The sequence below is a fragment of the Micropterus salmoides genome, unplaced genomic scaffold (genome assembly GCF_014851395.1).
Source record: "Micropterus salmoides isolate LMB-PRFRI ecotype aquatic unplaced genomic scaffold, ASM1485139v1 Ms_hic_scaffold_9, whole genome shotgun sequence".
NCBI classification, from domain to species: Eukaryota; Metazoa; Chordata; class Actinopteri; order Centrarchiformes; family Centrarchidae; genus Micropterus; species Micropterus salmoides.
This window is the reverse complement of record NW_024044681.1, coordinates 9,317,524-9,605,881: the sequence shown is the minus strand read 5'-3', so window position 1 is coordinate 9,605,881 and position 288,358 is coordinate 9,317,524. Positions and strand designations below refer to the sequence as shown.

The window sequence follows — 288,358 nt, the reverse complement described above, 5'->3', positions numbered from 1 at the left end:
AACTTGACAGTTCACATTATTGTTTAAATGTGGCCCATATCATACTCCAGTGTGAACTATCCGCGGCCTGAAAGTGACCCGCATGTAACCGCAGCTGCTCTGGAGTGACGTCAAAGTCGCATCAAATGCGACCTGAGTGTCCACACTCGAGTCGCATTTAAAAAGATCCAATCCGCATCGGATTTGGACCACATATGGAAGGGGCCCAATTCCAAACTGGAAAAGATCAGATTCCATGTGACCTGGCCTGTTCACACTGTCACAAAAAGATCAGATCTGAGTCACATATGAGCAAAAAAATTTACTTGTTTACTTGTACAGCACGTTTCAACAACCCATGGCATTCTTTCTTATTATATGTTGTGGCTTACAAGTTGTAGTTTTCAGTTATTATTTTTATTTTGTCCATTTTAGAAATATATTATATTGATAAAAAACTCAAACCATGGGAAACTTCAGGGACACTGTAGCTCTCACCCCACTAAAGCCATCCTGGACGAATGTTGGGAACACAATAAGAGCAGCTGTTTCAGTTTTGGATGGGTGGGAAATGCTAAAGCAGAAAGCCTTGGCCTGTGCAGTATAAAATATAGTCCAGCAGTCCCATAGCCAGATGTTCCTACATGGTTATTTGTAAATCCATCCATTGACCTGAACATACAGTAGAGCAAATACGTAAGCACACTTATATAGAATGGCAGAAAGTTACATCCAGCAGCACTATATAGCCTAGGTAACGGCGTGGTGTTTACTGATGGCTCTAAAGATCCAGAGACCGGATGGACAGGAGCTGCCATATGCATCTGTCAATACAGTTGAGCTTATAGCCATTTTGTAGAAGAAAATAATGAAGGCAAGGTGGTCATTGCATCAGATAGCTGGGCAGCGCTCACCAGTATTAAATCTGTTAAGTCCTGTAGGCTCGATCTGGTATTTAGTATTAATAGTTCTCTGTGTAGAATGTCTCATAAGGGACTGTCTGCTTTGTTTGGGTTCCTGTCCATGTTAGGGGTAGAGGGAAATGAAGACGCTGATATTCTGGCAAAACAAGCACTCAAATCAAAGTCAACTGACTTCTGTTCAGTAAATCTGAAGGTAAAACAGTCATTAAAGAGAAAATGCAAAAAATATGGCAACAATACTGGGAACTAAATGAAACTGGAATACATCTTTACAGTTTGCAGAATCATGTAGGTCTGGGAAGAAAACTGGGAGGGTACTGGAAGACAGAGACAGTCATTACCCGTCTAAGGATAGGACACACAGGGCTTAGCCATTCACTTTATAAAATAGGTAAACACCCAACTGGACACTGTGTAAAATATAATAGTTTAGAGACAAACACTTGCTGGTTGAGTGTAGGGGCCATGTGGAGGAACATAGCTTTAAGCTAGGTTCACTGTGGAGAACTTCCTTGGGGATAAAATATGGGGAATATCTAAGCGCCTCATTAAATATCTGAAAAATACGGGATTAATGGAGAGGGTATAGGCATTTCAGTTTGTATTTATTTATTTTTTTATTTGGTTTTGTTTTTTTATTGGTCTTTAGTCACATGACCGGAACAAAACAAACGCGCACTTCCTGTTGCTGCACGTTGCCTCTCAGCTCAGTACCACCAACAAACCTCCGCTGCGCCGTAAAAACTACAAAAAACAAGACACAGATAAATCGCAAACATGCCGAAAGCCAAGAAGTCAGGAAAGAGAAAGAGGTTCGACTACAACCAAGACCGGAAGAAGATGAAGAAAAAGTTCCTGAAGAAATGCAACCCGAGGATAGAAAAGTAAGACTGAGCGGTGTGTTAGCATGCTAGCTAATGTCAGCTAACACGGCGCAGGTTGACGCCACGTGAGGAGGTTTTACCTGAACGGTTGTTTTACACGGTGGTGAATTTATAATGTATTCAGAGATACCATTGTCTGCAAGTGAAAGCCCTGATTCAAAATGTCAAGTAAAAGTAAGAAGTATTGTCAGCAAACTGTGACGTTGCTTAAATATCAAAATGAAAACCGAATAGAAAATAATAATAATAATAATGGGTAATGTTTCCCTATAAAATCTAGTAGATGAGAAACTAGCATTCAAAGGAAATACTTAAGTAAAGTAGGGCTGAACAATTAATCTGCCTAAATGTGTGTCTAAATAAAATTTTAATGAAATATTGTCCTGTCCTAATTTACACATCATATTCTACACACTTCGTTTACGTGTGTTTCGATTACAATTAACCCTATAATTAAAATAACTAGGCTATGTAAAAGTTATCATTACCTCCAATAATCGCAATTAAATATTTTTTTTCAAAATTGTTCAGCCCTAAGTACAAGTATATCACAATTGTACCCAAGATCAGTACTTAAGTAAATGTACTTTAACGTTTATAAAGTTCCTCAATAGCTGGGTGAGGCTATATAAGACAACTAGTGCTGCCAACGTTAACTAATCTGTAATAAAAAGTAAAATATAATAGTGAAATATGCCTGGGCACAATGATTTCTCAAATCCTGAGTTGTCCTTTTAATTTCACAAGTTTTATCTGAGAAACTCAAAAGATATTTAGCGTCACAAGAGACAAATCTTCACTCATTTGAGAAAGTGAAGATCAGAGTGTTTTGTCTCTCTGTCAAAATAGTTGCTGATTCATTTTCTCTAACTATTTTATTTACTGACTTATTGATTCAGCCCTGAAGGCAACGCCTGCTCAATATAACCGTACACAACAAGAACTGATTTTTAATCCAAAACAGCATAAACACAGCTGGGTTGTTTATCTGGCATTGTATTACACTAACACTAAGTTGTCAGGTGTTTCTGATATTGTGTCCACCCTCTGAATGTTCCTGAGGTTAGTCTGGACTTTGGGAAGGTTTTTTTTAAAACCTTGTGTTGCATCATTGGGATCATATTTTAGAAGTTTAATCCTCCTGAGTTTGAGATAATTTGTGCAGTTCTGCTTTACATTCTGTTCGTATTATTCAGGATTTTGTCGAGCATCTTAAGAGAGAGCAGGCGAGGTTTGGTTTTCCTACAAAGTAAGAACCTGACTTTCTGTGAAGCCAAATATCACAAGATTAAAGACTTAAAAATTATGTTGAACATTCACCTCCAGCAAACGACACAGAAGATTTGAGTACTTGTAACATCAGTTGCATTTTTATTTTATTTTTTGTTACTCGGGAACAAAACCACCTAATTGTTTTGTGAGTTTAAACTTATTACATAAAAACTCCATGTGTAAAACACAAACAAGTCCTGAAAGTTGCTTAAACTCCTCAGTCTGCTCTCACAATAACGATTTAGGGGTTAAATTATAATTAAATCACTTAGGGTTTGAGTGTAGAATATACGCTGATAAAGACGTTTTGAAGCAGTTTGCAGCAATTTGTAATCGTTGGGTTTGTTTTTTGTTTAATTACCACATCAGACCACTCAAGGTTGACATAATTCTTTGCAACACTAAATGTTCAGAATCAAAATACCGTAAAACTCCACAATTCAATTGTTTAGTTAATTTTGTGGAAACAATGAGCACTAAAGTCTTATTCTGTCAGATTTACACATTTATCACAAATATAGGCAGGGTGAGATCAGTGATTTAGGAAAATTAAAGAAAGGGCTATTAGAGGGTTTACAGTTTGTCTAAAATTATAAAGTTTTTTTCTTTGTATGCAAACAAACTTAGTTTTTTACTAGAATATATAAGAGGAAGATGGTAGATTGTTCTTATTGGGTGGAATGCTTTATTTCCCCTGATTTGAGATGAACTGCAGAAAAATGTTGCTATGTTTGCTGCTGGATTTAGTTTAAAATAAAACAGCACCTCTTTTGCTCATGTATTTGATAGGACAGCACAAATGGGCATTTTCTGTTTCACTGAAACTTCAGATTCGTTCTGTCCTGCTCCTGCAGCACTGCTGTGTGTTATGTTGATTCATTGCTTGTCTAATCTGTCGTCCTCCTCCTCAGCCCACAGATTCGAAATGCTTGGGACGACAAGAAATCCATGGCCAGGAACCTACAGGCGATGGGTCTGGCGTTTGATCCAAATCGCACTGTGCCAATAAAGAAAAAGAGTGTGAGTAGCTGCTGTGGTTGTGTTACACATGATTCTAAGCAGCACTACACAGTCAGACCTACTGTAGTCGAAAAAGACATTGTGTTTTAAATCTGATTCTATAGATTCACAATAGGGCTCGAGATCATCACCTGAAATCAGTGTCACTATTAACTTATTCAAACCAGCAGGTCCGGATTTCAAAAGATCGGCGTTCATGTCTCTTAACTTTTGTTTGATCCAGAAGCGGGCAAACCGAGTTGATGATTAAATATGTGAGACCAGAAATCTCTTTAAAACAAACATCAGCTAAAGAGTCATTCTGTTATTCAGGCACGCAAACTCCTCACCTTTCGGTGAAATTCGCCGTTTTGAAACCAAAGTGGGTCACCTACGTGATTTGTGCAGATCCGATGAGAAAATATTGGATTAAAATGGAGACCTTTTGCTACGTTTGCACCTCCCGTCCAGAGTAAAACGGCAAAAACGAAGACCTACAAAAAGTTTGGAAACGCTGCCGATCCCGTTTTGCGTTTCGAAAACTCCAGACGGTGTTTTAGTGAAGACGGGCAAAAACTGAGGACAGACGCTCACGCTCGGCTCTCTGATTGCGTCATGGTCGTGCAAAGCAGAAACACGATGCTACTGACAGAGTTTTTGAGATGGTATTTTTATTCAAATATTCTGCACCGTGCAAATAACAGTTAGGCCTATCTGCCTACACTTGTACTGCACATGTCGGCGTTAACTTTGCTTTGTCTGTTTTCCGCCGCCACAGTCCCGTGTTACATTCAGTAACAGTCCCAGCTCGTTAATGGTGCGTGCAAAAAAATGACCCACAAACGTGCAGCACCAGTCAGTAACTTTAACAACTTCTTATCACAGTTTCTATTTGGCCAAATATTCTGTTTTGTCCCTGTGACAACAGAGGAGGGAAGACTAAATCATGCCGGCATGTGTGTTGCCTCAGCGAGGATGATATTACATGAGAAAAGTTGATCTACAGGAGAAACGGATGTGAAAGCAACACAGAATGAGAGCTGCACTGCATTAGATTCTGTAGTACTTTATTTTGAATTGTCACCTGCCGCCTGAGGCAGAACAGAAACTTCCCCAGAGTGCAGGAATTAAGTGTTTAATGCTCAAAATTTCGAATTCCCGAATCTGAGCTTGCGTGTATTGCGGTATCTTTCTCTTGTTGCAGTAGACGAATGCACGTTATCTATACAACATGTAAGCTTAAAAACAGATACCTCTTACACGGTCTCTGTACGTTTCTCTGCTTGCTGACCAGTTTGCATGCCTGATTATTAAAACGGTTATTTGAAACAAACATGGATAAAACTTGTTTCTGACTCTTTGAATGTCTGGAGGCCGTTAATTATTTGATGCTTTTCATTGACGCTCTCTGCTGCTGTAACCGCCTCACGCAGAGGTTAATTAAAGTTAATCTCATCCTCTGTGCTGCAGCTTGTTTTCCACCAGCTTGAGACGGTGGCTCATTAATTTATGACCCATAAATTATCAATTTTTGCCTCCTCTGGGCTCTGGAGCATGGACACCTAAACTGTTTTCTCGAAATGACATTGCTGACGAAAAACCCCACATTTCATAATTGTCCTGCCACATTAGAGAAGAAGACGGATGATCTCTGGGAAATGAACATGTTTATCAGCCTCTGTCCTGATCAATTAACCCAGAATCCAAGCACGCTGCCTCATGACCTCCATTGCCATAAATCACACCGTGTTTCTGTTCACACTTGCAGCTCCTCGGTGAAGACAGAGAGACCAAAGCTTCCGTCAACATGGTGACTAAGCCCTACGTTCTCAACCGTAAGTCTTTTCTTTTGAAGGCCTCATCATGTAAAGTGTAGATTCTTTAATTCTAGAGGTCTGCAGCCAGACCCGAACAGGTGAGTGGGGCTGTCAGAAAAAGTGGCACAGCAGCATTTCTTTCTTACTTGCCTGCACAATAGATGGTGCTGGAGCCACACTGATAAAACTGAAAATTAATAATACAGCTCTGCATTAAAACTGTTTAAATGTGCGACCCTGTACGCAGGATAAACGGTTGACGATGGATGGATGCATTAAAACTGTACATGACTGTATTGGTGTGTGCTGCTTCAGGGACCAGTGACATGAAAAAATGCCATCCAGGAAGCAGATTTTAGTAACAGATCCCAGAGTTTTAAAGGTTTATCAGACTTAAAACAAATCTATTACAAAATGTCAGGAAATGCATATAAATGCCTAATAATCATTATACTGACATTTAAACTGTTCATGCAATAGAGAGAGATCCATTTAGTTGGCTTTAAGTCTGTCTTACAAGTTTTGCATGTTTTTATGTTAATTTGTGGAATTGAAAAGGATTAACATCATACACATTTGTTTGTGCACATTTCTGTTATAATTCACCATTTTCTGGGTAAATTGGGCGCAAAAATGTGACATTTCTAAATAATGAACACAAGTTCTGCTCAAAAAGTCTTGTTTTATTAATATTCAAAGAAATAGGACGTATGTGATGGAATTAGGGACACACAAGGTGTAAGAAAAGCTAAGTATTGTCGAATATTTACATTATATTAACACTTTTCAGTACCTATGTATATGTCCCTAACAGGGTGGAGCCAAATCTGAACAATTCAGCTGTAATTATTATAATTTAAGTGCATGAGCTCTACCAATACACATTCCTAAAGGTTAAACATTTAAACATTTCAATAAAAATTTGAAAATTATTATTTTCTCCCAAAAGATTAGCAGATCGAAAAGTCCCCCGTAGCCAGGAATGACCCATATACTGTATATAATATGCAACATAGTCAAGTAAAAGGCAGAATATGCCCCATTCAGACGCCCTAATCTACCTGAAAATGTCCAGTTGCCAACGCAGTGGTGTCTCAATAATGACACGACGTGAATAAAATGAAGTGGCTGTGTTTTTTCGCATAGGGCTGATGTCTGTCTGACTCTAAATACAACATTAAAGGGCAAGGCTGCTGCTGTTCCACATTTTTGTTGTTAACAAATTCCACAAGATGATCAAAATGTGTCGTCCATTGCTGGGGACTGTTTTCAGTGGTGGAATAATCCATATTTGTTGCTCCAGCGCAGGAGTCCTCAGGCTTTTTGGATGTGGGGCCCAGCAAGCTGGCACAGAGGATGGGGGGGGGCTGTGACCAGACGTAGACTGCTTTAAAAGATCCTCTCCAGACATGTTTTAAAGCGTATAAAAAGGATTTGAATAACATTTTCTGCCTGGTTCTGCCTCATTCAACAATCTAGAGTCTATGAATATGTAAATGTGTTCTACACAAGATGTGTGCTACTTCACTGAAGAGTCCATCCTCTTTGTTTGTGTCCTGGAGGTTTCACATCAGACTGAGATTTAGGTTGAGCGCAGATAAATGTGAAAATACCTCATTCTGCAATGTAGGGCTGAACAATTCTTTATTGATATCCCAACCTGGCCTGCTGCAGTTTTCAAATCGCTGGATGTAACATTAACAGTCAAGTGTCAGAATACCGTTTTAAATTAAATATGGTCGCGCTGCAGAGATGTCATGGCCTACACATCATATTATACAGACTTAAGAAAGCGTCTCTCACCATTATCATTTAAATATGACAAACAAATTCATAGTTTTCACGTGACGTCACACTCCAAGGAAAACGCTCCCTTCGAGGGCAAAAAAGACATTATTTTCCGCTGCCTGCCAACCAATATATAAGTGATACAACGTTACTTTGAATTAATTACTTTTTGCGTTTCCAAAATGCGGGTAGGTTGTTGTGCTTTCGGGTGCGCCAATAGAGGAGGAAACAATCCTGGGCTGTGTTAGGTGAGGGATTCCATCCATCCATCCGTCGTCAACCGCTTATCCTGTGTACAGGGTCGCGGAGGGCTGGAGCCAATCCCAGCTGACGTTGGGCGAAAGGCGGGGTACATCCTGGACAGGCCGCCAGTAGGTGTGGGATTCCCCACACGGTAAACGTAAACATACCGCAGTCGAGCAGGGGTTTTTTAAAGGTACAAGTGCGGCAGCGGACGCTGTAACTTTATATGGATCAGACATGCCCAACACTTGCAGTTTGTGTTCATATCTTTCTTTTTCTTAAGTTGAAAGGTGATCCAAATAAAATTTGAGTGCTTTTGCGGCGCCTCTTCGGGGGAGTTGTGATGTCGGTCTGTTTTACCTTCCAGGTCACCGCGCATGTGACTGAAAACTATGAATAGAGTTTTTAAATTTTTTTAAAATAATAATTCATTTAATTGTGCTTAGTAGTAGTACTTAGAAGTAAGCTGATGGATGACCGATTCTTGTCACATGACATTGCCCTTATTGCGTGGACTAGTTACAAGTCGTGGCACATTGAGGCGCACATGCGGGGTTGGTGGGGGACAGCGGTCATCGTATGTTCACTCGCACAGACTTCACTCGGTTAAACACTTGGTAGCCTATGACGTTACAATTCGCGGTGGATATTTTGCAAGCAGGGACCAGGCATAGCAGCATTGAACACGCAGGGTGCAAATGTTGGTTTCGGTTGTTTGACCGGCTGCGTCCATGCAAAAAAATACGGAAAAAAGACGAGTTCTGTGTCTTTCAGGCGACTTTATTTTTAAAACGTGCTGCTGCTGGTGAAAGTGGGGGGAGAGCACTGAGATGTAGGGCTCTTGTGTGCGAGTGTGTCTGAGTGTGGGGGCCCAACCCAAGGGCCAAAATAAACTACACTGTGATGAAGTAACACGTCACTCGGTGCAACAGTGAGGCTCGCTGATGTGTAAGAAAAGTATAGAATATCACCAACGTCTGCATCTGTTTTGTGGATCAGTTTAAACTCCCAGCAGACAGGAGTTTAAAGATTTTGCTACTCTGATAGCTGCTTTGATTTTGGATTCCTCCTCTTCATTTTGCAATTACTAACATCGCAAATATCCCTAATAGCTGTGATTCCACTGAAATGGTACGTTGTCCTTTGCTTTCACTCAATGTCACAACGCTAGTCACCTTTTTAATGAAGGCTCTTTCACACCAGTTCAAAGGATCTTTTCATTTTATTCCCGTTGGACGTAAATGTGATTGCAGCCTAGACTGAAAGCAGAGCTTCACTTTCACATCATGTTTTTGTTATAATGCGCAGTCATAGATGCTCAGAGGAGTTGGCCTTCAGCTGCAGCTGCTCTGGATTTCATCACTGAATGACTTATTCCTCCAGTAATACCAGTGGTAGCTTTGCAGTCTCTCCCTTTGTTTGTATGCCCTTGCCGTCTCAAAAGAGAAAAATCAAATCAATCATTCAAGCTGAAAGATGGGTAGAAAGATTAATTATGTTTCTATCCTCTAAGATGTGTTCTTAAACCCTGAATTTTTTGTGGGAGCAGAGCTGGAAGAGGAGGCCAACCGCCCAGAGAAAGACTGCAAGACGTTATCCTCCGACCTGATTGAGTATGCTCAGTACATGATCCGAGAACACAGCGACGACTACAAGGTAAGAGCAGGAACCGAAGCCTGAACGTGTCCTGTACGATGATCCCGCAGTAGCTGTGGGAGATTCAGTAGACCTTACATTTTAGATTCATTTCTTACCTATTCCTGACACTCACCTATATAGACTTTGAAATTAAATTATTCACATCACCTCCACCAGTAAATTAATGACCACCTCTGCCACCATCGGATGAGATTAATACTCTTTTATAGGAAATAGCAGACTTGTTATTTCGCCCAGCAGAGGCTGACCAGTACGTTCGAGGCCAGCCTCTGTTGTACTGATGTCTGAACTTGTGCTGTATGTCTGGCAACTGTTTGGAAAAGTTTTCTGTGATGTTCAAGGGCGCTCTGACATCGGTAATGTGAGGGCTGGCTGCCAACGTTGAAGACTTTTGTTTTGTTGTTTTTTTGTATCATCCTGGGTGTGCTTGATTGCTGTGAAGGAAACTTGTCTGTTGGATGCTATTTTATCTTGCGTGCAAACAGTGTCCTTCCTCTGTTTGGTTTTCTTGGAAAGTTTTTTAAACGAGGCTGCACAGCTGAAGGACAAATAAGGCTTCATCCCTATGATATTCTGTAATAGCTGCTGACGTGTGTTTGTTTTTTTCCCATAACTTTAGATTGAAAGGACACGGCGGTGCACATTACAAACAGATCTTAGTGTGTTGTTGGCTTTGATTTCTCAGAACGGCGAGTGACAGAAGTTTAAATCACTTGAGCTTTTATCAGCCTCAATCAAATGGATTTTCAACAGTTCCGTTTAAATGGGACATGACTGGGAGCACAGCCAAGTCAGAATCAGTCAGTAAACGGGGGATATTTTGTGAGTGTGTACGTTTCTGTAATAAAATATCATTCAATAGAAAATATTCCATCCATTTTAAATTCTGAAAAAGCTTAGTTCGTCAGCAATTAATTCTATAACCACCATCTAAAAATGTATTTTTCACACTCTTAATTGGAGTCAAAATGCAAGCCTCACTCATGTGCTCACAGTAACATTACTTCAAACCACACGTGTCTGTAGCGTTACCATGGAGATGTCAGCCTCATCCTTTGGCAGTTGTCATAAAATCTTGCACAGACGCTCATTATCTAAAAGAGGGTGAATCCTAATACTCTGGTGATCCTCTGGCTTTACATCTGGCGCAGGATACCTCAAAAAACTAATGGCACTGTAGCACAAACACGCTGAACAATGTTATATAGGCATGTTACTATGAAAACTGCACACATGTAAGAATATTGACGGCCTGTTTTGGATGTGTTTTTAACACGTCAGCATAGTTTAGAAAGCTAATGTGCCTAAATGTTGGCATGCTAAAACACCAAATATCAACATCCAGTGTCGGTGGCACACGTCATCGTTGTAGCTGGAGGCATCTTTTTATTATTTTTTTTACAGTCTGTGAGACAGAATCTGTGACAGAAGTATATTTGCAAGGGCTGACCCCGAAGAGTCGATGCTTTGATGGGCGGAGTCTGATTTGACTGCCAATCTCATAAATTTCAACATATAATGCTGTAAATAAAAATGTGAAAAGAAAGAAGCTTTTAATCTTGTGCCAAATATCTAAATTGTAACACCTACCCCTTAAGGTAGGGGGCGTCAGTGCGCTTCAGCAGCTGTATATGTGTGTGGCAGGTGAGGAAGAGACACTATCAGCTGTGCTGGCGTTGTAGGCTACCGTGACGTTCGGATCATTTATTAGGGCCCGAGCACGACCGTGTGAGGTCCCTATTGAATTTGCTCGGATTATTTATTTATTTATTTATTTATTTATTAGGGCCCGAGCACGACCGTGTGAGGTCCCTATTGAAATTGCTCGGATTATTATTATATTTTTTTTTTTTTTTTTTTTTCTGCAAAGTAGGCCCAAATGACATGGCCTAAACATACTCGAAAACTCACCAAAATTTGCAAACATGTCAGAACCGGTGAAAAATTTCGTATTCTACAAGTTTCGCACATGGGCGTGGCAAAATGACTCGCTAGCGCCACCTAGAAAATTGGAAATGATTAGCCCCTCGTTCACGTTCAACCTACATGTACGAAATTTTCTGGGGACATGTATCGTATCAAGACGCACAAAAAAGCCTCAAGAACCCATAGCCTAAAGTCAACAGGAAGTCGGCCATTTTGAATTTTATGGCCATTTTTGGATGATTTACATACTTCGTACTTTAACGAACTCCTCCTAGGGATTTAGTCGGATCGACGTCAAATTTCTGCTGTGCCTTCTAAAGGCATTGACGATGAAAAGTTGTGCTATTTGCGCGTTTTCGTCAATGGGCGTGTCCGTGGCGTCGATGATTCGCAATGAAACAGGAAGTTGTTGTAACTTCAGTGTACATGCTCACATCCGGACCAAACTGTACATGTAGGATGAGAGTCCCGCCCTGAACACATGTACATGCCGACATTCACCCACAGTCATAGCGCCACCTGCTGGCAACAGAAAGTGACCTTTAACGAAGCAGCCCCCGCCGCATGTTTCACCTACGTGCACGAATTTTCTGTGGTACGTGTATCTTGTCCAGACGCACAAAAAAGTCTCTTGGAGCCATAGCCTAAACCCAACAGGAAGTCGGCCATTTTGAATTTTACGTCAAATTTTGGATGATTTACACACTTCGTACTTTAACGAACTCCTCCTAGGGATTTAGTCCGACCGACCTCAAATTTGTGCTGTGCCTTCTAAAGGCATTGAAGATGAAAAGTTGTGCTATTTGCAAGTTTTCGTCAATGGGCGTGTCCGTGGCGTGGCGTCAAAGATCAGCTCTTCGCCATGACACGGAAGTTGTCGTAACTTCAGTGTACATGCTCACATCTGGACCAAACTGTACATGTAGGATGAGAGTCCCGCCCTGAACACATGTACATGCTGACATTCACCCACAGTCATAGCGCCACCTGCTGGCAAAAGGAAGTGAATTTTAACGAAGCAGCCCCCGCCGCACGTTTTACCTACGTGCACGAATTTTCTGTGGTACGTGTATCTTGTCCAGACGCACAAAAAAGTCTCTTGGAGCCATAGCCTAAACCCAACAGGAAGTCGGCCATTTTGAATTTTACGTCAAATTTTGGATGATTTACACACTTCGTACTTTAACGAACTCCTCCTAGGGATTTAGTCCGACCGACCTCAAATTTGTGCTGTGCCTTCTAAAGGCATTGAAGATGAAAAGTTGTGCTATTTGCAAGTTTTCGTCAATGGGCGTGTCCGTGGCGTGGCGTCAAAGATCAACTCTTCGCCATGACACGGAAGTTGTCGTAACTTCAGTGTACATGCTCACATCTGGACCAAACTGTACATGTAGGATGAGAGTCCCGCCCTGAACACATGTACATGCTGACATTCACAGACAGTCATAGCGCCACCTGCTGGCAACAGGAAGTGACTTTTAACGAAGCAGCCCCCGCCGCACGTTTACCTACGTGCACGAATTTTCTGTGGTACGTGTATCTTGTCCAGACGCACAAAAAAGCCTCTTGGAGCGATGCCCTAAAATCAACAGGAAGTAGGCCATTTTGAATTTTACGTCAAATTTTGGATGATTTACACACTTCGTACTTTAACGAACTCCTCCTAGGGATTTAGTCCGACCGACCTCAAATTTGTGCTGTGCCTTCTAAAGGCATTGAAGATGAAAAGTTGTGCTATTTGCAAGTTTTCGTCAATGGGCGTGTCCGTGGCGTGGCGTCAAAGATCAGCTCTTCGCCATGACACGGAAGTTGTCGTAACTTCAGTGTACATGCTCACATCTGGACCAAACTGTACATGTAGGATGAGAGTCCCGCCCTGAACACATGTACATGCTGACATTCACCCACAGTCATAGCGCCACCTGCTGGCAAAAGGAAGTGAATTTAACGAAGCAGCCCCCGCCGCACGTTTTACCTACGTGCACGAATTTTCTGTGGTACGTGTATCTTGTCCAGACGCACAAAAAAGTCTCTTGGAGCCATAGCCTAAACCCAACAGGAAGTCGGCCATTTTGAATTTTACGTCAAATTTTGGATGATTTACACACTTCGTACTTTAACGAACTCCTCCTAGGGATTTAGTCCGACCGACCTCAAATTTGTGCTGTGCCTTCTAAAGGCATTGAAGATGAAAAGTTGTGCTATTTGCAAGTTTTCGTCAATGGGCGTGTCCGTGGCGTGGCGTCAAAGATCAACTCTTCGCCATGACACGGAAGTTGTCGTAACTTCAGTGTACATGCTCACATCTGGACCAAACTGTACATGTAGGATGAGAGTCCCGCCCTGAACACATGTACATGCTGACATTCACAGACAGTCATAGCGCCACCTGCTGGCAACAGGAAGTGACTTTTAACGAAGCAGCCCCCGCCGCACGTTTTACCTACGTGCACGAATTTTCTGTGGTACGTGTATCTTGTCCAGACGCACAAAAAAGTCTCTTGGAGCCATAGCCTAAACCCAACAGGAAGTCGGCCATTTTGAATTTTACGTCAAATTTTGGATGATTTACACACTTCGTACTTTAACGAACTCCTCCTAGGGATTTAGTCCGACCGACCTCAAATTTGTGCTGTGCCTTCTAAAGGCATTGAAGATGAAAAGTTGTGCTATTTGCAAGTTTTCGTCAATGGGCGTGTCCGTGGCGTGGCGTCAAAGATCAACTCTTCGCCATGACACGGAAGTTGTCGTAACTTCAGTGTACATGCTCACATCTGGACCAAACTGTACATGTAGGATGAGAGTCCCGCCCTGAACACATGTACATGCTGACATTCACAGACAGTCATAGCGCCACCTGCTGGCAACAGGAAGTGACTTTTAACGAAGCAGCCCCCGCCGCACGTTTTACCTACGTGCACGAATTTTCTGTGGTACGTGTATCTTGTCCAGACGCACAAAAAAGCCTCTTGGAGCGATGCCCTAAAATCAACAGGAAGTAGGCCATTTTGAATTTTACGTCAAATTTTGGATGATTTACACACTTCGTACTTTAACAAACTCCTCCTAGGGATTTAGTCCGACCGACTTCAAATTTGTGCTGTGCCTTCTAAAGGCATTGAAGATGAAAAGTTGTGCTATTTGCGAGTTTTCGTCAATGGGTGTGTCCGTGGCGTCAGAGATCAAGTCTTCGCCATGACACAGGAAGTTGTTGTAACTTCAGTGTACATGCTCACATCTGAACCAAACTTTACGTGCTTGATAACTCTCCCACCCCGTTATGGAGGACCGATCCTGACACAGTCAGAAATAAATACAGAAATAAATAAATGCTCAATAAATAAATAAGCATCCAATTAAATACACAAAAAAATAAAGTAAATAAATAAATGTAGGTAGTAATTAAATTATACAAGGAGACATAAATGTATATATTTAATTAGTGCCTTTACTATTCACCTTTGTTATAATTACCTTATTTGTTTATTCAACTTTATTTATTACAATTTTTTTAATGTATTTATTTATGTGTGTTTTAATATTTTTGTCTGTTTTATTCTTCCTTTGTATTTATTTACCTTATTTATTTTCACCCATGGTATTTATTTCTGCCTGTCTTTTTTAAATTTTTGTATGCATTTCTGCCTCATTATGCAAATGAGGAGGGGCTGTGTCTCAAGGGGTCATCTTCTCTGCTATTGGTGGACCAGTCAGACAGGAGAGCTCCTACTCTGCCTGCAGACATCAACGATCTTGCCCCTCACACAGTCAGATGGCTTCCTTCAGTGCGCTGAGGTGTTTAACAACTCTGAAGACAATACTACCAGCAATGTCTTCCTTCTCTTTTCACGTAGACGCTCCGACAGACGGTGCTTTCAGTTTGCTGCATGCATGGACACAGAACTGCGGTACAGCACACAGTAACGATGAAATGTGTGCTGTTCTCACATTCTTCCTCTGTATGTACACATAAACAACAAGGCAGGGAAATATAAAAGGAATTTATTTTATTGTTTGGGTACATTATTGTTCAGTGTACATGCTCACATCTGAAACAAACTTTACGTGCTTGATAACTCTCCCACCCCGCAGACATCTACACGCCAACACCGATTTATATTCATAGCGGCAAGTGCTATGTAGCTCCACATAGGGGACACAGGAAGTGACATATAACACCTTCATGCGGCGTCATAACCGCGTAGCAAATTCACAGCCACACCGGCAGAGCTCCAGAATATGCAACTCGGCCGGCTCACACGCGGACGCGCTTATAAGTGCGAGGGCCCGCCCAACGCTGCTTGCAGCTTTAATTTATTTATTTTTTTTTCTTTTTTCTGCAAAGTAGGCTCAACTGACATGGCCTAAACATTCTCGAAAACTCACCAAAATTTGCAAACATGTCAGAACCGGTGAAAAATTTCGTATTCTACAAGTTTCGCACATGGGCGTTGAAAAATGACTCGCTAGCGCCACCTAGAAAATTGGAAAAAATTAGCCCCTCGTTCACGTTCAACCTACATGTACGAAATTTTCTGGGGACATGTATCATATCAAGACGCACAAAAAGCCTCAAGAACCCATAGCCTAAAGTCAACAGGAAGTCGGCCATTTTGAATTTTACGGCCATTTTTGGATGATTTACACACTTCGTACTTTAACGAACTCCTCCTAGGGATTTAGTCGGATCGACGTCAAATTTCTGCTGTGCCTTCTAAAGGCATTGACGATGAAAAGTTGTGCTATTTGCGCGTTTTCGTCAATGGGCGTGTCCGTGGCGTCGATGATTCGCAATGAAACAGGAAGTTGTTGTAACTTCAGTGTACATGTTCACATCTGCACCAAACTGTACATCTAGGATGAGAGTCCCGCCCTGAACACACGTACATGCCGACATTCACCCACAGTCATAGTGCCACCTGCTGGCAACAGAAAGTGACCTTTAACGAAGCAGCCCCCGCCGCATGTTTCACCTACGTGCACGAATTTTCTGTGGTACGTGTATCTTGTCCAGACGCACAAAAAAGTCTCTTGGAGCCATAACCTAAACCCAACAGGAAGTCGGCCATTTTGAATTTTACGTCAAATTTTGGATGATTTACACACTTCGTACTTTAACGAACTCCTCCTAGGGATTTAGTCCGACCGACTTCAAATTTGTGCTGTGCCTTCTAAAGGCATTGAAGATGAAAAGTTGTGCTATTTGCGAGTTTTCGTCAATGGGTGTGTCCGTGGCGTGGCGTCAGAGATCAAGTCTTCGCCATGACACAGGAAGTTGTTGTAACTTCAGTGTACATGCTCACATCTTAACCAAACTTTACGTGCTTGATAACTCTCCCACCCCGCTATGGAGGACCGATCCTGACACAGCCAGAAATAAATACAGAAATAAATAAATGCTCAATAAATAAATAAGCATCCAATTAAATACACAAAAAAATTAAGTAAATAAATAAATGTAGGTAGTAATTAAATTATACAAGGAGACATAAATGTTTATATTTTAATTAGTGCCTTTACTTATTCACCTTTGTTATAATTACATTATTTGTTTATTCAACTTTATTTATTACTAATTTTTTAATGTATTTATTTATGTGTTTGTTTTAATATTTTTGTCTGTTTTATTCTTCCTTTGTATTTATTTACCTTATTTATTTTCAGCCATGGTATTTATTTCTGCCTGTCTTTTTAAATTTTTGTATGCATTTCTGCCTCATTATGCAAATGAGGAGGGGCTGTGTCTCAAGGGTCATCTTCTCTGCTATTGGTGGACCAGTCAGACAGGAGAGCTCCTACTCTGCCTGCAGACATCAACGATCTTGCCGCTCACACAGTCAGATGACTTCCTTCAGTGCGCTGAGGTGTTTAACAACTCTGAAGACAATACTACCAGCAATGTCTTCCTTCTCTTTTCACGTAGACGCTCCGACAGACAGTGCTTTCAGTTTGCTGCATGCATGGACACAGAACTGCGGTATAGGGAGAAGCACACGGTCAGCTGGCTGCAGCTAAATCTGGAGTGCAGTCGTATTCAATTCTGTATGGTAAATTCAGTTTTAACGGAGCAGAGCGAGCTGACAGGCAGAGTTAGAGCCTTTTTCAGTCCGTTTCTCTCTTTACAAAGACGCATGTTGCAGTCAGAGTCTTCTCTGAGATGCGAGCACGACATACAACACAATTTATCAAATTACACAACGGATATACAGTATGAAAATAAGATTGATTGGATTATACTCACAGGAAGTATAAAACCTGTTACATGCGTAACACAGTAATGTCAGGGAAATTACTTTACTTAGATTTAAGTACTGCAGTTGTACATTTGAAATACCTTCCTACCTTTCTGATAGGAAGCCTTCTTGAGGTGGTATAAAACATTTCTTCTTATATTCTGATTTGAGTTGTGGACAACTATGACCACATGAATTAAAAAAATTAAACATTTCACTGCCCAAGTCAGCTATAACACATGTCTTGTTCATTAGACTACATGCTGTACAGTATTTGTGGACAGATTTTGTCCCAGGATTTATTATGCATTTCTTCTTCTTCTTCGTTGCATGGTTTAGAATATAAAGGTGAGAAATGGGTCTATTCTGAGTTCATCCTGCACTGCAGCAGCTAAAAAAGTCCATTTAATCCCAAAAACGCTTTTCTTTTAGGCAGGCTAGAGCAGACACACAGTAACGATGAAATGTGTGCTGTTCTCACATTCTTCCTCTGTATGTACACATAAACAACAAGGCAGGGAAATATAAAAGGAATTTATTTTATTGTTTGGGTACATTATTGTTCAGTGTACATGCTCACATCTGAACCAAACTTTACGTGCTTGATAACTCTCTGACCCCCAGACATCTACACGTCAATACCGATTTATATTCATAGCGGCAAGTGCTATGTAGCTCCACATAGGGGACACAGGAAGTGACATATAGCACCTTCATGCGGCGACATAACCGCGTAGCAAATTCACAGCCGCACCGGCAGAGCTCCAGAATATGCAACTCGGCCGGCTCACACGCGGACGCGCTTACAAGTGCGAGGGCCCGCCCAACGCTGCTTGCAGCTTTAATTATAATAATCTTCGGATTATTGATGAATTACACAGAGTATATTATATGTTTTTTTTTTAAGATCCATGACAAACCGCAACGTGCATGCAGTAGTCGGCCTGCACGACATGCACACAAAGCTCTGCGCAGGAGAGCAAAGAGAAAATGGTCAACAAGCCTCAGTTTAGCTGTAAATGTACAGTCTAAGTTACAGTGAGTTAATGAACAGAGACTGTCGCTTCGCAGCTTCTCAAGATTAAAGCGAGAAACCGCGCGTAATCCGTCTCTGTCTGGACCAAAGCAGTCGTAACGCACTGTCCTGTTCTTTATTCTCTCTGCAGGCGATGGCCAGAGATGAGAAGAACTATTACCAGGACACACCCAAACAGATCAAGAGGAAAATCAACGAGTACAAGCGCTGCCACCCGGAGCACTACGACGCCTTCATCAGCTCGCTGGCAGCTCCACAGCCGATGGTGCAGTAGAGGGATTGTGGACCCTGTTCTGGACTTAATATCGTTCTCTCTATCAGGAGGAGATGGACCTCATTCTGGAGAGCAGTGCAGACGGGACATTCACAGAAAGTGTCCAGGATGTCTGGGAGCAATGAGTGACGAGTTCCTGTGTCTTGTTACGGATTTTCTTCTCTGATTTTTGTTCTGATTTTATTTTTTCCTATTTGGAAGATTGTCCTGACCTCAGTGTGTGTTCTGTGTGATGACTGTCAAACATGATTTACTGAGAAGCATTTTGTAATGTATCATTTAAACACCTTGACGCTCATTTAGCAGATTGTGTCTTTCTTTCTCCAGGATGGGGAAAAACCATCCTTACACACACACACACACACCACGTCATCTAAAATTTCACAATCAGAAATTTTTGCCTTAAAATGAGGCATGGTGTTTTAGGTCTTAAATAATTTTAAACAGGTCTTAATTTTCCTTCGTCCACGCGACGCTGCCTCTAATGCTCATTGAAATGCTCCTGCAGTCCTAACGAATGTTTTTCCCCCGTGGTGGTGTAGTTCTTTCTTTCGCTAGTCCAAATATAATTTGCTGTATTACGACTACAAAGACCAACATGCAGCTTTTGTGTTGTTGGTGCGGGTCTCTTTCGGATTGTACCACAGATATAAAACAGATTTATTCTTAAGCTATGGGGAAGTACAAGTTAAGCGATTCTAGGCTGGAAAAAACTGAATTCAGGGCTTTGTTAAACCCAGTATTTGAAGCCTACTGCTTCTTATGCAGGAAGGTAATTAAACATCTAACTGCTGTGAAGGAACTCCAGCCATCAGCCACTTCTGCCAACTACCCACCCCCGGCCCCAGCACTACCTCCACACTACCTGGGCGAGACCCGTTCTTCTGGACTCTGACATTGCTAAATCATTCAGGTGCGGGAAAAATAAAACAACCTACATTAAGCGCTTTGGAATAACAGATTTTTATCAAGACAGGCCTAATTTACAAAGTGACGGGACCGTTCATGCTGATGTTTGATGAGACTTTGAATCACACGGCCCAAACGAAACAGCAGATTACTGTAGTGCGCACACACACTCGCACATCCATAAACTCACATCAAGCCCATGTTTGTATGTTTTTATTTAATTTTTTCCAACAATGCATCTAACCTGTGTTCAGAAGTTATTTGAATACATTTATTTACTTTTCAAGTCATTTTGTAACGGCATTTTCTTTTGTACATTTTCTTGTTTTGATGTCATGATATAGGTCTTACATTTCATAATGGTCTTAAATTTGACTTAGTAAAACCTGCAGAAACCCTGAAACACACACTGGAGAGTCTCTCTGTTGTTTTCCATTTTGTCTGGATCATCATGTGGTCAGAGCTTCACTTCCTTCCTTCCACTGACGTCTGAGATAAATCTCACTGGAGATGGCTGCAGTTTTGATTTTGTTTCCAGCTGTGTTTCCTTTATTGAGTTATAACAGCCCAAAGGGAGTTCCCATCTCCCACAGAAAACTCTGCTCTGAACTGCCTGAAAACAGCTCGTTTGTAGTCCAGCCGCTTCCCTTTCATCCCTGTGACGAAAAACAGTGAGCTGCAGCACACAGCTCTCCTCTCCCTTCCAAACACTAGCTACCCTCCAGGCAGTCAGCGGACATAAAGTTTTTCCTGTGATGTAGAGACAGAGCTCAGTTAAAACTTTATGGATGAAAGATACTTTTGGCAACATGTACAGCTGAACAGAAGCTGTTTACCAGCTTCTCGCTGACCCACCCTACTCTGCTTTTGATTGGCTAGTAGTCCTAAACTAGGAACTGCGCATGTGTAACTCCCAACAAAGATCATTTAGAGACGAGATGTATCACTCCAGCTAAATAAAATAACACTGTTTCGTTCATACTGTGAATAAGAAACCTCATAAAATATTTTTTACCACTGCTGTAACATGTTACAGAATGGAAATATAGTGTGTTGTGGAAATTATATCCCTGGGGAGGGATGGAGCAAATAATTGAGCTACAACAAATGTTGTCATTGAATAATTTATGAATAAAAAGAATAAACAGAAGTACCAAAACACATATACAGCTGGTCCAGAGACCTGCTGCCTAAGGCAGCTTCAGGCGTCTGGCCCCGAGCAAAGGGATGCATAATCATTTATGTAGTCTAGGTTTCTATGTTTTGGGGAACAGAGATCCTCTCTCAGCCTTGAATGAACAACAAGAGAGGAAAACACTAAACAATCTCACAGCTCTGACCTGAACACTAGTAAATATGGGCGGACTAAGATAAGGAGTACAGAAGAAGGAACGGTTAAAGGATAAAAACACAATACATATATCTATAAGCCATAACAATAATAGGAATAATAATATTAAAAGATCATACATTAAAGATTAAATGTAAAAGGACACAATTTTTGCCATCATATTGTGCTTACACTTTTTATTTTGAACTCTTTGCTTAAACCCATGAAAAGTACACATGTCAGCATGTAGAGCCAGCCGTATGCCTTTTCATATACAGTCTATGGTTGAAACACAATTTAACCTGTTTTCCTTGTATCTAAATTAAAGCAGATACAGTTTAAGCTAAATTACAGCAACAATGTGAGGTTGAAGATTTGTAGTAGCGTTTGGTGGTTTTGTTATGCATAGCCAAGTTGGTCGGTTCATATGTTTATGTAAAAATGTGCTTATAAAATTGAATTACAGTTATCAAATACAAACACATGCGGCTTCGGTGTCTTTTGGAGGATCCAAGAGAGCTTTAATGGAGGTTGATTCAATCAGTGGAAACAGAAGTGAAGATAAACAGGATGACGTCGGGGAGAGAGACAGAGAGAGAGAGAGAGAGAGAGAGAAAATTGACCATGAACAGACTCATGACAAACATTAAAGAAAGCTTTGAGCGTTGTTTAAAAACTAGTTGGGACTTTGAAAGCTTTTGAAAAATACAAGAAATGTTGTTTTAGCGAGATTCTCTGAAGAGAGGCTGCAGAGATGGACGGTCTCTGCCTGCAGGACAGGATGAAGGTTTACAGGATCAGTCTGGTCCTGTTTAATATGTTTCACAAATCCCATGAAAGGACCAAAGCTGACAGTGTGTTAGTCCGTCTCTCAGTATTTTCTAAGTTCCGTAATCTGTGTGCGGCTCGCAGCCTGAAGCCTAATGTTTTGTAATAAAGATGGGAATCTTCAAAAACACCTCACAAATATTCTTTTTTAAAGGCTCAATAATTTCCTAAAACTGCTGGTCTCTGTATTTCTTAGCAAAATGTGACTCGGGTAGAAATACTTGTTGGGGAGTATTTTTCAGCTGCAAATTAATACACATTTGATACTCCAGTTTTTTTGGCTCATTAAAACAAAGCAATGTCTAAAAGAGAAAAGCAAAGATTATAGAAAATTATGTAAAAACATCATATTTTTTTTCCAATCCTGCTCCATGATCTTTCAACTGGTCAGATTTATTTCGGCGACCCCTACTCATGGATGTGGTGTGACAGACAAAATTGTAGACAGAGACAAAGAAGAGAAAGTTTTTCGACTCTGTAGTAAAAGTATTATTAATTCTCATTAATTTAGGTTATTCTCATAATATTACAACTTTTTTTCTCGGTCTTTCAGAGAACATGAATGTGCTGAAAACCTGCCGAAACAAAGAAGCTATTAAAGTTCAGCAGTTTATAACTGAATTAAAATGAATTAATTTATCACTGAGGTAAAAAGGTGCCACATGCACATTTACTGCATTATATTCTGTTAAAGTTTTATACTGTGAATTGGCATCTGCCGCCTGAATTTTGTGTTTCCATTTATACAGGCTAAATAAAGAAATTTCCACCATAAATTACTGCAGAGACGGCAGAAGTTGGTGCAGAAATGTTCATGAGAATGCTGGAAATGAAGTCTTTAATGCTTAAAAGTTCCCGAGGGGAACATTCCCACATACCAGGTTCGGTTTGGTCTTCCTAATTAATGATATCTGAAGGCTGGTTAGTATGCTGATCACGCTTATTCATTATTGACTGTGATTACCTGCTCTGGGTTACAGTTTGTCGAAATAGATGTGAGCTACACAAGAAATCTAAAGAGGCATGTAGTTATAAATGCGTCTAATTGCTGTGCAGTGGCTCATTGATCCCTGTTATCAGCTTCTATCACTACTGTGAGCATTTTGGTGGAACTCACTATGGTGGCATCTCACTTGCAAACTTGTGCAGTAGCACAGTTTTACACCTGCCTGAAAATCACCAACACTTTACTGGAGCCTTTTCTCCAGTAAATGTTAATGGATTCCATTTTATCTCCTTGAAATCATCTTGTGCCGTCAAACTACAACTCCTTAGGCAATTACATGTTGTCAAAGCTTCTGCTGACTTAAGAAAAGGACGCTTTATCTTTATAACGTGAAGATGTTTTAGCGCCGGTTCAGGAATACAACATCCACAGTTTCGCTCTACTTAGGCTGAACAGATTTTATTTTTTGCCGGAATATCCCGCCGATGTTAACAGCATCATCATCTGGAAAACCGCTTGCATTGATGGCTCGGGGGAGGTGAACAACAGAGGCTAGTTTGACAGGATAGATAGAAACACACATCACTTCTAGTGGAGCATCCAATTTAAGTCAGCAATAAAGCTGGTGGAAGCAGCGTAACTAATATAAAAGCACATAGTTCTCTAAAAATACATTCATAGCTGTTGTCTATAGATGACGTGTGAACACTGCGGAAATCCAGCTTTATGGATGTCATATAAACTGTACTTTACCTTGTGGAGTTTGTTCCCATGGCTGCAGAGTATCAATATAGAAAAACAATGCAGATAATAGGAGATATAACTGAAGAGAAATACAGAAGGAAGACGTAGACCTATAGAGACAAACCTTTTATAGACTTTCCCAGCTGTGGTACACCCCATGCAGCACCACTAGCACAGTAAAATTATTAAAATAATGTTCAGTTCTTAAATACAGAACATTTTCTTTTGAATCCAGCTTAAATGACATTTGGTACTGAAACAGGGACGTTTATGAAATCAAAAGTAGGAAGACACCTGAGCTGCAGCATTGGATCACAGTTGATAATCAGTACACGTGAGGTCCTTATTCAGTCTATAGGTCAGAAAAGTGATTGTCACTGTCCTCTGAGGAAACAACACACGTGCGTACACTTTCATATCAGACAAATGTGGCTTTAGATGGCTTGATCAAAGTTATCTAACAGCGCCATTAATAACAGCCGAGCACAGGAACTAAAAGTTACTCTACGGTTTGGTAGGTCTTTTTGATTATTCCCCCAAATAAGAATTTCAATAAGTCTGCAGCCAAGCTAGCGGCTCTGTGAAGCTGTACTTAGGCACAGCAGAGCTTTGAGCTAAATGGTAACGTCAGCAACACAAGTGTAATTTTACCATTTTAACCATCTTAAATTGGCATTTTAATATTTGCTAAATTGCACTAAACACCAAGTACAGCTGCGGCTGAAGTCCATTTACTCAAGTACTGTACTTACGTTCAAATTTGAGGTACTTATACTTTACTTGAGTATTTTCTTTTCATCACACTTTTTACTTCTACCCCGCTACATCTCAGAGGGAAATATTGTACCTTTTACTTCACTTTCACACATTTATCTGACAGCTTCAGCTACTTTACAAATTAAGATTTTTCCACACAAACATATGAAGATATGATTTGTTATAAATGAACCTACCCAACAGTTTCTACAAGTAGAGCAGAAATTTAATTGCCAACTATTTTGATCATTTTTTTTAGAAACATTTCACTAATAAAAAGATTTGCCGCTGTCCTTTTTAATTATTTTATGTATTTTTAATCATTTTGAGGTTTAGACTGACAAAACAGGCATTATGAAGGCGTCACTTTGGGCTCTGGGCAATTTGCCGCTATTATCAGAATTTTTACAATCGATTAATGAAGAAAATTATCAGCAGATTTATCTATAATGAAAAAAGGTGAAACCTCACAAAATCTTGCTTTTGCTGTGCACTAACAATCTAATGATATAATACATAATAATATACCAGTCACAGAATGACTTTTAATACTTCAAGTACATTTTCCTGTTTATACTTACCTACTTTTACTTAAGTAACATTACAAGTCAAAGAACTTTATTTTTCCGTTAGGATCTTCTTTCGTGCTGAGTATCAGTTCATGTACTGTTCCAGAAACACAGCACAATATATAACATTTACTCTGGAGAGCAGTGGGAGTCTTTGGGGTCAGAGGACCAGAGCCCACAAGAAACTGGTCGAGGACATCTCCATGCAGGCAGAGATTGCACCCAGGTGAGGAGTGGTGCGTTCAGGCTGGCAGCAGTTCCGGGACGCTGTCGACCCCCTCGCATGTGTCCTGGGACAATCAGCGAAACACAGATGAGGAGGGTGGCCCACTTGAAAACCCTATGAAGTCACGAAGGTTGGAACTACAAGACTCTGCCCTACGTAGATGGATGATCGGTTTCTTATGCCAACCGCCCCACAGAAGGTGCAAGAGGCAACTCCTGCTTGGTGAGGCGGCTGCGAGACATCGTGTTAAGACATTACTCACTGAGATCTAACAAATGTATCGATGGCATTTCTTTCCTGATATAAGACTAATGTATAGACCTAGTTATCGTGTAAACGGCAACGGAAATCAGCTTTCAGGTTTCTCTAGTTTCCTACCATGATGACGGAAACCAGGGTTCTCATTTATGTGACATTTAAGAAATCAGCTTACTGGAGAATAACAGCTGGAACCTGGTTATGTAAGTGCATATAAACACACTGCATGTCTGTTCCGAGGTTCACGGCAACGCATCCAAAAGTTGAGACGTTACAACCTGGTGCTGCAATCAGGGACTCACCAAGTCAGCGGGGCTCATTGTTGGGGAACCAATACTGTTTGTACCAAATTTCATGCCAATCCATCCAATCGATACTGAGATATTTGTCTTCCTCATGGTGGCACCTAAGTCAACATGCTTTTAGCAACAGCTTGGTAGACAAACACACACACAGTCATTGAACCTTGAGCACATTATCTTTATTGTCTTTTGTCTTTCTGTCAGCACAAACTAAATAAAATAGTTTGACCTACTGTGTTGACCCTCTGCACCTGTCAATAATTTACTTCCTCAATCTACCGAACAGTTCCTGCCGAGGCACGAGAAAACATTCCCAGGACCATTCAGGAGGGAGGGGAGGAACTCAGCACAAGCATTTGAAAAGCAAGAGCAGATTGGAGATATGGGATGTTTGATTGCTCAGCGTTCCACACCGCTGATTTTAATAAATCAATTCAATACATTAGATGTTGCTTGATGTCTGATGTTTTTGCCGGTAAACTTTAGATGTTTAGACATTCATGGTTCACAGAGGATGAATCCTCATGACCTCAATCCCCTGACTTTTCAGCGTGGAGTACCAACAGGTCAAACTAGCCCATTTCTTAAGTAGAAAATTATGACCAAATACCTGTAAGCCTCACCTGTACTTTGTAATTAATGCATACATAAAAGATCATGCTAAATGTTAGCAATATTGACAAGCTACATAATGGCACGTTAGCATGCTGACATGATGACCAGAAGTTCAATCTCAGTGTTCACTTGAGTAAAATATTGTAGTTTTTACTGCACAACATGTATTTGAGAGGTTTACTCACTAACTCCTTAACAGATTAAGATTTTACATAAAAAACAATACATTGTTTAAGAATAAACCAGCGGTTCCCAGCGCTTTTGGCTTTTGGCCCCGTACAAAAAAGCTGTCTGGTTGTGGCTCCTTGTCATGTTAAAAGGTGAAAGGATCTAAGTACTCCTTCCAAGACTGAATGATAACAAGAATGTCAGACATGCTAACGTTAGTTTAGCATTACATTTAAAACATAGTGTAGTAACATTAGTAAAATCTAGTACAGGTTAAACTGACAAAGTCCATCTGCTGTTAAAAGGTGACCCTAGTCTGACAAGCCGAGTCCTTATTGAGGTTTTCCATGGCTGAAATTCTCCTCATATCTTAAATTCAATTCAATTTTATTTATATTATGCCAACTCATAACAGTTATCTCATTGCACTTTTCATATAGAGCCGGTCTAGACCGTACTCTTTGGGCTATTAATGACAGAGACCCAACAATTCCCACCATGAGCAGGCACTTGGCAACACAGACGAGGAAAACTTCCAATCGAGAGGCAGAAACATGACTCCATCTGCCTCGACCGGTCAGTCTGCTTCAGTCTGAACACACACTGTACATAAAGTCTGCAGGTACCCCTGAGTGTTTCAGTAATGCCCCTTAAGACGTCATAATGTAAGATTTATATTCATTGTGAACTACTTGTATCGCCAGCATATTAACTTCAGGTCAACAATCAAAACTCAAGTTTAATGAGTTTCACTTCACGACATTAATATTTATTTATTTTTATTTTGAGTCTGATGCCTGATGATTTCATCAACAAGCTGTGAGGTTTCATGCTGACTGAGTCATGCTGCCTCGTGGTCGTCGTAAACCTGCGGAACTGACGGCGTACTGCGAAAACACTGTAACTCTGAGCCAGGGTGACGTCTCTGCAATAACAGCTTCCTGTTTGACCAGTCGTGGAACTTTGCCCCAACAAAAACAAGGTCAGGCAGCTATAGAGGACTATAGGTTTTATCTGTGTTTGTGTTTGCTCTGACATGCTCAGTCAGCGGCGACAGATAGAAAGACTTAACTTGTTACACAAGCCTGTGTTTGTCTTATAGATCCATCCACTTTGTTTTTAGTGCGACTTGTTTGAGTACATTTTGTGTACATTGGTTGATTATATAACTATGCTTATTGGTGCGTCTTCTCTCTACACGTGTCCACTTCTGGTCCAATGGTGTGACATGCAAAATATACCTTAATATCACATTAATGAGATTACAAGATTAAATAAAGGCAAACGATTTACTTTTTTCTTGTCTGTTCAAATACTGTAAGTGGCCGCACCTTTTTAGATATAAAACCTCATTGAAGGAACGTTGCGAGGAAAGGAGTGTTAAACAAGAGACTTTACCTCACCTCAGTTAGATTGTTTTCCATTGTTTTAAGAGAAAAACATTAAGAGTACTCCACAGATTACACATCTCACCCCTAAAACACCGTCACTCATAATGGATAGGAAAAAGAAGGATCAAAAAACGATGCAGCAGAAGAAGATACATCATCTTTTTTATTCCTTTCTTACTCCTTGTCAAAACCCAGCGCCTACATTACCCACAATGCAACATGACCACAGGAAGGTCAGTTAGAGATTGGGGTGTGTTATGCTAGTAGCGGTTAATGTAGCCTCGAGCTGGTAGCCTGCAGCAGAGATGAGCGTCTGGTAACCTCACTTCTTTCTATCTCCGACCCTCCAAATCTTCTCACTTTCAAACTTGTAGTCTTCAGACTCCGACGCTGGTTCAAGGGATTCACATGAGAACATTTATCAGACTTCACACGGCTGCCTCTTGAGACACAAAAGGCTTTACACAACTTTTCTTCACATAAGCAGTAGCACACCGCCGGGATCTATAAACAGACTTTGGACGTCCCCTTTAAGACTAAATAACCCAAATGGACACTTGCTGTTTTGGAAACTAAAGCTGGCACATTTCAAAACAACAAAACAAAGCCATGCATGAAACAGTTACAGTACACGTAAAACAAGAGTGACGAGCAGTCATTGGTTATAAAAACAGACGTACATAATCCACTAAACTCTTGGTTACTGTGAAAAACAACATTTCTGCAGAAACACAGCACATCAAGAGGAATAAAACTTCACATTCATTAAAAAATTGTGCGTCATGATGAGCATAACACTGCTTCACACTATACAGCATCAAACATCTGAATCTAGCAAATTCCAGTTTATCTGTACAAGTAGCATTAAAGTCAAACACTTCACATCTGCATTTATACATTCAAGGATGTGTGTTTAACTGGATACTAGTTATTGTTTAAGTTTCTTCTACATAGTGATCTAACTGTGGAATAAACAGTATTGGGAATGTGCTTTAAAGGGGATGAAATCCGAACTGGTCTGAAAGCATTCGGACGAACAGAGTTATAGTAATTAGAGTAACTGAAGTCAGATCCTATCTTCATAAAATCCTCTGTCTGATACTGGGAGAAGACAAAGTAGGGAGTGACACGGTGTGTGGGAGTTGGATGTAATTTGTGTAGTGTTGTCGGGACTAAACGCATGATTACTGTTGTGATGAAACTCATAGAAAAGTGTAGACACTTTCTTTCATAAGCTGAAAAGGCTAGTGAGAAGAAAAATATCACACTGCTTTTTAAAATGTCATTTTGGACCCTTCTTTAAGTTCCCTCACAAAATCCCCCCTAGATCTCAGAAAAGCCTCACTTCGGGACTTCAGCGAATCTCTTCCAAACAGTCAGTCGATGAAGTTTAGTCCCTGTGAGGGACTCCAACCTGGCAACCGTAACTTTAACCCGTTCTGCTATGCTGATTTCTCAGACCACACATTTTCAGCAAACAGCAAACCAGACGACATCTGTATGCATCTACAAACGTGACACACTTCAGTTCATATACAGAATAATCTACACGTCTGTCACAGGTTGCCAGTCTGAATCATTGGCAGGAGGTGAACTTTGTGGTTCTGAGTCACAGACTCCATGAAAAAAAACCTTACTCCTTCTGTTCTCGTCCCCGCTATGCACCTCCTCTTCTGAGTGAGTAAGATGAGACCAGCCGGAAGAAAAGTGGAAAATGAGATGAGCCTTCAAAAGCAGCTTTTTCTAAAACCAACTGACGTAGTTTGAAAAGGGCGAGGGGGAAGACGAGGAGGTACTGCAAGTTTTATCTCTATCTTGGCATCTTCTTCAGTAATTTCTCTGCATCAGTTCCTGCAGTCTTCGTCATCTCATCCTCCTCTGCCTCAAATAAGCCAGAGCTTAAACAAGGAGGTGGAAGAGGAGGAGGAGGAAGATTGCTTCCTTTTGTTTTCGTCCCTCCATCTCCTACTCTTCTGCTCTGTGAAGGCGGGGGGGGGGGGGATCAAATGAGCTGGAGAAGGAGGTCCTGGAAGGTGTCCAGGCCCTGGCAGGATTTCCTCAGTGCTCCATCAGAGCCCAGCTGGGCAGCCAAGAGGAACAGCTTCCTGTCCTCGGTCATGGAGCCCAGAGACAAGGCCTCATGCAGCTCCGACACGCTCACAGCATTGGGCTTATCCTGTGAACAATGTAAAACCGGTTCAACTCAGTACGACAAGAAAAAGTGAATCCTTCTTTCAAGGACAATATCCAATAAACATACATAAACCGTGCCAGCATTGACCTGAGTTTTTACTGTTCTTGTATTTATGCCACTTAATGACAAAATATACAGCTGCCAATTTTTGCTTGTGAGTTGCTTGTTTACACCTTTGTTGCACGTTAGCTTATTTGACATATAAAACAACTGACCATGCTATAATAAACAGAAGCTGTGTATCTATCCATGTTGAAGGTTTTGCCAAAATATGGCCAAGTACAATGCTTCTGCACTACTCTCACATAACAGCTAACCGAGCTAGCAAAAAGTCAAAATATGGCGAAAATAGTACATAAGTGAGACTAATTGTGAAGAAAAAACTGTGCTATTACCAATAGGGCTTGCCCGGGTGCCATATTTTGAGCTTTGAGGCTTTGGTAGTTAGCAAATAGTCCAAGCTTTTTATTTGTGTTTAACTTTGTTACGGCTAGGATAGTAGACCCAAGTGCAAGTCTGAGAGAGGGAGGAGACTGGAGTTGGATAAAAGAGGAATATTTATTGCAGGGTTGAAGGGATCGGATATTGAGCCGGGGATGAGCGAGGTAGAGTGGAAGACTAGATTTGTGTGGAACCGGGGTGGTGACTGCTGTAGTGTCCAGAGTGTGAGAGGCTGAGCGGAATCTGGGAATAGCTGAATGGGCGTCCAGGGAGAGCAGACGGGATAAGCGCAGTAGTGGACCTAAAACAACATGTTATCATGCAAAATTTGCTTTTAACTTTAATTATAGCCTACTAAATGTTCTTCATCTACAATCGGCCTAACATAATTATTTAATTGTGTTCATTATATTGTTTGTTTGTCAGTTTAGTGAAATGCCGGCTATTTGACTGTGTGGATCTGTACTTAAATTAAGCAACTGTAAAACGATTAAATGCCATAACAACTGCCACACTGCTGTTTTCATCACTCCGTCTAAAGTGCTCCCACAGAGCATTTTGTTTTCCCTTGGATGTGAACTGGGGCTTTACGTTCATTGCTGTGAGAAGAGGTCAGGCGTCCGCGTGCAAAAAAAACGTACCCAACAAACCAATAGTCGAATATTCGGGTCCAGCCCTAATTAGCAAACATAAGCTGTGCATTTGCCATGTTTTGTTAAAAATATCAAATACCAAAATACTTGTTAGGCTAAATACACAATACAAACACACAGCTTTTGTTTGTCGCTTGTGCGGTTAGCTACATACTTTATATATTTTGGTAAAAATACATTAACTACAGCACATAAACTGGGATACCATTGGAGTCAGTTGCACTGTTGTGAATTAAAACTGACAACAGTCCTCCACAAACTTTCAAGCCTGCAAGTGTTACACACTCCCTCCTTGTAGACTGTAACAGCTTTAATGTTGATTTTACCTTTTCACTTTATTCCAATGAAAAAATCTATTCAATTGCAGTTCAGATTTGTCAAGGAAAGGTTGTTGTTGTTTGATACCTGACATAAGCACAAATGTAATCAACCTCAAAAAGCTGAATTGACTTTGCAAGAAAGAATCACATTACCATTAACTTACATAATAACTCACAATTAGTCCCTACAAATAACTGCATGTCATATTTTCTAATGGTCTGTTATGATCAAAACTTGTGTCTGTGAAGCCCTCCTACCCTCCTACACAAACCATTCAACCAAGGCTAGAGTCTACAGATGTCCGCCTCTTTTCTTTGCACCGCCAAATAATCTTCCACACACAGGAACCTGATGGAAACATTCTTTGTACAGTTTAAACAGAGAGATTGCCGAGGCAGTGAACAAAGCAAAGGAGGGCGAGAGCCAGTACCGCAGTAAAAGAAGACATTATTTCTTTTACTTCACCTGCTTCATGTGGCAAAAGTTTAGGCCGTAGTCTTACTTAAAAATGGTTTAGCAATCATTATTATTTTTTAGCTGGATGAAGATGTTTTCCTAACGTACAGGCGGTCAATGACATCTATTGATTTAATTTCGTTATACAGTTTGGCAGTAGGGACTGCTTTGAACCAAACCTTTGGTCTGGGAAACAAACATCATGAAAAGTAGAGCACTGTCCTTTTGTTTTTTATTTTTAAATAATAAAGTAGCAGTGATTTTATTATACCATTCTTAAACCACTCCTGCAGAAAAATACACTTCTCCACTGTCCAGCTGTATGATCAGTATGTTCATAATACTCATATTTCTGGCAAAATATCTTCCATTTGTAGCTAGTGCGATTATCTGTTTACACCTTTGTCACATGCATCTATGTTAGCAGAACACAAACAGCCAGGCATGCTATAACAATTAACTAACTCATAGTTTTTTTTACTATATGAGATGTATATTTTTTGAGTTAGAACTTTTAAAAACATATAAAAACACATGAATATTAAAAGTGAATTAATCACAATGAATAAGTATGTTTTGCATTGCACTTGGCTAAGTTATTTAAGATTGTTTTGGTAATTGTGTACCGCTCCTTTAAGAGAGGCTCTCGCTGCTTTTTACTGTGAGTTGTTGAACCAGATAGAGAGAAATAGACTAGCTCTGGAGTCACGCGGTTTTCATATTGTGTCCTTTTAGTTGTAACTGATATTATCCAGCAAAGATAATTTGTGAACATATGTGGAATAAAATCTGTGTATTTTACCAACTTACATCTGACGTCAAGTTTTAATGTGAGGCAGATCCTCACTTCATGTTGAAATAGTCATTTAAACAATGTAAAAAACGATGGTTTTATGTAACATTCATTGTTTAACCCAACTTTAACCTGGATGCCTACATGTCTTTTGGCCTGCAAACCACCAAAGCTATGCTTACTGAGAAGTATTTCATTTGTGTTGAACATTTTGATGTAGAACAAAGCTTTCCAGTGCAACCTGTAGATACTTTCATATCAATCAGCAGTAGGTTTAAAAAACCTCTCTTTAACTTTCACAGTAGATATTCTGTTTGATGTTCCAGGTTTCCTTATTCATTTTAAAGATGAAAGTAGGAAAAATAAAGTGTTCATTATTATTTTACATATGCAGTGGTTTAAAATCCCTCTTGTCTTGGATGTTTTGACCATGATATCTTGCACCAGATAACTGGACTGCACCTGCTCTGTAGAGAGCATTCTGCCGTTCAGCTTAACTGACAATGACTAACAATGCGTGCACTGGCTGAGTTTTGTCTCGGGCTCCTTTCTTGTTAATACTGCGAGTGGCTCAGAGCACTGAGGGGATGAAAGCTGCAGCGCTCTGACAGCAGATGTGACAAATATTCTTGCTTCCCTCAAAGGGTCATGTATAATTCCACAAGTGCCACGCAGGGTGAAGAAATATGAGCTGAGGAGGAAATGCAGAAATGTTTATTTCAGGAGTCTCATGGATCATTACTGCTGGATAAATGAAGATGGAACAACGTGTACCTGCTCACCTCATGTTTTTTATTATTATTTATTTAACCTCTGTTTAACCAGGAGAGTCCCATTGAGATTAAGAACCTCTTTTGCAAGGGTGACCTGGCCAAGACAGGTAGCAGCATATAAAAAAAATACAAACACATACATACAGACAAATAACACAGAAGACTAGTAGGCTAACATTTCATAAAGTCATTTAAAATCATTTTTACAGTTAAGGCATCTGCCTTTCATTTAGGATTTAAATGCATGATATTATTTTTAGGGTTGTGAATCTTTTGGTATCTCAAAATCAATTCTTGATTCAGTACATACATCGGGGTGTTAATTTCTGGATCTACTCCACTTCGCTAAGAAAGGCATGTGTGGCAAATTATGGCATGGAAGCAGTTCTGGGTGATGGCGTGTGATTGTTGCAACTGTTTTATGGAAGCCTGAAAGGACTAGGGGTGTAACGGTACACAAAAATCTCGGTTCGGTATGTACTTCGGTTTTGAAGTCATGGTTCGGTTTATTTTCGGTACAGTAAGGGAAAAACATTAAATTGCTGCTGGTTTATTATGAACTTTTGTAATTACACATGATAAATAAATTATATAAAAGTAGAAAATACTGCTGCAAACTACAAACAAGTTCTCCACTAAATATTCTCAAAACAATACCACAGATAGCTAATAAAATATAATAAAAAATATATAACAATATAGATTACAGTGCAGAATTCTTATTATTCTTTTATTCCCCCTTTGAGCATAATCAATCCAAGCTTGAAGGCCTGCTCAGACAAAATAAAACCTTGCCAGCAGAGAGGATAAAATTGAAACTATACTACTAGATGGAAAATAGCTAGCTAGATTGATTTTTGGAAGTTGTGAACTTATTATTATATAATAATAGTTTTGACTTGACTGTTTACCAGAATACCAGAGTGCGATGGATTTTAGGTGAGTGTTTAATTTAAAGAAAAACTGACTGTTACGGTTAACACCTGTTCATCACTGTGATGATTATATACATGACGTTTGCATCGAATGTTGATTTTTGTACAGTACGAAAATGAATGGAAACCAACGGCTGCCTGGAATGGCAGGAAACGTTCATCTAAACATCTAAAACACAACAACAGCTAGGTTTCCAAAATGGTTAATTAAGGGCTGTATTTTGGGCTTGATTATCTGGTTTACCTGCTTGTTTCCCAGAACGACCACAGGCAGCTGAGGCTCCACCCTCAGCAGGCGGTGCAGTTCAGCCTTAGCCAATGGGAGGCGGCTCCTGTCAGAGGAGTCCACCACATAAACCAGAACGTGAGTCCTTCTGAGGTACTCCGACCAGTACCGCCGCAGGTCCTCCCCGCCACCGACTGCAGCACAGAGAAAACAAACATTCATATATCAGAAAATATATTACTTTGAATTCTAACACCTCTCCATTTCTTTACGTTTCGGTTTTTGGGCTCTGAAAAACTTTTACTTTAATTCACAATGATGTTTTATGTCCCCAAACAACCTCTGTAGTCTCATTTAGCCACTTGCTAGCAACGGCCTTTTTTAAGACACGTAAAAGCTTTAAAATTCAAGAGTGGGGTATTAACTAACCTAATGTGAATATCTATTAATTTTGTGTTAAACACATACTGTACCTTATTTCAGACATCCAACCAAAAGTCCATTCAAAAAACCCAGAGAATAGGCATACAAACTAATTTCTGGGTTTTTGGACTCATTCCTGCAGCACTGTACTGAGGTTTAACTCAACCATTTGGAACATTTCTAGGAGGAGAAATACGTCTCAGTACTAGTGACAAATTTGCATTTCATGATACAGATATACAAATGTGATAATTGATAAAAAATGTAAGGTGATCACAAACGCATACCACCCAAGTACTCCCATTGGGAGTTCTTTAATCTAATAACATCTACATCTAAAAATCTTCTTGTGCAAATTAAATTTGGTTACGGGTTTACACATTTGTGTGTGGAGTTTTAGAGCCCTATTTTAACAATCTAAATTTTCTCAATTTTGCTAGTTTAACGGCAGAACAAAATGGTCAGTGCGCCAGGCGTAACATGCAGTAAACCAATCATAGTGTCATCTCCCATTACCTTTAAAAGCCAGGTGCGCTTGTACCTCATCGGATTGTTATTATAATGATGGATGAATGCTGCATTATAAAAACCATCAATTGACTGATTGCATTGCAGACTCGCAGCAGAGGAGGGGGATATGGCCAGAAGTGTGGACGTGATCAAAAACTGTCTCTGATCATGAAGCCTAATGTTCCTCTTCAGCTCTGTGGTTTATCAGTGAAGTGTCTGAACTCCACTACAGACTGGAGTTATATCCTGTAGTTATGAACGCGACATGAAAGGACAGAGGAAACACTCTAGAGGAAACAAAATTCAACTTTTAACTTCTGAAATAATTTAGAAGCTCTGATGGAGCTCAGGACTGATCAGGAGGACGGCTGCTTTACTCCACACAGTTTCACTGCATGCTTACCGCTTCACCTCCACTCTCCTTCTGCTCTCTCTCCCTCAGCCCTGTCACTTTGTCACTCGCTGTCTCACGCCTCCTCCTCTGCCTGGCAGCGGACACGGCTCTCCTTTATTCCTTCAAGTGCCTGCGCTATGTAGGGTACTGCAGCTAATGTTGAAGCTACTGCAGCCTCGGTAGCAAATATATCGGTTGTTTTTGCGAATTTGGCGGCAGCTGTCTGAAGATGTTTTTTTGGGGGGGGGGCTAGTAAGAGATGTGATTGGGCCTGCCCAATGTCAGTATAGAAAATTACCCAGTGGGCTGCTGTCCGTGCTCTATGGGCCGATCATTGGCCCATTTTTTACAGTTAGTTAAGTACATCATTTATGTTACATCGGCCCCAAAGGTTTGTTTGCCCGGTATCAGATCATTTAAGTCCTGGTTGTAACAGTAATTCACCGAAAACTATATCCGTAAACAGTACGACATACAGCCAATCACCATCTGCCACGTCATCATACAAACGTACAGCCAATCACGTTATGTGACGTTACCAGCAAGCGCAGGCCCCCGAGCAGATCTGACCACCCGAGCGTATCTGGTACCTACACCGGCACTGCGCTGCGCTTTGTGCCAGTTGCAAGATAGGGTCCTTAGCGTGTTCCAACCCTCAAATGTATGATGTGTTTAGATGCTGATGAAAATGTCCAGTGTTTTTGGCTTTACTGGATAGAACAGCTGAAGAGAGAGACAGCGGGGATGACGGGATGATGCTGCAAATTTTGGTTGGAATTTAACCCAGGAACGGGTATTTATTTGGATTCTATCTTTGTGGAGGTTTACTTGGGACAGCTGTAGCTAAGGAGTTAGAGCGGGTTGTCTGCTGATCACAGTGTAGGTTGCTGCCATTGGTGTATGTGTGCATGAATGAGCGGCAAAAACCCCTGTGCTTATGCATCCCCAAAACTTTCCAACGTATCCCACAGCCGTTTCAAGCAAATGGGATATACTCAGGTGTCATCACGTGACTGAGTAGCAAACTTCGTCACAGTTATGCTTTTTTGTGTCATGTGTCACATGGTTCATATTTAGATCTCGTTCCATTTGCTGAGGATGACCTGGGATATGGTTCCCAAGGTCAAGAATTTTTTTAATTTTTATTTTACCAGGAAGTCTCATTGAGATCAAAAATCTCTTTTACAAGAGAGCCCTGGCCAACGTAGCAGCCATACATAAACACAGCATATTAAAATGCTACATACACAAAATGACAAAAACAAAACATGTATTCAAACACAGTGGCCTCTCAAGAAAAACAACCACATGTCTCCTTCACCACATTCTTTATGATGCTCTTAAATTTATCAATTGATATACACGTTTTTAGATTAAGATCTTTTTGCAAATTATTCCTTGCCCAGGGTGCATAGTATGACAATGCAGTTTTCCCCAGATCTGTCAAAATCCTGGGCACATTAAAAAGCAACCACTTGGAGGAGCGTAGCTACCTAGCGTTGCTTTACATATAAAAATATACCAGTGCTGTTGTCTGCAGGTGGTCAGTGATGTCCAACCCACCAGATCATAAAGAATGCAATAATGACTCCGTAAGATGGAGGAGGCTGCGTGCATATATAATATGTCACCATAATCAATCAACCCAGTGTGTGGTGAAAAGTAGCTTTTTCTTGGCATTGAAAGTAAAGCTAGATTTATTTCTAAAATAAAAGCCAATCTTCACTTTAATGTACATTAAATAAAAGTTTGTTGTTTATCCATATACCCAAGTACTGGGCATGAATCTCTGTGCATGTTTGCATTGTAGTTTTCACCAAAATTGTAGGTACTGTAGGTTAATTACCTGTCATTTGGTAAAGGGAAGCAGTAATGTCACCGTGAATATCTTCACATTTCAGTGTGGCAGATGTTTTCCGTCTGTATTCTTTGTGTTACAGTAAAATAAGGATTTTCAAAATAAATGGACAGATCAATAGGCAGAATTAAATCAACTATTGGCATTCCTTTTTAAACAAATTAGCCACAGATAAATGTATAAGTGAAATCACTAATCTAGTTTTCACTCAGGGATCAAAGTCGGCCATTATTTATATCCACAGTGTCCCTGCTGTGGAAATTGGTCTGATCAATTGTTTTCTGTCTGTTTGCCTCCAGACATGCCTTGCATGACAGCAAGGCTCTGAGCAAAATACAACTGTGCAAATCCTTTTTCATTTTTATGGGGTTGGGATTTCTGTTTTATACATGTTTTTTTCTGTTTTTCTTCCCTTCTTAGAACCCTTTTTCTTTTCTATTGTTTATTTATTTTTCATGTTGTATTCAAAAGCTCTATTCATGGTTTTTGGAAGAATTTCATACATATTGAGGTTTGTTTGATATACTTTCTGTTTAACTCCCTTTTTTCTTTTATCTTTATATGTTTTTCTTCTCTTGTAATCACAGGCATTATTCTTAGTTTTCGAAGAAACTGTTTTAGTATTCAGGGAGTGTTTGATCCACCTACTTCTAATTAAGGACATACTGTATCTCAGTTGAGTCTTTTGGGGAAATAACTGTGTGTCTGTGCGCATGAATCCTGGATTTGTTTGTTGTGGTTTTAAACATGGAGGGGTCAGATCTCAGAGCCGGTGGGTGGTGGACCATGTATCTTGTTTACACAGATTATTATCTATCCTGCTCTGTGAACTATTAGTTGACTGACTCACTTGACTGACTAGTTGCTGTGTGATTCATTGTGATTTGAGAAACTGGCTTCATAAGTCTACAGCTCAGAAAAAAGCTTTCTGCAACTCTTCAGAACCAACATAGTTTGTACCCTACACGGTCACAGGACAGATTTGCTAGAAAATTCACTCACCAGCTTCAATAGTGAGAAAGTTTCATAGTAACTGAAGGCTTTAATTTCCCAGAATCCTGCTGTGCAGAGGAACTGACCTGCAGCTGTAATGACCAATGGCGATCAGCGGGCAAACGAATCAATGCTCACACACAGGCGGGCAGGTGTGACTTCAGTCACTACCTCTGAATTCAGCTCAGCAAGAACTCATTAGTGCTGGACTTAATGGAGGAATGTTGCTAGGAAACTGGGTGGTGATGTAACTTTAGCTGACGTGACATCGCAGCAATAAATACCTGTTTACCTGATGTGGTATAGAGGGTGGAGCTCAGCGCTGTCTTTTATAGTTAGAGGGAGCTCAGCGGGACGCTCGTCCTGCGGCCACCTTATCAGATACACACCCACGTGCAAACACTGACTCATATGGGTGTGAATAATGTGGATGAGTGTATATATTGATCTAAGTTGTAGTTGTAGTCCTGAGAGGAAAACTACCTCTGCAATATTTCCAATGGCTTGTGTGGCTGCATTCTCAGAGCACCTACACAAACCACAGCACCACACACGGGGTTGTTTTTATTACCACGTTTTGCAGCCAGCTAAATTGAGCTTTGACACCCAAATATGCTGAATCCCAACCCATCCAATGACATTCAAGTGTTGTCCCGTTTGTAACCTTGACGCTCAGTACGTTACTCTACAACTTGGTCACAGGGGGGGAACCAACATTTCAATCCAGTATCTTTATAAATTGTGCACAGACAAAGCATAAAAGAGAAGAGCGAGACCATGTTTGTCTTGACACCTGTGAAACTTATTTGTTTCATATAAGCAAACTGTAAACAGTGAATATTTGGTATACTTGACAGCATTAGAGTATACTTCCTAAAATAAAGATGAAAGCAAACTAGACTGTCTATTGAAGAGGAAAGCTGAGAATCTGAGCCCCAACCACACACACAGTTTGTATAATATATTAGGAACTTCTTCCTGATGCTGTTTTTCACTTCCCTTTAACACAAATCTCAGCTGCTCAAAGCCTGAAATTAGTTTTCTCACTGATCTGATCTGCATCTTTTCATTTAGAGTTTAAAGGCTTTTAGCTTGATTTCCCCAGTGGACTTCATAAAGAGAACTCGTCAGAGGGCCTCTGCACTGTACTGCTCCTGATGTGAGTGAGTGTGCGCTAAGCTGTCAACATGCCTCAGCATCAATGTCACCGAGACAAAGACTCCAATATTTACTTCACCGGGTCAAATGAATTGTTCTGACTGAGTGGGCGGCGACGTGTGTTCCTCTTACTTTCAGAGACGAGAAAAGGACTGTAGGGGCCCACCGATCTCTGTGTTCAGATCATGAATAAATCAACCGCTGAGCGTGGCACGATCCTCCGAATACATCCACAGAAACTCATCCTGAGGCCGCTGCAGCTGAGTGTCTCATACGCAGACTGGTCTCAATAAAGAACCAAGTAATTTATGCTATTTTTAGTGCGGTGCAGAGGCTTTCAGTGGATCGCTAATTAGCAGGATTTTTTTTGTTTGTCTGTAAATATAATCTAACTGCACCCATCCGCCTTTCCTCTTTGGATCTGCATGATTTGATCTATCCCCATGTTAATTTGACTGAAATTAAATAAGATCTGCAACAACAAGGTCACAAGGAGACAAAAATGTAGCTGCAATGTTTCACGATCCAAGTGCGATGAAATGTTGTATACTCGCATTTGAGTTGGCACAACGAAATGAAATTGATGTCCTTTTTTTGGAAAGTCAAAGCGTTTCCTTTAGATCCAAAGTGATAATTCCCAAGGATGCACCTCATTCTGAAATATATGTACATATATTAGTTGGAGACATTACTGTCATGTCCTCACTTTAAAGACGCCTCAAGTAAAAACTGGCTCAACTCACCCTGCTCTCCGTAAGCAGCAGACAGACACAGTTAAAGACTAGCTGATGAACATAGAGGAGCATTTAGCAGCTAAAGAGCCAGATATTTCCCTCAAGAGCTTGTGGAGACCAAAAACACAGATAAAAAGAGGGAAAATATCGGGCTTCATTCATCAGGTGACACAAACACGATAGGAATGATCATGTTCCTCCTTAACTGTTCAAATGGTGTTCGGCTATCTGGCAGTGGTGGCCCAAAGGTTAGAGAAGCGAGCCTGTGACCGGGAGGTCGCCGGGAGGATAAATCTTGGTGTGGATGTAAAACAAGCAGTGCTTGCCCTCCCTCATTTACCTCCACTGAGGTGCCATTGAGCAAGGCCCATAACCCCAACTGCTCCGGTGGAGCTGCTCAGTGACCAGCAGACCGGGCTGCGTTTGTACTGGGCAGCTTCCAGGTGTGAATGTGTAACTGTGTGATTGTGATCAGGGCCTTCCTGCAAATGAGAGGGTGCTCTCAGTGAAGCTCCCTGAATAAATAAAGGTTAAAAAAAGTGCTACAGTTGAAGTATACTGACGCCTTTACTCAGTTTACAATATAAGGTAATGTAAGATGAATGTGCACATGCACTTGCACGTTGCATTGCAGAAAAAGTTGGCTCAATTCCACTTTTTCTCACAGTGCTAAAGTCTGTCTTGACATCACCTGACGCTAACATGCTGATGTCGGTGTGCTAACTTGTGCTAAAATACTAGCATTATGTTGTATGCATGTGAAGATTCTAGCTAAAAACTAAAAAGCTTACATACATGTAAAAAAGCATTCTATATGTTAGCAACATAACTGTGCGTAGGTTACATTCACATTAGCATGCTAACTATGCTACATTCAAGTAAAATGTTAGTTTAATGAAACAAATGGCCTGCTGTACTGAACAGGAGCTCTTTCTGATTTCAACAACTTTCCACAGAGCCTGCAGTGTTTGATTTGGAGGAATAAAAGGAGTCTTACTCTCCAGGAAGTCGAGCTGGCAGGTCGGAGCGTTGAGGCTCATGAAGTTGAAGCCGCGGGTGGGCCGGCAGCGGCCTCTCTTAGTCGCTGACTCCCCGGGGGTCAAACCCTGCAACATGCTGCTCTTCCCGGCCCCGTCCAGACCGAGGACCAGGACCTGACGCTTCCCACGCTCCTCCTCCTCCTGCAGGCAGAGAACAAAGTCGATAACAGACAGAAATGCAGACTAGAGGCAAAAATTAAACTCACATAATTTATAATTAACGCTGAATGAGGTTATTTGCTCAGTTTTAAGATGAGTGAGGCTGCATGGCTGATTTGCCTTAGGTTTACAAATATTATTAATAGTTTAAATGTTTGGACACATTAGGCATATCATACCACAGCTGAATGTGAATATAGTGCGATTACAGGTTGTCTGATGACTTTGGGTGATGCAATACACCCTCTGGCCTCCATAATATGAGTCTTCAGATCCTCCAATATAGTTGAAATAGCCAGAAACAATCGCATTTTCAGGTCCACCACATGGCCAAAAGTATGGAAATCTGTCAACCTCATAATATCCGTGAGACATTTACACACAACAAACTGGTGTATTTACATAAATAAAGATTTAAGTGGCATGTGTAGAGTAATTAATGAGTGCAGAGAAATACAGAACACAATTAACACACCTTATATGATTCCAATATGGGATACGTGAATTGGTGCAAACTGAATTCTGATCATCAGCTAAATGAATCCACAACAAATAAAACAATAAGACCAAATGCTGGTACTGTTCACAGATTAGCAAACACCACTTATCTCTCAACTTGATGACACTTCTGCAGACTGGATCCTCATTATGTATCAAACTGAATGCACTTGACAGTTGGGAATCTGACCCTGAGTGTGCGAAAGACACTGCAGACTGTTCAGGAAAATTAATCAGCTTCTGCAAACCTCTAGAGGTATAACTCATAATATTATACTTTAAAAGACATCTAGGAGCAGCATCACGGTAACCCTGCTCTTTATTATCGCATATTAAGTTCAGATTTCAAAGAACATGCAGAAACAGAGAGTACTTGGTATCTCTCTTTCTGTATCTGTAGAAAGACAAGTGGCTGACACTCAGCGAAGGTTAGCAGCCGGATTCAAACCTCGACACTCTCTCAGTGTCTCTCAGGGTCTCTAAGAGACACCGGGAAGCCACAGTCCCTCTGAGATCCTGCACACGTCAGTCATCCCCTTTTTAAAAGTCACACAAGGTTAGGCTTTAGTCATGCCACGCGGCAGCGGTTCTGTGGAGGTTAATTAGCAATTCATATCAGACATTTTAGCGCTGAGATGCATCAGTTTTAGTTTCCTTGTTAAAAATATCACTTAACTCCACTTTGTTGATGGATGATTGAGCTTGAAAAAGTAGTTTAGATCATTTACTCTAATTTGACTTCACCACAATCACCCTGTAATAGTGGTGATGAAGTAAATTTTTGTCTGACATGTTTCTGGCTGTAATCACTGACTGGTGTTGGTGGGTAAATGTGGCATCAGATAAACATGGTTGCTTGACTGGATCTGCAGCTTGCCTCCATGTATTTTCTGGCTTATGTAACCCACTGGGAGACAAACCTCAAACCCTGACAGTATTGAGCGGCTCTGTAGCTGCTGAGGCTGCAGAGCTTGTACCGCTTTTCCTCTTTTTGCAGCACAGACTTTATGCTGAGCGATTAACTCTTGCAAATGTGCTTCCTTCTAGTCATTTGATTGGATCTCCAAGATCATACAGGAGACGTTTATCTAAAAAAAATTCACATTCCACTTTATTCTTTTTTCTAAATCTTTCACATTTCTTTGGTTAACAAATGGTTCTGACATTTTCCAAATCAAGGCAGCACACTGGCCATTTATCTCCCGCTCCCTTTGTCAGCTCAAATATTTATTTTATCTAATATCTTTTACATTTAAACTCAGTTCTGCCGGTTCATACTTTTCTCATAAATAGGCAGTGATACCGTATTGATTTCTATTGCTTCTCCAGGGAGGAAAAAAGCATAACTGCAGATCTGCACTGTTGGATCTGACGTCTTGCTCCAAGACCCTCCAGCAAAGCAGACGTTTGGCAACACATTAGCTTTATCACAAGGAAGCACTCAGCAAGCTGAGCTGTATTTTACAGAAGAGAGTCGAGTGATGGCAACTATAATCCTCTAATGCTGTCACATATCATCAGTCCCTCATGTTCAATGTTTCAGGACTGATTAAATGTTGTGATTTTTTTTTCTCTACCAACTTCAGTTAGTGAATTAGTACATTACCCTGAATGCCTTTCAATCACCCCCAGATAACAAGCTGTTGCATTCAGCAGTAGACTTTTAAGCAGCGAGAACGATAGTGGTAGCATAGTAACACCAAGAGTATGTTTTCAGTTATAACCAAGTGTTACCTGAGGAATCAAACAGGCTATAAATATGCTTATTTTCTTTCTTTCATAGAGTGAGATGAGACACAGCATGAGCACAAAGACTGGGGGCAGGGGGAAACAGCTAGCCTGTCCAAAGCTGTGTATGCATCCACCCAGCAATTGCCAGACACGGTCTTTAAACACCTTTGGGTTTTGGTCTCTGTATAGGCACGACGGTACCAAACTAAACAACCTCACTGTAGCCGTGTTTCCATCTAACTGTCATGCTAAATTTAAGCCGACTTTTAAATTGTCGCAAAAAAGAAAAAGACATTGTAAATGCAAAATATGTGCGTTTCCATCAGCTGGTTTGGAGCGAATAAACCAGGCTACGGCAAGAGTAGTTGCATCAGTAGTTGATGTTACACATGCTGTAATAAACAAGACGTATGGGTTCCAAACCAGAAACAAAACCAGTCGCATGGACCTGATGGCCGTTGATCTTAGAAAAATGGAGAGAGGTCCTCAGAAATGTGTTTTAAGCGGGCAAGTTGCAACCAGCCATGTCTCCGCACATTATGGGAATAACAGGTGTTGTGCCGAATTCTGCATACTTACTGAGAGTTTCATGCACCTCGCGGGTGGTTATGCTCATTTTGCTGAGAAAAGAGGTGGATGCAAATCTGGGCACGCAGCCTTCATCATCTGTTCTGCCGAATTATGCATCCACCTCTAAAGGTCCTTTTCAGATACTTTGCTGTGCACTTTCAGATACTTTTTGCTGAATGTCAAGAAATGTTACTTCTACTAAGTGTAAATAAATATTAACCATAATGTTCATAAAATATATACTTTGAATCATTTAACACCATTGATGAACCCCACAAACAATATTACAGCGCGGCCTAACACCTGCAAGACACAGACAGCGGAAACAGCTGTTCAGACATGAGTTACAAATTCGCTAAGTCAGAACTTTTTCGGCAAAACTGTTTCCATCTCCCATTTAGCGTCTGCTTTATAAAGAGGCAATCCAAACACACCGAATGGCTATCAAAATATCTCTACCGTAGCTGCTCCTGAGGTCTTGACGTGATGCCAAATTCCAAGTTTGTCTCTAGCCTGTGGCTGCTTGTACAGTTTATCCAGCACCTGAATCTTCTACTGCTTGTCACTGTGTAAATGAGCGTGTGCAACCCTCCCACCTGCTGAAACTCCCCGAGGTCAAAAACACGCTGTTAGTCAACTCCCCTGCTTTCCAAAGCACAAGACGTGATTACAATGCATGTTCGTACACTTGGGCCCCTGGGATGAAAACATTTAGGGTCTGCAGCGAGCCGCTGGCAGATAGCAACTGTATTATCCTCTAAAGACAGGCTGAGCCAGATAAAGCGGGCTAAGCTTATTACAGGCTGCAGCTGATTGAATCTAGGAAACAAGTTTAAAGACATGCAAATGGATTTATTAAGAGATTCAATCTGTAGATGTAGTGCTCCATTGACGACTCATATATTAAGAACCTCCGTCACCCGGCTGGTCCTCCAACCAAGCTAAAATACACATCTGTGCATTTTCAACATTTGGGAAGCCATTACTTTTTCATCTTCACCACTGACATCAAAACCATCTTCATCACCACCACAACTACAACCATTCATTCATGATCATCGTCTTCTTCATCAATATTGTCATTATTTTCATCTTTTTGACCAGTGTTACCATCAACTTCATCATCATCATCATCTTCATCATCATCATCACATCATCATCATCATTGACACGTCATCAGCAGCATCACCCTCCTCTTCATCAACATTCTCACCATTCACATCTTCTTGTTTTCAAATATTCTCACCATCAACATCATCTTCCTCATCTCATCATCATCACATCATCATCATCATCATCACATCATCATCATCATCATCATCATCACATCATCTTCCTCATCTCATCATCATCATCTTCTTCTTCTTCACCATTAATACGTCAGTTATACATCATCATTCTCAACATTCACATCTTACTGCTTTTAAATATTCTCACCATCATCTTCCTCATCACCACTACCACTCATTTATTCACCAAGCATCATCTTCATCATCAGTTATGCTCGTGATAATTGTGCAACGCTTTCTTCCTTCAGTCAGCCTGCCAGCTGTGATGTCGGTCTCCTCACCACCTTCCCGGTCCAAGTTAGATAGTTAAGAAATAAAATCTTATAAACGGATGCGGGTGTGAAAGAATCACAAGCGCTCTTGTCTCACCTCTTTGATCGTGCAGTATTCCGCCTGTGGTGACCATATTCGCCTCTTGTAGAAGAAGTTCAAGGCGATGAAGAGAGCGGAGCCCAGGGCAGCCACGGCGGCGGTCAAGGCGACAGAGATGTGCCGGAGGAGAACCATATGTAGAGAGCGCGCGGATCCGCGTCCGGAACCGGGGAACCTGGGGAACCTGGGGAACCTGGGGATAGGGGGGGGGGGGCGGGGAGGTCAGTGCTTCCTGGACACCGACAGTGCTGAGACCGACTGCCGCTTCCCTCTTCTTGCTCTGCTGCCGCTGCTGGGTGCACCACATGTGACCGTCCGAGCGCTCTCTGCTTGTTTTTGTTTCGAGTCGCGCAGGAGGAGGACAGAAAAAAAATGCTGCGTTCAAGAGCTGTATGCAAACCCCGCTTCTCCGGCTTCTAGCCAGTACATTCAGTTCTGATTGATTGATTGAACTTCTTTATTGATTGTTAATTAAAGAGGTGGTATTATGCTCATTTTCAGGTTCAAAATCCTATTTAGGGGTTGTACCACAACAGGTTTACATGGTTTAATTTCCAAAAAACACCTTTTTTTTTTTTTTCATACTGCACATTGCTGCAGCTCCTCTTTTCACCTCCTCCTCTAGCAAGAGATGCCCCAACTTCAAAAACCATCAAAAGGATAAAAACGCAAGCCAAACGGCTTATTTCCATTTTGGTCCTTTTTCAGGATTGTAGGGGGGCAGGAGCATCATGAAAAGGCAGTCTGGAGGATACTAGCGGCTTCTAAGCATACATCATTTAATATAAAAAATAAAGTTCAATGACAATACAATATACAATAATATTACTCCAAAAACATTTGTGTACACAGTTCATCTATTTCAGTCACAATATCCACTATAGCCTACATAAATTTTATTAAATTACAAATGCAATGCAAGTAGAACTAAAATCTAAAGCTCATTGGTAGCCAATTCAACATAATGGCATGCATCTCCTGAATCTGAAGGGAACCAGATCAGTAGTGCTCGCTCTTGCAACAGACATTTAAAGATATTTACATTTAAAACCCATTTCCAACCCATTGACTCGTTTTAAAGGTAAGTCATCACTGAAAAAGTACCATAATGTGGTCGATTGTACGCATCAGAATCACTTGTATTAGCCAGGTGTACACATTTAGTCTTACATTGCTCTCAATGTGTATACACGGAACAAGCATGAACAAACAGGACAACAAGCTCAATAACAATAAACAGACACAAACTACCATGTACAGATAAAAACAACAACATTTATAGACAGCAAGACAATATTGCAATTGAGCAGAGTGCAAATTTTTTGCATTTTTAAATAGGCCTACATAGGTAGATAAGAATCAGCTTTATTATATACAATAACACAATAATACAGTAATAAAATCAAACACAGGCTACAGTATAGAGAACATGTATGTACACACTATAAACAAACGGACAGACTGAGAGCAATGAGCAGAGTGCAAAGGATGCAGGAGTAAATTATTATTACCATTATTGTTATTATTATGTACATGTCTGAGGTGGATGTGATATACAGGTGCAAATACAAATACAAACATACATATACACATGTACACAGTGTGATGAGTGCAAAGAATGCTGGAATAAATAAGTATTATGTGCGGATCATTTATTTATGTATATACAGTATATACAATATGAACAGCATGCGTAGATGAGTGATGATATTATGTTTTAAAGACAGAAACTGATTTACAACAATGAAAAATAAATAGGCCTAGTTAAAAGTGAAGTAGATCACAGTCACAGGTAAATTGCGCAGTGGTTGTTCCTGACAGTGTCTGGAGTTAACTCATGAGTTAAGTCATGTTGGTTCAAAAAGTATAGCCTACACAAATATGCTGACCTATATGGCTACTAGTAATTTACAACAATAACATGTAACAGACCACTACTCTAAAAATGAAAAAATATCTTAGTTATCACTATGTTATGTGCGCTTTTTATGCTAATTTGATATTTCCGATAGGACTTGAAGGCATCAGAATCACCCCGCCCGCCACCAGTCCGCCGGTGAGTGCGGGGTGTCAAATCCACAATAGATGGAATTGAAAATGAGAGCTGAAGCACATGAGCTGGATCTGTTTGCCTGTCAGACAAAATAAGTATCAAGTTATGGATAAACATCGCTGAGCTGTCAGATCAGAGCGAGGATGGTTGGAGTTGTCACCGTCAGAAAAAGCCTCCCCGAGTCTCTCCCCCTTAATGAGACCAGACTGAAGTGAAGTTGCTCCATCTAGAGTCAAGTCTTCTAAATATTTATTTTCTTGTTTAATTGGCTTTACAGACATCATCTGTAGTTTCTGACTCATGTTGTCTTCATGGGCTACTGTGTTATATTTTATTCAAAACCTTTTCATTCTCACAGTGCGGCAGATTTTCTTGCAGAGGACAATCTACCATTATTTATCATGGATTATCTACCATGGAGGCATCCCATATACAATCTATGGGGCATCCAAGAGAGCAACACCAGGGGGATCGATTGCCTCTGCCTTAAATAAATCAACCCGTGAATTTTGACCTAAACTGACCCCTGAGTGCTCACAAGTCAACTTGGCAAACTCTCCCACAGACAGACGTCATCAAATAGAAAAGGAGCTCCCGGTTGCATTATTAACTCAGAGGGAATTTACATGAGTGAACGCTGGTGTTATAACCATGCAAATAATCTGACAAGAACCAGAGCGCAGAGACAAAATGCCAGTCAGTAGGCCTAACATCAACAGGTTTAATCAGCAGGTGTTCAGCGGAGCACTAAAGTTGCTTCATCTTACCAATCAGATAGGTGGTGTCTGCAAACAGCTTTGCGTTTAACATACAAACTGTTTCTTTCAGTGTCCTACAAGTAGCCTACATCATTTATTCCCTAATGTAGGTGTGTGGCAATATTTACAGTAGGCTGTGTCAGTCCAAATTTGTGCAATTAGTTGATTTTGTTTTCTTTAACCTTTCCATTAAGTGTCTGTTTGAATGGCAGAAAAATAAGTAAGCTACAAGATCAGACCAGGTGGAACAGTTGCCTCCTTTGCCCGTTAAACTACTGCGTCTGCTTCAAAACAAATGGTGGGAAAACAGGGTCGTCAGAAGTCACCCCTCCACATTTCATTTAAATCAGACCAGAGGTTCCTGAGATGCAACTTTATTGATTCATCGCTCAGTGTGGTATGAAGGGATCTATGCAGCAGTTCAGCATGTTTACCTCCAGGTGGCGCTGTGGATTTGAAAGTTTGTTAATTCACAAACCTGTTAAGGCCAGATCACATTATGTTTTTGATTATATATACCGGTATGTACATATCAAAAAGATGAATGTAACACAAATTATAGGAGTAAAAACAGCCACATCCACAAGAAAACCAAGAGCAAACGCAATAAATTAATAGAAAATCACTGATGACCACTTGCAGATTGTCCAGCCAGTTTATTGACATTTTAATTGAAAAAAAAAACATAAATTGTACCATAGGAGAGGAATAGGCTTTGCTTATGCATGTCACTGATCCCAGCTTGCACATAGAAAACAAACAAAACCAATGATGTAATGAAAGATAATGTAAATTTTGGGCCCAGTTCATCAACATAACACACACACACATTGAATTATTTTGTTAATACATCCCATAATCTAAGCAAAAATCCCATTTGGATAATGTGCTGTGGTTAAAACCTTCTGTTATTCTTCTGAATTCTTATTTTGCTGACTGAACTTGTCAACAAAAGTTTTATTATGTAACACACATATATGCTGAGAAAACAGGATGTGAAGCTTGGCAGGTCGCTTGCAACATCTGTACTGCTGTAAAATGCATCCACCTCTTAAAATTCCTTTTCAGACACACTTCTGTGCACACTGATCAAATGCGGTTATCGTCACAGACTTTCGGCTGGTTTGGCTCCACAGTGTGACTTTCATAGGTTCAGAGGACCTATGTTGAAATACCAGGTGATGCAGCTACAATCACTCCAAACAATGCATCTAGCCTAACCATTACCTTTTGCACTCAGTACAGGACACGTGAAGTCAAACTGTGATAAGAATCTAAAGTTGTTATCAGGACTGACAAAGTTAATTTTACAGCCAACATTCATTTTTCCACATTTAAAAACCTAATTTTAGGAGAACGGTTGATACGATCTGAAATACTTTTTAAAAAATTGACCAAGAGCACCAAATACTTCACGCTCTGAAAACTTCAGAGATTAATCAATGAAACATATTTCAGTGCATTTGACTTCTTGCAGATTGTCATCAATAGGAAAACTGCAGCCAGTTTATTGAAAATTAAATTAAAACCTTCATCAACATAACACCAGTGTTGAGGAGTAACTTGTTACATGTAATTTAGTTATGTAATTTATTTACAAAATAATCTATGGTGTGAAATCACTTCAAATTACAGATAAAATAAACTACATATAGCTGGTTAAAAGCAAGGAGATTATAGATGTTGTAAAAATAAACTTGTCTTGCCTTATGTTGTTAGCTTTCCTATAATTTATTGGTCTGACTTTTAAACAGTGAGGTTGCTAGAACTTCATTTGCAGAAAGTCTGAGGTAAAATATGCGCTTGCCAGCTAGTTAGCTAGAAATGTGATCATATATGAGCTTATAACCTCAGAGTTTTACCACAGACTTTCTGATAGTGAAGTTGTTAGTTGGCTAAATGGTCTATCCAGTGTCTAAATAACATCTAACTTACAAACGATCAACCATAAAGGGGCACAGCGACTGGGAGGGGGCGTCTTACCCCAAACATTTTAGCATTTTACTACTTTAACCAAAAACTATAAAAATCTTTCTCTCTAAACAATTGCATAACTTATCTTAAGGCTCCCCTTAGTGTAAATATACATATATATATAAATTGAAAACAATAAAAACCCCATGTTACACTACCTATACCTAAATGTTACTAGTAAGAATAAAACTGGTAACTGTAGCTGAAAATTAAATGAAATGAAAACAAATTTTGAAAAGTAATCAAAAAGTAATTAAGGTAATAAGTTACATAACTTTGAAAAAGTAATTGAAATAGTTACAGTACTATTACATTTTAAATAGGATAACTTATATGTCTTCCCCAACACTGCATAATACACACAGTGATTGATTTTGTTAATAGTATATGCCATAATCTAAGCAAATGTGGATAAAGTGCTGTGTTTAAAACCTTCTGTTATTCTTCAGAAGTGTGACCGGAAGTCTTATTTTGCCGACTGAACTTGTCAACAAAGGTTTTATTTTGAAATCACACTCGGAAGCCATGATAGTGGACGTTTGTGACTTGACAGCGGTCGACCGGCCGAAGTCATCGGGACTGTGAGGAAAGACTTTGCCGCCGCTGCTGCCAGCTTCCCTCCCGTCCGGTTAAAAAAATAAATAAAGAAACAAGCTACCACACTCGTTTCTCGCGGATTTACCGGATTTTAACGGTTGTGGATTCAGTCGTTACTTTCTTCCTCTCAGCGGTGTTCGCGTTACCCCGCGGCTGGCGGTTAGCATCGGTTAACGTTACTCCTGCTAAACATGGTGGCCTGTAGGCAAGGAGGAGAAACGAGCCCGGTTTGGGGGGATTTTAGAGGATTTTTAAAGCCACTTGGACGGTTCTTACTGTGAAACACTGGACGCATTACCGCCCTCGTTTTTTTGTTTTTATTCGGAGGTTTGTGGACGTGTGGCTGCCTTTTCTGTTTACGTTCAAACACTAGCCGCGGCGGACCAGCACCGTCCGTGTTTCGTGGACCGTGGATAATTGCAACGTTACTTGTGCCTAAAAAGTTGTCCCCAGGCCGCATCAAAAAGTTTCCCAGCCGATGTGAGAAAGTTGTAAAAGATGCGCTCACGTCTGGAAGAACGCGTCAAATAGCAACACGGTTTTTGTTTTTACGACCGGTGTGTTTATGTCACGGATGACTTGACCCTCTCATAGAAATGAAATTTGTGCACAAGTGCGTCCTGCTGGAACTATTTTACCCTCTGAGATAGCTCCCCATTTGGGGTTTGATTCATTGCTAATGTGTGGATTATTATGGATTATTATTATGGCCTCATCCAGGAATTTTGGGAATAACTGCTAATGTTGTTGTTGCTGATGGTGAAGATGATGATGAATGTTACAGAGAAAAGCGATGGTGCACCTTCGTTATGATTTTGAGTAGAGAGGAGTTAATTACATGGAGACTCGCCTGACATGCCAAGGAAGGAGTTGCCACTACCTGAGGGCTGGGAGGAAGCCAGAGACTTTGATGGCAAAGTCTATTACATTGATCACATTAACCAGTGCACCAGCTGGATCGACCCCAGAGACAGGTAGGTGTGTGTGTGTGTGTGTCAGACAGAGGTGTTGTAGTAACAGTGAAGAAGATGGATGACCTTTGACTTCCTGCAGACGATCATCATGAGTCAAAACTGTTTATTGTAAAGTGCATGTCAGGTTAACACATCACAAAAGGCTCATACAGTTTGGTCCCCGCCTCATCATCACAACACACACATTTATTGCTTTTGTTAATATCTATCATAATCTCAACAAAGAGCAAATTTGTGTGCTGTTTGCAACTTTATCGATCCCTTATTCTACCTCCCCCAACTCTAAATACATTTTTTCCCACAAGGACACTGGAAACACATTATTTTAACCACCCAAAGATGGACTGACGGTTTTCTTGTTCAGGTAACTGTTGTACCTGCGGCCTGTCCCTCATTGTAATCAGCAGCAGAATAGCAGAAACCACATGGAATCCAAAAGACTCAAAGGAGGGAGAAAATAATTTCTAAAAGGCAGTTATTGGACCTGGACTCTGCGTGAAACTTCAGTGAAAACAAAAAGTGCAGATACCAGCAGACAAATGTTTTAATTCTCCTTCTGGGTGGTATCGAGCATTATAGTCCAGACGCACATTACTCATTTTGTTCAACCAGAGGTACAAAACCCCAAATATTCAACGACTAGCAGTTAAACTTACCAGCAACTTACCCTACCAGCAAGTAGGGCTGCAACTAATAGTCGCCTAATCTGTCGACTATTTTCTCCATTAATTGATTAGTTGTTTGGTCTATAATGTGGTGGAAAATGATGATCGTGGTGGTGATGGCGTAATGGATAAGACTCTGCCTTTGGTGTGAGAGACCCGCGTTCAATCCCCCACTGTGACCCCTCCATCATTGAGTCCCTGAGCAAGACACTTAACCCCTCGTTGCTCCAGAGGCGTGCGACCTCTGACATGTATAGCAATTGTAAGTCGCTTTGGATAAAAGCGTCAGCAAAATGAATAAATGTCAGTGTTTCCCAAAGCCAAAGAGGACATCCAGAAATGTCTTGTTTTGTCTACCACCCAAAGATATTCATAGAAAAAAGTAAATATTCACATTTAAGAAGCTGGAATGAGAGAATTTAAACTTTTTTTGTTTTTAGTTTGTGTTTAAATTACTCAAACCGAGTAATCGATTATTAAAGTAGTTGGCGATTAATTGACAAAGTGTTGCAGTTCTTTTCAGCGAGTGCTTGGCTTTTTTGTGATTTGAATGATTAATAGATTATCATAATAGCTGCTAAAAGTAGGCAGCAATCACAGGTTTGTGTCTGCACAACATGCAACCCCCTCTATCCTCAGACCAAACACCGACTGCACACCAGAGGGGACGGATGAAGATGCTGAATCATAACCTTTTTACACCAGAGGCCTGTGTTCAGCCCGGTTGTCCCAACACAGCTCTGAAACTAAACCTGTGTCTAACTAAACCGTCACATCCCTGTGTCAAGCTGTTTACACAAGATGCACAAATGGGACACATGTCAAGAAGCCATACAGTACACGATGTCGCAATGAAAATATTTGCCCAGTCTAAGGTGGTATATAATAATAATAATAATATAGGTCTTATATTAATTGAAGGTCATAGTCTACATTACACCTTCAGCTATAGGCTTTGTCTCTTGAACTAGCAACAGTTATTTCTCTTCTGAGGAATAGTCTGTATTTCAGTCTCTCTTTTAAGGTATAGTCTTTGAAGCTACCTGTGTACAGACAATATGAGAATGATGGTGGAGAAAAGAACACAAGCTCCTCTGCATGATGTCAAGTGGAGTTGCAGCGATTATTTAATCAAACTAAAATTTATCTGAGACTTTTAAAATTATCAGTCCAACCTTTAGGTGATTTTCCAAGCAAATATGCCCAATATTTGAAGTATATATTGAACTTTCTCAAATGTGAGAATTTGAATACCGTGGGTGGTTCAGGACTGGAAAAACACCTTGAGTTCTAGGAAATTGTGATGGACATGTTTCACTACTTTCTTTTTTAACAGACTGATCTAATAATCAATTTAATCAGGAAAAAAGTGGGCAGATTAATCAGTGATGAAAATAATCATTAGTTGCAGCCCTAATGTCAAGTTCTGATACAGTAACCTCCTTTATACACGGACACTGGGATGGAGACATAATACCCATAATAAGGGCTGCACATAGGGCTGGCCGAAAATGTGATCACAATTTATTTTTAATGTCAAAAATGTCAAATCATTATTTATTTCAATTTTAACGGCTGATTTTTGCTCCGGGGTGAAAATCGCAGAAACCAGAGAGTACAAATAAAGTGAAATCTTTTTTTCAGTCCCTTTTCTTCAACAAAATAAATATCTTAATAGATCATATCTCAACATTTGTTATATTGTTAGAGGAAAATAATATCACAATAATTAACATTATTGTTTTATTGCCCAGCTCAAGCTGCAACTAATTTTCATAACCAATTAATCTGCAGTTTATTCTCTCGATTCATCGTTTGTCTATAAAATATCAGACAATACCAAATAATGCCTGTGATGATTTCTCACAGCGCGAGGCAACATTTTTGGTTTTTACCTAACTAAGGCTACCTCTACACTACTACGTTTTGTTTTAAAATGCAGACCTTCTGCTACGTTTGTTCCTCCCGTCCAGACTAAAATGGCAAATCTGAAGACCTGAAACGGAGAAGTTAGAAAACGCTCCCGACCCTGTTTTCCTTTTAAAACTTTTTTTAGTGCGGGCAGGTGAAAACGGAAGACTTTAAAAACAATGATGCAGACGCTCACATTTGGCTTTCAGATTGGGTCTTATTAGTCATGCAAAGCAAAAAACACAAAGCTACTGACAGTGTTTTAGGTTTGGTATTTTTATTAAAATATTTTGTACCATGCAAATAACACTTAGACTACACATGTAGCCTACTGTGAGTGTCGCCGTATTTAGTTTGAGACGACTTCCAGTCTGTTTTCCGCCGCCACAGTCCCTTTTTAAACTCCCGTGTTACTTACAGTAAGTTCCACACCTCGTTGTTGGTCCTTGCAAAAAAATATTATAAAAAATATCTGCATTACTTTCCCCTTTTAATAATAACTTTATTTGTATAGCACTAAAGTGTTACTAAAGTGCTGTACAGTAAACCACCTGCTTCCTACACCGGCACGCGCATGCCCAGTGTACGTGAATGGCGTTTTCAAATGTGGTAGGAGATCAATTCCGGTACATAGCTAAAACGCTGGTGTGTGACGGAAATCGGATCGTAAATGTAGTAGTCTGGATGTGGTCTGACTGTCTGAGATGTAGGGACCAGCAAATGTTTGGCATTTTTGCATAAAAGATTACTAAAATGACTATTAGATTATCCAGATAGTTCTAATCGATTAGTCGCTGCAACTTTACCTGTAACACCCACCGTTCTATCACCCTAAAAGCTCACAGCTCCTTTCCCTCGTCACTGATCCTCCTGACACTTTTATTCTGCCGAATAAAACTGCAGACACAGCTGAGGCTATCTGCAACCGTTTCTAAAGAGAAATACAGGTGGAGGATGAGACTAGAAACAGTGGAAGTGATGAAGAGCAGAATGATGATGAGAGCGAGAGCAGTGATTTCTCCTGCAGAAAGGTGTGTTTTCAGAACTGCAGTCTCTTCTTATTTGAAATAGAAATTCAACCTTGAAGCTGGGAGTCCTCCTTCCCGTGCTGTATGTTGACATCCGTTGGCGTCGTTGGCTGAATGCATCAAGACGATCTTAGGTATGATAAACAAGGTGTTTGTTGTCATAGTGTGCTCTGTTCACAAGCGATGTCTTGTTAACCTTGAAAGGGGAGACGGGGAATAAACAGAGGGCAGGGCTTCTACACTCCTGTTCAAACCATGAGGGTTATGCTCCCCAATGTTCAATGTGATGGAGCACTCACAGCATCACAAACAAGTGTACGTTCTTGAAATGAATGGATGCTTAAAAGGTCGACCCTCATAGTAAAATGCGTGGAAGCTACGTGGGAGGTCAGAAATCATTGTGAATTCATTTGAGTTTATTTTTCTCCGATTTGAGTTTGTGGTAATTTTTTTTATCCTTTCTCACTGCTTTGAGACAGTTTCGAGGTAGATATAACAATATTATCACCACAAGGGACATTTTAGCAGTTATTTTGGGTCTTTCGATCATATCACATAATTTTCACTTAAAAGAATTTATATGGACATTTTTGGTTTTGCTTGTCTTGGTCCTTGAGGGCAGACAAAATACCTGTCATCCTTTTAATACTTCATAAAATGTTCTGCGATAATTGGTTGGACACAGCATTGTGTAAAAGACAGTAGGCTATATTTGTCAGATGATGGATAACATTACTCACAAGTTAACTGGCAACAATCTCACTCCTCTCCTGCTTGATGCCTCTCCTGAACTTCATCTCTAGAGTCAGAGTCCAGGGTGGAGCCACTGTAAATAACCTTGGTACTGTCCCTGTCATCAAACTGGGCTCCATCGGTCTTGGAGGCTGTGTTTGGTCCTGGTCTGCTTCACCGGGAGGTTACTGAACCCGGTTCCGTTGCCCGCTCGCTCCGGTCTGGTGCTCATTACGCTCACCTGCATCATTTCACCACTGGGTCCTTCGCCCCGGTCTAAAAACCTCCTTTCTCCCAGCGGTCCAAAGCTTCTGTCCTAGTGTAAATAAAAACCAACACACCTCCAGGTACACCGAGCTTCACGTCCAGGTAGAGTCAACTAATTGGCCCGCTAACTGAGCTAACTAGCTAAAGGCAGGTAGAGTTGGCAGCAGTGCGCCGGTAAGTGACTTCCGTGTTACAAGAGAAAAGGTTTCTCTTTGTTTCGTCCTGCTGACAAGGCGAAACTCCTCCTTTTGTTTTGTTTTTTTTTCTTTTCTGCAACTACCTGACTCATGAAAAGTTTGTCGACCAAGACTCTTCTCATCGGTTTAGTCGACTATTAAGGCGCAGCCCTATAGAAATCCATCAGTGTAATAGGCTTAGGGGTCCAAGCATGTGGTGCTACATGACACAGTCCCACTTGTACAAAAACACAGTGTGGAGGGGGGGGGCAGATTTTCACGGGGACTTGTTTTTCATCTTTACCAGTTACTTAAGACCCCTTGGACTTTGACACCAAATCCCTTTAATGGCTTATGTCTGGAATTCTGGAGACTTAGGAGTTGTTTTTCTTTTCTGTGGTGAGAAAACACACACAAGCTTTTCTTATTGCATTAGGTTTATGTATGTAGCTGATTCACTGTGATGAAGTATGTTGATTTGTTAGGTATTTGTTGGGACTGGATTAACTGAAAATACCCATCCCCATTTGGGATTAATCACGTTAATCGCATTATGTGCAAAATTGAATAATAAATTCTAAAGTAGTGTATTATGCCCTTTTTAATTTAAATGTATTGCTATGTACACAAAAGTGCAATAACATGTGGTTTGAAAACACTTTAAACTAATAAGGTGCTTCTTGCCAGCAGTATTCCCTTAACACAGTAGCACTAAAATATTTCTTGGGTTATCTCAACTTAAACATTAATATAATCAAATCACACTACTTTGTGATTTTAAGAACGTTCCTAACACCGACATCTTCCCCAATACTAACCACCATGGAGTGTGTAGCTATCCACTTTGCTGTGGCATTTGATCGATTGTCTTGTGTTTTTTTTTTTTTTTTTTTATCTACTTCTCCCACACGCTGCATCCAGCGTAGTCTGCTGAAGCCTCCCTCCACTGCTTGTTTGGGAAGGTGATTTGCAGGCTGATCAACATCCCACCCCTCCTGTGTCCCGAGCCAGTGAGCAATGGCAACTTTCAAAATAATAATAATAAAAACTGCGTTAATGTGCGATAAAATTATTGTCAGTGTTAATTAATTAATTAATTATTGTCAGTTTAAAAGGTGGCAGGTAGAGATGCACCTATCCGATACTGATATATGATCAGGGATGTGATTTTTCCAGATTAATCAGGAATTCCGGATTTTCCGACCTGATAATCTGACCCACGTGAATCATGCAGATCTGTAATAAAAAAAGAAGGGGAGGGGGGGGGTTACAGGAGCTGGCCGAGCGAAATGGAAAGGATTTGAGGATATCTACAGGCTGATGTGTGTAAAGTTTTCTTCCTTTCCAAGTATCAACAAGGATGTTCGTTTGCATTCAGCTGCCAATTCCACACCTGCGCAGTGTGTACCGCAGTCGCTCTCGCGCATCAGTGGTACGTAACCTGTTAGGCAGTAATACTGTAATTTTACTTGTGCGAATTAAAAAAAACACGACTAGAGACTGATCTGCTGTTTGATCAGAGTTTCCTGAATAATATAACTGTTTCTTTAACAGTTAAGCCACCAGGTCTTAAACAGGTGACAACCTTTGCTGCTGTCTCTTATTCATTAAAAAGGAATCTATTAACTTCTACTGAACTAATTTGAAAGTTAGTAGTTCTGTCATTTAGCGTAGCTATAGACTCAATTATTTCAAGTTGCATGTTGCACATTTAGCGTTGAAGTTTGGTAAAAAATTTATACAAAATAATAATTATTAGAGAGAGGTTGCGATGGAGCAGTGGATTAGACACTTGTCTTTGATTCCCACTGCAACACATCCACCAAATAAGTTATTGTCTTGGATCCTGCTTTACCATCCATGTTATAATAGACACGCTGCCAGTTTTATCAGGGTGTGGAGGGGTCTCAGTATATTTTCCTGCTTTTTTGCCCTTTGACTGACTCAAATAACTGGATCACGTATCGCTGACAAGAAAAAAACTTTGGCTTCTAGAAATAGAAATATACCCCGCTAACCCTAACACTGACCGCCGCCTCCCAGGTAGAGAAACACTGCAAGGGGCTAGATCTATTCAATTAAATGACGCACGTACTATGCAAATGGTTCAGCAGTGCGCCGCTAGACCCCGAACATTTTGCTAGGAGAGTTAACATACCATTTACTTTTACAAAGTTTAGAAGTCAAGCCTGATTTGTCCTTACACATAAAAGAATGACTCCCAGTCTCTTCCTCACCGTGAGGCTGCTTATTCATTTTACACTGGTGTCTGATCGGTACTTGGTATTGGCCATAAGCCCAGGTGTTGGGCCAGGTGTTATCAGTATTGGGGCTAAAAAAGTCGGGTCGGTGGATCCCTAGGGAAACTCCTTTGATTGCTTTACACTCAGAGGCAGCAAGAAAGAAGAGAAACCTTCCCAAACACAGTCCTTTAAAAAAAAAAAAAAAAACACACACACACACGCATTCCTGAAACACATGACGTGAAGGACCGAGCAGCACGCTGACTCGCCAACCAGAGGCCTGATTCATCTGAAATCCCTTTCAGTGCTTGCCAAGGTGCACGGGGTCAAAGTGCAGCGTGAGGCCCAGCAAACTGTTAACTGGGATCTGAACAGAGTCTGGCTCGCACACAGCTGCAGTGTAGTTTTAAACAAAAAAAAAAATACATAACTAACCATGTTATAACTTATTTATCTGTGGCAGCTCACAACAGGATCATATACACTTACGAAATGTGTTGTCGGATAGTAGAGATTTTTGATGCTTCAGCACATTTTGTCGTCTTGAATGAAAATGCACAATATATATTGGTTTCAGCTTCTCCAATGTGAGGATTTGTAGCTTTTTCTGTTGAACTTTTAAAAAACTTTTTATCTGCGTTCTACTGTGTATAAAATTGCATGTGGCCAGTAAAGTTGATTATCATTATCAACTGTTCAGACAAGTCAAGCAACTGGAAGATGATACTTTTGGCTCTGTGTGGTCAAGGAAGTGGAAGCAAAGATTGTAAAGATTGCTGAAATATTTCCCGCTATCAAACTTAGTGGAAAAAACCTTCTGTTACGGTTGAACAGTTACTATCCGTGGAGGTGAGAACAATACACCAAACAACAAAATAGGACGTCGCCTAGTCTACTTAACATGTTTTCAAGTGGATGTTTCCTTGAATTACATTACTGCTGCATTTCAGGTGATTTATGAATATCAGCTCTCTGCTTTAGATTACAATTTCAACAAAGAGTGGTGTGCCTGTACAGTCCTATTTACATAATGCTGTTACCCACAGAAACATAGCATTGGTGCAGTAAGTGAGATAAGCTTTGATTCCCACATGAAAAGGGTTGTTAAGTAACCAGTTGCAAACAGAGCCATAATTCTCAGTATGAAGTTTGAAATGATTGAGGAGAAGAGTTCTGTGAGAAGAAAACAGAAGCTGAGGAGACAGAAACATAAAGGGAATTCAAGGAGCAGTCAGCTTTGAATTTACTGCTGCAGTCATATGAAAACCTTCCCGATGTTTTTTCTTATTTTGACACTGACAGCTTTGTGTCCGTGTTTCTTTTAAACCCCTCCTGCCGAGTGCCTTAAGAGTAAGAGTCGCAGATATCTGATGTTCTTTATTTGAATATCTACCTGCAGGACTACAGATTATAGTGCTGATTTCACTCGAAATATTTTATCATAGTCATGTTAAACATTCAACTCTCATTTTCTCTCCTCTCTTACAATGACTTGTTTTGCCACTTAATTGGTCTAAATAAACCTTTGCTGAAGTACAACAAAAAAGAAAATGACCCATTGACGAGCTGTGTTTAAAAGGTGGCCGTGCGCTCTTAAAGCTTACTCAGCATATTAATGTTTCTGCACACCTTCAAGAGGATTCAAATGACAAAAATAAAACGAATAAAGGCACAAAAGATGAAAAGGAAAATATGTTTTTAGAAACACATCAGCCAAGGCTGCCTATGTAGCCCTTATAAATTCTTAAGCAGAGTGCAATATCATCTGTCCACCCTTGCGGTGACACATTGAATGCTTCTCGTCAGCTGAAAGGAATGTTATCTTCTAGATAGAGAGTTTGGCAGATCTCTGTTGTAATGTGTCATTTTTTTGATAAATCTACATTTTAATTGGATGCTTTGTCAGTTAAGCATAACTGATTACACTGGTAAGGTGAAATAAGAGTATGGGAGTGTGTTTGTGTGTGATTATTTTACTGCTAGACCTTGAGCATCTATGAAATGCATTTGGGAGCCTCATAACTCAACCTGAGGAATTTATACGCTGCTCTGAATGAACATTTCTCTGCGTCACCGTCTGACTCACCGTTCAGATATGCAGCACCGCCTCCCTGTGTGTTTGCACTCTGCCGCACGCTTTGTCAGTTTGCATTAGAGCACCGGGGCCCGGCCTGGTTGTTTACCTTGGTATGTGAAACCTGGGGGTGTGTATACTTAACTTTTGGTGACACCTACTTTAAAAGCCAGACATGACTCCGGTATTAATAACCTGCAAATACATTTTTGACCACTGTGATGCCGAGACATCACAAGAATTCAGTGTTTTCCTCACAGATCTTTAGTCTCAGATAAGCTTCTTAAAAACATGCAGACCTGGGCGCCCTGGTAGCTAGAGGCCCCACGATACGATATTATCACGATATTTATGTTGCGATTCGATTTTATTGCGATTATAAATATATTGAGATATATTGCTTTTTCCAACTCCCAATTAGGTCCCTAAAGCCAAACTTTGTCAGCCTCTGTTTATCTAAAAAGATGCACTACTCTGTTTGTTCATATCACTTTTTCAGTCCTCTATATGGTCCTGTTAAGTTTTCTAGTGGACTAAAAAAGCAGTAGATTTTATTATTATAGTACCAAAAAGTTTAAACTCCCATCTGCAGTTTATATAATAAAATATTGGCCTCCGTGTATCGATACAGTATTGCCATGGCAAATATCACGATACTATGCTGTATAAATTTTTTTCCCCCCCCACTCCTACTGGTAGCTGACCTTGTAGAGGTAGAGGTGAAGTTAAGTCCTTGCTGAAGGGGCCCGTGTTTGAGTCATCCCCTCTATCATTCTCTCAACTTTCCTGTCTGCCTTCGACTGCCAACTATCAAATAAAGGCAACCCTTTGAGCTGGGAAATGGCAATACGTAACAGAATATGTCTGATCAGCACTGCTTAGTTGGACAGTTTGATCTGAGTTTCGTGAGCCTGGCTAATGCAGGCCATCATGTGACTCTACACTGAAAACCATACTTAATTGTTAGTGTTAGTAGTTAAATAAGGCATGGTTACCCACTCTGGACATCGGCAATCCACCTTACGTCCTTTTAAAATCAGTAATTGCCTCCTGAATGCGGCTAATTTGCGGTAGAAAAACTAAATAGTGAAAATAAATCTGTCTCTGGGAATGGAGTGCCAAGATCATCGTACTAACCTGCCACAAAAACTCATGGATGACTGGCAACACTGCAAGTGATCCATGTGACAACAAGCTATTTCATCTGAGCAACCTGTTGCTGGTATCTCTGAGATCAGATTGGTATCACAGTAGTCAGTTATGGCTTGGGAAGCAATCAAACTAACTCATCCCAGATATTTTGCTATTCAGCATTTTGATGCAATTCTTAGATCACTCGGTTACATTTACTAACCAGAACACCAAGTTTAGAAAAATAACCTTCTATCAGTCCTTTCAACTGAGGAAAATTAGTTGTTTTTTTGTAGGAATGTCATTTGCTAGGTACTGAAGTCCTAGGGATCCAAAACGTGGAAGATGGCGACAATTGCAGCTGTAGCGATAAGAAAGAAGATGTTTATGGAAACCGGGGTGAAGTTAGTTTCGCGGCTGTTACCTCGATTTCTTGGAGAGATAATTTAGGCAGACGTTTCACAGTTTGTTCAACTCAAAATCACCAAAGATGACGATGCAGTTTGCAGCGCAAACAACTGAATGTCGCACCTGTAACCGTAGGCAGAGTTAAGGACCGTCTTTTTTGTTTTTCAATATAGAAATCTCAAACCACTGCCAATCTAGATAGTGACCACCCTTAAACATTTCACACCTGTGAGTTTGTAAAGAAAAGTTCAGTAAATTAATTATTAATTAATCAGTTATGCACATTGCAAGGTTGTGATTTCAATAGCTTGCTCATTTATGAATATTGACTCACAATACCCTCTCACAACTTGCACAGCTGCTTTTTGTTATGTTCAAATGTTTTTATTAAAGGAGTTTTATGTTGAAGTACGTGAGATTTATTTATTTAGTTTTTTGTTTTTAACCGTGGTATTGAATTGGTATGTACCGTGGGAATTTTACTCCTCGGTGAAATTTGCCTCAACAGCCTGTGTAGACATCCTAGGGCCATCAGCAAAATTAGCCTCAAAGTCTTTTACCCTCTGTCCTTAGATCCTCCATTGTCCAATATTGGACGGCTATGAAATGTGCTAGTGTGTTGGATTACATTTGCTGGATTAGCACATCCCAGTGGCTTTATGTTGAATCCTTGTCTTCTGTGGTCTTGTAGTAGTCACATCGGACAACAAAAAGTCACTTTTGAGGTATTAAAATGCATCGATTTCTACTTTTCACAGGCCTTGGGAAATACATATAATAGAACATTTCTTCCTTGTTGTTGTGGCCTTATCAAGGTATTTGCTTATTATTACCTCGATAGTAGTCTTTGTCTCTTCTACCTGTTCCTAGTATGTGGGGGCTGCCATCGTTGGCAGTTTGAGCACTGGAGCAGTGAAGCATGTGAGCAGCACTACAAGTGGCTATTGAATGACTTGACAGTGAAATGGAGGCAGGGGAGCGAAATACCAGCTGGTCCTTCGCTCCGAGGGAAACTGTGACGGAGAGCGACGAGTTTAGGTCAGCGACTCCCCTCAGCTTGACGGTTACAGGATAGGATTTAGTCGGTGAGAGGGAATCAACTAATGGGATGTGGATCCACGGTCAGCCAACCAGCCATCTTTTTCTGGGATCAGCGGTTGGCAGAAGCTTCCCTGTCTTCCAGAGCTAAATTTAGAGCCGAGCTGAGGGGGTCTTCTCCGGGCCCCTTTCATTATTCATCAGCTGAAAAGGGACCCAGTTCAGTTTCTCCCTTCAGCAGTGAGCCACTGCTCGGTGTTTGTGTTTGTCTGCAGTCACGAAACACAAGAGGAGGAGGAGAAAAGCCAAAGAGAAGGAGTTGTCATGGTGAAATTAATGCAAAGTGGGGTTTCTTACATTTATATATGAAATTTGAGTTTCAAGACTCGCACGAAAACAATACTTCCCCCCCTTAAGTTACTCGTTACTACAACCTCTCTGTGCCTAAAAAGCAACCTACTACATCCTCCTTGTCCTCAAAAAAGTCAAGTTGTTTTTTTTGTATAAGCTGTGTCAGCTAGCTAAACTACAAAATGAAACAGTTGGCCGTTGGAGAAAGTTAACTCTAGCAAATGCTAAATCACTCAGTTACACTTATAAGCACGCTGCGTCAATACTTTAATCACCTTAATTGAGATCTCTGGACAGTCATGGCTGAGCAGTAACTTGTCCTATCAGTCTGTGAAGTAATTACATTAGCTAACGTAGCATTAGCTTAGCAACTAAAGTGAAGACTGTCAACGGGTTCAATATACAGTAGATGATATCTGATATTCAGCTTGGATAGTCAGATGTAGCTTGCCAGCAGTTTGTCGTTCTTACCATAAGTAGACAACAACAGAGCAGTAGAGCTGCAACAATTAATAAAATCTTTAAGTTGTCGACTATTAAATTAATTTGCAATTTTTTTATTGATAATGGATTAATTGGTTTGTCATTTTTTTAAATAAAATGTATTTGATTCCAGCTTCTGAGATGTGAATATGTTCTGGTTTCTGTCCTCCTCTATGACATTAAACTGAAGATCTTTGGGTTGTGGACATAACAATGGGAAACACTGACATTTTTCACCATTTTGTGACATTTTATGGACCAAACAAAACAACTAATCGATTAATCAAGAAAATAATCAAATGAAAATAATCATTTCAGTCCTAGTCAACACTAAACAGAATTCCACTTTTAATGTAAAGTATTGTAATTACCACAATGGTGCAGATATTTTCACTGAATGTGAGCTACAGCTTAGAAAAGTACTAATGGGCCCATTGTGGCTAAAACACTTTCCCCCCCATCTATATTTGATATTTCCTTTGATTGGTACAAATTAAAACCACTACATCTTGCAGCACAGCTTATAATAAGTCTTCTGAAGTCTAATCTTTATACTATGGGCCTAGAAGAACAAAGGATCTGATCTGGATTCAGTTTCATGCAGTACACTGCTAAAGACTTAATGAATATTAAACCTTCAGGGAATGCAACAAAGTTTTTAGATAAAAATGAGAAATGTAAGGAATATTTTGGTTGTATCACACATTCTGTTCATTACATGGTGATTTTCATGCATGATGCCGTAGAAATTGAACAACATCATTATTAACAATCCAGGTAGGATTAAAATCTGCGGCTTACTGGCACACTCACGCAGATATGTGAAAACAAACATGAAAAGGCAGTTAAATTCATCATCACAGCTGCAGTGAACTCCGTGCGATGTGGCTGTAACACGAGGGTTGCCCCAGAAATCTCCAGGCGATGCGTCAGTGCAGCTTGTGGAATGCCACAGGCCGGCTTCCTCCTATTGTAGCTGTCTAGAAGGACCCCCCCCCCCCACCCTTTCTGCTTCCCCCCCTTGGAGGTGAATAGGGAACTCAATGAAACACCAGACTATCCACCCCCACCCAGTCCACACACACACACACTCAACCCACCTCCTCTTGCTGAAAGTACTTTCAGGCGAACACCCTGAGTGTTTTAGTTTGGTTATTATTCAGACTACTAACCGTGTTTTTTCGTGGATCTGACGGCTTGGTTTTGTAATAGAAGGCTGCTTTCTGTGATAAATGTAGCATCGATGTGGGCGGCTGTGGCTCAAGTGGTAGACTGGTGTATGGGTTCAATTCCCAGCTTCCCCCAGTCCAGTCAAAGCGTTGTCTGTGTGTGTGTGTGTGTCTGTGTGTGTGTGTGTGTGTGTGTGTGTGTGTGTGTGAATGTGACAAGTGGTCAGTAGACCAGAAAAGTCAAAGTCCATTTACAACCACTTTAGGGTTACTACCAAGCAGGAAGCTTGCTGAGAAGTGAAGCCAACGCGGAAGTCCGTTAAACCTGCATTCTATTGAACGACCACCGGGGGGCGACTCCCCTGGTTGCAAAAAAGAAGTCTGGTTCCATTAGAAATAATGGTAAAATGAGGCTACTCTTCTCAGCTGATTTACCTCAGCAAACACTTTCCTAATGAGTTTATGGCTTTGTTTTAAGACTGTTGTTTGCTAAGACAAAATTGTCAGCCCTGTTAAAATGACAGTTAACGTGAGTTACAGATGCACCTAGCTAAGCAAGCTAGCTAGCTCCACACTGAGCCGTTTGCTCCACCATCTCTTCCAAATATGGTCACGTCCGTTGGTGCTGGTTGCAACAAATCAACATGGCGACGCCCTAATGGTCAAATGCGAGGCTTCAAAATAGCAGTCCACAAACCAATGGGCGACGTCACGATGATTACGTTCACTTCTTATATACAGTCTGTGGTTACTGCAGAATATATTATTGATTAATCTGCTAATTATTTTCTTAATTAAGCCATTAATTAGTAGGTCTTTCAAAACTATGAAAACAGGCTGTGACTTGTACCAAAGAGTTGACATATTAAACTAGCCGTTTGTCTGACCAGCAGTGAAAAACAATACAAAGAAAAAACTACAAATCTGAACATTTGAACATTTTATTTTTGCCATTTTTGCTTAAATAAATGTCTGAAACGATAACTGATTATCAAAATATAAAGATTAGTGAGCTATTTGTTACAGCTCTAAACAATTTCAGAAAAAAGGAAAGATATATATAACTTTAATAATCTCAATGTAAACACACATTCATAAGTTTTAGTGAACTGAAAGTCACATGGATTTGTTGTTAAGGTTTGGTATGTTTCTGTGGTTTGCATACTGAGGAAGATGTCTGCCCAACATGTCTGCACATTAATAAATCATTTAATTTGTGTGCTTTCCTGCTGATGACCGTTGGGGATTTGTATTTGAGGATTCAGCCGTACACAGTGGAGCTGAGTGTGTCGATTCATTATCATAATTTGGTGGTTTAGCGTCGATCACTTGGCCTTGCTGAGCTACAACCAATGATTACGGTCAATACGTTGTTTGTGTGTCAATCATTTTTGTGCTTATTAAATCAAAAGTTTATTAAGATGTGTGAAAACAGTGACACATACCAATCCTCCCAGAGCTGAACGTGATGCTGCTTATTTAGTCTGTTAAATTTGGTACTAATTTACAATGATGTGAAACGCAGAAAAGCATTTGAGAAGCTCAAACTAGCTAATGCTATTTATTCATAATGACTGAAAGCATTAATGGATAATCAAGATTGCCACTGAGAACAGCAACAGTCAGAGTTAAAGTTGTGACAGCAGTCTGCGATGAATTGCAAAAAGCTGGTTTAACATTTTCATTTAAGTGCATTAAATATTTAACCTATTATAACTATTTTATATCTTTACTCATTGTATATGAATTTGCAGTGAAAAGTAAGATTAATTTTGACATTTTCTATCATCTAACACACGCACCCCTAGACCAGTTTGGACACATTTTAATCATATTACATAATAATAATAATACAGAGTAATTATTACTGGTCTCATTTTGTCAGAGGAGTTGCAGTTATTTTGATTATTGATTAACTTCATGTTAATTATGCTGAATAATAACTGAGGCTCTGTTAAAAACTGACCATTGAACGCTGTGTACGTGTTACTGTACTTTGTGTTCTCGAGGTATTATTACATGTACCAAGAGACAAATGCATATATGTAGCTATTAAATATTGTGGTTATAATTGAGATGATTTTCTGTCTTCTAGACTGATGAGATCTGGGACGTTGAAGTGAATCCTGACTCTGTTTTCTGATTCTGTTTTCTTCAGGCAGACGAAGCCTCTGACGTTTGCAGACTGCATCGGGGATGAGCTGCCAGTTGGGTGGGAGGAGGCGTACGACCCCATCGTCGGCTCGTACTATGTCGACCACAACACCAGTGAGCTTCTAGTCTCTGTTATTCTTAACTGCTCTTTGTCCGACTCTCATCTCAGTCCCGTCTTTAGTCTCCATTTTCACCCCGTGTCATTCATGTTGCTTGTCCCGTGTTTTCTCTCAAGCATTTTCCTGTTACGGAAAATTATGAAGATGAGTTTAACGAGCTGTGTTACTACCCCAATTTTGGAACCAATGGTGAGGTTGTTCTAATGATAACATTGTTTAGCAAAATCTGAAAATGATTCATTGTTAAAGTTAACCAAAATAAATAAAAGTAATGTGGTAAGTCTGATTACTATTACCCCTCATCTCTGATTGGCCAAGTCATGTTTAAAGCTGTTATCTATATTCGACATCTGTTGATTTAAACTACTCAAACAACACTGCAGCACTGATGAACATGTTGGTCTTTAAAATCCCGCCAGATCTAAATCCTCCTCCTCCTCCACTCATTTTCTTCCTCTTCATTTTCTTTTCCTCCAGAGAGCACCCAGCTGGAGGACCCGCGAGCCCAGTGGCAGCGGGAGCAGGAGACCATGCTGCGGGATTACCTGGCCGTGGCCCACGATGCACTCAGTGCCCAGAAGGAGATCTACCAGGTGAAGGAGCAGAGGCTCCGCCTGGCGCAGCAGGAGTACCGGCAGCTTAATGACACGTGGAGGGACAAGTCGACGTCACAGACCAGCTGTGAGTACTGTGGAGGGACTGAAGGAGGAGACGTGGTGTAGTTCAATTCGTTTTAGGTTAGGGCTGATTAACGATTAATTGTTTCAAATTGAAATTGCGATTTGAAAGAACGCGATTAGCTAATCGTGAAGACGCCGATTAAAATGTAGGTTAGTTATATAGCGCATCTGACCCGTTTTAAACAGTTACAGATTCATTCCGTTCTGATCTGCTCGCCAATCACAAGCGAAATGCGCCTCCTGTTACGGTCCTACTCACCAATCAGAACGGGCACAGGGCGTGTACATTTTACAACAACAAACGAAACTGGAGGAAAATGTGGGATAATGGCGCCAGCGAAACCGACAAAGGCTGTGCCGCCGTTTTGGCCAGCGTCATCTCACTGACGTGTTTCAGCAGCGGAGCGTTTAGCCTACACGTTGTTGACTTGTCGTTAATTTGTCATTTTGTGTGCTTCAACTACGGATAAGAGCTCTCTGTGAGACCGTTCCATTACGCTCTGTGCAGTCTAACGTTACATATGCACATGTACACAATCTCAAATCGAACCGTAATCGCAACATCTGGCAGAAAAATCGCAATTACATTTTTCCCCCAAATCGATCAGCCCTGTTTTAGGTATATTTTTGGAAGTGGGAATTGGAAGCAGAATAGAAAAACAAATGCTACTTGGATTTGACAGCGATGTAAGGCGAGCAAAGGTGCTCCTGATGCACGACTTAGCAAAAAATGTCCACAACTATTCAATAAAAGAATAGTGAGAGAGAGAGAAGAAAATCAAACGGAGAAATTAAGGAGAAACAAAGACAAAAACATTTAAAATAAGTAAATTAATTAATATAAAGGGAACATGGAAATATATAAATACAATGAAAGGTAAGAAAAAAAAAAAAAAGATAAGTTAATTAAAGGGGAAAATGAAATATGTAAAATAATTAAAAATAAGAGTAGAAAATTATAAAAGAGGTTGTTGTTGCTTATTGAGTGCTACTGTCCACAAAGCAGTGTGTTTTGGTAAAAAACAAGTTGTTAAAACAAAACGGACCAGATAAGCACCAACAGACTCAACAACCTTTCGTTTAGGCTATTTATTAATTGCAGCAGTCGACAAATTTCTCCTTTTTCAGACTCATGTTTAGCACCAACACAGCTGGTAACAAAACAGTGGTGGCTTATGCTAATTCTGAGTTTATTGTCATATGATGTCATAATATCAGTCATCATGAGAAGGGGAAAGCAGCAGGGCGAGATGATTGGTAGTAGCAGCTTTACGTCGGTGTCGGTGGATTCAGTCGGGGAATCAAAGTAAACCTGTGCGTTCAAGTTTGGTGAATTCAGACACGCGATGTTGTGCTGTTTACAGAGTGGAAAGCACCTGGACAGTACTGTCCCTTTGATGGAAACAAGAGAAAGGAAAATGAGGAAGGAGGAAATGCTTTATAGGTTTCTTTTGACGTCATTTTATTCTTAGATACTTTCTCAGATTTTCCAAGGTCTTGACAGAAGAAAGAAGTTGACGTTTCTCTTCAAATTGCTTCAGCTTAATAGCTACTTACACATTTCCCCACAGTAACTTTGTTTGATGGTTTTGTTTTTCTCTTGCTCCTCTGTCTTCCCTCCTTCGTGTAACACAACCCCCCCCCCACATCTTGAACACCTGTCTTGTCTCTCCACATCTTGCCTTTCTTGCAGTGAATTCCAGATCGTCCTCGTCCAGCAAATACGACCCAGACATCCTCAAAGCAGAAATAGCCACAGCCAAAAGTCGGGTAAGAGCCTCTCCTTCCTACTGCAACCACGTGACCATGTTATCGTACTTGTACTGCGTCTGGCTAATACCTGATCCACTGAACACAAACGTTACTTATTAGGGCTGCAACTAACCATTATATTCTTCGCATGATCTGTAGTTTGTTTGTCCAGAACAAGGAGAAGGTTTTCTCAGAGCACTTGTTTTGTTTTCGACCAACAGTCCCAAAACCCCCAAAATAAAATAATTTACTACAACATAAAACAAAGAAAATCTTCACATTTCCCTAATAAATGATCATTATCAATGTTGGTGGTGTGTTTTTGTTTTGTTTTTTCAACTAATTATTTAAGCTTTGAAGACTCTTATTGTTAGTAGCTGTCATATTTATCCTGTCTACAGCTGAAATAATTTGTTGATTAAGCAAAATGTCATTATTTTTTTCACTATTTACTGACATTTTATTGACTAAATGGTTAATCTGAAAAATAATTAGCAGATTACAGTAAGTCATAATGTAAAGAATCGTTAGGTGCAGCCTTTATTCTGTCTACTACTGCTGCTCCTGTATCTTAGCAAGACTGTGATACAACACAAATGTTGAAATTGTATAACGCCTCGTGCACACTATTTTCAAATCTTAACCAATTTTAAAAACGTGGGATAACACAGACATAACGACATAATTAACTGATTTTTGTTAATATTTTAAGCATAAGAACTCGCGAAACCGGACAATTCAGTCCAGACGCAGGACCACACACTTGGCGTTGATACCAAACAATTTCAGAGTGGTGTTTCCAGGGACTTGGGATCTCACAGAATCTCGTGATCAAACGGGACGTCAGACATGAAACAAACATGGAGGCAGACTGTCGTCGTCAGCTTGTTGCACTTCTGTGTGCTATGTTTTGCACAGAAAAACAAAACAAAAAGCACGGTTTTATACATTTTACATCAACACGTTGGTAACGCTTCCCGGTCAGCTCGCTCTCATTGGCTGTTGCGGGTTTCTGATTGGAAATATCACAATTCAAAATCGGGGAGTTTAAGATTAAGTCGGCTATCGTAAGATTACATCTGTAAAGCCCTCACACTACAGGATCATTTGGACCGATGATCGGTTCTGACCAGCCTCGGCTCGGGATTCCACATTGGCCAGTGTCGTAATTGTATTTTTGTTTTTGTGCGATTCATTTAAACTTAGGTTTTAACAAAGTTCGCATGTATGTATCTACTAAAAAGTACTGTGTGGGTATCCAAAAATATCTAATTCGTTACCATGACACTGTACACACACTGTAGTTTATTTTGACTCATACCCATGTACACTGTCCTGCTGCCCCAAATACTCGCTAGAGCACCAAATGTGGATTCATCCGCCGCTGAAAATAGTCCCCTACAAAAACATCGTTTAATCCTGTTTTAATAACGTGCTGAAAAATGATGAGCTAAAAAATGAAACCATATATTTGCGACCTATTTTTAAAGGTATACATCTTCAGTAAGAACCAATGGGCTTGATGCTGAATGCCACAGACAGGGCAGCGGAGTCAGAAAGTACTGAGAGACGGACCAACACATTGTTGGTTTTGGGCTTTTTAAGGGCTTTTGCAATAACAAAAGTATAAAAATATCACCAGCTGTATTCTTATTTATATTTCAGGAACTAAGAGTTTTTCTCCTCTCTGTGTCTCAGGTGAACAAGCTGAAGCGGGACCTGGCCTGTATGAAGCAGGAGCTGCTGTACAAAGAACAAGGCTTCGAGACCCTCAGAGAGTAAGTGTTGCATCCCGACGTCTTCGCACACACTCGCACTTGTCCCATTGTTTTACCTCTCTTTATCCAAGGGATATTTGCGGTTCATGTATATTCATTTCTGGAAGCTTTCCAGTCTATGCTCCTCCGCCTTGAATCCTTGCCGAAGGGCACTTTGACAGGTATGTTTGTTGACAGCCGACTCTGGGATTTGATCCTCACGCTTTATGCTACCACCAGCTCTCCTAATTTAATTTGACGAGCAAAGCAAGACAGTTATAATCTGACTTGAATAGCAAGTGTATGTGTGACCTTCCCTCAGTCTTTACAGTTTCACTTTCTGCCTGCAAAACACCTTTGACTCACAAGTGTGTGCTGTTTCAAGGCAATCTCCAGCCACCTCCTAAAGGTTAATTGCAATATAATTATCTTGTAATTATCTTACATATTTCTTTATTAGGATTTAGCTTTTTAAACATTTTAGGTAAAACATTTTAAGACATCTTAATTTCTAACCGTAAACAATCGAAACCATTTTCTAAACAAAACAGTGAGAAATGTCCATCGCAGCTTCCAAGAGCCCTAAGGTGACATCTTTTAAATTTCTATATTTGTCCAGAAACAGACCTCTTATCCTTATCTACGACATGATCGCTCAGGCATCACAGGAATGTTGTATAGTACAGAAGGGAGTCAAGACTTCCTGTAATGTTACACTTGCTGGAATTTGGCTTGTTAAGCAACACTGAAATAGTAAATGTGGACATGTTGCTCCAGCCGATGCTAGTTAATTCCATCGCGCTTGCTTATCGCCTCAGTTATTGCCTTGGCATTATCACACATTCCATCCCATCATTAAACACTCTATAAAACGCACCAGTGGAACAACAGCTGAAGAATGTGGATTTAAAGGGAAACACTGCTTTTCTCTGACCTACTTCTCAGAATATGAAGTGAGCTCTTTTGTGTAGAAAGTGTAAGGTGTAGCAGCGAAGCCGTCAGTCAGGAATGTTGATTTGAATGGCGTCCATTCTTCCATTTGTTCTTTTATTTCATACTGCGGCTGTCTGTGATTTCTTGTTTTTGAAATTCACCACGTTGGAAAAGCCAACATGCCGATCCGCCGTTGTTCAATGTTGAATTGGAACAGGAATGTCCGGTCTGTTTGTCTTGCCTCACACAGCACAGCGAGAGTGTCAGGAGGATTAAAGAGTAGCTGAGGCAGAGTGGTTGGACGGCATTCCACCGTACCTTTCCTCTCCTGTTACAGTCATCAGACGGCATCCAACAACCAATCACTGTGTGAAGAAATACGAATAGGCTTAGATTGGAATGCAGCACTCAGTTTCTGATAAAATTTCACAAAATATTGGTGCATGAGAGGGTGTTTTTGTGATGTTTTCTCATATGTAGAACAGAAAAATGACAATTTATTACCCTATATGGCCAAAAGTATGTGGACATCCCTGTTCTTATACTTTAATGCGCTTCTGTTCGGGTCTGTTTTTCTTGGTTTGGGCTGTGTTCCACTGAAGGGTACAGAGACAACATGGGTAACAGTATAAAAACAGTTATACTCCAGACTTTCCTGTAATCTTTGTTTTTTTGCTCAGGATTTACAGATATATGTACATCTTCAGGATGTCCAAAAAGCCAGAGCCAGATCTAATCACCCTACATCAGTGTTGTGGTAAAGTGAGAGCAAATACTGCTAGTAGTACTTATAGCATTACTCAGCCTGTAGAAACAGTTGGACAGTATCCTCTGTGGCTCTGTAGGAGCTTTTTAAGATAAGATATAAGATCATATTGGAAAATTATAACAGAAAACCTGCATTACAATTTAAGAGTTTGACAGTCGTGGATATTTACCAGAAGACACAGTTGATCTTGAACATCATCGGAAGTGTAGCATCCTTTGTTTTTGGAGCTTGACCAAGACTAGAGACTAGAATTCAGGATATGTTTCTCTCTGCTTTGCCAATATTACCTGTTCTTTCTCACAAGCCCCTCAATTTTACGCAAGTGCAGTCCTAAATCAGTCAATTTACTGTCTGTTTAAATAAAAAAAAATCAGTCTCAATTATTAATACCAGCCTAAAAAATCTATTATTAGTAACCTGCCTCTTCAGCTTAAACATTTGCAGACTGTTTGAGGTCAGAGATCACCTGGCACCACACGTGGAGGGATTCTGTTGTGTGTTGACACTTCAGAAAAGCAGGTGTTTACCAAAACGGGAGCAGGAGCTTTGTTTGTCAAGATAAAGGACGGCTCCCCTGACCACGAGACCACGACCGTACCTGAAAGTCCAAGACAGACACTATTTTTACTCATTTAAAATGTACAGTGTAGAATTTCAGAGTCTCTTTTAAAGCGTGTGACTGTCTCTCTCTGTGTTATTGTCTGTTGCGATTTTAATCATAAAAAGGTTCATTACGCAGTTTTCACTCAACATAACTCCATGTTTGAGAAGGACTTAGGGAGGATTACTTGTTCTTTCTGCCGCTCTCCCTCCCTGACTTCCTCATTCTCTCGGTACCTTGTCTCCCTCCCTCCCTCCCTCCCTCTCTCTCTCTCTGTCCTCCCCCTCCTCCCCCTCTTCCCTCTCTGAGGAATGCGGAAGGACCTGTTATTCACTTGACTTGCTGATGACAGGGTTTACATAGGCGCTGCTGCCTCTGATGGCTGTTCTCTCTCCAGCAGCCGGGTCTGCCCACAGCCAAAAACAGGATCGCATGTGTTTTACCTACAAGTTACAAGTTGAGCAAACATTTGATCTTGTCCTCGGAGTGATGTATGTGAAAAGCATTTTACCTGCGAAGCAATCTACGTTTACATTAGCATTTACAGGTTACCTAACCAATGTCTAAGCAACAGGAGAATGGCTAAACCTCTTTCTTCCTCTTATTTTATTATTATAGCCATTTTCTGGTGTGCACAGGTGGAGGACAGACAGCCCTGTTTACTCTGCTTAGTCACCTCCTGTTATACATGAACACCTTGTACGCTTTAGTTGCTCTCATTAACATTTTCCACTTTTCTGTTGTCAGACACTTGAACAAGTATAAAATCGGAATTTCGTTGTCACTAATAGGGTGACCAGATGAGAATGGGCGTAGAAATCAAAACACAACGCTAAAATTAAATATTTTTGTCTGTCATAAGGAAAAACACAACAACTGTGTAATGTAACAGTGAGTAAATCATGATCTTTTACCATTTCATCAGTGCAGTGTCACATCTGTCTACGCAACGCGCATGTTGGGTTTCTGTAAATAATATCGGTCTAGACCTTCTCTTTTATTAGCGCTGTGAGATAATTGTTGATGTGAATTGGTGCTATATTAAAAAAAAAAAAAAAAAAAGTAATTGAATTAAAGATGTTTCCGCCGTGGCTGCCTGAAGCTACACTTTCCCTGTCCTCGCGACTGTAACTTCAACTAACCACAAGAAAACAAAAAGGGGAAAACCGCACGAGTGTTACAACGCTGTTGACACAATATACAGATAACCTGCAACCCCTGCTGGAGCAAGAGACCTACACAACGATTCAGTATTAAATCTTTAACTAGGCCTTATTTTAATTAGGTCTAATTTTCAGGACAAACCGGTCAGGAGTCAGGACAACTACTCGTAATTCTTGCCACTGAGAACCTTCTAAGGACCGAGTACAGTACCTGCAGTTGTCATTGATTTGGTTTCCTCAAAAAAAAGAAGGTATTGCATCTGATTTCAAGCTGCTGGGAGGCGTTACTCACCTTTACTAAATGTGGGATTGCTTTGAGAGTGAATTGTTGGGAGTATGAATTGTGCTGCAGGAGGTTGTTTAATCCTATCTTTTGTGGAATTTCGCTCAGCACCATCAGATATCAAAAGGAGATCACATAGAATAGCCTAAATGTGTGTGATTTGGTTAAAGACAGAGTCCAGAAGTCTTTCCCACTTTCTCAGTCAGAACCTAATAAATGCCTTAGGGCAGATGTTTTTTTTTATGCATTTGGTCTGAAGTTAAGTCAAACAGCAATAGTAGGCTATGAGAGGCCCACAGTTGAGTAGCATGTAGCTGCAGTACCGGAGGCTGGATTTTCAGTCTATGGACTGGAGTAACTCCTTGACTGAGTAACTATGTTACTCTTAAAGGTGTTGACAGTCCCCCACCCCCCCACCCGATGCTCCTTACCCTAACTGATGGTGAATGAGCTGATCTGTGCTGATTGCTGAAACCCTACTGCAACTTACAGTGTTCTTGATCATTATCCAAACTGACCTTCATCTCCTGTCTCTTTCCCTGCCTTTCCCTCGCTACCTCGCCCCTCCCTCTCTGGCTCTGCCCCCTCCCTCTGACTTCCAGGATTGACCAGAAGGTGTCCAACAGCCCGTATGGCTACAAGCTGCAGGAGGCACAGGCTATTCTCAGCGAGGTCCGCTCCATCCGGGACGCCATCAGCTCTGGGGAGAAGGAGAAACAGGAACTCTTGCAGGTTAAAAGACATTTGTTATGGAAGGAACAAACAGTAGAAGCCAAGTCGGGCTCAGCTTGGTAGCACAAGTTCAGCTCGATGTTTAATAATTTAAATACCAAGCACATTTTTTTTGACTCTTTAGTAACTGAATGTAGTAATTTATGAAGTTAGGTAAGTAAATAATAGCAGGACCAATAGAATAGGTGTTTCAAATAAGGGGTCAGATCTAAAATCAAATTCAATGCATTTGGGCCTTATTCGTTCCCTGCAGGATTTCACAAAATGCACAATCTTAGCTGTTAACACAAATTCTACAAATCCTCGTGAATTCAGCGCAACTTGTAATTTTGACCAATCAACGCAAATTTCACCTATCACAGCCATTTCCAGCAAAACGTTGTCATACGTCAGCCAGCTCGCTTCCTTGTTTACAAGTCGCAGCAGACATGTGTGATACTAACGTCTCACATTTGCCTACAAAAATAACAGCAAAGGACCGTGAGACAGTATCCGGATCTTTACCAAAGAGGGGTTAACTGTTTTGCAAAACGTGCGCTATTGTGTTCGAACACAAAGACAAACGCTTTGCCGCAGAGACTGGCAGAAACACATAGAGGACGTCAGATATGATAAATCACTGAGACACAGGCTGTTTTATTCCGGTCAGTTGCAAGCTCTGACAGAATCAAGGGAAGTTGGTAAAAAAATATGCGGTTAGAAGAAACGTTAGGGTAGTTTATCACAGAGTGATGGGCGTAGCCTACTCTCTTGTTTGCATGATACTGAACTCTGTCTGTGTGTGATTTAAGAACATAGGTTAGGAATGAAAAAGTCTACAAGTGTTTAATCAGAATCAGAAGGAGCTTTATTGCCAAGTCGTGTTTTACACATACAAGGAATTTGCTGTGGTGTTAAGGTGCTACACGCAGACAGACATACAGCTGACATAAATAGATGTAGAAATATATAAATATGTAATAAAAAAATGCAAGTTATACAAGAATAACAGAAGAATAGAGAAAAATAATACTGAAAATATAAAAACATAACAACAACAATTTACAATTAACAACAAATATGTGCAATGTGCCAGGTTCATGCATGATATGACATGAAATGATATTTACATGTGCAGAGACGATTGTATTATTTGGGGGGGGTCCCGGGCCTTGTAAATGAGACTAGCTGCAGACAGGTAGAAGCTGTTTTTGTGGCGAGAGGTTTTGGTCCCGATGGACCGCAGCCTCCTGCCAGAGGGGAGAGTCTGGAACAGTCTGTGTCCGGGATGGGAGGCGTCAGTTGCAATCTTTCCTGCTCGCCTCAGAGTCCTGGAGGCGTGCAGGTCCTGAAGTGATGGAAGATTGCAGCCAATCACCTTCTCTGCAGAGTGAATGATGCGCTGCAGCCTGCCCTTGTCCCTGGCAGTGAGGATGCACTCGATGATGGCGGTGTAGAAGTGCACCGTCATTGTCTTTGGCAGGCTGAACTTTTTCAGCTGCCGCAGGAAGTACATCCTCTGCTGGGCCTTCATGGTGAGGGAGGTGATGTTCAGCTCCCACTTGAGGTCCTGGGATATGATGGTGCCCAGGAAGTGTAAGGAGTCCACAGTGGTGACCGAGGAGTCACACAGGATGATGGGGGAGGGTGGGGCTGGGCTCTTTCTGAAGTCCACGACCATCTCCACTGTCTTCAGAGTGTCGAGCTTCAGACTGTTCTGGCTGCACCAGGTCACCAGATGGTCGATCTCCCACCTGTAGGCGGACTCATCCCCACCTGACAAAAAAGCCAGGCGAAATCCTGGAGGGACTGCTTTTTGAAAAAGTACCTTCTTTTGTTCTTATAATTTGTTTTTGTAATATCTTGTCTCATCTCTCTTATCTAAGACTGAATTTCTGCCAAAAAACCCGAACTCGAACATGAGAGGAGCAAACTTTAGTACAGATCTGTTGTGTGTTGTCTGTTGTGCATTGTTTAAAGGTTGCCGAAGGCAGGATGATGAGGAGACAGATAATCCACATACTGACAGCTGATACCAAGAGCCACGTGGATCATGTCAGAAATTATAGCAAGGCCACATCATGATGTGCATCTTTACACACAAAGAAAAAGATTTAATGTGGCTCTAGTTGGGACAATTTGAATTACAGTGACACATTTCATTTTCTAGTCAAAGCACAAGATGTAGTCTTCATTTTCATTCTTCGTAGGTAAGTCAATGTCACCTGCACAACAGCACCAACTGAGTTTTGCTTTGTCCAAGAGCACCTCAGAAGGGCACCAAGTCCTTGTAAACAGCTTCCAGGTCCCTCTGCTGCTCTATTTTGAGAGATCGGTTTGGGTTGTGGGGATAAATGAGTGGGGATGGAAGGTAAACACAACACATCAGTTGACCCTGAACAAAAGGTTTATTGTGTTCTTTTGAAAAACGGCTGTTCTGTTCCTGAGCTGCTTTCGTTCGTTCCTGAAGCAAGGAAAACACGACAGACTGTGAGGCGAGGAGATGAGGATGTCTCTCTGGAGAGTCTGTACGCTTGTTAAAACTCTTAAAAAATGCCAGATGTACTAAAGGAGATTTAGTGAGGCTGCATGGAGGCAGGTGGTGTTTTAGTGTCGCAGCTCAGTCGTTGTGATGACAGCCTGTCCAGTCCACTCAGGAGAAGATGTGCGCTGTGTTTGGGATCAGGATCAGTTTCAGATGAGTTCCTTGGAAAGTAAAAACAATTTTGCTGATGGCGTTTTGGTTTCATTTCCTTTGTAGCTCATGCTCATAAACTCTTGAGTACCTCTGAGTGGGTTAGTGAGGGTGAGGTCGGAGCTTAATTTCTAATCACTATTTGTCCTTTATTGTGTATGACAGCATCGCAGTGCAGCGTTAACTCATCTATACTTCCATCATGCAAAGTGCATTAAAGTTATCTGCAGAGTGGAGACGGACAGGATATGTGTTTGCTGCAACACGCTACGGTTGCAACAACCGTTAAAGAAGAACGATATACCAAACATGACCGTGATCATTCCTCTGGGTGCAATTTTAGATTTCAGTCCTATAAAACATTTTTATGTTTCTTAACAGTGCAGATGTTCTTTGATGCTCCAGACACACACAGGACTGGACGGCATATTGAACAGTAGAACATTTTTGACAGTGTCTATAAATGTTCTATTACAGTTTTTAGCATTTTAGTCTCCATTTCTAAATGAAAATGCCTCAGTGTTGACAATATTCCAACTTACATCCCCATATTTACATATAGATTTAAAATTTCAGGTCTTATCAGGCAAGTCTGGCTGCAGATTTGTTTGGAGCGAGAGGGAGGAGAGCGTATTCAATAATACATAATCTCCTCTGTGGACTCCTCTCTGCCTCCCTCGCTCCCCCTTTCTCCCCCTTACCATCTGCAGCTGACAGCTCAGTCTGTGAGATTGTCTGTTCACATATGTGTTTGTGTGTCTTTGCATCTATTTGTATCTGCATTGAGTGTGAATGTGTTGTTGTATATCTGCAAGTCATTTGCACTTCTTAATACTTGATTGCTTAAATTTAGAGAGATGGACAACTAGAGAAAAGAAAAAAGAGTTTCAGTGTATTCTTACAGATAGACCTCACTAACTAACTGCAACAATTAATTCTGTTCTGTTCATTAGAGGATTGATAGAACTCAATTTTCAAAAAAGCCAAAATACTGAACATTCCCCAGTTCCAGCTCCTCAATTGTGACGATCTTCAACTTTTCTTTCTCTTATGTGATAAAAATCCAAATATCTTTGGGCAAAAAAAGACATTTAAGACGTCACGTCAATGTAAAAACAATTATTTATGGTAAACAATTAATTAATTGTAAAAAGAATCAGCAGATTCACCGACATTTTGAGCCAGATGTTTTACCCGGGCGCTTAAAAACCTAATAAGCTTTCTTTTCCTTTCACAATCATTTCATCAGACATTTCCTGGACAGGATGTAATTTGGTACTAATCATAGGGATATGGAGACAGCATTCAATTAGTACACTACCAATTCATTAAATCCAATTTATCGCTATTATTTAGACCGTCTTTACCTCAGCAGGTCTGCTGAACATGCAAAAATCAGAAATGTGTCTACAGGCCAACATACAATTCAGTGGTGATTTTTGAGTAATGAAATCTTTTAAATGTAAAATGAAACACCTACCTCGGGCTGCCATTCTGTACCTTTAACCTGAAACATTGCTAACTCAGAGATCAGATATTACACATCATCAAATAACTGAAACACTACTATTATCATACAGGTGCAATGATATTTTCTTCCCCATCTGAAAAGCAACAATATGTGCATTCAACAGCAAGCTTCAAATATACGAGAGATTCATCACAACTGGCCACAACAGATTTGGTAGCTCGATAAAGCTAAAAGTCATCAGTATTCCCCACTTATGTTGTATCTTCATAATAATAAACAATCAGCAGGCTATAAACCTGTTGTCTTGAAGTCAATTCTCTCCATCTGTTGAATGACAGACTAAGGTTGACTCGTGTTGTCCCCCATGCTTTCTTTCATTGTCTCCCCTCTTCACTGATCAGAAAACTAAATTCTCTAAAGGAAAATCCCCTCCTGCTCCCTTTTAACTGGCTCACGTACTATTCGCTGTGAAACTTTGCCTGGGATAATGTAAACAGTATTTTATTGTTAGTGTGTCCTTTCTTGATCACGTCCTGTTTTTGTACTCTGAGAAGTTGCCTGCTGCAGTGTCCCAGTTTCCCCCTGCAGATCATTCATGTTTTGATCCGCGTAATCTCCAGCAGCCCTGTTTGCCTCTTCTGTTCATCCAGAAACTGGCAGTGTTGAAGGACGCTTTCCAGCTGGACTCGGGCTCCCAGCAGGAGCTGTGGGGCAGCAGTCCCTCGCTCGCCAACTCGGAGCTGTCCATCCCTCGGCTCTACTCCGACGCCGGCTCCCAGACTGACATCCCGGTTGAGGTGAGTTTTTACATAATTATTCAAATTTCCTCTGAAAACATATTTAAATGATTATGGTGTGATTTTTGCAAGGATTTGTACCAAACAAAGATGGTTTCTCAAGTCTGTACATTATGATGTGTAGGCCAGGATGTCTCTGCAGCGTGACAATATTTTAAAGTAACAATTGTATTTTGCCTTTAACAACTATTGCACCTCCTGCAGTGTGAAAATTACACTAGGCCATAGTGAGATTTCTATTACAGTATATTTCAATCAAGCGGGAGGCTTCTGGTCAGAGAACTGTCAAACGCAGAAGTCCCTTAAACCTGCATTCTATCGAACGGCCAGCACCGACTCTTCTGGTTGCAAAAAGAAGTCTGGTTCCATTAGAAATAATGGGATAATGTTGCTACTTCTCAGCTGATTTATTACCTCAGTAAACACTTTCCTAATGAGTTTATGGTCTCAGTCGCTAGCTTCAAGTCTTCTTCAACACAGCATGGTGTTGCTTTAGTAAATTATGGTCCCATTTAGAGGAAAATAGCCCATAAAGCAGAGTATGCTTCAGGGCAGGATTATCTGTGATTGACAAGTCGTTACAATGGCGACCTGTCAGTCAGGCTAGAGCAGACTCGTACCCCACGGCACTGTGTAAATTTAACCAGCGGCGTTGAAAAAGCTTATTAGGAGTTGGCTGTTCACTTTCTCTGGTGAGTACATTTAGTTTTAAGTGTTGTTCGCTAGACAAAAAGCTTTCATACACATTCATGCATCAGTATTAACAATCAGAAAATATCCTTTAAAATAATATATCAGCTAGGGGATATTTTCTACAGAACAAGTACTTTAGTACTTAAGTACATTTAGTTGATAATACTGTGCTTTTCCTCATGATTTTGAATGTAAACTTTAACTTGAGTGTTTTGACATTGTTGTATTGGTACTTTTATTTCAGTAAAGGATCTGACCAGTGGTGATGAATTAGTGTGTCAGCGTCTACCATGTCATTGTGTTAATGTTGTATTGTGTTTGTATTCAGTTCATGACCAGCACAAACAAACTGGCAGAGAAGGTTCGTCTGAGTCTGAAGTACGAGGAGGCCAAGAGAAGGTGGGCGTCGTGTGTGTGTGTGTGTGTGTGTGTGTGTGTGTGCGCGTGCGCGCGCTTCACTGTTGTTTTGTCCTGTGTAGATTAGATTTAGCATTTGAAGATCTAAAAAAATTCAATTTGATTTTTTGTTAGCGAACGCTCTGAGTAATCTGCCACTAAAGTACTGAGAGAAATAGAAAAATTAATAGACTAATTTTACTGTGGAAATCTGCACGATGCTCAACACAGTACCCATAATGCCTCCTGAGCGTTAAACATCTGAGCGGACTATGCTCAAGATTAACACTTTAAGGCGAGACACGGCATGCCAATTTTAAGATTTTGGGCTACTTTGCTTCCTTAACGTCTTCTTTCACACTAGTCCAAAATATACATTTATTAGTTTATTTTATTACAGTTTGTCTGCAGATTTCTCCTAAAAGTTAGCTTTGTAACGTTATGTGTCCTCCCGCTGTCGCTGTCTGCATTATATCACCAGTACCGTTGGAAAGCTCTCTCCCTCCTGCACAACACTGTCGGATCCAAATATAATCCTTTCCTTTGTACCAGCAACCAATCCTAAAAGTACAGAGGCGGATTTAAGCTAAGTGTGAAATTATTGACGCTGTCAATATTGATTGTCATTGAAAATGTGTAGAATTTTACAATATTTGTCTTTACAGGCCGTTTTCTGAGACTAAAATCTCCACTTCAGCAGCACTTGCATGCACCAAACTTTCCAGTCATATTGCTGATTTTATTCTGAAGGTTTTTACTGAGGGGTTTGTTCATATTTCATTCATAGCATGAATTATGGGACATTTTATTCCCCAAAAACAGGTAAAAATTAGTTTTTTTTAATGCCTGTTGACAGTAGTTTTTAATTTGTGAAATAATAAAAAGAGATATCCAAAATCCCCTCTCTAAAAACATTTGAGTATAATGTGTCAACAAAATAAAACAGTAATTTTGAACCTGACTTAATCCATTATTCAGATCAGGTCAGTTCTTGAAATAGATTTCATTAGATGCTGCCTCATTTCCCTATTTAAACATAACATTTCAGAAAATCTGTAATACAAAAAATATTGTCTTCATGTAAGTTATTAACTAGGAAAGTTTCATGGTGGTTTGATATCTATTAGTTAATTTTTTTTTACTCACCTGCAGTGTCTCACCTTAGAGGAGGATATGTGTGTTAATTATTCATCCATTTGTCAAGGTGGAATTCTTGTCCTCTGTAGGAAATGTGCACAAAAGTCATGTGACCGCAGTCTGAATCCAAATTTGTCTGCTATAATTCAGTCTCTAAAATCTGTTTCTCCTTCTTTGCTTTCTCCTTCACTTCATTCTCCACTTCTGCGCAACATTCCTGTCCTGCTTGCCTCTCCTTCTTCTTCTTCTTCTTTCCCCTTGCCCTCACAGAATCGCCACCATTGAGGTTCAGATCGCCAAGCTAGACAGCGAGGCGTGGCCGGGGCTGCTGGACCCGGAGCGAGACCGCCTCATCCTCATTAACGAGAAGGAGGAGCTGCTGAAGGAGCTGCAGTACGTGAGTCCCCGTCAACGCTTGGAGCCCAACGACGCTGAGAAGCTGGATGCTGAGAAGAAACGCCTGGAGAGAGACCTGCAGGCCGCCAGAGACAACCAGAGCAAGGCTCTGACTGAGAGGTGGGGCTGAATATAAGTCTCTGCACTAATCAGTCTGTCCACCATTAGGATCTCACAGCATAGATGTACAGTCAGAGCTCTTTAAATCAATCTCAGAGCAAAGCACATAATTCCTGACACCTCATGACTTGAGTCTGAAACTTTTTTTTTATCACTTATGAATTGGGATTTGGATTTTAATTCAAATTGCTAAGTAACTAAAGGCTAAAATAACTCCAAGTCTAAGATGTCTAATGCCTTTTTTTGGCTGAGGAGTCAGAAACACTACTGTTTTTAGTGGCAGCCTAATTCATGTTCACAACCTGTAGCTACAGCCTGGAAATGAGATGAGCGGTAGAATATATGAATCTGACACATTACACGAACAGCTGTAGACGTCATCAGCTACTTACTTCAAATACTGAAGGTCCTGATTCAGGACTATGAAACTGAGCAGACTAAAATATTGATCTGATATGAATCAATGTTTAACTGGGAGAGTCAACACTCCAGCTCTCCCTGTCAAACTGCAAAAACACCCGCAGCTGTACAGTGGTGTTACAGAGCGTCTTCTCACTCGCAAACAATCTTTGGCTACAGAGAACTGACAAATTGACAAACAAACCTGATCTGAAAGTAAGAAGCCTGCTCACTAAATGTTTTTTCTGTTGCTCTTTGCTAATAGGAAAGAGTGAGAAGACAATACGTTTGAAAAGAGATTCATTAGCACGGGAGTAGGGCTGCAGCTAACAATTGTTTTCATAATCAGTTAATCTGTTGATTATTTTCTTGATTAATTGATTAGTTGTTAGGTCCAGAAAATTGTGAAAAATGATGATCAGTGATTCCAAAACTGAGATTATGTCCTCAAATGTCTTCTTTTGCCCACCGCACATATATATTTAGTTTATATACTCTACAGTTAATATATTTAAACCCCCCAGAAAATATTCACATTTGAGATTTAAATCATTTAAATCAGAGGATTTGGACATTTGTTTCTTTAAAAAAAGGACTCGATTATCAAAATAGTTGGTGATCAACTTAATTTTTATTTTTAGTTGACAACTAATTGTCTAAATCTACTAATTGTTGCAGCTCTACATAGGAGCTTAACAAATCCAGCAATTTTACAGACTTGGAACCGGATCCAAAATGGGAACCAGCCATTGGAACTCAGCCCTATTTATAATGTTCAGAGGTCCAGATTGTCTTCCTATTTTTGTCAAGAACCGGGACCAGGTTGCATCAGCTAGATGCTAGCAGAAATCTCAAGTTCTTTCTACTAGCTAGTTTCAAATTAATTTACGAAATTGGAAATTAGTATCCACTTAGCAATTTGGAATTTAAGGTATATTTTGTAATTGTTTGACATGTAATTTAATGGTATGTCTGTGATGACATTGATTAATTAAGGTTCTCAAAATCAGTTTGACGAGTGGAGCCTGCACTCCATAAATCTAGTGTACAGATATTACGGTGAGGCTCAGGTCAGATATGTGAGATACTGTATTCCATATGACTTTTTCTTCTCTGTACCGTGGAAGGATCCTCTATCCTATCCTATCGATTTGTTTTTATAAAAAGCTACTTAAGAACTAGTTTGTTTGGCACAAAGTGTTTTAATTCAGCGAGGTGTAAATCTCCAACTAGTTAACTGGGCCATTAAGAACGACTGGTGCAACTTGCCACTGGCGACCTTGACTAGTCCTTGTATTGACAAAAGACAACAATTTGTTAATACAGTAGTTAATATAATGATATTAAGGCTGACATAGGACCACTCTGTTTTTATAGTCTTACTACAAGTCTAAAGGTGGACTGAAGACGAGCGTCATGGAGAAGGTTAGAGCAGCTGATGACAGCGGTGTGATGTGTGTAACTGTGGTCATTATTGTGTCATCTGCTGATGAAATGTTTGACCTTTACTTCTGTTTGACTCCTTTGGCCTTTAGAGACGTCAAATCTCCCTGATAATTATTAAGAGTTAGAGATGAAGATGACAGTTCCTCCTCTCCCTCTACTTTATCCCCCCTCTCTATTTCCAGTGTTTTATACCTCCATGTTCTCTCTGCTCTGTTCTTCTAAAACTTTATTTCTCTCTCCATTCTTAAATAGCTGCAGGCAGCAAACCAGAACCACCAAGATCCTGCGTCTCTCTCCCCCTCTTCCCCTCTAACAGAACTCTTGTTGTTCGGTGTTCAGGTCAGACTCTACCTGAGCTCAGTCTCTCTTTGTGACTCATCTCCTGTTCCTGTAACCTGAGTGGCTGCAGACTCTGGCCACAAAAAGAACCTCTTGTAGTCCACCTACAAATAACACAAAGTTGTCAAGACACACACTGACACAAGAAATATGCACACACCCGTATTTAGTGTCTGCAGGCTCTGAAGATGTCAAATCCACAGAATCGGGGTCCTTGACTACGGCAAAGTAATTTGTTTTGGAGGTTTTAAAGGCTCTATACGCCTACGCAGGTATTATCAGGTATTCTGACTCAGGCTGAAGTTGTGCAAAACCTTGCTGGGCATTGTGTGAGGATATAATTCGATTCAATTTTATTTATATAAGAATAATAAGACATAATAATGTCAAATGTGTAAGATGTTGTTGTTTTCTGAAAAACATCAAAATTAGAGGGAGGCACACAAAGAGTCAGTGTGAACGCACCCCGAAAAGAGCTCTAATCAGGAAAAATAAGTGGAAAAAATGGTTGTTGGTGCTTTTGTAAAATCACACCCATATTTTATCATTATCATTGGAAAAAATACCTCCGGACACCTTTTCTGACAACCCCAAATTTGACCTGAAACCGGTGTACACGAGTTAATTTTGCGAAGAAAGAGATGCAATCTGAAACACACCTGAAGGTAGTCGACCAAAGGACGAAGAGACCAGATAAGTGCAGCATCACTGCATTTATTCTGTACTTTGCATTTCACCCTCTGCGTCTACCAACACATTATTCTCTTGTGGTGATGACGCATCACAAGATCAGAGCTGGTATTACATATATATTCACGCAGTACTATGGGACCCTGGCCAATTAGAGTGAATTGCCATTCACTGGCACTTTCGGGCCTGTAAGGCCTGTTTAGACAGGAAGCCTATGATGCGTCTAGTAATTAATTTTTAATAAAAGACAGGGGGAGCAACATGCGGGCGAAACCAAATGAAACTTTCGCAATCGTGCTCGTCCCACTCACACGCCCGCCCACTGCCATTGAGTTGAATTGTGTTGAACTGTTTTTCTACGCTTGTAAATTTCCTGAATTTATTTTTTACTGTTTCCTTGAAGTCAGGATAGGGTGTACCCACAATGACCTTCGCTGAATTCGAATAACTTTACACAGCTGGAGTGCCACTTTTGGACGCTGGTCCACAGCTAAACTAAACACCAGACCTACTCACAGATAGTTAGTTAGTGTACTTAACTGAACTAATGTCACGTGTAAACTTACCAACATTTTAAAGGTAGTAGCTATAGTATTTAGTCATGAACTCATAATAATTTCTAGAAGATAAGTTTAAATGTTTTCTGCAGCCTATAAAGAAAATACAGTTGCACCTGCAGGGATTCGGTAGTGCACAGAAGCCGTAGCCATGGTTACTAACCTGACGTTTACTCGCGGAGCGTTCATCTGTTCTCATGGCGAGCAAAGTGCGACCCCATGGATATTATTATATATAATATTGTAATATTTTTAAGATACTGAAGTTTTGATTTCCAGGAGCTGTAAGTCATATTCATCAAGATTAAAACAACAACAACAAGAAATATATATTTCACTTTATATGTAATGAATCTAGAATATATAAAAGTTTAACTTTTTGAATGAAATTACAGAAGAAAATCAACTTTTTCTTGATATTCAATTTTTTTGAGACGCACCTGTAATAGATGTCTTTTTTTGCGATCTACTGGCCCAGAGGACACTTAACGTTGGACACTGCCAGCAGCTGTCTGTAACCCGATCAAAGGCTTCCCGTCTTTGGCCTGTTTCCATTCAAACCTTGGATCATAGTAACAGCTGTTAACGGACTGGTTTCTAATGAACAAAGCTCATACAAACAAATGACACCGCTGTCACCTGAACACAAAGCAGCTGCTCATAATACCTGAACGCATCGCTGTTGTCATGTCTTGTTAGCTTTTATTTCCAGGAGCTCACACCTCCAGCGTTGGCAGAGATTATGTTCAGTGTTTTTTGTTTTGTCATTTGGTTACTCGTCTTTTATTTAAGTGTTTTAAAGATGCTTTACACCTGAAGGATTGTAGCTAACTGGAAAATGAAACTATACAATTTTTAAATGTTTACCAAATAAAATAAAAAAATAAAATATATATGTATATTTTCAGGCTGCGACTTCACTGCAAGAGGAACAAGCTGGTCAGAGAGCTGGAGGAGATGGTTCGACTGGCCACATCACTACATACTCAACTCAAAAGGTTCGCTCATTTCATTTCTATTATTATCTTAAATATCTTCACAACTTTATTATTATTTCTTGTAACAATAAAATTGCACTCACCAATTTGCTGAGATCTGGCAACATGGTGACAGAACAGAAGTCTCTTACAAAGTTGTTGATGATTCACTGAAGAGGAATCATTTTATTGCATTCAAAGCAGAGGTGATTGCATTTAACCTTTAATGACAAACATTTGCTAAAGAACGAAAGCCATTTTGTTCTCCTTGTCTCTTTGATTTCAGTCATGATCTCCTTAAAAATCTAATTTTCCAGCCCATCCCTGAGCACGTCTCTGAACATTGTCAGGAATCACATATTTAGGAGATGACGCAAGGCCACTGTAAGAGTGGTACATGTTTCAGAATCGTTTATTTAAAAGTCCTGTTTTTTCACTTGAGGTTGAAAGTGAAATGAACAGTGTCAGTCCTCCTCCCCGGGCTAGTTTCACTCCGTCTCTGCTCTCATATCATCCTCGTTCATCCTCTCTATTCGATGATAGACATCAAAAGTCTCAGCAGCAGACAGGAACTCCTCTCTGTCTGCGCTAACGAGCCCTCCTGCTTTAATCAAAGACCTGCTCATACAGAGTCAGGAGTATGTGGGGAGGTAGCTGCAGGAGGGCTGAGGTGATGAGGAGTGGGGAGGAAAGAAAATTAGGGAGAAAGAAAGTCAGTCTAGTTTCTTCCTGATAGTAATCCCTCATGGCCTAAAGGATGTGCTATTACTGCGTAAAAAGGCAAGACAGGTTTCCTTATTTAGCACATTTTATACATAAAGGCTTTTCATTTTGATTCATCTTCTGGGGACTATGAATGTTTGCACAACCCATCCAGTAGTTTTTAAAAAGGAGACATCTTTCATTAAATTGCTGACGTGTCATCTTTGTTTTTGTTTCCCTCTCTCCTGCAGCCTGTCGGCCAGCACTCTGTCCTGTTCGTCCGGCAGCAGTCGGGGCTCTCTAACGTCCAGTCGCGGTTCCCTGGCCACCACCTCCAGCCTGGGCTCCACCTCCTCCCTCAGCTTCACCGACCTGTACCTGGAGCAGCCCGAGCTGGCAGACCCGGACTTCCAGAACAAGCTGGACAGCCTCCTGCAGGAGGGCGGCCAGGGAGGCTACCGGCCCTCCAGCTCCATCACCACCATACATGAACACGAAGTGGTGACGGGCTGCGGCGTGAGGGACGCTGGGAGGTCTGAGGGCAAAGCAGGCGGGGTGGGAGGAGATGTGGGGTGTTCTGCTGGAAGAGGTGCAGGAGGAGGCAGTGGTGTCGGAGTGGAGTCCGTGTCGTCCGGCGTCCAGGTGCACAAACTGTCAGAAACCCCTCGCTCCATGAGCTCTTTATCTCCGCGGTCGTCTCTTTCTTCGCTGTCTCCGCCGTGCTCGCCGCTGGTCACGGACACTAATTTCCTGTCTGGAGAGACATTTGCAGGACAGACGGGGCCTGGCGGGTTGAGCCTGGATCTGGAGCTCCACAGCAGGCTAGCAGAACTGGAGCTCCACTTGGACTCTAAGGAGCAGCGGCAGGAGGAACACGGGGGTCCTGGAGGCCTGGAGGAGAAGCACAACCACAACAACGCACTTGGCGAGGTCAAAGGTAAACAGGAAGCTTATGTTCCTTCTATTCTGTGCCTTATTCTGCGAAGGGAAAGTGGGGGAGAGTTTCTCGGTCAGGAATTTACTGCTAAAGGCCGCAAGGACGCCCCAGCAGGTGTTTGCTCCAATTCAGCCACAAGTGCATTAGTGAAGTCCAACGCTGATGCTGGGGGATAAGCTCTCGCTCGCAGTTGGAATTCCAGTTCATCTCAAAGGTTTTTGATGAGGTGGAGATCAGGGCTTTGTGCAGGACAGTCAAGTTCTTCCACACTTTAGTTATGGAGCTCTTTCTGCAGGGGGACACTCATGTTGAAACAAGAAAGGGACGAACACTAACTGTTGCCACAAAGTTGGAAGAAGTCATTTCCCCTGCTGTGATTATCGGTGGGTCAACAGCGCAGTATGCGGAATTACTGCCATTTTAGTTTTGCAATGCAATAATGTGTGTTTGTAGATCTCACCTCGCTGACCATCAAGTCACTAACTGCTGTGACCTTTACTGCTGTTCCAGTAATCATTAGCCCTTGGAAAAGGCCCCTCCTAAGCCACCGACAACGCCATTCAACCTGTGATGAGTAACCTATGCAATTTCCACAACACTGGCTGCTAGTCAAAGTTAGACAACGTTACCAAGCAAATCAGTTCCCGCAGTTTGACCATGTCTTTTTCACACGTAGCTATAGCATTACCTGCAGTGCATGGTCAAGTACATTTAAAAACAGCAGCAACTCGCGCACACACACACACACACACACGCAATGTGAGGATGGCCTCTGTATAACCTTAACTTGTTATTTAGTTTCTCTTGACTGTCCCTCAATATTAAGTTACAACATTAGTTGATCAACAACCAGCCTGCTAGCCACATTAGCCACACTATATGGCAAATTAAGCTAACCTGCAGAAGAAACAGTAAAACAACATAAAAAACTTCTAGCTTCCAGGTTTGAAAGTGGCAGCCCATTGAGATTCATCCTTGCGCTTGAACCGTTACCTCGTATTGCTTGTTGAATTTTTGAAACACTGATTTATTCATTTAACACGCATTGAAGTGTAGAAGAGGAAAGTGTGAACTCAGCGGTTGTGGTGGTTACTTACCATCGTCTGTGGTTTGCTTGTCAATAGCAAGATATTTCGGTTTTGCAGTTACTGCGACAGTCCTAAAGAACACATTTAAAACTTATTGTTGCATGCTGTAGCATTAAGACTTCTGTTCATTTGAACCAAAGGGCCTCCAGCCTGTGAAAAAGCCCCAAACCACACGTACACAAACCTCTCAATAAAACCAAGTAATCCAAATACAGAAAATTAGTAAGAGTATTAATAGTATTAGCAGTAGCAATAAGAGTATTAAGTGTTTCAGCCCACAATGTTGATGTCATGCAGGGAAATGAAAGAGTCACAGCAGTTAAGTAAAAAACTAAAACATATGCACAGATGGTTTTAACCTAACTATTTACATGACCAAGCATGCATTCAGCATCTTTCAGAAGATGCTTGATGCTCAAAACAAAAATAATACGAAACAGTGTGGCTTCTAATTAAACCTGTGAGTCTCTTATCCTCAAAGCAATCATGTCACATCTCAACGGCAATGAAACTGTGTTTGCATAATAACTCAGCAGGGGCTGCAGGATAACGACTTAACTGTTAATCCCAGTTAATAACGTGATCATCGTGATGAATTTTCTGCAATTAGATGAGCAGAAATGAGCGAGTTAGAGAGCGGAGAGACCTTTATCTCCGTTACACTAGATGTCATAGAGAACACTCCACTTTGTTGGAAAGCGGTATACCAGGAATCCTCCTCTCGCTGTGTGTGTGTGATAAGAAATTTAATACTGTGTGTGTGAAACCTAGATTGCTTGTGGGAGAAATGAAGAGAGGGGAGGTGAAGGTTAGGAGGGTGTTGGATTACAGCCGCTGGGTCACCTGTGTGTGCCGTTTGAGCTCCTGTTTGCAATGTATTTCCTGGGTATTTAACATGTTTATTTATTTACTGTGTTATAGCTTCATTTGTGTAAGTGAGTGAAAAATATCAGGTCAATATACAGTAAGAAAACAGAGGTGCACCTACACAGTATCTTTGGGTCACATCTCTCCCTCCGCGCCTTCCCTTCGGCTCTCCTGCTCTCACCATTTTTTGCAGCCTTTCAATGACTAAAAGCTGAAGAGCAGTAAGGGTCAGTCGCACTGCACCCGAACGTGACTCCGGTTCTTGTTGCAGCTTCAGGTGAAAGGTGGACGTGGTGTCTGGTTTCCTGTTCACTCTCCATCCCTGCTGCCAGGGTTGAACATGTTACTGGACTCTTAACTCTCTACAGGCGGGCCTCCCCTGTAGTCCAGTAATGCTGCGTTCAGATAAACATTAGCACTGCCTCAAAAAAAAATGCGTCATCAAAGTGCTTTAACAAGTGCAGAGACAATTAAACACAGATAAAAACAAAATACACGACAAAGGCAAGAAAACATTTAAGAAACTAAAAAACAGTTAAAAGAAATGACAAAATATATATAAAATAAATCTGGAAAGTATGTTTTAAGAAGGGACTTACAAGATTTCACTGACTCAGCCAACCGGATTTCCTCTAGCAGGCTGTTTAGAGCCTCGGGGCCCTGACTACAAACTGTCCCCTTTAGTTTTCAGTCGAGACTCTGGAACAGACAAAAGGCCTCTGCCCCAGGATCTCAAGGCTTGCTGGTGTGTATGGGACTAAAAGGTCAGAGATATAACACGGCGAGAGGCCATGAAGAGCTTTAAAGTAGCCAATAAAATTCTAAAACATACTGAGGGCCAGTGTAATGAAGCTTAAACAGGTGATGTGATCATATTTCTTTGTTCTGGTCAGAAACCTTGCAGCTGAGTTCTGCACAGTCTGTAGTCGATCATGTTTTACCGACTTACAATTGCAAAAATGTCAGAGGTTGCGCGCCTCTGGAGCAACTAGGGGTAAAGTGTCTTGCTCAGGGACACAAGGGTGGACGTGTCACAGTGGGGAATTGAAACCGGGTCTCTCACATCAAAGGCATGTGTCTTATCCACTGCGCCATTACCAACCCCCATATTTTGTTCTCATCACCTGTACCTGTAGCAACATATCTGTGAAGTGTTGACAGAGGGTTTGATCAGTATCAGTATGATTCAGCAAGTTGTGCCTGCTGAGGTTTGCTCTGTTTTGGTGTAAATCTCTCTGCCTTTGGTTGATCTACTCCGCTGTCCTCTGTCCATTGACCTGTCTTCATGGTCAAACTACTCCTGTGCTTCTTATGTATGTTCTGGATTATAAGTTTTCCCAGTCCACAGGCTCAGTAGCAGACATATTGTAAATAGATTTATAATACTAGAGATTAACTTGATATATTTGAATTTTTGATGAAACACAGGGACGTGATGCTTCTCACCGCTGCACAGTTTGAGAATCGGTTGACCCAAGCAATACAATAATCGTTTCAAATGAAGTTGTACTAGTCTGTGTTACTGATTTGCCAGGGGCATCATTCCTTCACATTACCATTCTGCTTTCAAAGTCCTTTTTACTCTTCGCAGAAAGTAAACTAATGTTCAGAAACTATTCAGGGTCTGCATTAGAGCGGAAATAGTTTACTATGCTGTAGTTTGCTAGTTTATTATTCCTGCCCTGATGAACACCATGTCAGGTTGAGGTTGGTCTCTCTTCTTGCCATGTCTTGTAAGTGTCTCATCTAATTTTTGTGATACACCAAATGTTTTTATGCTAATGTTACCGTATTCATGTTATATTGTTTCACACTGATAAGGCTGGCCTCATTCTGTATTTCTGTTATCGTCAACAAATACCACAAAAATGCCTGAACTGACAATGTCAACCCTTTCTGGCTTCATCTCCCTGTCTGCGGCTCTGAGCCCCAAAGCCCATCGGTTCCTACTGAAGACGTAAAGCTCACAAATATGTAGTTTTATCTCCTTAAACAGCTTGTTACTGCAACATGTCACCCAGTGAAACAGTGTGGCTCATTGGTGTGTTTATGGCTCTATGGCACAGAGCTACAATACACATACTTTTTTGGTCTCTTCATGGGAATATTATAAATATAGAATTTCACCTGACTTGTCTTTAAAAAATCACCAACAGACAATACATTTGTAAATTTAGCTTCACCTTGTTTTTGTCCTCCTGTTTTTAGACTCTGCTCCCCAGCTGCGAGCGACGGGGACGGGGCCAAAGAAGATGGGCGTGACCTCAGCCGTGTCTGACGAGTCAGTGGCTGGTGATAGCGGTGTGTACGAGCCTTCAGAGCGCAGGTACGGATCTTTATTTATTTAAATATTTTTTGTAGGGCTGACCCCGAATAGTTGAAGATTCGATGCTTCGATGGGCGGAGCCTGATTCACAGCGAAACAAGGATCATGTCATTTTGGCGATAGGGGGGTGCTCAACAACTGGTTTTACATAGAACTACCAGTTTTCTCCCAATAAGTTAATATACAGCCTATTACAATGTACGTTTCAATGTTTAATGCTGTAAGTAAACATGTGAAAAGAAAAAAGCTTTCAATGAATGTTTTTAATGTGCGTAAATAAATCCTAAATTGTAACCCTAACCCTGGGTCGTCAGTGTGCACGTATAGGTGTAGCGTGTATGTGTTTAGTGGCAGTAGGAAGTAGAAGCACTTGCTGAAGATATGCAGCCCCAGCTTCACTGGTGTTGTGCCGAGTTGTCCGGGACTTTCGGGTAATTTATCACCGTTGATGAACCTCACAAGTATATGCATAGTTACACTTGTACATTTTACGTTTTTACATGCACACATTGAATTTTTATCCTTTTGTATCTCTTTTTATTTTATTTTCTTTGTCTAATCCTTACTTTTCACACACAACTTTTAGCCCAATCTAAAGAGTACAGCACATTGCAATTAACAACAAATTTCAGAGCTCTATTGCCAAGTAGTATTTTACATGTACGAGGAATTTGCTTTGGTGATAAGGTACTACACGTAGACAAACATACAGTTGACATAAGTGTAAAAATATATAAATATGGAATAAACAGAAGCAAGTTATAAAAGAATAGAGAATAATACAACTATGTGGAAATATTGTACTTGAGTTTGTCAAATGAAGATGTGAATCCTTGATCTAGTTCTACTTTGTATGAACTTGGACTGAGAAAATAGTAACGTAGATGAGTCGTCTTTCCACACTTGAGGAAGTGTATATACACAAAGATTTACGGTGCATTATATAAAATATCCTTTGATCATTTTTGTCACACATTTGAAGATAGATATTTATTTTTTTGTTACATTTTGTAACAAATTGGATGTAAATGTATTTTATACGCATAAAAACTAGAAAAAGAACCATGAATTTCAAGTTAGAAGAAGAAACAGGAAGCTTATATGAACAAGAAGTTTATATATCCAAGTCAAACACAAGACGGTAAATATTCAGACCTTTTCTCGTTTGTCGCTTTGCATGTTTAGCGCCTCCGTTGACACTGTTTGCTCATGCAGATGTGTCTGCTTTATCTACTTTTTATTGGTACGTTTACATCGTAAGAAGTGGTGCTTGGGCAAATGAATAACTGGATGCAAATGACCAACAAGTCATCACAAACAGTGTCATTACATAACTATTAGACAGCCTTGGAAAATAAACTTTTGGAGTGTCACGTCAGTCTCTGTCTACATGATGTTTACTCAGAGGTACTTACGTCTGGGTGTTTGTTCTTCCTCCAGGCCGGGCCTCCCTGCAGACCTCCTGGGCTCCTACGAGGAGAGGTTGGCCCTGGGCTGCTCTCAGGTGCAGCTCGGCTTCCGCTACGAGTCCAGAGACCAACGCTTCACCATCTACGTCATGCAGCTGTCCAACTGCAGCGCCCTCTGTCTGCCGGCTGACCAGAAAATGTACATCCTTTTACTTACGTTTATTAAATGAGAGTTGTTTAGTCATTTGGGTGTAAATGTATTTTATACGCATAAAAACTAGAAAAAGAACCATAAATTTCAAGTTAGAAGAAGAAACAGGAAGCTTATATGAACAAGAAGTTTATATATCCAAGTCAAACACAAGACAGTAAATATTCAGACCTTTTCTCGTTTGTCGCTTTGCATGTTTAGCGCCTTGGTAGACACTGTTTGCTCATGCAGATGTGTCTGCTTTATCTACTTTTTATTAGTACGTTGACATTGGAAGAAGTGGTGCTTGGGCAAATGAATATCTTGATGCAAATGACCAACAAGTCATCACAAACAGTGCTATACGGTGTTTTTAGACAGATAACGAGTTGAACTTAAATACGATACTACTCATTATGATGTATACTATGTCAGTTTGTAAGGTACATTTACATTAACCTTCAGTCTGACAAATAAACCCTCTCTCAACACCAAAAAAAGATGTGATATTACGTCTCCGACGTAGCAAATGAAGACACATTGATCAGGGAAATCAAAAAGTGTGGGAGGATACAAAAGGATGCTGCAGTTTGTAGCATGGCACACACTAAAATAATGACTCCTCTATGTCCAAAGACAAGATGCATCAAGACAACTGTGTTTCGAAAGGGTCGGCAGAGATAAACAAAACGGGAAACACTTTCTTGAATTCAGCAGAAAATGCAAAGCGAATATTAGGGAAGACTTCATCACAGCCTTACAGATGTTTAGATGATCTTTTATGCTAATGGCTCTTTTCCAGCTCAAACCAGTCTGCATGTAACTCAAACTTGTACTAACTTGTACTAAATGCTAATAAGACAAAATGTGTTTTATTCCCAGGAACCCATAACTCTATCTTACGTCTTCCTGCCATCTCCTACACATTACACACACACTACAACTGTACTGAAATGTTGAATCTTAAGCCTAGTTCACACTACACTATTTTAAGCCCGATCTGCCGCTCGGCGAGTTCGGCGAGTGTCAGGCTGTGATCAGGGGTATATCAGTGATTGATCAGCGGTCGCCAGCCGTTATGTATGAACTACTCAATGACGTGTCAAAACGGCTCCCCGTCACATTTCTGACACAGACATCTGCCAGATATCTAGCACGTCAAATATCTGGAGGGGTCTGCCGACTCGACACCCACATCCAGCCAATGAGAGCAGGCAGCTACTTTTTCACTGCAAAACACTTGGACACTTAGACACTCACTGCTACCTGTGTGTGCTAATCCATTCTTTCACCCATATTTTTTGTCTTTATAATTTCTATCTTTATAATAACAGTATAATAACAGCTGTTTCGCATCATTTCCCGTTTTCCCGAGTGTTTTCTTGGCAAATTGTGGTTTGGTGACCAGCGTCGGGTGTCGCAGCCGCTGTCAGCTCGTGTAGTGTGTGACCCCCTGTCACCGATCAGTCACGCAGTGTGAACGCCACAACGACTTCAAGACTCCCGTCACAAGACGGCAAGTTGTGTAGTGTGAACGGCACGACCATCGGCCGACGCTGAAAGTCGTGTAGTGTGCACGAGCCTTTAGATATACCTGGGGTTTTGGTTAGATAACAGTCTGACTTTTAAAATGTCATGTGGAACCCAAGATATGAAATGGGTTTCATGGAAATTTTCATTTTTAGGACAGAAAAGCTAAAGCGGCCTCAGTATATCACATGTTTTCTCAAATTAGATCAGATCAGATCCCAGCACTGACTCTTAATTTAGACATTTTTAGAAATATATGTAATAGTTTCTGAGGGTGTTTGTGTGTGATTGTGTGCGACTGGCTGGTTTTGTCACATCTGTTCTGTTTCTTCTGCACTCGGCTCTTTCTTGTAAAAGAGACATTGATCTCAATGAGACTACCAGATTGAATGAATAAAGGTTAGAATAAGTTTTCCCTTCACTACGTCACTAGTTGGAAAGTAAGTAATTTACCTGTACATCAGTATGTATGTACGCCACAAATCCACAGCATCGGCATCTATTTAAAAGGTAACTGCAAAGACAGATTTAAAGCAGCAGACATGCTGAAACGGTACATGTGAGCAAACGGCCTCATGGTAACACCTGCACCTGTGTCTGCTGCAGGTATGTGCGTTCGGCGGTGCTGCCCTGCGTGGAGGCCACCCGCTGCCTCTTCCGAACACGGGGCTGTCTGCCTCAGGACGTCGTGGAGGTCAACGAGGTGTTCAGCATGCAGATATCCCACTGTGCACTGCGGCAGAAGACACTGAGGGTCGACGTCTGCAACACCAGCAAGTCGGGCCATGAAGAGTGTCTGGTTAGTAGAACTCTCCTTTGTGCTTTTAAACCTGGCGTGCGGGGAAGATGCAGTGCTCGTTTGATTTAAATGTTTCCATCCTGTTAAAGTTGAGATTTTTATTGTGTTTGTCAGGTTGAAGGTTATATTACACCAACAGCTTCAAAACCAGGAGCAGCACAACAATGGAAACGCTCTCTGGCTGCTTTTTCTTTTTTAATTTACTTTTATGTTTTTATTTTATTTAACCTTTATTTAACCAGGAGAGTCCCGTTGAGATTAAGAACCTCTTTTGCAAGGGTGACCTGGATGTATAATTTAGTTAGATAGTTATGGAGCAAGACGGCTTTCTCCATCCGCAGTATGTGCTATAAAGTCGCAGAAAAGACACAGAACTCGTTTTCTGGATTTTTCTACCTGCGATTCCGTTTTCAGCAACAGGTTAATGACGGAGCCTGTCAAAATGAAACCCAAACGACATCTGCAATGGTGTGTTCACTGTTGCTTTACCTTGTCCGCGTCTTGTAATATATTTGAAAACATTTCTATTTGTTTCTCTGCAAAATGTTAAAATGCGTTGCAAAATATACCGGTGCAGCCCGCCCATGCATTGCATGAATCTCTAACAATAAAAAGAGATGTTTTATACTAGTTTTAGCTGCTTTCTATTTTTACAGTAGATTATTAAAAAAAAAATTGTATTTTAGGATAAAGAACATGCATTGCAGAGGGACTCTAAGAAAATGGAAGTAGCACAAATTTCACACTGAGGCAGTTTAAAAGTGCTGCTTTTTTCTAAAAAAGGAACATTAAAAGGAATTAAAAATAAGAATCAGATTTAAAGAAATCTTCCCATTTTTTTTAACATCCCTCCATCTTATGTCTCTCCTGCTTTCTCCCCTTCCTCCCCTCTAGGCGGGAGCCCAGATCAGCCTGGCTGATGTCAGCTGTTCGGAGGAGAGGTGCACCAAGTGGTACAACCTGCTGAGCCGCGCCTACATGCCCGAGATACACAACAAGGACAAAGAGAGACGAGCAGCCGGCGGCTCTGACAGGGTAAAGAGAGACACCCTGAGGACTGCTGGTTCACATTTGATACTTTGACTTTCAGCTCAGAAATGATTTAATAACACAAGGGTGAAAACATGGTCCACTCAAGTACGACAACGCCTGGCCGGTTTCCGTGACCACAGTATTTACGTTTTGTATTGCATTCCTGTCTCCATGAAAAGATGACGGCGTGTCATAAATATGCATATGTATACGGTCCTCCTTATTACATCCATGATATGGACAAACCCAAGCGGAAGGGACACTTCATTACTTCATTACAACTGTCAGCAGAAATCAGTGAGTTAACTTGGTTAGGAATTTAGGTGTAAGTGTATAGATATTTCCTTAATTTTATTCAGGCACTCAAGCCTCTCACTCATTTATAAACTAGTCAGACCAGCAATAACTAACTTGCTGCAGCAGGATTAGCATATGAAGCACTGAACAGCTGAAAACTGAACTGCTGCTTATTTTGACTGTTAGTTAAACATATTTATGGCTTAATAATACAGAACAGTGTATTTCTTACTGCAGCTTGCCAAAAAAGTTAAGTTGAAGTTGGGATTTTATTTTAGGAATAAAGCTTGTTTCTCTTTTAAAGACTTTTCTGTCTATACTAGATTATGGTGATATTTTATGGATGAATGCCTCTGCTCAGTGTTTGAGATCATTGATGGACTTTACCATGGAGCACTGAGACTTATTTTAAAATGTAAAGCACTTACACACCACCACACTTTATGTGCAGGGGTTGGAAGACCTTTCCTGGCAATCCATAGACTCAGTCACTGGTATGTTTTTATTTACAAAGCCATACTGGGTTTGCTACCTAATTATTTGTACTGTTTAATCATTTAAAAATGTGGGGGAACTGTCTCCGTTCACAGGACTTTATTTTGCTTACTGTGGCAACATCAGCTTGGAACTCCATAAATCTTTTTAAACTGAAAGATCTGTCTTTTGACAATTTCAAATCATGGAAGAAGGATTTTGAGGCTGATTCTATTACCTGTCAGTGTTTGTAATTTTAGCTAATTATTGTAAATTAAGTTGGTCTTGCTTTTTATATCTTTTCTGTTGTATTTTATTTTTGCAACTTTTATATAACGACTTTTTTTTAAATAAGGTGGAAAACACACCTGTATGTCTGTGTTTGGTCCTGATGTGTGTGTTCTGCGTTTCAGACTTGTGTTTCCAGCAGCGACAGAGTCGGAGCTCCTGAGGACGATGAGTGGTGAGAGTTTCTCCTTTACATCATCTACCTTTTTATTTATTCCCTCCTTCACTCTTGACCATCTATTGTCCTCTCTTTTAATCGGTCCCACCTTAGCAACATTCTTTTAACCACCGATTTCCAGACCTTCATCATACATCAGTCCCTGTTAGGGCATCTTCACACAGCATTTTAATGATTATTTTAGTGAACAGTCTAACTGCATTATAAATCTATCTAAGCCATGACCTCCCTTATTCAGAAGGATAAAAATCTCTGCAGCTGTGTTTGATGCTGGTTTATGTGAGTTAACTTGTCTGATTGATCAACATGATCCGGCATGTTTCATTCGCTCTATTTCTTTGTAAGGGATGTTTTGGGCAAGAGATGTAAAATATACATTCTCAGTCAGAAAAGTAATTAAAAACATGTACTGAGGTACTGTATAATTTTGAGGTATTTGTACTTTGCTTGAGTAACTTATGCTTCTCAATACTTCTGCATCACTGCATTTCACATGCAGATAATGTACTTTTTACTCCACTGCATTTCTTTAACAGCTGTAGCTAAGTAAGATTAATAAATGTGATAATTTCATAAAACACAAGGGATTATTAAAGGTTGCCAAACATTTTTAGCTTGTGACCAATTACATAAAAGAAGTGTCTCTGAGTTCAGGGTTGTTAGCAGTTGTGACCATTCGGCAGGGCCCCAACCCCTAGGAAATTAATTAATATACTGGCTCTACCTCTGCAAAGTAAAGTGCTGCTCACAAATGGATTGTTCAGTATTAACAATCTATGTCAGATATAATAATACTTCAGGTACATTTAGCTGATGAATCTTCTGTATCTTTGTATAAGATTTTAAATGCTTTTTATGTTGTTGTATTGGTAGTTATAAGTTAACAATCTCTGTACGTCCTGCATGATAATTTTATTATAGAGATTGTAAATAATTGTTTGAGTAAACCTGTTATTTTTACAGAGATGATCTGTACTGCGTCACGTTTCCACGTAAATGTTTGTGGAGTGACAAACAGACACAGCACAGACAGAATGCTACCTGGCAGGTTCAGACTGTAAATAAAGCTACTCAAATGTTTGCTACACCACCTTCTTTCCTCCTTCCTCTGTCCTACGACAATCACCAGGTGTCCTGAGATTATAGTGACCCCAACAACTCCACTTGCAACTTCTCTCTTCCTCTTCAGTCACTGAAATACTTGAGTTATGCTTATTCAGTTTTACAGAAGGAAGCAGACAGTGGTTTTTAGGTTTCATCTATTCTGTGTAATTCTTTACAATCTATTTTGCGCTACCAACAACAACAGGTAGTTGTAGGTAAAGTGTGCACAGACCTGACAATAAAATATTCATGATTCAATACTTTATTTCCATACAGCTTCGTTGTTAGGAATTTGACTCAGTGTGCTCATGACATGACAACAACCAATCACAACAAAAATTAAAATAAGATCACGTAACACATAACATAACACCATATGGGCCATTACGTCCATCCATCCGTAGCTGTATGGTCCAATGCAAATAAAAATAAATTAAAGAGTACAGTGGATACAGTAGGATCTAGTGCAAAATAACCAAAAGAAAAATGTCAATAAATACAGGTTTGGTATATTGGCGGTAGTAGTTGGTGTTCTTAAGGTGGCAGAATCTACAAAATAATGTCAACTCTTGATACAAACACAGTTTGGTTGGTACAAAAGTACTGAGGTTGAAACACAACTCTAAATAGTACTAGAAGTGGGAACTGAGGACTGTCTTCCTCTCTGCCATTGTCTCACTGCGTCTGTTGTTGATCGTCAGGCATGGCGACCCTCTGGAGGCTGATATGTTTGATGAAGAAGGAAATGGCATGGAGCCTCTGGAGGAAGAGGGCGGGTTTTATCCTGAGAGCAGCCAATGGGAAGCAGAGGAGGAAGAGGAGGAGAAGGTGACCAAACCTCCTCGAGCAGCAGCAGCAGCAGCAGGAGCCATCACAGAAAAGGTAACTTTTGTGATTTTCCACTGATTGTTGATCGTGCCTGAAGGAAAAATCAACTCCCCAGTAGAGAAAAGTTTACGATGTACTCGTGCTGGATTGTAGCATATCGTTCTTCTTTTCTTGGATGACTTGGAAAGCAGAAGTAAACGCATTCAGTGCAGCTATGATGTGTGAAAACGGAAGGAAAATAATTTCTCTAAAAGATGTTTGGTGAACAATTGTTTAACGGTCATTCAGAGAGAAAAAGAAATTCTCTTGATCTCGCTACATTTTCTCGTTATTATCGCTGTGTATTCTTTGCCCAGTTGAACAAGGAGACGAGCATGGACAGCTTGTCGCCATCCCACCACTGCTCGGTGGTGCGACCTAAGGAACGCCGCCCAGATGTGCACCAGCAGAACCCCTTTATGAGAGGGAACACCATCATCCGCTCCAAGACTTTCTCCCCTGGACCTCAGAGCCAGTACATCTGCAGGGTAACTGAACCAGACCTTTAACTCTGTCATCTTTATAAACTGACATAAGTACAGTGCGGTACGGTTTATGAATTAATATTACATGTATTCATTTAGCTGAGGCTTTTTTTTCTAAAGCGACTTACAATTGCTATATATATACATATATACATACATACATATTGGTGGATGTGTCACAGTGGGGAATTGAACCTGTATCTCTCAAACCAATGACAGGTGTCTTATCCACTGCGCCATCACCACCCACGCTCTCTCTGTTTTTGTCTTCCCAGATTAACCGCAGTGACAGCGACAGCTCCACCCTCTCCAAGAAGTCTCCGTTTGTCAGAAACGCCTCAGAGCGACGCAGCATGCGCATGAAGAAGGTAGAAACTTCACTGCTGTCTGTTGATCTCTCTCTGTTAATGTGTCACACGTTGTGTCTTTTGAGATGGTCACTGTGTCCGATTAGGCGATGGTAGTGTCATAAATCTTTTTCTCTGGATGTCGTGAGGCGCTGAGCTGCTGCATCAGTTGTCTTCCACTATGGCTCACCACACCTGAAGCTCGTCATCATTTAAACATGTTGGCAGTGGCAGAATTTTCACCAAAGTCTCTTTAATGTGTCTGCGGGTTTTTTAATTGAATGAAATTTTTAAGTAGCGGCCTGATAATAACCTTATGTAGTATTTTAATATGTTAATGGTGCAAAGGCAAATAAAAAATACAGTAACAATATTATGGCGTTAATAGTAAAATAAGAAATCTTAAAAAAAAAAAAAGAAGGTATAAACAGGCAATGCAGGTATGTGTCTCTTCAGATTTTAGTTGTATGTGGTTTCTGTCTGTTTTTTTTCCCCTAACTCAGATCTTTTACACTTGCCCCCATTCATCATGAGCTGAATTTAAAGATCTAAGAGTTTCTCCATGTACACAAAAGGCCTATTTCTCTCAAATATTGTTCACAAATCTGTCAAAATCTGTGTTAGTGAGCACTTCTCCTTTGCCGAGATAATCCATCCACCTCACAGGCATATCAAGATGCTGATCAGACAGCGTGGGGACTACACAGGTGTGCCTTAGGCTGGCCACAATAAAAGGCCTTAGGCTGGCCACAATAAAAGGCCTTAGGCTGGCCACAATAAAAGGCCACTGGGGGCAAAAACAAACGTGTTGCATTTATAATTTTGTTCAGTGAAGCACCCATAAATTTAACATGCTTCTACCGTTTGTCAGATGTTTTGTCAGTTTTTATTCTCTGGTCCTGAGGGAAATCAATATTTCATTTCAGCTACATTTTATTTAGCACGACATAGACTGAATCTTTAAAGCCCCCTCCAGCCAGTTTTAACTGCCGTTCTTTCTTAAAACAGAGAATGGGGGTGTGGTTAATAGTCAGACGTAATACATTTCCATGACAACTAAAAACTGACCGGCTGGAGTGTTCACTAACGATATGCTGTGTTAACATCTCTACACTGTAAAGTTTAGTACACTTTACTGTCTGGCAGGAGTAGCTATTACTTACCCATGATAGAAACTAATGTGCGTGTATCAGCTGTTATCAATTATACAGTCGATGTCACGCACTGCACACGATAACTCCCACTACGTTTTATGGTGTGCTGACTTTACCGCGGAGGTGTGGGGGGTCTATTACTTCTGCAATAACTGTGCTAGCTAACGACACCTGGCAAACTACAACTTAGTTAACTTAGCTCACTAATCTAGAAAGACAAACCGACCATCAGACACAGAGAGACATACCTACTGTAAGTTAAGTACATTACATGATAAATTGGTTAGCTAGCTCACAACGATGTTTATCGCTTTGATGCTCTGACTTAACGAGGCGTGACGGCGTGACAGTTTTTTAACGAGGCATGACAGTGCGCCTGCGCAAGCTTGGAGAATGACGTATGACTTATGGAATTACTATAGTCATACGTTACCACCCCGTTTTAACAAATAAGCAACTTTGAGCACAAAATTAAGCTATTTGTCAAAAAATACTTGGCGAACTATGTGGGTAATCAACATTGTAAGGATATAACTGTGAAAAATATGAAATATCATTGAAATGTCAAAATACGCTGGAGGGTGCTCTAAACTTGAACTTAAATGACCACATTAGTGGCTGTGGAGACAAAGATGAAGAGGACCGTTGACATTGAAGCCCAGTAGTTCAGGACCTCAGCAGTTTATCTCAGTATGTTTCACTCCAGCAGTTTGACTGTGTTACAGCCTCGGGGATTTGACTTCTCGTCCTCTCTTATCTGCTGGATGTCTACTGTCATCTTCCTGCTTCTTGAGGCCTTGACAGTTTAATAGCGACGTCGAACCTGCAGGTTAACCGACAACATTAACTGTCGTCCCCTTTCTCCAAGGAGCGGGACTGAGAGCCTATTTGCATTTTTTGAGTCTTTAAGCCGCCCAACCATTCACAGTGAAGTGACTCTTAATATTTAATAACCATCTGAATGTTTAATCAGCTCTGACATTTGCTAGCTTCTATTAACTTAGAGCTCAGCAGCAAAGTCTGCCTCAGCGTCCCTCCTGGGGTTCGACAGCAGAGGGAAAATCTCATACCAGCCCCACGTGTTTGTGACAGTATTTGCGAATATATGAAGGTGTTACTGTACGCTCAGGTGACTTTTAAGAAATACACTGCTGGCTTTGGGCTTTTTGGCCTTGGCCTTTGGCTTTTTGGGTTAGGCAAAACAAGTCATGCTGGACTTTTTTATAGAATGATTAATTGAGAAAACAATTTGTAGATGAACTGATAATGAAACAAAGTGTTGTAGTAGTGTTTGTGTCTGCAGCACTTAACTATATCCCTCTGTCCTCCCTTCAGCCTCCTGTGCAGGTTAAAGGTCTGGACGGACTGCTGCGGACGTCCCTGGACCTGGAGATGGACCTGCAGTTGTCTCGGACTCGCCAGTCCCGGCTGGCGCAGGAGCTGCGGGTGCTACGGGAGCTGAAGACGCAGCTGGAAAAGGCGAGGCAGCAGGGCCAGAGAGAGCTGCCGGCCTGGGTCCAAGAAGACGAGCGCTTCCGCCTCCTCCTCAAGCAGGCCGAGAAACAGGCGAGTGACCATCCTAGTCAGAAACTGTTAAGGTGTCCAGGTCTGTTTACCAATGCATCCAAACGTTTGTCCTCTAGAGGGCGCTCTTCTTTACCTTTGTAAATGAAGGCGAGCAGAGGCCAGTATCTGTGATTCTCCACCGAGCTCAACACGGTCTTTGCTCTTCATCCTGTTCAGACTCGTGAGGAGCAGCTGCAGGAGAAGCGGGTGGAGAAGATGATGAGGGCAGCAGCCAAGGACGTCCACAAGATCAGGGGCCAGAGCCGCAAAGAGGTTCCTGAGGTCCAGACCTTCAGGTGGGTAAAACAACAGACGGGGTTTCAGTCGGAGGTGGACAGAACTCTGAAATATGAGACTCAGTTGTTGTATGTTTGTCGAATACCCAAGATGCATGAAATGTTAGATTTGATGATTACTGTGAGAATATGATCTTTACAAAAATGCACTTGGCGACACGACCTCTTATGATATATTCTCTATAACGATGTACCAACATGCAGATACAGTCTGGTGATGCAGGAGCACAGACGTATCCAGATAGTTGTTCTGCTTTCTGGCAGTTTAATGTTTTTCCAGTTTGTAACTGTTTGACTTCAAATTACTGAATTATTTTAGAGGCTTGTCTTTAGTCCTCATTAACCCACATAATGACAATGACAATTCAGATGGTTGTAATCACACAATTGCCTGTTATCAAGAGGTAGCATCATCTTCATGGTGGGCATCCTGATAGTATAATGTCTTGAGGTACCCTGAGAGTCCCAGCCCTTTTAATATCGTACATTTATTACATAGATTGTGGTTTGTACTCTTTTTTTCTCCATAGCAAGTGGAGAAAAACACTCCAGGACCAGGAATACAATTAAGTCAGTTTTATTTATATATCCCAAAATTAACAAATTTGGCTCACCGGTCCCTACAATCTGTAAAGATAATACACTGCTCAAAAAAATAAAGGTGAACACTAAAATAACACATCCTAGATCTGAATTAATGAAATAATCTCATTAAATACTCCTTTCTTTACATAGTTGAATGTGCTGACAACAAAATCACACAAAAATTATCAGTGGAAATCAAATTTATCAACCCATGGAGGTCTGGATTTGGAGTCACACTCAAAATCAAAGTGGAAAACCACACTACAGGCCGATCCTACTTTGATGTAATGTCCTTAAAACAAGTCAAAATGTGTGTGGCCTCCACGTGCCTTATGACCTCCCTACAACGCCTGGGCATGCTCCTGATGAGGTGGTGGATGGTCTCCTGAGGGATCTCCTCCCAGACCTGGACTAAAGCATCCGCCAACTCCTGGACAGTCTGTGGTGCAACGTGGCGTTGGTGGATGGAGCGAGACATGATGTCCCAGATGTGCTCAATTGGATTCAGGTCTGGGGAACGGACGGGCCGGTCCACAGCATCAATGCCTTCCTCTTGCAGGAACTGCTGACACACTCCAGCCACATGAGGTCTAGCATTGTGTTGCATTAGGAGGAACCCAGGGCCAACCGCACCAGCATATGGTCTCACAAGGGGTCTGAGGATCTCATCTCGGTACCTAATGGCCGTCAGGCTACCTCTGGCGAGCACATGGAGGGCTGTGCGGCCCCCCAAAGAAATGCCACCCCACACCATTACTGACCCACCGCCAAACCGGTCACGCTGGAGGATGTTGCAGGCAGCAGAACGTTCTCCACGGCGTCTCCAGACTCTGTCATGTCTGTCACATGTGCTCAGTGTGAACCTGCTTTCATCTGTGAAGAGCACAGGGCGCCAGTGGCAAATTTGCTAGTCTTGGTGTTCTCTGGCAAATGCCAAACATCCTGCACGGTGTTGGGCTGTAAGCACAACCCCTACCTGTGGACGTCGGGTCCTCATATCACCCTCATGGAGTCTGTTTCTGACCGTTTGAGCAGACACATGCACATATGTGGCCTGCTGGAGGTCATTTTGCAGGGCTCTGGCAGTGCTCCTCCTGCTCCTCCTTGCACAAAGGCGGAGGTAGCGGTCCTGCTGCTGGGTTGTTGCCCTCCTACGGCCTCCTCCACGTCTCCTTTATTGGGGGTGTCTTGCTAATTGCCTATAATTTCCACCTGTTGTCTATCCCATTTGCACAACAACATGTGAAATTGATTGTCAATCAGTGTTGCTGGACAGGTTGATTTCACAGGAGTGTGATTGACTTGGAGTTACATTGTGTTGTTTAAGTGTTCCCTTTTATTTTTTTGAGCAGTGTATAAATTTTCTTAGAGTCGTGATTTGGATGAGGAGACATGCCACACACAGGCAGAAACTACAAAAGCAGCAAAGCAGGGATCTGTTTTCCAGGATGGAAAGACAACAGATGATTAGATAGCATTTGAACTAAAATCTTTATTTCGAACATGCAAGAGAAAGTATAAAAAAAATAAAATAAAACAATGTTTAAAAACATAGGAGAAAAAAACATCACATGTGCGAAAAGGAGTAGGAACAAGTAAAACTTATGTACTCCTACCCTTTTAATTCTTACATTCCTTCAATTTACAATATTTATATTTTTATTATGTTATATACATCCATATACCGCGTGTATGTGTGGATGGATGGATGTGTGTGTGTGTGTGTGTGTGTGTGTGTGTATTTATATATATATATATATATATATATATATATATATATATATATATATATATATATATATATATATATATATATATATATATATATATATATATATATATATATATATATATATATATATATATATATATATATATATATATATATATTTATTATATTTTTATATTCACAATATTAAAGTGACCACTGACAAGTATTTATTTATCTAACCTCGATTATGTACTTATTCAAACAGCAAAAAAATACAACAAAACAAACAAACAAGAGACAAAAAAAACATAAACAAAGGAGCACTCCTACTTTTACTACAGTGCTTCTCGATACCTCCTGAAAATAATTTCTTTGTACATTTTTTTGAAAAGGAATATGTTTGGGCGTTGCTTTAAGTTCTCATTTAGTTTGTTCCATGATTTAACTCTGCAAATTGACAAACAATCTTTTCCTTGTTGGTGTAAATCTATTAGTCTTAAAATTTCCCCTTCCCCATAAATCGTACCCTCCCTCCCTCTCAGAGAACATCTTCTCTATATTCCCAGGCAATAGGCTATTTCTTGCTTTGTACATGAATACTGCAGTTTGATATTCAATTAGATCGTGGTATTTTAGCAATTTAGACTGTAGAAATAATGAATTTGTGTGATCCCGAAATCCGACGTGGTGAATGATTCTCATGGCTCTTTTTTGCATTGTGACTAGTAGTAGTAGTATACTTTATTGTCCTCGAAAGGAAATTTGTTTTGGACTGCATGGGTGCTGCATGTACATGTGGCTGTAGTGAATGTTGATAAGTGCTTCCTCAAACCTCTACACAGTAATTCAAATAAGGTAACAATAGTGAGCAGTACAAGATGTGAAGTGATTTAAGATCCAGAATGTGTTTGGCTCTTGCTAGGACTGCAATCCTTCTGGACAGTTTGGTTGTTTATGTGTTTTATGTGAAGCTTCCAGCAAATCTTGTCATCTATGATCACTCCACAATTATTTTCATGTACTCTTTCTATGTAAACACTCTTTCTGTATCTGTGCTTGATGATTTGACTTACAGTTTCCGAATACCATGAATGTAGTTTTACTCAAATTTATTGATAACCTGTTTATGTCAAACCGTTCTTTTATTTTCTTGAATTCTGAATTGATTGATTCCAAGAGTTGCTGTAAGCTGTCCCCTGAACCAAATATGTTTGTATCATCTGCAAATAATACAAAATTCAATAATAGAGATACTTTGCAAATGTCATTGATGGATAATAAAAATAACTGTGGTCCCAACACTGATCCCTGGGGGACACCACAAGCCATGGCCAGACATTCAGACGAATAATCTCCCATCTTCACAAATTGTTGTCTGTCTCTCAGATAGCTAGTTACCCAGTTTAGAACTACCCCCTCATCCCGATTCGTTCAAGTTTACTGATTAATATTTCATGATTTATTGTGTCAAATCCTTTTTTTAGATCAATTAATACCCCAACTGCATATTTCTTTTTGTCTATAGCATAATTACGCTATAGAGAAACAGAATGACAATATTAACAGAAGTTTTAACATGAGGACTTTTGTTTGAAACCACTGCTTTGGCCTTACACATTATGTAAAGATCTTACTTGTCTTCAGCTCCAGGCTCACTGCTCTGACTGTTTCCTGTGTGATTTCAGAGAGAAGATGGCGTTCTTCACACGAGCAAAGACCAGCATCCCCGACCTGCCGGCTGACGACGTGTAGAGAAGCATTTCAAAGTATTTCCCCCTCCGAGTCTTAACCTGCTGTTCCCAGACAAATGAAGCAAACGTTTGGCGGTGTTATGAAGAATTAAAAAGACGATAAAATATGTTTGGAAAACTCAAAACCATGAAGAAACACATTTTTAAAGAGCTCAGCATTTCTAATGTGGATAGTCTTTGTAAATTAGTGCTAGCACTGCTACAGCTTTTTGTTTTTGTTATTTCAGCATCTCTTCCACTCTGTTTCTAACAGGCTGTTAATAGGCTCTTAGGTGTTTAAAATCATTCCAGAACAAAGTCACACAGCTGCACATGTGCATACAAAGAGTTTTGTACTAAAATAACATTTACACAAAAAAAAATCAATGTATATTGATAGCATAAACAATGGTACTAAAGCAAAATAATCAACTTAAGCTGATGATAAATGAAAATTATCTAAACTTAAGAGGTATTTAATATTTACCTTCAAGTGATGTGTTGTTTTTTTTGTTTTTTTAGAGCATTTCGAAAACTTTCTACGCTTAAGCACACCTGAAGCTTGTCTGCAGAGTATAATATTGACAGCACAGATGTTTGTACATAAGTATCATCAGCATGCCTTCTGTTTCAGCTCTGGCGTCTCTCGCTACACGACGCAACACAAGAGGAAACCTGCAGTGTGTGTCTTTGCTGTACAAACATTACTAAATTAGCTGGCTCTACTGATTCAAGAGCGTTTCTTTTAATCAGCGAGACCAGGTTTTAGCTCTGAAGTAAAAACTTGTCGTGGTTGTCTCTCACCAGTTACACACACACTCAGCAAAGTATAGAAATAGCACTAACTCACTAACACTCAGGTAGTTTATCGGATAGTCTGCACTTTAAGAAACTTGAGGTTTTGAAAAAAAAGAGACAGAAAAAAGAAACTTGATGTGAGGTTTTTGGAAAATGAAAAATATCCAGAAACCTTTGCCTCGAGCTGGAATGATTTTTGATTGTTGAGGCACACGAAGATTGTCTAAACACACACACACACACACACACACACACACACACACACACACACACACACACACACACACACACACACAGAAAGTGAAGATCAAATGTATTTTTGATGACTGTGAACTTCTTGCTGATTGTATGACTAAAAGGAAGTGACTAATAGAAAGATAGCAGTCCTACTTTTCCTCTCAAGGCTCCTGATCTACTGGATAGTGAAAACATTTTCTGCTCTGACAACATATGAGCACTGTATGTGGTCAGTTTTTATAGTTTCCACTGGGTAGCTGCATATTCTGGATACATATCTGAGTCGCTGTCATGTCTCTTATTCAGCTGGACGTTGTAAATCTCTGTAATGCTGATTCATGTTAGCACGGTGCCCCCGCAAAACTGAACATGTCACCTTTTGTTTCTTCTTATCAAGTCTTTAAAGCTGCACAAACTGATATTTTAACAATGGGTTGAATGAATGTATAACATGAAAAGGTGCCTCTCTTATTGGTGACACCACCTGACTCTTAAGTCGCCTTCTTTCTTTCTTTTTTTTTTTTTTTTACATCTTTCACCTCATTGTTTTGGTTTTGAGGAACTTTAAGCCAAGTTCACACTACACGATCGTAAAAAAAGGGGGCTCTCTGTCACATTGCTGACACTAGACAGATATCTAGCATGCTAAATATCTGGGACTGTCGGCCGACTCGACGTCCACATCCAGCCAATCGGAGCAGGCAGCTACTTTTTCGCTAAAAAACATTTTTTACTCGCATCCAACTCTCTCTGTAGCACAATCAATCAAAATCCCTGCTGCCTTCGTGTGCTAATCCGATCATTCATCCAGATTTTTTGTCTTCATAATGTTTATTATTATGATAATAAACAACTCCAGTTTCTTGACAATAAACGTGGTTTGGAGACCAGCCGTCGGGTGACCGTCATCGTCAGCTCGTGAAGTGTGTGATAAACTATCTCGCTACCAGGGGCAACAGGGAATATTGTCACCGAGGTCAAATATATTTAAAGTTTTTAAAGATTTCGTCAGTTGTCCGACTGCTTTGACGTTTGAGCGATGCTTATTTTCAAGGTTTCAGCTGCTGCTGCGAGAGTCTTGCTCTATCAGCACATATGTTACGTGTTCATATTCATGTAACCTTTGGTAGTGTCTGTGTCCTGTGGCTGGATAAAAGGTTAAAGAAATGTTCTGGAAGTGGATTTAGAGAATCACTTTACAGTAAAGGGAAATTAAATCATTTGTTAGGAGGCTTCAGCTCCAAGCAGCATGGAGTGTTAGTTAATTTCACCAATGTTGTTAGATAATTGATCATGCAGAACCTCCCAAGATGCCGTCAGTTTATGGAATTAACACAAACTTTTCCGCATGCTGTTAAATGTGAGCACTTGATTAGTAACCTGGCTGTGAAATCAGAAGAAAAAGAGTTGTCCTGTTATTGTTGGCGTCCAGAAGGCTGTTAAAAATGTAATTCTACTGAGTCAGTTCACTGTTTTTTTTTGTTTGTTTTTTATTAAGCTCAGTGAAGACTTCGACTCTGGCTCTTGTTAACTGACTCTGTTTGTACCTGGATGTGGAGTAGCTGCTGCAGGAGGTGTCCCCGCTGCTTTTATCAACATTTCTCCTACGTTAAAGTGAAACTCTCTAAAACTCTAGACTGTTGAGGCGAGATACTTCCATGTTTTCTAGACGTTGTGATATTTTAAATGATCCTGCTGTTAACTGCACTCTTGTAGAAGACGTGACATTTGATTGAAATATTTAAAATAGAATTAATATTAATAATGAGCTTTGGATTTCGGTGTCGGAGTGGGCACTTTCACCAGTCAAACAGAGAGAGACAATACACAGAGGCCAAGTTAAACACTCGCAGGAGCAGGAATCGAGAACAGAATGCATTGCAGCAACAAAACAGGTTTAGTTATTTTACTTATTATTTTGCCTTCTACCTCAGTTTTGGACCAGTTGCGTATTATATTTCTTCCACATAAAGTGTAGTGACTACAGTACAAAGCAGAAGCTTAGCCTTTGTAAACAGTGTTTGGGAAAACCAACAAATCAGCACCAGAAAATGAATTGACTCATAATAATTAGAGGAGAAATCACGACTCAAGGCGGCAGTATTTTCTGGCTGAAATGATCACCTCTTGGGCATTACCAGAAGAGAACACTGAAAATATAATAAATAAATAAAGAGATGGAACTAAATCCTACAAAAAAAGGAATATGAAATCATTAAATGTTGCTTCGTAAATCTACATGACTACGTCATCAAGGTGTTGATGCATTCAGGGAAATAGGGTCGTAAACGACTCAGTAGAAGTACTGTGGTCAGGTTGAGAGGACAGGGACACCCACTACACTGTTGGTAAATTACACCCACTGTACACAGAATAAAGAAACCGTTTTAGTTAGCTGGCTCTAAAAAAAAAACTTGAAGCAGAAAAGACAGAACACTTACAGTTAGAGTAGAAAAAGAGATGAAACGAAATGAAGAGTAACAAAAACGTGGAAATAGACAATCAAGAACCTAAGTCTGTCCGTTCTGCTCCCGCCTCATGGGACCTTATTTTGGGGGGGGGGGTGTACTGTAGTCTACGGTGAGAGGCAACAAATTTGGTGTTTCCGTTTGAATTGTGCCCTGAAATACACACATCATTTTTTAACCTTTATTTATTCAGTGAGCTTCACTGAGAGCATCCTCTCATTTGCAGGAAGGCCCTGATCACAATCACACCGTTAGGGCACCTTAGTGGTGGTAAATGAGGAAGGGATTGAATCGGCGAGCTCCCGGTCACAAGCTCGCTTCTCTGAGCTTTGGGCCGCCACTGCGCACACATATGATGTTTCTTAATTTAAAATAAACATTTGAAAGTCAAGGAAGTCGCAGTTTGTAGTGAAACAGTAAAGCTCGTTGAACTACATCTGTCAACACGCACTGTAATGCTAAGCTGATGTTCACTGCTTGCTTGCTACTAGCGAAAAAATGTCCCATGGCGGTCCACTGGAAGACGAGGGACTTTTTTATTCCTGTTGGGGGTGGGGGGGGTGGACTTTTGTCATTTTGTCGTCATTTCATCAAATCGTATTTCGCAGAAAGTCGCTCCCAGCTCATGATGCTGAATAAACTTCATGTCGCCTTATTGGAAACAAAATGAAACCCAGGCTGTGTCCGAGGTCGCCAACTGGTCGTCTGTGTCATCGTTAAGAGGTTCACGTCTTGCTGGGTCACCAGGTTAACACGTAGTTCGGGTACGTTAGGTGCTTCAGATGAAAGTGTCCACGTGGCACAAACCCTTCTTATAGTCACGTTTCCATTCCCGGTGTAAACAAGAACGTGGCCGACACAAACCGAGCTGCTGCTGTCATTCCAGATGTTTTTCTTTGTTTTATTGTTCGTCCAGAAACAGCAGCTCATAAAAAATGATTGAACTGTAGATCAGGTCCGGTGCAGAGTCGACTTTCAGGCCTGCCTTTGGTGTGACCCTCCAATCCTTCAGTGATCTCCAAAAAAAACTAACGCAAAAGTTAAAATTAGCCTTGTTTTATGATAATTAAATGTTGTAAATAGGAAGGATAGTCACAACACGTTCAGGTAGACGTAGGAACATTTTGTAAATAACAATAATAAATATCCCACAACACTACAGCTCTTCATCTCTTGTCTATAAAGTCTTATCAAATCAAAGTTCACTCTGCGGCTGCGTTCACACTGCTGGAACAAAGTGTTTGAGTCTCATGTTTTTATAATAGTGATATCCCACATCAGTCACACTTCTCAACTAAACAATGAATTACAGATCAATACCAAAGATTTGACACAATCAGAAATGGTGGTCGCTGGTTTCCTTGTGTCCTGGTGGTCCAAACAGGACTTGATGTGTCTGCGTAGCCACGAGTGTTATGTTTGTGATGCTCCACCTGTGTCTGCATGTGCGGACGTCGGGAAGACGGTGTGTTAAACTGTACTGTTGTAGAGCTGAAAGCACAACATCTCCTCTAAAATGTGGTGGAGCAGCAAAGAAGCACACAATTACTTAAAGGTACTTGATTAAATGTACTTATAGTTACATTCCACTACTGTTACTACTAATTTGCGCTCAGTGGCCATTTTACAGCAGAACAGGTGTGTTGGGTTAGACAGGTAGACCTAAAACATTCTTCTTTTATGATCTTTTTTTTTTGACACCGTCTTAGAGGTGTAAATTAAAAGTGTGTAATCCCGTACAGCTCGGATGCACCGAAATGAAAATTCTTGGCACAAGCCGAAACCAAATGAAATGATGAAATTGAAAAAATTAGCAGAATACCGAACAAGTACATTCACATTTTTTTCCATTTATTTTGCCAATTTATTTATTTTTTTTTTTTTTATCACTGCATAAATTAAATAGTCAAAATGTGCTTTTTACTCAGTTCTGCTGTTAACCACGGGCTTTGGAGGGACTATGGCGAGTGGGGGTCCGGTAAATTAAATTACACGTGTCCATTTATGTTTAATGGAGACATGTAATATGTTTTATACTTTCTGTGAATACAATCTAATCAATCTTATTTCCATCCTGTACAGACGCCTTATTTTGAAAACCAGACGTTGTCACAGAACTAACACTAACGACCCAGTTTGATAAATAATGTTGTATGTGGTTCTCGTACGGCGTAACGTGACTTTCCTACTGCAACACTCGTCTTTGTAAAGAGACAAACTGACAGGATAAAGTCTCTAACCTGCTTGTCAGCTCGCTCTGGGCCGCTTCAGTGGATTTACCATAAAGGCTTGAATACGAGTGCACTCCAAATGTAGGTGCAGCTAGCTTAATCGCCTTCTCAGAAATGAGTGACAGGCAGGATTTGTTTAACCACCATATTACTGTCAATAACAGTCCCATGTAGACTCATGGCACATATGGTTTTCCACAGATGCTGATGATGAGTTGGAAATTTATTTTTTCCTTGGAGGCGTCTTCTGTTCCAGAAGTCCAGACATGACCGGGTTGTAGTTTAGGTTGAAGGAGAGACCCAGTCCTTTTAAGATGCTCCTCCCGAGCTCTAAAACAGTCCACCAGGAGGCGCTGTTGTGTCTCATCCTCATATGAGGTGCGTTTGAAATGACTGCAGCTGACTTTCACAGACTTGATCTTGCTTGGTCTAACGTGAGCTGCAGGCGACTGCAGGGGCGAGGTATCAAAACACCGGCGTCAAGTCGGTAACAATCTACCTGCCTGGGCTGACTGTGAGCTGAGATCAGTCCAAAGGTGGTTCCAACTTTGTGCAGCCGGAGAAAAGCAACTAGCGATCGCCGGGCTCAGCGACTGCAAGGTTTTACGAAGTTTTGCAGCGCCGAAAAAAGTCGGACACAATTTCTAACCAGCATGCCTTATTTTAAGTCCAGCATGCATCACATTAAGTCAGCGCTGCAAATCGCCACAGGAAGTCCAACATACCTGATATCTCATTGGACATTCTTTAGTTGCAACACAACCACAGCTCTGACAGAAAGTCTACCAACTGAGATAAGCTTTAACCTCTGTAACAAAGGTCACAGCAAAAAAAAACACAACAAAAGGAAGAATTTACAGCACAGCTGTTGTATTGCATTGCAGAAGATTGTACAGGTGTACCTAATAAAGTGGCCACTGAGTGCGTATTTAGTTCAGTTTGAGGTCAGTTTCTATCTCTGTAGCAACATTTTAGAGAACTACGCATCCTGAAGATGCCATCTAATCTAATGTGAAAAGGATTTTTTTCCTGTGGATGGTGCTATGATTAATATTGTCAGCAGCTCTGACTCTTGATTTATCCTGCAGTTATTTTCTTCCAGTCTCGTTTTACCTCGTTTCTCTGTACGTTCACGGAGTCACGAGGCCTCTGGATTTATTATTTTAAAACTTGCACGGACGCGTCTTCTTCCCTTTGGTGTCCACAGCCAACTCACCTTTTTGCCCCGCTCTCTGTCCACTGAGTCTCTCAGATAAACATCCGGTTCGCACGTCCTCCTGCAGTGTGAACGCAGCGCTGAACTCTGGCGGGGCTGAGGGTTTTACTGGAGCGGGAACACTGTGAAATGAATGAAAGCCTTTAGAGTTATGTGAGGGAGTGTGCCTTTTCGGAGAGCAACATGTAAACCATTTTTTGTCTTAAATGTCCAAACATGGCCTGATCTGAAAGAAGAAGCTGGAAATGTAGAGAAGCGTTTGCATTAATTTTCCTAATGTAAACTGTTGGTTTTGTTTTCCTCCACCGTAGAGCGAGTAGTTCTAAAGAATAGGAGTCGGCGTTGTCTGAGGAACAGTGTTGTCTGTTTTAAAAAGTCAGCTGAACTTGTGTCACAATCGACCGAATGTTTAACCCCAAATTGAAAAAGACAAAAAACATCTGGATGAAGGAATGTAGGTTTTTGCCACGAGAAATCACGATCATTCAGAGAAAAACACGAATGCTGTTAGTCACAGATAATTTCTTTTTCATCATGTAGGTTGTGATGCAATTCATGTTTGCTTTCTTTTTGAAGTTCAAGTGCATTTTTTTTTTTTGTCTTTCCCGAATGAGTCTGTATTACGACTGTTGATGAACGTGGTCATGTGTACTGGAGGCGGCTATGAGAAACGTACAGCATGTATTTATTGCACTTTGTGATTTGGGTGTGCTTTTCCTGTTTTTCTTTTTCTTTTCTTTTTTTTTTGCCAGTAGAGTCCCGAAAAGCTGTGAATTTTATTCTCAGACACTGTACTGTCAACCAGAGTTGTAAATATTTCACCAGCACAAAAAAAAACCAAACAATGTGTTTTGTAGTTTCACAACAAATAAAAAAAAGTTCTTCTCTTCTATTTTAATGATTGAGTCGAGAATTTGCATTTTGTACTGCTTTTATTGATCTTACCTTTGAGTACAGATATAATAGTTTATTGACACAGCACTTGTCAAAACAAAGTCACAAAGTTCTACATGGTTGAACACAGATTTAAAACATTTCAGGACTGAGGCAAATAAAATGTGTAAAGTTAAAATGGAGTAAGAGCAGAGATAACTGCAATAATAAACAGTTAAGACAATTTGGAAATTAATAAGAGTTATTAAAAGGCTTTTTAAAGAGATTTGTTTTGAGAATTGATTTCAAAGATGTCGCCGGTCCTGCCACCCTCAGATTCTCAGGGAGGGAGTTCCCGAGCCGAAGGGCTCTGACTGCAAAAGCCGGGTCATCTTTAGTCTAGACCTAGGGAAAGCCAGCAGAACCCTGCCCGAGGCTGAGTTCACACGGGAGCAGCAATTTAGCAATGTAGCTAGGAGCAGAACCATGAAGTGCTTTAAATGTGATCTGTGAAACCTTAAAATCAAAGACAGGACTGATGTGATGTTGTTAAAAAGCCGAGCAGCTGTGCAGGATTGTTTTTATTATTCTTTATGGCTTCACCCTGAATATAATGAATCACAAAATGAAATGGATTAACTTCCTGACATCAGGCCGAGAGAACAAAAATACCTGATATTTAAGATGTTTCTTAACTGATAAAAAATCATGTTTGAACTTTGCAACCTTTTTTTTTCCAAAACAAAAGGTCACACATGTTGCACATTTTGTTTTACAGGATGGACATGAAGAAACTTGACTACAGCTGTAGTCAAAAGTTTTAATGGATTATATACATGTAGGATTCAGATTCACCTGATAAATCCAGTTACAAAATGTTTGGGACTGTACGGATATTCTGACAGGCCAGTCTGAGCAGGAGAGGGTCTGTTGTTTCTTCACCTGTCTTTACATGTTATTTCAGGTTTTCAATTTGAGATTTGTTATATAAAAAAAGTTCAAAACATCAAGCAATTCAATCTCTGGGTTAAAGTTTGTGTTAGTTCTGAGAAACACAATACAGGTAGACTGATTGAACACTATCTCCAGCCAGTGAGAAAAGAAATACTCACATACATTAGTACGAGTACCAAAATGTACAAATAAGTTTTTAGTCCTTTAGTCAAAACCCTTACTTAAGTAAAAGTACAAAAGTATTATCAGCAAAATGTACTTACTTCAGTATAATACTTTATATACACTTCACTAGTTTAGTCCAGTGGTTCCCAACAAAGGGGTCACAAGATAAATTTGAGAGGTTGTGAGATGATTAATGGGAAAGATGTTCTCTAGTCTTTGTTTTTTTTGTTGAAACATATCAGATAATTTGAGCTGTTTTGGCCTAAAAAAGTTATTTAAGTGAAACCATGTGAGAAGTTTTTAAGGGGAAATGTCTCTGCTAACAAAAGAAAACATCTGAAACATGACAACGAGACAACTTTTTCTAAGAATTCGAAACTACTGGTTTAATCTTCAACAATGTGTGGTGGTTTATAAGTTTATGTTTATTTTAAAAGAAATTACTTTAGTGCCATAAAGTACAATATCTACCTATGAAATGAAGCCTAGTTGACTGGAAGTAGTCTATAAATTACCATGAAATGGAAATACTCAAGTGCTTAAAAGCTGTATGCAGAGTAAATGTCCTATTTGTGCACTTTGACCCACTGGACTTCAACCTGTTCTACACACACCCAGCAGGTGGCGGTATCCACCTACGATGGTTTGGCCAATTAACCACAGAAGAAGAAAACGTCTCCTCTACCGGAAGTGTGTCGCTTATCAGCGTTAAGTTTCATCAGCCACGAGATTCCGCAGCAAATCAACAGAAGAGTTTCGTTTTAGGTGTTTCATAAAAATGGGAGACCCTGTGGCTGAGTACACGACTCGACTGCTACAGCAGGTAAGCGGCCGGTCTGTGGAGACTGTTAGCTAACGTTAGCTAGTGTGAGACCACCGGCGTCTGGCAGAATGCTAACGTCTCACACCAGCGCCAAACTTCCTTAAAAAAACACTTGGTTTAATGTAGCTGTGCTTGTCAGGCAAAAATACGTAGATAACCGAACAAAAAAGTGTCTGTTTTGTAGGCGGTCACCGATTCTCGAAATCGGCTAACAACTCTTACATCAAAATCCACTTATATTTAGTAATTTAAACTTTGGGATTCGTCTTTTATTAGTTAACGGTAGGTTGTCGAGTAAGTTAGCCCGCTGTTGGTATGTATCGGCAGAAGAGTGTTTTCATGTCAAAGTCATGTCTAATTTTGGTGCCGGGTTTACCAGAATATCTTTATATCTTATCTAGTTTATTAAAGTGTTGTTGAACAGGATCCTGGTTGGTTACAATGCAACATTTTTCATGATTTAGATATTACTTTAAGTCTGCAGCTAATAGATCATTTCTGTCTCGATCTAATGTTGAGAAAATAGTGTTAAATCATTAAATATATATTTTTTAAAACCAACAAAATGTATTGTAGTCTTGATTTTTATAGAGTTTCCAGTTCTCAGGGATACTTCCTGTCAGTTTGCAACTTTAATGATAGTTGCATCATGCGCTGACAACTTTTGGTTTCATTCTGACTTTAAGCTGCCTCAAGGTTAAAATGGTTCTAGCCTGAGGGGAGCTTTAATGTATGGCTAAAATGTTTAAGATTTAAATTCAGCTTGTTGAAACAGAGAATTAACAAGTGTATTCAGATTTATCAAAGTGTTGTTGAACAGGATCCTGGTTGGTTACAATGCAACATTTTTCATGATTTAGATATTACTTTAAGTCTGCAGCTAATAGATCATTTCTGTCTCGATCTAATGTTGAGAAAATAGTGTTAAATCATTAAATATATATTTTTAAAACCAACAAAATGTATTGTAGTCTTGATTTTTATAGAGTTTCCAGTTCTCAGGGATCCTTCCTGTCAGTTTGCAACTTTAATGATAGTTGCATCATGCGCTGACAACTTTTGGTTTCATTCTGACTTTAAGCTGCCTCAAGGTTAAAATGGTTCTAGCCTGAAGGGGAGCTTTAATGTATGGCTAAAATGTTTAAGATTTAAATTCAGCTTGTTGAAACAGAGAATTAACAAGTGTATTCAGATTTATCAAAGTCACATGACATATTATTCAATTCAAACAAATGAAAATTTGTTTGTTTTTTGTTTTGTTTTTCAGGAGCAGGAGATCCAGAGTCTCTCTGCAGAGATTGAGAGTCTTAAAAACCCACTAGACCAGAACCAGAGTGTTTCTCCTCATCTGGAGGAGCTGCGGGAGGAAAACTCCAAGTTGAAGTACCGCCTCAATATCCTGAAGAGGGTGAGTGACACAGCAAGGGGCCCTGGAGATGGGCACAGCTCTGCTTCCTGCTGACCTCTTTGAGTTGAAATATTACTCTGAGACAACCTGCCCGAAAAACACAATGCCGAAAGACGAACCATGAGTTTTAAGTTTTCTCTGTTGACCGTTTTCCCACAGTAATGGAAATCCTGGAAAAGCCATGGAATTTTAAAATCCTATTTTCCAGGCCTGGAGAATTTATGGAATTAAGTGCATTAATTTAAAGTTTTGGAAAAGTCATGAAATTGGATTTTGCCATATAGGGGCAGAGATTGTATTTAGAGCTGCAACGATTAGTTGAGGAATCAATTAGGTGTTAACTATTAAATTAATTAGCAACTATTTTAATATTCAATTAATCACTTTGAGACCTTTTCTTAAAGAAAAAATGTCCGAATTCTCTGATTTCAGCTTCTGAAATGTAACGTAAACTAAATATATTTGGGATGTGGACAAAAGGACCTCACTTTGAGTTTCAGGAAACACTAATCAACATTTTTTTATAATTTTCTGGACCGAACAACTAATCGATTAATCGAGAAAATTATTGACAGATTAATAGATAATGAAAATAATTGTTAGTTGCAGCCCTAATTGTATATTTTATTGATTGATTGTAAGTCAAAAAATCTGATTGTTTGAAGTATAATATATAAATAACTGACATTATGTGAATGGAAAAAATGCTGGTGTTTAAATGTCATTTAATAATAATTTTATGTTGTAGGTAGGGCTGGGTGATATGGCGATAATGTTATCTAAAAACATTTCATATCATTTGATATTGATAATGATCATGAAATATATCAAATCATTATTTCTTTCAAGGTTAAAGGCTGATTTTTGGTCTGAGTGAAAATTGAAGAAACCAGATAGTTAATTATGTGGTTAAACTTTTCTTTATGGTCAGAATGTGACAAACACTTGATGCCAAACAATGGATCACTTCACAAATCTGAGGTGGAACATTTAAAACTATTATGAGAAAATCTTTTTCAACAAATATGCAAGAGTAAAATTAAAGTTAAATCTTTTTTTGAGTCCCTTTTTCCTCAACAAAATAAATATTTTAATGGAAAAATTAAGTGCTAATTTGTTTGTGATTCAAATGAATTAAACCAAATATTTATTGATGATATATTGAGCATTTATTACATTGTTAGTGAGGAAAATTAGATTGTGTTAATTATCATTATTGTTTTATTGCTCAGCCCTAGTTGTAGGTTGTGAAAGGTCATTTAAATTAAATTAAAGGTCACTAAAAAGTCATGGAAAAGTGTTAAATTGAATAAAATGATTGGAAGAAAAGCTAATTTAAAAAAACTCAATATTCTGGCTTTTTAACAGAATCCTTGTCCTGTGTTATCCTAATTGTGAGTAAATGTTTGTAGTTTTTAATAACAGCTTTCATAACAGAGTCTCAGCACAAAGAGCCAAACTGCCTGTTTAATTTCTTCCCTTCAAACAAAAAAGCTTTGCACAACACTCCCAATGCAGAGACAACTGCTGTTTGCAGAAGTGTCTGTGCATATTTATGATAAGCATAAAGATCACGGAGTCATTTCAACATGTGTCACATTTTCTCCATTTTAACAACATTACCCTGGTTTGCAGCATAACTTCTAATGACTTCTCCACCAAAGGGAACATGCATTTAATCATCAGTATAAACATGTTGCAATACATTAAGTGTCTTTGACAGGAGGGTAAATTAGGGTTTAATGTTGCTGTCTACATTATTAATGTAGCGTATTCTAGTTTAGATGATTACAATAAACTAGTTTTTGTGTCTTAAACTACAACAAACTTTGTGTTGGGTGCAGAACAGAAAAACCGATGCAGTAATGATTTGTCTTGTGTAGGTTGTCAGACTGTAGACTACATCAGAGCTTATTCAATAAATAATATGAAAGCTTACCTCATTTCTACTCAGAAATCCTTCGAGGAAACAACCACCTCATACTTTTTTTTTAAAATTACAGAATTACAGCTCGACAGCATTATTTCATAACGGCCATTATATTTTCTAAACTGACAATAATTATATATATTTTGCGACTAATTATATACTACAGTGTTGTAATGACTAAGTGCAGCACTTTGTCGTCAAAGTAAACTTTTCAAATCTCTCGTGCAGCGTTAACAAACTTCTCAGTTGTTAGTCACCATCTTGCCAAAATCTGGCTGCACTTGGTCGAAGCTCGGAAGCTTCCCTGCATCTTCCTCTGCTTCCTCCTCGTGTATCGTCATTATGAAGCCGATGTGCTGTATGTCCTCAGACTATGCAAGAGGAGATGACCTTCTACAGTAAATCCATGATGAACATCAACGAGCGGCTCCAGGAGATTTTCGGCGAGGCCATCCGGGCTTCCTGCCCCGAGCTGGACAACCCTCCGCTGGCCGTCGCGCCCAGCCAGCAGGCCAAGTTTGGAGACTACCAGTGCAACAGTGCCATGGCCATGGCCCAGGTTAGACTGCCGTCTGTCTGTGTATCATAGAAAAACACTCTTTATCTGGGGTTAAATGGAAGTTTCAGTCAATCTGCAGATCATCAAATGGTTTAAAGAGGTCATATTATGCTTTTTGTTTTTGTCACTCTCCATTATTGAGTTATATCTCTCTTTTTGTGCATGTAACAGGTTTGCAAAGTGAAAAAGCCCAAAGGGAGTTCCCATCTCCCACAGAAAGCTCTGCTCTGAACCGCCTGAAAACAGCTCGTTTGTTGTCCAGCCGTTCCCTTTCATGCCTGTGATCCTAACCCTAAACACACGCAGAATAAAAGAGATGATGGAGGAAGCGTTTTTTATTGACGCTGCTGCAGTCCGCCTTTTGTGCAGCCGCCAGTTTTCGCACAGTTGAGATTTATTACATTGTTATTTTTATGAATGAAATAGCTATTGTTTGTTGATGTTTGCATTTGACACGAGACCAATATAGCCATAAGTTTTACAATAATTGTTCCACTTGGAGATGACATGCTAGCTCACAGAGACCATTGTGGCTTGTGCGCTGGACTAGACAACAGCAGGCAGCACTTGGGCGTCTTGTGGTCGCACTGTTGAGATTTATTAGGTTACATCACAACTCCTTATTTGTGAAGATGATTTTAGACACTTACTGTTTATAGCCAGTAGCCCCCTATTTACAACAACAAGATCTAGATTGAAATTCACACAGTAGTTTGCCAAGCGGCCTCTCTGAAAAGCGCTTTCCATCTTGAATCTGTGCTTTCCAAGTTGTAGGCAGATGAAAAAATGGAATACGCACAAACACACTCACAGCTGTTTTATTTTAGTACCTTCTAAGCTTCAGAAAACACCAAAAACCCATATTTAGGAAAAGGCTTGTAGTTTTTATTCATTAGTTATTTGCATTATAAAAACACATGTGTCAGACTATCTAGACGGTTCTAGGGGTCCTCTCCATAATGTTGTCAGACTCTTAAAAATAACAATCTGAGCCTGTCAGCGGCGAAAAGAAGCACTTTAGTGGACGTACTTTGACGGGGAGCGATAGTCCTGTTTCACCAACTGCAGCGCACTCGTTCAACGCTGGACCAATTTTAAAAAATGTTGTCCCCAGTAGTCACATAGACACAAAAATATGTGATGGCTTTTCCAGGTTGAAAAATACCTTTGCCAAATGAGTAAATGTATTGAAGACACTTTAATCCAAAGCGACTTACATACAAGCATCAATACAGCTAAGAGATCTACAAGTGACAATAGATATTAGTAAGAGCAGCAATAATTACTAGTGAGAGCCAGTGTTGGGCAAGTTACTCAGAAATTGTAATAATTACTAGTTATTACTCCTTAAAAAAGTAATATTACTTTACTTATTACTTATCTCTCCCTCGTTCTCAATTCTTCATTTAGTGTTTGGCTGTCAGCAGACATGAACAACAAAGTCTGTGGATTTACGTCAAGGATGGCGCGTTCAGTAACGAGTAACGCAGCGTTTTAGAAAAGTAATTAGTTACAGTACTTAGTTACTGGGAAAAGTAATATTATTACAGTAACAGTTACTAACACGTTACTAGTAACGTGTTACTGCCCAATACTGGTGAGAGCCAATGGCACGTATGGCATCAATGGGGTAAATACCAAGGGAAAGAAGTAATGAAATAGAGCAATCAATACAAGAGAATTGTACAGGGATAGAAGAAGTAGGTTAGAGGTGTTTTTAAGAGTCTTTTCTTGAGAGTGAAACCCAGTTTTCAAGGTTTTAAAAACATTGTTCGTTTTTTTTTTTTTTCTCGAAAACTTTTCTTTAAATATAAAATACTTGGACGTTTTTAACAACATTGACTTTTTTTTTGTGATTTGCTGTATATTTAGAGGCTTTCATTGCAACAGTGCAGTGTTTGATTTAGTTCTGTGGTGCTGAGTCGGAGCCACAGCCACTGCAGGTTTCATTGTCTGTCTGTGAAAATCCAATACATTGAATTTTGAAATTGCGCTTGTCAAAAAAAAGTTCCTGTCCACACACTGTTTGGAGATCAGCAGTGACGTGCTGATGTTCGCTGCCCTGCGGCTCAGAAAACAAGTTTGTTTTTTGGGAAGAAAAGTTGGGTCAGTTGATTAAACACTTTCTTGTGCTGCAGATGCTGAAGGCAAAGGGAATGAAAGTCAACCCGAGGGAAATCGCAGAGAAGATAATCCAGAACCTTCCCGACAACGAATTCATCCTGAAAACTGAAATCGCCGGACCAGGTAGAGACGCAGAACAGGCCACAGATTCATCCTCATGACTTCTCTTTGGTGTTGAGGAAACTTTTCTTTGCTGCTTCCAACACTTTTTTTGTTATTGTGGACAAATTTTAAAGTTTCATAAATAGGCGAATTATTGGCGACCCATTTTAGCTTTTTGCACAGAAACAGAGAGATGTTATCTATTATGTTACAAGATGCGGAGACGGTGGATTCAAGGAGTGAGTAAACTCTATAATAAGGTGGAGAAAGAAGTGGAATTAAAATGAACAAATAAGAAATAATGTACGTACTGAAAGAAGTTTTGTGAATGAAACATTTCTTAAATTGTATGTTCAGATGTTCAAAGGAAAATATCACAAGTGGAAATGCTGTCAAACTGCCATTAATTGTATTAGATAAAAAATATTGTATTTGTTTTAATAAGTTTTATCAGCAACATTCTTAAAAAAAAAATTTTAATTTAAAATTATTATCTAAAACAGTCAAATATCAGAAGTCAGTAAATGGTTTTTAAGAAATGCTCAGATCAGCTTATGAGAAATACACAGCTCGAAGGTTTTTCAGAATAAATTTCCAGGTATACTAAATACAAAAACTGAATGATTAGTGGAAATACAGTCGTTAATATTAGCTCTTCAGATAATGTGTTAGAATCCGTGCTGAAGCATCTCTAGTTGGCCTGTCACGATAATTATCGTGCAATATATGAACATGACCTCGATCATTTTTGCTGAACTTGATATTGCCTGTTGTGTTTTTTTTTACATACGTGTTTCTTTACATAAGAGCGTCTCCAGCAATTTAGCATCAACACCAACATGATGCCAGAAGAAACAGCAGGGTTCAAGTCCAAATGGACGAGCTGGCGTGTGGACAAAAAGCAGCGATACATATATTTTATGTTTTATTTTGGTTTTGTGGTTTTATATTATTTATTTAGGATATTTGTTTTACATTCCAATGTCTGAATATTCTTACGAATAAAAAGTGAATTGCTCTTTGAATTATCATTATTTCAGTGGCATTAAATGGTCTTAAAATGACAATGTCTTTTATCACAGTTATTTCTGGGACAATACACATTGTCCAACAAAAGTAGTTTTTATATTCGTCTGTGTTCTCACACCAGTGTCTGCTCTGATTCGGTTTCATCGTCCCCTGTGATGTCTTTTGTGTCCTCAGGGTTCATCAACATCCACCTGAAGAGGACGTTCGTGTCCAAACTGTTGAGCAGCCTGCTGATCAACGGAGTGCAGCCCCCCCCACTGGCCTCCAGGAAGAAGGTTCGTCACACTCCCACATGTTGGCACGAATCCAGGTGTAGAAACAGCTTTACATTGTGATGAGCGATGATCGGCTCGTCGTGTGTTTTTGTGGAGAGAAAGTAGAACGTATTAGATGTGTGTGTGTGTGTGTGTGTGTGTGTGTGTGTAATCTTAGTTTAAATTTCAGATGCTAACTGAAGTCACACATTTTAGTTTGAAGTTGTAATGTTCTTCTAACTGAAGCATCCTGGTGAAGTTTGATTTGGATTTAGGTCTCACAGGTGTGTGTGTTGCTCAGGTGGTGGTGGATTTCTCCTCTCCCAACATTGCCAAAGAGATGCACGTGGGCCACCTGCGCTCCACCATCATCGGGGATAGCATGTGTCGGCTGTTTGAGTTTCTGGGCTATGACGTTCTCAGGTCAGTTCAGAACCTGCTGCATCTCAAACACGATCACAATCTGCTGCGCTCTCAAGCTGTGCTCACACATATTTAAAACATAAGGCCCCGTGTCCACCAAAGCGTTTTTTTGCCAGCTGAAAACGCCACCTGCTCTTCTGAAAACGCCTAGCTGGGAGCGCCAGGGTGCGTTTTGGAGGCGCCGTGTTTTTTATTTGAGAGGCTGTGGTTGCTATGATACATAATTTCCGTGGAGGCGACGTGCTGCAAGTAGGTTAGCCTGCTTAATTTTACTGAATGTAAAAATGTCACCACAAAGTATGTAGTGCTGCTTGCTCTGGCCTTTGCTCTGCGTGAAGAGGAGGCTGAAACATTTACTCATTTGGCGCTTTTATCCAAAGCGACTTACATTTGAGGAACAACATACAAGCATCAACAGAGCATCAATTACAGATCTACAACTGACAAAACATACTAGTAAGAGCAGCAATACATACTAGTAAGAGCTCACAGAGCATATCACATCAATGGGGTAGATACCTAGGGAAGGAAGTAAGAACAAAAAGTGCAATCTATACATGATCATTGTAGGGGATAGAAGAAGAAGAGCACAGGAAGTGCATGTTAGGGGTTAGGAGTTAGAGGTGTTATAAGAGAAATTGTTCTCTGAAGAGATGAGTTTTCAGGAGCTTCTTGAAGTTAGAGAGGGACGCCCCTGCTCTGATGGCGTGCGGTAGCTCGTTACCACCATCGTGGTGTCACAGATGAGAACAGCCGGGACTGGGATCGCTTTGTGTGAAGGGATGGCAGAGCCAGGCGGCGTTCGTTGGAGGAGCGTAGCGGCCGAGAAGGAACGTAAGTTTGTATTATGGAGTTTAGGTAGATGGGTGCAGACCCAGTACTCACTCTGTTTGCAACATTAGTGACTTGAATTTGATTCTGGAGGCCACGGGGAGCCAGTGGAGGTCACTGAGTAATGAAGTGACATGAGTCCTTGTGGGCTGATCAAAAACCAGACACGCTGCTGCGTTCTGAACCATTTGTAAGGGTTTCACCGCACAAGCTGGAAGACCTGCTAGGAGGGCATTGCAGTAGTCGAGGCTAGAGATAACCATGGCCTGTACCAGAAGCTGGGTGGCGTACTGAGTGAGGTAGGGCCTGATTTTCCTTATGTTGTACAGAGCAAAGCGGCATGAACGAGAGACAGCAGCAACATGGTCTGAAAAGGACAGCTGGTCATCAATCATGACACCCAAGTTTCTCACCACCCTGGTTGGAGTGATGGTTGCGGAGTGATCATGAGAGCGGGTTCATGAGATTTTGCGGGCGAAGACACACCTCCGCGAGTAGGCACATCGTTTTATTCAAAATCGGATGTGCTCGGTGTTTGTCCCGGCCCTCCTACACTGTGATTGGACAGCTGGGTAAAAAGTGACAGTGACGAGCGCAGCGTTTTTCCCAAAAGTTGAACATTTTTCAACTCTTGGCCACCGGGGAAAAAAACGCTCAGCGCCTAATTCCTATACGATCCAATACCAAGTAATACCCAGGCTGATGTTGCCAATACCATTAGTTTTTACATATTTTATTTCTAGTTTAATGTGACCTCCCGTTTCTGTATTTATGAGAGAAATAAGGAGCAGCATTCAAAATAATGCTGCATAATGACAAGACATCAAACTACTGTCATATTCTTTAATTATAATAAAAATATCCTGCTCAGAACTGCCGCTTCATAACATCATCATATTATTGTGACAGACTTAATCTCAGATGTTTAGCGAAGTTTGCGGTGTTGCCAAAGTATTTCACTGTCTTTGCACACACATCACACAGAGTAACACATCGTCACAGCTAAAATACAGCCAGACGTGACTGTTTCTACAGTCAGCCAGAGTCAGTATTCATTGGTGGGAAATGGAAAGACCTGAGTGGCTCACTTCAAAGAAGCTCTGTCACAGACCCGTAGCGCAAGCATGACTTTGACAGGCGGAAGGAAAAGTAGTTCCTATCAACCGAGTATAATTAGACCATCCTGATGACCGCATCATGAGAAATAACAGGAAACATTAATATCCGTGTGAGGCTGTCTTGTTCGTGACACATGAGGAAAATAAATGGTTGCATGCATGGACAATGGAGAGACATCTTTGTCTATTCAAAGTGCTTTATCCTCTGTGCTTTGGGCATTTTAAGACATTTCAGACTCAGCTTCACACTGTTACTGTGCTCTGACTTAAGTTTGCCAACATGCCACAGCTAATACGGCGTGTTCATATGCTAATGCACGTGCCTACGTTTTGTAGCATTCCTCCTAAAGCACAGCCGGTGTTAGCATGCTAACATAAAGCGCACAGCCACAATAAGCATTAAAGTGTATGTTAATGAATATTGGATGTTAACTGACATTGACAGTTTAGGGTGCTATGATGCTAATAGTATGCATGAAACAATTAGTTTGTAACACGTAGCATGCAACAATCATACATTTATCATGCTAACACTTCTGCTAAGATCATGAATATCCACAGTAGGTCACTTATCTTGGATGTTGAAGGTGAACTTTTGACGTGACAATGGTGTTAGTTGTTAATATAATGGTGAATATCCACACCACAAATATCTTGCTGACTGACAGGGATCTCAAGTACAACAGGCATCTTGTGTTTTGTCCGTTTTCGACTCTGCTTGTGTTATTCTCAGGTTGAACCACGTGGGAGACTGGGGGACCCAGTTTGGGATGCTGATTGCCCACCTGCAGGATAAATTCCCCGACTACCTAACCATCTCCCCGCCCATCGGTGACCTGCAGGCCTTCTACAAAGTCAGTTATAACTGATCTGTTTTCCACAGACAGTGAGCAGGACACGTTGGCAAAGTATCTGAAGTGACTTTAAATTAAAGTTGTAGTAGTAATGCACAGATACAGGCTCAGTCACATATATATTAGGTTAAATATTAGTTTGCTGTATGTTTCAACTTTTGAAACTGAAGGGAACTAAAAGAATAGACGTTACTTAAGTTGTCCCCTGGCAGCAAATCGCCTTTTGTATTTGGCTGTTTAGTTTACTTTCATGTACTAGAAATTATTTTAGGGTTCAACAAATCAAAACAAATCTCAACAAATCTGATGCAGAACATTCAAAATCTTTTTTCAGTCCCTTTTCCTCAACAAAATAAATATTTTAATAAAAATATTCAGTGCTAAATCGTTTGTTATTCAAATGAATTAAATAAAACATTTATTGCACATTCGTTATATTGTTATTGAGGAAAATTAAATCACGATAATTCACATTATTGCCCAGTTGGAGTTGATATTAATAAAATATATATATTTATAATATTCTGTGGAGCATGATGTGGCTGCAGTGTAGCACATTTTGCATGTATATATTGTGTGACCGCTGTGTATGAATGCTCTTTAGCTGCTCTTTTTGGACTCCTGTACTCTCATTTCTTGCTTTTCTCGGTGTCATTTCTCTCCATCCCCCTTCTCTTCCCTCAACCAGGAGTCAAAGAAACGTTTTGACGACGAGGAGGACTTTAAGAAGCGAGCGTATCAGTGTGTTGTCAGACTGCAGAGCAAAGAGGCCGACATCATTAAAGCCTGGAACCTCATCTGCGATGTCTCCCGTAGAGGTGAACCGCCCGTGAATGTATCTGTTATATAATGAGACTATAATGTTAAAGCAGTCATCCTCCCCTTAAACACACAAAGCGAGTGTGTCCGTACACTTTGCATGTGTGGCTCTGCTTTGTCGTTTGATCACTCTTTTTTTCTTTTGACTTCACATGTAGATAATTCCAGCAGAGCCAGGGGAGTTAACATCTTAAACACAGACACCTATTTCCAGGAATTCCGCCTAAAACAACATACCCAAAATTAATCAGTGATAAGTCTAAGGATTATGAATCAACTGTAAATTATTTTATTTTCTATTAAAGAGTAAATGGAGATGCAATAAAGGAAAATATATTTTCATCCCCGCCTGGTATAAAATCTATATTTTAAGAGCAAAATCACCATTAAAACCATCATCCAACTCATTATAATGCAGATGAATATCTTATAATACACCTGGAGTACAACTGTAACTTTGATGAAAAGAAAATAATATTCAGGAGTTATTACACAATCTCTCTAAAACATACCAGGCGAATGTCCATGTTTTGGCCATATTAAATGAGTTTGCTTCAAAACACTGTTTCTGTCCATACAGCCACGTTCCAAATAACATAAAGCTTCCAAAACATTGAAATATTGATTAACAACAGTGAATATTCTTCAATATTCCTATGACCAAAAGCACTCCAATGCTTTACAGGCACACAACTTCAGAACAGACCATCCTGCTGAACATCCTTCTCTTCGTCTTAAGCAGACGAATTGTTTGATATATTGGATGTTTGTGTACCTCCTGCGAGTCGGCCAGTAGAGGCAAAAGCAACACTTCTTCTCTCCTTCATTTAGACGAGAGAAACGAAACCTAAATGTGCATTCAGACCAAACGCGGATTTAATCCACTTAACGCTTTCCTCGCGGGGGTTTTATCGCTGTACATCCCTGGAGTGTTCACACACAACGCGATAGGGCGAATAAACACAACTCGCCATTATTACAGCTGTATGAACCCAAAGTAAACATTTTGTGATTAAATAGCAATATACTGATGCCGAAATAACTACAATATGATGCAGATTTGTTAAACATATGAATTCATGCTTTGTCAGGTCTGTCAGCAAGACAGCAGGACAACAACTTCTAAAATGTTTGTTTTCTGAATGGAGTTGGTCACAGTAACGACGATACGATAGCTGGAATAAAGTTACATACACATGTTTTCTGAACTCACCAGGCAGTTCAACCTCCTCGCTTTCTTTTCTCCCAGTACTGTCCAGTTTTGTCCGTTTTTTTATATAAATACGAAGTAGTGCCAAACGACGCTAACAACACTGGAACCGGATGTGCACTGCCGAGAAGCTTGAGTGAAGATAAATCAATGTTGTAATCCCAAAAACTAAAGTAAAAAGCTAATTTAATAAAAGCAGTTTACTCTGAGCTCCTCCCTCGAGCAAACGGCGTATTTGTCAGAGCGTAATCCAGTCCGACCACGTGTTTATTTGTCCAAAAGCTGGAGCGCTGCTCCTCTAGCCCAATTTTAGCAGCTCTCAACCGACCTTCAGATTTTCAATCGCCCGCTTTGCCCGGCCCTCTCCACACAACGCTCTGAAGCTGTCGGTGACGTACGGACAATCTCAATGTTGATAGGCTATCGCGACTCAGCGTCATGCGAATTTCTCGCTTGAGTTGAAAATATTCAATTCCTTCACGTTGCCTTCGCGTCACCCGACAGAAAATCGCAGCTCTACGTGTCTTTGCATTGACGTTGTATGTAAACTCACCGCCCCGAACGCTCGCTTCACTTTTGGTCTGAAAGCACCATAAGAGCTCAGGTATTGCGCAATACCAACATGGCAGCCCGCTGTTTTTGGACTGAAAACAGCGAAAATGGCAAAAGTTAGTCAGCGGTTGTAACTGTAAATGTACATTGGTGCGTGCGTTATTATTATCCGGCTAAGAACTGTGTGAGTTTAGTGATTTGAGAAATATGAGTTACACAGCTGATCAGAGCTGCAGCTGAGCTTCCTTTAGAGTGGTCAGAGGAGATGAGAGTTATCTGGATGGCAATAACTGCAGCCATGTACTGTGAGAGATTTATTTTAAAAAGCCGTCAGTAAACTTGTGATTGGATTCCCCTGAATTCCGATGCCAGACTTGTTTGCCGACCCCTGATTTAGATGCTTGGTGTTTGATGTGTGTTTGGTGTGGATAAAAATGGTTGGTTTGAGCTTCTGGCTGAGCCGCCTAGCTTCACGGAGGTGTGTGGCATGGATAGGGTGACAAAATGATAGGATCGTCCATGGATTTCTGAGATTTCTAAGAGTTATCTGGATGGCAATAACTGCAGCCATGAAAAATCAATCGTCCTGCGTGATACACGATCCGTGCTCAAAAGGTTTTAACGAGAAACAGATTTTTCAGTAAAAAAAATACATGATTATAGAAAACACCTTGATGCAGCTGAAAACATGTTTTAACATATTTCGAGGTGAATGAAACAACTTCCTAAATAAACTTTTGTAACGTTACAGTTTTAGTTTGTGTTCATTCAGTTGTTCTGGCTTTGATGATCTTGTTTTAGTTTTTTTTTAAATTGGTGTTAATACTTGGGCGATGATTGTGTGTGTGTGTGTGTGTGTGTGTGTGTGTGTGTTTCAGAGTTTCAGAGGGTTTACGACTGCCTGGACATCAAGATCATTGAGAGAGGAGAGTCTTACTACCAGGACATGATGACGGAGGTGGTGAAGGAGTTTGAGGAGAAAGGTCAGTGTGCAGCAGGTCACAGGACGTATTCACTCTGTGGGCTTCTGTCAGAGGAATCCTTCATTTTGTTTACATTATTTTTCATTTTTGATAAACTTTAATATAAAAACTGTCTCTTTGTCGGTGCTATTCTTCTGTGTTCAGGTTGTGTTGATCTTATTTATTAGGGACTTTTTTACACCACTAGTGTTGTCAGTCTGGTTTTGACCACCAGGGGGCAGTACTGCCTCATAAATCCCTTCCTGTTGTTCCTTTTTTTTTTTTTGGTCTTATTTCTTCCTTTTTACTACCAGTTCCTTATTTTGCTGCATTTTCTTCATTCTCCATTTCACTCTCTATCTCCTTTCTCTATTTTCTCTCCAATTATGCCCATGTTATTATTCTCTCTCTCACTCATAAAACTCTAATTTTTTAAAATTTCTCTTTCTATCATTTCCATCCCACTCTCGCCCACCTCCCCTCTGTTCCCTCACCTTTCCATCTCCATCTCTCCTTTTTCTTTTTCTCTCTTTTCCCTCTCGTCAGGCTTTCTGCAGCTGGACGAAGGACGTAAGATCGTCTTCGTCCCGGGTGAGTCCATCCCCCTCACCATCGTCAAGTCGGACGGCGGCTACACCTATGACACGTCAGACCTCGCAGCCCTGCGCCAACGACTTTTTGATGAGAAAGCCGACATCATTATCTACGTCGTAGACAGCGGACAGGTGGGTGGAGAGAGAAGATAGGGAAAGGAAATAGTGGAAGCAGGAGTTCAGACAGACGGAGGATGACAGAGTGTAGAAATATAGGACGAACAAAGAAACCTGGAAGTGAGAAGGTAAACAAAGAGCAGAGGGTGAGGCGGGGGGGGGGACTCAAATCTAAACTATCTAATAGGGAGCAGAGGGACCATTTGGTTCACAGCTGATTCTGTCCCGTTAGTCCTGAACTTTACGTTTTACTGCTCTGCACTACTTCAACAAGCAGAAACTCCTGTTCCTCAGGGGCGAAGGAGGAGAACATGTACTTTCAACTCAGATTTCTTTCGCCGTGCTGTGCTGGCATGGAGGAGAAATTGTTGTTTAACTCTGTAGGGCAGTGTTTTAAAAATCAAATGTATTTAAGCACAGGCAGAAAAACCTTAACTTTGATCGTCTGGTTTCCTGCAGACACAAACCTGCCCCTCTGTAGATAAATGGTCTTTTTATTTATTTTTTTTGTAGGTATAAATATTCATCCAGGCCCTTTACTTAAAATTCATCACTTAAATTCTTCTTTCGTTTGGTTCCTCCTACACAAGTTAAAATCTGGAAAACTTTTAACAAGTCATGGACAGCAGGTTGTGTTAAAATGTCGGTCATGAAGCAGCAGCAGCAGCATCTTCACCTGAACCAAGATAAAGGGAAGGAAGGAAGAGAGGGACAGGTGACTGATACTAAATCTTTCATCTGAGGAAACTTACTTACCGAGAGCAGCAAATGCAACGCAAGAGGTCGGAAATGTTACCATGGTGACAGGATCTTTGATGTGTTACAAAAGGATGCAAGACGCACGGGCATACAGTCTATGGTTGTATCATGTGTCTCTGCTGTCTAAGTTTTTGTCTAAGAAATTGATTGTCCTCCGTCTCCCTTTTTACTTTAGCGCCATCCTGAGGTTGGTGTTTGTGGTTTTGAGTAAAATTACATTCCTGTCCCCCTCAGGATGAATTGTACTCACATTGGCTTTTCTTCTAGCGCCATAATCCGGGCAAAATTGTAATTTGTCAAATATTTAATGACCAAATACCTTGCAAAACTAACGACATTCCCATGAGGCGAGCTCTTCACCTCACTCTGACAGGGACACTTATACTGAACACAGGCTGTTTCTGCTGCTCCCTGATAAAAGAAAAATGTTTCTGCTGATACCTGTTCAGGAAAAAAAACAAGGAAACTGGACTCTGATGGGAACTTGTTTTAACAGGTTAGATAAAAGGTAATGCCCTGGCAGTGGCAATAGCTTTGGTTTTATATTTGATTTCATTACATTAATGTTTAAGTGGAGATTCACAAAAAATATTTTACTGCTACTGTGGAAAGCGAAAACTGCTGGTAAAAAGCACCTTATACCACATGTTATAACATTGTATATAGCAGTACATTTAAATTGAAAGTGCGCAATACACTACTATAGAATTCATTTTTTCATTTATGAAAAATGTAATCGTTGCACAGCACTACAAACATGTTAAGCTAAAGTGGTGAACACGGTAAACATTATACTGGCTAATTATCTGTGTGTTAGCGTTGTCGTTGTAAGTATGTTAGCATGCTGATGTTAGCATTTAGCTCAAAGCACTGATGAACACTTAGCATGACTGTACACTCTTATTTAAAAGTAAAGTAATTAAAGGTGCAATTAAAAATAAATAAATAATTAAAGGTAAAAGTTGCCGCATCAGGCTACAAACTCAGAACGCCGTTTATACTTTTGCTTTTTTCCGGTGCAGTGTTAGCTCTGCAGCTGGTCAACGTATATTTTTATCCCGTTTAGAATTGAGCCCTGAATTACAAACATGATGTTTGTCAATTTAAAATATAATTTTGCAAGTCATGAAAGTTGCAGTTTGTCGTAAAATTCAATGAAATACATCTCTCGTCTCGCACAATATATGTCACCAACAAATGCTAGCCTACATTCATTGCTTGCTTGCTACTAGGTAGGTAACTTGGATATGTTCGATGCAGAAATATATCTCGCCTGATGTGTTTAATCCAACGACTCCAGGTCCTTTCATCATATCATCGACACATGGAAGCTCTTTGACGTTAGCTTCAGTAACTTTAGCTTCAGTCATCGAGAGAAACAGCCACGACGTCACATACGCAACTTTTGGGTTTGTGGTCTTTGTAATTATGTATTTTCACAGTCTGATACCTCAACCGTTTTACATCAAACCGCGACTTTCTTGGCTTTTAAATGTACATTTTAAATTGACCGACATCATACGTGTAAATAACATCCCATGGTGGTCCAATGGAGGGGGAGGGACTTAGGCTCTCTATAGGAAGGTTTTATCTGGAAAGCATAACATTTATGTTATATGTCATTGAGTTTGTGCGTTTTCTTTTTTAGGGCACACACTTTCAGGTGGTGTTTGCCGCGGCACAGATGATTGGCTGGTATGACCCCAAGGTGACCCGGGTTGAGCATGCCGGCTTTGGAGTGGTGCTGGGGGAAGACAAGTGAGTGTAAAACACACCGAACACAACAGAGACAATGACTCTGTAAAAGTAAATATGACATGTGGGTATTGTTTTAAGACAGACGTCAGAATCATTGCAAATTATCTGTCTCATCAAGATCACAGCAGTCTGGGGAAAATGTAAAAACAAAATCCTTTGGAAATCCTGAAACAGCCATTTGACTGTAAGCGAATAAGCTTGTTTCCCAAATTGTCCCATAATAATGTTGCAAAAAAAAAGCTAAGCTAAGACTGGTGGATGTTGAATACGGAGGTTCTGTGGCAATAAAACGCCCAACCCTGACCGTGTTAAAGGACTAAATGTACAAACTAGTTCACAGTTTAACATGAATCCAAATCGGCGTCATCGCGGCCGCAACAAAAAACGAGCATCATCTCTGAAGAAAGAGACTTCTCCACCACCACACTATAATCATGTGGATGTCCTTCACTGGGTCTTTATCACCACTGCTTCATGTTTATATTGCGTTTATTCTCATACATAAAAACAGAACTTTACTACACGACTGCGCTGAAACATAAAAAGGAAAATATACAGTTGCTGCTCCTCAAACAGTGTTTGAGCTACAGTTACACAAGGAGGCATGGCTGTAATTACTCCGCGTGTGAGGAGCACGAGGGAGCAGAGACGTCCTGCAGTAGGCGGACAACAGTAATTAAAAGTTGCACAACAACACCAGGTTGAGTTTTTTTGAAAAGCTTTCAGCTTCAACACAGACTAAACATGTTCAAGGTCAGTTTGTGAAACATTACTGACTGATTTCTGGAGACGCTGCTGTGGTCGGGGCACAGATTAGTTCCTGCACAAAACAAACCACACCCACAAAAACTTGAAAGATGCTTTGAGTCGGGGTTAATGCTCAAGAATTGAAACTTGAGACTAGGACCGAAGTCTTTAATCATAAAAACTCAGACTTGAGGTTTGACTTGAGACTTTAAAACGCAAAAACTTTCAAAAGCAAAAATACTCCCAAGAAAACCAAGAAAGGTTAAAGTCAAGGACAACCAGACTTGGTTGAAGATATATTGCCGCTCGTCTCTTCTTCTGTGACCGACTGGTAGGAAATCCCGGCTATTGAACCTCTGTGGGGTGGTTATCAACGTGAAGGATACCACACTGTTGGTGCTTCAGGCTGTTGTAACACCTGTTGTTGGGAGTCGTGTGAGGTCAAGTCTGAACTCGTGTCGTTGGTATTATTGTCACATAAGGCTAAATGTGAGCGTTGGTTCAGATTCCTGGGAAGACATGAAAGGACAGCATTGTAAGTGGGGGGATAAGTGGTGTCTCAGTCGTCCTCCCCTGTTAAGCGATGGTGTATCCGCTCTAATGTAAATGGCCTCTTTCACATCTCTTTTGAACCATCTGTCCTCCGTAAGAGTGTCCCTTGTCCTTCAAATGTAGGTGGGTGCATTTCTGACTTCACCGGGCAGCATACACTAGATTGCAGTCGCCGCGGGGGCTCGTATTAGGGGTGTGACGAAACACTCAAGTTCACAAGACGTGATAATGCACAATATTGGAGTCATGATAACGAGATACTCCAATGCTATTTAGAAGAAATATTGATTGATGAAATAGGCTACTCGTATTGTGGGGTCCTGGGGTCCTCCCCCAGAAGAATTTGAGCATTAAACTCTTAATTTCCTGCATTCTGGAGACATTTTCTGCAACAATTTATGGTGGAAATGTCTTTCTTTATATGAAGGGAAACAAAATTCATGTGGTCGGTGACAAATCAGAATATATAAATATTATTGAATATAATTGCAGTAATAAACAGCTTGTGTTTTTTTTTAGTCTAAGTTACTTTTTTGGACAAGGCAGATCTGTTTCTCCTATATTTACATTGCATTTCATCTTTTCCTATTGTGCAACTAAACCTTTCCCATATAAGTTTTATTTATTATTTAACATCTGTTGTTGCAAGCTAATTTTCAGAAAACTTTTAGCAAATGCTTTCAAAAAGTGGTGGGGACAAAATCACCCATTTCAAAAAGTGTCCCCAGTGTAAATGACACCAATGCTAAATTGGTTGTCTTGTGTCTTTTGGGAGGACCAGTATTTGTATTTAGCGTGTTCTTGGGTTTAAAAAAAACACAGGGATGTGGTGTTTGTTGAAAATCCTCCTGAGTGTCTCTGATACTCCAGACACAGATGGAATCACAATGTCGTTATGTTTACTCTTCTTTATCACCCCTTGGTGTTCTTCCCGGATCTTGTGGCTTTTTTCACAAAGGTCCAGTTTGGCTTCATCCACAAACTTGAAGTGCTGCAGGTGATTACGCTCCTTCTCTTGGGCTTGGCCACTTGTTGTTATGTTCTCAGCTCGGCGGTGAGAATCAAAGAGTAAATATTGGTCTGTGTGTTTCTTGTGTTCTCCAGTGTGCAGGCCCCTATATATTCCTTTGTCTGTTTTATTTTTTTTTTAAATATGTATTGATTTGTCAGCTGGCAGGACAGGGAGGCAGAAGTGGGGATGGGGGGCACAAACAGACACCACAAAGAAAGTAACAAAACCTGCAATAGAACGGGGAGGGGGAAAACAAAAAACAGAGAGGCAACCATACAATAAACAGCCGACATAAGAAAACAACTGATGGGGAAATGAAAAGGAGAAACAGTCGAGCGAAATAAATGAACAACACAGCCATGAGAGCTGGAATAATAACAATGAATTTAAATAATATGGGTTTTAATTTTTAACCCATGTGTCGTCCACATATCTGAACCAAAGGCTCGGTGCTGTTCCTCTGAAGGAGTTCACGACCCCACAGAGGTTGAATAGCTGGGATTCCCTACCAATCAGTCAGAACTGAAGAAGCCTATTTGGACGAGAGGCGAAGCGTCTTCAAGTAACTTCAACCAAGTCCAGTTCCCCTCGATTTTAACAGTTCTTGGAAAACTATGTCCTAGATGACTGAAAATCTTCACAGAAACTCCCAAGAAATGTTTTGTAAAGAAATGAAATGACGACGTCTACAATGAATCATCGGGATGGAAAATGTCAGCAGTCGTCTTGTGTGCATGTGTTCTCGCACAGACTTCACTTGGTTTAAAAAATAAATAAATAAATAAATTGGTAGACTATTAACTTATGTTACAAGTCTCGGTGGATATTTTACGCACGGACCAGGTAAAGCGGCAGTGAACACACAGGGTGCAGATGTTGGTTTCAGTTCAGTGATGGGCTGCGTCATTAATAATTCCACAAGCAGCTCACCTGCTGCCGTGATATACGGAAAAGAAGTTCTCAGTCTAGCGGGGCAAGCCGGGGTGTTTACCTGAGGTGTTGGTGTGTGTGTCAGAGTGTGGGGAGAAGAGACGTCCGAGGCAGGTGCAAAGCATACTTAAAAACAATAATAAGAAGGTCCGTGGTCATTAAAACCTGCTTTCATAGGGTGGTATAATGTGAACATTGAGATTTTGTTTTTTTTTTGCTGGGGGGGGGGTTTACAATCACAATGCCGGCTCAATGTCGTGATGTCTGTCAGCCATCGACGACGGCCCAACCCTAGTGTCAGGTATAAATATTTCATTATTTGACCTCTGCAATAAAAGACAACAAAAAACAACCACAATTACCAGCTTTGAAAGCAGAAAGATAAAATGCATTTTAATGTTGAGCATTTACATTCCTAAAATCCCTTGATGAGTAAAATTTTATTACCGAAAGAAATGAAGGACAAAACCATGAAAATAAGACACAAGCTGTAATAAACCAGAACTCTCCTTTATAATCCGCTGAGCATAGTTGACCACGTCATTTTATTTATTTATTTTTTCATCCTATTGAGTCTCCGTTGGCCTCAGTTCAGTTTGTATCATCATCCCTTTTTTGTCATCCTAATCCTCCCTGTTCTCCTCCTCCTCGTGCTCCTCTCTCATCGTCCACCATCTCTTCTCGATCCCTTCACAAGACGTATTTTCCTCTGTGTATTATTTATTTCCTTTTATAGCAAGCAGTGATTACTGCGTGGCTGATAGGTGAGCGGGCTTTATAATTTGAACACTATGTGTCACTCTGATGTTTTGTCCTAATCAATCGTCCGGAGAAGAGGAGCCAAGCCCAGGCAGGAGGTTGACGTTACGCTTCGCAGAGGCCATAACTAAGTGCTGCTAAACGCCCCACAGTAACCTGAGGGGGCGTAAATTGGCCCCACAATGACTGCGCTACTCCAAACTCCATTAGAAATTTATCATGCTGTTTTCATAATCGCTCATCCAGACAATAAGGGCTTTACGCAGCCACGGGGGGAGCTGCAAGTAAACAGGGAAGAATTATTAAATATTTGGCTCATGTTCTGCTTGTAATGCTCATCTGATTTGCTTGATGGGACAAAATGTAACATCCCGAGGGGGTCGGCAAGCAAAAGTAATCTAATAGTTTGTTGTCATGATAATTATTGTTGTCAGAAAGTCCAACCTGAGTGCCTGCTGGAAAGTTCTGTTTGGGGATGTTGAGACGTCTGAACACTCAGCATGAAAACTCACCGCGCAGTTTTTTCTTTTCTTTCCCAGGTTGCACGTTGTTAGGATTCTTTTTTTTTTTTCTTACAGAGCTCCTCCTCTCTCTGAACTTTTGCCTCTTGTCTTTCCCACTCAGGAAGAAGTTTAAGACCCGGTCTGGAGACACGGTGAGGCTGATGGACCTGCTGGATGAGGGACTGAAGAGGTGCATGGACAAACTGAAAGAGAAGGAGAGAGACAAGGTGAGGAAGTCGTAGTTTCTTCTGAATTCAGGTTAATGGAGATTATTAAGGAGGGACCATCTAGAATGTGTCTCACGTCCTGTCCAAAATGCCACTGATTTACAAGGGCAGAGTATGACATGAAACCCACACCTGAGCTTTAACTTTTGAACATCATAAAGAAGAAAGTTGCCCTCTGCTGTAGGACAGGTTTGCTGTCTCATAAACTGAAAGAGAAAGGTGACATTAATAAAAGGCAAAGACGAGGTAAATGTAGGACTGCGGAGTAGGGTGGATTGATTGCTTCAAGTGGCTTTGGATTTATTTGTCCATATTTTAGGTATATTAGCATCTGAGAGTTCTGCCTCCATGTCGGTACAATGGACGGGAGTTTCATTTGTGATCATAAAATCAACACTGCTTCCAGTTACTCTGGATAATCCACATCAGAACTGTTTCTGTGGATTATCTAGAGTAACGGGAGAAATTGGGCACAAATGTTATTTCTTAAGAATAGTAGTTGGACAAATTAATCAGAACTCAAGGTCCATGTTCTCTACTCAGCTACATCCATGGCAACTGAGCAAACTCTTGTTTGTTTGTGAAGCTCTGGAAAAAGCTAGTGAGTAAAGATTAATTTCTAAAACAGGGGCATTGATTATGGAAAGAGATGTTAATTTTGTTTGTATCATTAAATTTAATTCTCCTCCATTGTATTGGCAGAAATCTCAGAGACCAATAAAACTAAATCCATCCGCATGGGTGCTGTTTGGGTGGACCGACCCTTTCAGCAAGAAGCAGACAGCAACAGAAGGTCAAAGAACATAGTGAAGATGGCATTAAGTTGTAGGTAGCAGTAGCCTTTAAAGAGGAAACGCATAAACAACATTTCATACCTGAAATCCACACTAGAAGCGTTCAATCCAACCTGACTTTGTCCCCGGGTTTCCTGTCTTGTCTTTAAAAGTAGTAAACATGACGAGAACGGCAAGCTCCAACACTTTGTTCCCGAGTAAAAAATCTATTTGACAAATTGGTTGGTTTGGCTACAAACAACTTAAATCATTTTGACAGAATATTTCACATTATTTTAGCCTCTATAAGAATCATGTATATCAGCGCTTCGTGGCGAACGTTTAATCTTTAATAAGTAGCCATTTAGTCAGAGGGATACAGCCCAGTGAGCAGCTCATTATTTCCGCTTTGCGCCCGGCTTTGGATTCACCCTGAATGACGAGGCTTATTTTACTGTAATGACCGTCTCACTCTACAGTAGCCATTTATTCTCCTCGCTCTCATCCTGCACGAACTGAGCCAAACTCTTTCTGATCTCATCCGGAGGCGACAACGGCTGAAATATGAAACGACGCCACCAGAATTTTTCTCTTCTCATCTGCCGAGCTCTGAGGATGGTCCGACTGTGCGGTCTCTCTATTTTTCTCTTCCTCCAATCCATTTTTCCTGATGCTCCTCTTTTTTTTCTGCCTGTATTTTGTGTGAGCTTGAACCTCCTCGTGTCTGCAGCTACACTGATGCTTTTATTGTTTTTGTTTTTTAATGCTTAAAACACGTCTGTCTCTGTCAGATTTGTGTGTTTTTTAGTTCAAAGGAGAAAATCAGACAGACTTGGAAATGGATAATACTTGTCAGAGACCACTTTTACACCTGGTATTAAAATGTGATTTTGTATCTGGATAATAAACGATCTGATCTGATTTAATCCTCATTGAGATCAGATCTCTGTCCTCCACATCAAAACCTGTGGGTGAGTAATTTAAGGTGACACCAGACTCCCTTTAAAAAATTATATTGTTTTGTTAGGGGAAACTTTGTGAAACACTACAACAACTTCATAGTTTGTCCACTCATGTAAATTCTGTAAATTCAGCCATTTAATACATGAAGTTACTCCTTATATTTGTCTAGGTGTGTAAGCTACTCTGTGACTAGATAAATGATATCCCTCGTTAACAGCAGAGCAGCTGCACAGATGAGTGTAACGCACACCATCGCACACACGGTCTGCTTTAATTTTTCATGCAGCTCTGTTGAATAACGCATATTTTGGTGGTTTCATAGCACAGAACAGACTCATAATCAGTCTGTAGAGGCGCGTCTCTTTGCGCCTTCTCACTTGCTGTGTTTTATCTTAGCTTCAAACAAATATCTGCAGGCTATAATGGTGTGTATGGATTGTGGTTACACCTACCAAAGAGCCAACATGCCTTTTCCTTTCCTGATAACGTGTCCGGATATAGATCGCATTTTAATATCAGGTGTAAATAGGGTTAGAGTGATTATCACTTGAGCCAATAGCACTGAATTATATGTAAGAATACTTTCTTAGATTAAACATTAGGGGATCATTAGCTACAGGCCATGGACGTCTGTACCACATTTTATGGCAATCCATTCAGTATTTGTCGAGTTCAGTCTGGACCAAAGCGGTGAAACGACCAAAGAAACAGCATGGCCCTCCCCAGAGCCTCGCTGCTACTCTGGCTAAAAATAGTGGTCTTTACATACATAAATTACAAGAGTGGTGAAGGCTCTGAAAATGTTTTTAACACTTTTGTACTTTCTCTTTTGTTGCACTAGCGTTTCAGCTGAAATTCCTTCCAGCCTGGTGTCTGTTTTTTCCTTCTGACAGTTAGCTTATGGAATCATCTGTCACAAACTTTTGTAGTGTCTGAGATTTCGGTAGGGAAGCCTTGGTGAGTGTGTGTTGGATATTCTCTGCAGCGCCCTTACTCACTCACACAAATTACCAAAGCTCATCTGCTGCGATCCCCCTGCTACAACACAAGTGCTTCATCACTTGTTGTTTTGCAGCTCAACTGGACCTTGTTAAAGGAAGTGCATGTTTCTTGTTTAGGAATTCAAAGTGTTATTTTTCACCTCCTGACCTTCGATTGTTCCAGACACTCTCTGGATTCAACCCAGAAAACATTCGTTGACAAGGTTTTTTTCCTTCATCCCCAGGTTAGCTGTTTTTTTGCCTTTGCTTCACACAGCAAACTCTGACTTTTCTGTTAATTTCAATGTTTGTAACTTGCTGAGGTGTTTTGTATGTGAAATTAAACTTGCAGGGTGATAAAAAAGAGGGATAAACAACAGAACCTGACATGATTAAAGGCGGATTATGCCATATTGGAGAAATCCAATACCATGACGAACGACACAGCGAGTAATGTAACTAACATCGTGGGTTAGCAAACTCAGTACAGCTGCTGCCGCCAAGCTAATGTGCATAGAGGACCAGGCGATCCCAGAGCAGCACACCAGCTCCAGACAGTGATCCTCAACTCTCCTCCTACTATACCTAACATCACAACAACAGCATGTCTTGGTGAACTCGAAAGTGAGCTGAATGTCCGTGGGCACACATCATGGCTGGAATAGTGGTGTGTGTGGTTGGGCCCCAGCCACTTTGTTTGTTTCCCGCCTACAAACACCAGGGGCCTCATGTATAAAAGACTGCGCAGCTTTCATACTGAAAGATGTCGTACTGACAGAATTTGAAAAGTATGTACAAACAGAAATATCCTGCACACCTTTCCTTTATACATCCCAATCAATGTGAAATTGAGCGCACCCCGCCTTGGCTCCTCCCATAAATTACTATGCATATGACCGTAAATACCAACATCACTTCCTAAGGTCCAAATAACAACGGCCAGTCCTGCTGCAAAAAACGTGCAAAAAAGATCAAGGTCACTGAAGTGGAGGAGAAATATTTTATTTGATGATTTGAACTCTTGAATCAGTAACAAACGCAAAACGACAATGTTGCTGAGAGTCACAAAACTCCAACAATAACAAAGAAAACATGGTCTGACGTAAAATGGATGTCAAAAGACGGGGGAGGGGAGAATCTTTTGCGAGGTGACAGTTATAAAGCACACACTGTTTGATGCAGCTTGTTCACAAACAAAAAAAAGATTCAGAGTTTAATAGAATTATAATATTCTATACAAAGGCTTTAGGTAGAAAGGTAAACACTATGTATTGTGGATCACATCAGACCCATACCTGTCGGCTCCCGCTGCTAACAGCCGACTACCAGCTGACTACTTGTATTTGTACCGGGATGGCACGGTTCAGCCAGGTTGGTCAGTATAATGATGAAGTTCAGCACACAGATCCAAGAGCACGACTCCAGGGAATCTAATCAAAGGATTAGCCAGTCATCATCATGGGCCAGGAAATCTTCATGGACACTCTCTAATCCTTCCACTGACGTTGTTCTCTGCAGTGCCATTGCGCAGCCACGCACAAGTGTCACGCAGTTTTTTATATGCTTACAGCAGTCATGACCGCTTCAGTCAGTGGTCTCCCCCACCCTGGGAGATCATTTGAAGATTGAGGTTTGACAGGTGAAACTGTTTAATGTTGGTTTTGTCATGTTTGGCTGCATTATGATGAGCACTGATGATGAGGATGGAGAATAGCGATTGTGCGAGAGCTGTCCTTGGTTTTATTTGCAGACATTTTTAATTTACACCATATGTGCAGGTGGTGAAGATGTGCCAGGTGAGTCGAGGTGAAGAAGGCAGATCTGTTTATGCGCCGCCGCGGCTTCTCAGCGCGCCTGACAGCACAGTCTTGTTCACTGCAGCGAATTTACACACGAAAAGTAAACTGAAAACTAAATATGCACAGAGGATATGATTTAAAAACTACAGACGCTCTCTTCTGCAATTCTTTAATGCTATTTCATGTTATCCCGGATTTTTACGAGGATGATTATTCTATCTGTTAGCCAAGTTAAAGTCTCCGAAGCTAAACTCACTTCTAATATCGGGGGAAATGCTTTATCCTGGCTTTAGGCTGGCAGGTCCACAACTGACAATGAGTGTCCATGGCAACACTCCGGCCCTCTCCCTGCGCTCTGCCGGGCTGATGAAAGATTTAGCATTGATTTAAAATCTGAGTTGGCACTTGGCTTATTTTATTTCTTTTATAATTGAAAGGTGCAGTATGGAATAGTTATAGCTCACTAGCGCGAGCACAAATAGCACTGCTGGTTTGAATGTTTAAATGATCACGTGATATGAAGTGAAATTAAATATGTGAGAGCCATCATCATCTATTCCTCTAAGATTACATTTTATTTTGATTTTAAACCACTACATACATGATTAAACATAATTAGGTTTTTGATTGACTGCTTCATTGAGATATGCACAGTAACTGGAGTGGAAACACTATTTTGAAACATTTCAGTTTTGGCACTTTGGAGTTTACTGACAGAGCCAGACAAAAGTTTACAGAAGTTCCGCACATTCTCACCTCAAGTTCATTTTTATACATCCCACGCGTGCGTGAAAACCAGGGTACGTAACCTTTTTGTGCGTAGGCGGTGTTTATACACGAGGCCCCTGATTATTTAAACGCGCACACACAGAACAGGCAGCTAGCAGATCATGGCGAGATTTGTATAGGATTAGAATCGCACACCCCGCCCTAAGTATTATCTGGAGCGCTTGGTGCGGTGTAAACAGTCAGTGACTTCCAGTTGAACTGCAATGATTTTAATGCTGCGAAGGTTTTAGGAAACCAGAGCCAACACAGTTTCCCTGCAGGCTCTTCTGGCCCGGCGCTCGGCTCTCTGTCTGGGTCGGTGCCCACGTCTACCATCTGCTAACCCTGTCTCATTATAACAAACCCCAACCCTAGCCTCCATGAACCTCAGCCTGCACCGCTGACGCTGCTGCAGCTAAGATCCCCATTCTTCAGTTGTGGTGTATCATGCCGCTCTGTTCTTTACTCCTGTGTGTGTGTGTGTGTGTGTGTGTGTGTGTGTGTGTCCCATACGTTTGTGCTCTTTCCTGCTATAGCTTGTCATTGGGGCTTTCAACAAGAGTTGCCATGATTAGTCGATTATCCATATATATATATATATATATATATATATGATCTCTGTATCAGTGAGCCACACTATGTTCATTTTTATTAGGATCAACACACACACTGTAGCTTATTTTGAGTCCCACAAGCCCCAAATCACTCACCAGGGGCCGTATTACAGAAAGTTCCTGTCTTAAGTTAAGACAGGAAGGATTTTTCCCAATTTGGTATTACAGAAGCAAATCCTAACTAACTTTACGAATCCTATCTTATCTTACTTAATCTTGTCTTATCTCAGGTTAGAAAATCCTAAATACTCAATCCAACGTTGGTTATCGACTTTTATGTCTGTTACCCAGCAACCGATGCCACTTTTCTCATCTCGCTGAGCTAAACTGCTGTTGAGCGGTAGTTTTTATTTTATTTTTTTATGAAACAAACGAAAAATGAAAAATGGAGCAGAAACAACAACTATCATTGAACTTCAAGTCAGATGATTTGGAGGTGTTGGTAACCTCCCTCGAGAGATCAATATTCACGCTTAACTCGGGAGATTAAAGAGAGAGAGTGTGGGCTAAAACCGGGGACACAGTCACTGCCGCATATCCGGCATCCAGCAGAGCGTTGATGCTGTTAAAAAGAAAATAAGTCAATTTGATTAATACAAAGAGAAAGGCAGCTGTTGTGTCCTGAGAGCAGAGGAAAACTGGAAGTGGCTCCTCCACTGACCGGTAGAAACCTGTTCTCTTCTTGAGAAAGTTAATGAAGGTAAGAAAAAAAAATAAATAAATAATGTAAGAAAGGCTGAGGTCTAACAACATTATGTATTTATGTGTTTCTTGAATTTAACGATCTCCCTCTATCAAAGACTTGCATTAGGATGGGCTACTTTTGGTACATCAAGCATGTAACATAATAACGAGACATTATATAGCGTTACATCGCCTAACGCCTTTCTACTAACGAGTGTTTTGTCATCACACACGGTAGAGTCCCACCTGTTGACATTTTATTGATTTTTGTAAAGGCAATCAAAGAGCAACCATGTGGATTAAATGAGTTATTAAGAACTACCTGGTGGAAAAGTAAAAGTTAGGACAGCTCAACACGTTAGGAAGTTTCTGTAATACGGCCCCAGAGCACAAAATGTGTTTAACCAACGCTAAAAATAGTCATCAAATACACTATTTCCCTCCTGATTAAGTGACTTTTGCTCAAATCTACAGCATCCAGTTGTTTTAGGAAATTACTAAAAATGAAACTGTATATTTATGAGCTGAACTAATTGATTAGAAGCACTGGTCTCCATGATGTAATGCATAGCATGAAAAGGGATAATCCAAAACAAAACATGCCTGTCATCTCATGTCATGCCATGTCCTTTCGTGTCATATTATGTCTTTTACTGTTGTGTCACGTCCTCTCCTTAACTATATAACTAACCTGCCCATTTATTTCCTGTTATGCTGTGTGCTGTCTTGCTATTCTTTGCCATGTCATTTCCTCAGTCTGTTATACTCGCTCGCTTAACAGGACGCTTTTTATTTTCCAGTTAAATCACAAGATTTTCTGCATAGTCCCTCACCCCTCTCTGTTCACTCCCTGTGGTACGAGATCTGTCACACGCAGATTCAAGGGAAGGCTTTGACTTAATAAGTCAATTTAATCTTTGCCTGAGGTTACTAAATTAGATTCATTATTTGGATAAAATTCAACCCACTGGTTTTACTGTTAGAAGCATAAGGTGAAGTACTGCTTACAGTAATTACAAGCTGATAAAAGCCACAGAGTTATCAGAATATTAAATGCCTTAAAGAGGCGTTGATGGGACAGATAGTCAACTCCATACTTTTTAATAAGTCTGATATATTAAATTAAACTTTACCTGTGCTGAAATTGTCTTTCTGCAGGTCCTGACCCCAGAGGAGCTGACCAAAGCCCAGAGGTCCGTCGCTTTTGGGTGCGTTAAATACGCCGACCTCTGCCACAACCGCATCAACGACTACGTCTTCTCATTTGACAAGATGCTGGATGACCGGGGCAACACGGCGGCGTACCTCCTCTACGCCTTCACCCGCATCAAGTGAGGGGTCACTCGAATGTTCCCGTTAGAACTGAAGTGTAATTTCTGCTTCTGCTCTCTTGCAAAAGTTCAGCACTAAACCTCTGAAGCATTCATCTTTTCCAGAAAATACATTTTGTAAGCTGAGGATCGGTGTGAATTTAACCTTTTTAAAAGCTAAAAGAAACATGGAAGCAGCATATCATCTCACCCGGGAGTATTTCACAAAGGAGCAGACGGAGCTGAAACATGCAGCTTGTTGAGTGCTGCTTGATTGTTGCTTTTAGCCGAGCGAGAGGTGTTGCTCTAGGGATGACAAAGGTTGTCAGCCAGTTATGGGTCGAACTCTTGGAACAGGAGAAGAATATCTCTACTGCTTTTGGATGGATGAGCGTTCATGGTCTTATTGCAAGGTACAAGGTTGTTCATTAGTCATTATATAGCACAAGGCTGCATAACAAAATGAAATTTGTATTTCCTTCATACTACACACACAACATATAATTAAGTGTAGGCCTATATTAAAATAGGGTAACATATAAAATAAACAATACACTTAAGCAATAGCTTGCGACAGGCCTTGGTATACGCTCATTATATCACAGTTAAGGGGCGTTGTTTGGGAAGCGAACGGCCTGCAATATAATAAGCGTTTTTATAAAACGGTTACCAAGGAGGGCAAAAATAAAGTAGGCTAACAGACGCACTACAATTTGACTTTATTTCATCAACAGACTTCTTTACGAATACAAAAAGTAGTCCCACCAGGCGGCTGGTAGGCCACATAGCGAATGACGGTTGCTAGGCAACATAAATCAAAGGGTAGAATAATTAGAAGTATTTATTTATATCTATTTGCACATTGCTGTTTGTTGTGCAGCCACTAAAAAACTGTCCAGCGTCAGGACATTGACATTGGTAACTTGATCCTGTGTGCCGGCAGCTAGCAGTGCATAAAATAATAACACTTTAATATTATACCTACCATAAAGGGAGGAATTGCGTCTGTCCTTGAGCAACAGTCTTTGAACAGGCTATTGAAACTTAAACAAAGCTTAGCAAAGCTAACGTTACTCACCTGTCCAGCAGAAACAGGGCAACCTCAGCATCGGTTTTCATTCCTTTCTAATCTCGTAGATTTATCCAGCATTAAAACCCCTCACAGATGTGATTAACACGTGTCTTCCTCTCGCCTGGTCATATGACTTGTTTCACAGTTCCTCAGACTTTTCCCTCTCTGGCTGTTTCTCAGTCATCTTCTCAGCTATAGAGTCCCGTAAGAAGTCCTGACCTGACGTGAAAATACTGGCATCTGCTGACAGACTTAGCACCAACTCGGCACGAACATATGATCTTTAGATGTTCTCTTTTTGTATTAGACAACCGGCCCAACTCCTCCAGAGAGCCCGAAGTGTGCAGTACATTTTCATACCGGGAACACACCGACAAAACTTGAAACAACTGGGGAAAGTTCACAACTCATTACGCGCGGGCAATCACCTCCACTTGCCTTTCTTTTCTGCGCCGCTGCGCTCCCACAGTATACTCACCAAATCCAACAGCCATTAAATTAAAGCTGTTGCCACAGTGAACCTTCATGGTCCTGCTAGTCGAGACCTTTAGTCCTGCTTTTTTGCTGTGGTATCGCAGTAACTCTGGAGTTTTAAGGTATTTGATTACTGAATTTAAAACTTCATAAATATAGTGACACAATATACTTGGTGCTACACAGTAACATGCCTCACTTGCTCAGTTTCAAACCCCAGCTGGTCACTTTGGGTTGCTGAAAGTATCTTGAAAGTTAAATTGTAGTTCCTCAGTCTCATGCCCTCTTCTCCACTCTGTCCTGTCAGAGAACCTCCTACTAGTACCACTATACCTTCATTACCCATATCAGATCAGCCTGGCTGGCTCTGTGGGAGCCTGTGGCAAGGGATTAGTCTTTTGGGTATTTCCAGTCAGCAAGACCCAATTTCTCCTCGTCCCTTATCCCCTGCATCGAGTGACCATCTCCTGGCTGCAGAGTGCTGTGTTGATCTCCCTCCACTTCAGTTTCCCTGGAGGTGTCTGACTTGGGGTGGCAGAGTGCCCGGCAAAGATTGATCCTCTCTTTTTTTTCAGCGGCGGGGGGGGGTGGGCAGTTTTGCCTGAGAGCATTCGATGCTCCTGCGTTCAGTCAATAGAGCACTCACTGGTGGCAGCTGCTCCCCCCCCACTGTGGGTGTTCAAGTGTCACAAGACAAGAAAAAATACAGAAAAAAAGACGGCAGCCACTTGTTTCCACATGCTCAGACTGTGCACTAAACACATTTCTTTTGCCAGACACTGCTGCTGCAAGTAATGACTTCTGTTATCGATGAGCTGATGACTCTTTCCCCAATTAAATATTTAGGAAATAGTGATAACTACGTAAGCTACGTTTTGTAAATTGGTACTGACTATAATGAAATTGAAGTTGTGTTGACTTTAAGAGCAATTTTAGATTTCTGTTTCATCTAAAGTGTGTGTGTGTGTGTGTGTTTGAGTATGTAATAATTTAGTATTTTTATATTTATTTATCCTTCATGTATCAATGTAAACTTAATTTGTCACATAGTTTAGAATTGAATGCCTGTCTTTAGATAAACACAACCTGCAAGTTAAAAACTCGAGGTGACACTGGTTTAGCAATCCATTAGATTAATTCATTGGAAGTGTACCAATTAAACACTGTCGCTATTTTACCTACATTTATAAAGTAAAGTAAAGCAGAGACAAACAACACGGGAAGTCATAATCAGGTGCTGATGTGTGAGGAAGAAACGGAGAAACCTCTGCCAACCAGTTTCCTTTGGAAACCCTGTACACTCATATAGAGCTAGACTAATTGTATTAGAAGTGTCCTCCTCCAATACATATCAGAAATACTTTATTGATATCTAAATAAAATCATAGTCATAATTAAAGGGATCCTTATCAAAATGGATTTCTTTTTCTTATTTGCTTGTGTTAAAAAGTTGCTTGTTTTGTTTGATCAACATAATTTACAATTAACAAAGAAAAGCAGCAAATCATTTGTGTGTGCATCTCTGTTTAAATATGTTGTGTGCTGAGCTGCCTTTCTGACTTAAAATGCATTTTGTTGCATCAACCTTAGATTTTGTAACACAACCAAGTTTCTCTTCACGAGTTTTATGTTTTATGTCAGCATCTTTGCCATCACAAAGATGCTGACATAAAAGGCAGCCGTGTCACAGCCTCGGTTCTCTTTTCCCTCGTACAAAAGGAACAGACTCGTGTTGGTAAATACTGGAAAAGGTCCTGCAGTGCACCGCGCCTTGATCCACGTCTTTCTGCTTGTTATGCTATGTCAAGAAAAGTAAAGTTGCTTTTAACATCGTTTGTTTTTAGTTTTATGATTTGTCTCGATGCTAACATTACAGCACTTTATAGCAGGCTAATAATAGACTAAATAAAGCTTAAAAACTGCGGTATTTGTTTCACAATATTTAGTAGTTGATTAAAAAATAGTGGTATTATTATAATAACTGTAAGCCTACGTGTTGAAAGGTGTACAGGCTGTTACAGGACAAAACTTACAGGAACATCGTTATTAATGGTCTTATTGATTTCCTCCAGGTCCATAGCTCGTCTGGCCAACATCGATGAGGCCACACTGAAGAAAGCGGCAGAGACCTCGGAGATCCTCCTGGACCACGAGAAGGAGTGGAAGCTGGGGAAGTGCATCCTCCGCTTCCCAGAGATCCTGCAGAAGATCCTGGACGACCTGCTGCTGCACACGCTCTGCGACTACCTGTACGAGCTCGCCACCACCTTTACAGAGTTCTACGATAGCTGCTACTGCGTGGAGAAGAACAGACAGACAGGTATGGTGGGCGGAGGATAAGATACGTTTGAAAATGCTTCTCGGGAGATGGTATATTCTACGCAGAGGGGTCGGGGTCATTTTTTGCACAGCGCCGTGGCACTCGAAGGGATTTAGGGTCTGGCTCAAGGATGCTTAAAAATAGGTACTCTACCGGTGTAGCATTGTACTTCTTGTAGCGCTATTTCTAAAGTGTAAAAAGAAAACAAAAGAGCAGACATTCTTCAATTATTTGCTCTCATTGGCAGTCAGCCATTTAACAGGAAGTTTCACTCTGAGAGGGTTTTCATTAAAAGCCATCTGTTAGCCCTGCACTCATTCCTGTTAGCGCCTTATCCCTGCGGTGCGCTGGAGTGCTAGCACTTCAGGCTTAGAGCTGTTTAATTATGTTAATTCTCAGTTAGCGCAGTGGCAATAACCCCAGCTGGAGGTTATTATTTTATGTAATTTTGCTTTGGTAGGGTATATACAGTTCAGACTGATGGGAAGTGTGTGTGTGAGTGAGAGAGAGAATGGGCCAGATTTAAAGTCACAGAATATGAAATGAGGCTTTTACTTGGTTTCATTAGAGATTATTGGATTGATAAATTGTACAATTGGGCTGGACAATAAAACGATAACAATTGTTATCGCGCTTTAATTTCTTTCAATAACAATATAAAAAATAAATGTTTGATTTTACTCACTTGAATCTTACAGAAATTAGGACATAATTTTTTATAAAGATGTTTATTTTGTTGAGGAAAAAGGACTGAAAAAAGCTTTAACTTGTTTTTACTCATGCATATTTGTTGTCAAAGATTTTATCAATAGTTTTTAATGTTCTACCTCACTACTGTAGCTTATTGTGTTTAATCAAATTATCACACAGCGTAAACTGCTACAGAGATGTTTTGGATATTTTAACACCCAGGGATGGAGTTTACATAGGGGTTGGGTATCATTTCAATTTTATCTATTTTGATTCTCTTTATTAAATCTGGTTCTTATGGAATCTCTTTTCTGATTCCAACCTCTTCACCACACACATCCTCTTCCTCCTTGCTCATCTTCCCCTTCATGGTTAAAGAAAAAAGAAGTGTCCGTACTAGAGGGGCGTCTCTGGGGACTCGTATTTGTAGACATCATTCGTTTCCCTTCAGTATAAAAGGTGAACGTCAGCTCACCTGTGTTTTGTACCTGAGACGTTGCTACCGTAGCGTTAGCTGTATCTGGGGCGTCATTGTAGCTGGGAGAGTGCGACGCGTTGAACACGGCGCGTTCCTTCAGAATTACGCTTCGTCATGTTGGAGCTGCTTCCTTCCTTGCACCAAACCTCCTTACTGCAGCTGTTTTTTCTTGCTGTGTCGTTCTCTTTTTTTCAGTGAAGCTAAGCCAAACTTTGCTGAGGTCGGCCACGGTCCAGGACTGGAAACAGAAGGACTCTCTTCTTCATGTTTTGTTGATGTACAAATGACGTGACATTAGGTCGACGTTGCAGATCCTGTCAGATAAGCAGAATCCAAACGCATGCGTCTTGGAAATTTGTTAATGGTTCCAACTTGAAAGCAGTTTTCATTACCTTAATTTTAAATTCTGCATTTCAAACAGCTTTTAGGTGTTTTTTTTTAAACACTGACATGAGATGTGCATTTCTTGCAGCAGCTGACTGACTGAGTAGCTCAAATTAGGGCTGGGCGATACGGCCAAAAATGTTATCACGATAAAAACATTTCATATCATTCGATATCGATAATTATCACAATATATGTCAAATCATTATTTCTGTCAAGGTTGAAAGGCTGATTTTTGCTCCTTAGTGAAACCAAACAGTGGATCACTTCACAAAACAATGGAACAATCAAAACTATTATGATGTTTGGCAACAAGTGTTTAAACCACATAATTAACCCTCTGGTTTCTTCAGTTCAGCAAATATGATTAGTAAATCTTTATTCAGTCCCTTTTCCTAAATAAAATAAATATTTTAATAGAAAAATTAAGTGCTAAATTTGCTCGTGATTCAAATGAATTAAACCAAATATTTATTGACGATATATTGAACATTTATTATATTTTTATTGAGAAAAACTATAGCTCAAAGTGACGCAGACTAACTTCTGTCAGACTTTAGATGTTATATCAATTACTCTTAGACAGAGAGCTACCAGGAGCTACTTTGAGCCTGATGATATGTGAATATCTGGATTCAGAACAGTCATCAAGTTAATCGCAGGTAAAAGTAGCTGCACCTGAAATTTCCCTGCAGGTGTCTAAACAGAAATGGCTTCTTTGCCCTTTCTTTTATCCTTTCGGTCTCATCAGCTTCACTTCAGCATCAGCAGCACTATCGTCGTCCTGTGCAGTTTGATGCGTCTGCTTGTTTGTGAAAATTACAGACTAATTTTGCTGTCTATCAATGACCATCGACGTCCACGCCCCCATAACGACCTGTCTGTTTAATGCACCCTCTGCTGCTCGTTACGGACTTAATTTTTATTGGATTTCTGCTCCGTGTAGCAATTTGGCCTGATGGGGTGGACGAACATGGATGTTGCGTGTTGATGTCCAGGTCATTGATTTTCATTTGATGGTGTGGTGTGGGCTGCCGCTGTATGATGGTAACATCGTTAAATGTGCCACCTGACCTTTTCTTGTTTGTTGGTATCATTCTCTGCTTCACCTCTGACTCTGCTTCCCGCTGTTTCCCATCTCTCTAACCTGCTCAACTTGTTTTTTTTCTCTCTTGCTCTCAGGTTTTTTCTCTTCATCCCCTTCACCTCGGCTCTTCTCATCCTTTGTTCTTCCTCTCATTTTCTTTTCTACTTTTTGCATTTTGTTTTCTATCTTGAGTACACGTACAGTCCCACTAGTATCCCAGTTGTAATTCTTCTCATCTTTGATTTATAAAGATGGAATAATCCTACGAATCTCTATATAAATTATACACATCAGTTTGACAAGTTCAAGCCCGGCATCAATTCATTTTTTGTCTACTTTTGATTCAAGTCCTTTTCAATGTAAGAGGAGAATGAGTGAAACTGTGACTCCTGAAACTGATGTGATGCATCCACTCAAGAGAAGTCACTACAAAACACTCTGCATGTAGTAAGTTATCACGGTAATGTGTAGCGTCTAGTGTAGTGTAACATGCTAACAGACTCATTTTAGCTTTCTACATAGCAACATGCCAAAAACTTAACTTCCATTCATGACGGAACACAAACTGATTGTCAGCTACTCTAATTTGTCGGTAATGCTAGTAAAGGATGCTAAAACCCCTACTTCACATAAACTTGCTGACAGGCTAATATTTAGCCGTTTAATTGTATGAAAGAACTTTTTAACTTAAAACAAGGTTCCGCTAAACAAATATTAGTTTCTCAGACATTTCTCCAGTTTTACCTCAAAGACTAATTGAAATGAAACCATGTGAGAAGTTTAGAGGAGAGATGTTTGCCATCTGAAACATGTGAAGTGTCAGTTAGACACAGATTTTTTGCAAGGGGTCACAAACCAAACGGGTTGGAAACCACTGGTTTAACAATGTGTTGTGCACAATCATATCCTTAATCCAATGAGAATGCTTTGTACTTTGCTTTTAGCTAATAAGAAAAAGTGATAAGAAATAAAAACATTTGTTGCGCCAGAGCTTTGCATATTTACTGGTAGTTCTATGTAAAATCAGACGTTGAGCACCCCCATATCGCCAAAATGGCACGATCCTTGTTTCGCTGCAAAGCTTCGACTGTGAGATTGACAGGCGAATCAGGCTCCGCCCATCGAAGCTTCGACTATTTGGGGTCAGCCCTAGAAGGAATAAATAATAAAATAATTTCTGTTTCTCTCTCCAGGTGAGGTGGTAAAGATCAACATGTGGAGGATGCTGCTCTGTGAAGCCACAGCCGCCATCATGGCCAAGGGCTTTGACATCCTGGGCATCAACCCTGTGGAGAGGATGTGATGTCACAGGATGTGATGTCATATTGAGCCACCCATCGGTGTATCTAAGTTGAGATAAAAAAAATCGTGAGTCTTTCATTCACATCATAGCCAAAACTCAACTGAACTTCCACAAATTTCCACAAAGTTATTGTATCCATTCTGAGAGGAAGAAAATTACATTTACATTTCATGTGAAGATTTCTTTTTTTTTTATTAAAGAAACAATATGAAACCAAAACATCACCCAGTCTGCTGTCAATCATTTCCACATTGTGGATGAAATGACTTTCATCCACAATCATCATTACTGTAAACCAGTTGTCATATTTAAAATTAGATGTGTGAACAAAAAGATGGACGAGAAAAGCCTCGACTGAAAGGCACTTGCTGCTCTTTTTCGACCACAGCAGCGCATTAGTTGGTGAAGCTGCTGGTGTTCTCTTTGATGTAGTGTAGAGCGCTCTGAGAGGTCGGAAATACCGACCATTTACCATTTAGGACCAACTGTCCTCAGGGCCTCTCAGATCTGGGGCTGTATCTCTTCTCACCACTAGAAGTCCTAGTAGTCCTTCTAAATGGCACTTAAAATCTAAAAGATCATCTTATGATGCTTACCCATTGGTGGTACCAGCTCAACTTGCCTCGACTTACCTCAACTCGACTCGCTTTTGGATTTTTTGACACACTTCTTTCTTTTCACACTTATATTTAGAGCATTATATGATGATATTTATATTAGGCTGTATATTAACTTATTGGGAGAAAACTGGTAGTTCTATGTAAAATTGAACATTGAGCACCCCTATATCACCAAAATGGTATGATCCTCGTTTCTTTACACCTCTGTGAAGATTGGCAGTCGAATCAGGCTCCTCCTTTCAAAGCATTGAATCTTTGACTGTTCTATTATTTATCTGGCATTAAACGCCATCTTCATGTTGATACTGATTACCTTTATTTTCTTTTTTTACTTGGCACTGCAAACAACATTTTTCCATCCCAAGAGTTTACGGCAATTATTTTCAATAACGATTAATCTGCTGATCATTTTCACGATTAATCAACTAATCGTTCGGTCTATTAAATGTTAGAATGCAGGGAAATTTCCCATCACAGTTTATGTCATCAGATGACTGAATGTCCAAAACTCGAAGATATTCAGTTTGTTATCACATAAGACAAATAAAACAATCACTAGCCAATCACTCACAATTGTAAATTGAAAAATTACATTAACAATTAATGTATTATTAAAACTTATTGTTAAGTGATGGTGTTATTGGATAATTTAGATTTGTTGGGCAGTTGACTGGATTTTTATTTACTCCCTCGATCTGCTTTGGAAAGATTATTATTGTTGTATTTTTCCAAAACACTGACTGCAATTCGCAACACCTGCAGCAGCCGTCAATTTAGGACTCTAAAACTTTTGGTATGTTATGCCCTGTGGTCATAGCACTTATTTTTAGGAATTTCTCACACTAAGAAGTTTCTTTAAGCCTAAAAATGTTTTGTGTACATTGATGCATGTTGGCTTCTAGTTTCCATGGATCCATTTCAGCTGTGTTTCTTTGCTTCTGCATCGGGACACCCACTGTGCTAACAAATGGGTTTTACTGAAATGAATGAGGAGGTAGCGGCGTGTTGTTTTTGATGCAGTGCAGTAATGTTGTTGTCAACACGGCCTGAGAATGCCTGGAAGATTGTCTCATTTGCTACCAACAACGTCAGCCATCAGAGTAACTTGTAAAAAAATAAAATAAAAAAATCTACACAATTGAGCTTAAAGCATCAGCCTGGGAGAATAACTTTGCATTCAAACTCTTCGCAACCCCCCCCCCCCCCCCCCCCCCCCCTTAGACGTATAGAAAGTCAAATTTAACTTGAGCTGCTTTTTACATAACGACAATTACAGTCTTTTCCTTCCGTGACTCGTGTGAGTAAGTGGGCTTTGTTTGCAGAAAGTCAAAGTGCCAGGCAAACAAACCAATTTGATGAAGTTAATTATACATCACACACACTCCGAGGCAGCCTGGAAGCATGTAATTGTAATGTCTGCCTGTACCCACCACACAGTTGTGCACTTCCATAGATACAAAAGTTGGATGTCTCCAGGAATCGCCACAAGTCTCATACAATAGTTGTTGAAAGAGTTTTTAAGCCGTGCCGAGAGGAAGACACATGCCTGTGACCCTTCTTTGAAACTTTTGAAATATCTACTCTGCTCTCCTTTGGTTTTTCCGCATCATCCCATATGTCCCAGGACTATTTTTCTGATCATAGTGCCTTCTCAGGCAATAATTCCCACAGCAGCTTCATGAAAGATTCATTAAGCTTTCACAGTTGCTGTTTTTTTTTTTTTTTTTTCTTGAGCCGAGCTGCTGTTGAAGGACAGTGTTAAAGGTGTTTTGACAGTCGCTCCAGGAGGAGAAAGCCTGCCACGCCGCTTCAATAACACCTGCGGAAGCAATAACGTTTCTCCGCCTCAGTGGGATAGACGGATCTCATCACCCGGTGGCCTCAGCTGATATTTACTCCCTTTCTCTCGTGTCTCGCGGTGGATTAGAGAGGCAGGATGGTGACGGGGAGGTTGCCTCTGTTAAGGCCCGAGTGGTTTAAGAAAAAAAAAAAAAGCTGCCTGTGGAGACGGAAGGAGCGGCATCCTCCCTGCTGAAGAAGACGCCTCTCATTCAGCATTCAGAAGAAGCTTTGGGGCTTCCTGGTGGTGCAGCTGGGAGGTGCAAACCAGAGGTGAAGGTAAACATGGATGTTACAATCTTTATGTCCTAGTATTTAAAGCTGCACTAATCAACATTTTCAGATTCACAATGGATCAGACAACTTTGTTTAATGTCAAATATGTCTCTCACTGTGATGAACCCACTGATAATTATTACCAGCTCTGCAGAGCCCCGTTTTAGCTTCTTTTAGCTCATAGTTTTGGTTTTATTCACTGTATGACTGAGTGTTGTTTCCAGCTGCACGAGACAGCTGTCGTTAGTAGATAATCTCTAAAAGCCGACTGTAGCAGCAGCAGACAGACACAGAGACGAGCTGGTGAACATAGTGGAGCACTTAGCAGCTAAAGACCCAGATATTTCCCCTTAGGAGTTGGTGGAGACCAAAAACGGAGCTTGAAGAGAGTGAATACTAGACCAGATGATACTTTGTCTTTAAGCAGGAGATGCGGGGGATAGTTCAGCTTGTTTTAATGTTTCTCTGAACCCTACTGGCCAAAAGTGATAAATGCAGCCTTAAGTGGAAGTATACAATAAATGCCACATTAGAAAATGTTTTCTTTTACTTTTCCAGTTTTTCCATTTAAGCAGGTTTGCTCCTTTTTTACTCCTCTATGCCTATACTTACAACACAAGCTGTAGTGGCTGGTTGCTTTGAATATTCAAATGATAAATTCAACATGTGTTAAGCTATTACAATATCACTATCTTTTCTTATTTTCGTATCTTCCTGTCTTCTGTCTATCCTTTTGACCTCAAGTTCATCTCACTGAAACTCCCCTCTTTGTTTTACACACCACTGGGCCTAAACATGATAGAGGCCATATTCTGGACTGAACTCAGTTGCCCCAATCAGTCGCCCCGTGGTTCAACGACCACGCTCGCTCACAGGGGCCGAGCTAGACTCTCAGCACAGTGGGGGCGGAGCTTCATCATGGGGCCCTCCTGCTACAAAGTCATTTAAACCAAGTTTACATGACCCCGGACTCACTCCGAAAGTCCACTGAGTCCGTCTGCTTCACTGCTGCCGGAGCAGCCATTCTACTAAATGTTTGTGCTCACACCAGAAGCGCTGCAGCGCATCCCAGAAGTGTCCCAGCGTCAAGCAGCACAGAGCAGATGAACTGGGCTGGAAGTCAGACACAGAAACGGCACAGGATCCGGTCAATTTTCAAAATAAAATACCTGGTACAGACTTCCGATCGTATATCAACAATAAACACAGTTAAATCAGACAAAAAAAAAAACAATTTAACTGCATAGCCTATTTAATCATAGTGGAAGCAAGCACTAATCATCAAATCAACAAAATCTTGCTGTGGACTTTGACGCCGTAAATAAACCACCGCGCAGTCTACGTCTGTCCCTCAGAATTCCCATAATGCGCAAGGGGGAAGGGAGTTGTGAAGTAGAAATGTTACTTTATGATTTATGTTTATTAAAACGTGTTACTACTTAGAATCTAGTGTTTTTTTGTTGGTAATTGTCATTCTTGTGGTGGTTTACCATTGAAACCATGAGTGAAGAGACTGTTTCATTTGATAAGAACTGCTGAATTTTGCCAGCACAGCAGAGCTGCCACATCAACAGAGCTAAATTTTACGGCCCACGAACGGGGCCCCCTACCACCCGGGGCCCTGGGGTGGACGCACCCACGCAATCTCTGCCTATGCTCGCTCCCTGCTCGCTCCCTAAAGAGAGACGTACGTAAAGCAGAGCGCAAATGGAAGGCCTGAAAACTTCATGTTTACCATGAGTACATGAAGGCCTTTATTAAGACATAAAGTGGTGCAGTTAATGATGCACGAGCAAATTACTTTTCCTCCCTGATCTCTCAGAATGCCCATAACTCAAAAGTAAACACTAGACAGGGTGGTTGGTGCTCCCCCTAACGCTAACTTGCTTGCATCACCCGAAAATATTTTTTGCCGAAAATCTGATCCCAGACTGCTAGCATTTGGTCCCACAACTGATCTGTTCCAGAGCCTTACAGGGGGCAGCACGTGTAAAATGCAAATTCATGTCTGAAACTAGTATTGCATCACCCTATCCATGCTACACACCTCTGTGAAGCTAGGAGGCTCAGCTAACTTAGACGCTCAAACTAACCATTTTTATCCACACCAAACACACATCAAACACCAAGAATCTAAATAAGCTTATATCACAACATAAATCGCTCTGTGAGCACTGTACATGGCTGCGGTATAAGCATCTAGTTATCTCTAATCACAACGTATCCTCATGTCCAACCTCTCAAACCAAAGCTGATCTCCCCCTGAGATCATGAGGGTATTTCCTTGAGTATACTAACATGCAGTACGCTGCGTACACTGTGTACTTACTTGCATAGTGCGTTAATTTTGACAGGGTAGGGTTGTCTCAAATCTAACAGTGCTGTTGTGCACTATCCGGAAATGACTATCGCAATGTTGTGCAATACTCCCAGCATACTCCATGCCGCCTGCGGAGCTCCAAAATAACAGCCAGGCTTTATCACCCAAAATAAAATGCTCAGAATCGGGTTTATTGCCAAGTTTTAACATAGTAAGTAATTTGCTTTGGTATATTGGTGCATAAATAAGAATGATATAAAATTAAAGCAATAGAAAGCAAGTATTCTAACCACAACTATACACTAACAATGTAATGTATAATATATAATAATAATAAAAATAAAGTAACGACAGTCCCCTTTTCGTACGATTTCTGTTGTTTTGTTTTTCAAGGCAAGAATGTTCTGTACATCACAAGCAAGATGCCTCTTGATTTGATTTAAATTAGTCAAAATGTAATGAATAACAGCAGTACGAACATTAAAACTATCCTACAGCTGTGGTTTCCTCTGCCTTTGTTGCTGGAGTCAGCTGCTGCTTTGGCTGCAGAGGTCTGTGTTACCGTAGGACCAGAGGGCTCTGTGAGCGTGATGGGCAGGCCGGCTCGTTAGCTTCCCCCGGCAGTCGTTGCAGGCACCATTTCTCAACGCCAAAAACGTTTGAGCACATTTTTGATTCACCATCAATTTTTGTAAAACTGCCAGTATTCGACATCTACACAGTTGATTTCTCGCCTCAAAACTTCTCAGAAGTGGGTTTATTGATGAAATAGTGTATGTAACTTGTAAAAGACGTTCTGTTGTTGGCCTCTCGCTCTCTGCTGCTTCTCCCGTGTTGTTGGTCCCGCCCACTTCTGCTGCGTAGCTAAAATGGCGGTTGTTGAGGGTGAGAAGTGTCCAGCGTTGCACACTGAACTTTTTGGCCGTTATGAGTGCACCATCCGGTACTCAAGAAAATAAATTTTTCTTTATTGCACTCCATAAGACTTTGCCTACTGTTGGCTATCGTAAATAGCTCCCTGACTACCGGCTCTGTCTGCGCTTGTCTTGAAATTGCTCTGCTCGAACCTGTCCTTAAAAAAAAAAAAATACAATGTTAAACGGAAGATTGTCAGCTCGATCAAAGCATCGATGTCAAAGTGTCCTTGGGCATTTACCAATCCATTTATATGCTCTCTCACTAATATCATCCGCAAATATAAAGTCCAGTTCTACACCGATGACACACAGCTCTATATCCCAATCAGACCCGGTGTCCACTTTTATACACCTGCGAAGGGTCTACGTGCGTAGCTACGCCGTAGGCTAAGCACGTAGCCAGGTATTTATACTTATGCGTCGGCGTGTCCGTCACTCTGCAAGTACACCCCCAAACGCTAGTTGTCAGTAGTGCTACAGCGTCCATTGTGTTGACTTTTGCCGGCCGAACAGGCTAACATCCTTTTGCGCTCCGCTAACGTGAATGGGGGTAAAATTGTAAATGTATGGCTGGTATAGCCTTTTCAAATGTTATTGACCGAATGCATCACATTCGGGTTGTGTGTGGTTGTATGTCAAATATATTGATCCACCGTGTTACAGCAGATGTCTTGGCCACTAGTAAAAGTTACTTCAAAGCACGGGGCACTTCCTGCCGGCTCGGAGGCATTGCGAGGCTACCCAGCCAACCAATCACAGTGCTTACGGTCTGAGTCGCCCCGACATGTAGTTACATTTTTGTGGAGGTGCATGTCAGGCGACGGCGTAGCCCCCTACCCAACGCAAAAGTAGAAATTACACTTAACATTGCAAACCTTCACAAATGTGACCATATCACCCCAGTTTTAGCGTCCTTGCACTTGCTGCCAGGTTCTTTTAGGAATGATTTTAAGATTATTTTAAGGCCAGGCATGGGCTGGCCCCTTGCTGTATCTCTGAGCTTGAATCCCCCTATGAGCCAGGACGCAGACTGAGATCCTCTGGTAGAGCGGTGCTAGCTATTTCTAGGTCTAGGCTAAAAAATAAAGGGAACAGGGCCTTTGCTGTCAGGGCCCCTATATACACTGCAAGTCTGATCTCCTCCAGTAGACACTTCCAGAGTCTATCCCCGATTTATCTCCCTTCTTAAGAAACTTTTTGACAAAAAAGCTATTATCATATTGACCTCTTCATGTTTTTACGTTGATTGTTGTAAACCACTATGTAAGGCCTATTCTTGTTTTTCTTTTTTCTCATTTTCTTTTGACTTATTTGGTTTACATTTGTTGTTGTAAAGCACTTTGTTACCTATATTAAAAAGTGCTATACAAATAAAGCTATAATTACTGTATATGAAAGCAACAGACTTGAACAGAAATGTAAGGTGCCTGCAGCCACTTATGTGCTTCTGTTATTTATAATTTGCATAAATTAGTCCTCTTTTTAAAATCCTGTTTAGACCAGGGCATGATGTCCTCTCCACGAGAAGTATTTTTACATCACATTTCGTTGCTCGGCATCTGTCTCTTGCTCTGAGTGCCTCTGCACTGAGTGTTTATCAGTGATTCAACTATCTGATCTTAGAGATGAATCAATGTGATATGTAAATGAGCTATATGCAAATTAGATGCAAGTGGGTGTTGTGAGCTTGAGAAAAGGAAAGAGGTGAGAGTCTGGAGTTTTTTGGAAGTCTGCAGCGCGATCATACTGCCAGGCTTATTAATCTCTTGTGCTTCAGTGGCGCAGTGTGGTACCTCATCTTCACACTGCCTGCTGTTTCCCCCCACCTTCCTCTGAAATTACAGTCAGTAATCTGTTTGGCACTTAGACGAGTCACAGAGGAGAGTAAAAAAACAACAGGAAACAGATTCAGAGAGAAATAAACATTTTAATTAGGTGTTTGGCACTGATGAATTTAGATTTCACACGCACGCGAACAAGATAACATTTTCCAAAAGCTCAAAATTAAATAAGAGATTTGTATTTAGATATACATTAAGTTAAATAATCTGAAAAATGGAGTTTGAGTGAATTGATTTTGTAGACATTTACTGTACATACACACACCCGCCCTACTTCACAACTGTGACACTTTGAAGTATGTAGGACAAGCAGACTTTGAAAGTAAAGTAACACTCAAGCGCCACATGAAATAAGACTGTACAAGCACAGAGATTCGTGGACATCATGCTCTTGACAGACCAGAATAAATACAAATGTTAAAAAATTCAGGAGGTTGGGGGGGTGGGTTGTCTGGTTGGATAACCGTCACAGTGCCGGGAAGCACACAAAAGGCTTGTCTCCGTCACCCGCCATGTGGCGAGGCCTGTTGCGCTTCAGAGTCACGCAACTGTGGTGTCGTCCTGTGGAGAGGTAGATAGCGCTCGTCTTTGAACTGTCTCGCGTGTGTCCCTTTATAGAACAGGCCACAGTAAAAAGTTGTGCTAATTCCTCGTCACAGCTGGATCCAGCTGCTTTTGAGGTGAAACAGTTTCAGATGATTTGAAAAGAAAATGTCTCAGTTCAGCTCATCTGGCTTTGGCACATTGATAATTCAGATTTTACCCAAATAATCAAGTGTTTCTTTCTGCTTTGAACAGCTACAGGTGAAGCAGCTCTCCCTGTTGCGAATTTGTTTTTGTTTCTCCCAGAATCTGTCATTGGGGCATCAGACTCGAGAGAACATCCCATCATCAAGTGGCTGCATTGTTTCCAGGTTTTCTCCTGTAGTCGTTTCCACTGAAGCCAATTGTCTGGTGGCTAAAAGTCTGTTTCCTGATGTTTTCTCTCCTTGTTTCCTGTGTTCGCCCAGGCAGCTGCCATTCGATCCCCTGCCCCCTTCTCTTGCTACAGGAAAGCATTTGATGGCGAACGATGACTCTTTCATCTAAAAAATTGTGAATCTTGTTTGCATGGTTACATATTTTAAGGCAAAACAAATTAAAAGTGTCAGTTCCTGATGAAAATGTCACCATGCTGTCCACTTGCTCGATCTCTGCCTTTTTCCTTAGTTGGAAGTCAAACCAGACCTCAGCTTTTCATCCTCTCATCAAAACGTCCTTTGTCAAAGCTCGTCTCGCATTTTTTTGTGAACTTGAGTTTGAAGCGTAACAGAGGCAGCAGGGTGCGAATGGGGTGCTGTTGGCATTCTGCAAGGTCACTGACAAAAAAGCGAACTCATACAGAACCTCAAAAAGAAGCCAGAGAGAAACAAGTGGTTTAGGGAAGCCGTCACAGGTCACCTTCCCTGCTTGCTGTGCTCTGGGCCACGAGTTTCACTTTTAAAACTTGTAAAAATGATGCTGTAGTTTCCTTTATTCCCAGCCTTCTGCCATGAGGTGGGAATGGAATTCAACCAGACTAGAAGTTGAGGGGTGAGTATGCCAGATTAGTGCAACATCTCTAAATCATCCCAAGTGGTCAGCTTCCGCTTGTGCATTCATTCATATCTTCGTCTCTTTGTGGTCTGCTCTAAAGGTGTCCCTGATCGCCAGGAGACCAGAGGCCAGAAGATATCCGCTCACTTTGCTGTGCCACTCCCGTGACCGGCCCCTGGAAGATAAAACAGATAAGGTCAGATAAGACTCCATCTTTTTTATTTGTATAGATGCTCATGAAAGACTAAACTTTTGAGAAGGTAGAGTTGCAACTCAATACCTTGTTAAAAACATTTCCCGTTCGCATGGTTTGTTGAGGACAGTGTTTTCCATATGGTAATTGTGTATCTTGTAAAGACATTCAGCCCCATTAAGAGGACATCCACATGCTCTAAATCCTTTGAGATTAAAGATTATATCATGGTTAAAGGCTTTTTGAGATAAACATAAATGCATCTTCATATACTAGTCAGGAATAAACATTTCCCATATGCATTTTTAAAACACTGCAGGTAAAGAAGTGCAAACTTTGTTATTTTTTTTCCCGCACTGCAGTATTCTGCAAAAAGTAATTTAGTTTTCTGCTTTTCTGCTAGTTTAAATTACATCCCCTAACGCTACTTCAGCAATGTCAGATAGTGCTGAAAGGAAAGTCCAATCTTTCAAGCTACATCTGGTGAAACAGTTCTGTGCTTTTATATTTTAAGATGACTTTTAAGAGATCAAATATTTTTCTCAATATCTCCTGTAAGAGATGAGCATCCGCTCCCTTTTCACAAGACACATTTTGAGTCGCCGTAGCAGGTAAAGCAAAGGTGGAGCTAATGACATTAATAATAATGACTGTGTTGCATTGAGGTGCTCTGGGACAGGTAGTGTCGGTGCGGGTTTACTTAGACAATTAGATGGAGCAGAGCCATCATGAATGTTAGTAGTTGTACCTTTTATGAGTTACCCCTGCTCTCGATGTCTGTGTTTTTGTGACTGTTTGAAAAAATAGCTGAATAATTATAATAGTTACCCCTGCTGTTGTTAATATTTGTTTGTGTTACTAGTGATACCTGCATTATCAGTAGATTCACGTGTTAAAAAAACAGGTTGTGCTTTTTGTTACATCTGTGCTTTTCAAGCATTACAAGTCAGCATGTCTGGTGTGATAAAGGTGTGTAATGACAGTATCACATTTTTGGTAACACATTGCAATATTTACTGCTAAGAGCAGCACATATAAAAGTGCATTTATAAAATTATATTCTGAACTTTGCTTTTACTGCAGTTTCAGGGCGGACTCCAGTCCAAAGAAAACATCCTTGATGTTTCTCACTCAATCACTCACTGAGGTCATAACGTATTTAATTTCCTCTGGAGGTGATAGGATCTGTTTCACAGGCCTGCACTGTAAAAAAACAAAAACAAAGCCCTGTTGACCTTGATGCCGTGGATCTGTTGTCTTGCCTTGAAAGCTAACAAGCACTTAAAATGAATGTCATTGCAAATAAGCCCAAGACAGCCGGGCGCACCACAGACATTTAGCTTGAGCTCGGAGGGAGGAAATTAAAGGTGCGACAAAGTGACAAAGGAAAGAGTGAAGGCATCCATCCCTCTGGGTGTTTTCCCTCTCTTTCTTACATGATCACTCTTGCATAACAGCAGCATTGGCAGGCCGGTGTGGCTCAAGACCCCTGCTGGCTGCTTGTAAATGATCATGGAGTTGAAGCTTATTTCACCTCTGCACGCTAGTTTCAGCTAAATGCCTAAAATGTGAATGTGTGTGTACTTGATAACGTTAGTAGTTCAGCTCTTGGCCTGTTCTGTATCACTCCAAACACACCCTGTTCTGTATTCAGCACATACTGATCAGAGCATTGGAAAGAGACTGAGGCTGCGAAATAATGTGTGCTGAAGTGATCCTTTCATTTCAGTTGTACAGGGCTGACTAAAAGCCCGCTGCGATAATCACAGTTATAGATCAAGTCTGTCTTTCTTCCTTCTTATGTAATGAGTCACCATTTTCTCTCTCAGATGCTTCAATTCAAGTTCAGTCTGATTCTCATGGAAGCTCATTCCACAGAAATAAAAACTATTCAAAAAAAAAAGAAAAAGGTTAGTAAATCAAATCTGTGACTGACTGTGAGGATTTCTAAATCAATATTATGACTGCGATTTTGACTTACTGATGGTTGAAATCATGAAATACTGGTTCAGAATTACAAGTTAATCAAAGTTTTGACTGTCGAGGTCAGAGTTATGAGACAGTAAGGCAGAATTATGAGCCAGTAATTCATTATTCTGACGTAGTAATACAAAATTTTGACGTGGTATGCTAACAGCATGGCTCTATGGACGGCAGCGCTATTTTGGTCCAGAGTGAAATATCTCAACAACTGTTGGATGGATTGTTGTGAAATTTTGTTCTGATTTTACCACACAGGAACAATCCTTATGACTTTGGTGAGCCCCAAATTTTTTCTCTAACGCCACCATGAGGTACACACTTGTGCTTTTGAGTGCAATATCTCTAACTATTGCCTCAAATTCAACATTCATGTTCTCCTTAGGATAAACTTTTTTTGTGTATGAGCAGCTTCCCTTTAAAAATGCGCCTCATATAACGCTCGCCAAGCGGCTACTCCGACACGCCCTCAGAAACAGTGAGCTGCAGCACACAGCTCTCCTCTCCCTGCCAAACACTAGCTACCCTCCAGGCAGTCAGTGGACATAAAGTTGTTCCTGTGATGTAGAGACAGAGCTCAGTTAAAACTTTATGGATGAAAGATACTTTTGTTACAGATTAATAACTCACCACTCTGAAACTCTTGCTCCAGTCCATGTTGCCAAGCTGGTCGGCAACATGTACAGCTGAACCAAAGATGTTTACCGGCTTCTCGCTGACCCACCCTACTCTGCTTCTGATTGGCTAGTAGTCCTTAAGTAGGAACTGCGCATGTGCAACTCCCAACAAAGAATTGCTGCAGCAATGTGCAGTATGAAACAAAATATGGTGTTTTTTGAAAATTAAACCATGTAAACCTGTTTTGGTTCAACCCCTACATAAGATTTTGAACCTGAAAATGAGCATAATACCACATAACACTGTGATCAGGTCAGAATTTTTTGTGCTAGTTAGCAGATGCTAGCTTGCAAATGCTAAACAAAGGGGCCATCCACACTAATACGCTTTCATTTTAAAACTCCGGGGTAGTATTTTAGTGCAGACAGGTGAAAATAGAGGACTTTAAAAACTATGACATAGACGCTCTTCTTCGTCTGTATTTCTTTATTCTTTTGCCAAATCTTCTGCAACTGTGGAGTAGACCATCTACTTCATGGATGCACCGGCACGTGCATGCCCAGTGTACGTGAACGGCCACTCGGTGTGCGTTTTCAGTTGTTTTAATATAGACGCAGATCAGTTCTGATACACAGCTAAAAGACTGGTGTGGACAGAGATTGTATTCATTTTAAAACTCTTCGTTTTTAAACAAAAACGTAGTAGTGTGGATAGAGCCTAAGACTGTGAACTAAATATTTTACCTGTTAAGTCAGTGTTAGGTTGAGCTTTGAGCTAAATGCTAAGTACAGCGGTACCGACTCGGACATTTCTAAGCATACTGCCTTTAATGAGGTAAGACCAAAACTGTACTTTATATTTAGCTACAACACATTTAAAACAAAGCATTTGTGTGTGTGTCTGGCATGAATGAGCCTCCACAGTTGTCTGTTATGAGCCTTTCATCTCTTTTCCCATCCCTCAGCCTCCCTGCGCTGTCCGTTATATTGAATCTGTGCTGAGGAAACACTGTACGTGCTCATAACTGAATTGACCAAATCTGCAGTTGCTTTCTCCCGCCGTCCGGGCTGTCGGGGAATAGGAACAAAAAAAAAAAACCTACAGTGAAGTTTAATGACAGACGTGGTATGAACCTGTGCTTCTGTGAGAGCACTGCTGCCACCTGTTTTCTGTCGCACGGAGGTTCATTTCATTTAATCAACTGAGACAAATAGAGCTGCAGGGCTCCGCCGAGAGTCAAATTGATCATGTAAGCAGCAGAAAATCTGCAGTAACTTAGTTTCAAAGGGCATGAATCATGAGAAGGAGGGCTGCTCCTTCTCCTCATCTTTCTCTGTGCTCACCTACAGGGAGGTTGTGATTGTGCTGCAGATAGATGCTGGCAGAGGTCAAAAACACAGAACAGGCTCAATTAAGACAGATGAGATGGACTAAGTGCTCTCTCCAGATATTTCTTTTAATAGGCTTCTCACAGCCTTAAATCCTCTCAGCCTCTCTGTAGTTCCTGCAGCTCACTTTGCCCTTGGTTTTACTCCTGTCTTGAATTTAAGGGCCATTCTGATATTTTAATGTTAAGAAATTAAGTCATTAACACAGGACACACAGCTGAGATTGGGCTTTTTAAACCATTCACCATATCATGCTATGGGGTGGCTTTCTTTATGAATAACACTAAATGTGCATAAAAAAACGTGTTTAAAGTGTAACTTCAACCATGTTAGAATTTCTTATTCATAGTAGTTTCTAGTCACGCAAATTTTGGTTTTATATTCCGAGGTTTGGAGATATCAGGTTCCAGTTTCTGCCTCCACCCCAGTACCATTTCCCAGTTTTCACTGGGACTATTTCAAGTATTTTCCGTGAAAACTGTTGAGCGAGGTTTCTGTGGATCATCTAGAGTAACTGAGACATTAGTTTCACATTAAGTTAGATAATAAAAATAATCTTTGTGAAGCAAAGTGATCCGTGACATAGATTAGGAGATTGTTATTCAACAAATACTGTGCAACAGGATGTTCCCCCGACACCTGCCATGAGTTGCCATGCCAATGATAGGTGTACAGTATATTTTTGCTAATTTCAGTAACAACTCCTCATTCATTTAGATCAAAACCTTGTAATTCCGACGTAAAACAAGTGTTTCGTCAATGTGGACATTACTCGTGCGACAGGTCTCGACCAGTCTTGTATTTTGTTTGTTTGTAACCAAAAATGGGAGAAAATTGGTGAATGTAAGTTCTCTTTATTCACTCATGATATTATGCACTAATCTGTTCGTACGACTGGTTCTTGACTCGGGAAATTAATCAAATTAAAATTTTCAATGTTTTTAGGAGCACAAATAAAACTCCATCCAGCTCCGTTGTATCGGGGTGGCAGCAGAGGATAGATAAGATATCTCAACATGGACGGATGAAACTATTTGCACGGCCTCACACCAGTATGGGTATGTGAGAAAATAATCCCCTTTTGAAATGTGTCCTCCCATTTTCTTAATCTCAGTATAATATATCTCCTGGCTGTTTCTCTCCTGCAGCTATCCTTCACGCATACTGCAACGTTTACTGCAGCCTCGGCTCCTCCTCTTTCACTGTCCCCTCTGTTAATGAAATAACAGCTTTGCCTGCATCCTGGCAGTTATTCAATATGACTAGGTGAGTCATTTACCTTCTCCTCCCTCACTAACTCGCCTTTAGCCATCACAGGCTCAAACTAATTTGTAAAATGGGCGAAAATTCTCAATTTCACCTTTTCTTTCCTCTGTTTCCTCACCTGGTATCTGTGCGGCAGAGGTGTGTCAGTCGGGTCTTCCTGGCTCCTGTGGGCTCCAGCAAGTAGAGGCAGGAGTGGACTTGAGCCCTAACCCCCTCTAACAGCACCTCAGGCTGCTCTGTGGATACAGAGGACAGGTACAGAGGGCCGGAGGACGGGTCCGCCTGCCAGGTCCTGAAAAGGAGCGAGAAGAGATTTTCAGGAAGTCGTGCACATAAATGTGACTGCAGTCAATCTGATTACAACCGGACTTTAGTTTAGCTGTTGACTGTATGCAATTTAAACCCTAACCCCTCTGTATTATGTCAAATGAAACCGTTCAATAAAATGCAAGCATTTGATTGAACAGTTTCTAATTTTGTCTGTCTTTCTACATTTGGCCACTGAGACACACTGGAAAAACAGAGAATGACAACCTGGGAAGAACTGATCTTATAATACATTCCTTCGACCAGTAGGATGCCTCCAAAGCTGTTTCAAAGGATAAGTAAAGATACGATGACATGTACTGTCAGAAACAAATACCATGAAAAGACATAAATATTGTGTGTGTGTGTATTCAAAGTCTGATAGATCTTTGTGCCATAGAGCTCCGTCATTGCCCAAAAACCCATCAATGAGCCACACTGTTGCCAACCTACAACCAACAAATGCACAATTTCCTCCTGTTTGACTAACGTTTGCTAAAAACTACAGTCACCGGCTGTTTTAGGATACTACTGAGCCTTTAAACCAGAGCCTCGGAAAGTGTTGAGACGCGTGGAATCTTTTCTTGGAGTTGCTGGGACTTGCCAAGAAAAAGAAAATGTCTTTGTGATGTGTTTTAATGTCTCACTCAGGGGTAACTCAGAGTTCATGTACGCTGTCATGCAGAGGAAATAGGACAGAGGTACACAGTGTGATGTGATCCAGCTGCAAACACAGATACTGTCATGTCTCATCTGACTTCAGGGTTGGATTAAAATTTCATCAACCCCATTCATACCACACGCACACAAAAAACAGACTACTGTCTCCAACTTTAAATCAAAGTGACACACGAGTATTTTTGGCTTTGACTCCTCCGTCCTCCCAGCTCTGTAGAGCTCGGCAGGTTAGGACCCAGAGGCCCGTGAAGCCTGGGGCTTGCCTTGCCTCATTACCTGAGCAGCAGGTACTCCTGTGGTGGCCGGGAGCCCAGGCCATCGCCCTGGAGGAGGTAACGGTAAACTTCTGCGTCCTTGGACAAGGTCTGTATGACGGTGGCCTTGTGCAGAAGTCCCTCCCACCGCTCCTGCTCCCTCAGCAGCCGGTGGAGCAGCTCCCTCTGCGGGGCATCCACCTCCACGGAGCCACGCCACATCCACAGTGGGCAGCCGTCGTCCATCTGCAGACGAGTAGAGAATCAGAATTAAATGGAGCCACCAGGACGCTCCTCTATGCACACTAACTCTTAATCTTGATTAGATGGTTTGTTCCTTCACTTCTTCTTTGCCTACTTTATTTATTAGTTCTGATTTGAAGTCCATCTTAATGTGGTACTGGCATGCTATGTGTACACTGTAGGACTGAATATGTGTTGTCCAAAATTCAGACCATTGTCTGCTCTGTCTGACTTTGCATGCTCTGATGCCCGCCCAGTCAGTTGGGCTACGGTTGTTCTCTTCTCTAACACAAAATGGAGAAAACTAGCGAGCCTTGCAGAACAGATAATCATGGCACCAAACAATCAGGGAAACTGTGTGGGAGCTTTTTTTCTTAGCTGTGGTCGAGGGATGCATCCTGGTAGTAGCATGAAGATTTGTTGCTTGGACGACCTACTGTCCATAAACCTGCACTCAGCCAAATCATCCCAACTCTGCTGGTTAACTCAGACTGCTGAAGCCTCAAATTAGCTCCTGACGCATCTTACATAGTAATGTGGATTAGGAAAGGATCGCTTCACGGCCAGTATGGAGAGGAGAAATGATTACACCTACCAGCAAGTCTTCCATGTACATTTAGCATGTGGGTTTTGTATTAAGATGGACTAAGCTAAGGGGGTGAGACATGACCATAGACAGAAATAACACTCTTATTTCTCATTTCCTGTCATGTGTCCGTTGGGGCTATCTACTAAAGGTATAAAATGCCCAAAGAAACTTTGGTTTAAATTAGTATGGAAGTGAAACATCTCTGTAGGCCTAACTCCCACTTTCCTCCCTCCATTTACCTTCTTGAAGGCCAGCTCCACATGCTCTGGAGCTGGGTGGCTCTCCCAGTCTCGGCTCTTCTCTCTGGCCTCCTTCAGGAGGTCCTGGGTGCTCAGCTGCAGCTTCCTCCTTCTCTCCTCCTGCTCCTCCTCACCTCTACTCTGACTGGGGGACACCAGACCTCCTCCCTCCCCAGAGAGGAAGTCCTCAGTGGGGCCTGCAGCATTTAAACACTGACCCGGCCAGAACTCTGGAAGCTACAGAAAGGATTTTGTTATTTGTTAATGTCTTTTCAGCTTTGGCTTCAAAAATGTTTTCTACAGTAAAAAAAACCACATTGTGCAGCAAGCTGTAGGTTTGTGTACCTGGAAGAGTCTCTGGGCCTCGGTGATCATGTTGGCCAGGCCCTGGGTGGCAGCCAGGTTCTCACTCAGGTCCCGCTGGTCTGGGCGGCCCAGGCTGTACTTCCTGTGACTCGACCTGCAGCAGCAACACAGGAACAAGGTCAAGGTCACTTCTATTGTCCTGAATTAAAGGCAGCAAACTGAAATCCGATGGTGGAAGAACTACTTAAATAAAAGTATCAATACCACATTATGAAAACACTCCATTTGTTAATTATTATTAGCTAAATGTAACTACTTTATGTACAGTTATTGTAGCTAGTTTAATCCAGTGTTTACCAAACAGGGGCTCAGGCCCCTCCAAGAGATCACATGATTCATCTGAGGGGCCGTGAGATGATTCATGGGAGAGGAACACAAAGTAATGAACCACCGTGAAAATGTCAGACAGGGAGGATAGACGGCTGCTACACATCTCTCTGGAGTTTTTATTTCCAGTGTGTGTGTTGTTGTTTTTTTTTTTGGTTTTTTTTTTTTTTTTACAGTTTTGGGAACATTGACAGGAAATAGAAAGAGGGTGTGAAACGTTTGACACGTCGCCTTCACAGCAGTGATGGCAGCTCCACGGTGCAGGTAGTGTGTGTCTGTGCCAGTCAGCCGAAGCAGTGTATACAGGCAGCAGACAGGAATCAGCAGCCCTGCTCACAATTACTGTAACTGACAGATTGGGGTTATTTTGGAAAGTTTTTTAGTTGCATCGCTGGGGTTTACTGGAAACTGACAGATACTCACAGGAAGTTGTTTTCCTTGATTTTATTTGATATGAAGTTTTATCTTTTAAGTTGTTTTAGTTTCTGATGAATACGAAAAAGTTAGAAGAGCGTTTTGTCATATCAAACAGCACACACTCTTTTCAGCGCAGAAAAACTGTTAAGTTAGACACCAACATTTGAAACAAATCGAGCTGGTTGGACGGGTAGTTAGACCATTAAAAAGTATATATCACAGTAGGAGTGGTGAGTTCTGTCACAGCAGAAACATGAGCAAAAAGACGCCGAGATGAGATTTCATAGATCTGCGGGAGAACAGCTGCGAGCAGAAGTCAATTTCCCGAGTTATTGTTCCCACCACAAAGTGTGACGTGATTTCTGACAGGCGGGGACTTTGGCTTCCAGTCGCAGGGAGGCACAAAGTGCTGATTGTGTCGTTATGTCATTTCCATCTACTGTCCTGTCAGCCTGAAGAGAGGAAAAGAACCAAAGTGGAAAAGGGAAGAGGTGGAGATGAAAGGAAGGGAGGAAAGTACAGGAAGAAGAGGAGTTAGTGAGCGGAGAGTGATTACAAGAATGAGAAGAGAAAACAAGGAGGAGGTGAAACGAGGAAGGGATGAGTGGGATATCAGGGGAGGAAGACGAGCAGAGCGAAAGAAAAATGTGGGTGAGAGAGAGATGATGTGAGCGTGGATGGAGAAAAGAATTATGGCAGAATGAACAGCTAAAGAGGAGGGTAAAAGGAAACAAGATGGATGACAAAATGTGTATGGAAAGAAGGGACGCAAGGTTAAAGAGGGAGAGAGGAGGGGAGTCTTAAGATGAAGGAGGCTAAGTAATAAGCAGGAGGGAAGGTTGAACCAACAATGAATGCATCCTACTAACAAGTACTGTTCCTCTGTGCCATAAAAGCTCCATTGTTGTCCATAAACTATTGAAAACATGTCATGGTACACTGGGTGACCTGTTCCTTCATCATCATGAACACACTCACTGTAGTTTACTTCACATGCACCGTCCTGCTGCCCCAAATGCTCACTAGAGCGCCACATGTGGATTACTCCGACACAACAAATGCGCTATTTCCTCCTGTTTGTTGGATAAAAACTACAGTGAGCAGCTGTTTTAGGAACTGAGCCTTTAAAACAATGAAACTATATATTTACATCTTCGGTAGGAACCAACGGGCTCCCAGCTAAGAGCCACAGACAGGAAGTCAGAAAGTATTGAGATACACTGTTGACTTTGGTCTTTCTTTGGATTTGTTGACAATAAGAAAAACACATAGAATAACGTCAGCTTTATCATTTCAAGTTCATTTATGTCTCTTTTTACTTGAGCGAGCTTGGGTGTGTGAGACATGACAACACACAATGTTTGCTTACACTGATGCTAAGAAGGCATTAATGTATTAATACAGCGAAGACACCAGCGCAGTACAATCTCTGAGCTCAGATAAATGATGTGCAGACACTGATTGGATAACCATTATCATTTGCAACAGTCTCAGTAATTTCTAACTTCCTGCCCAGCAGGATTCTCAGCTAAAAAGCAGAGAGAAAATATCTTTCAAATCACGGTGTGAAGTTGAGGGCAGGTGGAAATTGGTGGAGGTTATGTAATGCGTTTTCTGTGTATAGTGTGCTGACAGCTTTTCATCACACAGAGTGAGGGTTTAACAGCTGGATCTGATCCAGAGGTGATGTGATCTGTGAGAAATTTGAAAACATGACGTCTAACGAAGCAACAAAAGGAGGAAGAACTGTATTTTTCTATGCCACCAAAATGTCAACCTAACAGCTAACCAGAGGCGAAGTCGGGGTCTGAAGCTAAATCAGACGCTAGTAAGAAAGTAAGAACTATCCTGTAGGGGTAACGAAATGAAAAGTTTTTTTTTTTTCAGCTTTCTTTGCAGAGAACTTTGACAGAATTCAATCATATCCTGATAATTTTCCTGTCCTGTTGGCCTCTCAGCAATTAACTTGGTAAGTGAAATATTCTGATAACTGAAAGAAATGGCTACCAGAACTAGTAAAAATACAAAAAGTAGACCCAGGGTGTTAAAAAAAAATATGGTTTCAGTGCACTATAAAAAAACTACTTGTAGAGATTTAAAACTTATGCTCATTTATCTGAAACATTAAATACTGGGTCAGTTTCAAAATTACATCATAATCACAAAGTATTACAGTTGTTAGCAGAGGCTACTTCTTAAACTGTACGTAGTGAAGTGTTCAAGGACACTCAAATAACAGATCAAAAGCACTAACAGCTATGTTATCAGAAAATAAACTCCTGATGAAATATCATATAAACAATTTGCTAAATCAAATTAAAGCAAAACACACAGAGTGGACACTTAACAGCAGAGGTGTTATGTAACAGCTGTTAAGACTTATGTAACTGTGACTATGTGAGTCAGACACAGCCTAAATAAAATGTCCATAATTTGAAAAAGACATGACCTCGGTTTTTACAAGATGGTTAACAAATTAAAACAACTAAAAAGGTAACTGATGCAGGTTCTTTTGTGGCACTAACATTACTTTTAAAGGCAGTGTCCGTGGTTTAAGCTCACCTTGGTGCATTGGCGTCTCTCTTTAGGGTGTTGAGGTGGAAAAGCGACGGCGCCAGACATACTGCAATGTTGGTTGGAGTCATTTGGTTCTCGTCCACGCAGGCCACCACGTCCCGCAGGAAGAACAGCAGCGTTCTCAGCGCCTCCCTGTTCTCGACAGGAAGCAGCAACATGGCTGCCTGAGCCGCAACCAGCTGCTGATCCTTAGGAAAATCTGCAAGCAAAACAATGTCCAGTTAATGTTTCAATTTTAGCAGTGTAGTATACATGATTACATTTTTCCAATTCATAAACACGATGAAATAAGAAAAGGAGAGGGGGACAAACAAATTAACCTTGTAAGTTTGGGTTGGTTTTTACATTGCTAGATAGCTACTAATACATTGGTGGCACTAAAGGAAAAGTTAATATTGTGAAAAAAGGAGTGTATTTGTCGTCAATGTGTTTGTTTTATCTTGTAAATTTACCACTTTCATCTCAGAGAATATCCAAGTTTTTGTCTCAAACTTCTTGCAAATTTGTGAGTTTTATGAGTTTTATTTCTCATGATGTTACCACTTTAAATATAAAGAATATCCCGCTAAATAATTGATATTCTAAATATTTATACAAAATATAATCGTACCATTTTAATCTCAGACAATATCCAATAATACAGTATGTTTTTTTCATGTAATTTGTCAGTTTATTTTCCCAAATTTATGTTTCAACTCATAAATTTACCACTTTAAATTTTAAAGAATATCTAAAAATAATCTCTTGCAAATTTGTGAGTTTTATCTAATAAATGTACCATTTTAAATTTTAAAGAATATCCCACCAAAGATCCTCTTAAAATTGTGTTTATTTCTCGCAAATGTGTGCGTTTAATCTCATAAATTTACATCTTCAATCTCCAAATTTTGAGATCATTTCAAAAATATATATACAGTTGCCCTAATATGCCCTCATCCATCCATCAACCGCTTATTCTGTGTACAGGGTCGCGGGGGGGCTGGAGCCAATCCCAGCTGACATCGGGCGAAAGGCGGGGTACACATAGACAACCACACACATTCACACCTAAAGTGACATGCAAACTCCAGAAAGGCCGGGGCAACCGGGGTTTGAACCCACGTAAGTAAAAATGTAATCTTCTCAATGCTAGATACATGATAACAGTAACTGTGCTCACATTGGTAAATGTGGAGAAAGGACTCGCAGAGTTTGCTGGTAAAGATGGGTTCAGGCAGGTCTCTGAAGTACTGCTTCACCATGTCAGCCACGTCGAAAGCAGACTGACCATCGTAGGAAACACCACCCGGATCAGATTCCACCAGATCACGGAGGTACTGGATACGAGACTTTACCCCTGACTTCCGGAAAAGACCCACCTAAGAGAGAACACAATGCAAATTAAATAAAAAATAAATAAAAACACAAAAATCCTTGAAATTTTCTGTTATTTTTCTTTCAAATTTTTTTGTTTGGTCTAAACGTTTTTACTTTAATTGTATGTAAGTATCAAAAAAATGCACTATTATTATTATTATTATTATAAAAATGCTCATTGTATTCTGTAAGCTACTGGTTGTTACCACTAAAATTATTTCATTAGAAATTTGTATCATGTATAAAATTGCTGTAAGCCTTTTGCTCCATTACCTGGTCCAAACACTCGGTCTTCAGGTAGACCAGTGCTCTGAGGATGCTGGGAGGAAGTGGCTCTCCCGTCTGCTGGACGCTCAAAAGCAAAGGAACCCCAAAGACCCGCCGGCCTTTCACGTCCACCATCTTGGTCTTCCTCAGCTGTTTAGGAACAGTCCTGCAGATGACAGATACATCCATTAGATCCTGCACTTCTCCGATTTTTAAGAAGCAATCAAAACTAGTGCTTGTTTTGCAAATGTCCTGGGAATTTTTAATCTCAACTAGTCAAGTGTAAAAAAAAAAATGCTTAACTTGGTTGCTGTTGGATGTGTTTCCCTTTGAAGGTGGAGCCAAATAAACATTTTTTGATTATATAAGTCCCTCAAATCAGCTCTGCAGGAAAAGCATGCAGGCACGGAGAAACCACAGACAATAATCAAAGAGAGCAGAGTTGAAAATTTTCTGAACGGTTGTCAGCAACCTTTTAACCATTAATACCAGTGACATATTTTTCTTTTCTTTTGGACACTTATGTTGTTCCAAATGCAGGGGACCCAAAAACTCAACTGCTGATTTTTTGAAAATTGCGCAGAAAGCTGCTATGCTTTTTAGCTTCCAACTGTAGGGCTGAGTGCACTCTGGATAAAACTGCAGTCTAGTAATAGTCATGTTTTAAAAAAAAAAAATACAAAAAAAGAGATCCACAGCACTCCAACAATCAGTAATGAAACAGCCTCTCCACTTGGCTCATCATCCTAAAAGTTCTATATAAAAAAAACGTCAGCCCCGTAGCTTTCACCAAAGACCATTCACAAAGAAAAAATGGTCATCAAACATGCACTCTAAATGCTTTTCAGCTCTCTCTCACTCTCTCTCTATCTTTTTTTCTTCCATATCTAACAGTGGCTTTTAAACAAAGTGGTTATTTTAAGGGAAAGTGTATCAGCCGTCCCAATCAGCAATTAATTGCTGTATTTTTAATCATCTAACACTTGTTGAACTAATTGTTGAAGCCCGAGGAGGTTTTGTTCTTTTTTTGCTGGAGCATTGGGCCTAATGGTGTTGCAGTGACAGAAAATAGGGTGGTGAAGGAGCAGTGGATAAGACGCATGCCTTTGGTGTGAGAGACCTGGGTTCAAATCCACTGTGATACATCCACCATTGTGTCCCTGAGCAAGACACTTAACTGATAGTTGCTCCAGAGGCGTGAGACCTCTGACATGTATAGCAATTGAAAGTCGCTTTGGATAAAAGCATCAGCTAAATGTAACATCCAGTTTTTACTCGATGTGTGTTCATGTCTGACTTTTACAAATAAGTTACTCTTGACCTGTCTTGATTTAATTATACTGGATTCAACCCCCTTCGACCCTCTAGAGGTTAAGCGCGTATAGCTGATAAATGTATAGTTGGATCCAACAATGTACCGATACAAGTAAAATTAAAATGACAAAATTGATACCACTCTCGTGTCTGTCTGTTAAATATAAGGCTAGCTTAGCACAAAGACATATTACACAAAGGAAATATGGGGAAAAGGCTGCCTGGCTTTGTGTGAACATGACAAAATCTGCCTACAGGCTCGTCTGTTTCTTGGCTCAGAGCAGCTGCCAGGCAAATGTCCTGCACATAAACACCCATAAAATGCAAATTTTGTTTTTACACCTGGGCTTTTGTATGGAATAAACAACCAAGATATAATGGGTGAATTAGTGCCAGATCCAGGCAAGCTTTTTTCCCAGCTTCCAGTCTTTGTGCTGAGGTAGCTGTAGCTTTATATTTAATGGGCACTGACGACAGTGGTATCAATCTTCTCATCTAACTCTCTGCCAGAGTTTTCTTATGGACACATCAGTCTTCACTTGACCTTTTTTTCAGAGACCTTACAGAATCCAACCAATGAAATAACATTGGCTCAAGTTGTTCTTAGTTCACCACGGCTAATGCCTTTCCCAAACCTTCCCAAAAAACGACCATCTCTCTACAAAAAGTAATTCCACTTGCCTCAACTTGCCAAATTTTGTATGATGAAATAAAAGAGGACAATGTGTCTAAATTGTATTATCGTCACTTAATCCAGTTTGAGGTTCACAAAAAAGAATTTACATTTGCATTTGAGTTTGAGCTCATTAGAACGTTAACTTGACGTTCTGATTTCTGTTCCCTTCCTTTCATGTGATGTGTTCTGTAAACTGGAGCAGGTTGTAATGCTAAAACACAGCACACCTAAACTACAGGAAGCTTTTAAACCTGCTTCCACAGAGTACCCCCCCCCCCCCCCCCCCCCAATATGTTTGATCCTAAAAATGAAAGACGAATATCTACGAGGAGCAATTTCAGGAGGGTTTTCTGTTTTATTCTCAGTTCCCACATTCAGCCTTATCTCATTGAGCATAACACCCTCGGCAAAAATCTAATTGGTTTTCTACCAAAGCATAAAACAAGCAGGTCATGGGTTTACTCAGAATACAGAAAATACAAATGTTAAGCAGAGTAAACAAGCAGACTATGTCAATGTTTTATTATTCTTAAAAATGAATTTGTCTCAATTTTGCATGAGGGCTTATTCCAAAAACACAGTGTAGGAGGCAAAACACTGATCTCATTAAATCCATGTATGTCAATAAAAAGTGCTTCCTACGTTTAAATCAAGAACAAGCTACAGTTTGAGCTCAACAGTCTGCAAACTCAGGCCTCTATTTGTGTCCAGAGTCTCATTGTTCCCTACTTTGTCCTACTGGAATCAGACTGTTTGCTTTAAAAAAAAAAAAAATCCCTTCTTGAATCGTTTCTCCTTGCCAAAGATTTTAGTGTTTTATTTTTAATCTGTACTGTTTTTATTTCTGTTTACTTGATCTTATTCACTTTATTCTCTTTATTTCCTTTGTGCGTATGTCCTTTGGCCTTATTCTCATTTTATCTGCCTTGCATGGTTTTATTTCTTTCTGTAAAGCACTGTTAGGAAAGGTGTTATATGAATATAAGTTTATTCTTTTTACTACTACCACTGTCCCTGGCTGGCCGTACACTCACCACCTGAAAGTTTCCCCCCACTACTAGGACATAAAAAACACAGAATGACAGGGACCTACACTGCTGCCAACACAAGAAGCATAAAGGGAAAATTCTGTTTTATTTCAACCTGCCGTATTTCCCATAAATGCGGCTATTGTGGTTCTATGGGTCGTGATGACTTTGCGCTCGGCACCTCCGCTGTAGAGATTCAGGTAAACGAGGACGGCGTGAGCCTCCTACAGCTGTTCAAATAAACATGATTTTTACATGAATCACTTGTCATCACAAACACTTGCTTCTGAATCCGACCGCGAGCAAACAGACATTATGACCTCTACCACCTTCTCCACATCATGATGAATGAGATGACTGTGAGTGAGTGAGATAGGCATGTCACTGAGATTGAGAACAGAAACACAGTGTGACCCTCTGAGGTAAATGAAAGTTGCCCAAAATAACCCACAATTCCTCAGTGAGCAAAAAGGATGAGAGAACCAAACTTGCCTCTGATTTCCCAGGAATACAGACCCAAGGTGAGGCACTGGCAGTCCTTTCTGGGGTTTTGTTCGGAAAGGTGTTTATTCCTCTTGAAGCATGTTGTGTGTTTTTTTAAGCAGAGGCAAGGTTGCACCTGAGCCATGAATAATGAATGAATTTTCTAAATAGGCTGCCTGAAATATTTACCCTCCGCCTGCCCACCTGCCCTCCTTTCCACAGTTGTTACCTTGAAGAAGTTTTTCCATGCAGGTGTGCAGAAGCAAAGAGTCTAGGAACACTATTGTTTTGTATCTCACCCTCCCACCTCTCTGCTAACTGTGCCCTCCAACCTCTGCTCAACCCTCACATTTATTTTTCAAGAATGAAATCACCCCCAAACCTCCATCCTTTCACACTTCTTACCAGTTCCAGCCCTGCTTGCTAGATGGGGAGTATTTATCCATTAGAGCGGTGAGTTTGAGCAGGGAGAGTTTCTGTAGCAGGAGGAACTGGGAGACAGACTGTTTCTCCACTCCTGGACTGGTGGGCAGGGAGGGCAGGCTCTGCTCGCTGGACCAGTGCAGCTGCTGGTTCACTGTGCTGGACACACACAGCAGCAGTGAGAACGCATAAGTACACACAAAAACCCAAATATGCACAAACACGTAAAGTACCAGTTGTTAACAACAGAAATGGGGGGGAAATGGTGAAGAACACAAGGGTTTTTATTCAGAGCTTATTTCAGAAGATATTAGACAGCAGAGCTCTTTTATTTGGTGAACCAGACCAACCAGAGAAAAAAAAACTGTGAGGCTGTAACTAAACTGTTGAATGGATAAACAAGTAAGAGAAAAATGGTGCAAAACAATTGTAAAACTTGTCCTAAGGGTGACACAAAAGTAAAATCATATTGTTCCCCAAACTCCAATGGGTTAATCTTCTGTATGGTGGCCATTTTAGATCATTTTCAGATTTGGCTTACAGTTTTCAGTATAAGCTCTAAACTCATCTGCGCTTATAGCAATTGGTCCAAGTGACTACCTAAAGCTAACATTAGCCTACAAGCATGCTAATACAGAAAACTGCCATGTTAACCTGCATGTGCAACTACTGAATGCTACATCCAAATATTAAAACCAAGCCAATAAGCCGTCACTGAAGATGTGGCTGACTTTACATTACAGGAGAGGCTTCATAACTTTTTACTGCTCTATATCCGAGAACAAATATGCAACAACTAAGAGATAAAAAAGCAGCACTATAAAGAGGCGATCAAAATTATTCACCATGAGGCTATTGCTTTTATTGTAAGTGCCTCACAGTTACTCCACTCTCACTTTGGTTGATGCCTGAGGGGATAAATGTAAGTAATGTAAGGGTCACTGTTGGCGCTCCGCTGGACACAAAGGCTTACATTTACAAATGTCCAAAATGCCAAAGTGTCCAATAAAAATCTGATTTTTTTCTGCAAAAGAAAAAGCTTTTATCTCTCCTTCTGTTGCTGAGTTCTTTGTGTCGACTTGTCTTGTCTGTTATTACTTACACTTCTGAAACACTTAACATAGTTATATTGCTGCTAATTGCTGTTTTTATTTCTTGCATTACACTCCAAGCATTCTCACCTTCTCCTGGCTTGTGGTGATTTCGTCTCCGGCTCTTCTCTGTTCACCGGTACCTTCTCATAGCTCTCTGCCTCCTCTTCCTCCTCCGGATGCTGCACCTCCAGGTGGATGTGGCTGGGAGAAGACGGGCATGGGGAGGTGGCGGAGGAGCCATGGGCAGGTGAGTCTTGGGAGGAAGAAGAGGAAGAGGAGGAGGAGGAGGAAGCTCTCTGACAGTCGTCCTCGGAGAGATTTTCAGACCAGGTGGAGACCAGTTGTTGGAGGTTGCTGATCCGCTCCAATATGTTGTCCAGAGCCGTGAAAACGTCTTCACCTGCCAACAGTCGACTCACCTGAGAGAGGATAGCAATTAGGAACAAGATTTTTTGCCATTTCTCATCAAAACCAGCTGATACGCCAGTGTGGAGGCCTACAAGACACATTGTACCTGCTTGTGTCCAGTGGCTTCACTGTAATAAAGTAGGACTAAAAATATGAAATCTCTTTAAAGTCTGTTGCTTTTCAAACTTTTGGTTATGGGCTTTTTAAAAAAGATTATGACGCATCATTAAAATTTAAATGTAATGCCAACAAGTAAAGGTTTTTACTGTTACAATCTGCATTTACTTTCTCAACTTGAGTCAGCAGATTTTAGGATTTTGCAAATTAAGGGTTTCATTGCGATTCATCAATTTTAGAGGAAAGGTATCAGGATCAGAAGTAAAAATAACCGGTTCCTTATAAGTCCATTACCTAATGACTTTTATATTTTATGTCAACTTTTACTTCCATGCCTGCCATATTTTTGTCAAAGAGGGTTCCAAATGACTCCTCTTCTCCTTTTGAAAGAAACACGTCTGAAGCAAGATGATTAATGTAAATCGTCCAAGTTTATTATATAGTTTCAATCTAAAATGGAATTTGATACGAGCACTCACAAAATGATTTCTGGCTTTATGGGAAAACTTCATATAGCAGAATCAATATCCTCGATTGATTACCTGTGTTTTTATAGACTTTCAATTGAATTTCTTTCCGGGGATTTTATCCTTTCTTTAGCAGAGAGGGATGAGGTCCAGAGAGAGAGAGAGAGAGAGAGAGAGAGAGAGAGAGAGAGAGAGAGAGAGAGAGAGAGAGAGAGGGATGAGGTCCAGAGAGAGAGAGAGAGAGAGAGAGGGATGAGGTCCAGAGAGAGAGAGAGAGAGAGAGAGAGAGAGAGAGAGAGAGGATGAGGTCCAGAGAGAGAGAGAGAGAGAGAGAGGGATGAGGTCCAGAGAGAGAGAGAGAGAGAGCTTCCTGCCTTAGTTTTGTGTGAAACAGTATTTGATTGGTGAAGCACTCTGTAAAGACTTTGCTAAAGGGAACAGATGGCAGAATTTTACACCCTTGTTACACAAAATAACCATAATATATTGTACATGTTGAGCCTTAACAATGACTCAACAGTTACTTCACCGAGTAATAATTTTCTCTTTATTACTTTCGGACCTGTTCTGTTATTTTGAAAATCGCAGCTGGGGTGAAAAACAAATATAACTGCAGTATATCTGTGCCCTTGAACCCACTCATGCCATATAGTGACAGCGAGGGGTCCATCATCCTGAACAGACGCACTTTAACCTAACAATTTAATCAGTTTGTTCCCTTATAGGAAATATCACACACACACATACTGGGGCGACTACCCTCATTGTCCACATCTTCTTTGATCGTTTGCTTCAAAACATGGAGGATGAAACTACAAGTGAATGAGTGGCATCACAAAACAGAGTTTTCTAAAAGCCTTTGTACAGAAGTAAAAAAAAAAAAAAAAGCAAACAACAATGTAATTTATGCTATTAGCGGTGCTATTCCACTGTTTAAGATTATCTCTTCTTTAATTAGGGAGTGTGTGACTTTTTCAATATTATTAACTACAGACCAAGAGCCTATTAATATTGTAATTTATTTGTTAGCATTAAATATAATTAGTAAACGCTGTTCTGTCGAGGTTTCTGGATGCTTCAAAACAGCATGTATGACATGTCCTCTAAAAGGCAAAAATGTTTACACCTACCGGTTCCTAAAGGGTGAATTTGAAAGAGGGCGGAAAAGAAGAAAATAGTCTTTTGCCCAGATAATGATGAAAACTTTGACACAGTCTCTCCTCAAATATATTTATGGTGTTGTACTTGGAAGTTCAATCTTTGCCTAATTTCATACCTTCTGCGTAAAGTGGGAGGGACTGTTGGATTATAAAAAACCACTACACTTAGTCTGAAGCAAAGTGAAATTTTAGAAAATGTATGCCAAGCAGCCTTATCCTCCCCTAGAGCAGAGTAACAGTCCTTTGACCCACCTCTGACTCCTCACCCATCCGTTCTGCATCGCTGCCACTCCCACCACTGCCGCCTTCACTTTCAGACAGCTGTTGGTCGTCTGGCACGTTATCGTAGACACTCAGCCGATGATCCAGCAAAGCGAGCGGGCTGGGGACTCCGATGTCACCGGAGGATGAAGACAAGGGGTCCTGGTCACCAGTGGCCAGAGATGAAGTGCCATGGCGGCGACTGTGTCGCCCCCTGTAACCGTGGAAGCTCCCGGTCCTCCAGTTGACGGAGGTGTCATCGATGATGGGGGACAGGATGGTTTGTTTGTGTGCCAGGGATTTGGGGAAGGTCCCGGGTTTGTGTCCACGGGGGATCTGGAAGACCAGACTCTCGTGGCTGCTGCTGTTGTTGTTGATCTGGTTCCTGTAGTCCTGAGGACGGGAACAGATGGATGACGAAAGGTTTAAAGGAAAGGAAAAGGAAAGTTCAAACTAAAGTAATCGGAGAGGGGAAACCACAAGCTGTACCCAATACTGCATAAACCACTCAAGTGTCAGAAGAATGGGTTCAAGGAAAGGAGCATTTTCTATTCACTGTAGACAGAAGAAAAAAAAATGTCCCAGTGGATAAATGAAGGGCTGCAGCCACAGTGGCCTTGAATGCCTTTGTAAGACATCTCTTTCTGTTCTAACCCTTTCAGAAAACCCTGGTTGATGTGTTTAGCAATGAAGACTTAAAATTTTGTCGGACAACAAACATCCCATCAGTTTGGTTGTAACAAAACTTGAATCGGATTTTCTCCAGATTATCTAAACCGCTTTATTTGGAGGTGAAAATGAAAGTCAGCAAAGCCGAAATGTCAAAAATAATCCCTCATTGCACAAGAAAGCTGTGAGTGCACACAAATAGGGAAAGTATGGCAGAAAGCTTCAGCATGAAGTTTGTCTATAATCAGTGACAAATGTTAGCCAAAGTATTTGGAAGAGAAAACGAAGGCGAACTGGGCTTTGTTTTGTCTGATCGTCCCTTCATACTTGTTTTAAGTGATGTTCCCAGATCTCAGTAAAGCAACATGGTGAGCACAATTTTAATGTCACTGATAGAAATGATGGACAAAACTATAACCAACATCTGGCACCAAGTCAAAATTTTGATTTTGGCGAAATATGGCAATAATAAGACATCATGTTTGTAGATCTTCTTCTTCTATCCTTCAAGTACCCATTTTAATACAAAAAATTGCCGTGAATCAGGTTATTGGGACGTGCTAAACCCCTTTTTCCTCGAGCTCTTGGACTGACCTCCGTTCCTGTGTGGACTCCAACACTACTGTTGGAGCGTTTGCAGTTACTCCTGACCCGGGTGACCGGGCTGGGCGTGCTGACAGTGCTGCTGCTCTCTGAGTGGCTGTTGCTGCTGCTGCTGCTGATGGTGTGAGAAGACGAGGGTGAGGAAGACGCACGGCTGCTGGGTCGACCCTGCAGACTGGAGACATTCAGGAAGATGAAACTCAACAGTTGTGCTGTGTGTTGTGGCTCTGAAAGATCGCAATCCACAATCCTCACCTTGACAGGCAGCGCAGCCTCTCTATCCTCTCCTCCTCCTGGATAAGAACCGGCCCGCTGATGATGTGCCGAGCTCGACTCCTGCTGTTACCGCCTCCGCTGTGAGGAGACAGGAGGCCAGTTGTTCCCCTCAGCCTTAGTTTCTCCATCTTCTTGAGCAAACTGGTGCCCTTCTTCATGGGCGGTTTGTCTGGGAAGCAGCCTTCAGCTTCCAGAATCATGGATGACCCTGCACCACTTCCAACGGGGGAAGGGGGTCCACTGAACGAGGTGTCCAGGGATGACATCTTGTTCGAGGAGGAGCAGCGGGAGGAGCTCCTGCTGGTCTCTTGGTCGTCTATGGTGCTGGCAGTAGCAGTGGCGGAGGTGGCTGTGCAGGTAGTTATGTCTCTGTGACTCCGGTGTCCGTGGCCTTCACTCTCAGTGCTGCTGGAGCTGTGGATGGAGCATACATCATGGCGGTCATTGACATCACACCGAGACACCTCCCGGGGGCCGGTAGGGCTTTCAGACATGCAAAGAATGTCCACTGTGGAGTCGAGGCGCCGCCATCGTCGCGTCCGCCTGTCGTAGGTCCAGTTGGCGCTGATGGCACAGAAGTCTTCTTCATCACAGTCGTCTCCCTGCAAGAAGGAGGACAGTTCAGACACAGAGACAAGAGCACACAAAAATCTGCATGGCAGACAAACACTCAAACAGAATACGCACTGACACTAATACATGCAGAGGAGAGAGTACTGTAGGCATGGACAGCAATCTGCAAACAGAATACATACACTCAAAACAAACAGAGAGGCCTGGAATGTACACATTAAATTTATACAAACATCATTATACATTCACACAAACAAAATCATAGAAACATTACACACAGCAAAAAATGTACACAGTACAGTACGTGGGATAACTTTGTAAAATGTTGCTGTTGTATGACTTAAACAGACATTTCCCCGATTTTACACATCAAGGATCTGGATCAACTTTAGACCCTTAAGGTCATGATAATAAGGGAATTCCAATAATCCATCCTAAAAGTAACAAATTTGTGGACTAGTTTTTCTGTATCATTTTGAGACAGGGTGTGCCTGGTTTTTGCAATGTTACGTAGGTGAAAAAAGGCAGTCTTTGTACAATAACTTCAGTTTTGGCATGTCATACAGGTTTTTACATCCTAAAAGCATGATTGAAGTTTAGCTAATTGATTGGTTTCATCTGATTGATAGGTGTAAGTGGTTATCATTTGCTTAACATTTAAGTTTATGGAGTGTTTCCTAATACTATCGCCTAAAAGAAGCATACATTAGGTGAAAAGGATTGGTCCAAGCACATTATAGCAGGAATATCTTCAAACTTTTGCATAATGCAAAAGTTATTAGACCATTTAGACATGTGATCAAATCACAATTACACATGACATAACATTATTATAAAGGTGTAAAACTGAAGGCAGTGAGGATCCAGGTATCTAAACCAAAATTTAAGCATTCAGTCTTTATAACTTCAGCTTCTGTTTCCTTCTCTCTTTCTTTCCTGGACACCTCCTGGACTTTACTTTCTCCTAGACAGAAAAATTGTTGACGAGGAGGACTGCTCAAGTCAAAATCAAGTGATGCTTAATGAGGAGATTTCATGGTGTGACATCCCCCTTGGCTTCGGCTGCTGCGATATGAGAGTCCTGCTGTGTTTGAGTTTCTCGGTGTAAGCTCTGAACACTCACCCGGCGTTTTGATCTTCGCGGCTCCAGCCTCATTTCCACGCATTTGTTCAAAGTACTTAATCTCCTGAAAGAAGAAGACGACAGGAAAGTGGATGGTTGTTAGACCGGCAGTGTCATTTAATAATAATCTTCACGTATATACTGCTACACTGTATGTATGGTGGATGCTTTGCCAAGAATTTCTGCAAACATTTTTGTTCTGTTTACATTATTTTTCAAAATGCAATAGTCACAATCTGGAAAAAGATTTTTTACTTGCAGCCTGTTTAATACCCAGACCAGCAGGATAAATCTGCATGTTGCACTTGCATGTAACCACCACCGTGGTGCCCTTGAACAAGGCACCTAACCTCCAACTGCTCTAGTGGAGCTTCTTATTGGCCACAGATCAGACTGTGCTTGTAGTAAAAGATCGTGGAGCAAAATGTACCTGCAAAATAATATTAATGCCCCGTGAATCTACCACGGTTGAGTAAAGTTAAAGTGACGCTCGGCAGAAAATCAGCATCTTGTAACTGTTGGGAGTTGTCAGAAACTCCACTTGTTTAGAATTTTATCTGCACTGAAACAAGACTGAACAGGACTATTATTGTGCTGTGGATGTCTGTGAAGGTTAAAATCAAGGGCAACTGGACTTAGTTGCAGATGCACAAAGACATTTCAACCCTTGCCTGAGAGACTAAAGCTGGGCATAAGCTGTATGATTTGAGGCCGTTTTTCCACAAATTTTAGCTTTGTCATGCATTGTTTGTCGTGCAGCTTATGGGGAAAGCGGGGACCAATCACTGGTTTGATGAATTTCTGACATGTTAGAAATTTTAGTTTGCCGTTGTCAGGCCGTCGCACCGTTGAAGCACGGCCACAAGCTGATTCCACGCGATCGGTGCCTTTTTTTCTTACAGCGCCTATGCAAAGAGATATAATCCAGTACAACAGTAGTACAAACTACAGCCTCAGAAATACAGTAAGCACAGAGTTTCATTAACACTTTGATCTGACTCAAAAGCTGAACACTGTATTTAAAGACTGCGTGGTTGTATGCAATTACATTAAATTGTGAAAGCTGCTCAGGGTATTATGTCCACACCTCCTGTATAGCATCTGGAAGTGTACTACCTGCAGAGTGAATCAAGGGCATCCTTATCCAGGAAGTTGTGATCCTGCTTTGCCCACTCGATGTCAACGGGGAACCTGCAGTCTGACATACAAAAAAGACAATGAAACAATAAGACAGCGTTTGGATTTAGTCTGTATCATCTTGGCTCTGGCACAGAACAGCCTCATATTTACCTCTGAATAACTGCACATACTGAGGGAAGCCAGCCGCTTGCAGCCAATCACAGGCCTCCTTGGCTTCAATCTCTGCAAACAGCGAGAAGGAAAACAGCATTTGATTCAATTACAATCATTTCATGCTCAGCCCGCTTTAAGAGGGCAAATATTTGCACTTAATTAGTCGTCTGTTTATGAAGTTTAATTACATTTGCATTTGGGTAAAAAAAAAAACACACTGGGGGAGAAAAACTGGAAGCACATCCAGGCTATTAATTATCTGTGACTCTTGGAGGAGGCCATTTTGACTACTACTAATTGGCTGAGTGCGGGGATGGGAGAGAAGGAAAAGAGATGTTTTTCATGTGTTCCTCCTCTTCATCTTCTAACCATCTGCCTTGCTTTAACCTGAGGTTGTTGCCATCGATGGGCAGTTCAACACGACCGTGAAACACATGAAAAAACTATTTCTGTAAAACAAGTTTCATGGACATAAAATGAACATTACAGAGCTTTGGGAATTGTCGTGCCAAAGCTGAGACATAAACCCAGATTTCACTAATGAACACTATTCAGAAAGGAAGACAGTATCCAGTATTTATCTACTGCTTTTCTTTCTTTCTTTCTTTAAGTTCTTAATATTTGAAGTAGAACTTATTTTGCAAGAAATCACCATATATCCTCCTGTGTGCTTATTTGGTCAAAATTAAAACTGAAAAAAGAAGATAATCAGATTGTATATATTTTTCTGCTGCGATGTGATATATTAGCGTTCTTCAGGGGACTGACAACGTTAACCAGCTGGAGGGTCGACATTATTAGATCTTGCTTTTTGCTGTTTGTCCCATCTGTGATTTAAGCACTCCGTACATTACGCCATGAGTCTACCTGGACTCCACATGTTAGTTACTCTGTGTCTTGATTCAGACCCTGGAGAAACGTACTTCATGCTCAGGTTTCTGGACTACCAGTCACTGTGATTTCACAGTAGTTGTGGTGTGCCGTCACCACAACTGGACCCATTAAAAGAGAGACAGCTAACGCATGCAGGAGCTGTCGGAGACACAGCAGGTGTGGAAATAACATGTTGAAAGTAACCCTCAAATGTCAGTCAAATGCTGCCATAGGAAACAGACATTTGTTTATTTCAGGACGACTTTAACATTTCTTTTTTTTATTATTACAGCCTGTCAACTCAATCAACTCTTAAATTGTAGTTGTGCCTTTATTTTAAACTAAAAGCTTCTTTCCTCCATAGAAGTACATAAAAACCTTTTAAAAATTTGTATCTCTGATACCGGCTCTTGTGTGACTTTGTATCTTGGTACTAGTTGTCGCAGCCTTTAAAACGTCAGGGACAAAACTCCTCTGTACTCCTTTTCATTAAAGCAGCTGCAGCCAAACACATTGAAAGGAACACATTTCATACACTCAATATGATGCTTGACATAATAATGCTCCAGCCTACACTTATGATGAGCACACACAAGATTACATGCCTCGATCAACACTTCAAGACAAGATTAAAGATATGTGCACTGGAATACCTGTGCTCACACAACCAATTAACCTCCACTGCAGTCAAGTGTTTTGTGCAGAGATTCTGATTTGAGGTATTAGAAAAGACTGAGTGGAAAAGAAAACTACAATAAAACATTCTCACTTGAAGCATACAAATGTTTTCTTGATCCAGGATGTGTATAATAAGGAGCCACAGAAATCATTTTCTCAGTCTGGTTGCACAGCTCAGCAGAAGATTAGGATTTTCTGAGAGGTCTCGAAATATTTGTGCACCACAACTCTCCCTGAAATGTTAAACCTGCTCCCTCTCCATGCATAAGAGGCCTGTCGCGGTTAGAATACTGCCAAGGGCATTTCTTGTTTTCATACTCAGACAGCATGAAATATGGCCGACATTAGTCTCCACTAAAGAACAACAACAGCAGTTTGCCCATGACTGATCGGTTCTTCAAACACTTCTTGTCTGGTGGTTGTGCTTTTTACTGCCTACTTATTCACTTCAGCCGAGACGAACGAAAGGCACCTAATTCACATCTTATTTTGTGTGACTTTTCAAAAGTTTGCCTAAAATTCACTTGACAGCAGGATGGAAATTTGGCTTATGATATGTGGTCTGGCCATTTCCCCAGAAGCCCCTGGGGTCAGGAGGGCAGCGCAATGCAAAGCAGATGGCCCAGATATGTAAACACTGGTGGGAAATTCAGCGGACATGGCAATCATCAAAATGACAAAAAAAAAGACAGCAGTGCATTGACTAAAATTGTGGAAAAGTCAAAGAAATTAAAAACTGAACGGTAAAATACAGAGGAATTATCATAAGTATGTTTGTCCTGACCTTTCAAATGTCTTGTTGGTTAAACATCTGAGTGCAGAGCCCATTTTCTAGCGTCACGATGGAGTGGCATTTGAGATAGAAAAGGGATCAAGTGTGCTTGCTGAGTGGCGGTCTCACATGTCCGCGAGAGGATCTGTAAATCCAGGGATATGTGGATCTTCCAGAGTTAAAGCCCTGAACTTAGCGAAGCACCCACACCACTTTTTCACTGCTGACATCACTCACTGTCCCGATCCGTTACGAAAACTGTAAAATACAGCCTGTCATTTTGCAACCTCAAGGGTCACAAGTTAAAAGCTCTTGTCATTTAAACCAGTTTCCCACTTTAAATAGGTCTAATATTCTCCTTTAAGGCAGCTGTGTCTCAGAACTTAGAGAAGGAGCTTCTGTTGCAATCCTAAAGCCAGCAGGAAAAATCTTAGTTGGGAAAGGGAATAATGATAATATTATTATTATTGTTATTATTATTATTATCTTGGAGTTGTTCATCACTCCAGTGCATGGATAGAAATGGACTGGAGTTGCACTGTAGGTAGAACACAGATATGAATATTAAGTCAAAAGAATGTGAAGCAAAAGAGTCAGTCAAACCTGGATTAAAAACAAAAGTTTGTTTTCTTTGATTCCTTTCATGCTACAAGGTGTTTGGATGTTAAAGCTGCACTAGGCATCTTTGCAACTTGGACGTCCCAAAAGGCAGAAAGATCCATGAAAAAAGTTCAACATCAAAAAGCAGAAATCCTGGAAACCAAGACAGGCAAACTGCACGCAAGGTGTTCGTCTTTACCAACTATTTAGCCAACTATAACCCTTTATACCAAAGAGGTGAGAGGAGAGGAAAAACATCTAATATTATTGAGTCCAGTTTTCTCTACAAGATGTAAATTGTGAAAACTATGTCACAAATATGTTGTTTGATTTTTAAAACATGCTAAATAATTTCAGCTAAAATAGCTGGGGACTGTTTAATACAGAAATAAAGGGTTATTATAGCATTTATGCGGGATGTTTAGGAACAAGGAAGGAGTAGTTGGCTTTGCTAACATTTTTCATAGCATTTGCCTCACATTATTATAAAAAATCTTGAGTTAAACACCTGTAAAAGAAAACGCCAATTCTGGGTCAGAGCAAGTCTTAATGGTTTCTTAAATTATTTGTTTTCTTGTCTCAGTTAATTAAACACAGTCTTTGTTTCTTCAGGTAATTAACTTGACTTTATAAATAATTATAACTGTAATAATGCCCTTTTGAGATGTCTCAGACAGCAGTGGACTAGAAATCTTCTCAGTTGTGTGTTTTCTTCCTAAATCAGGACACATTGTTTAGTTGTCCACAAAATGTGTTGTGTGCAACTGTGCATTCAAAATTGACTACTGTTCTCTGCAACAGTATGCTCAATTTCTGCAAACTGTCCGGGGGCTAACGCAGCCTAAGTCATCAGTGATTGATTATTGAACTGGGAGCTAGGTTTCTGGTGACGTCATTTCCGACAAACAAAAAGGTGCAATGAACATGTACGTTTTCTACGTTCAGAGAAACAAGAAGGTATGTAGAAGAAAGTAAGTCAGTCACAGGCTTAATAATGAACCTGATACATGTCTGAATTAAGAGTCCAGTGAGGAACAAACACCTGTCAGAAACAAAAATAAACTACATAATCTGCCTGTATGTTTGGCCACCAACTTCAACAGCCACATTCAGGGGCCCCTCTCTACTCTGTGATGGTATCTATGGGGCTCCCGTTTCATTATGTCCGCAGCAGGGAATGGCCTCTTCCCTTTCCAAATGACTCGGCCTCTGAGGAAGTTGTGATTTGGTCCCTCTGGGCTCTGATAAGAGATTTGGATGTGTGATTAGGAGGCCTCCGCCCTGCTAGCGCCAGGAAACTAGACAGCGTGTGTCTGGATGTTGAGGGGAACTGTGGATGGAGGGGTTACGTGCTCGGTGGACCGTTTGTGTTTGGGTGTTTATGCTCGCCTGGAGGGGACACCAAAGCTTTGACCTGGAGTAACTAACTACTGCTCACCAGAAATTAGGGCAATTTAGAGTTTTTCAGTCAGGGCAATTATTACAAATTACTTCAAGAGAAAAAGAAAGCCACATATGTAAAATTCAAATGTAACAATCAACATGGATTTGAATTCCCGTGTGTTTTCTGATAGCAGTGGAATAGAAATTCTAATTACTAACATTATCTTCAACAGTCATTACCTGACTTCCAGTTCAGGAACATCACTGGTTGAAAATCACATGGCCACATATGTTGTGAATACTTTTAGCTGAGGTGACGGCACACAGGCAGGTCAGGATACTGAGGTAGAAAATCTGAATTAATCCTTCATATTTCCAAAAATATTCATACTTGAACCACAAAAGAATGATACATGCATTGCACTAAAACTGATAAAATTATTATTATCAGAGATTATTTTAAAAGGTAAACCTATATTTATATGACGTTTTACTCTGGCAAACAGACAAGGCTGCAGCCCCAAAAGATCCACGCTAACACTTTGGACAGAGCCAGGCTAGCACTTTGCCCCTGTTTCCAGTCTTTATGATAAGCTAATATAGCCGTCTGCTGGCTGAAGCTTCATATTTACTGCAGAGACATGAAAGGGGTATCAATCTACTTGTCTGACTCTCATCTCTAATAAGCATATTTGCCAAAATGTCAAACTACTCCCTTAAGTAAAAGTAACTGAGAGGCAAGGCAACTTGTGGCACACTGTATGCTGCAGTCTCCTCATGCAGCTGCAGGACTGTGTCTAAATAAATCCGCAAACCAAAATTCAGCTTCTTCCACTCGTACCGAACCCTTAGCCATATTTCTGAGAAGCCCCATTCCTTCAAAGTCCAAAATTGAACTGAGGTCTGAGGGCTTTCACACCACTTTTAAAAACCAGAGGGGATCGATCATTCCAAGCAGTGGCACCTAGGCTGTGGAATGCATTACCTCCCTTTCTACACTGTGTGGATTCTGTCGATTCTTTTAAAAAGCAATTGAAGACTCTGCTATTCAAGCAGGCTTTTAGTTAGACGAGGTTTTTTTTTTTTTAAATGGTTGTTTGTTCTACGTTTTCCATTTGTTTTTAAATTTTCTTATGCATTGTATTTTACTTTGTTTTGCATTTTATTGTGAAGCACTTTGCAATTTTTTATCTGTGAAAGGTGCTAGACAAATAAACTTTATTTACTCACTTACTTTCACACCTCACTAAGCACCTGTGTAGCTTATGGCGGGGATAAAGTGCAGTCACTGCTCTGCTTGCAGTTCAGGGAGATGCCAGAGTGTCTCACAGGGTTTGAGAGGTGCGGTTGACGATCAGAGGTATGTCAGCTGTCAAAACAGTGAATGATGTTACCATCTTCCTATTTGCTCTTTCTCTGAAGGTTTTCCCCTGTCAGTCCACTCAGCTCAGCAAGGGGAAGTTTAAAATGTCGACGGTCACGAAGGGCCAGAGGGGCGAACATTTTCTGATGAACCAGGAATCAAAAAAAAAATATCTGCCCCAGCCTCCAAGATAATGACATGTTTTAAAGCTGCAAACAAAACTAACTTCCACTTTGTCTTGCTCAAAATTGTCATATGTTGAAAAAAAAGCAATCACAAAATTCCCCTTCTGTCTAGGCAATCTTAGTGATGCATCCCCTGAGTTATATCCAGTAATAAACCTGCTGGCACAACATCATTTATATTGATTATCTAAAGGAAACAGGGTTTGGAGATTTTCTTAAAGTAAAAAAAAACTAAGGAAAAGTCAGCCACTGTATAAATGATCTCACGGTATTAACTTGAATCTGAACACACCAGCTCAAAAGCACAGAAGGAATAATAATTACTAATTAATGAAGGAAACGTCTTTATGCGTCCAGCAGCCATACCAATCTAAACCCTGCTACTGCTGAATGAACAAAGCTAAGCAGGTTTGGATTTGGCCAATACCTGGATGGGAGACCTCCTGGGAAAACTAAGTTGCTGCTGGAAGAGGTGTTGGTGGGCCACTAGGGGGCAGTCTTCCCTCTGGTCCTAATAATAAGATCCCAGTTCGGTGATGAGGACACTGTGCTGTAAGAGATGCCGTACAATGATAAAGCACTATAAAAATGTAATGCATTATTATTATTATGCTGCACATCATAACTGGAAACCGCAGATACAACACACACAACTTTGATTTGCTTAATAGGTGGTCTGAGCAGACAGAATCATAAGTAAACATAATCCTGGAGGGTGCGTTTGTCTCCACAGTTTGTGCATATGTGTCTCTGTCTCACTCCCATACAGAAGCCTACTTTAGCATTTGCCTATACTGCAGTGCCTACGCCAGCAGCCAGCTCTGGCTGAATACCGCTTGTTGCCAGTTAAACCTAGTAGCCAGCCACAGTTCTGCTATAAAAAATCCCCTCCAGCCCCCAAAACATTGTCACTTTAAAGGACACATCTGTATAACTGTCACTTTCACTTGTCACTTTAGACAAGGTCAGTTTTTACCATTTGTATTGTTTATAAACTATTAAAATTTGACATTCGTAAAACTGGAAGAGCAACTTTCGTTGGAATGAGTGGGCATGATCTTGGAGTCGAGTTCTCTAATACTTCCAAGACATGTTATGAGAATTGGATGCCGGACAAGCCAGGCTATGCAAAACCAGGAGACTTTGTTGGGCAATTTCAGATGTGACCTATTATTAAACTTACATAAACCCCTTATAAATAATCCAAGAGGAAAAGTAATCACATTATCAATAACAACAAGTGTAATGCAGCAAAGAAAAAACATCTCACACTTGTCAAAAGAGAACTAAAACTTATTAACCTCCTGGCTGGCATGTTTCTCAGCCATTACAATAGGTTGCATTAATTTCAGGAAGTTAGCTGACCCTCCTATCCACAGCAACCTTCAGTGATTACAGCAACAGCACAAGAATTATCTATATAAAGTATAAACTGTTTAGACAAGCAATGGCAGCAGGAGAACACAGTTCAAATCCTTTAAATCCAAACAGCAGACAAAATATAGACAAGATGCTGGGGCGGCAGTAGCTCAGTCCGTAAAGACTTGGCCCCTGGAAGCCCAAGTGGCAGCCCCCTCGCTCTGGCATCTCTCCATGTGTTGTTGCTATGGGTCCTGTTTGTGCATGTGTGTATTTCAGACCTGTGTAAATTTCCCCTTGTGGGATTAATAAAGTCTACCTTCTTCTTCATAAGATTTTATGATGTTTTGTTCATCACTGGCTTATTCACCTATTAAGTGTAACAGTGAGGGTGATTTGTTCTTGTATTTACTGGAAGATACCATGAACACAGAGTCATTGTTTTTCTTTCACTGTTAATAATAATAATATTAATAATTGTTTTCGCAAAGGCTTGAACTGAACTTGAGTTTGTAATGATCGACCGAATGGTCTGTTGGGTCAAAGAGGTTAAAGCCTTTGATTTGATTTGGCAATTACTGTGCTATTAGAGACAATTTACTCCCACAAATTGTAATGACTCATTATACCTGTTTACAGGAATAGATCTCAGGAAGAAGCTCATGTACTCTTATCAAAATAGCAAAGCACTTTAGCTCTAACCATGGCACCTTGTCCACAATTTTTTCTATAAAATGTGCCAGAACTATGTTGAAGGGGAAGTTTTTAAGACCTTAACTTAACTTCAGTTGCACATTTAGAGTTTTGTTTTCCAAAGATCTGAAGAGGTTTTGGAGTGTGCTAAGTTCTCTCTGTACACAATAAAATGCCACGAGCTAATATTGCCATTTCAGCTTTACAGACAAACACAGAAGAAGTCAAACTTGCGTAAGCCTAGCATCAACCAGGGAAAAGGAATGTAAACAGACATTCACTTGTTCCAACAACAAGAAATGCACTCTAGAAATTAGTTTCATGCTAAAAGTTGCCTCTCAAAATTGACATCTGAGAGATCCAATCGCACAAATTAGACTTAAAAAGATGTAAGTGTAGTTGGTTGACCTCAAATGACCCTGGCAGCCCAGGATAAACCAGGAACAGTCATTCAGTGACAGAAATTCCACAGTTAATCTGGAGAAAGTCATAATGGCCACTATGACGGTGATCCTGATGTCTGCCTACTGTCACTATGAAGTAAAGAGGGGAACAAATATTTCACTTAATACAGGCAATGGATTCAGAGAGCTACACCTGCTGTTGAGCATGAGCGTCCGAGTCAGGTTACATTCTTCCAACTCAAAGAGATGAAGTGAAACAGTATGGACTGGAAGCATCACTTTCACCTGGGAAGTTAAGTTCAGTGACAGATTGTCAGGATCATGTGCTGTAAATCAAATCTAAGGGGTCACAGGATGAGTAACATAGGATAGGAAAGTAAAAAATTCTGCTGTACCAAGTAATTTTCCATTTCAGTATTATTTTATTAGAATTTTAATATAATGTATTAAGATTTCAAACATTTCATGAGGTCACACACACACACACAGTGTATGACTTGCTCATACTCAGGTAGCATTAGTTCATACGTAGGTACATAATAACAGTATAATCATTCCTGCATGCTGTTGCCCTCTGTTGCTAACAACACTGTCTGTCCTGAGCCTTTGTGCCAGTGGAAGGATGGCTTTAACCGAGTTCAGATAAACACTCTCAGGTTACCGTGAAGCAAATTGGAGAGACTACAGAAGTATTTCGTAGAAACAGATATGACACAGCCCACTACTGTGTCGCTGGGCAGGAACCCAGCTGTCACCAAGCCAAGCCAAACTAAACCACATGGAGAGGAGATTTTTTTTATAAAAAATGTTTTTCTTTAATCTTGAAGCACTTCACCTGTTGTGTTCTCCATCCAACCTTTGCTTTCAGCTTGCCAATGGCTACTGAGAACTAAACCAATACTAAATAATATGAACTTTGTTTGTCTTCAGTTCTGCTTTGTGCACCGATTCATCCTGCCCCCAAACAATTTTGTGAAACGAGATGTCTAACAGCGCCTGGTTTGGTGAGGCTTGATTATCTTGAATGTCTTTATTGCCTTTATTGCCTTTATTGCATGTAACATACAACAAGAGATTTCTTGCCTCACGTGAAGGAAAAACTATTCGGATTAGTCATTTGCTTGAATGTAGGGATTGTCTGTTGGAAACAGCCAAAATGACTCTCCAGGCAATTGGGCTAGCTTTTTACTATCATTTTACTCAGGCTGGACTGAGAAGTCATATAAATCCTGAGACATCAAAATGTTCCTAAGCTTGGTAGTGTGTAGGGTGGCGATGTTACAATAGATAATACACAGGTTTTTGGTATGGGGTTCAATTCCCCACTGCGACACATCCACCAATGTCAAGACATTTAACCCCTATTTGCTCCAGATGTATAGCAAATGAATAAAAGTCAGCTAACTTAATAAATGTGAATGTAAATGAGGACAATTTGCTTGACGCTCACTGGCCGTTGAATCCAACTATGGCAGCTATGCTGAGAATGTCAAATTTCCACTGTATTATCCAACTAAACCAATTTCAGAATTGATCTCCGCAATAAATGAGGCTATGCATTTGCAGAATCAGGTTTCGCTCTACATCTACACATTTACCACTACCTAGTTGGCATGAATCAAATCATTTCATTCAGTTCAGTTCAAAGATTTGTAGTTAATTAAATTCTAATGCTCATCAGAGAAATTATTCACCAGATAGCAAAGAGTTTCATTTCCTATAGATAGTCAACATTAGCTTAATTGGCTAAACATTAGAAGCCTGCTACCCGGACGTCTACTACATTGTCAAGTACAAGTCTGTGGAATGGTGTACTCTCAATCCAGGTTTGATTCGTGCTGACATATTTATTTTTTTGTTGCTGAATTTAGTTTGTTTTTATGCAGCCACGACTGCGTCCTCATCCAAACCTTAAAACTCTCGCTGTAACCCTGATCTAAACAAATGAGAAACTCTTGCTCTTTCGACAAATATGTTATTTATCAGGTATTAATTATTCATTTAAGAAATAACTGCAGATTCTGTTGTTTGGTTTCAGCCAACATTTCTCACCTCTTCAATGAATCTAAAACTTTAGTTTGTCCTGTAGGTATTTGATGATTTGATAGTTCATGAGTACATTTAGGTAGAATTAATTGTCTAATATCAGAAGCTCATTATTGGTTGGGGCAAAACAAACACCTGCATGGCGCCTCGATGAGTCTGGGGTTTGTTCAACTTATTTACTAATATTTAGTAATAAAATCTACTGTTATTATACTATTTCTGGGCATGTTTAGCCTGCAAAGATGTGGTAAAATGTAGATAAAAAGTGACATCACAATGAGATATTTCCAGCAGCATATTTCCTTTTGCTCACACAAAAACATTTTCATCTATCATAAACATTACATTGAGGTGGTGTCAGAATCAAAGATCAAAGTTTTCTTTTCAAAACTTCCATAGCACACTGACGTTCACCAGTCAAACTAAAAGGAATCCACTGTAGAAGAAGAACAGCGGCCCCATTGTCACAAGAAACAGAAGTAAGAAAGTAAAGGGAGTGAAAGTGTCCCTTTATGTTGTTTCTTGCTGTTATTAAGCAATGCAACAAGTACCAGCTCTGTGTAAGGCATTCTGGACCGTGTAGGAACTAAAATGGAAGTAAAAAAGGCAGGTTGTTGGTAATAGGTACACAAACTGATACACTATGAGATGTTTTATCTCCATAAAACTCAACCCAAGAATCCCAGAATGTCATTTAACAACATTGTTCAGAAGGTAGTAAGTCTGCGTGATAATATCAATCTATCCATCCATCCATATCAGTCCACACAGTATGTATATAGCAATGATATTTTCCCATTTATACTTCCAAAACATATTTATGTCAGTGTGCAGTTATCTCTTTGAGTATATCTTGTGCTATGTACATAATATATCATGGATCTAAGTCAGAGGTTTAGTTGTGTCTACTGTGTATTGTTGAACGGTAAAATAAAAACAAGGTTTTGAACACTGGTTGGTGTCTGAAGTTGAAGCCATAGCATTCTTAGAAGAATTTAAAGATCATTAAAGCTTTCCTTTTCATAACCTCCTTCACACATTCACTGGCACACAACAACATGGTGAGGGAGTTACAGATTAGTTCACATGTTAGGAGGTTAATGCTTTTGTGAAAAATATAACCAAAACCACAGAATAATGGTAAACCTTTGTGAATATTTTACAAATGATTTTCATACAGGAGTGCATTACTACAGAGCCAGATGCAAGTTTTTATACCCACATTCATATTACAAAGTTTGAATATTTATACTTCTTTCTTTGGCAGGTGATCTGTTCTCTCCCAGGAGATCACATTTTAAAGTAACCCACACAAATTCAGAGTGATTCCTACGCTCTTCCTGCCAGAGAAAAAGCTTCAAAACTGCGCTCGTGATGCTTTCAGGCCCACGGCCTTCAAACAACAAAGAACCCTCAGTCGATCCTGGAGAGCTTCAAATTCCTCTTTCTGCCTCATGAATCACTCCATTAAACTTTGTTTAAAACTACTGATACATATTTAGACAAACATCTGTTGAAAGCTAGAGGCCCAGTATCACTGAAGCCTTTTATGTACCTTATAATTTGAAGTCTTCAGTTAATTCAGCAAACTACCAGAAGAGACTTTTATAAGTGGCCCGGGAGCTATATTCTGTCTAATCAAGGCTCAATCAGGTCCTCATTAAATACCACTCGTTTAGCTAATTAACCAATCATCTCCTTAATGAATGTCATCAAGCACCAATTGTCAGTTGTCATCAAAAAGAAAACAGGCAGAACAGAGAGGCCAAGATTCTCATTACCTCCCTGTCTGTCGTATAACACAACATACGAGCTGTAGCTGAACACATACTCACTTGTGATCAACATGCTTCTGAGGACTGAAGTCTTGGATGGAGGGAACTTTAGCAAACACCCATGTTACCCTTGAGAACTGTAGTAGAATCGGACACAGAGCTATCTAAAGAGTTTAATCCAAAGGGGAAAGTCAGTATATCCAGTGTTGTTGATGGAGCAGTAGTCCAAATGTATGGGTCATGTTGGGCATAATGTTAATGAAGGCATTGTTGAAGATTTCCCCTACCACTCCCCTTCCTCTGGCCCGGACTGGACCATCTGAACACCAGAAGGGAGGGGGTGCATCCTAAAAATAACCCAAGGGGAAACACTTCAGACACATGAGCGTCCGCCTGAGGAGACTGAAAATTGCTTTGAATTTCTGTGACTGTACGAGATCTGGAAGAAGTCATGGATAGATTAGTCAAATCCGGGAGATAAAACCTGTAAAAGTTGAATGTTGTTGACCCTCCCTGGAAGAAAATGATCCCATCCCGGATTGAGCTGGCTGCCCACTTGGTACAGGAGTGACCATAGATTTCCAGCAGGCAGGAGTCGGCTTTGAGGCCGATTTATTTAAAATAGGCCATTCATGGAGTCAGAAGTTCCACTTTCATTATTCTCCTCCGCTCGAGCCCTGCATCACAGATGATGAAATTACAAAGAATAAGAGGCGAGGAAATTTACAAGATTTTCTTCTTTTTCAGATTCAGTACTTTTCACCAGCTCCAATCTCTGACCTTCTCATAGCAGTTTGGTGGCGGGCTTTAAGAAAGAGCCACTTCAGAGGAAATGAAAGACAGATATCCAATGGGCGATTTACTCAACACAAGGAGGATAAAGTCCTTGCTGTGCCCTAATAGTCTGTAGTTCTTCAAGGTTTCATCTTGGCTCAGTCCAAGGTATACCATTAGCGTTAATGGCCTTCCATTTAATGCGTAGGTGTTTGATTATGGGATTTTAAATGTGAATAACTCCCTCAGAGGAGAGGAGAACGGTCTGCATCATTCGCTACATTAATTCACAAGTGGAGGAGGCGAAAGTTGGAGTATGTAAACAACTAATGGACTTTTTCACAGTCTGCCGAGAGTCACAGAACAAGAGGAGAACGAGTGTAGAGAGAGAAACAACTTGTCTTCTCTTTGGCAACATTTATGATTTAAGATTTCAGTATTATATATATTCAGATTTAAGTATTTACTAAGTTCCACTGCCATTAATTATGGTGATGTAACAGTTTTGCTGGTGTCAGTCACCAATCAAATTTCCCTAATTCTAACTGATTAATTATAAAATGTGTTTGTGTATGTATGTGTGAACGACCTAACTTCCCATCCCAACAGCTGCAGCAGCTGTCCTGAACAGACCGGGCAGAAGGTTCCCCCTCAATCAGTTCTATGGCCTGCTTTGTATTTACCCCTGATATTTTACAACATCTGGGATTTATGGAAACATTTGGGACATTTGGGATGCAGACCTCGCCAGCAGATCCCACTCTGATCAGGGACAGAAAAATGAAGGGGTGTTTAGACTGACAGCATTAGTTATTTGTTAATGTCCTGTAGCAAAGCAGAAAGTAGTGTCATACCGATACAATGCAGTAAGGTTTCCTGATTGATCCCGCTCTCCATCCACATACCACCACCCCCAAAGCCCTCTAATTACCATGCGATATCCTGTCTGTTTAATCCATACAGAAACCAAAGTGTAAAAAAGGTAAATCTGACATGTTATGGGTGGTTATGTGCCAGCTGTTTGCTGCCTGCTGCAGCAAGGAATACCTATAGACACTACTCAGGGCTGAAAAAATGTACAATAGAAATAAGATACTAAAGCACATTGCTCTTTGTAGTAAAACTGCAAAAAACATTGTCATGCAATACCTACAGAGGTTTACATTATATATATTTTTTTTAACCACCATTACTATGTTTAATTATAATTATTATTTTATATACAGTACATGTTTTCACCTCACTATGTCCCCTGTTACGTCTGGAACAAATGTTTGCCCTTGATTATTGCAGCTTTAATGTGAAACTCCATGCCCTCTCTGTGCTTCTACAAGTAGCTGAAGACATTATAAAAGTTTTTGAAAGAACTTTACAGCCATTAAATAACTCACCACCAAGGACATTTGTTTTCTAGCCTATTTTATGGAACTTTGATTTATTTATGTTTTTATTCACTTGCAAGCAGTTAAACTTTCATCCCAAAGTCACACGGGGCAAGGGCCTTCAGTCTCTGGAGCTGACAAGATTTTGACTTTAGAAATCAGGATTAAAGCAGAGCTCAGGGCCTGACCTCTGGCTCTGCTAACAAAAAGACTCTCTCTGCAGTGTGTAAAGGGCACACAAGACTGCGTTTCCTTTTCCCAAGCAAGAGCCTCACGGGCGTCAGAGGAGGAAGAATCCAACAATACTCCCAGCGGATGGGAGTTTCTATCTGTGTGAATGTGTGTGCCTAGTGTTTGTGTGACATGCGTATAAGTGTGTGTCCTTTGCATGTGTGTGTTGGTGTTTGACAGAGGCAGCTCCGGTATGTGAGGACGCTTGTGTTTACTCTCACAAGCGTAGCCTCGCTGCAATTTCACTGCTGCTTGCGTGCGTGCTCCGGGGTGTGTACGTGTTTGATTTTACTTTGTGTGCTTGTGAATATATATGTGTGTGTGTGTGTGTGTGTGTGTGTGTGTGTGTGTGTGTGTGTGTGTGTGTGTATGTTGTGTGTGAGTCTGTGTAGTTTAATCTGAATCCAGCCTCGGAGGCTTTGAGGCTGGTATTTCCGATGCAGCAGGACAGGAAGCGGTCTGCTCTCTTGAACTGTGTCCTTCCCTCTGAACACTGCAGCACAAACTCAACTGTATATCAACTCTACGTCGTGGGCCTGAAATGTGAGCCCAAGTCAATATTTAACTGTCAAAAATAGTAAAAAAATGATTATATATATAAATATTTGACTAATCATGAATAAAAAGTCATTTATCAAGCAAGAATAACAAACATTTTCTGGTTCCAGCTTCTCAAATGTGAGGATTTGCTGCATTTCTGTGTTTTATTTAATTGTAAACTCAATAACTTTTTGGACCGTTGGTCTCTGAGGAATCCGTATTGAAAAATAACCAAGAGTTAAATCATTAGTTAGCCGCCCTGTTTTGTGAACATGTCCTCTGCTTGCAGTCTTGTTGCTACAGTACTAGTTATTTGCCCATATATCATGATAGTAACTGTAAATTTTAGGACTTACAAAGTAGTAATGTAGCTCAATATTTAACGTAACATCCGTCAACCAGCAATAAACTTTTTAATAAATTGGTTCACGGTTTCACTTTCACGTTAGTAAAACAGGCTGACAAACAAGAAGAACAAGCTATGCAACAGCTCTGTGAGGCTTTACTTGACTGAGCATCTTAGCATGCTGGTGTTTTATTAAGTATGTTAAGTTTAGTGTGTGTATTGCAGTCTGGACCGCAGCGGCGGACCGACCGACAGACAGGCACTGCCATCCTTACAGCCACACCACTAGCATGACTAAAAACAGGTGCATGAATGAGCAACAGAGATCACCAACCAGCAAAATCCTAAAGGATCAGAATCTTCAGAACCGGACAAAATACTGACTTTTTAAATTTTTTTCTTAACATATTTAACTTTTTTTTGTAAACCCAGGACCATCTAGCATCCAGGCAAACCAGTTAAACAGGGATGGAAGACGTACTTAAATGGACATGTGTTTTTTTCCCAGTGTTGAAGTTTGTTTGGAACCTGCCAAAATCATTATAAAAGGTGACTTTTACCAATGTTTTCTTAAAAAATATAGCATTGGTTATTTAAAAAAAATACATAATAATAATATCAGGTGTCTCTCAGAAGCAAATGAGGAAGTGGTGTGATGTTATCTCAGTGCAAAACCTCTTAGGGGGGAGGTTGATGTGGGTGGTTGGGGGAACGATCATATTCAGATGGTTCACATCCCAGTCAGTATTCTTCTCTTCCATGAACTCAAAGAAGTAGTATTTGTTGTCTAAACTTAACTAAACCTTAATCATAGCATGGCAGATGAAAAGATGGTCAGTAATCATTCTTAGGAAGGCACTGACAGTCTTTCTATTTGTTTAGGTCAGTGGGTGTGGATTGAAAAACAAACGATATCTGTAAAAAATATTGTTTTTTAGCAATCCCACCTATAAGTCTATTTCAGACAGTCACCACCAGATTTCTTTAAAACGATGAAAATAGAACTAGATGTTTTTGTTTCTTAAGCTGGGTCTTTCAGCGAAGCAGGGTGACTCCCTTAGTCATGAATTTTGCGCCTGCCAGCATGAAACACGTCTGCGCTACGGTTTTGAATCAGAATGATGGTATTTTCTTCCCATAAAAAAGTATACGTGACTTAATTTACACATCATAGCAAATCCCCTTCTGTCTCTGTCTGTAATTCAAGTAACCGTGTGAATGTTACAGCCGTCATTCCTGCTAAAAAAACATAACCGCTTCCTCACAGGAATAAATGGCTTGATTGAATGCTTAAATCCTGGTTTCTTTTTTGTGGAAGTAAGCATTTATTGCTGTTTGGCTTCGCAGGGGCGGATCCTGACTCAAGCCGCCACCCATGATCTTCACAATCAATTAAATGGGAATCTGATTAGAGCTACTCTTTATTAGCACTTAGGAATGATCTGAGGGTGTGAAGTAATGGGCCGTCCATACACAGATCATTTGGTAAAGGCCTTCATGAGAAGAACACCCCCTAAAAACAATGGCTCGACACTATGGCAGCTACACAGCAGACTTTTTGGGGCCCTCATTTCCTTGTCAGTTTGGTTCTGTGCTTGCGAAATGATCAATATCTGGATTCAGAGGAATCTGTGGATTTGAGGGGAATAAGATGTATTTTTTTTATCCTGACAGTTTTATTTTAGCCGTTTGTCACTGCAAGAAATATCTTTCAGTTTTGTATTACAAAATAGTGCCATGCTTTCCTGTGATACAAAACCCAACACACAAAAACATGTTGTTTATTTAAATTCACAATACCCAAAAAGGAAAGTATATACTTCCCTCTTCTATGTACAGCTGTAAAACAAACAGCTACGTGGAGTGGAGTTCAGATATTCATTTGTTTTGTATGGGGGGTAAGTGATTCAACAAGGAGCCTTGAATTTAATAACAAGGTGAACCTTAAACACAGAAATGGAAGCAGTTTAAGGTAGAAACAGTTCATCTGTATAGGGCGAAAAAAGATTTTGTTTCTGGTGTCAGTAAACTTTATAATGGACTTAAGGGTCGAGCCATGTAAGTTAATTAACTTAAATTGTTAAATAGAGAGGTTACGTACTCCTCTCCATCAGCAGATGTGCAGCTGCTTACCATTTTGTTAGAGATCCAGGCTGCTCTTACAGCATATTTTCTCTTTGTTTCTTGATTACACGAGTGCCACTTTCACCAAAACACTACAGACATCATATCATCTTTATTTCCTTTTTGTAAAAACATTTTAAGAAATACCAATGGATCATTTCAGGTTCCCCCAAAAACAATCACAAGCACATCATAAAGCTCAACTGGCTAATGTTTTTCAATCAAATGACTCCCAGTATTGTGAAAAAGACGTCTGCTGAGCAGTAGTGTGGCGCTCCGTGCAGCTTTCATTCACTTTCATTGTGTGTTCAACAGGGAAAGAGGGCTCCAGTGGGATGACCTTGGTGCTTTGCTATATTTATTATTTACTGTAAATCACATTGAGCTGCATGTCTTGCATGAATGTGCTAAACAAATAAAGTTAATTATTTGTTTCTACTATCTTTAAATGGTTCAACAATTGAAAGATCTCTGGTTTAGTGCGCCGCTAGTTGGAGAAACAACCAAGCTAATAAGAGAGGTTTGTAGGCAGTTGAGTTAAAAATGTCATCTTCCAACATAGCTGGCTATATCCACGAAAAGTAAGTAAGTCAAGTTTATTTATATAGTACCTTTCACAGTGCTTCACAATAAAATGCGATACAATACAACAAAGTGAAATACATGGAAACAAGGATGGTACAAGGAAAACATAAATAAGAGTCTTCAATTGCTTTTTAAAAGAATTGACAGAATTCACACAAAGTGGAAAGGGAGGCAGAGAATCCCAGAGCCTAGGTGCCACTGCTTTTATTGATTACTCCCTTCTGGTCATAAAATGACTGTGGGGAACCACCAACAGCCTCTGACCTGATGACCTCAGACTATGGGTGGGAGTATGAGGCTGAATCAAGTCAAAGATGCAGGGAGGAATTTGCCTGTGCAGGGCTCTAAAAGTAAGGACCAGAATTTTCAATTGAATTTTAAAATGAACCTGTAACCAGTGGAGGGATGCTAAAACAGGTCTTTTGTTAATGTGAGTTAAAAGCCTTGATGCAGAGTTCTGAACAGCCTGGAGACGGTAAAGCTCCTCACTCAAACAAGTAAAAAGACTGTTACAGTAATCTAAATAAGCATGAATGATCCACTCCAGTTCAGCCTTTGAAACAAGTGTTCTTAGTTTGGATATATTCCTCAGTTGGAAGTAGCAGTTTCTAACTAATTGTTCAGAGTGGTACTCCAAGGCCAACGCTAAATCAAAAACAAAACCTTAGCCTCTGAGGCTCGGCTGGACAGAAGAGTCACGATGTTCTTCTTCTCCTTGTATAATTCCGGCAGTGTAGACACCGTCACTACATTAAATGCATCCGTAGAAGAAGAAGAGAAAAATGATAATAATAATAATAATATTATACAGTCTCTGAGTAGTCCTCTCGTTTATTAGAAGTAAGAAGAGAAGTGACATTTGGACAAATGAAGGAGCACACATCTTATTTAGCACAAGAGCTGACAGCCTGGGAATTTTTATACCATGAAGCCAGACCGGGACAGATATAAAGAGCTAATGCAGAAATCACGGATATAATCTGTGTGGATTTTCCCAGATGTAATGCTATAATGTGGGACAGATGTTTTCAAAGCGGAGCGGAGGTTGTCCGTTTCTGCTGGACAGGTAATTAACTTAAGTTAGTTGGACTTTAGCAATGCAAATGAAAGCTGTTGTTTGATAGCTTTAGCTAGAAGCTGGCCATAATCCCAGAGAACCGTGGTGTGTTCCCCCTGTCAGTGTCTTATCTTGTTGGATTAATTTCATGTAGCCTTGTTATTCTCCAGCGCTGTGGTTTGGCTTGTCTGGTTAGGTTAGCGAGACAATCACTAATTGGCAATAAAATGTAGCTTCCAGCATGAAAAAACAAAACATATGTTGTTGGATTGTAATTTAATGTAGTTATTCTCCAGCGCTCTGTTATGGCTTTGTTAGGTGGACAGAAATGTGCCCTCACCTTCCTGAGACAAACCACTGATGAATATTATTGGTAATAAAACGGTAACAGCATGAAAGCTCAGATCAGCAGCTACACTTCTGTTGAATACTGCCCTGGTGTAAAGCATGTATTTTATTTTACTGCTAATAGTGACACATAACATGACCATGTGCCTATCCAGTGACCAATAATGAATACTTTCCGAATTTGCATAAAAAAAAAACTGTTTTTTTTAATAGTGCTTTGCCACTGTGTACACAATTTTGTAATTTGTACTTTCACATGCAAAATGCCCATTAAAAACATTGCACCACTTTACCACAAGATGAAATTGTGGCCGTCAGTACTACTTTGTGTAAAACCCATTTTGGTAAAATTTGCAAATTTCTTATTAATTAAGCAATGTGAGAGGAGCCTTGATCCTCACCTGACAATGCCTTTGTAAACTTCATGTATTTTGTGGTGCAGAAACAGTGAGGCTTACATTGTCCTGGTATCTGTCAGTGGCCATACTGACATACTGACACAGATAGTGTTTCAGAGATGTGTGATGTCATTTTCTTTGGTATGTTAGTCCAGATGAGCCAACCCTCCAAAGTTGTAAAATACTGTATTACAGGAGTATGAGACATCATGTAGGACTTCATTTCTTGATGTGGATGTTGTTTAATTAATGAACAAATAACAATAATATTTACAAAAAAACATGTTTTTACTTAATAATTAAGTAAATATAATTTCTCAATATATCTATCTAAAAAAAATCTTGCCACACACTGAACCTTTAATTGAGCAGTACAGTTGAATATCATCCGCATACAGTTGATAAGATATGTCGCTGAACTGTCTGATTATCTGGCCTAGAGAAAATATACAGTACAGAAAAGCAGCCATAAAAATGTTAAAACATGGACTAATCCTAGTGGCTGCTGCCACACCTTCTATGTTGACTGAAAATGATGTTGGCGAGGTGAAGGCATCACTTCTGACAAACAGATACCGACTAACATAAACACAACACCTGAATTAATGAAGTGAAACAAAATGGCAATTCAGTCCAATTATCAGGCTAAACTACCATATAACAACAATAAGTAGGCAAGTGCTGGCATGTTAAAATGGAAAAGGTTTGATTAGTTAGCGAGACATTTTGGAGCCATCCTCAAGTGGCCAATCGATGAACTACTCGGCAGATTCAAGTTGCCTTCATTTTTCAGCCCCAGAGACTGCCGCTTGGAGCTAAAAAATGCCGTTTTTCCATTACCGGAACCAGCTCAACTCGACCGTCCTCCATTTTCCATTTCCACCCACACACACCAGCTGTCTCTTGATTTAACTTAAAACGTTTCAACATTACTCTGAATGTAAAGACAGGTAAGCGGTTTGAAAATCTTACAGCTGTGTTTTCCTCTGCCGTTGTTGCTGCAGCGGTCTGTGTGCCCAGAAGGCTCTGTGAGCAGGTGGCCAGCCGGCCTTGCGGACTCCTCCTCCCGCGGACTCCACGCCGAAAACTTTCAGGCACATTTTTGATCCGTCATCACTTTTCTTAAAACTGTCAATATTCGAAATCTACACAGCTGATTACTCACCTCGAAACTTTTCAAAAGTGGATTTAGTGAGGAAATAATGTACGAAAAATGTAAAATATAAAACTTTCTGTTTCTGGCCTCACGCACGCACAATGATGATAAGTGAATAGTGATGATTCTCTCTGACCAATCAGCAGTCTGCAGTGTTGCCACTTCACATTTTAGTATCGCCTCAGCTCGCTTGGAACCTCGACGGAGGTGATACGAAAAAAAGTACCTGGTAGCGGGTACAGGTACAATTTTTCCCTGATGGAAAACTAGTTGAGCTGGTACCATTCTATGGAAAAGGGGCTAACCACTATCAGCCAAGTTCGATGACGGGAAGCTGGTGGGTAATAACATTGTTGCTGAACTAGTGACTCCCACTGCTTAGTCATTGTTGAAGAAATATTGTGAGCCAGGTGAAGAAGTTTTGGAGACTGATGAAGACATAACAGAGCCCGGCCAAGGAGATACACTGCCAATGCCTGTAGGTGTCTCTTTTGAGTCATCTTTAACCTAGAACAACAAATCTATCTGATTTTCAGACTCCATTGCTACATCATGTTGGAATCTATAACTATGCATAAATTTTACTCTAATCTGTGAGAAGTTCTTGTAAACATTTTTGTAAGACTCGTCGTCTCTACCTTATGAGTCTAACTGTTGTCTCCCTGACAAGGACAGTTACATGTGAGAAATAACTAGAGCTGGAAGGTCAGTGGACATTTGTGGGGTCAGCTAATGACTCCAAGCTAGACCTGTCTTACCTTTCCCTGTAACACCAATTAAGCTCCCTAAGAATTTTCTTCAACATCGCTCAGAGGGTGATAGCATGGACCTTATATCTGCCTGTCTGTCAGCAGCACGCTCCAGACAAACAGTATAGTTAGTAAGAGACAATTACTGTAATTTTAAGCATTTAAACTAATTTTACCTAACTTACCTTACTTACCTTACCTACTAATTGAAACAAAAGACAAAAAAAGTTTGAAGTATCAACTTGTTTACTTAACTGATAGATGAGAGTTGTTTGTTACAAAATGTCCATTCAGCTCCACTGCTGTTGATATAACAAGCAGAAATGGCTGTTTGGGGATTTACTTGATGGATTGCTTTCTTCTTGCCATCTTGTTATCTTCTTCTAGAGTTCATCCTTATTTCCATGCTAAAGCCCAGACATTACCGTGCTGTCAGCCATGTTTTTCTTTTTGATGAATAGCCAGGTGCAGAGGAGTGTATTAGAACTGGGCAGATGCGAATGTCTGCACCTGTTTGTAAGTGAAGCTGGGCCCAAAAGCCCCGAGCATGCTCAGGAAATTTCCTTAGGTAATTCAAGATAAAAAGAAATGAATGAAAAGTTCAAATCAGCACTACAGCAATGGTCATTTGTTAAAATTACTGTATGATGCTTTCAGCTTGAGAGTCCACATTTAATATTCAGGTATCCACATACTTTTGGTTCCAGAAAATAAACACAATTTATTATAAAATAAATGTTAAAAAACAATTAATTTTAGATGTTTTAAATAATTAAATAAATACAAAAACAAAAAAACAAACTGAATAGCCAGATAAAATATGAGCAAATAAAAGATTTATACAGGGCCTTGCAGCATCAAACACAGTTCAACAAGCGCCTTATCCTGCTGAGTCACTGGGACGCCCCTCAGCTGACCCTTCCACTGTACTTGTTGACACACACTATAAATAAAGTGTTCTCTGTTTTGTTCTGGGCAGTGGATGGAAACCCAGGGACGCTGCCAAAGGGTCAGCAGAGCTCCTGGCACCATGTCCAGAGATGTTATTGCCAGGCTTTCAACACGATCACTGTTCCAAAATTTCTCTAAACACCAAGTGTGACAGTTGGCCTGTACTGGTACAATGTTTGACATCCTCCTCTGACAAAAGTCCAAGTGTGGACACTGGTGAGGGAAAGAAGCTAATCCTTGAGTCCCTGCAGCTCATTTATCTTCTTAAATGAGCACGAACATGAAAACTCTTAAGAATATCTAAAATAATGCATCTAGTTAGTTTTTTAATATTTCAACCCATAAAATATCCTAATTTAAATTTTTTGATTATTAAGATTTTTATAATCAGCAATGGTAAGAACTGATTACTAACTACGGCAGATTCAATCTATTACCCACTCTAGCTTTCAAAGGGGATAGAGCCGAGGGTGCATATTCCAGAGATTTATTGTTTTTTCTCGATTAAATGTCTAGATAGCACTTCTACACTGTATAACCCATACCTCAATTAGAAATAAACCTATTGCTCATATTTCTTGTACCGTTTAAATATTAAGGTATTCCAGTTCCAGGACACTGGAATAATACATCCTGGCTGGCTGACATGGCTTAATGGGACACTTAATGTCATTATTTAAACCTACGTTAACATGCAGTTAGTAGTCACACATGTGCTATCATCAGTGTTATTACTTACAGTGTAACAATTACACCTGCCTTAACATTAAAGGGGCACTCCAATTTTACACATAAAGACGAGTTTACTCTTCATCAGCAGCTGGTGATAACAGTTGCCCAATGTCTTCTGTGGCTCTGGAGGGAGCTTCCAAAATACTTACTGATTTGCTTTAGTATCATATATTACTGTCGATTTTCTGTTAACTTTTGAGTATTTGAAAGTACATTGGAGAACTATAAATAAAGTAGTTTGTTGTTCAGTTGAGAGTCTTGAACTGAAACTTGTTTCTATTGCCAAACGTCGCTTGAGTCACTGTCTGAGGTCTGAATTTTCCGGTCAGGAAATCCAACTCACCAGCTTCACCACCTCTGCTGCCCAGCCTTGCCGTTAACTGGAACTTCAATGCCACTGCCTGACCTGATTGTCTAACTGGGTTCACAAAATGGGCAACTTTGGCATACTCTGATTTCATTTGCAGTATGTAGCACTACATACACGCAAACGTCTAGATCTCCTTGTTTCTCTAGTGGCGTCTTTGATACCTTTAAAGTGAGGCCCAATCTCAATAGCATAGCCACAGACTTACTGTCACTTAAATTTCAAGATTTCTGCACCTGAAAAAAGGATCAACATTTAGCAATTGTCAAATGTATAACTTCAAATATTTATGTTTCTGACCGAGCTGCTATGTTTTTCCAGTTTTAAACCAGATACAGGCTAACCCTAATGGCCTGGCCACAGATCTGACAACACTCACTGATCCGGTTTAGGTGTCCCCCGCTGTGCTAGTGAGCAACCTTAAGGGATTCATGACATCTTTTAACCAGCACATTTTGAGTGACAGGAATGAGGGCGGAGAGAAACAGCCAGACTCTGTGAAACAGAGGTTAGAATCAAATGACAGAAGTGTACTTGATGCAGAAAGCCACCAGGACACCCCTGAATAGAGCAGGTTTTTATCAGACAATAACAGTCCCCCATAAATCAGTGTCAACAAAAAGCAAAGATATGCAAAATTCACAAGTTGAGGGAAAGACACTAAATTGGCAGGAGACAAAATGGAGAAAATGGTGTCATCTTCTTCTGTAAGTGCCTGCCATCAGCCTGGCATATTATATAATTAAATAAAAACTAATCTCAGTGGTACAAACTGAGTGTTAATTTGCAAATATACACAACAAAAGGTTAAGAAAAGGGCTTCGGAAGAGGTCCAAATTACCCACAGTGACTGTTGACAGTCGAGCCAAAAGACAGGCACACATTCACTCATGTCATACATTACTGTTAGGTAACACCCATACATGTAAGAAGCACACAAACACACAGTTACACAACTATTGACATTCCTTTTGTTCTTGAAGACAAAAAATACGATGGTAACATTCAGTCAGCTTCAGTCAGCCTGTGTATATGTGTGTGATTGTGTGTATGTGTCTGTGTGTCTGTATGTGAGAATTCCTTTCTCTCAACCATCATTGCCTTCTTAATGAGGCTTCCCTTGTCCTCAGTCCTCTCTGGTTGAGAACATTTAGTTCTGCATTGTGGTCAAACAGTAGTCATGGCAGACAGTAGATGTGTAGACAAACACACACACCTTGTGTCACTATCTTAGTGGGGATAATGCATTCCCTAGCCCTTAACCCAAACCATCACAGCTACATGCCTAACCTTAAACAAGTCTTGACCCTCAAAAATCTCTTTTACCTTGTGGGGCCCAGCATTTTGGTCTCCACAAAGCTGTCAGACCCCTCAAATATCTTGGTTTTTGAACTCCACAAATTTAGTAAAACAAGCCTACAGGAGGATTTCAAAAGCTAAAAGGATTATATTGTTATATGTTTAAACCTTTATTTTAGCAAAATAAAGCAAAGAACATCTTCATGGGTGGAGAACAAGGAGAGTTCAACAAGAGTTTACAAGCATGCTCTAGTGGCCCTGCACTTGGGCACAGTGGTGCTCTGAGCTAAATGCTAACACAACTTAGTTTATATATTATGAATCAAAGTACTGACAAACTGACTTTATGGCACTTGATGATATTACACGATGATATTACAGTTAAACTGTGGGACAACATGAATGTTTATACCAAAATTGCATGTGACATGGCATGTCAACAGTTGTTAAGACATTTCATTCAAAACCACAAATGTCAGCCTCATGTGGCGCTAAGAAAAGTCAGAGGGTCACCAAAAAATTTATCTGCTGGGGATCATGAATGTCTGTACAAACTTTCAAATCAAAACATAGATGTTAAAAAGGCCAGCAACACATAGAACCTTCTACCCCCTATCTTCAAGTGGTACTTTCCGCCCCCCTCTTGGAGTAGTATGTTCCGTCTGCCCAGTGCAGTTCACACGATCATTGAGAGATCTGAGAGTTCCAATGAAGTCACAAAAGGAGTCTTAATGCCTTTGTGTCCGCCTGTTGTGTGCGTCCGTCGAACTAACCACACACACACACACACATCTACCACAATTTGGCAATAAAGCAAGTCTTAACTGGAATTTCTGGACTATTTTGTGACTTGGCTCGTCACTTCAGTAGTGGGTGGTGATTTCCTGAACCCAAGTATTGTGAGAGGCCACCGTCAGCTCATCTCTTTCTTTCAGGTGGACTGTTCAGCCAACACTGCCATCCTTAGAGCTCTGCTGCTAGAATTGCTAAAAAAAAAAAAAAACGCTACCAGCACCTCTAAGGCTCACTGATAACATGCTGTGTCGAGTTTATTTAATCCACACACAAACAGAAAAATGTAAATGAATTAAGCATAATTCTGAAAATGTTAATCTATTCCTTTAACAATGAGTATTTTGAAGATTGATTTTTAGGTTGTCAAGAAAACATGGTGGAAACCTACCCACTATTCTAAAATGTGTCTTTGTTGATCCGATCACAAGTTTACAGCTTGAAATACAAATGTGAATAATGTCACACAAATCTAGACATTACCGGTAATGGAAAAACAGCATTACTGGCATTTAGCTTTTGTCTACAAACAGCAAAAGCCCACCATCATTACATGAGCACAGCTGAGGTGGTTGACCCCTGGAATTTCCCCGCGGTCTGCTAAGTGTGACTGATAAATCTGTTAGTCACAAGCACATCTGCAGAATCAAAATACACACTATTGTACTGTGTGGGTACGATCTTGTGTTTGTGAGTGCCGTGTGTTTTGTGCATGTGCGTGTTTGTGAGTGGGTGTCATACCAACACTCATTTCTTGGGAAAGTCATTATCTAAAAAGAAAATTACTATCAAATTGACAGTGAATGCCTGTCTGGAAGTCTCATTTCCATTTATGGTAGTGGGATGTTTCCCCTTTGAAATGTGATGGCAGAATAACTTCAAATACAAAGATATCTCGAAAAACACAGTGTCACACAGATCACAGCAGACCACCTGCCCTAGTCTGGACAGACTCTTCAGTGAAAATAGGTGAGCCTCCTCCATGAGGGCTTATGGAGAGTCACTGCAGTACGGGTTTTCCATTTGGTGCCAAGCTGGAGACAGAGTTGATCAAAGTTGACCCCCACCTGTCATTGTATAATTCGCACCCTGCCTCTGAGTCTTTGTCACAGTAGCGTGACTGCAGGAAGTCCCCGCCCAGCATGCTGCAGTCCCCAGGCCTTTTAAAGACACGCCATTCTGACCGCTCCGTCCTGCTCAGGAAATCCCTCTGTGATTAACCGACCTTTCCTGAGTGCCTGCGTGATTGCTTGTCAGTTGCATTGCTGCAGAGACAGTTGGACAGTGTAATAGGAAGACAGTCTGCTCACCTGCCTGAACCATACCGTACATCTGATTACCTGTCTCCATGCCTTTCTGTTATAAGAAGAGCAATAAGTAAGATTTTTACTGTCACGCCACACAAATTCCCCATCTGTGGAGGGTTGATAGAGTTTGCGGATCAATGCCAGTGACTAAACAACTACTTCTTCACTGCTAAGATTTCAGGCTCACTCTGTATTGGAAGAAAAACTCCCTATTTAGACACTAAAGGACTTTATAAAAGCCAGTGGACTCTGGGGGGCCAAGGAATCTTAAATGAAAGGCCCATATTTCAATGTCCAAGATAAAACTGAAGTTATTGTTTTTGGAGCCAAGTAAGAACGATTGAAAGTCAGTGCTCGACTTCAATCTGTAATGTTAAGAACCACAAACCAAGCCAGAAATCTTGGTGTAGTCATGGACTCAGACCTGAATTTGAGGAGCCACATTAAGACAATTACAAAGTCAGCCTACGATCACCTGAAGAATATATCAAGGATTAAAGGACTTCTGTCTCAGCAAGAACTGGAAAACCTTATCCATGCATTTATCTTCAGTCGACTCGACTACTGTAACGGTGTCCTTACAGGGCTGCCAAAGAAATCCAGACAGCTGCAGCTGATTCAGAAGCTGCTCGAGTCCTCACTAAGACCAAAAAGGTGGATCACATCACTCCAGTTCTGAGGTCTTTATATTGGCTTCCTGTATGTCAAAGAATTGATTTTAAAATCCTGCTGTTAGTTTATAAAGCACTAAATGGTTTAGGGACAAAATACATTTCTGATCTTCTGCTTCGTTACGAACCATCCAGACCTCTCAGGTCGTCTGGGGCAGGTTTGCTTTCTGTCCCCAGAGTCAAAACTAAACAAGGAGAAGCAGCGTTCAGTTATTATGCTCCGTATATCTGGAACAAACTCCCAGAAAATTGCAGGTCTGCTGAAACTCTCAGTTCTTTTAAATCAAGACTTAAGACTTTTCTTTTTACAATTGCCTTTAATGAAATCAAATTTAAGGCTGTAGATTGATAACTTTCACTGCTCTGTAACTTCAACGGTCCTTTTTTCTTTTTCTTTGTTTTTAGAGAGCTGCCTGTTTTTATTTTCTATTTAATTCTTTTAAAACTTTTTTATTTCCCTGTTGCTTTTATGTTTTATGTAAAGCACTTTGAATTACCTTGTTGTTGAAATGTGCTAAACAGATAAACTTGCCTTGCCTTACCTAAATGTGACAACTTTTAAGTGAGTGAGGGGAAGGTTTTGAAGCAAATCTATATCTTCATGTTTAGATTTAAATTTTACAGACTCAATTAAACAGATTGAATTGAAGCAATTAACTGAACACATAAACTAAAGATCTACGGGTCTGTCTCAGCCATTCAATTCTATGTCGACTGAGTTTCCTCAACAGTTGAGGATGAACACAGTTTGGTTTCTGGTCGTCTAAACTGCTGCTGGATTTATCTTCTTCACCTGAACAGTGGTAATTATGAAGTAACATACCTACAAACATGGCAGAGAATGATCAGAAACCTGGATATAGTGTTTACATGGCACATTATCCTGGTTTTGCAATGCTGCCCTGAAAGGGCTTCAGTATGTCTGAAACAAGCAACATGTCTGACAGCAAAGTGTTTACATCGGTTCTGAATAACCACATTTGAAGGTGGGTTGAATAGCCTGCTGTCAAAGTCTCCTCCTTGCAGCATCCCACTTGTTCCTTGACCTTTCTTCCTCATTTAAACGGGGATAACAATATACACTTTTACACAGTCTCTCGACAAAGGCGTTTGTGGTGTCGCACAAAAAGTGACAGAACCACCCTACGTTCTAAGGTGACCAATTGCCATGCAAAGTGGATATGATTGTTCACACAACATGTCGTCATACCTAAACAACAAAATAGGTCATAAAAACTCAACATTGACTTTCTCACTCTTTAAACTACGTCACCTGACTCTCTTCTTTGCTTCAAATGGCCACAGTAACTGTAAATATGGGTCTTAAGAGGCTGTCAATCAATTTAGCCTCTCTGGGGTTAATGCCATGGTCATGTTGTCAGATTTTACGTTAATACAGAGAGGCAAACAGGAAGAAATATTACAACCTTACAGGCTGAAATAAGAGATTTGTTTTACTATAACCATTATATGACTTATAAAATTAAAATCCACCAGAGTTAATATTCTTTTTCTCCTAGAGGTCTTTTAGGCAGAAGGCGGTTGTAAAACATCTAATAACAAAAGATGAATTTATGTTTCACGCGTAAAATATTGATGATTCAACAAATTACATGTAAAATTTTCTAACCTGTAGCAACGAGAATATCTTCCTGCTATTATGATTGAAATGACAACATAAAAGTCTCACACACAGACCAATATTTCTGCAAAGGTTCCTCCTTCCTTTCTTTCCTCTCGCTATCTTATTCACTCTGTTTCTAAAACTTAATTCCACTTCACATGCAACTCCCAACTTCCAATTAATCTGGTGGGGCCGACTTCTCCGGCGCTGTCCCCTCCTGGGGCCTATAAACCTTTGATGGTAACAATGACTGATAACTCGGGAACAAGAAAAAATTAGGCTGCTTCGTTATTACTGATTCATAATCCACTTCTGAGGTGTTAATGGGGAGCTGTATTTAATCTGCCAATGTTTAATATACACTTTCTGCAGTTGCATTAAATCTCCTGCAGTTTTTTTCGGATCGGGAAGGGGTGTTAATGGAAGGAGTGGAGGGGCAGGTCAGACTTGGCTGTCTGCCCAGGACGAGACTTTGCTTTTGGGTTTTCTAAGCACTTTGAAATGACCTGGATATACAGCTTGTGGAGAACTCTTTCACTCTCAATCTCTTTTTTCATCTCTCTCCGTTAGTCCGTTCCTGGGTTTTATTTTTCTGTTTTCCAATCTTTCTACTTTACTCAATATCCCTATCTGTCTGTGTCTGATTCGTCTGTCTCTCTTTCTCTTCAGTTTTCCATCTGTGCATCTCTATTTTCATCTATTTCTCCCTTTCTCTTGTTTACTCAAATGTTAGTGGAAAACTCCATCAAAATCTTTTCATTTTAGTCATATACTGTAGGGGTCCGCATTGAAACAGCAAAGGAAACAATGTTGACTAGTGCTGTCGTTACCTGTGAAGGAACAAGCCACAAAGTGTTCAGAGCCACCTTTCAAGCCAGTGTTGAGAGTTTGAAACTCGTTTCTGGTGGAGTATTCCTTTAGCATCAGGTTCGGTCAGATTTTTACACAGATGGTAGACTCCAGGACATGCAGAGCAATGCTTGTATAATCCAAGTTACTCTTTCTCTATCTCTCTCTCTCTCACACACATACACACACCACATACTGTGAAGCGTCTTTTTGTCCTGTCGTCGATCTCTATGAATCACAGTGAACATAATGAGGCGCAGTGAGACTGATGAGACCAGACAAAGCAGGCACCAGCTCGGAGGAACAGTAAAAGTACATTCATTTTTATCCTAATTGCCTCGGTGAGTCAGTACCTGAGCTTTGGGGCTGTAATCCCTCTGACATTTGTCTTTAATGCCAGACTTAATAATATGGACCCTCACACACTGATAATGGATCAATGCAGTTCGCAAATATCAGACCTTTAAAAAGTTCACAACTCTTAAAAGGGACGTTATAATAGCTGGTAAAATAAACATCATTTAACGGTGGAATAGTATTTGATTTACAGTCCCAACGTCTTCTCTTGTGGCTGTGACAGGTGCTGACCTTCCCAGCCAATATGTCTGTTGTCTATCTGTTTTTCAGATACCTGGTGGGCGGGGCAGTAGGCACGTGCCACAGTGTTAGACAGACCGACATTGCCATCTTGAGAGAGGGTCCTCCCACCAAATATATGAGTTTCAGAAACTGGTGACTTTTAAAGCTACATTTTGTAAGATTTGTTTTTCTTTGTGCGATTTGGCGTCCCTACAGTTTCAGTACTTTGCACAGCCAAACATCAAGCAAGTGTTTGTTTAAGGGATTATTTCATTATCTTCTTGTTGCCTCTGTTGGTTAGGTTGGTTACGGTTAGGATTAGGGTGGGGTTAGGGTTAGACCATAGACTGTATATAAGAAGTGGACATAGTCATTGTGACGTCACCCGTTGGTTAGTGGACTGCCGTTTTGAAGCCTCAAGTTTGGCCGATAGGGCGCCGCTATGTTGATTTTTTGCAACCAGTGGCACCGGACATGACCATATTTGGATGAGACGGATGGAGCTAGCTAGTTTGCTTAGCAAACAGTCTTAAAACTAAATGTACTCACCAGAGAAAGTGAACAGCCCACTCCTAATAAGCTTTTTCAACGGCGCTGGTTAAATTTACACAGTGCTGAGGGTACAAGTCACTCTAGCCTGATTGACAGGTCACTATGGTAACGACTTGTCAATCACAGATAATCCAGCCCTGAAGCACACTTTGCTTTGTGGTCTATTTTCCTCTAAATGTGACTATAATTTACTAAATGAACATCATGCTGTTGCCCCCTGCTGTATGTAAGTCCTTCTCCACCTACTCTTGAGAAAAATATCTATATCACCAGTTATTCTCTAACTTTGTCTGCCATTTGGCGCCAGGCAGGTGGTGTACAGTTGGGATTTTTAAAGAGCTTTTTTGTTGACAACAACTGCCTGCTGGAAATGGTGGTTACTGAGAAAATTCTGAATTTCAATCTCCCCTTCTGACTGATCTGACTCATCAGATTAAAAATGGATTAATGGTCCACGCTTCCACCTGGCTTTTCCCCTTCAGAAAATCTGCTTCAGAAAATGAGCTATTTCCCCAAACATTTTGTACACAGTTCACATCCTGCTATCTCTGGAGACCAGAGCCAGGAGCCTAATTCTCACAACAACGTGCCTCCTTGTATTAGGACGTTTCGGGAAGAGGCTTTGACGAAAAGGTCAGGCCACCTTTTGCTATTGAAAATCATTGGCTGCTAAAGATCATGACATTAAAGGTATGAGCAGAGAGACCATAAGAGAGCGGCAGCGAGGAAGAACAGATGAGGCCATGATGGCAAAGACAGACGGATGGAGGGATGGGAATAGAAAGAACAAGAGAGTGAGAGAGAGTACCTGAGGATAAGAGAGAAAAAGAGGACAATGAGAAAGACAGTAAGGGCAGGTGGTTGACATTAAGAATAGAGAGAATACTACAATCAGTGTTGGAAGGAGTATTCAAAGCTTTTACTTAAAGGGTAATGTCAGTATTTATCAACATGGACACCATTTTCCCATGTTTCTGTGTAACTACTGTGGACAATACTTTTGAAATTAGAGGTGCAACAACTAATCAACGTAGTCGACAAAAAAAGATTATTAAATTTGTTGCCATCGATTCGTTCAGGACGTCATCGGGCTGTAACAGCACTGCTTAATGGAGCGAAGTAAAGCGAAGTTACTAAAACAACCACCTACAATGCTGTCCTTTCATCACTTCCCAGGAAACTCAACAAACGTAACCTATTGGCCTCAGGTGAAGATACCAACGATGGTCGTTCAGTCTTGGCCACAGGTAGTCTTAACGACTGTAACGACTGTCGTCACAGCAACAAGGAACACTAACGAACCAGCGGTATCGATGACCCGGGCCAACGACCCCACTGAGGTTAAATAGCTGAGTTTCCCTGCCAGTCAGTCAGAACTGAAGAAGTCCTTTGGATGAGGGACAAAACGTCTTCCAGTATCTTCAACCAAGTCCAGTTGCCCTTGACTTTAACCTTCGTTGGATAACTATGACCTGGATGACTGAGAATCTTCATAGATATCTTACTAAAACAACACAACATCAGCGCTAGTATTAAAACCTTCACAACCCAAAACCTCCAGCGTGTGGGAGCATTTCACTCTACACTTTCGAAAAAAAAAACAACAAAAAAAAACAGATCTCCTGTCTATGTGTAAGGCGGTGGCTAATCCACCCCAGACTCCCTCTGAAAAAAATCACATAGTTTTGTGAGTTGTTGAGTAAGGGGAAACTATATAAACGTTGTGAAACGCTGTCTACAACAAAATTGTTATTATAGGTCCCCTCTTGTAAATTTGGCAAATGTAATCATGACGTTATTCCTTTCTTTGTATAAATATAGTGTCACTTTGTGTTGCAGTACCGACGTGGAAACTGCTCCGTCACGTGACAGCAGACCTGCTCAGATCAGTGCTCGCACAGCACTGCGCACACAGGCTGTTGCATCCCAGTCAATTGCAAGCACGGAAAGTGGGTGTCTGAGAAAATTACGGAAAGGATCCCTACAGAGATATACCTTTGTTGAAAAGTGAGATACATTTGTTTAAGCGGAAGCAGTTGCTATATGAAAGACATGAAAGATTTTACCTCCCTGGTCTACCACTGCCTGGATTGGTTAGTTTGTGTTTACTGTGTGACTTTGGTGTTTTGAACCTTTTAAACACCTTTTAAACCTGTGTTCTGCGAAGTAAAATTACTGTTTTGTAGTGTTTTAGCTTGTCCAGGTAGTTTAAATGGTTTGTAAATAGCTTTTCGCATTAGCCTTTTTTTAAAATAAAAAAAACTTTTAGTCAACATGTGCCTCAGTAATGAATTTGTCATGTTCCTCAAATTCATGTCCTTGATTAGTGAAGGCTAATAGCATGAGTACAACATGTAATATCACATGTATACAGTTTAAAGTAAGTGTAGTATTTATTTTATTTATTTATTTAATACAGGGTTATTAATTATACATTTTTATTATTACTATTAGGGAGGGGTTTACCCAAGCCTATATTTATAAAGGCCCAGGGTGACCAATAACGACAGATCTCCCAACCAATCAAATGTGATTGATTATTTGGTGATGTCATTAGTTTCATCCAATGAGTGAGAAGCCAGGTCGGGTGGCTGCTGCACTTATTCATATGGTAAGTAGTGTCTGTTAACCCCCCCGCCTGCCCGCTGCTTGTGTGGGTTCGCTTCCGAGGATTTTCGGCCCAGGTGAACGCAAACGTGCGGTGCTGTCAACGGCCGATAACTGCTGGGGATTAGTGAGATTCAAGGCAGTTTACAAGGACGAAAATCCCGCTTTTCATGCAGTGATACCCCATGAGTTCATCCCATTTTACAGTCAAAAATAATTTCCCCACCTTCTATCTCCTACAGGAGAGCCAGAGAGAGTAAAACAAACCTATGTTGTAGCATACAGGCCGAGGGCCGACAGCGTGTTGTTAGCAGTGGTATTGAAGAGTAACGATCATTTGCAGGTACATGCTGTTTAATATGCTGCAGCTGGACAGCTAATTAGCTATCGAGCCTGCAAGCTGATGTTAGCAGTAGTTATCCCCCGTAGTGTTTGTCTGGTGGTCTTTAACAAGCTCAGCTGCAGGAGAAAATGTTTTCATGTTCAGATCAGATGGACAGTTTAGCCGGAAAACTAATGTGGGGATTGTTCAGCCTACTGTCTTGTTTGCATGACACTGAACTGTGTGAGTGTGACTTGAAAAGTCATAATTTAAGAATAAAAAAGTCTAGAGTTTAAACATTTTGGGAAATCTTTTTCAAAGTATCAATTATTATTATTCAACTATAATTCTAAAGCTAAAAAAGTCACAACTACCTTTACAGTTTTCACTTATTCCCACAATTTCATTGCAAAAACATGTCCAAGAATTGCAACTTTCATCACAATGTAAAAAAAAAAAGCAAATCAGAACCTTTAGCCTGCTATATGACAAAAAGCCCGGCAAAATCCTGGAGGGACTGAAAGATGAAGAACTAGCGACATTAGGACAAATCAAGACAAAGATAAGGGGCACCATCATGACACTAAAAAATATATAGTAATCATGTTATATAAAGTAAAACATTTTATTGGAGCACCCAGCAGTTGTCCTACTTCATGTGTGAAAAAAAAAACAGTTTTGAAAGAAAAAACCGTTGAGTAGCATTTTGCCATAAAATCAATTGTCAACCGTCAGTGAAATGAGGCCAATGTGCTAAAGGCTGAAGAATTAGATATACTGTATGTAGGCTAACGCTGCGCTAACAGAGACTCAGTGGAACCAAATGATTAGAGCAACAGACAAACCCTGCAGAGCAAAGAGTGAAGAAGCATGCTCCTAGATCTGCACCACAGAGTTAGTGTGTGTGTGTAAAAGTGGGTTGCTTTCAGCACAAACCTGATAAAGGCTCTCAGCTTTCTTACAGTGTCAGTGTTGTATATATGGTGCTAGTACATACAGAATAAATACATACACTAACAGATTATTTCCCCACACAAATGGTGGAACTGGGTCACTTAATATCACATTGTTGCTTATTTCGACAGTAAGACAGTGAAGTTTAACTAGACAGCAGGAAATATCTCTGCCCCACTGATCAGATGATTAGATTTGATTATAGATCACTAACAAGAGGAAGCTGAACAGATCTTGTTCTAACAATATGATGGGTAAAAACCACATTTCCATTTTATATTAGTATAAAATTCAACTGTCTCATTTTATTATTAAAATTATTATTATAATATGCTGTTCAGTGAAAACCATGTACTGTGTCTCCAAATTTTCATGAAAGATTGAGGATTTTCATTGCTGATCTTTGAGGAAACAGATAGCCGGAGAGTCAAATATCTTATCTTTTTTGCTGTGTTGCAAGATCCACTTTGACAGTTACTGAGCAATGTGCAAGCTTGTTAGCACACAAACAGGTCTACCGTATGAAAATCACATGCTTTGTTGACCCAAGAGGCTTTGTGGCTCTTAGGGAGGAGGTCAAGGGGGTGTTATGTTGCCTCAAGCACAAGTGCATGTTGGTCTAACAATAAAGTGTTGCTGGCGTCAATGCATGCATGTGTGTCTTTCCAGAGGATATGGATAAACAGTAGAAGGACTTGTTTATCCCTTGTTTCACAACAATTGTGAGGTAAATAGAAATATGGCGTTAACATAGTTCTTAGTTAACACAGGATATCATTGTGTTGGGTCTTGGCAAATGTTGAGCCTGCAGCCTCGTGGCTAAAAAATGAAGCCAAGTTGAAGTGCCCCCCCCCCCAAAAAAACAACAGTCGAAAATTTAACTGGACTGAATAGACGCTGTTAAAATGCCCAACTTTACACAGAAATAAAAATGTTTACAGCCTGGTACACAAAAACAGTTTTGGTCTCTATAGTTAAATTCACTCATTTTAACTATATTAAGGCAATAGGTTATTCACAATTAAGAACGTGACTGCTCAGTTGGTTAGCCGTTAGATGGTTCAGCAACCGGGTTTCATTCGGCCCCGCCTCAGCTCCACCTCTTCGCCCATTTTTGGGCCAGAGCTGCGGGGATGCGGCCACACTGAGCTTCAAAACGGCTCTTCAAAAACCTATGGGTGATGTCATGGACACTACGTCTGAGTTTTATACAGTCTGTGCCTGCAACAGACATCAATCCAAAATATTGGATCATGTTCTCTTTCACAAACGAACCCTCGACCCTGCAGCTCTTCGTCTACTGATCCTTATCGGAACAAATGTTCTTTCAGAGGCAAAGCATCAGCACATCAGTAAAATCAATGTAAACCACCAAGGTAAGTCACCAAGGTAAACTCTTGCTACATCTGTATGCAGGCAGTCATCCAGTGATTGAACATACTGTGGTTAAGGTCTTGAGTGTTAGGCTGTTTAAATAAACCTTTGATTTTCCTGTGACTTATTCTCTCTGTTTCCATCAATAAACCACTTAACAGAATATTTCTGTCCTCTGACTAAACCAGCCGCCATCAAAAACATATGAAGAGGTTCAACTTCCTGTTATGACAGAGCAGTGAGCTACTTCTATTAAAAATATGAGACACTGTCCTCACCAGAAAAATGACTGCATTGGTTGTTTCCAGGCTAAAATAAATCGGCTTCTTCTAGTCTTAGCCTTTTTTTTAATCTATAAAGCTCTAAACGATTTTAAATATCTATAAAAAAAAAAAGGCTACAGAGCACACAGTGTATATACATATAGTTCATTAAATTATTCCCTTAAAAATATGTGTATAGAATATTTTAGTTTAGTTATATATGAAGCAGGTGATTGAAATTCTTTTATAAAAACAGCTTCATCCACATGCACATGTCTTTTTTGTTGTTGTTATATCTCTATACACGTCACTATGAAAAGTTGGTAAAAACAATAGCACATCAGCTGTACATTTCAGAAACGTTATAATAACGAGTCATTGTTTACAGATTGGCATTTGACCACGTCCTTTCAACTCAGTGAAATCCTTGTTAACTAGCGAAAAATCTAAATATCATGAGATGCATGCTTTCAGTATGAACCTGCTTTAAACTCTGCCTTTAATCTCTTGTCTCCTGTATGAAAGCCTTTTGCAGCTAGTGTTTTGATGATTGCACAAGCATGTCAGTAGCAGCTAATTATGCTTTCTGGGAATATAGAATCATGGTGGTGTATAATTACTGTAAACATTTCTGAGCCTAATTATAGTTAACCTCAACTGGTATCTATTTCACTGTTTTAGAGGGCTTGTCAGGAGACATTTCATACATTTTTGCAAACACAAAGATTTGGTGTCTGAAATAAGAAACGGCTCTGGGGGACGTTTCCAGTCTGTAGGTGACTTTCAAAGCAAAGCCATGCTTTGATGTGTGCATCAAAATGCAGATTGGGTGAAGCAGTGATGGAAATTAGGCCTTTAAGGGCAAGAAAATAATGATATTTTCCGTGGACAGTTCATATAATGTCTTTGAATTTTCAGACAAGCATGCAAAAACGCCACCCTTCTTGTCATTCATTATCAACTTTTCACGTGTGAACACAGCTACTGTCCTGTGACGGATTTGTTGGACTTTCCGACTTGGTAAAATCTTTGGAGAGAAATATGTTGCAGAAAACAACCGAGTGTGCAGCCTGGAGCAGGTGGAAATAACTGGCAGCACACCGTCAGCAGTTGCTGAAACTGCTGACCAACACAAAGCACTCCATCAACTAAACATTAAAGAATCAATATTGTGAAAAACAAAACTCAACTTGTATGAAGGGCTAGGAGATGGAGGGGGGGAGAGAGAGAGAGAGAGAGAGCGAGAGAGAGAGAGAGAGCTGCTGCTAAAGTGCCAGATATTTCCCTCAGGATTTGATAAAGACCGAAAACAGAGCTAAGAGAGACAGAATATTGGACGTACATTCATCAGGTGGACACAAACACCGCTCCAAATAAATGATCATGTTGCTCCCTAAAAGCAGGATGTGTGAATAAGAAACTGTTTACAAAAACAAGTTATCGATATCAACTTAAAAGATGATGATATTACAATGTTGTGTTCACACTGCAGCCCCCAAGTGGCTATAGAATCGGTTATTGCAGGTTTAAAAGAGTGTAGAAACAATCATTGGTCAAACCCGCACCTTGTAATTTACATCTAAATATAAATAATGTATATAAATAATTCTAGAGCAGTACCTACACTGATTCACAACGGCTCTTCAGACTGTGTTTGGGACCCCCTTAAAAATGAGATGATGCATCTCAAGAGCCTATCCTTTAATAATAAATTCAGTTCAATTACTGTGTCCTCTGTGCCAACTCAATCAATTATAAATTGTAAGTTGACATGTCACCCTGGAGTCTACTGTATTTAAGACAGACATTATGTTGTACTCTGTACTTTTGTGTCTGTGTCTGTGAGTCTGTCTCCTAACTACTGTGTCTTCCTCTTCCTCTCTGCCTGTCTCGCTGTTTGACTCTAACACGACACCTGGTGGCAGGAGGCCGCTACTAGAACATGGCATTGATTATAAGCATGTGGTTTGAGTTTGTGTTACGTCTTCAAGTGCGTATTCTGCACTAGGTTTCTGCTGGGAGTTGACCTCTGAGACCCGATCTAGTAGTTTGCTGCTGGTAGTTATCAGCCTGTGCAGGGAGGGGAGAGAGAGGTGGAAATACTCTTGTAAACCGTATTCCCGAAAATACAAGCTGATGGACAAATATTGTGTAGTTTAAGTTTTGTATTTTTGTAGCTCCTAAAAAATGTTTTTTCCACATTCGTCTTGACTTTGTTTAAATTACGTATTTATGAGATGTGCTTGTTGCAACTGAACCTTGTTTTACTAGAAACCACAGGGATCGGCATCTCCATTCAGCTGAAACACAACAACTTTTGAGACATAAAATCTGGGTTTTAATCAGCTCCTAAAAAACAATCTGGGTATTTTTCTTGTGATAATCAGAAAACTGGAAACAATAAGCCTTGTCTTCACGCTGAGAGTAAAACCTGCACTGCCTCTGCAGGGGCACTGAGTTTTTATGTCAGAAAAGATTCAACAGTCTAAATAATTTGGTGTCAGTCCCTCTGAATCAAAAGGTAAGGGGGTTCTTTTTAGAGCACAAGCTGATCTTCAGCCATCACACAGGGAAAAAAATCCATTGTATAAACAGACCAATTCATACACCCAGAAGAGACTCACTCAAGTCAGGTTTTGAGTAGAGAGGGCCTCTCTTTGCTCATGAAAAACATCCTCCTACACATGCAGCACTAAATGAATGCAACAATTCACATCTGTTCTCTGAGCCTTGTTGAAAGGCATTCTGGGAAGTGAAGGAAACAAATAAGTCCTTTAAAATTAGACACGGGAGGTTATTAGGGGCAAAGAAGGCAAACCAAAACATAAAAAAGAAATTAGTCACAAAACAATTCACGAAGGGCCAACATCACACACTGATAATATTAATGTAGCAGTATGAAAACTTTTAGCATTCATTTATAGCCAGCCAGCTGCACGGCTTCATGGACGGCAATGACAGTGTGTCTGTTGGTCAGTACATCACTTTGGTCCAGACCGAAATATCTCAACAACTGCTGGATGTTATGACATTTTGTACAGACATTCATTCATCATCAGGTCAAAATTTTAACTTGTCCAATACTTTTGGGTTATGACCTGTAAAAATAATAAAATTCCTGTCAGCCTCAGCTTTGTGGGATTCACAAAAGCCACAAGGAAGGGAAATACATTGTGAATAAAATTTATAGGTCTTATTTTAATAAACTAATTATTAGAGGGGGTACAAATGAGCACTTAAGCTATTATTAATGAGCATAATACCTGATTACTGTAACACAATAAATAGTGGAAATGGGGAACCTTAAACTCACTACATGCAACCACTGCACTTTTGCTTATTATCACACATTTAAATGTGCATTTGGCCCAATTTACTTCCACATTAACATCAGCATAAATGTTTGCAGGCAAAGGCGCGGCTATAACACGCAGCCCCCACTCTGAACACCTGCGACAGGATGTGAACAACCTCGGTCGACTATGTGTTCCAGATGAGAGTGAAAGTGGATGAAGTCATCAGTCAATTCAGCTGAAACTCAGAGCTGGAACACTAGTTTCACCGATTCAGCTGTTGTTTTGTCCTCGAGACCTTCAATTGTGTCCCGGTGTGCCCATGAACGCAGCGGGAGAATAATAGTGACATTTGACAGCATTGATGGCGTTTTCCAAAAAAAGGAAAGAAAAAAAAAAATTCCAAAGCTGCGTGAAATGAAAGCTGGGCTTTTTCTCTAAAAGCCTGAGACAAAAAGATGATTGACACGTGTCCTACTCTCCCTGTGGAACGTTTTCCGAGCACAGTAATGGACAGGAGAGGTCTTCTGTGTTGGAGGAGAAGTGATGGAGTGAAGATAAAATGACAGAAAATCGAAGAGTCTAAAAGAGGAAAGAGAATCAAATTAGGAAGCTGAGAGTCCATCAAAGTCTTGTGACGTGCATTTATGATCAGCACATTTTGATTAAATTAGGTAATAATGCTTTATGGGGTTTTTTCAAGAACCCATGTGCTGAGGAATACTGTCCTGAAACAAAGCTGCCTTCTCAAAACCACAACATTATATAGTATATAAAGCGAGAGAGAGCTTATCTTTTTATCCTGTTAGAATTGAGCAAGTCAAAAAAGTCGCAGTTTGTCGCAAAACAGTAAAGTTACATGTCATTTTTTGTAAAACCCGTTTCGCACAATATACGTGGTATGCTAGCTGAAGTTCATTGCTTTCTTGCTACTAACTAGATAACTTAGCTATGTTCCACGCAGAAATATATCTCCCCTGATGTGTTTAATCCAACAACACCTGGTCCTTTTTATCACATCATCCTCTCATGTAAGTATTTTGATGTTAGCTTCAGTAACATTAGCCTCAGTCATTGACAGAAACAGTTACGACGTCACATACGCGACTTTTGGGTTTGTGGTCTTTGTAATTATGTATTTTCACAGTCTGATACCTCAGCAGTTTTACAACTAATTGCAACTTTATTGACTATAAAATGTTTCTTTTAGATTGACAAACATCATCTGTGTAGTTCAGAGCACGATTCAAACGTTGACTAACGTACAATATTTTCCGAATAAGGTCCCATGATGGTCCACCGGAGGGACTTAGGCTCTCTATACCGCACCTAGGACTGTGCGATATGGCAAAGAAGTCATATCCTGATATAGGTCATTTTTCATATCCCAATAATGATACATATCCCAATATAGAACATTTTTTGTAAATTCATTGAAATACGGCATTTCCAAATGTTACTCAGGATGTTTCTCTGCATTATAAAGGTGGGGTAAGTGATTCTGGAGAAATCCAACACCATGACAAATACCATGATAGAGTTAACAACGACACAGCAAGTAATGTAACTAATGTTAGCTAGGTTGTGGATTAGCAAACTGATGATACTTGCTGCTGCAAAGCTTACATGAGAGGACAAAATTGGCCCCAGAGCAGCACAGCAGCTCCAGACAGCGACACTCACAACTCTCCTGCTACTACAGCTAACGTCACAACAGCAGCATGTCTTAGCGAACTATAAAGTAAGCTGTATGTCCGTGGGCAAGTCATTAAACGTCACCTGACTGACACACACTGCTGGATAGTGTTGTGTGGCTCGTCCATTATAGTTAATGCAATTTCTTCTCGCAACACCAGCACGCGGTGAAGTTAGTTTCAAGTTGGACATTTGCTTTACTTTGGACATTCGATAAATGTCGAATTCCAACTTAAAACTAACTGATATGAAGAGGTCACAGGAGAGGCCCACTTCAAGCACTGGACACAACGAAATAAACGATTGAAGATTGAAATTGTTATTGTTGAATAATTGAGTATGATTATCTGTTTATACAGTTTCCCTGGAAATGAAGTTCACATCAGAAGAGTGTGCTTTCGTCTGTATGAGGCTGAGCAGGCAAAGTGCAATCAAAGCTTTAGTTATTACCCAAAATTAGTTTCCAGCATGATTTCTTTATCCAGAAGATTCTTTTTGTTCCATGTAACCACTGAAAGAACTGAGGTGTGATACTGAGGGAATGTTGTCACGTCTGCTTTCAGATCTTTTCTCATCTGACATCGTTTGTAAAACACTGTCGGGGTAAAAACTGAGCAGTTGGTGAAAGAGCTTTGACCCTGATGCTCTGTTAAACAGCTAATGCTTTCCATCCCAGGTGGAAAACGATTTTGCTGGCTTCTTTCTGAACTACACACACACACACACACACACACACACACACACACAGCGGCGTGAGCTCAGTGTTGCACCGTGCTGCAGCTCGTCTGTATCATCACACTCGGCTGACTCTGAAATCTGATCAGGGCTGCTGGGACATTAAATGACTGTGAGAGAGAAGACGCAGAGATCCATGTGTGTGTGTGTATGTGTGTGTGTGTGTGTACATCAGAAAAACGAGTGAGACAGAAGGACAGAACGGAGTGCAGTCAAGCATACAGCGTAAGTACTTTTTTGTTTGTGTGTACAAGCATGTGTTATTAGTGCATGTCCATCAGCAGGCTGTTTGTCCATGCTGTTTGTGTTTGTGTGTCTCGTCCTTCTGTCGTTGTGAGGACCAACTTTGAGTTTTAGAGCCATCGAGTACAAACATTTTTGGTTAGTGATCAAGTTTATTTGTCATCTCAACCATAAAAAAGATGCAGCTGAATGAAACATCATATCTCTCATTGTATAAAAACAACATAAAAAAAAACAACATTTTAAGGATATTTTGTAAAGTGAGACATTTTGCCCCGGCCTTCCTATGTGGAGTTTGCATGTTCTCCCCGTGTCTGCGTGGGTTCTCTCCGGGTGCTCCGGCTTCCTCCCACCATCCAAAGACATGCAGGCTATGTTAATTGGTGACTCTAAATTGTCCTTAGGTGCGAATGTGAGTGTGACTGGATGTTTGTCTATGTGTCGTGTTGCGATGGGCTGGCGACCTGTCCAGGTTGTACCCTGCCTTCTGCCCGATGTCAGGTGGGATTAGCTCCAGCTCCCCCCCACGTCCCTGTACACAGGATAAGCGGTTGATGATGGATGGAGATATTTTGAAACATGAAGACTTTTTTAAAATGCAAGGAAGTTGGAAAATGTTTGGACTTCTCGTCTGGTCTTCATTTTCTAAATGTTTGATGTTTAAAGGCCCTATTTTTGTGACAGCGTAATTGCCAGCACAACCACCACACTGACAGTTTGGTATTTTCCTGATCTTGAAATTGGATTTGCCGGTTTCTGTGGTATTTTGAAGGAAAATAGTTCTTAGGCGTCACAGAACCACATCTGGTATTGGTAACTTGACACTCGCAGATCAGTAGTTGTCATCAGCTAAGATACTTACAGTATCTGCTGTCCACTATTTAAAACCTTCTCCTTCCAGCTCAATAAATCCCTGCAGCCATCTAAAGGCAGCAGGACACATATGTTGAGCCTCTGACTCTGCAGCTTTGAGAGCCACGCAGTGCCACGACATGTGGCCGCCCACTGTGTTTACTTGGCCTGTACGTTCTGAGGAAAATCTGGGATGTGCGATGACATTGTTTAATATTGCGATGATGATATACCTGGGGTTTTTTTTTAATTCAGAACAGGATTACGACAGAGTATTTTAAATGTTACTAAATGTTTGTAGAGCAGCAACGGTAAAGTTTACAACAGCAAAGTCACGTTATAAACTCAATAATATCTCAGTAGAAACAAATCTAAAATGTCAAAATAAATTATATACCCGACATGAAAATACTGAGTGGAAGACTGACAGACTGAGTATCAGTCCTTCCTCCTGTCCTCCTCCTCCTCCCTCTGCTGCTGTGATTGCCTACCTGCAGGGAGGAGAGGCTGTTTTGTCTCAGCCAGCAGTTCAGTTTACAACAATGTGCCTAATTTTAAGGTAAACTAAACTTCAAGCTAAAGCTCCATTACTCAGTGACCTCCACTGGCTACTGTAGCTTCCAGAATCAAATTCAAGTCACTAACACTGCATCCAGTGACTATTGGGTCTGCACCATCTACCTAAACTCCATAATACAAGCCTACGTTCCTTCTCCACTGCGCTCCTCCAACGAACGCCGCCTGGCTCTGCCACCAGTACGCACAAAACAATTTAAGTCCCTGTTCTCATCTGTGACACCACGATGACATCTGTGACACCATCAGAGCCAACCCGTTCTCACTCCCTGACTTGTCACATATGGACGCATGGTCAAGACCTTCGGCGTCAGTTTGTGACTCACTGGGGATCCCTATAGCGTCACAGTTCAACGGACTGGGGAAAGCCCTGAAGCGTCAGTTCTTGACAGGGAAAGTGGGTATATGATATTTAACAGAAAAGACTGAGTAAGGAGTTGGTTGGGATAGATGGAGGGCCAGAACCAGGACTTTGAACCAGGAGAGCGGTGTTTGTGTCCCGTGTGAAACAAAATATCAACATTAAATATTTTTATTTAAGTTAAATGAGTTACGTAAATTGCGTAAGTTACGGACGTGATTTGTAAGTTAACTTGTTAACTGACCTCCGTAGTTATTTTAACTTTAAAGCATGATCTTTTCCTAACTTTAACCAGTAGTTTTGTTGCCTAAACCTAACCAAATCGCAACGTTTCACAACTTTAATAACATGCCGTTTCAAAGTGGCGGTGTTTTAAAATGCTAGTGTTTTATTTTTAAAGTCTAAACAGACGTTGCATATTTATTGTTGCTAAGCGTTGCTAATTTGACCGCGGAGTCAAACTGACGCTGAAGGGGTACCCAGGGCTGTAACAAGCGACGCAAAAGGGCCTTGTCAGAGCAGGGGCGTCTCTCTTAAAAGCTCATCTCTTCCAAGAACACTTTCTCTTATAACACCTCTAACCCCTAACATGCACTTCCTGTGCTCTTCTTCTTCTATCCCCTCTTGTATTATTGTACTTTTTTGTTAACTCTTACTTCTTTCCCTAGTTATTTAGCCCATTGATGCCATTTGTGTTATTAGCTTTTACAAATATGGATTGTCAGTTGTAGATCTCATGCTGTATTGATGCTTGAATGTTGTTCCTCAAATGTAAGTTGCTTTGGATAAAAGCGTCTGCCAAATGTAAATGTAATGCTTGTGTAGAACACAGCAGCAGTTTAAAATATTGCTCTGGTTAACATGTTCTGTATATGCTTGTCGAACAGGTGTACTGATAAAGCATTGGCTTTTTACTCACACTCCACAAAGGTTTCACTCAACATTATTTTATAGCATACGTGGAGATAGCGCGGGTGCATGGGGTAGGTCGACCCAGGGCACCGGTTAGGTAGGGGCCCGTGGGTCACGAATGTGTTGTCAGTTACTAGTAAACATAACCGCACAAGAGAATTGCACACAGTTATGGTCCACTCTTCTAAAAGTGATCAGTGCAGCCGTTCTTATCAAATGCAACAGGCACTTCACTGCTGGTTTCAATAGAAAACCATCACATGAATGACAATTACCAACAAAAAACACTTTATTCTAAGCAGACAAAAAACATAATTCACAAAGTAAATTTTATATTTCAAAACAAATAGGAGACTTAATAGCTAATTTCAACAAAACTCCCTTCACCGTCATGCATCCTGGGAATTCTGTGGGACGGACTTATACTGCATATCACCCCGGACTCACACAGGCGGCTTGTTTTTAATATGTCCTTTTTGTGCTTCTACTATCTTCTTCACAGCTCTATGTGACCCGCTTTTGTTCCGATCTGCAGATCCCACAGGGAGCATTTCAGAATAAGAGCGTTTTGCCTGCCTGATTTTGCTGACATGTTTAGATTTTGTTGATTTATTAATTAGTGCTTGCTTTTTGACCTTCTACCTTGATTAAGTAGGTTACATAGTTAAATTCCACTGTGTTTATTGTTGATATACGATCGGGGGTCTGCAAAGGGTACTGTATTTTGAAAATGCTTGTTATTCTCTCCAGAGAGGAGCAGAGAGACACTTCTGGTGTGAGCACAAGCATTGACAGAGAGTGGCTGCGGCCGCGATGCAGACGGACGCAGGTGGGCCCCCTGATCCTCCTGCTCCACCCCCGCTGTGCTGAGAGTCTAGCGTGGCCCCTGCTTTACAGTAACAAGTGCAGCTGTCCTCAACTCGAGCAATCTTGCAGTAACCTTCATTTCAATGTCTCCTCAGAGGCCTTTCTGATCTGATGTGTGTGTGTAGGAGGCGACACAGAGAGCAAAACCATTTTAAAGGAAAAGTCTACCTTGGACTACCAAGTAATACTTAAATTGTAAACTATAAAAGAACATGTTTTCTTTTAATACCTCCAATTTTTTTTTTTATATGTTGGCAATAATAACATATAGTTTGTTATCGCCCACTCAGCTGCTTGCAGGGCTGAAATGCATCATGTTATGAACAGTTTCCATGTCATTCTCTCCTGGCCAACTCGTATCCCGCTAAAACAAATCAAAATAACCATACATGGAAGTTTGGTTTCCATTTACTCCCTTCTTCTACCTCATTTTACTCAAGCTGCAGCCTGACAAAAAGTACTACGGTCCATTTAATATTGCGTTTTGGTGCCCATCCCTAAATAAAATTATTTATCTTATTCATGGCGTTTCAGGCAGTCTTTTGCAATGTGTTTATCGAGAATGTTAATATTGCAATGACATGAAAATATGATATGATTGGTCAGCACTAGTGTTTACCTTCATTAAATCATGTGCAAATGACCCCAGGTTGCTGAAAAATAACCGCACACACACCTCTACACATGAACCAAAGTAGCAGCGGACACCTACCACATTTCACTTGTCATTGGATGATTAAAATAGGTCCCTAAAACTTGGTGTTAGGGGTAAGGTTAGGTAATGCATTATGCCATTGAGCGTCCTCACAAGTATAGAGATGTGGGTTTGTGTGCACGTGTAGCTGGTGAAATCTGATTTCCTGCTGGGTGTGATTTATGAGACGAGTCGCGCAAAAAAAGATGACCACCACAGAATCGTACAGCCCACACGCACACACACACACACACACACAGCGTCTAGGTAACACAGCCACACACGCGATCACACCTTTATCATTTCAACGCTACAATATGTGTGTTTGAGACGGTATGTGACGGTGTAAATTAGTTACTGTGAAGAAGGAACATAAAGTAAATTACTTGTGTGTGTGCGTATCTGTTTTTCTGTGTGTGTTTGAAGAACAGATATAACCACACACATACCTTTTTATTTTGACACCTGACAGGAGAGAGAGAGACAGAGACAAAGAGAGAGAGAGAGAGAGTGAGCAGGTGTGGACTGCAGAGTGAAGTGAAGCTCATTAAGTCTGTCCACCTGCGGCCTCTCTCTCTCTTTTTTCCACTCTTCTTACTCACAATCAAACTCTCATATGCAGCCAAACAAATGTCAACATGTAGCAGTGTAAACAAACACATCGGTTATTTATTCAGTTTAAATTTGGGGCTAATTGTTGAGCTCGCCGGGACACGCTTGTGCTACTCAGTGACGGTATAGCCTAGTTCTTCATGCTCACTCATATCTTCTCTGTTCTTTGCCATTCACTCGCCTCTGCCATTTTATTTCTTAGACTTTTACACCATTTCATAAAGTGTTACTGAAGACGGGGAGAAGCTGTCCGAGCTAATGACAGCATCAAGAGCACATAAGGTACAAAAGCATTTCTCCTGAGTGCTGCGGCTCTGCTATAAAAAAGCATGAGAAACATAAATGCATGAGAAAACAAAATTGAAAGGAATCTCAGGAGGATATGAGCAGAAAGTTAGTAGAAATTCAGAATATAAAAAAGAGTTATTAAAAATCTGGATAGAGATATTGTGAACTGTGGACCAACATAATAAAACGCCTTTCTTTCCTTCCTGCTGATTGGGGCAGTTTTTGCAGCTTTGTTTTCCTCCTTCTGACTCCCACGCCGTTTCTGTCGTTACTGAGCTCTCTTTCAACCTGGACTGCTGCTGTTTATTCACCCTGTTCTGCTCGTAGCTTATCGTCCATCTTATCCGTGTCACGTCTTCTCAAACTGTCGCATATCTGCCTTATCCGACCCGTCACAGCTCCTAAGCTGCTTCTCAGACTACATCTCTCCCTCCTGCTCTTCCTGACTCCCTCTCCATCTCCTCTAAACCCTCTCCTACATTTTACTCCCCCCTCCCCTTTCCTCTTATCTCTTCCTCTCCACCTTCTGCCTCCTCTATGATCTTTCGCTCTTCTATTCTCTCTTTATCTTTCCACCCACCATTCCTGTGTTAGGACCACCCATGTTTCTTTTCTATCCTCCTCTCCACGTGATAAGGAGCGCAGGTGGCATGATGGATTTCAGTCGGGCCAGGAACAGTTTGCTCCCGGGCTACAGCGGTTCTCAATAGTGCTGGATAAGCAGGTCAGATGGAGTTGGCGTGTACGAAGAGAAAACAGCTGACAAGAAGCAATAAGGGGAGCAAAAGCTTGGCCACCCAGAGATAAATGCATCTCTTTTTTACGGGTTGCGACAGGGTGGGGCTGAGGGGAATAAGCCGTTTCCATGTGAAAAGCTCAGAGGAAGAAAGAGGAAAGTTGGGGGAGATCTAAATCAGAGTCACTTTATCCGACAAGTATGATAAATGTGCAGGAATATGCCTCGGAGGCACTGGTACAAAGAGGTTGGCACGTCACAGAGTTTCCATGCACTTGGTTATGAAGCAGACAAAATCTGAACCATAAACAGCAACAGACTGGCTTACAGGTTTATGGCAGGTAGCGTGCAGAGGTGCATGAAATCGCTAAAAATCTCAGGTAAACTGCGGGAGAGACACAGACAACACAAGACCATCGCCTTAGTAGCTCGTCCTGTTTGCACTGTAACTTGGATGTACAGACAGCATAACTGGACCGAAGATGTCAAAATTGGTTCATTGTGCATTTTCATAGAAAAATAAGTTGCACTTATTCCAGTAGGATGTGTACAATGTCTGTCTCTTGTTTGACTATATAACACAGAGAAGAAGGGATGCGTCAACTACAGCTAGATGGATAAATTGTGCTGATATTTGATTATTGCAGATGATGTCAACAGATAAATTACAAGAAATGCCAAAGATATGTCTGAGTCTCTTATTTCAGGAGTGCAGCTTTGGAAACTATTTCAGTCACTTGTGATGAGTAGAAATGAGTGCTGTCTGAATATCTTCCAGGAGAAGCCTGTCTGAAAGTGTGCGCCCTTATGCTCATCTTAAAACGACCGTCACGTCCCTCCCCCCTCTCAGTGATGGCCGGCTTTTCACGCACACCACTCTTAGCTAATATGTTGTCATATCTGATACAAAATAATAAGGTCAGTGTCTATATGATATGCAATTCCTAACCCTTAACCCCAACCCTGGAAATATATTTGTTTTGGCATCGTATTGAAGACACACACACACAGCTGGCTGATACCTCCTCTTTACTCCTTTGTCTTTTCAACTCTCGGTTTCTGTTTTCCTCACAATCACACAGACAAAAACAACTCCAGGCAGTGAAGTGTTTGCTCAAATCTGAAACAATGTGTTTCATTGTTAGTTGGTATTATTATGGTATTATCTCAAGGCTCCAAAAGCATTCCAGATGCTTTGGGCTGCTGCCAAAGAGCACTGATGCTGCACAGGTGGCATAAAGTGGACTCTTGAATTTATTAGGACAGGGAGAACAAATGATTCACCTCCTTCCATAACCTAGAAGCCGCATTAACCAGTAAAAAAGTTTATTTACTCTTTGTGTAAACAAATTAAGACCCAACTCTGTAGAATTACATCAAACCAGAATCAAAACATACACTATCGTGCATGTCTGGTGTTGAGAAAATGTCAAGAAATGCAAACATTACAATCCTACATGACATGAATAAAAAAATACTTTAAAACACAACAGTTTTTCAGAGACAGACAAAGACAATGCGCAGACATCACAGAACAGCTAGGTACCCTGTTTTATTTACATTCATTGTTTCTCGCCACATGAATAAATGGGCTCCTCAGTTTGAAAGATTATACATTATCTAGCCCTATCAAAGGTTTGGATGGGACTTCAAGTGAAAGGTATATTTCATTTGTGTGAGGTTACATCAAGGTTAGGACTGATATCTGGAGAGCATCAAAGCCAACAACATTTAGTGAGAGCGTTATTTGGAGTGGAGCCCATGGCAAACAAGATAGTATCATCAGTGTAAAAATTAATTTATACATAAATTGCCGTTTTAATAAAGAAAAAACAAACAGCTCCCATTTATGGAGAAAACAACAATTCAGACCTTAGAAAATGTGACAGCTCATTTGTTTAACTCATTAATCTTTACTTGATTGTTGTCTTGTGGTTTTAGATAGTGGCCCTTGTTTTTGCTGTTATTTTAGCAATTGCTCAAGATAAGAGCTGATTGCTGAGGCCATTATCGTGAATCTCCATGTTGAGTTTTTGGTTCAGAGAGAACGGCTGAACAGCACACCCTCTGAAGGCTGGGAGGCATGCGCTGTCAGAGCTGCAGAGCTCTTAATTTTGTCTAACTGCGACACAAACTCCTGCGGCACGCTGTGACTCAGGTTACAGCAGATTCTGCTCTCAAATTGGGATCCCCTGGAAAATAAGAAAATGATTGCCTTATATTGGAAGCCAGACCCTTCAAGTTTTCCAGCCTGGGACCACCAGAAATGTGAGAGTGTTGCTGTCTTACTCCAGGACTAAATTAAATGAAAGCTTATTTTAACTTTCTACAAGCTGCTTAGGGATCAGGATGTAGCAACAGAATATCTAAGTCATAACTTGCATGTCATTCATTCAATACAACCTTCTCACAGCACACCTAGGTTACTATGTACAGGTGTTGGATCAAAAATATTTTATAGCTCCATTTATCGATAACGTTCATGCCTGTCCTCCACAGAAAAAATAAAGGTCGTTTTAGCCACACAAAATTACGACTCAATTTTGCATTTATTGTGGCAGCGACCTCTAGTGGCCATACAACGCAAACACATGATAAGACACAGTTACTTTTTATAAACAGTGTTGGGAGTAATGCGTTAGTAATGCACTTACAGTAATGTATTGGTTTTTGCTTTAACGCAGTAATATAGTGCATTAATAAAAACAGTAATATACCCATTACAATCTCAGTAACGCATGTTACAACGCATTTAAGTAAGTGGTGTTTTGTTTTTTAATAATTCACCAACACCAAGAAACATTTTGGCCATGAGTAAAAGAGTAACGTTATTTCCTGTTGATGAGATTGCAGACAGGGTAGAAACTACGCCTAAAGAGATACTACATGAGCGATCCTGTCGGAGTGTCGGGAGATTCAAATAATCAATGACGTCATGCTGCTGTACCTCATGCGTAAATGCACACAGCGTCTTTCTTAATGGGGACACCATACATCATATTTCACCCATCCCCCTGCAATTAATCAGAAGGTTAATTATTATGACAAAGACGCGGACATAACTCTCCACATCACCTATGCAACACATCTTACTATCAGAATAATGCGTCCATTAAATAGCAGTGAAAGTAACTCAAAAGAAGTGGTGTAAAGCATTAAAATTCAGAGACATTTGAGTAGCCTTAGCTATGGTAGCCAGCTAAGTATGTTAGTCTTAAAGGCGTTGACAGCCCCTTGTACCCTCTAACTCTTACCATAACCTTCACAGGGGTGTGTGCAGACCTCCTTTGTGTCGCTGCAGTCTTTACATGTTTATGTTGTGTGACATAGGTCACGTGATTTTCAAAAGATAAAACAGTAGTTTTTAGTTAGTAGTTTAATTAGTAGATATGACAAGTCAGTTAAAGCATGCTTAAAGAGCAATGCCAAACTCTATTTTAGCTTGAACATGGCCCTACATGCATTTCAAATCCACTGACCATGATACACACGAGTTGCTATCATCAGCAGTCATTTTGAGCATGTTAGGGTGCTGATGTCAGCATGTAGCTCAAACCACTGGCTGTAGACTCTTGTTAGAAACTGCAAGACAAATATCACCTGCCGTCCTAGAAAAACAAGGTTCTGAGCAAAAGGCTGCTGGTTTGAACAGCTTGATGGACAGAGAACCTACAGGCGAGAAAGATAACTTACATTGTATTTCTGCTCTCCTGTAGTGTGCTATGAATTGTTGATAGTAAACTTTGTGTTCACTAAGATTTAGAGTCAATATTGCTGCGTGAAAGCAGTCAGCACTAAGTCAGTGGAAACTTTGATTTTCTGCTACAACCAGTAGTAGTGAAACGGTTAAAGATCAGTGTCTAAGAAATTTGAATGGTTAGAAAAAAATTCTCATACGTATGTTTTATTTTACAAACCAGCATGACTCTAAATCTGATCCTCAGACAGTGATCTCCCCCTGAGCTCCAACCCAGACACAAACAGATTGTTTTCCAGCCTCCTGCCTCGTCTCGACTGTGGGCTGCTCATCTTGTCCATCCCTGCAGCGACGAATGAGGTTTTAAGGCGCTGCATCACAATATAATGAGAACCATGGTGGCGACTAGCTTCCATGAACCTGCACTCACCTCAATGAACCCCATCTGCTTCACTTAAAGGAAAACACCATTCACTATAGGAGTTCATGCATGTTATTTATCATGTCCAGAGGAGTCGAGTCAGTGTTTTCTCTCCAAGTCAGAAACCAGGGCCCGCTGGCTTAAATTCTCATTGTAAATGAGTCTGGGGGTCCACCACAGAGGCCCACATCACATCATGTATCATTTTGTTGATGCTTTAAAGACTTGAAAACCATAGGATTCATTCACAGAGCTGAATGTTTAAGTATCGGCTCAGAAGGTGGAACTCTTTCTGTTCTACTTTCAGCATGCCGTGACAAGCCATTTGCTGAATGGCTTTAAAGTGCTTTTTGCATTCAGTACGGAGAACTGAGTTGACCCTGGTTGAGTCAGCACCACTGCTGCAGTCTGTGTTACCTGAGGCCATTACCAACCCATCATAACAGACAGAAAAGGACAGAATGTTTGCCTTTTTATCCTCCTTAACAATAGTTATTTAAGAAATAATACACAAACAGATGTTGTTTTCTATGTCTGGACATTACACGGAAAAAGTATGAGCTGTAATATCGTTCAATCAGACACAAGTTGCGACTTTATTAGACCCATCTTGCACAATGTGACATGCACATGTAATGAACTTGTGCACCTCTAGTGAGGTCCAACATTTGATGTTGCACAATAACGTCCATCTCGCAGTCGGCATTCCAGTTCATCCCGGAGGTGTTAGATGGGGATGAGATCAGGGCTCTGTGAAGGCTAGTTAAATTCTTCCACACCAAACCAGTAAAACCATATCTTATGGAGCTGGCTTTGAGCAGCAGATTCAACACTGTCATGTTGAAACAGCAAAGGAACAAACAGAAACGGTTGCAACAAGGTTGGAAGCACACTGTTGTCTAAAATATCACTGTATGCTGTAGCATTACGAGTTCCCTTCACTGCAACAGTACGTGGACAGCCACTCTATTGAACCATTTCTTGCTGCCATAAGCTCCGATAATGAGTATTTAAATGTGATTAAAGAAAATTCATTACTATTATACAGTATATCAATGTATATATTACCAGACTAACATTTCCAGCAGCCAATAATTTTTGGAATTTGTTTGAATGGTGTTGCAAAACAGTCTCTGCTCACAACCGCACTGCCAAGTTTACTTTGACAGAAACAAAGTAACTAAAAGCAACTTGTTGTAATCAGTTAGCAAGAAATCAACTTTCTGAAAATACATTTTCATATCATTAGTGAAATGAATTTAAATCAGAAGCTTCCTGGAAGGTAGAAATAAGTCTTTAAATCTTATATTTATAAAAGTAGTCCAGACATTTTATTTAAAACATGCACAGCCCTTTAGATTAATAATAAAAACATCAGTTTGAGTTGTGTTTAGCAATGCAAAACTGGTTCTGGTGTATCATTGGGACTAGAGCCCAAACGACTTTCTATTTTATTTGAAGAAACGCTTCACATAAACAAACATTATCCCTAACATTTGTTATGTTGAGACCTCACCAAGATACCCTGACATAATGCAGTATAAAAAACACTTTGTTATTGTTAGCATTAGTACTTTGAACAAAAGTACAGCAAAATATATAAAAGTTTTGATAAATAAGAGTCAAATGTAAATAAGTATAAAACTGTCTAAATGAACATCATGCTGTGTTGAAGAAGACTTAAAACTAGCGACCGAGACCATAAACTCATTAGGAAAGTGTTTACTGAGGTAATAAATCAAATGATAAGTTAGGGTCATTTTGTCATCGAGTCCAATGCAATCTGACATCTTTTAGCAGCCAGTGGAGTCGCCCCCTGCTGGGCATTAGAAAGAATGCAGATTTAAGGCCCTTCTGCATTGGCTTCATTTTTAGACCAGGAGGTTCCCGTTTGCTTGCGACCAATCTAACAGCCAAAGCTATTCATCCGGCCAAATGACTGAAGTGAAGCAACCAGACCAAATCATTTACATAGCAGAGTTCTCCAACAACAAGTCTGGCATTGGCGCTGGTTCGGCTGGGAGAGTCATCAACTGGAGCCCCAACAGCTCAGAGAGACGTTTCCAAAACAACACAACAGCACTGCTGCTTCAATCAGGAACATCTCTTTCTACTCATCAATAAGGGTGAGGAAAGAGGACAATCACTATTGATTTATTGTTTAGGTTTTTTGTCTGCAGTGGGTAGAGAGGAGGGCGGCCTTTGATACAATGTTTTTTTTGTTTTTTTTAAATGTAGTCAAACAGGGATGAATGAACTTATGTACTGAATTGCGTTTTGTCTTTTTTAAGAAAAAAAGAAGTCAGCAAGAATGAAATGGAAGTTTAATGGTTGCTATTAAGGGATGAGAACAAACTAAAGAGAAAGATAAGATACCAGAAGGAGTTTTAATGACCAGAATATGTGTTAGATGAAGAGAAATAGCCAGAGACTGCTGTATGAGGGAGGAAAAGACAAAGTGAACAAATATTAGCTAAAGAGAAAATAAACACTTTATACCAAATGGGCTCTGGAGACGTTTTACTTCCCCTCAGTCACTCTGCCCCGTGGGCTGTAACTCTGCTTTACAAAATAACATGTTTTGTGTCCCACTCTACAAACACACGGTGTGTTTACTGTCTTTGGATGGTTTCACCAGTCAGCGCTTGCCATTGTGACAGACAAACAACAGTCAAGATCCAGTCAGCCAAATGAAGTTGGCTCTGCTGGTTGTTTGAAATGGGAGCAAATGGTGCAAACAACAATACACTAAGTTTTGTACAGTCACAGGTTCAAAATACATTACCAAGACTAAAAGAATAGCACCTTTAAAAAGGTACAAAGTAAGATATGGCCAAAATGTTGTTTAAAACATTATCAACAGATTGAAAAAGAAGCAGTCCAGATGTTAAGTCAAAGACATCTGTGTAGTGTGTTGGAGAGATATCTACTGAAGATAGCATGCTAACCAGCTAGCCCCAGCCTATCCTGTGCTGTAATACCCTTTCTGCCTCAAGAGGCGATAGTCCAGTTGTTACATTATACAAGCTCTCTTACCTTCTTTAGACTAATAAATAAACTAAATAAACTCACAAAATGACAAGAAAGAAAATATTACACCTATTTTTTATTATCAAACATAAAAATACAACCATAGGGCTATTACTTCTGAATTTAAGTTTCTCTCTTTCCAAACAATTACCTTGTTCATTTATTGTAAAACACCCTTCATTCAAACTCGACATAACTAATTAATACCCACCAAATCCAATTTCGTTAGTGTTTCCGCTGTTCCCACAAAACCAACTCTAATTTGGTCAAAATGAACCTTAATTCAAAGAGTTAAATGTAAAAATATTGTGCCTCGACCCTCTTGCTCCTCTGCAAATGTTCATCTTGCTTTATTTGCACAAACTAGAACTAAAACTACACACTGATTGTGTGTGTTTGTGTAACAGCTCAGCCTCCTTAATTCCTTAAACCCCAGGATTGTCTTGCTCACTAGCTTGTGTGGATGTATGTTTGCCTAAATATGCACCACACAGAGACTTTCAGGTCTAATTTGAGTCTTTCCAATGACTTTGTACACACCAGGTCGCCAAAAATCTCTGTCATTCTTTAAAAGCGGAGTTAGAAGACCATGATCCCTCACTGGCTTCCCACCAGTTACCACTGTTCAGCATAGTTACACATAACATAAGAGGAAATCTTATCTCTACAACCCTTTCAAGGTTTTCTGTTGATAGGTGGCAGCAATACTCATTAATGCCATTAAATTTGGTGAACAATCACAAGGCAACGCTCACTTGTGTTGCATCAGTTACGCACATCAAATGATGCCTGTAGCACATACAATGGAATAAAATTGCTGCGTGTTCAGTGTGTTGTCAACACTGGGAAATAGGACAGTGATGTACCCTGAGAAGTTGATGCTGTCTGTGGCTTACATAGAAAGTAATTGGTGGTAGTAATGAAGCTCATTTCTTTAGCTTACTCCAAAACCTACTGCAAGCTTTACTGAAACTTTATGCCCGGATTACACCGTGCACGGCTCAATAACGCCAACTATGTTTAGTAGTTTTCCCTTTTGTTCACTGATGATGATGATGACTATCAGGATTTTGGCTATAACAGATGCTGGGATACATTGAGGGTAATTTTATATTGAATTTCTCCATCCATAACAGGAGAAGCTGGACATGTGAGACAATGATGAGACTGACAAGTTTGACAGCGATTATGAAGATGGTCACATCCTTTCAAAAGCAACGTATATTCACATAAATGTAAAGCCCCTTGTTGCTCAAATAATGATGTGCAGGTTTTCATGCCAGCAATCAAAGAGCTGTCACATTTTTATAATTGTGGACGTCTCTATTTGGAACAGAATTATAAAGCAATTTTCACAGAGCGAGTTGAGTCTTAGAAAACCATCCAAGACATGAGGGGACAGAGTTATTTATAATTATAAATAATATGATACTCACATCTGCATATTGTTGATGTATTAACATTAACGAACACACACAAGTATGAGTGTTTAGGGTTTGACAGACACAGAAAAATAGAGACACTCTGCACAGATGCAAACACAATCACACACACACACACACACACACACACACACACACGCTTGTTGGAAGGCTCCCCACCAGGTGGTGATGGAGCAGCTGGGTGGAGTTTGTGCGATGCTTTTAAAAGCTGCCAGCTCTGAATCAGAAGTGGGAACACCAGCCAACAACAAACACAGACATCCAGAATCTCAGAACTGCAGTTTCAAGAAAAAACACCACAATATCAGATCATGTTTCTTTTACATAACCTTTTTTTTTTTTCTTTTTTTTTTTTTTTTTACTTCACAAAGGTGAACATACAAAGGCTATGCAGTCCTTGGTAGTCTGATTAATTTAAATTAAATCCTTTTACTCTGTTCTCACTGGGTAAATAGTCTATAAAATCGTTAACATAGATTAACCAGACCTTAAGTGCATCTACAAACTAGAAAGGCACTCAGAGAGCGCTCGCCTCTGCCAAGGCCAATGGTCCAGTCTGCAACCACGTCTGGATATATCTATAAAACTATTAGAATTACAGTATGTGAAAATATGGCTATCCCTAGCTGAAGCTTTATCATCTTATCTGTGCATTTATTATTTACTTATAAATTGGAAATATTTACTTAAAACCAGAAAACATTTTATCATTTACATAATGTGCAAATATCAAATGCTTAGACTGAAATGACTAAAACAGTTGTTATGAAAAACTATGTTCACAAGAAATACCTTTTCAGTTGAGTCAAATTTAAAACAGCAACAAAAACATAATCACCTTAGCGGAGGTAATGTCGCCTAAATTGATATTATTTAAAAACAGCCAGTTTATCTGCTCTGATGAAACTGTAGTTAAAACTATGCAGCTCAAATACTGGGACTGGAATAATGTTGTTTATTTCTTGTAAAGTGAAACCATTCACATTTTGTGCCATAAAGCAATCCCACCTATCAGACGCCAAAACATGGCTGGTGTGAGCCGCCAGTCCTCTCGATGATTGCCTTCATGGCAATTATATTATTAACTGAAAATGAATGTGGTAATGACACAATTTGTTGGATGAGCCTTTTCAGCAGCTCTAACAGTGTCATTACCCTGAAGAGAGTTTATGAAAACACAGCAGCGCAGAAACCACAACATCACACTCACTCACTCACTGTGTGTGTTTGTGATTGTGAAGTCCATTCACTATCACAAACAGACTTGAAGTTTCTGCTCTTGGTTTTTCCTCCGTTAACAACAGTATCACCTGACTTTTTCTGACAATTTAGCAAGATTTGTCCTGGTAAAGTCACATCTGTCAACTAAAATATGATATTATTTATATGGCCCAAAATCCCCAAAGGGTGTTTTTTAATCCGAAACAACATTTGACACCAACCATCATTACAGTGTAAAAGTGATCTTTAGTGAAGAGTGTTTGAGCTCTTGCTTTGATGCTTGTTAGTTGTTCCTTGGACTAAGATGAGTGGAGATATTGCTATAAATGTCTTTGCAATTGCTATTCACATGAACACACTTCAGGGCATCAACTTGTATTTGTAAATGTAACCTTAAGACGTGTTATACAAATAAAACTTTAAGGTTGGAATTTATAATCCCAAATCAAATCTGAACAACTTTATCTAAGCTGTGTGTTTGAATGTATTTTTTGTTGCTATTTCATTTATTATTTACTCACACAAGATTTGGGATTGGGATATACTATATTTGTAAATAAAACACTTTTCTCTGAGACAAGTTCTGAAATATGCTTGTTTACTATATTCTAAATTTGTGTCGACGTATGTAAAACAAGAATGATAGATGTAGCAGCGAAATCTAAACTTGAAGCATACTGAAGGTTGCATAGACGGGCATCCATAACACAGTCAAACATTTTATCACTACACACAGCTCGACCAGCGTGGTGTGCCTGGCGAAGAGGTCAAAAAACTATTATCGCTCCCCCTCCGTCTAGCAACACCTGTCACCTGAGAAAAAGTTCCTCCCTAAATTTGCATTTGATGCAAAGCAGAAAGGTGACATCTACTGGATCCGCAGTATTCTGCACACAACCATTGGTGTCATTTACACTGGGGACGCTGGGGACATGTCCCCAACACTTTTTGAAAAGGCTGATTTTGTCCCCATCACTTTTTTTAAGCAACAAGAAATGAAAACAAATGAAAATACTTTGGAAAAAGGTTTATTTTCACAATAAGAAAATATGCAATCCAATGTAAATATAGAAGAAACAAATGTACATTGTCCAAAAAAGTAACTTAAGATAAAAAAAAGCAAGCTACTAATTAGGCCTACTGAGTCCATTACATATTTAAATTTTGAATTGTCACCTTCCACCTGAATTTTGTGTTTCCCTTTCTATAAATAAAGACATTTTCAGCATACATTGGTGCAGAAAATGTCTTTAGAATGCAGGAAATTAAGTGTTTAATGCACAAAGTCTTCTGTTGTTACATACTTTTTTCAATTTTATATGTATTTTATCCACCGGCAGAAAAAAAAAGAAAAACTGAGGTCATAATTTCAGTAGACAGATCATGAAAACTAACTTTCACTGCCAAATTTCTCAACTCACCAAACTCCACACTTCCGCCAAATTGTGGCTCCACGACGGAAAAGTTAAGTAATGACGAACCACAACAATAGCTCAACTTCACTCTGCTCCTCAGATCCCTAGAGTCTCACATTTAGTCAACTAACTGCAAATGGAAAACGGGCTAACTGCAAATTGAATGCCGCCTAACAGAGGGTTCTGATGTGAGAGACGGTAAGAGTAGCAGGTTGACTTCCTTAAAAAAAAAAAGTTGCTGGGGCAGCATCTTTTTTTAGAGTTCATGATTTGAGGATAATCTTCAGAGGTGGAGGTGAGTGTGTGTTTGTGTGTGTGTGTTCAGATTTTCAACAAAACGAGTCACAGATCCTGATTTTTCTCTTTTCTCGTGGCGTAGAGGGTTCAGCAGAGGTGAGTCTGCAACAAAGCACTGCAACACTGTGTGTGTGTGTGTGTGTTTGGCTGCTGTATGTTTTGTGTTTCCATCCCCTGCCTGGCAGATATGGAGCCTGTTGGCTGGGCTTTCTCTCTCTTTTCTCTCCCCACATCTCAATCCCTGCAAGCCTATTGTTGCTAACCACAACCACACACATACACAGCAAAACAAACCCATAAAACAATATCAGATCATTACAGAACACGCAACACACACACACACACACACACGTGTCTCAGATGAACATCTTGTTGTGTTTTTAACAAAGCTGTCATGGAGTTAACTGTGTTGTTGTTCACTGTCTCAATGGTCAGCAGGCTAATAGCTTATATACTAACACTGTCACCAAGGACCAAGCCAGGGTGCTGCAGGGAGACTCTCAATGAACCTCTACAACCTGCAAGCAGAGGGTCACATGATTGATGGAGACAGTCCTGTAGAAGAAGGTAAACAGTGAAGAAGTACGTAAAATAACTGGCATTAAAAAAATTGTAAAACTCAGTTTGAGAACCACGCACCTAAAGTACACCAACCAGGTTTCTGTTCTTTTCATTGCAGTAGCTTGCTAGCGGTAGTGCTAGCTGAGCTACCCCTGTTAGTCATGTGACCCTTGCCTTGCACGTTGTGGCGGCCCATCGAGTCTCCCAGGAGCTCCAGTGTGGTCGATCATTTTAGCAACAAAGGGCTGGTTTTAGGGTTTTGAACAATAAGACATTTAAAGACGTTACACTAAGAACTGGGAAATTGTAAGGAATTTTTTTCACTGTTTTCAAAAAATATATATATATTATATATATTAATGATTAATATATGCATATATAAATGAAATGACAATGATATTAAACAAGAGTTAATTCATAATGAAAATAATCGTTAGTTGCAACCTTATTTGAGATCTTACATGACTTTCTGGCTAAAACATTTAATCCACACTTAGCTTTTCTCATTTTTTCATCTTAGCCTTTGACAGTATACAGTGAAGACAGACAGTAAATATGGGGAGAGGGCATGTAAATCACATTCAGAATAGGTGAAATAATAGAATTGGTGTTGTTGTTGAAGAAGCAGTTATCTATTTATTTTTTTGTCATTCTATAACAATCAAAAAACAAAATCATTTGACAACAAAATGTTTGTGTTTACCAGGGGATGAGTTATCTGGTTGTCGTCAGTTAGCTACAGAGGAGACAGTTTGTGAGTAAAAGAAAGGAAGGCGATACTAATGATGAAGAGAAGATGACGGAGGGGAAAATGGAAGAGGCAATAAACAGGACGAACAGGTGGAGCAGCAGAGGGAGAAAACTAACAGCGGGCGCAGTGGAAGATGCCAGCCGCAAGGGGAAAAAAAGACTTAAAGACGAGTGGCTGACAAAACCGAGGTGGGTGATGAAAGCGAGATGGCGCCGGAGACTCAGCAGCATCACTGGAACCTCCCAACCCCACCACCTCCCCCCGTCTTTTTTGTCTGAACCTCCTTCTCTTCCGCCGAGGGGAACAACACCAGCGCTGCATCTCTGCTTTATCAGCAGCGACCACATTCACGCTGCATGAAGATGGAAGTGGAGGGGTTCCGAGGAAAGGCTGGAGCCAGCGAAGCAACAGGAGATGAGTAATCCTCAGCCTCTAGTATCACAGGTCTCCAACAAGAGCAACTGGATCGGGATTAATGTGGGGGCCAGACTGCCACAGTTCAAAGTCATAAAAGAAATCTCCACTCTTTTTTTCTGGCTGCTTTCTGTGCGAATGCTGTAATCCTGTTCCACTGTCAAGAGAGATGAGACAAATACAACCAGGACCTTGCTTATTTGCCATTTGTCAGAACTGAGAGACACAGTTCTGTGATTTAACACAACAATCAGCGAAGAACTGCGAAGAGAAACAGCGAAGAGAAACAGCGAAGTGTGCGGAGAGTATTGCACGATAGATGAATTATTATAGTGTGAAGAGAGAGTGTGTAGAGTAGCTTCTGGAGCTGGAGTTTTCTGAATGAGTAACAATGCAATGTAGCACAGTTGAGTTAGTCTCACTATATGCAAATGCTCAGGACCACAGCTGAGGTGTTTAACTAAAACTGAGCTGTTGTTTGCCGTCTCGAGGAATCAGTCTGGCACAGCTGGGCTCAGACAGATAGGCAGTGCCCTCCAGGTAAATGAGGACCTTGCGACCTCACACAGTAACTCTGACAAATCAACTGTCGGCATCAAAATAAACTCCCAGAGTTATAAAACAGCAGGTTTGGGATTTAAACCAGAATGTAATCTAATAGAGAAAATGATCATCTGTCTTCTGTAACACTAAGACATGAAAATGTGCAATGAAACAATGTCTAATCAGGACACCATGAAACAGCTACAGAGCTGTTAGTATAATTTTAATGAAATCTACATAATGCTTTGTTTTAGCAAACAAACTTTCCGTACTTTGGATACCTTTTCAAGTAGCCACTCATTTCAATTATTAGAGTTTGCAAGGTACAAAACTTCGACATGGATGGGATATTGTAGGATAGAAACTGTGTATTTGGCCTCTTCTGTGGTCTGCAGTGACATTGGCCCAGGCTACTGGGTCTGCATGTTGGCTGTTATACTTCCCATGATGCACTGAGCCCCTCCTCTCCCTCTCCCTCTGTATGCATTCTTAGTCCATTAATGCATTTTACTAACTCAACTTGCTGCTTTCTCGTCTCTCCTCCTGTTGCTCTCAGCAGGTGTTTCTTCCTCTGGAGCTGTAGAGTCTGGATCTGTGATTGCAAGCCACCATGTTCCTGCTCAACACCTGCTGCTACAATTATTATCCTATTATTATTATTGCTATCATTATTATTACTATAATATTTTTTATTAATCTTACCATTATTTTACATCTCTGCATGGTACTTGCATTGTGCTACTGTGTCTCTACAAATAATTCTAGGAAGAGTACGGTGCAATGATTTAACTTTTATATAAATAAATTTGTTTCAGAAAAGAAATACTGACAATTTAGATCTCTGGTTCACAAACTTTGAATAGTGTGCTAAAAGGAAGGAGTATTTGCACTGCTAATATTTCCAAAATCAGATTTCACAAGCAGATGTTCAGGAGTTTTTTCCACATGGCTTTTTTTGCATTTTTTTTCCTTCAAGATTCATCAAACATTAAAAATAAATTTCCTGTTTTGATAAAATAAAAAACAGAAAATAACGAGCCCTCACTGACTAATTTCGAAAGGTCACAAGAGTAGCAAGTCACGCCAAACAAAACATCTGCATGTGGAGCCAGTCACCCTCCAGCTGAGAAATGATGGTGAATAAAGCTGTTGTTTTGGAGATGCCAGGTTCGGGAGGTGCTTTCATGTAGACACAAACCTGACCACAGATGTTCGTCTTTGCCCGACAGGCCGACTCCTTTTAGGGCAATAAGGCTTCTGGCTCTTTGACGTGAGAGTCTGTACTCAACCAGAGAAGTTCCTTAACGACAGAGCTGCTTTTCAGACAGCCAATCCTGTCGCAGTCATTCAAACACACACACTCACACACACACCATCAGACACGAACTGAATATAGACGCTCACTTACTGTTTCTGAGAGCCATTTAGCATCTGCTCATCAGTTTCAGAATGAAGCCATAAAACCAGAGAAAGTCCTGTGAAGATGTGAATGACAGTCACACAGGCAGGTAGAAGACACAAAACCACCAAAGCACTCATCAACCACAGAAAAGATATTCCTCATAGGGATGGCAGCTGTAAGAACACATCTGACTGCATGTGGCTGGTCTGCACAAATTAGTCTACATGCATGAGCATGGGGGTGGTGATGGCGCAGTGAATAAGACACATGCCTTTGGTTTGGGAGACCTGGGTTCCATTCCTACTTCCCATTGTAATTGTATGTCACTAAATGAGTAAATGTAACGTAATGTAATGCATGAGAGAAAAAACTACAGAAAAAGGGGGATGGTTGACTTTGTGTCCAACATTGGACAGAACAATTCCCACACACTACTTCAAAATGAAATAATTACACACCTACACAACTAAAAAAATAATAAAAAATCATATATACTGTTGAATTTCTAGTTACAGCAGCTGTATGCCTCCATGGATGACAATGTTTGTCAGATGGTTCATCAATCTGTCACTTTGATCCAGACTGGAATATCTCAGCTACTATGGACCCCAGATCACCAATCCTATGACTTTGGTGATCCCTTGGATTTTCTTCTAACGCCATTTGGGGCTGCACAACATATCATTTGAGCATCGTCATCCGCAATGTACCCTTGTGCAATAGTCACATTGCAGAACGATGCAATGTCAAGAAAGTCAAATGAACTCAACCACCTGAACTTTTTTGTTGCTTGATACAAAAAGGAAAACTCACACAGTTTTCGTTTTCCATGACTAATCTACAAGAGAAGTCTGTCTGATGTAACATAATTTACTCTGATTTAAGGGTTCTTGGATACACAGAGTTTGTCGCTAGTGAGTGGCAAGCAGGCTCAGCATGCACAGCGAACCCAGAAAACTTGTTTTGAGAAAATGGCCTGTAAAGTTATGTATTGTAGAATTCTACACATTTCCATTGAAAATCAATATTTACAGAGCCAATATCGAATCAAATCCAAAAAACAACAACAACAATATATAACATCTCAAACACATCAACACTGATAACTGAGTAACACCATATCTGAACAAACACACAGAAAACGATCCACAAGCGGAAAGCTAAACCAGGAAGTGTCACGTGAACCATCTAAACCAATCACGTTGCAGAAATCCACGCAAGCCTATCAGATTTCATGCTTAGCTTAAATCCGCCTCTGTACTTTCACAATTGGTTGCTTGTACAAAGGAACTGAACATATTTGAATCCGACAGCTTTCTGCAGCGAAGAACGTTGGTTACGTATTGTAACCCCAGATTCTATGAGTATAGACGTAGCCCTCTAAGAGCTGTCGCTATTGGGTTCATCCCCGCGCGCATGTGAAGCCTATACGAAATAGAACAAGCTTTCCAACGGTAGCGGGGGTAATATGGTACAGACAGCCACAGCGGCAGGAGATGTCGCAGTAGTAAAATTAACTACTAAGTTTTATTTTAGACTTTTTCCCCCACTAGTCTGAAAGAACACGTTAAGGAAGCAAAGTAGCCCAAAATCTCAAAATTGACCAGTGCATGAAAAAAATATGTTAAATTTGCTGCTAAATCAGCAAATTTGCTAAACTAAGATGGTGAACATGGTAAACTTTATACTTGATAAACACAAACATGTTAATATTGCAATTATGAGCATTTTAGCATGCTGAAGTTAGCATTTATTTCAAAGCACCACCATTCCCCTAGTTCAGCCTCACAGAGCCGCCAAAATGTTTTTTATATTTTTCCTGTCATCTGCCCTCTCTTGATTCGTCTCAATTCATCTTGAAATAACTCCTAAAAACATTGATAACAGAGATCTTATGGCAGAGATGGGAGTAAGCCACATATGTCCAAGTCACAAACAAGTCTCAAGTCTTAACCTTCAAGTCTCAAGCAAGTCCAAAGTTACTGTGATGAAAGTCAAGTCATTGCTGGGGTCAAGCAAGTCACAAGTCAAGTAATGTGAAATTCTTAGGAATTCAGTTTGTTTAAACACTTTAAGAGAGGTGGAAATTCAACTGTATGATCATTTTGGAAGATGGAATGAGTGTTTTTGTTCTAACTATATTGAACTGTACACAAAGGTGTTTCTATTAGTCTACTATTGGCTCCACTGATTATTGAAATGGGGTAGAAAAATAGTAGAGCAATAGAAACACGTGTCAGTAACAGTAACCTCTTATCATTCTTGTAAAAAAAAATTTAAAACCCTTTTTCAAGGCATATCCAAAGTAATTTGAATGCAGTTCTTGAACCATTTGGAGTATATGCCTGGTTTTGGGCACCTTCGCTGACTCCCCAGAAGAAATAGTATCATTTGTATGTGTAAGGATAGTAATCAAAACACATTATGCCTTAATATTTATCTGAAAACTGCTGCAAATATAGTCGCTGCTGGTCCCACCTGAAACCATTCAGTGGTTGATAGCGCGGATTGGTTGGAGCTACTGAGAGCTGCATGGAGCGCGTGATCATGTGGCGGCGAGATCAAAGAGTGTCGTAACTCTCTTATTTAACGGCTCTAGTTGTGATCACGTTGAAAGTGACCAATCATAAGAGGGTCAGTTTCCTCCTTGGTTTCCGCCCCTAAATTGTCAAAAATGTGTAGACTTAAGCGTGCAGAAAGCAGCTGAGCGAGCAGAAATCCACTGTGCAAGCAGAGTTATCCTTTGAGAGCATGCCAGGTGCTCACTCGCAGCAACTCTCGGTTGTTGAATTTGTGCTAGAGTATTTATCGTGCGCGCGGGAAGGTTAACGCTCACAACTTATGACTAAAAATAAACGGCATACAAAGGTGAGTCGTGTCAATTATGCTTGTACTGGTTGGTCTGGCAGAGGAGCTGATTGTACCTGCTGTCGTGATTTTATCTTGAAATGGTTTGCATTGGTCGGATCACAAGGATTTTAGCTTTCAAATGGTGTATCATATGAGTATGAACTTAACATAGCAGTTGTGGGAACATAACAAAAGCTGTCATCAGGACATGTTACACCAGGTATGTTAAGAGGTTTTCACATAAAGTTACAACAGCACCAAACTGCAGCCAAACAACTGGTTGTAGCTTAAACTTAACGCTGGCTTTGTATGCACTGGACCAGCTAATAAGTTAGCTAAAAAGCCGCAGTCAAGTAACGTACTTGTCTTTATAGATTCTTCATTGATGGATGAAGTTGGAAGTTGGGGTGGTCGTGTCACTGATTTCTGAGCTGCAGATCTTGCACTCCGCTGATCGATTTCTTCCTACCGCCACTGACAACATAATCCTTGAATGTCTTTGTTGTAATACACGTAATGGTCTTTTTATACGCCGCTGGTTATGGAGATCCAGACTGCTATGTGAAGCACACATGGCTGCGGGATTATGCCACATACATTGGTATATTTAATACCAATATTTAATAAAAAATCAAGTCATTTTGAAGGCATCTGTTTCAAGTCTAAGTCAAGTCTCACGTCATGAATGCTAAGTGAAAGTCAAGTCGAGTCTTTCGTCTGTTTTAGTCAAGCAAGTCTCAAGTCTTCAAATTTGTGACTCGAGAAATGTGTCTCGAGTCCCCCACCTCTGTCTTATGGACAATATCTGAATACAGACACATGCTGGCAGACATTTATTTATAAAAACTGAGTGCAGGGAGAATTTGTGGAGCACAATTTAAACACAGATGGCATGTCTTATTAAATTCAACATGTTTGAATGGTCACTCTAGCAGTGCCATTAAAACCGTAGTGCTGTTATAATAATACAAACAAACGAACAAAGAAGGCTAATGAACAGTGACTGGAGCACAAGTCTGACTTGTTAATCAGCTTTATTTCTCTGAATATTCAACATTATTGATGTTACATTTTTTTATGCTGACTGTTATGTGCAAACATGTCAGTGAAGGCCTAATCAAATAATACCTCAGCTCTGTTTGAGAAGCATCATGACAGACTTGCACAGTGTGAATATGTAAATCCTGCAGTGGCAGCGAGATGTGTCAGTCATCAGTGGGCAGGAACAACCACAGTTAAACACTTTCACTTCCCTACACATTTACAACACATGAATACATGTATGAACTGCAGTCCCCATTTTGCATACTCATGTGTTCAAGAATAGAGAAAAGAACTTTTGAAATATTCTCACACAGAATTATTTCCTGATGCACATAATGATCAGGAGAAATCCCAGAAAGACCAAAACCCATTTAAGCCTGAATAAAACTGCATTATGTTTTAGGCATGAAGCCCACGCTTTTATCCGAAGACACTCGGGGGGGAAATCTAGCAGCTAAATTAGGTTAGGTTCGGCCCTAAAATACTTTACAGTTGGACCAGTGAACCATCAACCCCCAAAACATCCATAGTTCGTTTGTTTTTAGCATACTGTAATGGGATGTTTTTATATTAACTTTTTACTCTGGACCCACCTATCAGGCCATCAGTGAGTCAAAAGTGACCTAATAAAAGGTGGTCAAGCTGACATTAAAAATATAGAAGACTAGATACAGGACCTAGGCAACTTATAGAGAAGGGCTTGCAAGTAACTTCAGAATCAGAATTCTTTTTATTCTTGTTTATGCCCTTTCCCATGTGTGTAACTTGGTATTCACTTTCTGTTAATGTTCTTGTTCCTTCTCCTTGTGTTTTGTCAGTAGTTCATTTGTTCTGTGTTTTCTGTTTTATTTTATTAATTTTGTCCTTGTGTGTTTTTGTATGCTTTACTTCCTGGTTTAGTTTGATGTTGTCCGTGTCTAGCTTTGTTTCCTATCTGCATCTCCCCTTTGATAACCTGATGTCTATCAGGTTATCAAAGGGGAGGGTAGCGGACACTAACAGACTCAACAAACTGATCCACAAAGCCAGTGACGTTGTGGGGGTGGAGCTGGACTCTCTGTTGATGGTGTCAGAGAGAAGGATGCTGTCCAAGCTACATGTCATCTTGGACAATGTCTCCCACCCACTCCATTACGTGCTGCTCGAACCATAGACAGTATATTACTGGAGCCACCCCGCTGATTTGAATGGAGAGCAGTGAAGCCAGTTTTGGACCAATAAAATACTACTACAGGGCTACTTCCTGTTGGCACTAGTGTCTACTGCGCATGATCGCACAGCATAACCGTAGTTTAATGACGTGTAGAACAACGGCAGAAACACAGTCATTCTGATAGCTGCATAGCTGCGCCAACAAAAAGTCTCATGGCTCAGTGCTTATCTGACTCGGATCGTCACTGATTAATCAGCCCACCTCATTTTTGGGTCTACATGGATCCCTCCATAAAGGCTTTGGTCGGCTTCACTGTCCGATCTCTGGCTTACCCCCTTGGCTCAAGCACAGGAGCACTTTCAGTGCAAGACGTATCCCCCCAAAATGCACCACAGAGCGCCACAGGAAGTCATTCCTGCCTGTGGCCATCAAGCTCTATAACTCCTCCCTCTAAGTGGCTGACAAACGGGCCCTTAGTGTAGTTATTAAACTCGACCTTATCTGTTTTTGTGCTGCTATTCTGATGCCATTAATTCACTAGTACTGTTCTACCACAACAATTCTTTAATACCATAACAATTCTTTAATGTAAATATTGTAAATACCCACACTCCTTTATATTTTTCTTTATATTTTTTAATATTTATACTCTTATATTTATATATTCTTTATTCTACCTACTTTCTATTATTATTGTTCCTTATGCCTTTATAAGTGTGCAACTGTGACAAAAGAATTTCCCCTCGGGGATCAATAAAGTATTTCTGATTCCCTGTTTGTTCCCTCCCTGCTTGTGTGTGTGTGTGTGTGTGTGTGTGTGTGTGTGCGCATCTGTACATATTGTCCTCATTCCTGTTTTTTCTTTGTCGCATCGACATCGTTTGTCAACTGCCACTGTCTGTTCTCCATGGATATATTACCATGTTGGATTATTGAGCTCGGCAGTGCTTTAATAAATACTACGAACTGCATCAGTTCTCTCGTGTCTTCATCTGGGTCCTAACCCCTGCTTTTCCTGCCTCAGTATTCGGCCGTACTTTACAGCACATAACATACAGACTGCTACAGTGGAGGGATCACATTTTGTTGAATGCAGGTGGGCAGCATTAAAAAAACATGAGTTAAGTGACAGAGCTCTTAAGAGGTCAAATTAAGACCATCCTCACCAGATGACTGACTGTAGTGGTTGTTATCTGCATTAATCAAATTTTTACATTAATAATACATTAAATGACTATGACTGATTGGTAATATGGAAGGTGCTTCCTGTAGAGATGAACCCACAGAGAATTATAACCTGATGATGTTTCAGCTCATTCTTTTGGTTGAATTCTTAATAACTGCATGATTCACTCTCACCAACCTCATTTCCAGTCGTAGCAGGCAGCAGTTTTCAGCAAACAAGTTCTGTTAAACCCACTGTAAGCTACTTTGACACCAGAGATCATGGTTTACATCCTGTATCCTATGAACAGTGGTTAAAAGTTACTGTCTTTTAAACATGAATCAGATTGTTCCATAATCTTAGCCAAATAGTTTTAGTTACCTAAATTAGCCATGTGGGTTCATTTTGAAAGCAACAGCTAAACTTAACATTTGCCACAAGTGGAGGGACTAAACTGCATAAACGTTAAGGTACAGATTTCACAGAGTTCAAGTTCAATCTTTATTGTCCCACCAGGGGAAATCTGATTTGCAATAGGGTTAAAACAAAAATACATGAGGCATAAACAAAGATAAGAACAGCCGTTATACAACCTCTTTTGTTCGCCTAAAAGTGCTCAATAACTTGAAATGGTAGCCTCAACAATCTATCGGGAGAAGAACAAATTCCTTCTAGAGAGGGTGGTCCCACCTGGCTGTGATAGTCTGAGCCTTACGTATAACTTTATCTTTTATAGATGTCTGCCAAGGAAAGTTGTTTAGTTCCAGTTATTTAGCTGGCTACCTTAACAATGTTAGTTTATTTTTGCTTACACCGTAAGATTCCCATACCAAGCTCTGCAACAAAAAGATCAAATTGATTCAATAAAAAGATTTATAAAATAGAGTCATCAAAGTTTTGTCCACAAACTGAAACTAACCAATGATAAAGGGATTTGATGTAGTTTTACTTTCGTCAGACGAAACTAAACGAAATATATTCGTCAACGACCCTGACTAATGACGACACGGCGACAATGTTCTTAAACACTGACTGTGACTATTAACATGCAATATTGTTGACGAAAAATGACGACATTAAAATGTAATTCATAAAATAAAAATATTAAAATCTCTCAGCCATAAAGCTATATTTTATATGCCATATTTTCACTTGAACAGTGTTCATTCAGCTGTATTTTTTTCTTCCTGTGCTTTGAATGGTGGCCGACCGGGGCGTCGCCTGGTGCGCGAGGGAAAGTTACTGTGGACGATGCGAAGTCTGGTGATGCACACAACCTGCTAGGGAGAGAGAGGCGCTTAGATATTTGGTTCGATTTCAAATACAGTGAGACGGACAAAAAGACAGAGTGCCTAATTATTTCGGATAGCAAAATTATTATAAGATTTCTGGGAAAAAACACCACAAACTTGAAGTGGCATATCAAGGCGAACCACCTGGGAATTGAGGTAAGTTAACGTCTCCTTTGCAATAAAAATTAGAACAAAGCTAACATTCGAATTTTACAAAACATCATATCTAAATTTGGGATGAGTGAAATAAATGAGTTAATAATGAATTAGAAAAAACTAAAATGATGGTTAATGACTAAAACTAGACTAAAATACTTTTGATTTTCTTTCGACTAAAATCAGATTAAAACACCCAGACTTTTAGTCAACTACAACTTAAAAAAATAATATATAGTGGACTAAATACGACAAAAACAAAATTACATTTACATTTTTTCACTTAGCCGAAGCTTTTACCCAAAGCAACTTACAACTGAGAGAGATATACATACATACATACGTACATATATATGTCAGAGGTCGCACGCCTCTGGAGCAACTAGGGGTTAAGAGTCTTGCTCAGGGACACATTGGTGTCTCACAATGGATTCGAACCCAGGTCTGTCACACCAAAAGCATATGTCTTATCCACTTCACCATCACCCCCCCCCCCACTTTTGCTGCTAATCTTTAAAATTGTTGCTGCAGTTCCTCATTTGATATCTACTTGTGTTGTCAATATTATGATGTTCTTTTTTGCACCTTGGCCCCAGAAAGGAATATTTAATTAAACTGTATACTCATACGAGAATCAATGACAATAACACTTTTGCCTTGAAATATGCAGCTAATATGAGAACACTTAACAATACAATAAAGAAACAGGGTTTTGTATGATTAAAAACTGTTTGGTCAATGTAACCTTTCAGGAAACTGTCTTGTTTTCATGCATATGAAGTGCATCACACACTGGTTGCGTGTCCGGGCCTCATGTTGCACGGCCAGGAGCAGAGATGCAACTAAAACTTTGACCATAACGCACACTCCGAGGAAACAAATTTCCCCTTTGGGGGACAATAAAATCTATCTATCTAAACATTAGTCTGTTTGTGCAGTTAAAGGCTGCAAATCAGCCAGTGTGCTCCCATTTCTGCCTTTGGAAAATTGCTGACCTTGAACTGAGGAGCACCTGATTCAGCTGCATACTGCTGCAAGATGCACAGAGAACCACGTTTTAGCTAGGGAATTCATATTCTTAAACAAAACTGCTATAACCGTATACAGTAATTACAGTATATAATTTCAATGCTTTGGCCACAGCATGTGCGATAGGGAAGTGAGCAAATCCATCCGGCTATCTTTACCTACTCTTCTTTCTTTAAAATAAGCATGTTTTTTGAGAGATTGAAAGTCCTCACCCAGCAGCAGACTGTTTACACGCTAACAGAAATGAAAATGAGGTCTGTTTGGGGCCACTTTGAGTGAGATGACTTGCTGCCATCCGCCTCACCGACATAATGCTGTTGTCCTGCATTGTCCCAACCAATTTGTTGCCAGCGCTGTGTCCTACAAGATTGGAAAAGTGGCAAGAGACAAATACACAAACTTTTTCCCCTCCTGAGTAGCAACATTGGAAGTTATTCAGCCATAGATACGCAAATAATGACTGAATGAAATGAACATAACACTGCATGAACTGAAGAGGAAGGTGCATAACTGATTTTCAGAATTTGTCCCATTTACAGCAGATATGAACACTCACCACCAAAAGATTCTGTGGACATGAAAACGACATCAGTAATCATGCTGGGGCTTTCGTTTAAACTGAGCCTGCAGCAGGAAGTACAACAATGACACAGAAGATGCATGTGGGATTAATTAAAACAAGACAATCTAATCAGTTCATGAGCACCAAAAGGCACAGGATGATCTGGTTTGACAGGTAAAACAAAAAGTTAGTGAATTTTCATTTCCCAGTGGCTGAAACTGGCACAAGCTGATGAGCGTCTGGATCGGAGTGCTGTTGAGTATCATTCTAAAAGGACAAAGCAGATACTGTCTCAGTCTCAGCTCACAAAAGGTTCTGACGTTAGACAAAGAAATTAAAAACTGCAGGGGAATGGGCACAATATCATGGAAACCCGTACAATATGGAGCAACCCAATACAATAGCTTCGGAATAATTACTTACTATTGTTTGTGGTATTTTCTGTTGTACTTCCTATGGGAACTTGATTATCTTTTACTGGTAAACATTTTGTTTCTTCTTGACATGAAGCACACTGTACCCAATTTGACAGCTGGTCTATACTTTTGTGCAGCCAGTTTCCTTGCTGCTCTACTAACTTATTTTTAGCATACCTTTGAGAAGAGAGAAAAACTATTGTTCATGGAATCTCATCATTTTCTGATTTGTTATCACCATCATTGAATTTGTTTTTCACAGTTTCGCTATTGGCTCCAGCAAATATCTCAAAGGCAATCCACTGTAGTCAGCAGTGTCTTTAGTCTGCTGTATAGCTGTGCACCTACAGTGAAGATTTATACACTGCTCAAAACAATTTACGGGAACACTAAAATCAATGAAAAAAAATAGTTCCCACATCTTTACTGTACATTGTATAATTTGTTGAGAACAAAATGACATAACAACGGTCAATGGAAACCAAAATAACCAACTGACTAGATACGGATAGATACTGGTCCTGCTGCTGGGTTGATGCGCTTTCATGGACCTGTCCAGCTTCTTCATGTAAGGTCCATCTCCTGGTATCTCCTCAGCATCTCGTGCACAGTAATTCTGTGGGAAACACTGCACTGTGCATTTACAGATGTTTCTGGTGGTTTCTCCTAAAGCTAATCAGCCTTTTTATTTTATTTTTTTACATGCTGGCATTTTACTGGCAACGTAACACCACCACAAGTAGCCATGATTAGATGATATGAAAATAGAGAAGATCGGCCAACCCTAGTATGGATGTGCCGTCCTGGAGAAGCGGGACTACCGGTGCAACCTGAATGGGCTGCAGGTACCGCCTCATGCTACCAGTATTGTCAAGGACACTAGCGAAATGCAAGACTAGAGAACAATCAGTCAGGAAGGATAAGGAGTGAGCAATTGTCGGTGGCCAGCACCTGCACATTCCCTTTTGGTGGTTGACTTGCTATTGCCTCTCCAGTGGACCTGTTGTCACTTTTATTTACACCAAAACAAGTGACACTTTGTCACAATCGCTTATGCTTCCCAAATGGACAGATTGATATCCCTGAGGTTAAATTGACTTGATGTTATTTCAAATTCAAATTATTTGTATGAATGTATAACAACAATATTGCCAAAGCTACATATAAAGAACATATGGACAATTAATTTCATATATTTCATTAGATAAGGAAATAAAACCGCAATAGTTGTGTTTGTGTGTATTAATACAAAATATAAAAATATATAATAAAATATATATAAAATATAAAAATTCTGTAAAAATAAATATTATAAGTAAATAAGTAAAATAGTATGAGTGTGTGTGTGTGTGTGTGTGTGTGTGTGTGTGTGTGTGTGTGTGTGTGTGTGTGTGTGTGTGTGTGAAAATAATAAATGAAAATGAAAATAATATATTAAATTAAAACAAATAAATAAATAAAACAGTAAGCGTGTGATTAAGTGTTTTTTGAACAGTATATTTAGCAAAGGGGTTGCTCGGTGCATTTTTGAGCATTTTGATACTTTCACAGATTTTATATAGCAGCCTTATAATCAAATAAAAACATCTCACTTTCTACAATATGTGACCAACTGCCTCAAGCTGAAAAGTTGTCTGTTGTACCTTTAATAAACAGACTTTCTAAGCCATAGGACAGCCTGCTGCTCCAAGAGAGCAGAATCATTTCAGATAAGTGCTTTTCCTCCTCTGTGCCCTGGTTTACTGCCACACCCTTCCTCTCTCAAAACCTACAGCGAGGTGATGAGAAAAACAGCCGTTTGGGGTCTTTCTGAGGCTCTCAGGTGGCCTCCTCCTCCCCTCTCTGCTCTCTTTGGAAGCTGCTAAAGCACATTTCGTCCAAGATAATAAAACCAACACAATAAATACTGTGGAATATAGGACTCTGGCTTCTGCCGACAGCATATTTTTCCTCTTTTCAGTCTGCCTCAAAGCTCTGTCCCTATGCTGCTTTAATACAACCTGAGGTGCTTTTCATTGTGCTTCATTGCGGAGATACAGGCAGCTGTTTTTTAACCTCATCAACCCCATGGCACCACCCTGCTGATGGGGCCGTCCTTAACAAACCAATGTTGTGCGGACAAACTTTACTCAAATGTTCAAAACTTTATATTAAATTCTAGATAATAAGATACCAAATTAATCAGGCTAAATTTGGGGGAATGTGTATTAAACAATGCTGAAGACATCTAGAATATTTCAGTTTGATGTAATGAATAAATGCAGAATTTAAGTGTGTCACATGGTCACGTATCAGGTATAAAAATGGAACCGGCTAGTTGAACCTATTGATATGGTGATATGGTGTAAGTCAGGGGTATTCAATTAGATTTCAAAGAGGTCTAGTTAGAGAAAATTTCCTGAAGCAAAGGTCCGGAACATCAAAACGACGAACTTGCGTTATCATTCAGTACTATAACCTATAGTTGTATCAACACATGTTTTTAGTCAACAACGGACTGTCAAATCAAATAATATTTCAGTCAGTTTTCACATCAAACTGGAGGGATTTTATAATAAACACTCAACACATCATAACAAATGAACAGCTGTAATGCCTCCTCTTCTCTTTCATTTCCTCTTACAGAGCTACCACTTTCCTACTTTCTGTTGTTCAGTGAGAAACGTGAGCTCCAGCTAGCATATTGCAGATCTATGAGATATTCTGGTTTTGAACTGCCCGTGGGAGGAATGTACATGTAAAAATCTGTACATTCTTGATTAAAAGTCATGTGAAATCACTCTTATCTTTCGTCTCCTCAATTCGGGTGTGTTTCCAAAACGTGTCTGGTGAATCTCGTGGACTCGACTCGCAAGCCTCGGTATGCACAGATTTGATTGGCTGAGCAGCGTCACATGAGACGATTGGAGCACATGCGATTGGTCTGTGAGTTTCCTGGTCCTCTAAACCAGTACAGTAAATGCTAGAAAAGCTGCGCGGGTTAAAATAGAAACGCTCCGTCACGAGGTAGTAAGTCTCAATAATAAATGGGCTGTAGGTCGGCGGTCCGGAGAGGACGGCGGCTGGGTCCGGATCCGGACCTATTAGTGACCTCTGGTGTAAGTATTTCTTTTGCGACCCTGTACGCAGGATAAGCGGTTGATGATGGATGGAATTTTCATTTTGATATTATTCAAACACACACAAGGTTAAACATGTTTTGTATGCAACACAGTGTTTGCAACAAAAGGCTAATCCTTTTAGTAGACTTCCACTACTGAGGAGTGATTGCAGCATTGGACTGATCCTTTATGTTTTAAAGATGCAGAAAATGCCAACAAAACACTTAAAGGTTGGAGCAGAACACTTCGCTCTATCTCAGATTTCTACACTGTCACCAGTTTTGGCAGGAAAATGGTCACAATATCATTTATACTGGCAGCCTGAATCCTGAATTGTGGTAACACTTTACAAAACCACACAAGTTAAAATATGTCGGCAGCTGAAAGACTGTAAAAGTAAAAGAAAGCAATCCATGTTGGCCCAATTTAAAAGAATACTGTGGCTCCTCATTGGGACTGCTGTTACCTTCTATCAGGCAAGTAGAGTTTATAGATTATTTCTTCAACACTCTGCTGCCCGGTCAGAGCTGTAAACAAAGCAAACAGCTCATTAGGCTGTTGGATTTACACTCAGCCTGGTCCATTAAGAGTCCAGGGGTCAGCGCTGTGTTTTGATGAAGGCAGTCACAGCCAACGAACCATTAAACCAAACGCAAGGCTCGCTGAGTTTAACAACTGCGGTTTAGCTTAGGGTTCATATGATCGGCAAAAACAGGATGTGCGGTGTTCAGTGAATGTGACCCTGACCAGCTCTAAAAACGCAGTGCTTCAGCACTGTATGTACATTTACCTAATTTAAAGATTTATCTTTATTTGTGATCTGATTAGATTCTTGTGACCTCTCAACCTGAAAATCTGATCCGCTTTCACTATTCAGTATGTAACTCACAGCTTACAACCAAATTTTATTTCAACATTACAAAATCATAAGTTTGTTGTTAAAAAGCACAGTTAGCCAAGATTGTATCTCCACTTTCTGGCCGAATATTTTGTTCTGTTGGTCAATTTCTTCTTCTTGGTAGCCAGTTGCTGCCCTGTGAGATCTTCAAGCTGATGAGTGCAGTGTCAACAGTAATGTGAGTATCTCTCTGCTGCTTGTAAACCACTCTCATCAAACCACGAAAAAGGAGCCACATAGGGCTTGGTCTCCACAGCAAGAGTCTCGACAAGACCCCGGTGGCATTAGGATCACGAGGAGGAGAGGGATTATCTGTCTCATGTAGTACATTTAGGAAATAGTGATAGTTTCAGCAAATATGCCAAATTGTTATTTTTAATATAATTCCCTGCTGCTGTTTTAAGAGTGAAGTACACTGGTTGCATCATGTTGCATCATTTGACAGCCACATATATAGAGAGGACTTAGTCATCGTCTGTGCTGGGATGTGCAAATCTGAGACTGTCCTCCTAAAACTAAGAACAGCATCATTTCACTTCACTGTGTTCCAAAACAACATTTGCCTACTGTGAAGTGGTAAAGCCCTCTAGCAGCTGTAGTATTCATGATTGGACCAAAGGAGGAAGTCAGGTGATGCTTGTAGGGCGGGAAAGTCAGCTTAGGGAGGAAGTTGGGGCAGACAGATGAGTCAACAAAACATCATTTTGTAAAAGCATAACCACGGTGGTTCCAAAACGTATAGCATCAGCTCCTGTTGACGTTGGGATTTGGGTTTACATTGAGAAAACTGAAATTCGAATTGACTGGATCTGGTCACGTCTGGGCTACCTTGCTTAGCCTGCTTGCACTAAGATGCAGACATGGATAAGTGGCGGAAAATGGATGAATAAATGGATGGAAGAATGACCAGCTTTGCTCTTTTTGTGTGGACCAGAAATCGAAGGTAAACTGCCACCTGCTCATCAGGAATTCTCTGGACATATGGAAAGGTTGAAAATCACAAAGCTCTCTGCGAATTGCCCTGAAACGATTACATTCACTCTCTCACATTCACTCGCGGAGGAAGATATGGTCAAGTTAACAGACTCTTGAATGGCACCGTAAACCAAAGCACTTTTCTGACTCATCTTCTGCAGCATTACAGACAGACACATTTTCTTTTCAGCTTAGCCCTTTGAACTCTGCAATACAAACGGTCTGCCGTTACCTACATTGGTAGTTTTGCTTATTGTGATGCCATTTCTTGGAGTATCTTCAAATGCTTCATATCCATAAAATCTGTACAGCCTAAGTTGTTAGTCATTCCCATTCTGCACAGGAAGACCCGTTTCCTTCTTATTCTCACCTTGTACTGTAAAATATTCATGAATTCTGAAAAAAAAAAAATGTGCAAAAGGGGGAACCGATCATTAAAATGGACAATATTCAAAATTCTTTTGGCTGACATTGGCGTTGAAAAAAAAATTGAAAATTGAATCCCTTTTTAAAATTCCAGCTGGGTTGTTTTTCCGGTTCTTCAGCTTTTTTCACTTCTCACAAGGAAAGATTTTTTTTAACTGTAATGTAGCCTCATTCAGAAAAGTAAAAAGCCCTCACAGACACTCAGCACTCCCCTGAGCCTGTCATGTGAATACAGCCAGGGTGACAGTAAACAGAGAGAGGGACAGTCAAAAAAAAGAAGAGTTGAGAAGAAAGGAAGAAAGAAAGAGAGGGAGGGACGGAAAGCATGTGGTCCCAGTGCTCAGGATGATGTAATACTATTGATGAAATCCAGACAGCTATGATGTGAGAACACCAGCGTGCCCAAGTCTGACTACAAACGTCTCCAAACCAAAAACGAAAAACAGCTAAGAAATGACTGAAATGGATACCGAATGCCACAAGAAAAACGCTGCTGTGGCTTCTGCAGGTGCTACTATTGGTGGTAACACTGAGCCCCAAACCCGTCATGGTCAAACACTATACTTCAAGAATTTCTGATTTTAGAAACAAGTTCTCCACAAAAGTGTTTGGCTTTGCCGTTAGTGGCAGTGACAAGATTAATCTCATAATTAATGTAATTATTCTGTAGATCTATAAATAACTGGATGGTTGTTTGTTTAATTGTCAGCCCTGTGATGTTGAAGAAGCAAATAACTGAATATTACAGTATTTTCAACTAGGTTTGGTGAAAAATATTTCTTTATTTCTACACAAAACTTCCCTAAGATAAAAAATTGTGGGATTGTGGATTCTCATCCTGCTGCCTGCAGTTAAGGGAGACTCAATGTGGCGGATTTAAAAAACTTGAAAAAAGTCATTGTGGATTGAAATCATTTTAGCGAAGGGAACGCCCTGATCGCTGCGATTCCATTGTTATTTTTGTTGCACTGTTTATTTTCTTTTTTAGCTCCGTGGTTCATTCTCTTTTACACAAGCTCTTCCTGATGTCCTTCTGCAGCTCGGACAGATGATCTCTCTCTCTGTCTCACGCACGTGCACACATGCACGCACACACTTGCTTCTTCTGCCCCAAAACAGAATAATTGACCACACACGTAGCAAAAACGAACACAAAACTGTGTGTGTGTTTGAAAGCTGATGATAAAGAGTCTGTGCCTGTGTGTGTGTTCTCCTCTTTCTGTCAAAGCTGCAGACATATGAGGAGGGACTGTGTGTGTGTGTGTGTGTGTGTGTGTGTGTGTGTGTGTGTGTGTGTGTGTGTGTGTGTGTGTGTGTGTGTGTGTGTGTGTGTGTTTCCCAGGATCCCACCCCACTTTCCCCACTTGGCTGTTTAGTTTGGCCCCGTCTCTGATCACTGCAGAACAAACACCAGCCTTCACATTGAGTCCTTCTATCACATTTGGCACATTGCCTTGGTGTCTCTCTCTCTCTCTGTTATTTTCAGTTTCTGTTATCTTCATCCTAAAGAACCACTTCATTATTAAATGTAAAATTATTGTATAATTAGTTGTCTGTTTATGTGCATAAACAATGGGAGCCTCTGGATCTCCTTCTGCTTTAACAGGAAATTATGTATAGAATATTTTTAGCTTGACAACTCTGTGCCAAAATAACTGTTTGTCTGTCGTTTTCACTCATATTTTTAAAAATTGCCTCCAGTACCACAAACCCAGCGGTGGTAAATGCATCCAAATATATTTATTTATATATTAATAGCATTAATCCAGCAAAAATAAAAGTTTTTTTTTTTCTCTCTCTCTCTCATTGAAAACAGAATCAGAAAGATCAGAAAGTCAGCTGTTGGTTTCCTGCAGATACGACATATGAACAATCAAACTTGAGCACCAGAGAAATTGTAATTACAGCGGAACTTCAGATCAAACTTCCTGGCTCGCTTCTCTGTGGATGTGCTGCCATGACCGCAGTTCCACTCGCCAAGGATTTATTGCAGTCCTTTAAAGATTTTATTTGACATTCTACGGGAATAAAACTATAAAAAAACAATGTTCTACACAAGTGCAGGCACTGTGTGGACTTGCAGTATGGTGGCCTTATAAAACCTGAACAACTACTTCCTGTCACATTAAAGAATCTGGTGCAGTCTTTTCCCTGCTGAAGAGCAGAAACATGATGACTTCAGAAACATCCCTTTAAGTCTATAAAAACTCCAATATATCTGGATTTGATCAAAATGTCCTTTTAAGTCCTTTACCATCGTCTCCTGCTGTTTTTTGCTTATTCAAAGTCGAAATTCTTACCATTACATTTGATGAAGATTTCTGTGGATATATGCGCAACTGACGCCACCGCCGTAAATTCAAATTTGCATCTGGCGGTCACATTTCAGTTTCTGTCATATTGGTGATGAGTCCATCCAGGCATGAGGAAAAAGTTACGTCAAAGTTTACATAGTGCATCTGGCAAAGTCTGTGTTTGGAAAAGCATGCCTGTGGGGTTTTGAATGGAGGACCATATTTGGGCTGTCAGTTATGACAACAGAGGAGTAAATATTAGGATGGGCTGATGAAGGAGAATGGACCTTCTGTGGTGGAGAGACTTAAAGACAGTAAGTGGTAAAAAGTGGAGGACAAATAGAGAGAGACAGAAATAAGGATTAGAGCTTCTCTCGGGTTGTGTTTGCACTGCAGCTAAATGCGGTCGTCACTCCTCAGGACAGACACAAATGCAAGTTGAGTTCACGCACAGCTCGGTTATGAAAAGAATAAAACAACAACCACAACCCAATTTCAACAAATCTGAGTGATCACTGGGTTGTGTGTTGGATTTTTCCCCTTAGATGGGATGTAGTTAAATCACATACACACACACACACAGATCACAGAAATGTGACCAACATGTGTCAAAATTATCTGTGATGGTTTGAGGGGAGTCAATTTTACCAGCTGCTCGTCTCGATAGGCGTCCGCACAGCTGGACAAAATATATGACTGCACAGACATCATATGAATTTAACAGGCCAAGTACACAGAAACCGTGTCAAGTATGTACTTACTGTCTGCTTTGTAGTGTGGTGCAAAATGATTTATCCCGAGCCAAACAGTGGAGCCAAAAGCCTTAAAGGAAAATTATGTTTCTTTTTTAGTACATGTGTACACCTAACAGTTTTGACAATCATCATTATTGGTTATGTTTTTTCTAATTACAGCAGCTCTTTCAGGTGTGCTTTCCTAATAAGTTGTTTTACATAAAATAACTTTACAGACTTTTAACTGCAATGAAACTGGTGAGTAAACTGTTATCATAGTTCGTATGACATAAGTTTCCTTTAAGATGCAGTGGCGACTAGATGCTGGCATGTTTTGGCTGTCAAGAACTCATTTCACCTCTTCAGAGGTGTGTCTTGGTAGTGATTTGGAAGATGATTGCTTTGTTGATAAGATATTGAAGCCTAAATATGGGTATGTTTTGGTTTGTGTGAATAATCCAACATGAAATCTATTTTATAATTAACAGTCCTATTTACATTTGTTTTAAAGTTTATCTTTCTCATGATAGCTCAATTCTGGCATGATCATTTCTGATTATTTACAGTCTGACCAGTTAAAACATGTGGACTGGATTGTGGGTTGATTGGCTGGTTGAACTTTTGGTTAGAAGTCATTGGTTGTAGCAGCTCCAAGTTTAATTTGAATAGGAATTTGAACAAATTTTTAATATCAATCGAAAAATATGATTTAAGCAAAAATAGGGTAAGACACATTATAAGACAATACGAGATGTTCAAATCAGTATTTTAGCAAACATTACGGCATTCTTGTTGATAAATTCAATGTTATAAACACACCTCTTTATTAGGGACACCTGTTCAGTTGGTTGTTAACACAAATAGCTAATCAGTCAATCGCATGGCAGCAATTCAATGCATTTAGGCATGTAGACGTGGTCAAGACAATTTGGTGAAGTTCAAACTGAGCATGAGAATGGGGAAGAGAGGCGATTTAAGTGACTTTGAACGTGGCATGGTTGTTGGTGCCAGACGGGCTGGTCTGAGCGTTTCAGAAACTGCTGATCTACTGGGATTTTCAAGCACAACCATCTCTAGGGTTTACAGAGAATGGTCCGAAAAAGAGAAAATATCCAGTGAGCGGTAGTTGTGTGGACAAAAATACCTTGTCGATGTCAGAGGAGAATGGGCAGACTGGTGTGAGATGACAGAAAGGCAGCAGTAACTTAAATAACCACTCGTTGCAACCGAGGTATGCAGAACACCATCTCTGAACGCTCAACACGTCGAGCCTGGAAGCAGGTGGGCTACAGCAGCAGAAGACCACACCAGGTGCCACTCCTGTCAGCTAAGAGCAGGACACTGAGGCTACAGTTCACACAGGCTCACCAACACTGGACAATAGAAGATTAGAAAAACTTTTCCTGGTCTGATGAGTCTCGATTTCAGCTGCAACATTCAGACGGTAGGTCAGAATTTGGCGTCAACAGCATGAAAGCCTGGATCCATCTTGCCTTGTATCAACGGTTCAGTCTGGTAGTGGTTTAATGGTGTGGGGGACATTTTCTCGGCACGCTTTGGGCCCCTTGGTACCAACTGAGCATCGTTTAAACGCGACAGCCTACCTGAGTATTGTTGCTGTCCATCCCTTTATGACCACAGTGTACCATCTTCTGATGGCTCCTTCCAGCAGGATAATGCACCTTGTCACGAAGCTCAAATCATCTCAAACTGGTTTCTTGAACATGACAATAAGTTCACTGCACTCCAATGGCCTCCACAGTCACCAGATCTCAATCCAACAGAGCGCCTGTGGGATGTGGTGGAACGGGAGATTCACATCATGGATGTGCAGCCGACAAATCTGCAGCAACTGCGCGATTCTATCATGTCAATGTGGACCAAAGTCTCTGAGGAATGTCTCAAACACCTGGCTGCCTGCACGAAGAATTAAGGCAGTTTATAATATTAAATAATATAAAAATATTTAACATTGTATAAATGTATGGAATATAAACAATTTCATGCAAAACCATTGCTGTGATTCGCCCTGTCTGTTTTTCCCATTGCTGTGTGTGATGTGTGTTACAGGATTATGCAGCACAGCATTACATAATCCATCTCAGCCAATCGGTGAGCATAACTGCTCTAACGTCATATGTTGATTTAATCCACACACACACACACACACACACACACACACACACACACACACACACAGCTGGAGCCAGGTATCATCTCTCACAGAAAAAACAGAACCAGCTGTCTGAATTAAACACACACAGAAAAAAAACTGTTCCCACACATGCACACTCACAGTTCTGCACACACAAATACACACAGGTAGTCAAGGAAGAGGGAAGAGAGAGTCTGGACGTTGACACACAGTAGGATTATTCAACTCTCACCCTCTTCTGGCCTCCTGGATCTGACAGAGTCCTGGTCCACACCATCACAGGTTTTGTGGGATCAACATTTTTCATACAGCCTATGGATCTTTCTCCTTGATCTCTGGGGTGGACAGCAGGACTATTAGAAGATCTGAAAGTGTGACAGAAACTGACTGAACAGCCAACTACCAGCTAAAAACACAACAACTTTTGTCATTAGCTCCTCACACTAGCAGCTTTCACGCTGCCTTATTTCACGGGGGTACTGCACCAATCTGCCGGCCTGCTGCATTTTATGAAAGGTATGGAGCAGAGTTTCTTGACTCCTGTCGCTTGTCGCCTAACCCCCACCCTCTTAACAATCTACGCCAATCAAACACGAGTAACACGAAAAGAACATACACAACAACCAATGAACGCCCCTAATCAGTGTGTTACACGATTTTAGATACCTTGGTACATCGGGGACCAATTTAAGTGCGACACAACAAATGAGAACGCCAATCTGCTGCTACTTATGGTCAAAATAGAAATTATATGACGAATATTTTTACCCGCCAATATGGCAGGTAGTCTTCAGACATTTGGCAGCCAAACGGAAAATTCACCCGCGTTTAGCATGTGTTAATTTCCACCCCTGTCTACAACTCAATGATGTTTTATACAATAGAATCAAAACTAACTAATAATAATAATAATAAACAATAATAGAAATGTCTAATAAGGAAGGTAAGCTGCTGAATAATGAAGAAAGAAACTGACCTCACCTCACCAGTATCACAGATTATCGGTAGAATTACGTGAAGCTCACTGGATTCAAATCAAATTAAATTCATTTCACAAATAAACTGAAAACAATTTGAAAAACATACAGCAAAATATTACCCAGCTCTCAAATTTCAGTTGCAACTGCATTTCATTTATACCTGTACAGGTTGCTTTGTTTCTTTCGTCAGTGATGACATTTTGCAGTTCCCAGTTTTACATTCATACAGTCCCTCACATTTACACCTGAGACTAGCTCAGCACATGGCTGCAGCAGGTGGAGTTTCATCCTCTTGGCTGCCTTAACATTTTCCAACCAGCTCAGTGAATTAACCTGCGGTCACAAGTAACCACTAACAAGCAAGCGCGCGCACACACACACACACACACACACACACACACACACACACACACACACACACACACCCTCCAGGAAAATAAAACAAAACCGCTTCCTGCAGCTTCAACTTAAACACCATTTTCTCACCACACAACACCGCTCTGTTTCCCAGGCTCACTGATCGATTAAAACCTGCTTTGTGTTAATGGTGATGAAACACTGCCAGACGCCTGCACCTCGAGTATCAACAACATTTGAGTCACCATCACAGTGTCTAACAAACACTGGAAACACTCTCCTTCAATGAGATGTGAAACCATAATCATTCACAGCTACAGCTCACATGCTAGTGGTTTTGTGGAGCTGCCTTAATGATGGACAGAAACAAGCAGGAGATGACCAGATTATAAACAGCTTTTAAAAGTGGTTTGAGATATATTATATAGGATATAGCTGACATGATTTAATATCCCAGTAAGTACTGACTGTGTAGCCAAAGCCGGACGCAACTCATGTCTCCATGCCATAGAAGTCCAGTGTTTTCAGAAACCAATAATAACAGATTAAAGAGACACACTACGCCATTGCAATCAACAAGGCTGAAACAACTTTAACTGTATTTTCAATCTCTGACAGGAGCTCAATGTTAAGCATCACCTGTTCCACCAACTCCACCATATAATGTTTTTGAAAAAGTCTTGACCTTTAGCTCATCCACCAAATGGCTCAGAAGAGTTGAATTCTATATTAATGAATGAACTTTAGCTACAGGAGAGATGTGAACTTTATAAAAAATCATGTTTCCCCAAGGCGGCGTGAAGCCTAGCTGTGTGTCAGTGTCAGCTACTCTTCAGGATTAACAGATTCACATTTGGTTCTTTCTTATAGCTTCTTCCAGCTTTTGTTCGTGATGCATGAAACTAGGCTCCTGAAATACGTCAATAAATTAGATGTTAAGCTCCAGTATCAGTTTGTAAAAAACTCGACCTGCTCTGGACACTTCTGTTCCTCATTAAGAGTGACATCCCTGCTTGGGAGCTGCATTTAAATGGTAATGTTGAAATAATTCTTTTAAGAAAGATTTAAAGAAATGCCTAAGAAGTTTTTCAAATGATGAATTAAAACAAACAAACAAATATCTGAAAAATACTAAAAAAAAACTAAAACTTCACAGACTTACAAGGGATGCCAAGTATAAGCCAAAGACTGACATCCCCATCTGTTTATTATAATACATATTTATAATTTAATGTAAAATGATATCTACCATAACATACTCCCATTCATAATATCAATTTCTTGAATCATGCTTGGGATGCTGCTACCAAGATGCTACTGTAATCTTGCGTAAACCAACCAGCAGAATAATCAGAATAATCTACATTCACATCTTATCCCAACTCACCCCACAGCCGCCTCTCCCTCACACTCCTCCAGAAGACATCCCACGCCTTGTTGGTGGAGTCTTTCACATGTTCGCTAAAGGATCGCCGCAGGGAAGTTTTTACCACCGGGGTTTGAGCCATATTCCATATGTTCAACAGTTACATATTCCTACTGAAAAAAACCTGCATTCCTGAAGAGTTTCAAACCTATGTGGGCAGCGCTCGCTCCTTCATGGCTCATGCCGAGGGTGTGTTTGACTTAAGAGTTCAGCAAAGTGAGGAAGGAGGAGGAGGAGGCAGGGCGGCTGACACTTGCTGCAAAAAATCTGCATGCAATTTGTGTAACACCCCTGTCCTCTCAATCGCTACACCTCCCTCTTCAGAAAGTTGTGTGTGTATGTTTGAGGAAAGGTGAGTAAAAGAAAATGTGTATGAATTACTATTTATGCGGATGAACAAACTATTATGGTGTGTGAGTGTGCATCTGTGTTTTTTCAAGTGCATGAGAAGAAGAGCGAGAAGTGTTTCTCTTCTGTTTGTGTGGGATTTGGCCGGCCTGAAGAGAGGAAATGACATCTAACCTGAGTTAAAAACATCAGCTCCACACACACATACAAATGGAAACAGAGACACACTAGCATTATAAACACAAGCTCGTTTTGAATGACTTTAGACTTGACTTAGGCCCAAAGTGATTTACTCTAGTCCAGAGGTTCTCTAACTTTTTCTGTCACGCCCGCCTTCAGAAGCCGAAAAAAGTTCATGCCTCCCCCGAGCCCAGCAAAAGTGGATTTCATTTGAAACATACATTTACAATTCGGGCAATTGAAGTAAACAAACGATTCAGGTTAGCAAGATAGGCCTGCTATCATCAAAGCTCTTCTGTTTGTTTATGTCACCACATGCTTTAGATCCGCTCAACATATGTCCCAAAAGACAGTACTGAATACAGGGGATCAGATACAGTGCATTTCTGACTTGTCCACTGAATTTCCTTCTCAGGTCATCAGGCGGAGGTCATGGGTCAATGAGAGAAGAATGGTTTGACTAGTAATAGTATTCAAAACTAAAATCAACTTGGTGAGTTTTTCCCTCTGAATCAAGGGTCTAAGGATAGAGGGTGTTATATGCTGTCCAGTTTATTAAATCCCCTTGAGGCAAGTTAGTGATTTCTGATATTGGGCTGTATAAACACATTTGACTTGACTTTTGGTAAACATATGGACAAACCTTAGGCTGAGGCAGAGGAAGTTGGGAAAGTCTTCCCATCTGTCAGATGCAGCCAGTTAGCTTTAGTGAACCACCCAGACATCAGCACACACATCCTCATCATCATCAATGTTAAATCTGTTTAAACACACTTCCTCTCTTGGGAAAGAGGACAAATAAACAGTACAGGTCAAGACTGCTGGGAAGGAGGAGGATAAAAACTAGGAAGTGATGAATGGGAGGAGGAGAGGGAAGGAAAGGGGATAGGATCTCAGTGGGCAACATCGCTGTAGTTGGTAAAAAGGGTAGTGAGTGGACCCTCCGAAGGAGCTTCAGTCCCATCTAGGGATTTGAACCTCAGTACTTTTACAGTACCGATTTTTAGCTCCAAGTATAAAGTATATATATCAGTCAGGACAACTTTATCAAATACTTCATTGTTTGCAGTAGTTATTTTTTGCGGTGTGGCACGTTTCTGGGACCCCACTGCCTCTCCACGTGCCTACACGGAGAGCCATAAGGCGGGGAGAGCAGCTCCCCGCCCTTCCACACGCCTTTGTGAAAGGCCATAAGGCAGGGAAGCACGCTTCTCTGCCTATCCATGTGCATACATGGAAAGCCCGGGGCAGAGAGAGCAGCAGCAAAGACCCCCCCAGGGTACAGAACAGAGCAGCATCAATAATACAGAATAATTTGATTGACCAGGAATAGTTTTACAGGAGTAGCTGGGGTGGCAGTGGGTTGCGAGCAGCAAGGGTAGGCAGGCTAGAGCAGCTTAAATTGGGCGCCTTGTATGGCTTTGCCAATGAGTGTTTAGAGGGAAATCAGCTGAGCTGTCAGCTGATGTGGCTTGACTTGATGTGGGTTGCTATCAGGTGATGCGCTGGGAGTGTGAGCCGAGCTTGACTCCGCTGTCGATCTGAACTAACGCTATGCTTGATTTATGAATTTCAAACTAAGGTATCCCAATATCTGCGGTTTTGGCGTCAGAACTGAAACTCTTATTAAAAAAAAGGTAAATATACCAATGTCAATAAAATTTCCATGAGAAATGACAAAAAAGAAAAATATTTCGTTATAATAATCAGCCATTATAATAATGCAATTTGACCTGGACAGACGTGATCACTGAAAGAGGTTTCCACTGTTTTAAACCCATAAAAAACACTGAAGGACAATACAGTTGTAAAATAACAGCCATACTGTGTGCAGGTAGGAAATGCAAGTTGGAAATGTTCAGTCTTAAGTTGCCAAATGATCACATTATCAGCCCCAATTGTTTACCCAACGCTTGTCCATGCAAAATGTCCATGGTTGTAATGACAAACCCAGCAAAGGGTCAATGAAATGAAGGACATTAACATACACAGCACAGCTCTCTCCACACACACACTCAATAAATCAAAATGAACAGCTGTCAAATGAACAGCAGAAGTCAGCACAGTCCACAGTATTCACACACAACTCTGGTCTCTCCAAGGATCTGAACTTTTCCAAGGTTGTGGTGGCTGTGTTGCTATCGCTCTAATCATTCCTGTGTTTTCTTTGAGAGTACTATCCGCAAATGTTCAAACTAAGGTAATTACAAAATGGCATATCACTGAAAACACCAGTGAAATATTTATTCAGGATTTCTCTTCCACCCCCGCCATCTCATGGGTCTCAGTCACCTAGATTGTCGACAATTTTAATTCAACTTTAACTAAAATTACAAGTGTTATTGAGGCCATTGGCACCCACTAAGGTGAAGGCGGCCTCTGGGAAGAAAAGATCTCCATGGAGAAGTGCCACACTGATAAGAATAGAAAGGTATTGAAAAGCTGAATGCAGGTGGTGAAAAAGAAAATCTCCAGGTCCATTATGACGTCTGTAAAGAGAGACTTGGCATTTATAATTTGGAGCTGTGAAATGCAAGGCAGTCTTTCTTCTCTGACCCTGCCAAAACAATAATGCTCACGCCTTGTTTGCTACTGTCGAGAGGCTAACCAACCCTCCCGTGTCAGTACACTCGGAACCTCTATCCACCAGGGCCTGCAATGAATTTGCCTCCTTCTTCACTGACAAAATTCAGAAAATTGGACAAGCAATCGGTGCTCCCATATGAGGTACAGATTATGTGTTGTCCCTGTGTCCGCTTAAAGTAATTCAAATAGCATGACACAATTTGATCCTATCAACCATAAAAACCCGGAGGACATTATTCAGCATCTTAAACTTCTTCCTTCTGCCAACAGGCTTTTTCAAAAATGTTGTTAATTGACCCTTCGCTAAGCCACGCCCCGAATACGCAGCGGGCTTCACTTAATACAACCTTCAAATGTATAATGCAACTGCAAAACTGTCTGCTTCTTTCTGAGATCATTTTTTCCAACAAATTTGACAATATTTCTCCGGGGAGTGCAGTGATAGACAGTGGCAGCGCCGTCAGTTTGTCAGACTTAGCAACAGTAACTAAGGGGGGGCGGGGCTTAGCAAAGGGTCAATTGCACGGCCTCAGACCTTCTACAAACTGTCAACATGTCTATTCTGTCAGGTTCCCACTGGCACCTGAAAACTGCCACTCATCTAGCCACTCTTAAAAAAGAACACTTCACTGAAAAACAGTTTGGGGCCATATCAAATAAGTAAGTTTTAAGTAAAATCATTGAAAAATATGCACAACTTCTTGGCAAACAACTGTTTTCATGTCTCCTAGTCAGGATTTCTAACACTGCTCTTGTCAAGGTCTTCAATGACATCCACTTCTTCTTTATGTTTAAGGCTAGGCCCAGGGCTCTGCATGCCTTGGGAAAGACATTCAGGATGCTCGGAGGTCTTCTTTGGAGTGTGATGCAGTGGCATTGTTGTCTGCATACTGACGCTCCATGATGGTGATGTTGCTGACTTTCCTCTTGGCCTTAAACCTATTAAGGCTGAAGAGCCTGACAACAGCTGTGTACAGGATCGGGATCCCCTGTGACAGCTCTCCACCAATGAGGTGGAGTATGGCAGCAACGAAGATGGTGCAATGATGCATCCCTGTTTGACTTGTTTCCACCGTGAAAGGCCAGGACTCAGAGCCTCTGCTGCTAAGCACTGTGACTGACATACCGTCGTGTAGAAGCCTAAAGTTTCTGATCTAATTATGATGGCAGCCGTACCTTGATAGTATGCTCCACAGAGACTGGTGGTGTACCATGTCTAAGGTCTTTGTCAGGTCTATGATACCGTATACAGTAACAAGTCTGCCTTTTTCCTGAAGTTGGCGGGCTGTGAATATCATGTTTGCTGTACCCCTAGATCGGCTGAAGCCACACTGTGATTCTGGGAGAACACAACAGCACAGTGGTAGCAGTCAGTTTGCGAGGACACGAGCAAGGATTTTGCCTGTTGTTGACAGGCGTGAGATGCCCATGTAGTTTCCACAGTAGTCAGCCTTGTCCCCCTTTTTCAGGTCACTATTAGAGCATCCCTGAGCTCTGAGGGCAGATCTTTTTCTCAGACCTTGAGGAGTGGGGCGTGGATGTGATACAGGAGCTTTGGTCCACCATCCTTTAAGATTTCAGTTCCTGATGGCATCTGAGAATATCCCGGCAAAAAGTTGATAATACCAGTCTGTAATAATTCAAAATTTCTTCTTATTTTACTCAAAAATGAGTGTTTCGAGATGAGAATTTCATGTAAATAAGGTTTATTGACCATAAATTCCAAACATAACTGTAAAGCTTGTGGTAATGAGTTGGGATGACGTTGGCTAAAAAGGTGTAACAAAGACTTGGGTGATAATTTATACTTTATGCTTTATAAATAGTCAAACCAGACCAGGTCATTTTTGATTTCAGCTGTCTACATGGCTCTGGGTTTTTCCTCCCTCAGCTCTGCCAGACCAATCATTGCAGGTTGATGTAAAACACATTATCACAGGTACGCCAGAGGGGGATAAACTACCTGAAACCTACAGAGAACCCATTAAAAAAAACTCCAGTGCTAAATGCATCCAATGTGTCGATACATGTATGTAAGTATATCGAATGGTCACATGCTAAACACTTGACAAACTAAGTCGTTCAACTTACTTCAAATTAAAGAACAATAAAAACAGTACGTGTTACAATGATGGTTCAAACACCACAATTGTCATCAAGTTTCTACTCAGCTGAAATACTGAACTTGGCTTTAACTTGCAGCCACAAAGACATTTCATTGTTTCAGAAGTTTTGTTGGCTTCTAATTTATCCACAGTAAAAGCAGACTGTATCCATTTGAACGACAAGGAGATCTTCAAGCTCCCAAATTAGACATCCACCACCTGAAGTCTCAAACCTACTCGGCATGTCTATCAACATGAAAGTCAACATTTCAGCTTTGAAGAAGTGTTCTCAAGGATAAAAGCAAAGTTCTTTTCCATGTTATTCTTCTGCTTTTGTTTCCAAAGTCTTTACACTCAAGTGTTTTGGAACAAAGCTCAGTACTTGAATATCAGCACAACCCAAAGCTTGATCAATTCACTGTGGTGTTATGCAAAGTTTAAACCATTCAATGTCACTATTACTGCATGCCTTTAATCCCCTCCAAGAGCTTCTCAGACGGCTATTATAATATTTGTGATAGAAAGCAGCTTCTGCCTCCCCCGCCCCCTCCTCTTCCTCTGATGGGAGACGTCTTCTGGCACATTTGTTTACCCTTCAAACAAGTCCTAAATTAATTGCATTCCCAGCGGTTTTCCAAAAGCAGGTAATTAAATAGCACTCAGCTGCATGTTGCGCCACTATGATCTGAACTCCCCTCACTGTGGATTGGAGGGAAATGCCAAGCAGCCAACAAAAAGAGGCACAGTCTTACTTGTGACAGAGCACATCCTTTTGCATTTGCATGTGTCTAGCTAATGCACACATCCAGAGTGACTCACCGCACTGAGTAAGCAGGTGGGAGTTCAGTTCCTTGTTCACTGACACTTTGAAGGGCCTTTGGTTTCCAAGATCATCTGTCAAAACAAAGTGACACAATAAAAGTGACATAAAAGACAGATTTGAGGCATTAAAGCTGATATTTGTGCATTCTTTTACAACAGTTTAAGTAACGCAGTGACTACTAATTAAATATGCTTTAAGTTTTCCATCCGACAGTAATGAAGTGATCTCCCTTATGACAAAGCACAAGTCTTGCCTCATTTGCATCACTTCAGTTCAGTTGTTTCATACAAAATACACATTGTTTTTTTACAAGACTAAGAGTGTTAAGCACATCGGTGCTTTGAGATAAATGCAAACGCTAGCATGGTTTCATACTCATGATGACATGCAGATCTGCTATACATCTGCATGTATAATGTTTACCATTGTCATCACCTTATTTTAGCACAGTAACATGTGCTAATTACTAATTAACACAAAGTACAGCTGAGGCTGATGGGAATGCCGTTAATTTTGCAGGTATTTTGTTAAAAGGCAAAGATATATCTAGTAGATGTTGAAATATTTAACTGGATAAGCGGACACTTTGGCCTGCTGATAGGGCAAGATGAAAAGCCAAGTGATCACCAAAATAATTGGATTCATCCTCTGTGGAGCATAAACATATGCACAAAATTTCATAGCAATTGATAATATAGTTTTTTAAATATTTCAATCCGGACCAAAGTGGTAGCCTAAAAAGGAGTTTTGTGTGATATTGATCTACGATATGTTTTACATGAGTTAAGTATCTCAGCTACAATAAAGCCATGCAATCTTTCTTATTTTGGATTTAAAATACCTGCTTTTTTGTTCAGCATTTACAGCTCCAGTATATCAAACCTCCCTAAACTGCACACACAGGTAAAAAAAAAAAAAGCCAGAAATACACACTCAAGTGTCCAAAATATCATGAACCTTTTGAGCTGCACCCCACTGCTCACAACCCACAATACCTTTGATTGTCATGAGGACTAAAAGCTTTCTTTAACCCGTCTCCTCTACTCACCTCTCCCCCAGTTTTTGACTCCAGGCACAGCCTCTATTGTTAGTCTGGTCTTCTTCTCCTCTGCTGCTGTTGTTCCTGCCCAGAAGCTTGTCACTCATGTTGATGAGCTGTCTACCTTACAGCAACAATCAGGTCTCTGGCTGCAGCAAACAGCATCAGTAAACTCTCCTCACGTGCTGGAGAAGTGAGCAAAATTCTTCAGCACAGATCTTCAGCTCGCTTTTGAACTTTTCTTGTCAGTTACATGTTTAGTTTGGCTGTTTTTCCTCCTCTTTGTGCTTCCTGCCATTGTTGTTGCCCTGTGACCTCACCTTTGATAACTATAACCTGGCTCAGTGCTGCCCCCTGTTGGCCAGGAGACACATGAAGGTTTCACAAGAGCTGAAGTCAAGATTAGATTTTAAGATTAAAATAAAACCCTTAACTTTGACCAAAGGTTGGTGAGGAACGTTGTGTGATCAAATCATCAATAAATGTGTCATTCCCCCTCTC

The 288,358-nt window shown here is 40.5% G+C and overlaps 5 protein-coding genes and 1 long non-coding RNA gene across 11 annotated transcripts; 3 read left to right on the top strand and 3 right to left on the bottom strand.

The window, feature by feature from the left end:
• Positions 1 to 1,582: 1,582 nt before the first annotated feature.
• Positions 1,583 to 19,721, top strand: nop16 (NOP16 nucleolar protein homolog (yeast)). Its single transcript, XM_038708028.1, has 5 exons — positions 1,583 to 1,786; positions 3,970 to 4,078; positions 5,826 to 5,892; positions 9,455 to 9,561; positions 18,890 to 19,721. The coding sequence occupies exons 1-5, from the start codon at positions 1,680 to 1,682 to the stop codon at positions 19,031 to 19,033; spliced, it is 534 nt and encodes a 177-aa protein (XP_038563956.1). The 5' UTR covers positions 1,583 to 1,679; the 3' UTR covers positions 19,034 to 19,721.
• Positions 19,722 to 26,063: 6,342 nt separating this feature from the next.
• arl10 (ADP-ribosylation factor-like 10) lies at positions 26,064 to 46,866 on the bottom strand. Of its 3 annotated transcripts, XM_038708026.1 has the most exons (5): positions 46,594 to 46,866; positions 41,935 to 42,118; positions 34,886 to 35,061; positions 33,716 to 33,800; positions 30,258 to 33,624 (listed from the first exon to the last, which is right to left on the bottom strand). In XM_038708026.1, exons 1-4 carry the CDS (start codon positions 46,729 to 46,731, stop codon positions 33,732 to 33,734), a joined length of 567 nt encoding a protein of 188 aa, XP_038563954.1. In that variant the 5' UTR covers positions 46,732 to 46,866; the 3' UTR covers positions 30,258 to 33,624; positions 33,716 to 33,731. The 3 variants fall into 3 exon arrangements, with proteins under 3 accessions (XP_038563953.1, XP_038563954.1, XP_038563955.1); XM_038708025.1 differs by lacking the exons at positions 30,258 to 33,624; positions 33,716 to 33,800 and adding an exon at positions 26,064 to 30,251 and having other exon boundaries at positions 46,594 to 46,858; XM_038708027.1 differs by lacking the exon at positions 30,258 to 33,624 and having other exon boundaries at positions 33,705 to 33,800.
• Positions 46,867 to 51,916: 5,050 nt separating this feature from the next.
• Positions 51,917 to 119,473, top strand: wwc1 (WW and C2 domain containing 1). Its single transcript, XM_038707605.1, has 22 exons — positions 51,917 to 52,952; positions 68,787 to 68,896; positions 69,379 to 69,582; positions 71,275 to 71,351; positions 73,032 to 73,111; positions 77,442 to 77,571; positions 82,367 to 82,513; positions 83,535 to 83,605; positions 85,010 to 85,255; positions 89,595 to 89,684; positions 90,617 to 91,302; positions 95,466 to 95,583; positions 97,024 to 97,191; positions 99,319 to 99,511; positions 100,406 to 100,546; positions 101,728 to 101,777; positions 103,586 to 103,766; positions 104,069 to 104,239; positions 104,512 to 104,604; positions 107,073 to 107,303; positions 107,481 to 107,599; positions 111,581 to 119,473. The coding sequence occupies exons 1-22, from the start codon at positions 52,834 to 52,836 to the stop codon at positions 111,645 to 111,647; spliced, it is 3,492 nt and encodes a 1,163-aa protein (XP_038563533.1). The 5' UTR covers positions 51,917 to 52,833; the 3' UTR covers positions 111,648 to 119,473.
• On the bottom strand, positions 91,130 to 97,077 carry LOC119894897. Of its 2 annotated transcripts, XR_005442997.1 has the most exons (4): positions 96,999 to 97,077; positions 93,379 to 93,652; positions 92,400 to 92,461; positions 91,130 to 91,256 (listed from the first exon to the last, which is right to left on the bottom strand). It is a non-coding gene; the product is annotated as an uncharacterized LOC119894897 (long non-coding RNA). The 2 variants fall into 2 exon arrangements; XR_005442996.1 differs by lacking the exon at positions 96,999 to 97,077 and having other exon boundaries at positions 93,379 to 95,457.
• Positions 119,474 to 121,235: 1,762 nt separating the features above from the next.
• On the top strand, positions 121,236 to 159,445 carry rars1 (arginyl-tRNA synthetase 1). Its single transcript, XM_038708112.1, has 15 exons — positions 121,236 to 121,390; positions 122,658 to 122,798; positions 125,099 to 125,287; positions 127,426 to 127,534; positions 128,717 to 128,817; positions 129,098 to 129,219; positions 131,902 to 132,022; positions 132,711 to 132,840; positions 135,482 to 135,586; positions 136,112 to 136,290; positions 138,683 to 138,792; positions 143,417 to 143,522; positions 151,262 to 151,434; positions 155,032 to 155,279; positions 159,112 to 159,445. Exons 1-15 carry the CDS (start codon positions 121,346 to 121,348, stop codon positions 159,219 to 159,221), a joined length of 1,989 nt encoding a protein of 662 aa, XP_038564040.1. The 5' UTR covers positions 121,236 to 121,345; the 3' UTR covers positions 159,222 to 159,445.
• Positions 159,446 to 167,100: 7,655 nt separating this feature from the next.
• Positions 167,101 to 280,958, bottom strand: si:dkeyp-23e4.3 (rho GTPase-activating protein 7). 3 transcript variants are annotated; one of them, XM_038708721.1, is made up of 18 exons: positions 205,833 to 206,042; positions 199,923 to 200,045; positions 193,639 to 193,710; positions 193,465 to 193,546; positions 192,349 to 192,412; positions 190,632 to 191,254; positions 190,368 to 190,551; positions 189,096 to 189,497; positions 186,779 to 187,110; positions 185,580 to 185,756; positions 181,680 to 181,839; positions 181,210 to 181,408; positions 180,036 to 180,249; positions 176,709 to 176,823; positions 176,364 to 176,600; positions 175,315 to 175,538; positions 174,173 to 174,346; positions 167,101 to 168,784 (listed from the first exon to the last, which is right to left on the bottom strand). In XM_038708721.1, exons 5-18 carry the CDS (start codon positions 192,379 to 192,381, stop codon positions 168,676 to 168,678), a joined length of 3,183 nt encoding a protein of 1,060 aa, XP_038564649.1. In that variant the 5' UTR covers positions 192,382 to 192,412; positions 193,465 to 193,546; positions 193,639 to 193,710; positions 199,923 to 200,045; positions 205,833 to 206,042; the 3' UTR covers positions 167,101 to 168,675. The 3 variants fall into 3 exon arrangements, with proteins under 3 accessions (XP_038564649.1, XP_038564647.1, XP_038564648.1); XM_038708719.1 differs by lacking the exons at positions 199,923 to 200,045; positions 205,833 to 206,042 and adding an exon at positions 280,738 to 280,958; XM_038708720.1 differs by lacking the exon at positions 199,923 to 200,045.
• Between the last annotated feature and the right edge of the window lie 7,400 nt (positions 280,959 to 288,358).

Excerpts from the sequence above, each read along its gene's own strand:
- nop16 (XM_038708028.1), top strand. The coding sequence starts at position 1,680 with ATGCCGAAAGCCAAGAAGTCAGGAAAGAGAAAGAGGTTCGACTACAAC. Across the intron at positions 4,079-5,825 it reads TGCCAATAAAGAAAAAGAGT|CTCCTCGGTGAAGACAGAGA; the intron begins GTGAGTAGCTGC and ends TCACACTTGCAG. Across the intron at positions 5,893-9,454 it reads TAAGCCCTACGTTCTCAACC|AGCTGGAAGAGGAGGCCAAC; the intron begins GTAAGTCTTTTC and ends TTGTGGGAGCAG.
- arl10 (XM_038708025.1), bottom strand. The coding sequence starts at position 46,731 with ATGGTTCTCCTCCGGCACATCTCTGTCGCCTTGACCGCCGCCGTGGCT. Across the intron at positions 42,119-46,593 it reads AATACTGCACGATCAAAGAG|GAGGAGGAGGAGCGTGGGAA; the intron begins GTGAGACAAGAG and ends CTCTGCCTGCAG. Across the intron at positions 30,252-34,885 it reads TCGTTCTGGGAAACAAGCAG|GATAAGCCCAATGCTGTGAG; the intron begins GTAAACCAGATA and ends CATTGTTCACAG.
- wwc1 (XM_038707605.1), top strand. The coding sequence starts at position 52,834 with ATGCCAAGGAAGGAGTTGCCACTACCTGAGGGCTGGGAGGAAGCCAGA. Across the intron at positions 69,583-71,274 it reads GTCGACGTCACAGACCAGCT|TGAATTCCAGATCGTCCTCG; the intron begins GTGAGTACTGTG and ends CCTTTCTTGCAG. Across the intron at positions 82,514-83,534 it reads AGACTGACATCCCGGTTGAG|TTCATGACCAGCACAAACAA; the intron begins GTGAGTTTTTAC and ends GTTTGTATTCAG.
- rars1 (XM_038708112.1), top strand. The coding sequence starts at position 121,346 with ATGGGAGACCCTGTGGCTGAGTACACGACTCGACTGCTACAGCAG. Across the intron at positions 128,818-129,097 it reads CACTGGCCTCCAGGAAGAAG|GTGGTGGTGGATTTCTCCTC; the intron begins GTTCGTCACACT and ends TGTGTTGCTCAG. Across the intron at positions 151,435-155,031 it reads TACGCCTTCACCCGCATCAA|GTCCATAGCTCGTCTGGCCA; the intron begins GTGAGGGGTCAC and ends GATTTCCTCCAG.
- si:dkeyp-23e4.3 (XM_038708719.1), bottom strand. The coding sequence starts at position 280,858 with ATGGCTCAAACCCCGGTGGTAAAAACTTCCCTGCGGCGATCCTTTAGC. Across the intron at positions 191,255-192,348 it reads CGCGAAGATCAAAACGCCGG|GGAGACGACTGTGATGAAGA; the intron begins GTGAGTGTTCAG and ends TCCTTCTTGCAG. Across the intron at positions 176,824-180,035 it reads AGAGACGCCAATGCACCAAG|GTCGAGTCACAGGAAGTACA; the intron begins GTGAGCTTAAAC and ends TTGCTGCTGCAG.